Source organism: Eptesicus fuscus, chromosome 16 (genome assembly GCF_027574615.1).
Source record: "Eptesicus fuscus isolate TK198812 chromosome 16, DD_ASM_mEF_20220401, whole genome shotgun sequence".
NCBI lineage: Eukaryota > Metazoa > Chordata > Mammalia > Chiroptera > Vespertilionidae > Eptesicus > Eptesicus fuscus.
The window spans coordinates 22,083,067-22,326,859 of NC_072488.1; the positions used below are offsets into that span (position 1 = coordinate 22,083,067).

The following is a 243,793-nucleotide window of genomic DNA, read 5'->3' on the forward strand; positions in this document are numbered from 1 at the left end:
AAGGCTGGTACCGCCTTCTGTGGCCTTTGTCCTTGGAGGGAGGGTGGCGCTGCCCTCACGCCATGTTCCCATGGGAGTTGTATCCGAGGAGGCATTTCCAAGCTCTTTTTAAACTCCTCACGTGGCTTTCTTTGGTAACCAGCCCCCATTAGCAAGGACATACCTTATTCTCTCCTATTCTTCTATTCTGTGTAGAGGGAGGAACGTCGACCAGTTGTCCCACTGGGGCTGGGCCCCGATCCCCCTTCTCTGGCAGTCATGCCGGATGGAGCTTGGATCTCTCCCTCCATCCCACAGCTCACAGAGCATGAGTCCAAGGAGTTGGGACTATGGGAGAAAAGGCGCCTGTGACCCCTTGTCCCCCCCCCCCCCCCCCCCCCCGCAGTATTCTCTGGGGACAGAGAGAGGGGTCTTCCAGGCGAGCGGCAGCAGGGCCAGCATTTGTGGTAGGCGGTGTTTATGGGAACGCACAAATGTTTATGCGAGATTGCCAAGAGGTTATTTATGAGTCTCCCGGCCCTTCCCCAATAAAAGCTGTTCCCTCAATGTTCTGACAGGTCCCGCATCTGTAACTAATGTGTCACTCGCTCAGCTAATGCAGTTCCCTTGTGTTTATTTTTGCTCAAAAGCAATTTATCCAGCCGCTCTGAAAAAGACAGCCCTGTCAGGAGCCTTCTTTGGAGCCGAGTGTTTTTTTCTCCAAGGAAACTCCAAATGGCTCGCAGCACAGCGCAGGCTTCTGGCCTGTGTGCCTGACCGTGTCCGTGGGTCTGTCCTGAGTGTGAGAACCTGCAGGGTGTCTGGCGTGGGCCCTTGCTTTGTCTCTGAGTATCTGGATGTGTATCTTTGTGCCTGTTGTCTGGGACCGGGTGGGTTTGAGTGCCTCAGAATCCAGGAGTTCTGCCTGGGTGTGTTTGGGTTACTTTTTCAAAAGGTATTGGGGGTGGGGCTGGATCTAACTTTGCATTCCTTCTGGTAGAGATAAATCAAAGTTGGGAAAGTAGGCGGTTGGCAGTTAAAGGGCCTGGAGGAGGATGTTTGAGGAAGGAGGGGAGAAGGGCGAAGGTTAAAAGGGAGGATGGTTGGCTTTAGGGCAAAAGGAGCATTAGCCCTGGCGGGCTAGGACTGCGGCTATAAAACTGGACGAAGGCTGCCCACACGTCCTCCCTTCCCGCGGTTGTTAATTTCATCACTCCCACTCTGTTTTGCTTCAGAATTGGCAGTAAACCTTTGGAGTGAAAAGGATGCTCCGTGGGCTTGTTTTGGGATGCTGTAAGAAAGGAGGGAGCCAGAGAAGTTATTTCCTGCTGCACAACCAGATTTCTGGGGAAAGGAACCAAGCAGTGGGGTGGGGTGGGCGTGGGGCTGTGCCAGTGACCAGGGGTGCCAAGAGTCAGGCTCAGTGCTTGGGGTCTGCCAGAAAGAAAAAGAGGCACTAATTTGGGGAGGGGAAGGAAGGGCCTGGTGATCTCTGTGGTCCTCAATCTCATCCCATAGATGGTGCCTCTGACCCTGGCCCGTCAGTGAACCAATCCGGGCTGGGCAGGAGAGTCCAGAAGGCCCCATGCAGACCCCTCCCACTGCCGGACAAGCTCCCGTGCCGTGGCCACCTGGCATGGAGGGGATGGCTCCGATGGCAGATGTCGTTCATGTCATACCTGAAGGGCCCGGTAGTCGTAACCGCGTATCAGGACCGTGGCTCCTAAGCCACGTGTCCGAGGGACCTTGGCACTCATTAGCTAAGACAAGCTGTCGTCCCACAGCTCACAACAAACCTAGGCTGCCTCGTCCCCATTTGCAGGAAATTAAGTTAACAGCTTGAAATGGTTCCACCTTGCGTTTTCCTCCAACAACATTTCATTAAACCTTTGGTGTCTGCCGCGTGATAAGCCGGTCAATATTTGTGTAAACGTAGATAAACAGACCATGGTGCTTTGCCTGAAGGCTCGTTTTTTACGGACCTGGGCCGTTCCGGTGGTGATTTGGTTTGGCACCCCTAGTCTGGCCGTGCGGAGGGGCGTCAGGAGCATCTGTCTCCCCGGCTCACGGTTTCCCAGGCCAGGTAACATTCATGCTCACTCCTTTGTCTCCCTGTGACCTGAGTGAGTTTGACTTAGGGGCCGGCTTTTTCTTTTTGGCTGGGGTGTGTGCCTATAGGAGGAAGGCGAGGAGCCAGAAAGAAGGATGTCGATCAATTCTGTACTCTGGTTCCCAGTGAGGGGGTTCAAACTGGGCAGAGTTGGGGGTGGTGGCATTTGAAAAGCTGGGATTTGCTCTTTGGATCTAGTGTCCTGGGCGGGCAGCTTCCCTTGGCCCCCACCCTCAGAACCTCTCCCTTCCTTCTGCCTCTGCTTTCTCCCCACCCTCCCCGTCACCCTGGGATTTTAAACTTCTTGCGCTTGAATGTGTTCCTAGGCTGGTGGCCTGCCCTGTGTGGTGAGTGAGCTTCCCAGCCTGGAACTCTCTGGGGGCAGGCTCAGGTCTCCAGTGTGGGGGCCAAGCCCCAGCCATTCCTTCCCTGTCCTGTGGCACCGTGAATGGGGAACAAGGGGAGAGCTTTGGGCCTGGGGGTGGGGGCAGAAGGATAGAGGGAATGATCTGGGATTATGGACAGAGGCCTCGTTTAGAATCTAAAAAGAAAACTGCCTGCCCACCGCCCTGCCAGGTTCAACAATCAGTCACTTCCCGTCTCTAACCAGCACGGTGCCCGACGGTTAGGCTCACTCAGCCTCGACTCCCTCCATGGCCGTAGGTCGTAAGGACAAAGCTGTGTGGCCTTGAGGTTGCCGCCACACCCAAGCTCTCTTTTCTTTTTCGGGCTCTCGCCCCCCACCTTGGCTGCTGAACACGTGTCACGAAGCCACATTTCCCATTAGCACAGCTGTTCTCAGGCCCTGGAATGAGGACTCACAGACGCCACTGCCCACAGGGACTCTGGAGGTGTAACGCAAGCAGCGGGCGGCAGGGCCTCCAGGCAGGGGAGCTGTGGGCATGGTGGGGGCGATGCTAGCCCATGGAAGCAGGTCTTCTATTTTCAAATCCGGATCTCTATGTGACCTCTCCTAAGGTTATGTGTTGGCAATAAATTCCAATGTGAAACAGGGCGTGGGCCAAGCTGGCCGGGTGTGGCGGGTTTGCCCCCTGTTGTTGTGAAGTGTGGTAGGGCTTCGTTCGGGACGTTGGGAGCTGTGCACTGTGACATCCGGGCCCTCGGCCCGAACTAACTGCGGAATCTCTGTATCAGGTACGAGAGCTCCCGTCCTGTGTGGAAAGTTGAACATAGCTTCTTTCCCGAGAGATGTAGGGTTAGTCTAAATTGTCCTGAGGTAGCATAGGTTTGCTTGGTCTCCAGGGAGGCACCCGGACCCCTCTTCTGTCACTGAGTATTGTCCCCTTGAAGGTCCCTCTGAGCTTGGCCTCTGGGGACAAGGTAGTGACCACCCTGTGTCAGGACACCTTATCCGGGCAGGTGGTGGATGGAAGGTCTACAACAGCTTCTTGGTTTCTGGTTTGTGCCATAGAGGGATGTGGTGGCGCCCAGAGAGAGGGGACACTAGAGAATCATTAGGTTTGGGGGAAGATCTGGAAACCTCTGGGTTTTGCTGTTTTCCTAGGTTGGGAGGAGGGGAAGGGCAGCTTTTGGCCTGAGATGCGGACTTAGCTTCTCCCCATGTGTAGCCTCCAGGTGGAGGGGGTGTTCGGGACTCAGCCTGGCTCCCCCAAGAACAGCCTGGCAATGGACACTCACTTAGGTCCCCGGGCCACTGGGGCTTCTGGGATCACCTAGTGCCATGGAAAGAGCTTGGGTCCCTGATCTGAACTATTAGCATGGGACCTTGGGCAATGATATCACCCCCTGGGTTTCAGTCTTTCGTTTGAAGAAGAATCTGGTGAGCTGATCTCTAGCCCCCAAGCATCCTCCACGTTCTGCGACAACGACCCTGCCCTGCCGCTGGCTGCTGCCTCCTGATCGCTTGACCCGTCTCTCAGAGCAAGAACGAGACTGTTGCTCCATCCCTGCTCCTCAGTGTCCAGCAAAGCACAGGCGTGTGGTAGGTGCTTACTATGTGTTTGTGGGATGACTGATAAGACAGCTCCCTAGCAGCAGGGAGCTGGCCGCATGCGCAGAGAACGAGCAGGCAGGAGATCCCCGGGACATTTGCTGTGTCTTCATCCAGGCGCCTGGTGGCAGGTGGGACAGAGAGGACTGCAGGCTGAGGGCCACTCAGGCCCTGAGGCTGGAGCCCGTCTCCCTGCCCAGCATCTCCTACAGCCCGGCTGAGGGTGCCATTGGCTAGACAGTTGGAGTCCCATCCCCACCCTTGGCTTTGCTCTCCTGTGCCCCACATGGCTTCATGGTGACTGCCTTCCCAAGTCCTTCCCTGTCTCTGGATGTTCCAAGTTTTTAAAATGCAAACCTTCGGCGATGTCACAGGAGCCGCTGGGCTCCAGGCCAGGCTGGGCCAGGCTGACGTGTTGGAAAGTGAGACTTGGGCGAGGCCACACCGAGTTGCCAGTTCTGCTGCAGGAGGCGGGAAAGGAGCAGGCCCCAGGCCCCGATTCCCAGTTCTTGGAGGAGATGGAGGGGGAGCAGGTGGTGGTCATTTCTGAGCCACTCTGGGTGGTTTTGGGGTTTGCAGCCTCAGCCATGCCCAGACCTGGGCTCTGGGCCAGTACAGCTATGCAGGGCTCCTGGTTTATCTACGAAAAGGCTTGTGTACAAGGCAGGAGAGTCTAGGGCAGTGATGGCGAACCTCTGACACGCGTGTCAGTGCTATTTCTGATGACACGCGGCCGCTGAGGCGGCCGCATGCCGAGGATGAAACATTTATGTTACTTAAACTATAAATATCACGAAATAATGTTTTTTCCTCAAAGTGACACACTACCCGAGTTATGCTCAGTTTTTTGGCAAAGTTTGACACACCAAGCTCAAAAGGTTGCCCATCACTTGGTCTAGGGTGTGTGAGTGCTAGGCTATCTGAGAGAATCAGTTTGTAGGATGACAGAGGGATCTCAGGCAGGAGTCCTGGGGTACGTTTCCTCACCCCAGACTTGAGCACAGTGGGGGCTCCCTAGTTGCTTGCTCTCACCCCCATGGAGTGCCTGAGCCCCCCTCGGGGTGCCTCACCAGTCCCTCCTGCCCTCATCCCTGCGAGATACAGGTGTGAAGTGAGGGACCCAGCTTGACTGACTTTTCTCTCCCCATGGGTGTTGCTCCAAGAGTCACCGAGTCTTCTGGAAAGTTCCTTGGGGACGTTGGGTCTGGGGGATACTGGATGTGAAGCTGGAAAACTATCTTTGGTCTGCCACCCACTTCCGGTTTCATTCTCCTAAACACACTGTTGCTACAAAGCAATCCAGATGTGCCCAAACAGATAGTGATGTAATGAACATTCATGGAGCCACAAACCAGTTTCAGCAAGAAAGTTGCACATTTAGTGGAAGTTCCTGTGAGCACCTCCCAAATGCACCTCTCTTCCACGGCACCCCTCCCCAGCCCCAAATCTCATATTCGATGCTTTTTAATCTCACGAATTTCTTTACTACATGTGCAAGTTTTCTTGAGGTATTGACAGAGTTCTGCATGCTCTGTGTCAAGTGTTGTTCTAACATATATTCTTTGCAATTAGTGTTTTTCCTACCAGTGTGTTTATGGGATTCCAGCGTACGGGAACCTGGCTCATTGTTTTCAATGCTGCATAGACTTCCACGGCATGACTGTGCTATTTCTCCAAGGAGGGCGCCTGGCGGCCCCCCGAGGGGCGGCCGTGCTCGCTGGGGTGCTCCCTGGTGCAGAGAGCTCCAGTTCTGTGGATGCTCCCCCCCCTCCCCCTCCCCCACGCCTCCCTCTAGGGTGCCAGGGCCCTTCCCTCTCTCCCAGAACCGTTGCTTCATGGAAGAGGAATGTGAGTGGATCTCAGACAACCTTGTGTTTCCCATGAATCAACATTGAAAGTGAAAGCCCGGCACGAGGGGCTGCAACTGCAAGCAGCCGAGTGCAGACGACGGGCTGATGTGAACCTGGCCCGGATCGAGGGAGTCATGTGCTCCCCGTGGGCACGAGGCTTTGCCTGACAAGGACCTGCTGCCAAGCCCTCCTCCAGCACTAAGGGGAGACACTTTGCACAACCACAGCCCCTGGCACAGCCCCTGCCCTGGCCCTGGCTTGAGGCCCACTCTGCTCTCCGCCCTGTGACCACTCTTCCTTGGCCTAGCGGCCTCCAGGGATTTTGCCGCATGGATATAGGGCTGCTGGTGTAGCAGCTCTGGGGAAGGGGAGAGGCTCTGGGACCTGCTGGGGGCAGCCTGTCCTGAGGGGCTTACATTTTAGACCCTTGAGAAGGAGAGGGGCAGCTCTAGCTCAGATCCCAGCACTTGTCACCCACAGCACCCAGGGCACCGTTATGGCTTCCTCAGGCGTTCCTGGACCCTTCCTCCATACAAAATATTGAAAATTATATTTTATGAGTGCCTTGCTATGAAGACTGTTGTAGGCAGGAAAAGGCCCCCAAAGATGCCCATGTCTTACTCCCTGGGACCTGTGAATGTGTAACTTACATTGCGAATGTGAAGTTATGACCTGGAGAAGGGGGATTATTCTGGATTGTCCAGGTGAGCCCAATGTGATCACAAGGTCTTCATGAGTGGAACTGGGGCAGGAGACTCAGAGAAAGAGTGATCCCACGTGAGGACTCGCCCCCGTGACTGGCTTTGAGGTGAAGGAAGGAGAAGAGGAATACCGCAGCCTCTGGAGGCTGGAGGAGGCCACGGAACGGTCTGGCTAGGGCCTCCCAGAGGTTCCTGCTGACACCTTGGTTTTAGCCAAGTCAGTTGTATTTTGGACTTTAGACTGCGGACCTCCAGACCTGTAAGATGATAAGTGTGTTGTTTTAAGTCACTCTATTTGCTGTAATTTGTTACAGGAGCAACAGGAAACGAAGAGGCGAGAGCCAGCAAGCCCTCATGCTAGTCCAGACCCCAGCACTCGACCCCCACACCACCCAGAGGTCCCAGGGCCTACCCGGTTTTGCTTTTGTGGTGCTCTTCCTTCATTTAAAAAAATGTTAAGCCCAGCTGGTGTAGCTCAGTGGTTGAGCATCGGCCTATGAACCAAGAGGTCACGGCTCAATTCTCAGTCAGGGCACATGCCCGGGGTTGCGGGTTTGATCCCCAGTGTGGAGCGTGCAAGAGGCAGCCGATCAGTGATTCTCTCTCACCACGGATGTTTCTATCTCTCTGAAGTCAACAAAAATATATTTTAAAGAAATGTTAAAAATTAGGCTTTATGAATGTGCTGGTGTAAAGGTGAATGTTATCCAGGCTGAATCAGAGTCATTACCTATTCATCATTGTTATATTTGTGTGTGCTTTCTGATTTTACAAGATATGGAAATGTTTTAGGGGACTTCTAAAAGAATTCTGGGCCCTGGCCCCTGTGCCTGCTGGGCTAATAGACATCTGGCCCTGGTGGCTGCCAGGGAGCCTCCAACACCCTCTTTATGAGGACGGACTCCTCTCTCCTTGAGGACGCTTTCCCTGCTTGATTGGCGGTGAGTGGTGGGGGGCGGGGGTGGGTGGGTATGGCTTCCCTTAGCCCCAGTCTCCCCAGGCTTCTTCCGGTATCTTTGCTTGAGTGCCTCCTGAACTGGGCTTTGAGTGTTTGGGCTGCTTGCAGAGGTGAAGGGGAGCCTGAGTTGATCTGGTCTGAGTTGTCTATTGGTCAGTTGATTTGAGTTGTCCCAGCTCGAGGGGCCTTTGTTTGGTGCTGAGTGGGTGGCGGGGAGCCGTCCGCCGTGCTTCCGGATTGTTGGAGGACTGGCCTGTGCTGGGAGCCCTCCCTGTGCTTGTCCAGGGTGGAGATGTGGTGCTTCTGTGCGCAGGGCAAGGGTTGGTCCGTGTGCATTTTCAGAGCCATCGGTTTGTCCCCCATCCCAGGGAGTTTATTTTGAGGGAGGCCCTGGGTCTGTCTTGGGGAGCGGAGGGGAGGACAATTACAGCTTAGACAGCAGAAGAGAAACGGGCTTCCTCACGGTTCTGGAGGCTGCAAGTCCAAGACCGAGGCGCCAACAGAGCTGGCTTCCTCTGAGGCCTCTCTCCTTGGCTTGCAGGTGGCCGCCTCTTGCTCTGTGTCTTCCACGGTCCTTCTGTGCACGCACCCCTGGCGTCTCTGTGTATCCAAATCTCTTCCAATAAGGACACCAGTCAAACTGGATGAGGGCCTGTTGGAAGCCGCCCATTGTCCTCACTAGCAGAGAGGTGTGGACAAGGAACCCGGAAGGCTGGTCAACCTGGAAGCTCTGAAAGGTCAGAGCCAACCACCCACTGTTTAGTTGAGACAATGGTAGCTAAAGCAACATCCACCTTTTAGTTTTATGTAAATCCTTGCTGATTGGCTATTACTGGAATTGCCTGCCTAAGGGCTATGGGTGTATCCCATAGTCTTAATAAAAGGGATAGCAAGGCCAGAGCGGGCGGAATCCTTCCCTTTGAGTTGGGCTCCCGCCTGGCCCCCAGTATTTCCAAATTAATATTTTCTAGTCTCTTTCATTTGTGTGTGGCCTCCTCCAGAGCCCGAACCCTGAACCTGAACCCTGAACCATGTGGGATGTGGAGGGGGACACTCACAACTGGCAGCCCAACGTGGGACACTTGCAAGGGCCCATCCTAACAGCCTCATTTTACCTTACTCACCTCTTTACAGGCCCGGTCTCCAAATACAGCCACATTCTGAGGTGTTGGGGTTAGGGCTTCAATGTACGACCTTTGTGGGGGTGGGGGTGGGAGTGGGGCCCACAATCCAGCCCAAAGCAGGGGTGATGAGGCCACGTGCAGGACCGCCACAGGGTTGCACCACACCTGAGGGGGTGCTAGTCACATTATAGACACTTGTGATATTTGGAAATCCTTTTCATGTCTGTATAATGATTTTATTCACTCCAGAGGTGGGGAGTTTGTGCATTTCTTATGGCAGACTTCCTGCAGATCACTGTAAAGTGCTTATTATAACATTATCAGGAAAAGATAATTTCCTGACCAGTGGGAAGAAAGTATATTGAGAAAGGAGTGTCTTTTTCTGCACAGGTTTCCTATTTGTAACGGGCAGCGTGCAGGCCCCCTGACGGCCCTGGGCTCTGGGCCAGCTCGGAGGAGGCCATTGACCTCAGTTAACCATATTGACCAAGTCTGAGGAGGGTCCTGTGACTTTCATAGTTTCGTGGGCTAAGTTTAAGGAGGGAGGTCATGTGATTTCAGCAGCCTTGTAAACTGGGCTGGTCATACGACTGGCTTCTTTTGATTCTGCAGTGACCATGTTCCTTCTAACTCTGATGGGATCTATTTTCAAAACCTGCCCAGTCTATGGAGGAAATATGAGGGGCAGTCTTAAACTATCCCTCTGGACACAGTCTGGGAGCCCTGTGGCCAAAACTGGCCTGAGCACCTGCCTTCCTGCCAGCCCCTAGGCTTCTAGAACCTTCCCTGCCACACAGCTCTATCTCATTGACCATCTCTTGCCCTGTGCACAGGACCTGACATTCCCAAAATCAGGGGTGGCTAGTGCAAGGGAGGCTGGGAGAAGAGAAGACTGTCTACCTCTGGGTGGGTTGAAGTGGCAGATGAGGGTGTGCGCTTGCCAGTGTGTGCTGGCGTCGGTGCAGGTGTGTGTGTTTATGTGTGTGTTCGTAACATCTTTCAATGTTCACAGGTATACTTGTGTCTGAACCCGTGTACATCCATGCATGTTTATGTGTGGGTATGTGTTAACATGTGTGTTTGCGTCTGGGAATAGGTGCATGCTCACATAATTTTGCATGTGCATGCCTGTGTGTTGATGTCTGTACATGGGTGTTTGTACACGTGTGCATGTTTATGCCTCTGTGTTTGTGTGCATGTCCCTGTCTACATACATGTGTGCACTCCAGATATATGGCAGGATGTACTCTAGGCAAGAGGAGGCTGAGGGTGGAGTCTCAGGCCTTGTCTCAGGTTTCCAAATGGCCCCAGATGTGACCTTCGCCCTCCCCTGTGGCTCAGGAGGTCTTTGCCCCGGGAGACCCGAGAACTTTCTTTTGGAACCAAGTGGGCCTCACTGCCTGAGGAGCTCGGAAAGCTACTTCCAAAAGCAAATGGGACCATCGTCACGCTGGCGAGGCTGGAGCTGTGAACCTTGTTTAATTCTGAAGGAACGTGTGTGGGTTCCTGCCCAGCAGAGCAGGCCCCAGCCGGACGGGGAGCCGAGAGCACCCGGCAGCAGTGGTTGCCTTTGGATCAGGGAGCTTGCTGGCCAGGGACAAACCATTCCAGGGACAGACAGTCACACAAATGTGTGGGGCCAGAGTAGGCGGGGGTGGGGGGGTGGGGGGTGAGAGAGGCCCACGGTGCCTTCCTTAGAGCCTCACTGGGGTATCGCATCAGCAGCCTGGGCTTCCTCATTGGCTCTGCACTGGCTCTACTCCTGCCCCGGCCCCCACCCCCCAACACACACATACCCAGTGCAGGATGGCAGGGGCCTGGCGGAGACCGGGGCCATGACTCCACCTCGTCCCTCCCCACTGTCGCCCGGGCCTCCTTCACCCATCCTGAGCTCAGTGCTTCCTGCCATTGTGCGGTGAGGCAGAGAGAACATCCTGGAAAGCGCCCTGGCCTGAGGGGGGGCAGTTCCTTAGGAAGGTCCTGGGGTGATGGGGGCAGGAGTGCAGGCTGAGCAGACCCGGGCTTCCCTTCCGGAGCGGAAGACGGTTTCAGCCTCTGAGAGGCAGAGTCGTGCAGGGGCTTGAGTTCCTCCATCTGGGGAAGGCGGACCTCTGGCAGGCATGACCACAGGATCCCCGGGAGACCACATGTCCCTGAGGCCTGAGGGCCAGAGCCAGGCTCCTGCACTCCGGGCCCGGGCCTGCCACACGGGCCAGGCTGGGGGGCCCCTTGGCCAGGGTTCCCTGGGCTGTTGGCCTGCGCAGCCTCCGGTGCCCTCCCCGTCAGTAAAGGAGTCTGCAGAGCCAGGCACCCCGATGGCCCTGCAGGACACGGAGGTGGCACTGGCATTTGACACCAGCACTTAGCATCTCATCGGGCGCAGCCAAGCTTGCGTTTGCAGGCGGGCCTGCTGAGCAGTGCGGGGTGGAGGGGGTGCGGGAGGAAAGACGGCCGCTGCCTGCCTGCCTCCTGATTCTCTGCCTCCCTGTCCCCTTCCTCAGGCCCCCCCCCTCCACTCCCCCACCCCCTGCCTCTCCTTCCCCAGTGCGCGTGGAAGCTGGAGGTCCAGTGTGGTATCCCCTTCCCACGTCCCGCGTAGTTCAGGGTTCCGGTTCAGGGTTCAAGTTCTGGAGAAGGGCCGCACACAAATGAAAAGAGACTTGAAGAAATGTAATTTGGCGATATGGGGGGCCAGGCGGTAGTCCAACTCTAGTGGGAGAACTACCCTCTGCTCTGGCCCTGCCATCCCTTTTATTGAGGCTATGGGGAAAAACACCTTAGGCAGGAAATAACAGAAACTTACATGGGACAAACAGAGGTGGAGGCTGCTTCAGCTAACAATGTCTCAACTAAAGGGTGAGTGGTTAGAGCAATTAAGGTTGTTGACCAGCCTTCCTGGCTTCCTGTCAACATCTCTCTATTAGAGAAACGGATTGGTTTCCGGCAGTCCAGCCCCGTCTGGCCACATGACCCATATTTTTCCAGGTTCCCGCTGCTCTCTGGGCTGGTCAGGGAGCCTGAGCTCTGTTCTTTCCCGGGCGCTGCCTGGCCGGGTGCCGACTGCTCACGCCCCTGCAGAGCTCACCACCTGGCCCGTTGCAGAGGCTTCTCACGTCTCCTCAGCCTCCTTTTGAGGAGCCCCTTCCTGCTGTGATGGCCTGTCTAGAAGAGGGGTTGATGCTGTGCTGTGCTCCGGCACGTGGGAGCCGAGCAAAGGAAACATCAGTGCTATGGATCCTGTCTTTATTCCAAAATTTGATATTGAAGTCATCCATCCTGGATGTTTTGCGTTAGTTTTTATTTTTATTTTTATTTATTTATTTATTTTAATATATTTTATTGATTTTTTACAGAGAGGAAGAGAGAGGGATAGAGAGAAACATCGACGAGAGAGAAACATCGATCAGCTGCCTGCAACATCGATCAACATGCCGCAACCAATGTACATGCCCTTGACCGGAATCGAACCTGGGACCCTTCAGTCCCCAGGCCGACGCTCTATCCACTGAGCCAAACCGGTTTCAGCTAGTTTTGATTTTTAAAAATACTGCATTAAAATGCAATTTGCCCGGCCTACCGAGGGCCCTTTGAGGGCAGATGTTTTACATGTGACACCCCAGGCAGACGCAGAGAGAGGAGCCCCTGGCTGCCCTGGGGTCGGGAGTGGATGAGAACTCTCCCCCGCAGGAGGAGTTTTGGAGTCTGGTGGGTGCAGCTGGGAGGGGGCAGGGAAGGAGGGGGAGAAAGACTCGAGTTTCAGAGCTTCTGCTAATGTTTCCCCGGAGCCCAGGGGCAGGGGCTGGAGGAGGGAGCCAAGCCCGTGGCGTAGCTGAGCAGGAGAGTGAGTCTGGAAGGTGGGAAGAGAAGCAGGGAGCAGAGCAGAGGTGGAGGGAGAGAAAAGCAGTCTGTGAAACAGCGAAAAGAATTCCTTCCCGTGGAGCGGGGCTCATGGGAGAAGGGGAACTGGGAGGCTGTGACAGGGGGCAGGGGGAGAGCCACACGGGACCGGCAAGCCTCCATCGGCCTGACCGCGGTGGGGCTGTGTGAGCCATGCTTTGGTGGGAGAGTGAGGGGTTCTGGGGTTTGAGCCTGTCCACGGGGATGTGGGGCCGCTGGGAACGTGGGGCAGCGATTCGATCTGCTCGTGAACTGTTCAGCGGGAGCCCCCGCTCAGAGGCAAAGACGGTGGGGAAAGTGTAAGCCTCAGAACCTGGGCCAGATCCCCTGGCATCTCCGAGGGCAGGCACCTCCGCGTCTGCATCTGCCTCTTGGGAGCTGGAGAATCCCAGGGCCCTGGCTTGCTGCCCACTTTCTGAGAACTCCGAACCTCTTCTTCCTCATTAGCTCCTTCCCCAGGAGGACAGCAGGGTGAGCGGGGAGCCACAGGTTGCGGGGAGGGGCAGAGCGGCTGGCGGGGCCTGGACAGACAGGTGCCGCTGTGGGTCCTGCCTCCGCGGGCTCAGCTCCTGACCCTGTGGGGGCTGCGCACATAGACACTCCCAGGGCCGGGGGGAGGGGAGGAGGTTGGAGGACACCATGCCTCTGCAGTCCGCTCCCTCCTTCCTCTCTCCTTGTCTGTCTTGGAAGGGGTGGAGTCTCTCTTTGGAGGGGTCCAGGGCACAGGGAGCCACTCGGCTCCCAGCCCAGCACCCAGCGGAGCAGAGGTTGCCTGTGCGGATCCTGCAAAGGCTGGAGGCCGGGTCCCGGAGAATCCAGGGGCCTGACTCCCATCCCCTCTGGCTGGGGCCTGTGCTCACGTTCATCCAAGTCACCAACCCAGCCCTTCCACCTGAGGTCTCCACTCTCTCCCTCCATGTGGGGGCCCCTTCCTGGCTGTGCCAGAGCGGGAGGGGGGACCCCCTTCCTCCCTCCACCCTGTAGCCACCCTGCTTGTTGGGGTGCAGCCAAGGAGCTTGCCTCTCACAGGCTGCAAGTTTAGGCACATGCTCCGTCGCTGGTCCACAAACTTCCTGTCTGTTGTTGACTCTAATGTTTCCCTGGTTATAAAGCCCATTTATGCTAATTGTAGGAAACATGGAAAATTCAGAAAGCGGCGAGTAGAGGATCTAAGCGGCTTAAGCCTGGCACTGAGAGATCAACACCGCTGCCTGTTGGAGCCGCCCACAGTGTTTGAGTTCTGCCGGTTAGGGGTGCCCTTTCCTAGTAACTGCACTCTCCTGCCCCCTCTCACATTCCGTCGTCTCACAGCCTGAGAAAGGCCGTCAGCGGTCACCTCCGCACCTGTGACAGCTGTGGCACTGAAGCAGAAAGGTGACACTTGTTTACCTGTGCCCTGCATCGTCCCGGGAGCTGGCTGGGACGGCACCCCAGGCCTCCTGGGTGCGCTGTCCCACCAGCTGCTCGCACCCCTGCCCAGGACCGACGGCATGAGCTGGGGGCAGCGAGCCCTCTGCGGGAGCCCACCCCTCACTCAGCCCCCCGCCTGCACGCGGGCTTCCTTGCGGGGCTGGCTTTGAGCTGGGCCCGGTTTCCCCAGAGGAGGCTGCGCGGTGCCGGGGGGCAGAGGGAGGGCCAGGTTTCCACGGCGTGCCTCCTGGAAACCACATCAAATGGTGCAGCTAGGAATTAATAAATAAATTTGGCAGACGAGTCAGTTACCCGCCCCCCTGCGCCCCTGTCCCTGGGGGCAAACAGCGGCATGTGGTTCCCAGCCCGAGCACGCCTCCCCAGGGGCAGGCCCGGCCGAGCTGCAGCTGGCTTCTGTCAGATTAGCTGGGCGAGATGTGACAGGCCCCTGTCCTCTGGGGAAATGGCTCCCTTCCTGGGAGGTGGGGAGGACATTCCCAGGTTGCTCTGTTCCTGCTCTCTCCCTGCACCTTCTGGCTCTCTCCCCTCACGGGTGTCTGCACCGCCCCTCCCACCACGCAGTCTCCTGCTCAGCCAGCCCGCGGCCCAGCACCGCTGTCACGTGAAGTTGCCACGGCGGCTGAAGGTGCCTGTGAGATGCATTACTGGGGGTCGGGGGGGCGGGGAGCTACTTGTTAGTCTCTTCCAGACACATTAGCACTATTATGTTAAAAATCAGACGAACTACTTGTTGCCTTAGAAAACATGATTTACTCAGCATATATATATATATTTATATATAATATATTTAATTTTTTTTTTATTGTTTAAAGTATTACATATAGTAGTACATATATCTCCTTCTCCCCCCCATTGACCTTCCCCCAGCCTCCCCTACCCCCTGTCGCATGCCCTCATCCCACCCTGCCAGTGTCTGTGTCCATTGGTGTGCTTATATGCATGCATACAAGTCCTTCGGTTGATCTCTTTCCCCCACTCCCCAACATCAGCATATATTTTTTATTTTACTTTATTTATTTTTTGTTAATCCTCACCAGAGGATATGACCAGGCCTGGGGATCGAGCCTGCAACTGAGGCACATGCCCTTGACCGAAATTGAACTCGGGACCCTTCAGTGTGAGGGCCGATGTTCTATCCGCTGAGCCGAACCGGCTGGAGCATAGCAAATATCTGTAAATGCCTGCTTGGCGGCGGAGTTCAGGGAGATCCAGAGAAGAGACCTTTCACAAGAGACACACCTTTGCCCGCTAGGAGTTTGTAGTTGGGGGAAGTCAGCCGCCATGCAGACAATTAGCGTTACACATGGGGCACTCTGGGAGGAAAAGCCAAGGGCACCACCTTGCGAGCTTCCCGGGGGTTCCTGAGTGGATGGTGCTGGGCTGCATCCTGAGAGGTGAGTTGTCACAGAGGGCGGAGGGTGGAGTGCTGCTCCAGATGGAGGGAACAGCATTGCAATGTCTCAGAGACGGGAGGGCTAAGAGCTGGATCATCGTGTGGAGCGGGCAGGGGCGAGAGAAGTGGCTGGAGGGGCCGCAGAGGCTGGTCATGTGTGGCCTGGAGAGATTTCCATCTGTATTTCTGTTAGCATGGGAGGCATACGAAGTTCTTTCTTTAAGTCTTTTTATTTTGGATTCTTTTCAATCTTCTGTGTGTGGCGGGCGAATGGGTGTGTTTTTTCTGCTTAGAAACAAAATTCCACAACCCATCAGAATAAAAAGAAAAAGCAGCATCTTAGAAATAACCACAGCATCAGGGGAAAATGAGTCCACCCTTGATATTTTCTGTCACTGAATTTTCTATGGTTGCATTATGTAGACATCAAAGGTTCTCAAGTTTTAGTCTGTATGTAGACAACTCAGGAAATTTATTAAAAGTGTGGGTCTTTTGAATACACCCTGCCCTGGAGATTCTGCTTTAGTGGGGCTCTGGGGTAAATCAGCTGTGATCATGCTCTGAAAAAGGTTCCTAGAACCTATTTCTTCCTTGCAATTCAAGAAGCAGCCACCAGATGGCAGTAATGCTTTGTGATAAATCTAAGCAAAGTGTTCTAGGGACAGGCCGCTGCACAGTTCTTTATGGCAAAAATGTATAGAAAATAGATAGCGATTTTGGATAATTTCTAACAGTATTAGTCATGCGAACTAAAATGTCAGAGGTTAATTTTAAGTTCAAATGTACCTTTCAAATATTAGAGCTGGACTTGCCAATACTGAGGCCACTGGCCATATGTGGCTTTTGAGCACTCAAAATGTCCTTAGTCTGAATTGAGATGTGCTGAATAGGTAATAAACACACCGAATTTCAAAGTAAAAAAAAAAAAAGGTAAACTTTTTATTAATAATGTTTATCATGATTACATGTTGAAATGAAAATGTCCCGAGTTAAAATAAAATGTTGTTATTAAAATGAACTTTACCTATTCCTTTTCACTTTTTAAAAGTGAATAATAGACAATGGCAAACTTACATACATAGCATGCACTCTGTTTCTATTGGGCAGCACTGCATTAGAAATCACCTACATTAATTTCTTCATTTTGAAAGGGAGGGATTTGAAAAAGTCTAAAGTTTGATGGAAAGGGGCCAGACTTGGAGTGGAAAGACCTCCATTGAAGTTCCAGTCCAAACACTCTCAGCATATGCCTTTGGGCCAGTTGTGTACCTTCCCTTCGCCTCCATTTCATCATCTGTGAAGAAAAAAGGCATAATTACAGCAGCCCTGCTTACTTAAAAGAGTTACTTAAAAGATCACGTGAGATAAGGTGGCTGAAGGAGCTTGTGTAAACTCTGAAGCATCACAAAGAGGTCAAATTACTATTGTTGTGGTTACTGATAACCACTGGAACCCAGGTCACCCGGTCTCACAATTCATTAACGCCCTTGATGTGGGAAGGTCACTGAATGGGCACTTCCAGACTCTGAGGAGGTTACAGCCCAGTGAAGGAGTCACAGCGTACACGAATGAAATGTGAAATGACAATCCGTGGCTGGAATAGTGATTGAAGCAATGGAAACCTCGTCACAAGGTTAATAGTGAGAGCCACTTCTTTTTCTTTTTTAAAATATGTATTAATGGTGCTGGGACAGCAGGATTGGAAGGTTGGACTGGGGAAAGAGAGAGTATCAAAAATAAATAACATGCTGTCTCTATTTGCAAGAGGTTTTATCCCCTCGGGGGAGAGAAGCAGACACAAAAGGTATGTAAGAGTAAAGACTGAGCATGGAAGCTGGCAACCTCAGGCCTCTGAGGGGAACATGGGTGGTAGGAATGAGTGATAGGGGCTGCCATTCCCCAACCAACTCTCTCCTCCCTCTTCTTCCTTACTACACAGAATCGTGACTTTGTTGGGGATTGGCAATTGGCCCACCTAAAAAATGCTACATTTCCCGGCCTCATTTGAAGTTAGGGGTAGCTGCATAATGCAGTTCTGGATAATGAGATATGAGCAGAAGTTGGATTGGGCTTCCATGAAAGCACCTTAAAAGCCAGGGGTGAAGGGAGGGGGCATTCAGCCAGTCCTCACACAAAAAACGCTTGGCCCTCTCTCTTGCTGGGGCTGTGGGCATGATGGTGGTGGTTCCAGAAGCCATTTTGTGATCACGAGTTTAAAAGTTCACCCCCTACAACAGCAGAGGAGTAAGCTAGAACGAGCTTGGGACCTGGGCAGCATCGTGGAGAGGCGAGGCTGCCCTGAATTTCCAACCTTGGATCTTCTCATTATGTGATAAAAAACGATAGCCTGCTTGGTTTAGGCCACTGTTATTCGGGTTTCTGTTCTATGCAGCCAACCCAATTCCCGAATGACGCTGATCATATTCGTGCATATGTCAAGGTGCTTGAGTCCCATGTACCTGTGGTAGGGAGCACACTGGAAAATGTATTGGGGCCTGGGGCCAGGACACACGAGATGGGTAGGATAGGGCCACTCTTAAGCTCTATGCCAGCAGGCTGGGTGGTGGTGAAGTGTTCTCCGCCCTCCTCAGATAGTCATAGCTCCAAGATTTCCAAAGAACTAGGAAACAGGAATACCACAAGGAGCAACATTTAAGGGAAGAGGATATTTGGTGCTGACTGGTTCCAGCCCACCCTACTTCGTATCTCCTCTGCATATAGAGCTAGGTGATGTAAAAGGGAAATTCAGTGGTGAAATAGATGGAGTTTGAACCGATTTATTTTTTTAAATTGTGGTAAAAACACTCAGCATAAAAATGACCATCTTAACCATTGGAACTGCTTTCTTTTTACCATCGCCATTTCTATCATGTTTTCTTGTAGTTTCCACCTTAGAGGCTGGGCCAATCAGCCATTGTCACAGGGAAGGGGCAGGAGGGCTGTCATCATGGGGGCTCTAGGCTCACTTCTTGGACCTCCCGAAGGAGATGACAGGATGGAAATCCAGGCTTTGTGGGCAGAGAGGGGTTGTTAACAGGCCCTCCTTTAGCACATCCAGGGTCAGGTTTGGTGGGTTAGATAACCGTTTACCACTCCCTAGCGCGGGGAGTTTGGTAACAATGACGAGGGAGGGGAGGGCCGCTCCCTCCAGTCCTGGGTGAGAGGTGTGTGCTCTGATTTTCTCCACCCGGGCCCATGTGCTGGTCTGGCTGATGGGATACCGAGGGATTAGAGGAAGTCACCTGGAAGTCTGCCTCTGCACCAACCTTGGATGGCCACGTCAGAGCCCATGTGGAGGCACAGTAGGGGTAGGCAGAGCGGGCCGGGGTCACCTTCTCCAGCTGCCCTGTGGATGGGCTCTAGAAATGTCCTCATGAGCCCAAGGGAGCCTGGAAATTAGCTGAGAGTGTGACTGGGAAATTTACCAGAAGGGCTGCGGCAAGAGGGTTAGGGCGCCCTGTAGCTGAGGGTCCCAGGGCAGACCACCTGTGCTGGGCACCAGATGCGAGGCACAATGGGACCTGAGGGGACCACAGGAAGGTGAGGACTCCGCCCAAGACACAGAAAGCAGAGCAGAACTCCCTGGCCACGGACTTCAGGCAAGTGGACAAGAGACAAGTCTTTGGCGGATCTGGAGGAAGACAAGGCCCTGTGTCAGTCAGCTTTTGCTAGGTAAGGCCGCAGTAACAAAAGGCCCCCTCATCTCTACCTCTGAAAATATAGCAATCATTTCTCATTCATGTTCCGTGTTGGTCGCCGTGGTCAGCTGTGTTCTGCCCCACAGGTCTTCTCATTCTGGGACCCTGACTGAAGGCGAAGGCCAAGTGTAGGCCATGCCCTACTCAGGGCAAGGAAAACACACACACACACACACACACACACACACACACACACACAGCTGGCAGCATTGGCGCTTAACACATCTGCTCTCACATGCCACTGGCCAAGCCCAGTCACACAGTGGCCACATCCATGGAGTAGGGAAGGATACTCCTGCCACAGATGTCACTGCAAGGCACCTGCTATGAGCAGGGATGTATCACCCTCCCTCAGGACGTGGTGGTGGGGGGTGCAAATAAGAATAGAATCTACCACGGGACTGTGCTACGTCTCCTCTGACATGAGTTCATATCAGCGGTCCCCTCCCCTCCGCTCGAGTCCCAGGCATCGTGGAGCAGAGTGGTGGGAGCTGAAGCACTGAGCATTTCACCTGCAGAGGCCGAGTCCCTGCCAGGACAGGTCGGGCCACGGCTTGAGGCTCTGTCTGCGAAGCTGGACTAAATGTGGGACGAGGTGCTGGTGAAGACGGCCTCATCCAGGAGAACAGGAGAGACGTGTCTGGGTCACCTGGTGCGAGTGGCTGGCTCCTGGCTACAGCAGGGAAGGTGCGGCCCAGAGGACTGCCCTCGGCTCCCCGTCCCGGGGGTGCACACACCGACCTTCACGAGCACTCGGTGCAGGCGGTGTTTTCCCCAAGCTAATGGGGTCAGCCTGTTCTTTACCTCAAACCTGTTTTTAAAAGGACTCCCCTGGTGTGTTTTTTCCCCCCTTTCCTTAATTGCAGAATATTTTTATAACATACTTTGAACAGAATAAACAGAACCTGGCAAAACAGTTACTAAAGAGCTATAAAACCGTTTCCTCACATTTGCCCTCTTTTATTTCTTCCTCTTTCCGATGGGCTGGGCCGCGTGGGGACTGCGGCGGGTGAAGCTCAGTGAATGAGCTGGGAACTGGTGAGGGGACACCTGACAAGGTGCCGAGGAGTCCAGCCCACATCCCCTCAGGCGCATTCTTGCTCAGCCACATTTTGTTAATTTATAGGCTTCAGAGCACTGGGTTCTCGGGTCCCGGGGCTATGGGCTGATTTTACAGCAGGTGCAGGTGGCCTCTTTCCCCATCACTTCAGGCCTATCCCGTCATCCTCCCCCCACTCCCCTCTTTCAGGTGCTTGCGTTCCACCATTAGAACCCCATGCCTTTGGGCCTAGCATTGGTGTTGGGAAGGACCAGCGCCAGGGCTGCAGGAAGGTGCTGGGGACTTCGGAGAAGCAGGAGAGGTTCTTGGAGGTGGGACAGTGGGACCAAGAGGGGCTGGGAGAGTGACCCAGGTGGGAGACCAACCCTGACGACGGCTGCCTTGGGCTCTCGCTGGCCTTGGCCGTCTCCTGCCGTTGAGCAGAAAAGGGTGCAGCCAGAATGGGCGCATGGATGCGTCCGTCCGGCTTGTGTCCCTGCGTGGGTGGAGGACAGGGATGGGAGCACCTGGGGCACAAGCTGGGTCTCCTTCCTCCCACCTGGGCCCCGTGGGAGGCAGGGGTCTGAGTGGTCCCACGCGGCCCAGCCTCCACAAGGTGTCTGTTGGGGTGGGGTGGTCTGGGAGGAGGGCCCTGGTCTGAGGCCGGGGCATCTCTGTGGGGTGTGAGGGGGGCGGTGTGTGGAGAAGGAGCTCTTCCCCGTTCTCAGCCGGCCTCACGCTCAGACCCTCAGGGTGCCGAACGGAAAGGAAAGTGCCGGGGCCTGGACACCCCACTTTGGCCACCTCCGGTGTGATGGTGTGATGGTGTGATGTATCACGCGGGTTTGATCAAGGTAAGCACGGGACACTCCCTGCTGGAACGTTCCCCTGAGCCCTGGGTGGCCGACAAACTCATTTACTCTGAGGACCTATGACTAATAATGGTTGGAGGTGTCTCCTGCCTTTCTGCTCACTCCCATCACGAAGGTACTGGTCGGCCCCCTGTCGGTGGAATATGCTGGAACTGGCAAAGCTGTTTTCCATAGGGTACCTGATTGAGCCTCCCCTCCACTGAGAGAGGTAGGCAGGGAAAGGCCGAGTCCCACCACTGGCAAATACAGCAACCGAGGCCCAGAGAGATCCAGGATGTGCCCACGGCCACACAGCCCGATGGGGGCAGAGCTGGGACAGGGAGTGGATTCTTTTCGCTCTAAGCCAGGGTTTTTCCGTGATGCTGGACACACAGACGCAGCCTGAGCACAGGAGGGAGGACGAGGCAAAGCCAAGAGGCCCTGGGGGTGGTGGAGAAGGTGGGAGACTCGGAGTAACAGGACCTGCCTTAGGGGCCGAACGTCATCCCTTTCTCGTAAGTTGGTTGACACCTCAGAGCCTCAGTTTCCTCACCAGTGAAGTGGGGACAATACCCCTTTCCGCTCACTTAGCAGCGTTATTGTGAGGCTGAACACTGAGATAATGTGACTGAAGAATAGCTGCAAACTGCAAAGGCTGCCCACACACTCGATTCCAGGAAGTGAGGGCTGGACTCTCTTCCCACTATTCACACCCTTCCTTTGGGGGAGGCAGCCGGCTCCGAAATAGCCTTCACTTCTGTCCGCCCCCTTCCCCCCCCGGGGATCGGGGCCGAGTGTTTTCTTCTTGAAAAACAAAAAAATCAAAGCCGCTGCAGAAAAACCAAAAGCTCATTTCTGCTTCCCCTCGGCTGCCCTCTGCCCTCCGGGGCCAGGAGGAGAGGAGGCAGCCAGAGCCCGGGGCTCGGCTGGGGCCTTCGCGAGTCCTCACCGCCCGGCAAGAGCCACCAGGAGAGACCTGGACAGGCTCCGTCATCTGTCCAGAGGCCAAGCTGATACCGCCCTGAGGTGTGGGACCCTGGGCTTCCTTGAGAGAGGGGCAGGGAGGAGAGGGGCCCCGCTCTTTCAGGCCAGGCTGCCTGGGAGCACCAGCGAACCCCCCCCCCCCGGATTCGCCCAGAGCAATGCATCTGTCCTGTCACCCAGAAATACATATTCCTTTCCACTGACACCTTCCTGGCCATCTGCAAAGTGGAGTTCAGAGTCCCGAGAGTCTCTCTTCCCTCTAATGAGCAGCAGATGAGTTTCCAGGGCGTGTTCATCTTTGTCTAGAAAGAGACAGAGACCCGTTTCGGAGGGGAAACAAACCGCAGCACACGTGTTGTGTGGCACAGCCGGGTCTGGTCCCTGCCCCAAGGTGGTGGCTGCCCACCCACCTCCCCACGCCCGACCAGCGTCTGCCCCTGAGATGGTTAGGTGGGCCCACGGGTTCATCCGTGTCTCCTCAAACGTGTCCGAGGGCGCCTTCACTCAGAACTTGGCAACGACAGCCCAAGGGATTCACGGAGAAGCACGGAGCCCACAGCACAGACGAACCGCATGTGGTTTTAGACAGTGAGGCCCAGGCCTGCCCGCAGCCGCCGCAGACAATGGAAGGTATGTGTCTGGTGTTAATGACCCGCAGGGACGGAGGGAGGAACGCGCCAGTCCACGCTTCCAGCCCCGGTTTCTGACAGTGCCCAGGTTCTGCCCTTTCCTCCGACCTTGCCCTTGTTCCAACCATTTGCCCACGTGGTTCCAGGCCGGCGGCTCCCTTTCATCTGAGGGCTTGCGGCCCAGGAAGGCCCCGTGTCTCTCACTTCCCCAGGTTAGGGTTAGGGCACTGGGCTCAGCAGGCGTGTTTTCATCGCTCTATTTCTCTGCTGTGTGCTGGACCACACGCTCGTCTGGGGACCAGAAGCACCGTGGGCGGGGCTCTTGGCCAGGACCTTCTGCTCAAGGAGCCGGCTGTGCCAAGAGCCTTCCCTCTGCCGCCGCGGCGGTAGGTGTAGTTACATTGGCGGCCTCGGATTCTGATAGGAAAGGACAGCTTCTGAAGAGTGTATCAGAGCGTTTCCCCTCTGTTTTCTACTAAAACCATCTTCTAAACTAACTACTGCCTGTGTACCAGCAGCTCTCTGTACACACGCCCATGTGTTACTGTAAGGTTCTCACCCGCAGGCCAGGTACGCGAGGGAACTGGAGGCCATAGACATCTCTCTTAGCGTGTGTTATAGGGCTGGGCAAAGGGTTCCCAGGGAGCATCCTGTAGGCAGGGGTTTTGTGTGAGAGGCTTGGGAATTCATTAGGGCAGTGGTCGGCAAACTCATTCGTCAACAGAGCCAAATATCAACGGTACAACGATTGAAATTTCTTTTGAGAGCCAAATTTTTTAAACTTAAACTTCTTCTAACGCCACTTCTTCAACATAGACTCGCTCAGGCCGTGGTATTTTGTGGAAGAGCCACACTCAAGGGGCCAAAGAGCCGCAGTTTGCCGACCACGGCGTTAGGGGATGGAGGAGAGCAGCTGGCAAACATATCACCTGCCTGGCGCGGGCCGGGGAGAACCCAGGACTCATCCCCTTCGGTTCGTTTGATAAGTATTTACTGAGCCCTTGCTGCACCCCAGACACTCTTCTAGGCGCTGGGAATGCAACGATGAGCAGAACAGGCAGGAACCACTGCCCTCGTGGGACTGGGTTTCTGGTTGCTGTGCCTGGTGGCTCCTTTCATTGGCTGTGGGCTTCCGGTGCTGAGTCCTCACCTCAGCAAGATGGTTGGCTCTCTGGCTCAGATGGTGTCTTTTCTCCCCTAACCTCTTCTCCACACTCGGGACTTATTGTCCTGCTCTTCAGTGATCAGACCCGTGGCTCACCCCTAGCTCAGGCGGCCACCACCCCAGAGCTCCCAGGTGTATGCTGACGTCTCTCGGGGCGTCCCTCAGCCTGTATGAAGGAGAGACCTTCGGACCTGAGGTCCCTAAGCATCCCTGCCTACCCACCTCTCAGATTTCTTCTCATCGCTTTCAGGGAAAGTGACTGCACGCGGAGGAGCCAGCAACAAAGGTAAAGCCTGAGGAGCAGTCCGTGAAGGAGGAAGCGCCTGTGATTGCAAAGGGCCTGGAGCGGGCTTCTGAGACACGGCTCACATTTATTGATTTATTGTTCGTCGTGTAAGCCACTTTTTTTGTTGTTTTGTTAATCCTCACCTGAGGATATTTTTCCATTGAATTTTAGAGAGAGTGGAAGGGAGGGGGAGAGAGAGAGAGAAACATCCATGTGAGAGAGACACGTGCCCCTACCAAGGCCAGGATGGAACTTGCAACCAAGGTACATGCCCTTGACCAGAATCAAACCAGGGACCCTTCAGTTCACGGGCCGATGCTCTGTCCACTGAGCCAAACTAGCTAGGGCTAAACTATATATATAATAATAATTATTATTTTTTAATTTAAAAGTGGTTGAGCATCAATCTATGAACCAGAAGGTCACGGTTCAATGCCCGGCCAGGGCACATACCCAGATTGCAGCCTCGATCCCTGGTGTGGAGCATGCAGGAGGCAGTCGATCAATGATTCTCTCGCATCATTGATGTTTCTAGCTCTTTCTCCCACTCCCTTCTCTCTGAAATCAATAAAAACATATTTTTTTTTTAAAGAGAGAGAGAGAATGAATGGAGATAGCAAGTATAGATAACTCTTTTTCAGAAAGTTTGCTCTAAGGAAAAAATGAGAGGGAGTGGTCAAGAGTGGTTTCCCCTGCCCCCCGCCTTTTCAATTAGAACTGCTGGAGTGCATATGAAGGGTGAAGGAGTGAGGTGCAGTACTGGAATGGGGGCCGGTCCCAGGGACAGGCACCAGGGGAGCAGAAGGGATGTGAGGTGTGGAGGGGCTCAGACAGGCACCTTTTCCCTCTTACTCGGGCCTCCTTTGGGGTGCCTGCACCCACGCCCTCTCATTCCTAATTTATTTCATGGGTTACATCAGGCGTCCTCAAACTACGGCCCGCGGGCCACATGCGGGTGTTTTTGCTGTTTTGTTTTTTTACTTCAAAATAAGATATGTGCAGTGTGCATAGGAATTTGGTCATAGTTTTTTTTTAAACTATAGTCTGGCCCTCCAACGGTCTGAGGGACAGTGAACTGGCCCCCTGTTTAAAAAGTTTGAGGACCCCTGGGTTAAATGGATTTTCTGTTTCCTGAAAGGTAGACAGGAACTCGAAGGCGGGAGCTGGTGGCCAGGCCTTTGCCCTCTGGGCGAGGCATGGAGGAGCTTATGGCTGGGCAGGAGGTGGAGGTCCCGGCCTGAAATAGGTTTTCTGTGGATTTTTGCCATCAGACGATACTCCTGTCCTGATTGGCTGGTTCTGGGATGGTCACCCAGCACTGGCTCCCTGCTCCTCTGCCCATCCCTGACCCACTTCTGGGGGCAGTGTCCACTGAGAAGAAATCGGAGTCTCTCCTAGGACCCCGAGGCTCTCCCTGTGAGCAGGGGGCGGGAAGCTTGGCTTCAGGAAGGGTAGGAAACCAGCTTTTAAAAAGCACATTCCTTGGCAGGTTAAAAAACTTTTTTTTTTTTAAAGTGTAAAGACAACCTTTGCTAGGAAATGGTTGCGGTATTTTCTTTAAATGAAAAGAGACCATTGTGAGTCGAACTCTGGAAAATACGCAACATCCTGGTGCTGTTCTCCAGGGCAGTCTCAGGCCTCGCCTCCACATGGCTGCTCCCTGCACAGCTGAAGGGACGGCACCAGGAGACTGGTGCCCAGAGGGGCCATGAAAATGCGGAGCCCCTCCCCAGTTGGGGACCTCGGGCAGAAGGGGCCTCCAGTCGGGACCGGCTCCATAATTTGTGGGGCCCAGTGCCAAATGAAAACACAGGCCCCCCAGTTCAAAAACTATTAAGACTTTGCCCGGCCAGTGTGGTTCAGTGGTTGAGCGCTGACCTATGAACCCAGAGGTCATGGTTCGATTCCCGGTCAGGGCGCATGCTCGGGTTGTGGGCTCGATCCCCAGTGTGGGGCGTGCAGGAGGCAGCCGATCAACAATTCTCTCTCATCATTGGTGTTTCTATCTCTCTCTCTCCCTCTCCCTTCCGCTCTGAAATCAATAAAAAAAAAACATTTAAAAACACACACACAAAAACGATGAAGATTTTCAAGATGGTGAGAGCAGAGCATTTAACCAAGTGTGGGGGCCCGTCTGAGTGAGGGACCCTGTGTGACCACACCGGGCACAGGCCTGGCCTCCGCTTGACTCTGGCAGATCATTCTCATTCTGCAGGCCAACTGGGGTTTTGAAACTTCTCCCTTAGGTGGTACCTCCAAGGGCTGGACACGGACCCCAGATGCAGGGCCGCACTCAGGGCTTCCTTCTGGGGTCCCACCCCCGGCCCCGGCTCCCACATACCACATCTGGCAGCAATTTCCCAACCTGGCTCTTCGCTCGGGTTTCTTTCCCGTCACATTTCAGAGACCGTGCTCCTCGGTCATGAAAACATTCTGGGTTTAATCTGGGCTTGCTTGTAACCTGGGGTCTGGGTAATCAGGGAACACAGAACAGCTGCGTGCAGTGCGAGGCTCCTTGACGCTCTGTGAGCTGTTTACAAGCCTCCTTACAGGGCCTACTGTAAATAGGAAAGTACAAACACGTGCCGCCTTCGCAGCAAATTAAAACCATCCGCCGCTTTCCCTGGATCTTAACACATAGAGGTCTCTGTTTCGGCAGCATTTATTACCTTACAGACGGGCGTAGTCCTCTGCTCAGCCAGGACTCTGCATTTGTGCCCCTCCAGGGCCCGGGAGGCCCACCATGTTCCCAAGGTCAGCCTGACCTCACAAGCCCAGACCCTCTCCACACCTGCGCTGTCCAATACGGTGGCCACTGGCCACATGTGGCCTGTGAGCACTTGAACTGTGGACAGCCTGAAATGAGGTGTGTTGCTCATGTAGAGCACACGCCAGGCTTAGAACAACAACAACAACAACAACAACAAAAGAAGATAGGGTATCTCAACAGTTTTTCCATTGATTACCTGTCAAAATGATAACACAGCCATGTGGCCCATGATGACGTTTTGGCTAATGCCGGACTGCCCATACGACCGCGGTCCTGTAAGATTATAATGGAGCTGAGAAATTCCTATCACCTAGTGATGTAGTCGGGGTAGCCTTGTGACACAAAGCATGACTCACATGTTTGTGGTGATGCTGGCGAACAGTGTTTATAAAGTCTGCAGTTGTGGCGTGTCCTAGGCCTTCGCATTCTCTTGCCACTCACTCACTGACTCACCCAGAGCAACTTCCCGCCCTGCAGGCTCCGTGCATGGTAAGCGCCCTATTCCGGCGTACCATTATTTATCTTTTATACGGGATTTTTACTGCGCCTTTTTAATGTTTAGATACACAAATACTTACCATTGTGTTGCAATTGCCTACTGCAGTGGTCGGCAAACTCATTAGTCAACAGAGCGGCGAGCCACATGTGGCTCGCGAGCCGCAGTTTGCCGACCACTGGCCTGCTGTATTCCGCACAGTCACGTGCTGTACAGGCTTGTAGCCTAGGAGCCATAGGCGATCCCATCTAGCTTAGGTGTGTAGCAGGCTAGGCCATCTAGGCGTGTGTAAGTGCACTCTATGATGTTCACACAACAATGAAGTCACCCAAAGACACATTTTTCAAAATGTATCCCTGATGCAGGATTGTATTACTTACATAATGAACGAAATAAAATACATTGTGAAGTTAATTTCACATTTCTTGTCTCTTTTTTTTTAAATGTCGCTACTAGAACATTTGAAATGATCTATATGGCTTGCAATTGTGGCTTGCCTCCTGTTTCTGTTGGCCAGAGCTCCTCCAAAGGCTTTCCTTGTTGTCTTTCTGTGTCCAAGCCTCTGTGGATTTCACACACACACACACACACACACACGCACGCACGCACACGCACACCCAACGGACAGAAGGACAACCAAGAGCAGTGAGATCATGTGACTTGACCCCAAATGCCACCTTCTCCAGGATGACACTTTGGAATGTCCCAGGGCCACCTAACACAACCAGCCCAGAGGAATCTGGCCATTGGTGATCTATCCAGCACACATTACCAAACACCTACGGTCGCCAGGCAATGTAGCATAGTGATGTCAGAGTGCAGGATCCAGAGTCTGCGTGACCTGGAATCTAGGCTTGGCTTTACCACGTATGAGTGACATGCCCTTGCATGAGTGACCACTTCATGCCTTGGTTTTCCCATCTGTAAAATGGGAATTCTAACACCCAAGGAGAGGATCAGGATGGTGATATCAGCCTCCCAGGCTTGTTTCAAGGATGGATAGGATGAGGCACAGAAAGCCCCTAGCACAGAGTCATTCGCTCCACCGTGAGCCTGCTGTAGACAGCCCTGTGCCTGATCTGGGCCCTGGACTTTCACAGTGAGGAAGGAAAAGGCAGGACTGAGGGCACCAAGTAAGTGTGGGAACCATGATCCTGGGAGGCTCCAAGGCAGAGTGGAGAGACCCTGTGCCAGCTAGGACAAAATGCCAAAGGGTAGAATCCAGAAGGTGTCCAGTCAGAATGCCAACCTGGAGGGCCTGGCATAGGTGGGCTGGAGTGTGGCCAGATTGATGACGGAGAGCCACAAGATAAGTGAGAATAGACAACTCTGTCCTCAGCTGTTTGAACTCAAAGCATCCCTCCAATTGGGGCCAAATTGATGGGCAAGGCTGAGGGGGTGAGGAGACAGGACCACATTCCAAGTTCTAAATTGGTTCTAGGTAGGCAGACCTGGGGTGTGGAACCTCTTTTTTCACCTTGCAGTCTTGTGCCTAGAAGGCAACCGAATTAGGCTAATGTTTGTAAATGAAACAAATAAATTCCAAAATGTCAGTGGTTGAACACAATAAACTTTAGTTCTCACTCACAGCAGTCTAAGGTGGGTGTTCTCAGCCAGCAGGGGACCTTCCATGTGGTGACTCAGGGATCCAAGCTTCTAGTATCTTGCATCTAGTGGCACCACCCTCCCTTTTGGGCTCAGAGTTCTCTGCCTCTAGGGGGCAGACATGGAAGAGTGGGTGGAGAAGGCACAACCACCTTGGCCTGGATGTGACAGCTATTACTCTCACACATTCCAGCCGTGAGAATGTCATATAGCCCCTCCTAGATACAAGAATGACAGGGAAATGACAACTCTGCATGATGGAAGGGAGAGCTCTAGTGTCTGGTGGCCATCTCTGCCCGTTCCCACTCTGTAGGGAGAGCTGACCCAGCAATCTGGCCTCCTTTCTCCCTACCAGGCTCCCGACCCTTCCCTCAGCCACCTGCCAGTCACCGTAGCCAGGCCAGAGTCTGAGAGGGCTCCTGAAAAGGACTGGAGGGAAAAACCACGGACACTCCCCAGGGAATGACCCAGGCAGCCACACTCCACGGGCTTATACTTCAGGCAGCACAGGGTGTTTCCAAAGGCCTCCTCCTTCTCAGAGGCCCTCAAACCACACGTAGGCTCTGGCCTTTAGAGAGAGAGTTCAGTGAGCCAAGCCAGGCTTGAAGTTTGGGTCTGAGGTCATTGTCAGATGAACCAGGACCAGCAAAGGCTTTCTGGAACAGGCCCTGTCCTGGCCAAAGGCAGCTGCTGGGAGAGGTCTCAGAGGGATCTCTTGGGGTCTTCTGGTCTACTCTCCCATGGGGCCCCCATCATTGTTCTGGCGAGTCCCCACCAGTCAGGACTGGATCAAGGAGCAGAGATGTGAGTGGGATCGAGGGCAGGGCATGACTTATTACCTAACTCCAGCCTCGTACCTCCACCCAAGGCTTCTTACACACTTGCTGGTTGCTGGGGAGAGCATGACATTAGCAAGGTCAACCAGGCCTCAAGTTGTTCATGATTTTATAGACAAGATGACTAGATGTCTGTACTTCTGTTTGATGTAGAGTACGTATCAGGCCCCTCGAAGAGGGGTAAATGGTGAACGCCAGAGAGGCTCACATGAGCAAGTCAGCCCTTCCCTTTTGGGTAATCAGGGAAAGCTTCCAGGAGGCCGAGGCCTGGAGAATGAGGCTTGAAGGATGGGGAGGGAGGAAACCCTTTGCGAGTCCCAACCGTGTTCCCATGTGTGTGGTGCTTTATCGTTTCCAAAGCCGTTGGGCAGGCAAGCAGAGAGTGAGGGACATCACCTTCATTTGACAGGGGAAGGAGCAGAGGCTCAGAGAGGTCAAGCTCCTGGCCCAAGGTGGCACAGGAGTTTGTGAGTGAGAACAAAGATGTTGGCCTTCCGGCTCTGCATTCTTTGTATAAGCTCAGTAAGTATGTTTCTCCCTCAAGGCTGGTCAGGGCTAGGTCCCCAGGTGGGGCTGGGAAACTCACATCCAGGGAGCAGGTTTCTCTGGGGGCTTCTCGGGTGCTCAGCCTCCCCTACAGAACATGTGTTTCCTGTTTTCCTTCCCCCTCTGGCTTAGGGCAGAGAACAGGGTTTTCCTGAGCGGAAGAGCCTCAAAGACCTGGCTCACGACCAGCGAGTTCTGGCAAATCTGTCTGTTCATAGCTCTTATTATTCAGGATAATGAACCCCTCACCCACCCATCCAAGGATCTTGTGGCTATTATCTCCCCTCACTCTCCCCAAACTCCCTTGACCTGGAGTTTGAACCCAGAGCCCGACTCCCACCTGTGCTTCTCCGCCAAGCTCCTTGGCAAAACCTGGGGGTTTGTGCTGCCCTGGAACCTAGGAGCTAGGGCTGTGGGGGCAGGTCTCTGGGCGCCAGGGCCTGGGAAGGAAGGCCAGGGCTTTGGCCAGCCCTGCAGCCATGGGAGGTTCTGAGCCCTCACACCTCCCCCTACTGTTTCCCACTTGTCTTGGGGTGAAGGCTGGGGCCAGTGGTGACATCACCCAGATCTCCAGCCTGCATCATGTGAGGTTGGCATGATCTGAGGCTCCGTGCATAACTCTGCTCTAAACCTCAGAGTCAGCATCTTGTCCCACTGTCTGGTCCAGGGTTCTCCCCTGCTTCTTGGATGGAAGGGATGGGTGGGATGGGAGAAGAGGAAGGGCAAGAGAGCATTCCAGGTCTGCAGAGCCTTGGACCCCAGTGCTGGCCTGAGCATTGAAGGAGAAAGGCAGGATTTCATTGAAATAGAGAATAGAATGGTGGCTGCCTTTCTATTGGGAGGCAGGGGAGATGGGTGGATGGCGGTCAGAGGGTATAAACTTACAGTTATAAGAAGAATAAGGTCAGCGGGTCTAATGGACAGCCTGGTGACTATCATTAACAATATGGTTCCATATGCTTGAAGTTGCTGAGAATAGATCTTCAGCATTCTTACTACACACACAAAAGAGTTAACCATGTTAACTATGTGAGGTGATGGGTGTGCTAATTATGTTGATCTTGGTAATAATTCCACAATGCATATAGATATCAAATCACCGTGTCACATAGTTTAAATATTTACAGTTATATTTGTCAGTTATTCCCCAATAAAGTTTTAAAAAAAGAAGAAGAAGAAAGGTGACGGCCAGCACCCCCCACTCCCGTAATTCCCACCCTGTGAGTGGGGAATAGGAGGGGAGCACCTTCTCCATGTCTTCCGGTCCCACCCACCCCCACAAGGAAGGGGCCTGCCTTGCTCAGTCCCATGAGACACTGGGCCTGTGTTTGGGAATGGTTCTTAGGGGTGTGTGTGTGTGTGTGTGTGTGTGTGTGTGTGTGTTCTGTCAGGCAAGGTGTGGGGTATAAAAGGACCTTGGGGAGGGGGGACAGAGGTGTGTCTGGGTAAGTGAGTCAGTGTGGGTGCTTTGTGGGGAGCCAGGGCTTGGAGCTTGTGAGAGGTAAGATTCCACTTGGGCTCTACCTTGGCCTGCAGCCCACGGACAGGCCTGGGGCTCGGAGGGGAGACAACCGCCTCTGATGACCGGCCTTGGGGCTTTGAAGTCCTCCTTCCTCCTCCTTCCTCGTCAGAGCTCCAGGCACAAGCAGCTCCGGGTTATTAGGTGCAGGTTTATCTGGGGCTAATTTAACTTGTTAAGATAATTGTGCCAGAGGCCGCAGCCCTGGGGCCCCCGCCTCAGTAATTACCCTCCTCTGGCCTCTTTCATCTCTCAGGGCTGTGCCCCTTCCCAGAGCCTTTCTGGGTCCTTCCAAGGCCTCGGGAGGGGCCCTGGCAATGCTTTCACATGGTCTTATGTTTTTTGTAAAACTTGCAAAAGTAGCATTTCAACCGCAGTCATTAAAGGTGGCTGTTTCTTTTCACCCTGACTTCCCCTTCGTCACCTCCTCTCCCCCGCGACCCTCACCCCCAGTCAGGTGGTATTGGAATAACTGTGGGCATTTTGGGGATCCAGCTTAGGGAACTTAAGTTGGGGATGCATTTAGTCTAGGCCAGTGGTCGGCAAACTCATTAGTCAACAGAGCCAAATATCAACAGTACAACGATTGAAATTTCTTTTGAGAGCCAAATTTTTTAAACTTAAACTTCTTCTAACACCACTTCTTCAAAATAGACTCGTCCAGGCCGTGGTATTTTGTGGAAGAGCCACACTCAAGCGGCCAAAGAGCCGCATGTGGCTCGCGAGCCGCAGTTTGCCGATCATGGGTCTAGGCAAATGGGATCTATTTATGGGGGATGCGGTATACCTATATTTCATGAACGTGGCTCTGGGTTACTTCAGTATGTCCTTCCAGTTATTGGGCAGGCATGGTTTCCAGGAATCCTCCTACTACCCATGGTGTTGACTCACCTGCTGTGTGGAGGTGTGAATGTGTCCTATGGCTCTCAGGACAGGAAGTACATGGGAAGTGGTAGCAAATCAAGATTTGAAATGTACAGAGCCAGAAGCTAGTCTGTGGAAAGTTCTTCAAATCTTACTGCTCATATATGAAACTTGTTAAGGATTTACCCGCAACTGACCACAATCCTAAAAATTCACATGACAGAAGCGGAGACGCTGAAATAAACGTTTCTAAACTCTGAATAACAACGCGCCTATTTTGATCAGCTATGCTGTAGGAAAGACCATTCTATCCTCTCTGTAGGAAATGATATTATGAAATCATTGGCCTATGATGAGGAGGTCAGAGAGAACACACAGCCAGAAATCTAAAGAGTATTAGAAAGGTGTGTCGGCAAGTTAATTTATTAAAATAGTATTCTTCTGTTTTTTGTGTATTTGTCAGCTTTTAAAAATGATTGAGTTGATGTGACTTCGGCCAGGCCCTTCTCCATCTCTATGTCACGAGCCCCAGGAAGCCCCTTTGCAGACTTGTAGATGGTGTGTGTGTGTGTGTGTGTGTGTGTGTGTGTGTGTGTGTGTGTCTGTCCATGGATGTGTCCTTAGGGACCACTGATGCCACTGAGGTCAACTGGAAGGCTGCAGGGGTGGGGGTGAGGAGTGGTGGAGGTGATAGAGATGGAGGAAGGGTACTGAGAGGACCAGGAATTCTCATAAACTCTGACCCCAAACTCTGGAAACCTGGGGAACCGTGAGGCCTTGAAGAAGATGGCATCAGCCATCTGGCTGGAGTGAATGAGCCTGGACACGCCTGACTCATCACAGTGCAGGGCCGGAAAGGGCCGGGCTCACCTACAATGCTGGGTGACTCTCCACTGGGGCATCTTGGGCATCACCCTGCCCCCTCCCCCCCCGGCCCATGTGAATGTGTGTGAGTGTGTGAACGTAAGGGAAGGTGTGAGGGAGGAGGGGGGCAGGGCTCTGAGCGTCCCCCCACCCATTTGGTTCAGGGACCCCTGCTTGTGCTGGTTTTCTACATTCAGGGCCCTCCATAAAGGGTCCTGATTGGAGAAAAGATCTGGAAACCACCTACTTAAAACAAGTCATTGCAAAGCCAGTTTTTATTAGTCTCTCTGTGCATTTTTAAAGTATCACACTTCAAGTGCTTTTTAGGGGAATACTATTAGTTCATATTTTTAAAAATATAAAACCAGAGTAATTTGTCTTGAAACCACCCAGAGAGGTATATGCTACATTAAATTCTGACTGGAACAAAGGAACACTCATTTAGAAAGCTTTTTTTTTTTTTTTTGCGGGGTTTGGGCGGGTGGAGGTCTACTTCCATGATACTCAAGAGGAGACAGGAACGCTAATCAACACAGCGACGCTTCTGAAGATCCAGGTCTACTTCAGAGACACCAGAGCATCGACATGATGCGACCAGGTGTGGGAGTCTCGCCTGTACTGGGGAGAGTCGGAAGGCTTTCATCAGACAAAACCAGAAATGAGTGCTTACTATCCATCAAAGGGTCGCAGTCCCCGCTCACTTTGCCAAAAAATAAAAAATAAAAAATAAATTACAGTGTTTTCTCAAGTGTATTAAACATTTCTTCCCAAGGTGATAGTAGCAAAAGAAGATATTGGGGTTTAAAAGCTCCTTCCATGCCGCTCCCCTGGATGAGGAGAGGTGGGAAGAGCTCTTCCAGCAGTGGGGAAAATGTGAGGCCAAATGTGCTTGAAAATGACACCTTTAATTTTTTTTATTGTACTAAAAAAGATCAGGTAAAATTTATTTTTCACAGTTCATTACAATTTCTTATCTTTTGAATAATTCATATGAATATTTGAATAATAATCTATTTTAAAAATAGTCTCCTAGTGATTTGTTCTGATATGATATTAAGTTTAATGTTTATATTTCTGCAAATGAATGTCTTAAAGTTTTATTTGTTCCTTAATTTTTGAAATGAAAATAAATCCAATGTTTAGTTTCACCGATATAAAAATATATTAGTAGTTTTGAACACTTAAAATATATCTATTGCCCTAACTCCGTGGTCGGCAAACTGTGGCTCTCGAGCCACATGCGGCTCTTTGGCTCCTTGAGTGTGGCTCTTCCACAAAATACCACGGCCTGGGCGAGTCTGTTTTGAAGAAGTGGTGTTAGAAAAAGTTTAAGTTTAAGAAATTTGGCTCTCAAAAGAAATTTCAGTCGTTGTACTGTTGATATTTGGCTCTGTTGACTAATGAGTTTGCTGACCACTGCCCTAGCTGGTTTGGCTCAGTGGATAGAGTGTCGGCCTGCGGACTGAAGGGTCCTGGTTTTGATTCCAGCCAAGGGCACATGCTGGGATTGTGGGCTCGATCCCCAGTAGGGGGGCGTGCAGGAGGCGGCCGATCAATGATTCTCTCTCATCATTGATGTTTTTATCTCTCTCTCCCTCTCCCTTCCTCTCTGAAATCAATAAAAATATATTTTAAAAATGTATATATATATCTATTAACTCTGTGTTCTGGTGTTATACAGAAACTAAGGACAGTCTGAATCACAGTCTCTACTTAGGACAAAGCTACTACACAGAGAAGTTAAGAGGACTTAGCCCAAGGTCACACAGCTGTTTAACGAGCCACAGAGGATGAATGGTGTACGGATCTGGCTCTTCCTAGCTAAGTCTACAGCTATGTTCCCTCCCCACTGCCTCTGGCCCCTCTGACCAGCCCACCAGCTCAGTGTCTTCTCGTGTCTCCCTGACCACACCCCTGTCCCCACCGCTAATGCAGCCCACAAGGTTGGGTCCGACTGCTCTTAGAGATGATGAAACGTAGCACCCGATACCCACTCTCTTTGGCCCATTGGCGCCCAGAGATCCATAGGGATGCCAGGGCCCAAGAAGAGAGAAAAATGGGAGTCAAGAGCCAGTAAGTCATAGAGGCAGGGCCCACCTTCTGGGAGAAGGCCCAGTGCAGAACTGGGTGGTTTCTGCCGTCTGCCTGCACATCGTGGTGCTGTGTGTCTTGGTGTCACACACTGTTTGCTGTGTGTTGAGTCGTTGCTGTATTCTCATGATTGAATGATGCGTTACAGGGAGTGGGGGCCACCGCTCGCTGCCCGGTCCCTTGGTGGCATCGTGTGTCACATGTGTCATGTGAAGGCCTAGTTTAGAGCACTTTCCCAGAGAGACCCCAGGGTTGGTCCCGGTGACTCTATTATATCCCCTAGTTTTGCTCTGGGTCTGATTTGCTCACAAACATCTCCACCCTCCCAATTTGTAAGCAGAGGGCCCCATTCCTGGGCAGGCCCAGCTGCTGGCCTTTCTGCTAATTAATGACTACTGATTGGCCCAAGAGGCACACTCATTATGCCCTGTAGAGATCAAAGCCAGGTCCAATAATCTGCTAAACGAGATGTCAGATTAGGGCATTCTTCTGAGCTATTAGAAAGATTTTTCTCCCTGGGTAAAGGCTTGTCAGGGCATATGACCCCATCACCCATTGTGAGCCCAGCCAGAGGGCTCTGCAGCCTTGCTGCTCCTCTTACGTTGCATGTGGACATTTAATGGGTCGGCCTCACCCCAGGGGCACAGGCACGTTGGTGGGGAGCTCACAAAATGGAAAGGATCCCCCCAGGAAAGTCATGTTTGGATAGGATCACCCCTGCCTCTTAACCTTGGGCTTGTTGGGAGATTAGGGGAGACTGTAGACTCCCTGGATCCCTGTGCTTTCAGCTGTACTATGGGCATACTGCCTCAGTTTACCTCTTAGAGCTGGGGGTCAAGTTTTATGTTGCTACCACGCCCTCTTCTCAGGAACTAGCCCCAGACTAACTCTCATTTCAAACTAAGTGGACCAACCCAATTTTCTCACCCTGGAGTGGGAATGGAGTCCCAGTTTTTAGTGTTAGTGCTAATAACTATTAAGGGATATCACTGATTAAATGCAGAGTGTGTTAGGCACTGTGCTAAGTGACTAAACACTGGTTTTATTTACACTGTCTGAAAATACTGCAAGTTAGGTATTATTAGCATCCTCTAGAATACATGAGGGGAGTGAGTCTCAGTAATTTAGCCAAGTCACTCAACTTAACTTAGCAGCAGCTCCAAGGGGGTGATCCTGATTGGCTGCAGCCAGTCAGCATGCTGATTGGTTTAGAAATAGGCACATGACCTAATTTTGGCCAATGAGAAAGCACCAAGCACTAAACTTTAAGGGAGGTCCTGGGAAAGGAACTCTTTCTCCCTAAATAGTAGGGGGTGAGGATGGGAGGTCTGGAAGTGAGGAAGCCCTCTCACCAGAGAAAAATCTGGAGTGGTTGGAGGGAGGGGTTATACGAGACTTTGTGGGGCCAATGTGTTGGGTCTTTGGAACCACGGTTTGAACTGTTGGATCGAGCTAAGCTAGATGATTGAATACAGTGTCTTTATTGCTTAAACCATTTTGAATTGGGCTTCCTAGCACTTGTAAATGAAAGACTGATACATAGCCTCTGTCCCAGAGGAACAAGACCTGCCTAGTGGGTCTGGCCCCCAAAAAGCAGCCCTGGGGTGAGTCCACCTGGGAAGCCAGGAGAGTATTGAAAGCATTCATGGCAGTCCGCCACGTACTATGGTCCCCACTTGTCCTGCTGGCCCCTGTCCCAACTGCCACCTCAGCCCAGCCTGGCTATGGCCTCTGTATTGGTTAATATTAGGTCTGATTGCAAGAAACAGACACCCAAAGTGACAATAATTTAAACATGATAGAAGGCTATTTCTTTTGTACATGACATTCTGGAGAGGGGGGAGTCCCCGGCTGGTGTGACAACTTGGCTCCACCCGAGTGCTCCTGTGTACCCACCTTCCCTCTCTCTACATTGATAGATATGATATTAATGTCAGAGATTTGTCTACTTTATCAGTCTTTCCAAATAACCCAGTTTGGTTTTATTGATGCTTTCTATGCCCATTTTCAAGTTCGTTAATCTCTGTCCTCACCTTTATTATTTCTTTCCTTCTACTTTATTTGGGTTTACTTTATTGTTTCTCTCTTCCCTCATTTCTTGAACTGGATACTTAACTCTTTAAGCTGTAGCCATTACTTCTTTCCTTACATAACCCATAAATGAAAATGCAGTTTTCTCTCTAACATCCCAAGAAATTTAGAAATGCTGTTAATTATTGTTAGGCTCTAATAATTTCCATTTTAATTTTCTTTCTTAACACCTGAATTATTTAGGAATGTGTTTATAAATTCAAAAAATAATTTCTAAATGTTATTTTTGCTATCAATTTCCAATTTGTGCACAATACATGGTCAGTTGTTATAAATCTTTCAATGGAAAATATGAATTATACAATGACTGAGTGAAGGGTTGCATACTTATTCATTAGAGTAAGCTTGTTCATTTAAATCATTACTGATAATGTCTCCTTGATCTCTCAGTTATGGAGTCTTCTTCCTCTTCTCCTTCTCCTTCTCCTTCTTCGTCCTCCTCCTCCTCCTCCTCCTCCTCCTTCTTTATTGTTTAAAGTATTACATATGTCTCCTTTTTTCTCCCAATTGACCCCCCACCAATCCCACCCCTGAGACAAGCCCCCACCGCCCCCGTGTCTGTGTCCATTGGTTATGCTAATATGCATGCATGTAAGTAAGTCTTTTCCTTCTTAAAGCCTCTTGTGGTTCTCCTGTCCCCCTTGGAACGCTGCATATTTCTGTCCTGTTGCAATTCTCTTCCCTTTGCCCTGCCATTGTTAGTATGGATGTCCCTTCTCAACTATGAGATTCAGTTTTCTGGGAGGACACGGACCATGGCTTATTCATCAGAGCATCCTCTACAGGAGCGGTTTTCAACTGCTATGCTGCAGAATTTTTTAAACATGCAATACCTGGCTATTTAGTTGGGGGCACTGACCCCTTTTCCCTTAGATTGTCAAATAAAAAAGTGACAACCGCCAACACAACAATGGCCACCCAGTGTGAATGAATCAAGATTATACAGATTATATCTTTTTTTTTTAACAGATTGGCAAAAAAATGTAATATATTTTTTAGTATGCTGCAAAATTTTAGTAATGAGTTTATGTGTGCCAGGGGATGAGAAAGGTTGAAAATTGCTGCTCTACAGAATCAGGTACACAGTAGTCACTGAATTGAATTATTCGCAGTCTTAATACCTGCTTTCTAGGTCTGGCACAGGTCCAGCCTCACAGGGAGCCTTCAGCGTTCCCTGCTTCTCCCTGAGTATTTCATGCAGTGTTTTTGAGCCCCGAAGTCCGGAGACACTCACTTTGAGATACGTTAGGGCTGGGTCAAGGTTGTTTCATGTGGAAATTTTGACTAAACTCCTTTTCCTGCTGTGAAATGCAAGCTTCCTCATGAGCTGCCAACTCAGGGCTAACATCCTCGGTTGTGGGGAGGGGTCATTTGAGGTTAGGAACGATTTGGACATGGCTGGGAGGAAACTGGCTTTTGCTTAGCCAACCCTTTCTTCACGGGAGTACAAAAACATAGTGAGAAATGATGCTAGGAGGGTCATTCAAACAAGACATAAAATCACATTTGAAGTTTGCCTCTTCACATATAAACAAGTGCTTCGCAGTCCAATTCATTCTTAGCTAGGCCTTGAAGCAGTCCCCGGGGACCTCTCCTGGTCACACCTGGTTCCCATTACTGTATCTCCTTGAGAGCGGTAAAACTGCCTTTCTTCAAAAGTGGTGAAGCACGATAATTCACTCTGACCTGCCCCGAGGTTGTCCAGATCGGCTCATCTGACAGTTTCATGTGGTCACAGTTATCCACAGGCTCTCGTGAAGGCACATTCTGTCCAGACAGAAAACAAATACATGGCCTGCCAGTTTAAAATGTCAACGGGATTCAGCACATACCTCCTTGGGCAGATCCATCAGTCCTGCCCACTTGGTGGACAGTTTTGTCTCATGCACCACGCCCCGTAGGCTGACACATTCACCTTGGGTGCACATGAAGCTGCCTGCCCTTGCCTGGGTTCCTGGATGGAAGTCCCGCCTCCTCAGTCCATATAACAGGATTGGGGAGAGCTTGGAGTTGGTGGCCTTGGTGGGGAGCTTGTAGCTCTCATATAGATGAGCTGTTCTCCTCTTCCAATGGGGAGGGGCTAAGTAGCCCTTTCTCCTTCTTTCTTTTAAAAACATTTTTATTGATTTCAGAGAGGAAGGGAGCGGGAGATAGAAACATCAATGATGAGAATCATTGATTGGCTGCCTCCTACACACCCCCTACTAGGGATCGAGCCCACAACCCAGGCATGTGCCCTGACGGGGAATAGAACTGTAACCTCCTGGTTTTCACAGGTCAACGCTCAAACACTGAGCCACATCCACTGGGCGCCTTTCTCTTTCTTAAGACCAAAGGACAGGGACACCAAGAGACCCATTCTTAAAGGACCCATTATCCATGTTTCCTGGTTCAAAAATCATTTACCCGCATTTAAAACTCTTTTCAGAAAGAAAGAAGAAAATATTTTGTGGAATTGTGCCCCTGAAACCTGTATAGTTTTGTTAACCAGCGTCACCCCAAGAAATGCAACAAAAAGTAAAAAAAAAAAAAGTATATATATATATATATATATATATATTTATATATATATATATTTCAAAACTAAAAAGAAATCTTTGGGTGTGGGGTGGGAGGGGAATGATTAACCAGGAACTTGTATGCGTAACCCATGGGCATAGACAAGAGTGTGGTGAAGGCCTGGGAGGGACGGAGTGTGGTGAAGGCCTGGGAGGGACGGTATGGGGTGGAGGATATCAATGGGAAAAAAACAACAAACAAACAAAGGGGCATCTGTAATACTTTCAACAATAAAGATAAATTTTTAAAAAATCTTTTGAAGGTGCTTGCACATGCTGTTTACGTTTTCTATTTTGAATGGGAGAATGAAATTTCTGGCCTGCCCTGGGTGACCTGGGCGGGAGAGTGGAGGGTTAGAGAGGTGGCAGAGCGGCGAGGGAGCAGCATCTCTCCCACCATTTGGCGAGGCCAGCGTTCCTGAGTTTCCCGTGGGCTGAGTGACTGCCAGACAAGGCAGCTGGACTGGAGTCCCCTGCCGTCACTCCCTATTCCCTTCCCCTCCCTTCCTCCCTTCCTTCTATTTCTCCTCCACCAGCAGGCTGCCTGTGGAGTGAGAAGCACCAGCAGCAAAAGCCCCTGGAGGTGACTGCCTTTGGTCCCTGCAGGGCCATCGGAAGCTCAGACAAGTATCCCGTGGGAGAGCCAGCCTGTGTGTGCCAAACAACTAGCAGGGCAACCTGGAAAGGGCTTCCCCCTAAGTTAAAGGCGTTTGCCCTTCTCCCCCTCTCTCTCTTCTTTGGGATGAGCTGGACGTAGGAGCTGGATGAACAACAGATGGACCCAGGAGGAAGTCGGGGAAAGTGAGTGAAGGTCAGATCAGATCCCTTCTCATCTCAAGTAACCGGGGCCACAGCTCTGGTCTCTCCTGGGAAAGGGAAAAGAAGAAACAAACAAACAAGCAGAACCGAGTCTTAATGAACAGAACCAGATTGTCCTAGAGACTCCAGGGAATTGAAAAGTATGGATTCAATCAAGTAAAAGTTAAGGGAGAGCCTCTAACCAATGAGAAAAGGAATTGGTTATAGTAAAGAGGAAAAATGGAAGCAATCAAAGCATTTTTATGTTTGTTTCCTACTAAGCCAAGACTCTTCCATAAACCTCTGATACTTGTGAATTCTTTAAGGACCAGCCTGCAGTTCTATAGGTTCATAAGCCCTAGACTTAGTAAATGGAGCTCCAAAGGTGAACCCACAATGAAGAGTCAAGGACGACTTATGGCTAAGCTTTAAAGATAAACAAAGCTTCCAAAGAGAGACTTAACTGTGGGAAAGTGATTTTTTAACTCAAACAGGATTGCCATTATTCTAGAAAAAGGCTGCAGGTGGCCACGGGAGACCACATGCTGGCCAAAGTTAGAAAGGAGCAGAAACTCGGAGGAGTGGAAAGAAAACACCACACAAAGAAAAGCGAAGATGCCGCTTTGCCTCGGTCTCACTCCCATCTCTTTCCTCATCCAGCCTCACAAATGTGATGCCTACAAAGCAGTGACTCATGTGGTCCAGTCTGGTGTTGGTTCAAAAGAACAGAGTTCAGAAGCCAAACGTTATGTCATTATAACTTCAGTTCTTTCCTTGCATTTCTCAATCATGAAAGGAGATACTTCCTAGCCCACCCTCCATGCCTCTGCCAGCCTCGGCGACTCCCCAGGGCACAATTCTTCTTTCTTCTCTCCCCATAACTCCACCTCAAAGCTACCCCAGCGCTAGCCCAGTGCCTCTCTGATCTTCCGCTCCCTTTCCCCTTCCAATTCTGCTTGTCAAAGTTCCAAAGATCCACTTTGCAGGGCAGGGATGTCTTCGAGGGTGGGAAGAAGAAGCGAAGAAGTGGGCCACAGTTCCCCTAGCAGGAAAGGGGAGGGGAAAGCCGTGGGACAATCACTGTTAATGAGTTTGTCGCATTAATGAGTGCGTAGGTTCTTTGCAGCCAAATGACCCTGACAAGGACACTGTGCGACCCAGAGTGAGTTATTTAACCTCTCTGAGCTGCAGGTTCAATTCCTGCTCCACAGGGTGGCTGCGAGGGTTGAATGGATGACCTGTGAGAAACAGTGTCCCCTTGAACCCAGTGGCTAATCATCTCTCCGTGGACCCCCGGGAACATGGGAATGCAGCCACCTACAGCTCAGGAGACACAACTCAGAGCCCCAGGATGAGGGCTTCTCGCCAGCCCCTGAAGCCAGCTCCTCTGGAGCCAGATCCCTCCCCGCCCTGACTCTCTGCTCTTCCCTCAAGACCTGGCCCAGCTGTCCAAGGGGCCTCTCACACTTTCCTCAGTGCGTTGCATCTGATTTCCTGGCTAGTTTGACTTGATGCTCCGTGACTGTGCGCCCACGGTGGCCCAGGCCTTGCCCTGGGAATCGCTGGCCTTCACTTTAGAGGTTATGGATCTGGGGCTGGTTGGGAAACATTCCTTCTTGGACACCCAGGCCGAAGGGCTTCCCTGCTCAGGCCCCGATCTCTCCACTTGCCCTCCCCTCCTGCCCAAGACAGGGGTCCTGAGGCCAAGCGGTCCTCCCGCCCCTGCCACTGCCCTGGGACTGCCTGGAAGTGTGGCTTTGGGAAGCAAACGTGGAAATCTGGGGGAAGGAAGGAAGGAAGTCGGTCCTCACTGCTCCATCATGGGCTGCGATGCGAGGTCCCAGATTTGATCCGTAAAAGGTGAGCAGTGCCTGACATGTAGCAAATGCTCCACCGAAACGTGTCAATAGGTGGCTACTGATCTCCTGTGTCGGCTTGTTGGTTTATGAGAGTCAAAGGGAGAAAATACCTGCCACACTTGCTTCCCTCCTCTTGGTTCATCTTAAGGCCAACACCACCAGCACGTGTGATAAACAGTCCACGCTCAGGGCCTGCAGGTGCTGGCTCCGGGCTGTGCGGCTGTTCTGACGGGCCGGCCTCACCTTGCCACTGTGAACAACGCGGGACTAGTGTCAACAGGATGGGGAGGCCCAAGGAGTGGGGAGGGAGAAGCTGCTTAACCCACTTAGCGAATCTGCTGCTTAGAAACACAAACAAATAATGAGTGTGCTAATTGCTAATGATAACAAGGTTTGACAGTTTTCAACACTTATCAGTCACATCATTTGAATCTCCCGACAGCCTGTGAGATGAGATAAGTGTTCTTCCTGGATTTAGGGATTTATGGAGGAGGTGACTGAGAGCCAGAGAGGTTAGGGAACTTGTCCAAGTTTACACAGCTGAGCCCAGATTCAAACCCAGGGCCGAGGGTCACCATGTCCTGGGCCAGCGGCCCTTTCGCCACCTTGTTGGCTTCTTCCAGGTGGCCCTCGGCCAGCCAGAAGCTGGTGGTGGTTCAGGGTGCCACTTTGTCTTCCTGGTGGTGGAGAGATGACCGCTGTCAGCATCCACAGGAGAGAGACCCACCCCGGGTCCCAGAAGGCTCCTCATGCTGGCCCTGGACAGGCCCTTTTGGCCTGGAGATCATTCTCTTGGTGAGTTTGGGCAGGTGGGGGTGGAGTGGGGTGGGAATAGGGCAGGGCAGGAGCACCGACCTTGGAGTGGAACAGTCCTGGGGATCCAAACCCAGGCACTTATACGCCAGGACTTCAGGAGAGGGGACAGAATCATTCCACTCTCTAACATTCACTGTGACTTTCTTACACTTGCCCCCAACATGTTCTTTTATCTCTGTGGCCTCAGAGACTCCCCAGGAAGAGGCTGTGAGGGAGGCCTTATGGCTGATGACAGGTGAGAGAAATGGTCAGGGTAGTGGTGGCTGGAAAGGGCGTCACTTCGCAGCGTCTTCCTCAGCCAGAGATCCCTTGTGCACCTCTCTAGGCCTTTGCAGCTTTCTGAGTGCTTTACACACTTAACCTAGGGTAGCTGGCACCCCATCTCGCAGTTGACAAAGCTGAGGCCCAGAGGCGAGAGGACTGCTAGTGAGGCCCTGCCCCAGGCCCAGCTTGCTTAGGGCACTCTGGCACCTTGTTTTACGGTTATATAAACCCTGTGGGGTGAGTGTTATTGTACCCACTTACTGCTGAGAAGACTGAGGCTCCGAGAGGAGTCACTGGTCCATGGTCACACAGCTCCCAGCTGGTGAAACTGGGATTGATACCTAGGGAATCGATTACAAATCCTACCCTCATTCTGCCCCTCCATGAGGACAGGGCAAGGGTCCTGCTCAAGGCCAGCCTTGTGGACTCCCAGTCCAGTGCTCCTTCCTTGGCCCACATTCCTCTTGTTCTCCTCTGAGCCTTCAGAGGACACTAAGTTAGGAGCCGATGGCTGTGCTTTTGCTTCTCGGGGAGGCCTCATTTCAGTGGGTTCCCACGGGTGCTGGCTTGGCTTCTTGGAAAGAGAGGCCAGTGAGAAGTCAGAGCCCTGAGAGCCACTCCTGGGGCAGCTGAACTCTACAACCTGCACCTTGCCTCTTCCTGTTTGGAAGCACCGGGCTCAGTTTGCACAGCCCTGCTTCCCACGTCAGAGCCCTTCCACTCGCAGGTGCGGGAGGGCTAGGTGCTGTCCCATAATCTTACCGTGGCTTACACCTGGCCAGGACAGCTCCTGACCTGTCCCACCTGCCCGGGAGACCAGGTGTCCCTCTGGACCTGGGAGCCCGTTCCCCCGGGGCCCAGGTGTTGCTTCCCTTAATGGTTCTGTGGTTCAGTGCTGTTACTTCTGGGGCCTGGGAAGTGGGAGTGGATGTGGGGGGTGTGAAAGGGTTAACTTCAGTTTGGCTGTTATTCCTTTTTGGCATCTGCAAGTCAGCTTAATAGGATCTCAGCTTTCCTGTTGCCTCACCAATGAAACAGAAACCAGACCACAAGGGGGTCTGGAGATGGTTAACGGGTGATACCTCCTGGGGGGCTGCAGAGCCTTCTCGGAGATATCACTAGGAAATGACTGCTAGGAAGGCCATGCCGGGGTCCCCTGTCACCAGGGTGAGGGAAGGGCCAGGGAACTGGGGCTCCCCAGAAGGCCCGGCTCCAGGCAGAGGGGAAGGAAGGCGGGTGCAGGGTACTAGATCCACCTTCACAAACCTGGGAGTCTCGGCCCGAGTCTCGGGATACAGTGCATAGAAAAGCACCAGGCTTGGCACAGAGTATGCCTGGCTCAATGGCTTTCAGCCCTATTGAAATTTTGGTCTCTCTCTCACTCCCCCAACCCCAGGGCCTTTGCAGCTCCTTTTCTCTCTCTCTGAAGCACCCTTCCTTCTGTTCATTTCTTGGCCAGCTCCTACTTCAGAACTCAGTCTCTTCCAGGAAGCCTCTGAAATTGGGCTAGGGGCTCATAGTGTCCTGGACTGTCCCTTTTAGTCTTGTTCCTAGCGCGCGCGCGCACACACACACACACACACACACACACACGCACGCACGCACGCACGCACACACCCAGCTCCAGCCATGTGCCCTCAGGAGTTAGGGGTTGAGTGTGTGGCTCCTTCACCTTGAAGCCCTGGCAGCGGCCCAGCAGAGGGTCTACACCATTCAAAAGTTTGGGAGAAAGAGAGGAGTGGGTGGGGTGGGGGGGAAGGACAGGACACCAGCACTCTGACCTATCTAGATGCCCTTTGGGAGCCAGGAGAAAGGGGATTTAACTGATCCTGAGGTCGGGACTCTCCTGCCGGGCTAGCTTTTCTTTCCACGGTGGTTTTCATTATTTTTCATTCCCAGACTATTTTGGAAGCTGGCTGCCATGGGAACTGAGTCTTTGGAAAGCCCCGGTCTCTTTCCCCCTCCTGCCCCCACCCCCACCTTCCATCTCCATTCCCTCTTAATTGGTTTTTAGTTCCCTGGCTTTCAGGCTGGTCTGTTTATTTTGATTGCAACTCGACAGAACAAATCTTTAATGAACCAGCTTGTGGGGAGAGCCATTAGCAGCCGCCTGCCTCGAGGGAGTGGGGGAGGCGCCCAGCCAGGGCCACGGCCCCAGCCGCCCCAGGAGGAGGTGGTGGCCAGGCACCAAGAGGCGGTCGTGTTACCAGTGTCAGTCGGGGTTTAGGGCCCCGTTTTCCTTCACGTATAGTCCAGAGATGAGGAAACAGAACTTGCCCTCCCCAAGCTGCCTGCAGCCTCAGCCAGGAAGACCCCACAGCCCTTGAAACCATCCGGGGGCCTTACAGGGAGGGCTCTCTGGTCCTCCCCACGACCCTGCGTGCACTCTGCAGATGGGGAGAGGGGGCTCAGAAAGACAGAGACCCAAGTCACCTGGCCAGATCACTTTTTTCTTTGGACCCTCCCCCGCCTCCAGGTTCCCTGGAGTGTCACTCATCCTTGGGCCAAATTGGCCGCCTGTGTCCAGGCTGGGCTCTTCCGGGCCCTGGATTTCTAGAGCAAATGCCTCCTTGCTTTGCGATTTGATTTCCCCATCTTGAAAACAGCCACCTGGGCCTTAGGCCACTCACAGGGCTGCTTTGTAGATGGGAAGAGATCATGTGTGCCTGAGAGCCTGGCAAACGGAAAAGTGTTGTATAGGTGTGTGTTGCTATTATGAGTGTAGACTGCAGAACAATCCACATAGTTTCCTTGGCTGTAGCAAGCCTGGAGGGAGCCCCTAGGCCATGTGACTGGCCCCATCGTTAGGGTAACCTCAATAGATGGTTTCTCCTTTCATATCGACCCCATGCTGCCAGAGCCATTAATCTTAGAAGCAGAGAACTATGGGGTGTGAGAGTGGGAAGCTGCCTTGGAGATCAAGTTCGGTTTTCAAACTGGTATGAAGAACTCCAGGGATCTGTGACTGAGACTCTGGGGATAGAAGGGGTGGGCTCTGGTCTCCTCCCCACCTCTAACTTCAGTCTAAGGGGCTCTGCTCTTGTCTGCTCTATATCATGGGGTCATGTGGTATTTCTTTAGGAAGGAGGGCCCCCTTTCTATACTGGTCATTGTTGGCTTACCAACACACATTCAGGCAAGGTGGTGATCTCACTTTCCTTTTTGGTGATTGGTTGCACCTCTGGACAACAAGGGGTAAAAGGAAGTCTGATAGGGGCTTGTGGGAAAAGTTTCTTGTTCCTAAAAATGAAACAGAAGAAAGATGGATTCTCTTCTTTCTTGGCTGGTGGTGTGCTTGGTTGCGGTGCCTGGTTACTGTGGTTGCCATCCTGTGACCCTGAAGGAAGCCAGAATGAGGACAAAGCTAATCCACGGAGAATTGCAGAGTGCTTGGTAATACTGGTGAGCAGCTGACCATATGGTCTCTGGAGTGGTCCTGTCTTGGGACTTTATTGGATGATACATTTTCTTATTGTTTAAGCCAGTTTGAATATGCTAGTTTTGTTTTTTTATTTTTGTTGTTTGTTTCTTTGCTTGCTTTTGTTATTTATAGCTAAATGCAAACCAATTGATGTGCTTTGAAAACTGTTGACCTAGGCCAGGCCCCACATTTCAAAGATGGGGTGACTGTGGCCCAGGGAAGCAGGGAATGATTGGGTCAAGGTCATGCCCTGATTAGTGGCAGAGGTGGTCCAGAACTCTTGTCTGCTGGCCTAAGACTCTTTCCTTGGATTCACAGGTAGAGAGCTGGTATCCTGGGGTTGTCCCAGCTGGCATTGTCTCCTAGGCCCTGGAGGATCCAGGTAAGCCAGGGAGGCCGTGTAGTCTGAGAGGTTGGGACAAAGTGGGCAGCACACACTGAGAGCCTCTTAAACTGTTCTTGTGGACAGCTTCTGAAAAGCACAAAACGGATGCATCACCCATTCCTGAACCAGGTTGTGAGAACTTGGAAAGAGGAATAAACTGAGCCATTCAGTGTTGCCATGTATATCAGTTAGGATAACTACATTAGGATAAACCTTAGACAAGTAAGGGGTGATTTTTCTCGCATAATAGGGAATCTGGAGATAGGCAGTCCAGGTTGGTACAGCTGTTCAAAGGCGTCATTAAGAATCAAGACTCCTGCTCTCCTTCTGTTGTCATTTTTGACTTGTCCTCATGGTCACAAATAGCTGCACCAGTTCCAGGCATCACATCTGAATTCCAGGCTGGACGAAGAGTACAGGGGGAAAAGCTTTCACCAGCTAAGACTATGTCCTTTTATCCAGAAAACAATACCTTCCTAGAAGCCCCACTATAAAATTCATTATACATCTCATTGCCCAGAAATGGGTTACATGGACATCTTTGGCTAGACTTGGGGAAGGCAAGTATTTTTAACAGGGGATTTTGCGGCCCCAGACAAACTAGGATTTTGTTAGAAAGGAGAGGAGGAGAAATGGATAGTGGGAGGCAACGGGTGGTCTTCCACAGCAGGATTTGCAGTCTTACTCAGCAGGCAACAGAGCCAGGAATAAGGCCCAGAGGGTGTGACCCCTCTCTGAAAGCTCTGAAGCTGCTCAAGCCTCAATTTGCTGGCTTCAGGGTCTCCTCCCTCTTAATCATCTCCCCCAGAGATGCCAAAGTAATCTTCCCACAAGACCCTCACCGTCATATTACTTCCTGGCCTGAAATCTCCCTTTGCCCATAGGATGTGGACCAAATTCCTTGGCCTGGTATTTAAAGGTCCTCCGATCAGGCTACAAACCACCTCTCTGGCCCGATTCACCTCCTGTGCTCATCCTCAGCTTGGGTTCTTCCCCATTTGGGCACTGCCTCTTACCTTGTTCTCGTGGGTCTTCTCCTGTCCACCCTGCCCTATGGATTCCTACCACCTTTAGGGTCACCTCACTCCTAAAGCTGACCCAGATGCTCTGGACCTTCCCTGTGGTTCCCTTGGGCCTGGTAACATGTGCTATTCAGATCAAATATTGTTCCTATAGTAACCACCCCAGAATTTAAGGGGTGAAATGGGCCCCATGTTTATATACCCAAATCTTAACACATAAAAGATGCTCAATAAGATTCTTGCTTTTCTTCAAAACAATCCATCTTGAGCAACCTCAAGCCAGGAGCTCTGGGAGTGCCATTGGGTTCTTGATGGCTTTCAAAATACAGAGTTGGGAATATGCAACCAATGACTTAGAAAGTTGACAGCATCTGAGTTTGCTCGAACCAAAGCGGCTGCTTGATGGGCAGGGATCCACTGTGTCAGCAGCACACAGCATAGTACCTGGGCCTTGTAGGCATTAAATAAGTACTTGTTGAAAATGACATAAAGCCCTGACTGGTTTGGCTCAGTGGATAGAGCGTCGGCCTATGGACTAAAGGGTCCCGGGTTCGATTCCGGTCAAGGGCATGTACCTTGGTTGCAGGCACATCCCTGGTGGGAGGTGTGCAGGAGGCAGCTGATCGATGTTTCTCTCTCATCGATGTTTCTAACTCTCTCTCTCTCCCTTCCTCTCTGTAAAGAAAATCAATAAAATATATTAAAAAAAGAAAATGACATAAAAAGGCACTTATGAATAGCTCATAATCGGATCCAATATTCCTGATTCCTTATCCTCTTCCAGGACTCACCTTGCAGCCTGGATAAAGCTGTCTCATCTCTCAGTCCTAATGGGGGGAGTTGAGGAGCCAAATCCATCAAGCCTGTCAGCAGAAGCCACCATAGGTGTCTCTCTCCCTGCATTTGTACAGAGTCAGGGTTCCAGGGTTGGCATGACAGTGTCACTAGGAACACAAGTGCCCTCTCATGCTTCTGCTCTCCCAGCTTCTGCATTTTGAAGGGTCAGATGCCTAAGATCTAGCAACTGGAGAGGCTGCGGAGTCACACAGCTGCTGTGCTCCGCTGTAATGGAAAGCAAAGAGGTGGGAAGGAATGCTTGGAGGGTTGACAGTGTCCGAAGTGGCTATACGAATTTGTGATTCCCCCATTATATGAGTTGCACTTGCTCCATGTTCTTTCCAACACTTGGTATTATCAGTGCTTTTAATGTGAGCTACTCTGTCTGGTGGGTGTGTAGTGGTATCTCGTTATGATTGGGTTTTCACTTGTATTTCTTGCTTAACTAATGAAATTGAATATGATTATTGGTCACTCACATGGCTTTATTTTTCAACTTTGAGTGAGGAGGAAGAGAAGGGGGAAGAGGCTGTCTGAGTATGAAAGTGTGTGACTGCCGAGTGTGGGAATGTTTGAGAGGTGCATCTTTACTGCTTGAACCAAGTGGAGGGGAGTCTGGGAATGAGGACTTCCATGTTCATGGAGTCACACCGGCAGGAGAGGTGATGAGATGCTGATGCAGGGAAAGAGCTGGCTTAGGCTTGGGCATGTACTAACTGCTACATTTTGGGCAAGTGCCTCAATTTCCACCTGTGCCAAATGGAAAGAAGAATAATGCCAACTGGATAGTGTTGTTGCAAGATTTAAATGAGGTGAAATGTAGACAGTGTCTGGAGCAGAGGTACACAGAGATAAATTGTCTGCGGTGCCTGGCTTAATAAGTGACAGCCATCATCAGTCCAGAATTATTGGGGAGGGAGAACCGGAACACGTGCCCCCCCGGACTGGGTAGCAGCAGAATACCTTGTGACTTGTACAGGACTTCTTTTCTTGCTTAGAACTTTGCCTCTCATACACCTACCCTCAACTTAAGACAGCAGCCAGTCTAAGTGCCCGTGCTCTTCTGATATCCTGCCCTAAGAACTTCTGAACGCCCCCACGAAAGAGTAAAATAAAATGCACTCATTTCTCCCACCAAGATGTTATTTAAGAATTGTCAGTTTAGCGTTCTCCCTGCTGCTCTAAGTCAATAAAAGTCCGTTGTACTTCTATCACAACAGCTTTCTTTGACTGAGTGGGGGCTTTCCACAATTTAGATGTTATTCAGCTAATCTCGCCTCTGTCTGGTATTGTTTTGTCTCGAGTTTTATTTGTCTGTAAAGGGGGAAACGGTCAAAGAATTGTCAACAGATGGCCAAAAACAGTCCCAAGGACCAACAAGCCCAAGGTCTTCCTTGGCTGGTGGCCTTCAGATGAGAAACTTTATCTTGGATCATCATCTGAAAATGTTACAAGTTCTGTTCCCGCCCCCCCCCCCCCCCCCCCCCAGCCTGACTTTGTGTCTTGGACAGTTGATTTGGGAGACACAATCTCAAAAACCCCCTTTTGCTGAGGACTTGAGTTGGAGATAGCCACCCTCTGGTTGGCAGCCCAAGACAGGAGGCAGGGAAGGAGCACTTTAACCAACTGTTATCCACATGCATGGGCTCATCTCAGTCCAAGCCTACCCGTCCCCCAGGCTGGAGCCCACTCTGTAGGATGCTCACTGTAACCCATATTCTGTGCCTATTTGACAAACAGCACAATTCCACCGAGGATAGTCTGGAGTTACAGTGACCAGGTTGGGGAACTTTCAGTATGATACAAATGGCCTATCTTCATGATGTCTTACACGGGGGCTTGACAGACTTTTTTTCTGTAAAAGGCCAAGTAGTCAGTGTTTTAGGCTCTGTGTACCACATGGTCTCTGTTGCAACGCCTCAACTCTGCCGTTGGGGTGCAACAGCCTGGTAGACAGTACATAAACAAATGGGCATGACTTCCAGCAAAACCTTATTTGAAAACAAAAACCAACAACAAAAACGTCCACGAGCAAAAATTAGCCTTTGGGTTGTAGTGTACTGAATCCTGCTCTGATGCCTACCTCACCTGCCAACAACACAATCTTGGCAGCACAGTAAAGGCGGGGCGTGGATGGGAATCAAGACCTCGAGGCCCATTTGAAAACCTCCAAATGAATGTTCTACAATTATTCCCTGTGAGGGAATAGGACTATGTTCTGCTGGTTTTGTTCTTGTTTGTTGTTGGCTTATTTTGCATGTTTGTTTTGAGATTCCTTGAAGCCCTCCCTTGTGGGAGAGTATCGAAATAAGCCATTCCATTTTGTGTTTCCTACTGGGGGTGGGGAGGCGGGGGCTGGGGTCCCAATCTACTGCTCTAGTCATGAGTATCCATATTTTACTGAGAAGATCATTAAAAATGCTCTACAAGACATTGCTGCTTACTCAAAATTTCCCCTGTCCATACCATCTCCAATCTTCAGGCAAAGTAGAAAGGATGAGTGAAATTTTCACATTAAACTTAGCTCAGCTTTCAGAAACACTTGAATTTCCCTGGTCCAAAGTCCTGCCCTTGACCTTACTGACAATAAGATCAACTCCTTTGAGAGTACATTGCTGTCTCCTCATTAGTTGGTAACCAGCCTACCCAAGCACTCAGGAATATTACCTCTAATCCTAGATTCTGCCCTACCAGGAGCTGAGATAGCCAAATACTGCAAGGGATCAATACAATATGCCAGTTTTATGATTAACATCCTCCTGATGCATCCCTGCACAACCTGAACCTTGGTTTTCTGGAATAGACACCACAAAAAGGCAGCCCTTGGACCGTGATGGAAAAAGACCTTATCAATTATTGCTAACACCTTCGTACAGCAGTGAAACTCCAGGGGTTTGATTTTTGAAGCTATGCTTCCCAAATAAAGAAACACAGATCATCCCTGATGCCTGGGAGGCCATCCCAAGCAGAAACTTTCCAATGAGGACTCTTAGGAATCCTTCAGAGGCAGAAAATCTTCAGAAGGAGGCTAACCTGAGACCTTCATATTAAGCAGACGACAGCATGAAGTAGATAGTTTGTTCTTCCAAATCTTTAAGACTGTCAAGATGCCTGGAGCCAAAGGTTAATGTACGCTGCTTTGTCTAGCATTCTTCACTTATTTTTGCCTTGTTCTTACTTTGCTGTTCGGCAATAATGGTTTGCTGATAACATAGTTGCTGCTCCATCACATATGTCTTATTGAGAAAACATTCCTGGTCATTGTCATGTTGTTGTTGCTCTTCCTAAAGGAGACTTCAAGAGATTATCCAGCTCTCACACTAGGCACCTACACCCTCAGTCAGTCTATGCCCCACTATGGTACAATATTTTTTTAAATGTGGAAGTCAAGCCTTAACTTGTTAGACATGTTTAGGTATTTAAGATCTCAACATCTTCTGTGAAATACGCCTCACTGAAACATGCCTCCAGGGACTGACAAAATAAAGCTGCAGAGGCTATTCTAGGAAATTACCCAGAAAAATATTGATTCACTTTTTGTGTGCGCCATCCAAATGGTGATTTCTATAATGATGACGGTACCATTGGAAAAGGATGATAGAAATGTATTATTAACCTTGGCTGATGTCATAAGTAATCTTCCATAACTTTTAAGGTTCATCGGACAAGTATAAATTCTTTGGCCCAATTGGAAATGGACAATCAAACAGCTTTACCTTTTCTATTAGTTAGTCCGGGAGTTATCTGTACAATTGCCAATATTTTGTGTTACTTTCAGGTAAATATTACTGACCAGGTGTAACAATCTATTTTGAAACTAAAATCTATTTTGAAGGCCACCTTTCTCTCTAAGGCACACCTGAGTGGACTATGGGACATAATTTAAAAAATATTTTTATTGATTTCAGTGAGAGGAAGGGAGGGATAGAAACATCAATGCTGAGAGAGAATCATTGATCAGCTGCCTCCTAGATGCTCCCCACTGATGATCGAACCTGAAACCCAGGCATGTGCCCTGATCGGGAATTGAGCTGTGACCTCCTGGTTCATGAGTTGACGCTCAACCACCAAGTCACACCAGCTGGGCTGGGACATAATTTAAAAAAAAAACACATTTTATTGATTTTTTTACAGAGAGGAAGGGAGAGGGAGACAGAGTTAGAAACATCGATGAGCGAGAAACATCCATCAGCTGCCTCCTGCACACCCCCTACTGGGGATGTGCCCACAACCGAGGCACATGCCCTTGACCAGAATCGAACCTGGGACCATTCAGTCCGCAGGCTGACACTCTGTCCACTGAGCCAAAACCGGTTAGGGCTGGGACATAATTTTTAACCTGTGCTGGGTTCAGTAATGTGGGATCCCATCACCCTGCTTTTCGTCTTCATGTTCATAGTGGTTGCCAAGTGTAGACTCTCCGGTGTCTTGACTGTGAATGCACATTACATCACAGGATTCAACAACACATCACTTGACAAATGGAACGGAGCAGTCCAGCTCCAAATTGTTGTTTCTGAGAAGATAATGTCACCTAGACTCTCTTTGGCCAGAGAATGGCCATAAAGGGGAGGAGGGTCTGGAGGATAAGAGCCAGTACTGCTCCCCCTCCCCCCATCAATTATGTAGTTATTATCACTGAAGGTTTGTGACTTCCCTAACACTTTGTCTTCACTCATCACCTCACCTAAGTCAACCGTTGCCTTAAGAAAACAGTCAGTCGCGACATTCCACAATGGCGGCGGATTACGTGGAAGCTACACTGACCTTCTCCCCGGACAAAACTGGAATTACAACTAAAATATAGAAAAATCATCCTGAATAACCATATGAAGACTAACTGGAGAGAACCTTATAACCAAGGACGTAAAGAGGAAGTCATGTCGAGACTGAAGAGGCAAGAAAGGATTGTCCTTTGGAGCTGTCTGAAAGAACATGACCAGCAGACAACTTGATCCTGGACTTCCAATTTTCAGAAATGTGGACAATAAATTTCTGTTTTAAACAAATGAAAGAAAGAAAAAAGAAAGAAAGAAAGAAAGAAAGAAAGAAAGAAAGAAAGAAAGAAAGAAAGAAAGAAAGAAAGAAAGAGAAGAAAGAAAGAAAAGAAAAGAGAGAGAGAAAAAGGAAGAAAGAAGTTAATCAGTTCCAATACTGGTTCCACTCCTGATACTCACCTTCTTCTAGAACAGGGGTGGGGGATGTCTGGCCTGTGGGTCATAGAAGACCCTCAAAATCATTTGGTCTGGCCCTGCCAAAGCATTGGGGGTGAGTTAATTAAATGTTTGACCAAATGTAGCAGGCTAATTTTTAAGTAGATAATTTTGTATGGCCCGTGAATGATGGTATAAATATTCAAATGGCCCTTGGCAGAAAAAAGGTTCCCCACTCCTGTTTTAGAACAATATAAACTATGGCCTTCTTTCTCCTAAGGAGACATCATTTCAGATTCTCTGTGCAGAGTTCTACCCCATTGCAAAAGGTCAGTACAACTCAATTTGTTCATGGCATAATATCTTACTTTTGGGTGAAGAGGCTTTTCATGGGAGTTACACGGGACCTGTTTTAATAACTTACTCATTTTAATATCTTACCCAATATCTGGCCTAGTATCATCTGAAAAAAAATTCACATTAGGTGTTCTTTGCATAGAAACACAATTTAATATCCTTTGGAAAAGAGCTATTTGAATCCGGACAGAGACCCAACATGCATGCCTTAATGAATTAATTCACATATTTATTCAACACTCATTGGGGTACCTGCTGTTGCAGGACCCTGTGGTGGGAGACAGGAGTACAAGAGTGTGCAAAACAGATGTGGCGCTGCCACTGTGTAGCTCGCAGAGCAGTGTTTGGCTCCCCTCAGTAGTTCAGTCAGCTCTACCCCATCCATGGTCCATGGTTGTGGGGGGACCCTGAGGATTATCCAGGGCAAAATCATTTCCTTGCTATAGAGCTGCTGCAGTAAGTTTGTGTGTCCAGAATTCCCTTGATTTCACAGAACAAAAGAACTGGAAGGAACCTTGGATATAGTTATCCAACTTTTACTATGTAAATTATATTTATTATATAAATTAGTAAACTAAAGCCCAGGGATATTGAGAAACTTGTTCAGGCGGGGGGGGGGGGGTGGGAGAGAGAGGACATGAGATTGTGTGTAAAAGAGAAGCATAAAAATCATATGTTTTAAATAAAATGAGTCAGAATCAAGGTCATTAAAAATGGGCTTTCTGAGAGAACCCCAATTGGTTATGAGCTCCAAGGACTTATTTTTAAAAATAAGAGAGTACTCTGTTTAACAAAGCATCAATGTTTCCTCTGCTTTGGACCATTAGGATTTCTTTTAAAATCACATAAATTGCTCAAAACATCCACTCTTTACATAAAGCTCACATTCTCATCACTGTAATGTTATGGAAATGGCACCTTATAGTCCAAAACTGATTTCTGCGGTGGGGAGAGTAAGACCCTTTTGAGCGACCCCAGGACTCTTTCCCTAGGCCATAGGCAGCTCTGAGACCAAAGGTCACTCAGGACGGTGTCCCCTCTGTCCACCTCTTCTGTGTGGAGTTAGGCTCGGTCCTCCCAAACTTGCTGACCCCTGAGTGACCCTTCCAAATCCAGATCATCCTGTAAGAGTCAACCCACAAGCCCATCACCCGCAGCTCCATCAGCACCTGAAGTGCGCTGGGCTGGGGGAAGGGAAGCCCTTTGAGGCAGCCCCCCTCCTCGCCAGTAGAGATGGTCTCTTAGGTCTGGAGTGAGAGGTGTCCCAGGCTGGGAAGGCAGGAGGGTTTCTTTTCTTTCCCAAGTTTGAACCCAAATTTGCTTTGTTCTTTTGGGATCTATTCTGCTTTGTAGAGTGCCTCTGAAGGGCCTGCTGACAGTGACATGAGGGTAATGGAAGGGAATGGAAACATATGAGGGAGGCGAAACCCTGGAGAATCTGAGTCTGGTTCCCAGACCTGAGAGCTGACTGGAGGGGAGATCAACCGAGACGGAACTTAATCCCTGTCCTCAGAGAGACCCGCCCACTGGGCTTAGCAAAAGCCTCTGTGCTTTTTCTCTGTTCCTGGAGAATTTAGACAAAACAGCCCTGAGCCCCATGAGGCAGGGGAGCAAAAGGCCCTCCCCAAGCTGGATTAGGGCATTTATTTGTCTGATGAGTTCTGTGTCTGGAGTGACTGAGGGCACTGAGAATTGGGAGCAGGGCTGTTGGGGAGACTTCAGGATGTCTCCTGAGCCAGGAATAACTGGGGAGGTCAGCTGGTTAAATCCTGTGCTGTGTGGGGGCAAACACTGAGGAACAGAGAGGGATCGAGCCCTGCCCACGTCACACAGGACCCTTCACATTTCAGATGCAGAACTTCTGATTCCCAGTCTCATCCTCTAGCCAATTCGGGTCATTTGATTACAGTTTAGTTCAATTCAACAGATATTTCCTGAGTGTCTGCGGCCTGCGAGGCTCTGTACTAGGTTCTGGACTCAGATAAATTCCGCCTTTGCCCTCTTGGAGCGGACAGCCTGGCAGGAAAGATACTAGGTGTACCAGTTAATAATGTGGATTTTTTTCAATAGATGGAGTTACACATATGTTGATAGATATGCGATTTGATATGTATGCTATTTTGACAACAAGCTTCAAAACTTCATATGTCAAATTTTTTGAAGGTGTTAACATCATAGATATTTTTACGCTTAAAAAGGTCGAATTTCGTGCCAAAAAAAAGAGCATTTGCGGGAAGTTTTAATTCATTACTTTATTTTGAAGAAAAGTGCTGCTGAACGTTATCATATACTTCAGGAAGCTTACGGTGAACATGCTCCATAAGGGTACCGGTTAATAATGCGGTAACGGTTAAAAATGTGGATTTTGTAATCAAAGAAAACACGATAATTTCAAGAGAAACATCAAAAGTGCTTTATTCAAAGTAATGTCCATCGCTAGCTACACATTTCCCCCATCTTTCAGGTAATTTGTGGATACCGTCCCAATAGAACTTTGCTTGTTTTGAGGCAAACCATTCAGAGACCCAATTTTCCACTTCTTTGTACGTTTTGAAGTGCTGCTCAGAAAGTGTGTGTGCCGTCGATCGGAATGAATGGTAATCTGAAGGAGCAAGGTCTGGTGAATAAGGCGGGTGGGTTAATACTTACCAGGCAAGATCTTTTAATGTGTCTTTAACTGGTTTTGAAATGTGTGATGGTGCATTATCAGGAAGCAAAATAACTTTGCCGTGTCTTCTGGCCCATTCTGGTGGTTTTACGATCAAAGCGTGGTTCAAATTGATTATTTGTTGTTGGTAGGGATCAGTATTAATGGTTTCACCTGGTTTTAGAAGCTCATAATACACACACCTTCCTGATCCCACCAAACGAAGAGCATTGTCTTCTTTCCGAAGCAATTTGGCCTTGCAGTTGATGTTGATGGTTGACCTGGATCAACCCATGATTTTGTGCGTCTGGGATTCTCAAAATAAATCCACTTTTCATCGCCAGTCACAATTGGATGCAAAAAAGACTTTCTTTCGTGCCGTTAAAGCAACATTTTACTGATGACTTTTCGGTTTTCCATTTGTCTTTCATTCAGCTGATGTGGCACCCATTTTCCTTCCTTTAAAATCTTTTCCATTGCTTGTAATGTAAAATCTTTTCCATTGCTGAGCAACATTAATCTTTCTGCAAGTTGTTTTTGAGTTTGACACCCATCTTCATCCAATAATGCTTGTAATTGTTGGTCTTCAAACTTTTTCGGTTGACCTGGACGTTCTTTGTCTTTCACATCGAAATCATCACTTTTAAAGGGTTTAAACCAGCGTTCACAAGTATCTTGAGATGGAGCATGTTCACCATAAGCTTCCCGAAGTATATGATAACTTTCAGCAGCACTTCCCTTCAAAATAAAGTAATGAATTAAAACTTCCCACAAGTGTTCTTTTTTTGGCATGAAATTCGACCTTTTTAAGCGTAAAAATATCTATGATGTTAACACCATATGATGTCAGAAAATTTGACATATGAAGTTTTGAAGCTTGTCGTCAATACAACAAAATAGCATACAAATCAAATCGCATATGTATCAACATATGTGTAACTCCATCTATTGAAAAAAATCCACATTATTAACCGGTACACCTGGTATATGCTCTTGTAGGACAAGTACCGACGCGGTAGAGGGAGTTCATCAGAAAGGCGGATGCGGAGGAAACTCGTGACAAGGAGGGCGGCGTTTGAGCGGAGACTTGACGTGGGAGCAGGAGGTGGTCAGACAAAGAGGGGAAGGGCAAAAGGAGAATGTTCAGATTGCAGGAAGAGCATAAAGGATAATAACATTAGCCTCATTTACTGAACACCAACTGTGCACCAGACACGATTCTAAGTAGTTTAAGTTCTTACAGATAAACTCACTTAATTCCCATGATAAACATATGTGGTAGGTGCCACTATTATCCCCCAATTATAGAAGGGAAAGTAGGCACAGAGGGAATACGTAACTTTCCCAATTAGTAAATACAGACCTAGGCCTCCAGCTCCAGCCCCTGCTCTGAACTGCTGTGCGAGAGAGCTCCTATGTGCCAAGTGGATGGCATTGTTTGAATAAACAGAATGAGAGTTCCTCTCAGGAGTACAGGAGGGGCGACCCGTGGAAGCATAAATCAGTGCAATCTTTAGGAAAAATTATGTGGCAACATGCATGCATACTCTTTGACCCAGTATTTTCACTTCTAGAAACATAGCCAAAGGAAATAATCAGAAACGCACACAAAGGTGTACAATGGGAAATGACTAAAATGTCCTTCAATAGCAATTGGTTAAAATGACTATAGTATATTTATACAACCCAACATTATGGAGCCTTTAAAAATTAAAAATCCAGTTTGTTCCTCCTGGTTTGTATCTTAAGGAAGGATGAGAAAGGTCTGTGAAAAGAAAAGGGGGGTGAGGTCCTCTGTCGGGATAACAGAAGTTGTAGCTAGGACCCCCAGGTGGTTCTGGGGGAGGCAAGGAGGCCACGCAGAGGTGAGGCCTGCAGAGACGTGAGACCCGGGGAGGAGGTGTGGCCAGTCAGCGGCCAGCTTGGGCCCTGGCATTGGCTCCAGGCTCTGTGTTTAAAGAGCTTTTAAAGCTTATTAAAAAGGTTTCTTAGACATCAAATGGCTCTTAAAAATCAATATTTTGATGATTTAAGTGCAAGAGAATCAGAAACATATGGATCAAATTGCCCTCGAATTATACACACTTAAAAAAAAGTGTTGGTTTTTAGCAAGCCCCAAATATTTTAAAAACAGATAGAGACACTTTCCTCATATCCAGACAGAGCTCTGCTAGGTCAACTTGAAGAAGCCAAAGAGGAGGTAAATGGGAATGGGGCAGGGCTCGGGATGCAAGGGAATTCCTCTAGCTGAGCCTTCTCGTGTAGGCGGAGCTGCAGGGACAACTGCGTGTACCTGTGTGCTGCGTGTGTACCTGTGTGTTGTTGTGTGTACTTGTGTGCTGCGTGTGGACCTGTGTGCTGTGTGTGTGTACCCATTCTCCTCTGAGTCTGGCCGGACCTCCAGAGCCCGCTTCCACGGCCATCCGTGTCCCTCCGTGTTCCATATGTATTTGTGTGTCCAGTACTAGTCTCAACCTGAGGTCTGAGGGTTGGTCCCTTCCTGAGTCATCTCTCATCCCTCCTGCAGTGGATGTGCTGCTGCCCATCCCTGGAAGGTTCAAGCCAGATGGGCGCAGGTATCACCCAGCCCGGAGGTGACCAAACGTTTCTTAGCTAGGGGCTCGGTCTGCCCGTGAATCTTAAGAATGAAGTCCAGTGTGTAGGTGATAAGACCAGAGCTGCTATGGCCCGGATTTTCCTGCTATAATGTCTGGGCTCTGGGAGCAGAATGTGAAAGCCACAGATCTCATCCCAAACCCTATTTTCTTTTTTTAGACTATATTTTTATTGATTTCAGAGAGGAAGGGAGAGGGAGAGAGAGAAACATCAATGATGAGAGAGAATCACTGATTGGCTGCCTCCTGCACGCCCCACACTGGGGATTGAGACCACAACTCGGGCATATGTCTGGCCTGGGAATTGAACTGTGACCTCCTGGTTCATAGGTCGACGCTCAACCACTGAGCCATGCCGGCCAGGCCCAAATCCTTATTTTCCAGAGAAGGAAATGGAAGCCTAAGCAGGAAGACTGAAGGCAGGCAGCAGGGCCAGAGGAAATGTTCCCATACACAGCCGTTCAGCTTATTTCAATCCAAACCAATAGTCACTCCACCCACCATTTCTTCTGCCCCAGCACAAAATCCTGCGGGTGCTGGGTGATCCACAGGACCTCGGTGTGGGTCTGGTGGTGACAAAGAGGTTTTGAAGTTGACTGGCATGTGGGGCCTTCCTGTGCTCAACTCCACCTCTGGTTGGGAGTGGGAGCTCCCGCTTCTGAACTCTGTGCGGTAACCTTAAGAAGGAAACAGGCCGCACCTGGAGTCCTGGGCCGAGGACAAATGGGCTGGTTTGTCACCTTCAGGCCTTCCAGCCTCTGTGGTTTAGGCCCTTCATGGTCTCCCCGGCCCTGCTGGCCCAGGGAGTCCTGAGTGAGCTGCGTGTGGAGCCAGATGAGAGACCAGTGCCCTAGAAGGGACGGTTGTGACTAAGAAGGCCTGTAGGGGCATCCCTCGGGCACCCACCTCCCTGGCTAGACCCATGTTTGAGCCTTCCTCACTGGGTCCCCGTAACCTACATTTCTTTAGTCCCAAGGAACCTGCTGGGTCCCAGGCCTTGTGATGCCTCTGAAAGGCAAGGGGCTAGTTCTCTGTTCTGGCCCTAAGAGTGGCTTGGGGAGCACCGTCCTTTCTCCGGGGCCTCACGGACCCACTAGACATGCCGTGTGCTGTCTGCCCGCTCCACCTCTCCACCCCCACCAGCACCACCAAGGAGGCTTGTTAATTATCCCAATGATTTCCACCTCGATGGGCAGGTCTCATTGGCCAGAATCGAGGCTTGGGTCATCCCACCCCACCCCATGTACACAGAATGAGGAGGGGGAAGGGGGAAAGAATACCAGAAACAGAAATGAGGGGGGAGACGAGTGGGGGTGAGATGGGATGGGCATGCCCATCCTAGTCAGACCTTCTCTCAACTCACGCCTGACCTCCCCAGCAGACCTGTGGCTCCCAGGGTGTCTCACTCTATGTATGCTGATTCTGAGCACAAGCCACCAGTATTTGCTTGTCTTTCTGAAAAGTCTAGGTGCATTCTGAGGGCAGGCTCCACGTCTAAGAACCCAACTTAGAGTCCATCTGTCTGCGGAACAGATGAGTGAATGGCGTGTCTGAATGGAACGCGTGGGCCAGACCCCTCTCGCCCTCCCTCTGGATGAGGTCGCATTGGATACAGGCCTCTGGGATACCCTATATGGCAGGCATCTGGTCCTGCAGAAGCAACATGCAGCCCAGCTATGGAATCTGATTTTTTTTTTTTTTAAGTTTCAGCTGTTTTAATTCAGTCCGGGATGTAATGGAGAGGCTCCTAGCGTCCTGCTGACCTCTGTGTGGACCGAGTTTGATGGAGAGGAACACAAATCTGAGCGGGGGCCTGGAAGGTCACCTGGTCCCCATACCCCAGCTGTTAGCCACTCATTTCTTTATCCAGTCCACAAATACTGCATACCTACTGTGTGCTCGGCGCTATCCCAGGTGCTTGGACATACACGGTAAACAAAATAGACACAGCCCTCCCCTCCAGGAGTTGACAGTCGGGTAAGGAAGGCAGACCTCAAATGCACACAGACGGACTCAGCTCATGCCCAGAGGGAGAGGAACAGGCGCTGTGGAGCGGACGGCTGCAGACAGGTGGTCGGACAGGCCCTCTCCGAGGGTCAGGGTTTAAGCTGAGACCTCAGCTATGGGAATGAGCTAGCTACCCAGAGGGCTGAGGAGAGGAGACGCCTAGGGAGGAGGCGGCCTGTGCCATGGCTTGAACGAAGCCCCTAATGGCTCTCTCTGAGCTTCCGTTTCCTCCTGTGTGGCGGGGAGCAACATACTCCCGCTGCCTACTCACAGGGCTTTGGTGGGGGTCGCGGGAGAAGGACGTGTCCAGGCAGACTCGGAGCCATTTGATTCTGTTCCTGTGCCTTCCCGCTGTTCTCCATAGGGAGGCACGGCCATCCCCCTCCTCCTTACAAAGTAGAGCACCCTAAAATCTCCTGCAAATAAAGTAGGGATCAAGTTGAAATAATTGGTATTTCTCAGTTCCTAGACAGAAATACATCTAGGGAATGCTGTAGGTTTGTGAATCCTTACCAGGTGAAGAGTAGAATCAACAAAGAAGTGCTTCTAATTGGGGGAGGTGGAGTCCATTACCCAGGAGGGTCTGCTTCTAGCCATTGCCAGTTACCCACTTCTCAGCACGAATATTATAATCAGGAGACCAGGTTTTCATAGACGTTTTCATGAAGAAGCCAAAGAGGAGGTAAGTGGGAATGGGGCAGGGCTCAGAGTGCTGGCACCCGAGACTGAAATGGGTAGAAGACACCACCGAGGGGTAAGTGGGGAGACCAGGTCTTTCTTGGCAGTGAACTTCAAGCATCACCCCAGTGCCTGGCACAGAGCAGGAGCTGCATGCAGGTTTGCTGAGCGAATCAACAAACGTTTCCACATCCTCATCCCCAGAATGGAGGCTTCTGGGCAACGCAAGTTTTCCAAGGTCCCCATTCCTTTCCCTTTCCTCTTTCTTCCTTCCATTTTCCTTCCCACTCTCCCCACATTTTTCTTGCAGGCTGTCAGTGGCATTCCTGTTCTCACTTTCCCAGTGGACATTTGGCCGGGCCAGGGGGATCGTGTGTGCGTGGGGGTACGCGGGCTGTGAGGGGCCTGCGAGGAGACAAAGGCTCCTGAGTGAGATTCAGGGCACAGCTGAACTGCCCTGAACTTTCCTTTTTGTTTTCAAGGAAATGCATAATCCAAGAACCACCCACGGGCCCTGGCGGCCCTGCTAAGCAGGGCTGGAATGTGCTGCCTTTCCCATTAGTAATTGTTTTTTCTGGTTAGCCTGTAACCCTTCCCCCGCCACCTCCCTGCCGCGGGAGCGAGGACCTCTCCTCAGGGCATCAGCAGAGCTGGGGGGGAACAAGGCTGCCCTTTGCAAGGTTTCCCCAAACTCTGCCGCCCATCTCCCCCAGAGCATGGCCAGTGGGGCTGAGGACCTGACCTAGGCCTGCAAAGACCATCTGTCTGCACAGTGATTCCTTCCAAGTCTCCTGTCTGCCTCTGCTCTGGCAGGAGGGGCTGGGGGCTGCCAAGGACTCGAGGACCCTGGAATGCAGCCTGGTCTTGCACGGGGCCTCCCGGCCTCTGCTACAGTGTTTGTATATCCCCCTGTTGCTGTGTCCGTGATTGTGAGTGGGTGTCAGCACGAGCTGGTTGTTGAAATGTGAGTTTGTGGGGGTGGCTGTGATCTGGGACAGGGAGGGCCCACTTGTGGCCTTGGTGTGTGTGTGTGTGTGTGCGTGTGTGTGTGTGTGTGCGTGCGCTGGGGGTGGGGGTAGGGGAGAAAGAGGCTTGCTCCTAAGCTGACTCAGCACTTCTCTTTCCCACCCACCCATTCCGTGCCTGAGCCTTTGCCCAGGAAGCAACACCCTTGGCCCCCATGTTTCTACCAGTGGCTGCCCTACCCCCATCACCAAGAGCGGGGAGACGTGGCCCCTTGGACCAGATCCCAGTTAGCTCCTTGTCTTTAATCCATAGGGGTTCAGGAGGTCAGAGGTTTGTGCTGTTTCTTGACCTCCCCAGCTAGGCCCTGTGTGCTCTGGTCCTGGGGGACTAGTCTGGAGCCCTCTGGCTGCACTGCCTACGGCTGTAGCTCAAGGCCAGGCTTCTGCTCAGATGGGGGTGGCCCCTGCAGAGTAAGAAGGAGCACAGGGTGTCCCTCACTGCAACTCAATGCCACCCTCTGTCCGGATGGACCTCGGCTGCCTCACCCTCAGACAGGCCTGTCGTGCAGACTATAATTCTTAGAATGAGCACTGCCATTCTGGACAGGAGTGGGCACTAGTGGGGCTGGGCCTGCACCCCCACAAGTGGGCGCTCCGGATCTCGGGAGGCTAGGAAGTCAGGAGGTGGGAGTGTGGGGCCTGCTCCACCAGCTTGTCCCACAGCTTGTGCCTGAGCAGCTGGCGGGGAGGCAGTGCCAGGCCCGGCCCAGTGTGGCCACTGAACATTTGGTGCAAATCAAAGGCTTTTTCCAGCCAGGACAGGAGTGCTGCCGAGTGGGGTTTGGGAGCGGGCCTGGCAGGGCAAACACTGCCCTAATTGAGGCCCTTCTAGACTTTTAATTATAAGCAGTGTTTTCTCAGGCTTCCTAATTGACCATGGAGACCCACTGGTGTTATGGCCCATGCCAGGAACAAAATAAAAATGCGTTGTTCCAGCGTTTTCGGCAAGGTTTATTTCAGCCCTGTTCTGAGGGGGACCAGCTCCCACAGCGAAGGCCAGAACCCTCTCCTGAGAGGGCCTCCTGCCGACGCCGAGCGACGACAGCCACAGGTGTGAGCGCACACTCGGATGGAACATGCGAGCACACAGAAGACACCTGTAGAGAAAGGCACGTGTACGGACACACGCAGTCGCCGTCGTGGACGTGGCCGCAGATGCTGTAAACACCGGGCTGGAAACCCAGCCCAAGCACCCAGAGCGGTTTAGGAAGGAAAACATTGCTCGTGGCCCCGCCAGCTCCCACCTCCACCTCCTCCTCCGTCTGTCCCTCGGGGCCAGCAGGGCCGGGCCTGCCTCGGACCCCTCCCCCCTCACACAGCCTGTTCACAAGGCCCAGGACAGATTTCAGCCCCCGGTTGGGTGTCCCGAATGCTTGAGAAGACTTTGTCCTGCTCTTGTCCCAGGCCCCGGGGGAGTGACTGGCTGGGGAGGAAGGCCAGGCTCTTGTCTGTGGAAAAACAAGGGCCCGACCCTGGGCACCCAGCTGAATCTCTGTGGCAGCTTCCCAGAGCAGCATCTCCAGGCTTCTGGGAAGAGCCGGTCCGGGTTACAGATGCAGAATCCTGAGGTGCCTGGACCCCTGAGCACCGAGCCCCGCTTGTGCACTAGAGCCACCTAGATCCCAGGACTCCTTCAGGCAACGCAATCTGGATCCCACGGCCGGCTGGGGAGTCTGTCTTTTAGACCACTGATCGCCTTGGTACCTCGGGCATTAGAAGTGCTCAGACATGTTTGTTGATTCAGTGAATGCTTCATGCCGGTCCCTGGGGCCCCTGATAGCCCTGAAAGACAGAGCAGGTTCCCCCTCTCCACCCCCGCCCCCCCACATGGGTGATCTTGGGAGGAAGCTCAGGTGAGCCCCCCTCCCCTTCCCCTCTTTCCTGGCCCTCGTGCTCCATGCTGTGGGTCTGGACACCCAGGTAGCCTCCAGATCCTCTCCTAGTTAATGTCCAGTGACGAGCCCAGGACTGGCATCGTGTAGAAATGGGCGGGCGGGGGGAGGGCTTCCAGGGGGAAGGGAGGCCAGACCACTCTGACTGCTCTGTCATTTTGTTAAGGGTCCCCCAGGATCTGGGCAGTGCCAGAGGCCAGGAGCAGAGAGGGCCGTGCACCAGGGCCTGCCCTGCCAGGCTCGGCTTGGGTCGGCTGAGCCTCGGTGGCAGTTACGGGCCGTTGCTATCGCCCCTTATCTGGGGCTCCTGGCTCTTACACCACGTCCCCAACGGCCCTGGAGTCAGGGGCCCCTGCTGCTCGCTCCCCAAACAGACCGTTACTGGGTTTCCGTTGTTTGGGGAGGGAGTGAGGGGCTGTCTGCTTAATTAATCATCTTCAGGCCACCCTGGGAAACTCATTAAGCCACCTCTCGGGGCTGGGAGCAGGAACGCTGCTCTCAAAGCTGGGACTTTCTGGTCTGCCACATCGGGGCCCATTTTCCCTTCCACTCATGTGCCCTCGCGTGCGTGAGAGTATGTCTGTGCGCAGGCGTGTGGGAGTGGGAGAGAGAGGAGCACTCGCCAGCGTGCCCTTGTGTCCATGACTGTGTGTGTGTGTGTGTGTGTGTGTGTGTGTGTGTGTGTGTGTTGTTTCCTAGATTCTGCAAGGAACTTCCCCTGATTCTTCTTAATTACCAGCCTAGAAGAAATTCAAGATGCTTGGAGCAAAGGTCAAACTCCACCTGTTTTCCCTGCACTTCATTTTCTGGCAGTTCCCACAATAGCACAGATAAGTAAAAGATTAAGGCAATCTTTTCTAATTAAAGTAATTTAAAAACGGCGATGATTGCACCTTTCATCTGAAAGGGAAAATATTTACTCATCCAAACTGCAGGCCCTTGAACGCATTCAGGAGGTCTATTTTGACAAACAGATCCTGCTCCCCTCCCCCAGCCCATTCTTTCTGCTCCGGGACACACACACACAAAGGCTGGTTTATTTAGCAAGAGCGGGCTTGACGAGGGCACCCTGGAAGCTGGGGGAGGATGGAAGTGGGGCAGGTTTTGAGCAAATGGGCACTTTAGCCCAATCCCTGCGGGTCCTGGTGAGAGAGGGGCTGTTGGGATTTTGATTTGACCAATGGATGTTTTATTGTGGTTCCTTCCCCAAGAGCACCCCCCCCCCACCCCACCCCCCCCAGGGATCCCCTGCCTCCCTCAGACAGCTCCGCTCTGTTTAGGTCTCTTCCCTGAGAAAACTTGGAGGCTTGAATATAGCCTGTCCTTCTGCCCATCCTTTATCCAACACACGTGTTAAGTTGCTGTCTTGCACACAACTCTGTGCTCGCCATACAAGTCCTTCATCCACCCTGAAGGAGTTCTGTGGGGGCCTGTGGCCCAGCCCCTTCCCTCAAGAAATACAAAGTCTAACAAGCTTGAGCAAACTGCCCTTGGCTCACCCTGAAGAAACCACACAGGGTGCAAGCTGCCTATTTCACGTTGAGTTCCTGAGGCTTCAAGTATCATCATCCAGCTTCCTGGCTAATGTGGTTTGACTTCACAAATTACTCTCCCTATCCAGGCAGTGCTCCCCGTGGCATGTGTCTGGGGACCGAGGGGCGCGGACATTCCAGGGCCAGGGCTCTCGGGGCTAGGGTCTTTGGGGAAGTGGGAACATGAAGGGACAGAGGTGTGACTGTCCAGTCCCATGGCCTGAGGGTGACCGCCCGCCTCCCGGTCCCCACTGCCAGGAGAGAGGACATGCTTTGGGGCCGGTGCAGCTAGAGCTTGAAGCGGCCCCAACGGGATAATCCCACATACAGGCTGCTCAGAATATGGGATAAAGGGAAATCATGGAAACCAGCCCCAGGAATGTTGGAGGCCAGCTGCCCCTGAGAAGGGCCTGGCTGCCTCCGCGTGCCCAGGGCAGGCTCGGCAGTGTCTTCAGCATGACCCACAGCCCTCAGTTGTCCTCAAACAGCAAGCGTGGGCAGATCATCTCTGCAGGGAGCCTACCGTCCAGGTAGGCAGGGCAAGGAGGAGGGGTGGTGTGTGTACGTATGTGCACTTGTGTGCATGCTGTGTGTCTGGCCTGTTTGTGGATGGGCTGACTTTGTACCCCGAACAGCCTTGGTATCAGAGACTGGGGCTAGACCTACAGGGTTCCCCCTGTTCCACAAGCTCACCCAGAGCCAATCATCAGGATTCTTGACTCTGGCAAAGCCACCCCCAAACCTCCCTCTCTCCCAGCCTTGCCTCTCCAGGGACAGCTCTCACCGTGCCACTTCTCTGCCTGGTCACCGGCCACAGCTCCCACTCCTGGAAAACTGGTTTACTGGCACATCTGGAGCAATGGTGCCCCACAGCCCATCTCACATCTCAGGGGGCTGATTTGAACCTGACCCCAACTGGCCTCTTTTTGCTGGTGGGAAACACTGGGGGGGGGGGGTGGGGGACGGCTGGGGAGAGGGGCTACGAGAAGCTATGAAGGCCGTAGATGCTCTCCGAGGAGTATTGTCAACCTAAGTGTGCATATGTGCCCACCACACAAAGGTGCTGACGGCTGCAGGGACCCCAAAACCCATACCCAGAATCCAGGTTGGGAACTTTCGGTCCCACAAGCCCAACTGCCAGGGTTTGTCTCTAGGCCACCCCCATCCTGTCCCCCTTTCAACCTCATTCTAACCCCTCCCCCAGGAAGCGCCAGCCCCTCAGGCCCAGCGCCTGAGCCTGCAGGTGGCCCTCAGCAAGGCCAGCCAGCCAGGGCTCCCTCAGTGAATTGTGTTTCACCATCCTACACATTTGATGATTCAATTGCTCGGTGGAAGAAGACTGGGATCCTTGTTGCAAAAATAAATTTTCCCTCTGAACATAGCTATCTCTTGCTTTCTCTGCCTGCATTCTGGCTTTTTTTTTTGTCTTTCTTATATCCCAACAGCTTTTATCTTCTTCCTTTCCTCCCACGGAGACCCAAACAAACCTGCTGTAAACAAAGTTTCAGTCCACACTCTTAAAGAGACAGCACATGCTTGCTTATTACAGGCTGATCTCCCATTCCTGCTCACTCACTGTCTGCCAGAGACTAGTGGTGTGATGGCTGGGGGTGTTTAAAGCAGTTAAACAAAAAGTGCCCTTGAAATTGCCTCTCCTTCCCCACACCTCACGGCAAGACACAGAACAGGAGGGACCAGTTTGAGGGTTCACTATAGCAGAGGTCCCCCCGGCTGGTACTGGTGAGGTTGGACAATGAGACTATTATTTTCTTTTGTCTAGAAGATGATCTGAAAAAGGATTCTTTTCTTTTCAAGCATGATTAAAAAAAAAAAAAAAAAAGAAAAAGATTTTCATCTCAAACTCCCCTTCACCCTACCACCAGCAAGTGAACCATCTCTGAAGAGGTAATGGCAAACTGGGAAAATGTGATTGGAGGGCCAGATCGAGTGTGCACACAGCTTTCCTGGACTTTGTGACTTGGAGAGGTTCTGGTCTTCACTTGACTCGATTGTGTATTGCTGGGTTGGTGCGCTGAAGTCAGTGTGGGGTGGGGCTAAGTGTGTGTGTGTGTGTGCGCGTGTGTGTGTGTTGCCCTGGACGGGGGTCTCCATAGCCCTGGGTATGTGGACAAGTGTCTGGATGGGAAAGACTGGCCGTCACTGGAGGGCAGGGCTGTTCTCATTTCCACCCCACGGGGCCCAGCCCAGGGAGGAAGGTGTCCAGGCCAGGGACTGAGGTTCTTCATTTGTAACAGTTCCCTGAGGAGGCGGAGCTGCTGTCCCCCAGCCTGTGTCTGAGGAGCAGGCCTGAGGGAGGTGGCCCTGATCCCTTAACTCATGTAAAGGACCCCCTGTACCCTTTCCTTGGCCCCTGCTTCCAGGGCTGGCCTCCACCGGGTGCGGGCACCATCATCGAGGTACAAGTGCTGCTGGTCCTACACCAGAGACCTCTGTGGAGCAGACACAACCAACGAGGTGGCTTTTCTCCTTTAAGAGAAGACATTCCTCAGCGGGACAGTTGCCTCCCGGCTCTCTCCCACTCCACTTGGAAGCCAGGCAGAAAATATGCCTGATGGGCAGGATTATATGGGATTAGTCAGCTTTCCCAAAACAGGCCCAGAGGCTCTGGGTCCGAAATGAGTTTTGGTCTGAGACCTTCCCTGTGATTAGTGACAGCTGTGACCACGGGCCAGCCCTCCTCCTCTCCTGGCCCCGTCTCTTCCCCGAGTGCTGATAACTCAACTGTTACCTTAATCACAGGCCCAGATGTTTAGGGGAAACGTGAGCCCTGTGGTTCAGTGACCCCGGGCCCAAGGAGGAAGGAATTACTGATTGGACCAAGGATTTGGCTTGGCCAACCCCTACTTCCCCCCACCAGAGAGCAGCCCCCAGAGGCCACCCTGTGCTGGGTGGGCCCAGGGGGTGGGAGCTATTAGGTGACGGTCTGTAATCTGTCCAGCTCCTGTCTCAGGTTCCTGCCAGCCCTCTGCTCCTACTGGGCCTCTGGGCCCAGCTCCCAGGGCCCCCCTGCAGGCTGGGACAGGCTGGGCACCACGGCCCTCTTTGCCCTGGGCCTGCCCTGCCTCTCAGTCAGTTTGTGAGCCGACCGCTCCAGTTCCAGAGCTGGTGTTTCCTGGGAAAGGAGCTCCTGATGACCAATCAGCTGAGGCCACCAAACAGGAACAGTGGGACGTCCGAGGATGTCCCTGAGGACAGGTCCAGGGCTTGGCTAGAAGTCAGGAGGTGCCTCATCATTCCCTGTGTGGGCCCAGCGGCCTTATCTGCAGTTAGAAGTTCCTTGCAGATAAACCATGCACTCACAGCCTGTAACCCTATAAGCAATGCTCTCCTTGGACCTTTTTTTTCCGGGTAAAGGATAAAATTTTGTTTCGTTCCTAGAGCCAGCACGGTCCTCTTTTTAGCCCTTTAGCTCCTCAAGAAGTTTTTGGCGGATCTGACCTGGTAGCTGTCTGGGAATGAGGCGCTGCTGCCATGTGACCGCCACGGGGGGCTGCCTGGCCTTGGCTCCTCGGGGCTGCTGCATTCCAGGCCACACCCAGAATCCCGGGACCAGGACATGCTCTAGAGCACGGCAGGACCAGGGACTGAGTCAGCAGAGCCCAGAGCTCTGCTGATGCTGACCCCAGACCAGATGGGAACTGGGGTCAAGGCTGAGCCCCCAGTCCACTGGGCACCCGTGAGTGCTGGCTGGGACTTAGAAAATGTGTTTGTGCCCGTAGCACCCAGTTGGTGCTGGAAATGGAGTGGCATGTTCTGGCGTGTTCTGGCCTCCGGGCTGAGAACTGTTTATTTGAACAATTAAGAACACGACTTCAGCTGAACCACAAAATCAGACGGAAACCTTTATCTTGGGTGGCAGGCTCTTGGTTTCCTCCTCTGCCCTTGCAGGCTGGCGAGCGGGGCATGTTGGACCGGATGTTCTGGAAGTGATTCCAGTGGCTGCGGCCTCGCTCAGGAGGGACCAGCAAGCCTTCTTGGTTGACTTTCATGCTGATGATAGGGATAGAATGGGGGTGTTAGGAGGGGACCCAAGCTCATGAATCAGAGAGCCTAGGGCCTCGGGGGTCCCTTGAGGCGAGGGTGCGGCTTCTTCTGCAGTTGGCATGAGGCGCGGTATCTGCTGGACCATCTTCTGCTACATCAGAGATGACTGTCTCCAATTATCTCCTTGTCCTCCTCCAGCCAAGAAACATGTGAGCTCACATCACCCGCCCCGACTCCAGCACCCCAGGGGGACCTTGGCTCTGGCACCCCCGGCCCCCCTTTCAGTCCTCAGTCCTGGAGGTTCTTGGGGCTCTAGTACAATGAGGGGTTCATGGGTAGATAAGTCAGGTATTTGCTTATAACCCTCCTTGAAGTTTAAGCTTTCCCCAAAACAAACCCAAGCCTCCCCCAGTGGCTCTGGGAGGAGCCGGCGCACCTCGGCCACAGCAGGTCACGGTTGGCCACTGTGTTGAGACATGTGGTCTCATGACTGGATGTCTGAGGGCTCTGTGTGGAGTGGCCACCATGGCCTCCCTCCCCAGCTGCTCTCCCTCACCCACAGCCCCCACGGCAGGCCCGCCCTGCTCACAATCTTCCAGGGCCCCACCACGTGCCCACTGGGTCTCTGCAAACACTGATAGCCTTGTTTCTAGAACCTCACCTTTTTAAATCCTATATCTTACTCTGTTTGTAAGAACTCATATTTGTCCATCTCATCTCCCTAGATGCACGCTGTAAAAACTTCTTGGGGCAGGAATATCCTCTGTCAATCACAAGGCTCTCCTCCGCCCTCTGCCCCGTGATCCACCTGGGGTCTGGGTTGAGGCTAATGAGTGATTTGGGCATTCACCACCTTGGCTAATGACCCTTGTCACAGGGTGTATGTTGGGGTGAGGGGTACTGTTGGGGGGAGGCACTACAACACATCTGACCTGTCTTAATCTGCCTCAGCAGCTACCTTGGGATGCACCCCCTCCCTCCAGCCCCCCACCATGAGGACAGGGTGCAAGGGCCAAGCACTTGAGAGGCAAGAGAGTGATGTCTCCCTTTGGGAAGTACCTTCTCACACTGCCCAGTGTGGATTCCAGCAAAGGCCGTGGAGGATGGGAATCTGGATGGAAACAGTCAAATTTTCAATCTCTTTCTCCATTCTGGCTCTAATCCCAATTTTAAAAGAAGTGCAGCAGAGAAAATAAGCCTGCCTAGGGCTGAGCCAAGGGTGGGGGAAGTCGACAGTCCAGGAAGATGAAAATTAGACACCAGAACGAAGAATTCTGCATTGTTTCAAAACTGGTCAATTGCTTCCATATTCATGCAGACTGGTAAAGAGACACAGACTCGATATGGTGGGGAAATGGGATTATAATGACAGAGCTGAGAAGAAAACTGGGGAGGACCATGGGTTGCCTGTCAGCCCACTAGGCCCACAGCTCAAGGCAGTGAGAGGGCATTCCTACCCCCCTGCCCGTCCCCTTCAGGACTGCTCGCCCAGCCTATCCCTCCACCCCTGCCTGGGCAGCTCTGAGGTTCTGACCGGGAGCAGGCCCTTTCGCCTCGCTGGCCCCTCATCGTGCCCCACTTTCTGGAGACTGGGGAGCTTTTCTAAGTTGCTAGCTGAGGGCCTTGGGGAAATGAGGGAGGCCTGCCTGAGAGTGGTGGCTGCAGCTGGGAGTGGAGGACAGAGGGACAGGGAACTGAGGACTCTGGGCCTCTCTCCCTCTGAGAAGGAGACAAATGTAAGAGAGGAGGTGGCTCAGTAGTTCTTGTCATATGATTCACCCTCAGTTGACGACCTCTCCTCCCGACTCCGCCATGCTTCAGAGGAAGAGGCCTGAAGGCAGGGGCAGTGGGTCATAATCACTCCTGTTTACTGAGTGAGTGCCATGCCCCAGGCACTGGGCTTCAAGCTTCACGGTTATTTTAGTTAATCACCAAGACACCCTCCCAAGGTGGGAATTGTTCCCCTTCTGCAGAAGAGTTACAATCTCAGGCCAAGGAGCTTGCTTAAGGTCACACAGTTCTTAACTGGCAGAGCAGGGGCCTTGCTCTTCATTCCTGTTACCAACTTGGCCATGACCCTAGCAGGGAGCGGCCTGCCCCATAGAGTCCCTGTCCAGGGTGGGCTGGGACGGTAGACTGTCGCGGAGCCTTGCCTCGCTCTCTCTCAGGCCGTGTGGCTCTGAAGGTCACCCTGGCTTCCTTTAGGACACAGTGCTGCTCCCACAGAACCCAGCCCATGCGCTCATCATCTGGGCAGGCCTGACTCCTCACCAGAGGTGTGAACGTGCCTGGGTGTTGGGACCGGAAGGAGGCATTTAATGGACAAGTTGGAATACGTTTGTGAGCAGTAACTTGCCCCAGTTCCTGGGGCCATTTTCCATCATAAAACCAAACAGTTTGACTCTGCAGATCCCCAGTGCAAGAGCCACGTCCAGGCAACAAGGTTTGTGGGAGCTGGGTCTGCAATGAGCTGAACTCCCAATGGAGGCCATAAGTCCTCACCCACCTCCTGCCTCCTACCCCCACCATGCTTGGCATCGAGGGTCCTGCCTTCCTTCTGAGCCTCATCCAGTTTTCTGGGGCAAGCACTTCCCTGATCATCCTTGGGCCATTGAGCTGGCTGCTTCCTTCTCCTTGGTAGACCATAGCCTTAAAGACTTGGCTGAAATTCATTGCCCACAGCGCCTGAGGGTACATGCCACTGTCCAAATGGGAAGATGGAATCTCTGTCTTGGACCCAGTTCAGGAGTCTGACCAGCCTCTCTTGGGTATGCATAGGAGCAGGGGCAGGGGTCATGTTATACAGAATTATTGCTGGGGGTGCTATGAGAGAGGATATGAATTTAGTAGGGGTTCATGCTACAGACTGTATGTAAGTTGGTCCCCAATATCTGTTTCCCCACCTTTCTTTTTCCCCTGCAAAAAGCTTTATTGTTTCTATTTGGTCCAATGCATGGGAGAGGGCTCCAGGGTGATTAAAGGAATGGCTAATGATTTCAGGGAGAGGTTCAGGCAAAAACCAGATACCAGGGGAATGCAGAGGGACCCCCTCACAGGCCTCTGGACTCTAAAGGCTCCTAGTCGTGCTTGAGTGTGAGCCTGTTGAAGAGTTACTCGCCTAGCCCAGCCTGGGGCCCTGCAGCCTGTGGAGGTTAGTCAACTTCTTGATGAGTTTCACCTCCTCATCCTAAATGATACAAGGAAGTGGTTCTCCAGGAAGTCACATAGATGAGAGTCTGCTCAGTAGAACCCAGGGCCCTGCAGCTCCAAAAGGACCTGATTCAGGTTCCTCTCCAAGGTCATGGCGGCTTCCATGGCATCCTAAGTTTTGCCCCATTCCTCTTGAGAAGGCTTCAGCACATCCTAAGAGAGGATGCTGCCACCACGCTGGTTTTGCATTTTACACTGTTGAAGCAAGAGACAGATCCGGGACCATGGACGGCACTGTCTCCCCACCTTTCTTAGTTAAAGAACTCCCAGTGTTTGCTGTCTTGAATAAAGACTAATGTCCTTTCTCTTCTCCTCTTCCTCTTCCTTACTCTTTCCCAACCTCCCTTGCAGCTGGATGTGGTCATGTGACTAAACTCTTGCCAAGGTCTCGTTAAAGGGTAGGGAATACCCTTTTTTGCTTTTTCCTAGAAGCTGGACTCTGGAGCCAGACTTAGTTGAAATCCTGGCCTTGCCACCTAGTTATGTGAACTTGGGAAAATTACTTAATCCTTTTTTGCCATAGTTTTCTTAACAATAAAATGGGAGTAAAAGTAATATTGCTATTGTAGGGCTATTGTGAGGATACCACGAAGAGTCATTATTCCAAGAGTCATTAGAATGGTTTCTGGCACATGGTGTGTGCTCCTTAAGTATGGCTCAGGTGAAAAAGATGGTGATGATGATGAAGAAGAGGGCGTATAGGTTAGAGTTTGAGTGCCATGTTGGGTGAAGAGGTAGAGCCATATGTTTAGGGTGGCCTGGACCCTTAATGGTTGTTGAGCTAAAACCAGCCTCACGGGCCTGCCTCCTGACTTTGTTAATAGAAGAGAAAAATAAACTCCCGCCTTGGTTATGTGGGGTTTTCAGTTACTTGCAGCCTAACCTAATCCTAAATGATACAAGGCCTTGTAGATCCAGCATGCACCCCTGTCCACTGTGTCATGTTGTAGTCCCTTGAGACCATGTCTTCTTGTGCCTACTTAGGTTGTACATTCCTTCAAGACAGGGTAGCCCGGCTGGTGTGGCTCAGTGGTTGAGTGTTGACTTATGAATCAGGAGGTCACAGTTCCATTCCCAGTCAGGGCACTTGCCCAGGTTTCGGGCTCGATCCCTAGTAGGGGGTACGCAGGAGGCAACTGATCAATGATTCTCTTTCATCTAGATGTTTCTATCTCTTTCTCCCTCTCCCTTCCTCTCTGAAATCAATAAAAAATATTTTAAAAAAAGACAGAATAGCGTTCCACTTTTGCATTTCATATTTCTTTAAAAATCCTGCTCACAGTAGGGGCTCAGCAAGTAAGTATTGAATGAATGGACGAAGGATGCTAAAAATTGTTCTTCTGGTTAGGTAGACGCTATCCATATTCCGAAACATCCAAAGGATTCTTTGTGTTGGCAGGTTGCAGAAAATTGGTGATAATAATAGAACAGTGTTTATCTAGCACAATGCCTAATGCTCTAAGTACTTCAAGTGCATTATATTTAACCGTCATGACAACCCTATGAAATAAGTACTCTCATCAGCCTCTTTTTACAAATGAGGAAACTGGGCCTCAGAGAAGTGGAGGTTAAGGTCTCAGATCCAGGCAGTAGAGCCAGGACTCAAGGTCAGGCAGTCTGATTCCAGAGCCTAGGGTCTTAACAGTTTTGCTATGAAGCTTTCTCCAGGGATTTCTCCTTTGGGCCCTTGGGAAAGGAGATTAAGATCACAGAGAATCTGTTCAGGCCAGCTCTGAACACATCGCTTCAGGGACACCCTGCTTCTCTTTTCACTCTGGAGGTTTGTTTGAAGGGCTGAGCTTCAGGTAGACTGAAGGGGAAATGTCAGGGTTTTCCTGCGGTCAACGGGATGAAGATTCACGTAGGCCTTGACCCCCTGGACCAACCCAATCTCTTTCCTCAGTGCTGCCATTTTTGTGGGCATGACTAGGAGCTGATCGAACTGGCTAATCTTTGGCAAAATGGTGATAGATGCAGAGTTTGTCTTTGTTTCACTCTTTCCTGCCTGTTAAGCGTCTGATATTCTATAAGGACCTTTACTTGTTATCTTAACAAGGAAAGCTTCATTTTGAAAGATAAAAATAATGAAAAATTTAGTCCCGTCCCCCCAAATGAAAATTTTATGGTGAAAATTTTAGGCAACAAAGATTCTGGGGTTGGAGAACATCCTGCTGCCTCTCAAATCACTATTGTCGACTTCTCCTTCTTCTCCTTTCCCTTCCCCTCCTTTTCTCCCTTACTCTTTGCCTCCGCCTCTCCTCCTCTTCCTTTTGCTTTTTAAACCACTTGCATCCACCTCTCTTCTTCCCCACCCCAGACCCTGCGTGTCCTTCATGGCCCACTCTCAGTCCCCTGGCCCAGAAGCTTTCTCTGATTATTATCTCACACGCTGGCCATCCTGTCACCTGGTCATCCCTGGCTCAGGGCTCTCATGGCACTTCCAGCCTGGGCTGCTTCCTTTAGCACCTCTTCATGTACTGGGCCAATTCCCCAACTGCCTGTGTCTTTGGATTTCTTAAGGTGTTTGTTCTCAGAGGACCAAGGCCACATTGAATTGCCGGGGATGTTGCTACAGGAGTTTCTACTTTGGGAAGTCATTTTGGCCTCCACGACTTCTTAAGGCTCTTTCTGCCCTAAGATTGAAAGATTTTCCTCCTTTTTCTCTTATTTCCACTAAGGTTCCTGATTCAGTGTTGGGTAATGCAGGCGCTAAGGAAGGATTTCTTGAGCTAAGTCTTCCTCTCTTTGGAAGCAAGTATGAAGGGCCATTGAGGCAATGGTAGAAAAGCTCTCCTGTTTTTAAAGATCTCCCAACTAGGAGGCCAAGTGCTTTCAGGGTTTGGGGAGCGACACTTTTTTGAGGCCACTATGTTACCTGTTCTTGCTTGTGTTATAATGGACGCCCTGGCGCCTCCTTTGGCCTGGTTAGCATCCATGATCCTCTGGTCCAGTCTCTGGGCTGGAAACCACAGCTGGCCCTTCCTGAAATGACTCAACATCCAACTTGGACTCAGCTCCAGCTGGCTTCAGGCGGCCAGTCTCACAGGACCAGTCCAGGACCACAGCGTTCCCAGCTTTTCTCAGAAAAATCCTGCTGCCGACCAGGGACGCCATGCCAGAAAGTCTGCAAAATGCAAGCGCAAGCACTTTCAAGCTGTGGCTTCATGTCTCTTGTCCCCACGTCCTCGTTCCTCCGAACTCCATGATGCCCAGATAGGACACATATTTCTCCCTGTGACCAGGGGACTCAGGTCTATAGCCACCAGGAAACCTTTTAGGATGTGGTTGGGAGAGGGAGGTACAGCCCTTGAGTTGCAGCCTTGGAGAGCATCCTGCCCCTCTGGAGCCTGGACCCGTGGCCCCAACACGCCTGGAAAACATGGCCACTCAAGAAGCCAGTTCTAGACAAAGCAAGAGGAGGTGTTAGGACGTGGGTTTGGATTTGCACTGTGACCTGGTGTGCAAACGCCCTTTGGGATCCCAGGGGATGGCACGCATGTTCCCAGCATTCAACTCGAGACCTTCCTGTCTGCCTCTCTCCTTCCCCCAACACTCTGGTTCACAGGGTAAAATGAAGACTGAAGGCACGGGAGGAAACAGCGACCCCTTTCTGTACATTTCCTTGAGACCCCATGGACCTTGCATCTTGCCACGCCTGAGTTATTCCTTCCTGAGCACATTGAATCCACTGCCTGTCATGTCCTTGATGTCCTCACCCTGTTCACATCCTCCCCGTCCTTCAAGGTGTGGTTCAATCCTGCCTCCACCACCTCCCTTCCCTACCACAGAGTCCTCAGGGACCTCTTTTTCTCTTTTGAGCTCTTAACTCTTGGCATCTGCACCACTCTTGTGTGGCATTAATCCACATTCAACATTGTGATATTGTTTATTGTCTCATGTGGCTAGGAAGTGTTTTGCGTGTTCATTTTCCATCCACTTTCCACACACTTGAAACCAGCTCTGTCCAATAGAAATATAATGTGAGCTACATAAGGAATTTTTAATTTCCCAGTAGTCACATTAAAAAAGTACAAAGAAACAGTCAAAAGTAGTTTTAATAATATATTTTATTGAACCCAATATATCACAAATACATGAAACAAAAACATTATTAATGGGATCATTTACATTTCGGGGGGTACAAAGTCTTCAAAATCTGGTATGTATTTTACACCTACAGCACATGTCAATTTGGCTGCTAAATTTTCCTAGAAAACTCTTTATCTATATTTACATTTAATAATGACCTCTCCTTTTGCTCTATCTGCTAAATATTGGACTAGAGCCTCTTCTTGGCATTTCCAAGATGGAACCATACAAAAAAGGGATTTCTGGGAATTGTAGTTAGTTCCCTGCTTCTTTCAGAGCCACAGAGGAAACCTTGGAAAGGGGTGGTGTGATGTTGAGTTGAAAACAGATGATCAGGTGCCCATCGTTTTTTGGATGAATGCTCCTAGGAGTAAGTGGGAGGGGTTGCCATGTGGGAGGAACAATAGAAGCAGAGCTCAGGGGAGAGAAAGCAGTAAACAGAGCAGAGACCCTGATAAGCCAAGAAGAAGGGAATCTGTGGTGGTGGTAGGGGAATCAGAGAAGGAAGAAGATGGAGGGAGGAGAACAATGGGTCTCGGTGGGGCCCCTAAAGTGTTCTGGGCACTCAAATGCACCAGGGTCATCAGGTGGCCAGGCCCACACCTCAGTGACACCCACAGCAGGGGAAGGTACTCACAGTTGTCCCTCACCCTGACTCTGGGTGCTAAGATTTGCTGGGACAAGGTGGTTGCTCCCAAGGTCTCAAACTCTGTGAACTCAGAGGCCATAGGAATCCCACCTCCTCCAGGAAGGCTTCCCAGTCAACTCCCTTCAACCTGATCCCTTTATTTTGACACTTGCTCAAACATACATGGCTTGTTCACTGTTTTGCATGTGCTGTATTTCCCCACGTAGCCCTTTGGAGTCAGAGGCCAAACTTGTCTTCTAAATTCCACACAACCCTTAAAGGCGTTCCCCACATCTGGGCTGGACAGAGCTGAAGAAGGGGTCAGAAGGAAAGATCTGTAGGCATCAGCAAAGCCACTGAAGATGTTCCTGTCACCACAGGCAGAGCTCTAGAAGAAGGGGCAAAAGTCCATCTAGGGCCACTTCCCATCACACCAAAGGGCAACCAACCTGAATGAGGGACCTTGGAGGAGCAAACTTTGCTGAAGGAAATCAGAGATCAATTGGAATCAACCTTCAGATTATTGAAAAGAGTAAAACACAGTGTGTGTGTGTGTGTGTGTGTGTGTGTGGTGGTGTGGGGGGGGGGGGGGCGGTGTCCTAATTCTATGGCATTAAGGGCATTGGGCCACACCCACCAAGGCTGGTCTGAAACAGCCATGAGGCTCTGAGAGGAAAACTCAGGTAAACACAAAGTCCTCTGGGAGAGGCCTCCCACAGCATTAGAACAGCGGCCAAATAATGAGGAGACCCCCAACTGAGGACACCAGCTTCTGACTGATGGATGACTACTTACCTCTCTTTCCAGGCATTAACTCCAGAAACTGGAGGTACCTATGACCCTTCTGTTCTTTCTTAAGGACTTTAGGGCTAGGTTGAATTTATGGCCTATTGCCCATCTAGTTCAATGCCATCATCTTACAGATGAGAAAACCAACATGAATTCAGGTCAGGTTGGAGGTAGGGTCTAGTTTCCTGGCTCCTCCTCAAAGGTTATTCCTTCTTCTCCACCTTTCTCATGGTCCTTCTTACTAGTCTCACATCAAATATTCTCTCTTTTGTCCTCTATGAGGGTGAGGGTCTTTTTTGTGTGTATTTCATCTTCTGAAGAGATAGTGTTTTCCACACATTATTGATTTTAGCAGCATCAGAGCAAGCATTGAGTGCCTGTTGCGTCTGAGGATCTTATGGTTAGTCAAATTCCATCTAGTGACCCATCGGATATAAAATTAGACCCCATGGACCCGTTGTCCCATCCAAAGTCAGACGGTGTTGTTTGAAGCAATGAAATAGTGTTGATTTGACAAGGCTTGTCCCAGAAGACTGTCTTGTCTCCTCACTCCACGCCCCCAGGACTTTGTGCTTGCAATTCAAGTGTCTGGCACCAGATGGCAGTGTTGTGCTGTTATGAATTTTAGACAACTTGATATTCCGAGAAAGGTTTTAAATTTCATTCATTCCTTCATTCAGTCATTCAGAAAGTATTTGCTGAGTGCTTACAATATGCCAAGTACTTTCTAGGTACTTGGGATACAGTAGTAAACTAAACACACAAAGCTGTGCCCTCTTGTGTAGGGAGATGATGAATAAATGAGAAAAACGTTTAGTATATCAGATGATAATAGAGAAAAATAAAGCAGAGGAAGAAAAAAAGAAGGGCTTAGATGGGGGATGTTGTGAAGTTAAGGGGTAGGTCATAGATTATAAGATCATAGAAATTATACGGAGGATTTAGGCAGTGGGTGAATCATAGAAACAGAAAATGTTTGCATAGAAGAAGGCTTTAGATGGGGTTGTTATATTCAATACATGGGGATACCAAAGCTCAGAGAGAGAGACAGTGACCTGCCCAGGGTGAAACATCTGGAGGGCAGAGGCTGGCAGCCTTGAGTTCCAGTTCACCCCATCTGTCCCTGCTGTCCCCATCTCCTCCCAAATCCCACTTTGGTCCTATCAGAGACTCTCCTTCAGTTTGGCAGAGACTATGAACTCACCAAGTGCTGCTTGCTTTTCTTCTTGGGCACATTTTGCAGCCTACCGTGCAGTTACTGCATTCGGGCCAATGGATGTTGTGGGAGTGATAGACATCAATCCCAGGCATGGCCCCTAAAGATTCCCTGTATGACCTTCCATGCACTCCCTCTTTCCCCATCTGTGTGACTAGAAACACAGGACTTCAGAGTCTAGAGCAGTGATGGGCAACCTTTTGAGCTTGGTGTGTCAAACTTTGCCAAAAAACTGAGCATAACTCGGGTAGTGTGTCACTTTGAGGAAAAAACTAACTCCAGGGCTCTAGTCGCAAATGTTTCATCCTCAGGAGCAGCAAATGTTTCATCCTCGGCATGCGGCCGCGTGTCATCAGAAATGGCTACGCGTGTCAGTGCTGACACGCGTGTCATAGGTTCGCCATGACTGCCCTAGAGAATGAGAAAGTCTCTAAGAGGAGGGAGGCTTGGTCCCTGGATGCAGAGCATCCCATCACCCTGCTTTGGATTGTGATAGAGCGAGTCTGATCTGTTATGTCATTACTAGAGGCCCAGTGCATGAAAATTCATGCACTGGAGTGGGGGGGGGGGGTCCCTCAGCCTGACCTGCCCCCTTTCATAGTCCGGGAGCCCTCAGGGGCGGGAGACGACCTGGCGATCAGGGGAAGGTGACGCCCCCATCATACCTCTGCTGCTGCCACTGCTGGCAGCGCAAACCTTTGCCAGCCCTGGTTACCTGAGCCTTGGGCAGCCCTGGATGGCTGGGCAGCTGCCATCCAAGGCTTGCCTGCGCCTTGGGCCAGCCCTGGGCGAGTGGGGGGCTGAGGAGATTGGGGGACTCCAGAGGCAGGCGCACGGCTGGGCCCGGCCTTGCCACAAACTTGCTGCCCGGGTGGGGCTGAGGGGATTGGGCGCCGCCATCTTTGAAGGCGTGGGCAATCAATTAGCATATTCCCTCCTTGTTGGCTGTGGGTGCCGCCATCTTTGAGGGCAGGGCAGTCAATTAGCATATTCCCTCTTTATTAGGTAGGATGATTTGGGGGTTGTTTGTTACAGCAGCTAATCCTAATTATTACTGAACTAAACACATGTCCCACCAGCCTTAGCTCCCAGCACTATCTGTAGGGGACACCTGCTATTTCTGACTGCCTCTGCACAACCCTCTCTTTGCTTGGTCATAGCTTCTTGGTGAAGCTGTTTCTTATGGGGCCTCCCCACCACCACCCAGAGGGGGGCATGTGATCCAAGTGGCCATTCTGCGTACATAATCTTCCTGGCCAAGTGACTGGTTCAAGGGTAGATACATAATATGATGAGAGTCTTGCTTAAGGTTCAGGCTATGGATGCTGGAAAGAGAGCTTTCCTCCTCTGACATATGGAGTGATAAGGACCAAAAGAACCTGAAGTTGCTGGAGCCATTGTCCAGGGAGAAACTCCAATTCTACCACATCATTCCAATCATGCCTGCAGCCAGGCCTACCTTCTGTTTTCCTAGTTACAAGAGCCAATTGTCTGTTTAATTAAAAGAAAAATTGATCCAGTTTGGATTTCTGTCACTTAGCACAGAAAGAGTTCTGATTAATAAGTTATTATTGAACTCAGATGTATTGAGACCTACTGCTCATGTTCTGAGCCAGGGACTGGGATCAAATGGTGAGCAAATTAGTAGCCGCTAGGACCTCCTGTCCTCATACACAAATATATGTGGCAGGTGGGCTCGAGGCCAATGTCAGGTAACAGAACAATCTGTTCAGAAGTCGGGTCTCATTTTCCACTTCTCCGGTGGCCGGCTTATCAAGATGCAAAAGGAAATATGTGCCTTTTCCTTTACCCTTCTGGAAATCCAGGCTTTTGCGTTCTTGAGGTTTGAGCTTTCCTTATCACCACGAGGGAGGTAACAGTCTTTGGTCTGTGTTTCCGGCCAAATGGAGAAGTTGCCAGGCTGGAGTGGGCTGCCCTGAGATTGGAGGGCCTGGGCCCATCTGGTGGTTAAGTGGGGTTTGTGTCAGAAGGGCCAGGAATGGGGCACAGCCTTTAGCGGTTGTGGGATCTCTTGGACCGAAAAGGAGAAATGTTGATTCTGTGGGGCAAAGGGAATGGACACCCAAGATCAGTCCCCATAGAATTGCTGGAGGGGGGCAGGGGCTGCTCTGGGCCTGTGAGAACTGGACCCCAGGTGCCGAGGCTCAGGAACCTTGAGGAAGCTCCCCGGGGCAAGCCTGCCTCAGACTAGAGGGATCCCCTCTGCATAGACCATGTGGGCAGCATCAGGGACAACTGTGGGTAGATGATGAAGCATCTTCTAGCTATTTTCATGGACGGGGCAAAGTCTAGGGTCCTTCTACAACTTTATTCAGCAACTTCCTATAACTTTGACAAATGCAGGTGTTAGCTAGATGTCCTTTAACTTGGGAAACTTTAAAACATAACCTTTCTTGAATCCTAAACTTAGTGGAGTGATTAATGTCTGTATGTGTTTAATTACAAATTGTTTCAAACTATGAAGGGTAAATACGGAGCTCCATGCATCTACATAATGGGGAATCCAACCAATACCTGGCCACCTTGTCTGATCCTCAACTACTTCCTAACACATCATGTTAACTGACCACCCAAGAGCCATTCTCAACTCCCTTCTCCCTGGTCCTTTTCCAACCCCAAAGGTTGAAAAAGTGACACTTTCTCAGACTCCTTTGTGGTTTGAAATGGTCTCATATTCTGGCTGACAAGCTCCAAATGGTCATGTAACCCAGTTCTGGCCGATGAGATGTAAGAAACGTTTGCTGGGAGTAGTGTGGGTTGTGGGGGTTTTGAGGAATGGGATGGGAAAGCTTCCAAGAAAGATATTTTTCATTCCCAATCAAGCAAGAAAAGCACATGAAGAGAGCTCTTTCCAAGTCGACCATCACCCTTAAGAAGATGTGATATCTGAAGCTGTGGCAGCCACATTGCAACCATAAGGGGGGCGATAGAGAGAATGTGGACACTGACCCTGGCAAAGCCAGCGTGCTAACTGCCCACCACGAGACTTCTTAGTAAGCAACATGCCTTATGGTGTACGCCCATCTTAGTCAGGATTTCTGTTACTTGCAGAGAAACCCACAGGCTCTGTGATAGGCCCTGTGAAAATGGGTGGGCGGGCCTTGTCTTTAGTATACAGAGACCTAGAGAGGTTAGGGTCTTGCCCCACGCGTCCTGATGTGGAAGGACATGCTACCTCTGGGGGTGGCTGAGCAAAGAGTGGGCCTACCTGTGGATAAGAAGGATTGGCTGGGGCAGAAGTGGGGCATCTGGAACGCCAGGAGAGGAGTGGGGAGCCCCTGCAAGGTCCTGAGCAGGAGGGAGAGGTCGTCAGAAGAGGCCCAGGGAAGGTCTGGCGGGTGAAACAACAAAGGGCCGCCTCCTTCCAGCAGGGACTTCCTTGTGGCTGTCTCCAGAGCGCCTGCAGGAAGGAAGGAAAGGCAGTGGCTGGGATTCAATGTAGACTGAAGGGACCTAAGTTTAGATCAGACATCCAGGGAGACGCTAGGAAATCCACTCACGATTCTCTCTCTCTCTCTCTCTCTCTCTCTCTCTCTCTCTCTCTCTCTCTCTCCCCCCCCCCCCACCCCCGCAATGCTTTGCCCCACAGAGGCACATCCAGCTACAGTGTCTGCTAGTATGTGACCCCCCAGCAGTCCTTCGTGTCTGCAAGGGGTGAGAACATTCCCTTACAGGCGAGGCCACCACGGCACAAAGCCACGCAGTGGAATAAAGGCAAGAAGCCTGGTCTCATGGGCCCTGGTCTCAGCTGTCTCTGGGAGGGGGGAAAGTAGCCCAGATTTGTACCATTTGTTGGTTTCCATGGTGTAAATGCTTCCACCGTGGCTGATGTTGCCAACATTTAAACAACTTTCTTGCAAAATTGCTGACATTAACCGTCGGCTCTTGGAACCCGTAGGGGCCTGCTGGCAATGGCCCCTGCCCCTGCCCCCCATCCGCTGTCTCAGTTCAGGCCCATAGGCCCCTCCTTCCCTCTGGTGGCAGGCCTGCCTGTCCCTTTCCCGCCCTGGCCCTGGCTGTGGCGTTCCAGCTCTTGGCCTCACAACGCGATGCTGCCGTGTGTCCCTGACCTCATCTCTGGTTTGCTGTCTCTGCTTTCCCCTAATCCTGACCCCACATTCCTGCCTCTGACGCTCTTGGTAACTTGCTGGATGGCTTGTTGTGGGACCTCTTCCCTCCTTCCTCCGGCCACAGCTGCTCCTTGTCATTGCCAGGCCGCCTGATGGGCCCTCTGACTTGAGAGGGGCTGTCTAGATGGTTGCAGATAAAAAAGCCCTGGGAACTCACTCTGCATGTCTTTCATGTTCCAAATGTCACACTCTTCCCTCACAGGGCTGAGCCCTCCGAAGCCTGGATTCCTACTTGTCTTCTTAAGTGTGGCCCTCTCCCCTGCCTGCATTGGCTTCCTGCTCTCTCTCCTTCACCGAACAAAAACACATATCCCAAGTGGACCCACAGCTCCCCCAGGGTTGGACCCACAGCTTCGTCCAACCCTGCCCTTTGGATCCATCTCAAAACCCACTCCTCCCTGCCTTTATGAAGGTTTGTCGTCATTCCAAGACTTAATCTTAACCACAACTACCGAAGCTTAGGGCCCCTCCCAGACTCACCCCTGAAGTCCTACTGCACTTCCAGCTGAGCTCCCCAGCAAGCTCAAGTATTACTTCCGCCAGAACCTTCCCTGATCTCCTTCCCTCCTCCTCCAGGGCTGGCTGTCCTATCTTTCTGCATCCCTGGCAAACCTTGATTGCAACTCTCCTCCCACTGTGACATAGCCATTTACTTGCTGGTCTCTCCCTTTGGGCAATGTTTTGGGGGGAGAAGGAACCATGTCCCTCTGCCTTGGGGCCTAACACGGTGCCTGGCACGGGGTAGGTACCTATAAACAGGTTGCTTTGATGACTCTTGCAGTCATTTCTCTTGTGACCTGTCTTGTTCCTCAAGGCTCCTCCCATGAAGTGGCTTCAAGCAGGTCTTACAGCTGGGGCACAATAGATCCTCAAAGGAGGGCGAGGGGGTGCAGAATCAGGTGTTGCCTTGTGTTTCTTCCGGCACAGCCAGCTGTTGACAGGCATCTTAATAGGCAGTCAAGTGTAAGAGAAAGGTTTCTTTCATGCTCACAAAAAGTATGATTATGAAGACCCTTGGAGAGGCAGGGGGCCATGTGCTCCCTGTGGAAGCTGGTGGCAGAATAGGAGGGCCAAGAGCCGGGCAGGCCAGTTCCCAAATGGCCAGCCCTATCCTGGAGAGGCCGTCTGGAACGCTGAACCCATTCCCGAAGGTGGGACAAGCACTCTGCTCCCTGCCCTCCCCCCTCTCACCCACCGGCCTGCCTCCTGAGCAGGGAGTATGGACTCGGCTCCCAGCTGGATCTCCATGAGCAGAAATGTTCTTTTGGTTTTCCTGTTGGAACCCCACGAGCAGGAATGTTCTGGTGGTTTTCCTGTTGGAATCCTCGGGGCAGGAATGTTCTCGTGGGTTTCCTGTTGGAATTCCATGAAAAGCGCTTTCATTCTTCCAGCCTCGTGCCCCTGAAGATCCTGGGGCACGGGACCCTGGGGCAGTCCCAAGTGCAGCCCCTCCCAGGCTTTGCCCGCAGGCTCGGGGCCTCTAATTCGTGTGGACAGGTCCTGGAGAAGGCCTCTTCGGCCACATAAGGTGCTGCTGCTGAGGCTTCTGAGCTAAGGACGCTGTGGTCATCCTGTCCTGCTCCTACGAACAGCGTCCACTGGAAGGCGGCCTGCCCTGCTCTGGAGGGACAAGACAGGTTGGGGTCCTGCTGAGGTGGAGCCACACTGCCTGGGTCTGGATCCTCGCTGCTTAGCAACCAGCCGGAGAATTACTGAAACTCTGAACCTCAGTTTCCCCCGCTGGATGGTGATCAAATCTATGCCATAGGGTTGTTGTCAGGGGCAGGGGCGTAAATGAGATTACTCTCCCCATCTTCTCTCACCGAGCCCAGGCCCAGGTCACATGCCACATCCACACCGTGGCATGGTCCAGCCACCCCACGCCTTTGCTGAGCAGAACCTCTCCTTTTCCTCCACAACTCCCTGTTTCAGGGCCCCTTTCTGCTCCCAACAGCTCAGGCTTGGTGTCTAAGTCACAGGCAGGTCCTCGTGGGCCCCACCTCCTGCCCCACCCATCGGCAGCTGAGGGGCCTTCTTTAGACCATGGGTGTTTGAGGAAAGAGGCCAGAGCAGATTGTGTCCAAACTGTGTCCAGTTGGTGTATCTAACCTTACTGAGGCTCAGCTCCCGGGACTTTGGCTCCATGATTGTTCCACTGGGCCCCTGTCTGTGAGCCGCCCCATCCATCCTCCTTTCCCTCCCTCCTCTTCCTCCTTCTCTCTCTTTTTTTTTTTTTAGTATCTATTTTTATGATTGATTTTAGAGAGGAAGGGAGAGGGAGAGAGAGAGAAACATCAATAATGATGAGAGAATCGTTGATCTGCTGCCTCCTGCACGTCCTGCACTGGGGATCGAGCTCACATCCCGGGCATGTGCCCTGACCAGGAATTGAACCTTGACCTCCTGGTTCATAGGTCGACACTCAACCACTGAGCCATGCTAGCTGGGCTGCCTTCTCCTTCTTTATACTCTGCCTCCTCCTCCACCTCCTCCTCTTCTTCCTCCTCCTCTTCTTCATCCTCCTCCTCCTCCTCATTCCATCTTCCCAGCCTTCTTTGGTGTCCCAGGCACTTACTCCCTTCCTCTCCAGAACAGCCGTCTCATTCACTGTGCTGCCTGGAGGTTCTGGAAGGGCCAGCCTCTTGATTTTATCTATTTTGCATGCACACACTCACCAGGTTCTGCTGAAAGTCAGCTTTCAGTCTGCCAGCTCACACACACCCTCTTGCATTATTTCACCATCCGCGAAAGGAATGGTCAGAATGTTATCTAAATGGTTACATATGTGCCATTGTCTCACTGAATCCCCAACCTGTAAAAATTCCCATCCCATTTTCTGGATAAGGAAAATGAAACTCTGAGAGCTTGAGAGACGTTTGGTAAAGATCAAGTCAAGATTATGGCGCAGGCCCGGCCAGCATGGCTCAGTGGTTGAACATCGACTTATGAACCAGGAGGTTACAGTTTGATTCCCGGTCAGGGCACATGCCGGGTTGTGGGCTTGATCCCCAGTAGGGGGTGTGCAGTAGGCAGCCGATCAATGATTCTCTCTCATCAATGTTTCTATCTTTCTCTCCCTCTCCCTTCCTCTCTCTGAAATCAATAAAAATACATTTAAAAGAAGAAAAGATGATTACGGCTCAGGTCTCTGGACTTCCTCCCAGCAGGCCATGCAGGCAGCTCCCCTTCCTCTGCTTGCCTCCTGAGATGGGGGAGGTGTTGGCTGCCAGGATCTCTGTCTGGGAGGGAAGTGGGGCTGGACCTGCATCCCAAAATGGCAGCTGTGGAGGCAGAGCAGGGGCTGGGTCAGCCCAGGTGGATGGGATTGAGGGCTGGTGGAAAGGGATGAAGCCTGTCCCTGCCCTCCAACCTGAGCCTCCTGAGACAGAAGGGCCCAGACCCCTTACAGAGATGCTGGGCAGCTGAAGTGAATGCTGGGAGCTGTTCTTTACAAGGAACTGGCTTACCTGAGTCAGCTAGGATGATGGCCTCTCCTTTGTTTCTTGCTCACCTTGTAAAGGGTTGGGCTGGGCTAGGCCCTTAGTCCAGCCGACCAGCCTACCTGGGTGCCGTTCTGTTGCTCTGGGCTCTGGGCTTTTCAAACCGCCCCCATCAAAGGAAAGACATTCCCAGGGTGTGTGGGTTTAGGCCTTGGTGGGAGGCTGACCTGCCCTCACAGTGTGGGAGGCGAGGGAAGTGTAGCCACCAGCAGTAAGGACCTGCTACCCCCGTTCTCAGGTCCTTCGTGGTCATGGGGGACAGCACCCCGTTGCCATGGATGGGTCAGGGTGGTCCCAAGGTCCATCCAGCTTTGGGACATGTGGTTCCATTAATTACACACTATCTTCCTCCAGCCCCTTCTCACCAGACATCTCTGCCTCTGCCTCCTCCACCCCTCTGCTGTCCTTCCCAACATCCCAACCCCACCTCTCCCCGGGAATAGTAGCAACAACAGCCACCATGTATTGACCACACACCGCATATTAAAGCTGCCATTTATCTTACACACACACACACACACACACACACACACACACACACGCACGTAATCCTTGCAACACACACATGAGGAAGGTACTATTATCTCCATTTTACAGATGAGAGAACTGAGCAGTGAAGAGACCCATTCAAGGTCACCCAGCCAGGGAGTGTAAGAAATGTCAGTGTGACTCAAAGCCGGGCTCTCTAGGTGTGGGCCGAGCAGGGCATCCCAGGTGCACAGACAGGTAGGGGAAAGCAGCTTCCTGGTGGGTCGCGGGCTGGGTGACCCTCACACTCTCACCCCCACTCTGGGCCATGGGCCATGGGGCTGATGGAGAAAGGGGACGGCCTGCTGTCTGTGTCCCTCTATTCTGATCCTCGAGTGGTCACCCTTCCGTCGGTCTGTGCTGAGTTGTGGGCTGGGAGTCAATAAAGAACAACCTTCTCACTCTTCGACCTCAATGTCTTTCTGTCTCTCTGCATCTCAGTGCTTCTGTTTCTCTCATCTCTATGTCTTTGTCTCACTCGGATCTCTCTTTTCTTTCTTTCTTGGTCCCAGTAGGCAGTGGGGGAAGGCCTCTGGATCCCAGGTGGGGTCATGCACTCACAGCAAAAGCCCTTAGAAACTTAAAGCACAGAGATGGTGCTAGTATTACAGCTGGATTCTTTGAGCCCAGAGAGTCTTCCAAGCTCTGCCCCAGCCTGGTTGAGCCACCTGGCAGCCTCTTCTTAGCACTTGGACGCATCCACCGCCCAAAGCTTCCAACCCATAGATTTGGGGAGCTGGACGGTTATTAGAAAGTCATTTCTTCTGTGTGTGACCTCCACCTTTTCCGTTGGGGCACCTGAGGGCAGGGCTGTGCCTCCCTCACCAGAGGAGGCCCTTGCCCCTCGCTGAGCCTCCATCTCGCACTCCTTTGCTCCTTCCTCTTTCACCAGCTCTCCTTTGGGATCCCTGAGCCTTTAGTTTATTTCCCTGGGCCCTGGACCTGGGGACCCGTGCTTGCTGCTGACCAGCGCACAGCCGTGGGGATTGCTTTTCCAGACACCCCCAAGAGCGCATTCCTGCAGGGCAGAAGGGCACGCTGGGAAGAGGTCACCCTTGGAGAGTGCTGCTTTTTTGGCTTTTCTGAAAGTTGCGAAAATGTGGCTTTGTCTGAGCAAGTTAAAAAAAAAAAATCAATGCCACCTCCCACAAATGATACTGTTTCTCAGGCCATGGAGCCGCAGTTGGTAGACAAATAAGACATTAAAAATAGCTTTGTGTTTCCCAATCTTAGGGCCTCTGGGGGCTGCAGGGAGAGGTCTTGGCTGGGCTGGGTTTTCTGGTCCATTGTCTGCCTGCCCTGGGCTAGGGGTGGGCGTGGGGGCTGTTTGCAGGCGCAGTAATTCCTGGTCCGAGCAGGGAGGAGAGGGAGGTCTTGGCGAGGATGAGCCAGATAGCGCACACTTGAATGGACTAGCTGTTTGGTGTTTATTTTAACTTCCCCAGGCCAAGAAATAGAGCAGACTCCATTTTGAACTTCAGTTTCCATCAACTGCTTTCCCCCTCTGTTTTCTTTCTCTCTCTCTCTCTCTTTTTTTTTTTTCTTCCCAAAAGTGTGCAGGGGAGACTGAGATACAAGGTTTTATTTCCATCTGGGCTCTGGCCCAAGAGCCTCGACCAAAAAGTTACTTAAGTCATATTTCCATCATCTGCAGATGGCTGTGTATTTATTTCTCACCAAAGTAAAATCCCAAATGGACTGCAGATATTTGCACGAGTCAAAACTGCTTCCTCCTGGCAGGACTGGGATGGGGCTTTGATCCTTCTGAGAAAACAGAAATGTTGGCCCCAGCCCGGCAACAATGGAGCCTTTGGGATTTTGCAGAAGGACCCAAGACCGTGGTCCTCAGGGGCCCACGGGGGCCATGTCCCGGAGACGGGAGCTGGGACTGCGAGAGCAAAGAGGGCAGAAATCAAAGCAGGTAGGGTCACGGGGCAGGTGACTGGCCCAGAATAACCCTCTGGAGGATGGCAGCCACCATGTGAACCCTGAGCGCGACTGTGTGCAGAGGGAAAGGCAAACTGTGGAAAATTACTCGGGGAGAAACCGCGGCTCCTGGACACAGAGCCCGGCTGTGAGGCCTGTGTCATCTGGCCCCCATCTCTCTCTCTGCTCTCTCACCCTCAGGGCGCAGGGCCTGGCATGGGGAGGCAGCCCCTGGCTTGAGCACCTGGAGGTTCAGCCCTGGGTCAGGGTGGGGCAGCCTAGGTTGCCCCAAGAGAGGGCCCCTCTCTCTGCCACCAGGGGGCGCGCTCATCTCCAGGGTAGAAATCCTCTGGGTGCCCCTCTCTTCCTCCCAGCCCCCATCTCCTGCTTCCCTAGGGAGAGGGTCTGAATGAGGACAGTATCGGGGAGGGTGTGCTCTCGAAGCCGAGGGAGACACACGTAAGGGCTGAAGAAGGAACCAGAAAAACCAAGAGAATGGTAAAAGACAACACCAGAAGCTCAGGTTCTGATCTTCCCTCTCCCTTCTCCTGTTTCTCGTTTTCATTGATGCCCAGTGGGTATTTCCATCGCTCTGGCTGCTTCTTGATTTTTGTACTTTGCGACGGTGCTGATTTCTGTAAAGGGAATCCTATGTTGCCATTGTCATCCGTTATAAAACCGGGGAAGTGTCCCATGGCCATGGCGGGTGGGCCTGCAAGTCCCCATTGGGAGCTGAAGGCTTTGCAGAGAAACAGTTCACCCCTGAAGGAGGCAGAAAACTGTCAATGCTGTTGTCCCCCTTCCTGAACGTTCCCAGCTTCCTCGGGGCTGTCCTTCATGCCAAACTCTTCCATACAATTCCTCTCAGCCTGGGCCCTCCTGGCCTCACACACTGCAGGGCCTGAGCGGGACCCTGCACCCCAGGGGTCTGACTTTCTGGGTGAAGCTCCCCCCCTCCCCGGCCTGGGGAGCTGGGACTCAGCTGTCTTCCAGCTCCCTTTTCTGGCTCTCCCTGGCTCCTCTCAATCCTAGTCAGTCAGCAGGCCCATTCCCCCACCCCACACCCTCCCTCTCTCCCCCACATGTTGGCTCAACACTCTGTTTTCCTTTAAGACTTTCTTTCAACAGAGCAGAGAGCTGGCCACCGGTGTCTCTGGCCTGGCCCACCTCGAAGCCTGACCCTGACTCATGGTCCTGGGTCCCGACAGGACGTGGTTCACACCGGTTTAAAAAACTCTGGACGGCAAAGTCACAAACCATCTGCACCCTCTTCTTCCGCTCGAGACGTTATTTATGTGTGCAGCTTTGTGCTCGTTGCTAAATGCGGCCTGTGTGAAGGCTGTTAATTAACCCTTTGAGAAATGAGCTTCCCATCGGGGCCGGGACAGGAACCAGGAGCATGTTTGTAATCAGGTAGTTAAATGCCGAAGATTTATCTCGCTTCAGATTAATGAAGCCAGAGGAAGGGGTAGAGGAGATGCCCTCCAAAGTGGTTTAAATAAAGCCCGTTTTGTGCACACAGATTGTCAGAAGGGCAGGAAATTCTAAATCAACTGTGCTCCTGGGCCTCAGTGCAGAGACAGGGGTGTGTATAGGAGGGAGTGCAGGGCGGGGGTGGTGGTGGGGGGACAGGGGGGAAGCAGGCCTCCAAAGCCCGCCGGTGTGAGGTGTGGTGGCAGAGCTTGGCGATCAGGAGGCAGGGACAGGCGGCTCCCCCAGTGATGGACTGTGTGGTCACGTCACCTCTTCGGCCATCTGTAAAATGGGGCCAAGTCTTGCCCTGCCTTCCCCACAGGGCAGTGGTGAGGGAGAGTGGAGAAAAGAGTCTGAGGCACTACCCGAATATCAAAAGGGTGATCATACTGTGGGGGCGTCTTAGGAGGGTGGAGTGACAAAGTAAGAAGAGGGACTTTCATTCCCAGTAGGGCCAGGAATGAGGGTCATTCTAGGATCTCCACAGTTGGCTATCTATAATAATAAAAGCATAATATGCTAATTAGACCGGACGACCTTCTGGATGAAGCTGGGGCTGCGAGGGAAGCCCAGGTCCTGGGTGCCTGCCTGCGGACAGAGGGAAGCCGGTGCCGGCAGCTGGGGGAAGGAAGGCCTACTCTTGCACGAATTTCGTGCATCAGGCCTCTAGTTTGATTTTAGTTTCCCTGATGTTGAAAACAGTCCTTCTTCTAAAAGAAGAAGAGGACAATTTTGGGGTATCCCTCATCCTTGATTTCCCAACCCAGGACCCATCGTTTCCCACCCTTCCCAGAAGCACAGAGGGTGGTGCTGGCTGGCGGTGGGGGGCCCAGGAGGGCAGGCGTGGGGCTCAGGGACTGAGCGGGCCACCGAAGCCTGCCGATATTTATAACCTCGGCTCCTTCCATTCTGTGCCGAGGCAAGCCTAAAAAGCACCATTGAAAGCAAGGACTCAGACGCCTGCACTCGGCCAAGCTTCCTGTCAAAGCCCAACGAGCCCAGAAAACAAAAAAATGTATTCACCGCTCTGAGCCTTCCCCTCTTCCCAGGCTTATTTCATCTGAAAATATTCAGAGTTGGAGAGAGGGGAGGAAAAGGAAGCGGAGTCCGGCCCAATTGCCTTAGTGACCCCGCGTCTGCCGGGGGGTGGCATGACCTCCTGGAGCCACCGTTACCGACTTATAAGGGCGTTGTGAGGAACAGATGAGATAATGCATAAGAAGAACAACGTTAGTAGGAGAGGCACGAAAGGCTGCTCCCCCACTCGCCCACCCCCTCCCCTCTCCTCATCTCCCCCTTCCTTCTCGCCTGGGGCCTGCCTATCACCCCTCCGATGCATCCTTCATCATGTGCCCAGATCAAAGGGACCCAGTATCTTTCAGTCACTTTATGCAGACTTTCCCAAATGATAATGAACCTTAAGGTGAACAGAACCCAAACTATCTGTTTCAACCTGGCTCATAAACGAAGTAAAAGTGTGCGTGGTAAGAGCTGTCTCTGAGTTCACCGTGCTTTCTCAAGCTTCCAGGCGGTTCTGCGGCAGGTAACGTGTGAGAACCACTGTTCTAGACCAGAGGTCGGCAGTCTTTCGGACCTCACGGACCACCAGGGATCCGCGGACCACCGGCTGGCGACCGCTGCTCTAGACCAGGCACGTGCCCCCCAAGCCGAGGCGTGAGGTAGGCAGGTCTCAATAGAACGGTCTGTGCTGATGGAACTGTTCTGTATCTGTGCCGTCCAACATGACAGCCACAGGACGCGTGCTGCTATGGAGCCCTTGAAATGTCGCTAAGAGTGGCCGAGGAACTAAAATGTTAATTTCCTTTCATTGAAATGAGTTTAAATTTAAATAGCCACATGTGACTCACAGCTGCCGTACTGGAATAGGGTAGTTCTAGAACCTCCTTCAATACTTCGGTCTCTGAGGCCTACCTTCCCTACACCTTTGGCATCGGCTCCAGCCCTACATAGAGGGTAAACTGAGGCCCGAGAGAGAAAGGGTACTCTGGGATGCAGAGGGAGCTAGGGGAGACTGGAATCCACCCCCTACTCTGCCTTCTAGCCCAGGCCTTTGGCCAGCAGCCCCGTCGGACCCTGGCCTCTGGCCGAGGTGTGGGAAGTTGAATGTGATGAAACCCAAGCCCCCTTGGCTGGCGCCCAGCTGTGGTTTCACACTTGAGCTGCAGAGTTGGGCGGAGGCGGCTAGAGAGGACCGTCAGAGGATGGGAATTCGGGTGGCCGGGCCAGCAGGCCCTGGGAGCAGGAGCTGTCCCCAAGGGGGTTTCCAGGCCAAGCAGGCTTCCAGAGTCTGTTGGTTCCTCCTGGCAGCTGGCGGCTCTGTGTGACCCAGGCCCTCCTGGATGCCCCACCATGGGAAGGGACAGAGAGGGGACAATGGAGGTGATGGATGAGTATGTGTGACTATGTATAGTGAGTGTGTGGAAGAGAAGGGTGGGGGTGATGGTACTAGGTTTCCCAGGGAGGAGACCAGCCAGCTCCCTCTCCCTTCCCCACCATCACCACCGCTACATCATTTGCAAGGCTCAGTGCAAAATGAAAATGCAGGCTTCCTTGTTCAAAAATTAAGGTTTTCATGAGGGTGACACCAGATCATTAAACCAAGTGTGGGGCCCTTCTGAGCATGGGCCCGAGTGACTGCACAGGTTGCCCAATCATGAAGCTGCCACCAAAATGCCTGAGAGAGACCTGGGCAGATCTCAGAAAAACAGAGGACCCATGTTCTGGGCCAGGCTTAGGGGAAAGCTCCGTTCCCAGCCCCATGGGGACTCCTGGAGGCAGAGGACTTGAGCCTTTTGTGTATCACATCTCCCCAAGGCTTCTCCTACTCAGGCTGATGCCCTCAGGCTAGGAGGGGAGGCTTCAGAGAGACTGTCTCAGCACCTGCCCTGATTCCTGCCCCAGCCTCAAGGAGGGGACAGGGAGGCAAGAGACCGCATGAGGTCATACAAACAATCCATGTTGACTGAGTGCTTACTTCGTATCAGGGGCCTTGTAATATCTTGCCTATATTATCTCATCCGACCTCCCTAACACACCCAGAGGCAGTATTCTGGTGTGCCCCTTTTGCAGATGGGAAAGCCCAGCAGAACAGGGGCCTTCCTGAGAGAGGGAAATGTCCTATATCTTGGCCGTGTGGTTGTCATATGAATACATTTTTCAAAATTCATCCAGCTGAGCATTTAATCTGTGTATTTATTGCATGGAAGTTATCCCTCAATAAAGTTTATTTATTACAAAATATACTTTAGTCTTGCTGGAGTGGCTCAGTGGTTGAGCACTGACCCCATGAACCAGGAAGCCACGGTTCAATTCCCAGTCGGGGCACATGCCTGGGTTGCCAGCTTGAACCCCAGTAGGGGGCATGCAGGAGGCAGCCGATCGATGATTCCCTCTCATCGTTGATGTTTCTATCCTCCTCTCCCTCTCCCTTCCTCTCTCTGAAAGCAATAAAAACATATATATATTTTTTAAAGTATACTTTACAAACTGAGGAACAGAGACTGTGAGAACTTGCCCAAGTTCTGTTCCTAGTAAGTGACAGAAATAGGATTTTAATATAGGTATTCAAGAGTAGTGCCACACTGGTGCAAAGGTTGAGATCATGGGGCCGGAAAGACCAGGTTTCAGACCTGCTGACTCTTTGTTCTTGACCAAGTTATAGAGCCTCAATAAGCCTCAAGTTCTCATCTGTAAAATGGGCCTCCGTTGTGTTTAGTGCTGTGGGGGACATGGTAGCGGGGTGAAGACCCTACAATGTCCCCGGAAGCTGCACGCGGTGCTCTTGTCCTGCTGTTCATGTCCGTGGGCTGGGGACAAAGCCGAAGGGCAGTCTCTCCTGCCCAGCACCCTCCTCTCTCCTCTGCCAGCCCCCTGTGGATTTCAGCTGAGGCCCTGACCAAATCACTGGGTGCAGGGCCCAGCTGCCAGGGTGGCACCTGAAGTGTGGCTATCCCTCTGTGGAGAGAAGCTCCCAAAGGGGGAACGTGATAGAAGGTTTAGAAACACGGAGGGTGGGAGAAGGTGTCTGGAGGTCACATGCGAAGGCCCTTATCTTGGTTGGAAGAAGGAGGGAGTCGGCTGTAGACTTTGTTAGAAAAAACATCAGGTTAAGAATGTCTTAAAAAGTAAGGGTCCCCACTAGAAGACTAGAAATAGAATGTGTTACTTCCAGCCTCTGGCCTCTCTCTGTCCACATGCCCCTCCCCTCTGCTGGCTGGACTGTAATTCTTTATTTACTTGTGCCATCCTCTCCCCCACCCCCACCCCAATACACAAGGAACTTAAGTTGTGTTTATCACTTCGGTCTCCCGACCCCTGGCCAGGGCCTGACACATACTACGTGTTTAATAAATGCCGGTAATGGAGAACTGGAAACTGGGGTTAGACCCATCAGCATAAGAACTTGGGTCCAAACTCTACCACACTACTAAGGGCAAGGCCTGACCCATTGCTCAAGGAGAAAAGGACACTTTGGGTTCCAGGTCCCCACCGTCTTCCTGACATAGACCAATCCCAGTGGCCACACGGTTCTTGGTTCTAATTTTGGGGGAAATTCTGTTGTTTTTATATTCAAAGAGCCACCTTGGTCCCCAAATCCTAATAATACCTCCTCCATCAGTAGAGTACCACATTTCATGTGTTACTCATGAGAAAGCCGAGGCTCTGAGAGGTTAGGGACGCCCCCCAAAAGACAAACAGCGATGTCCTGACAGAGCTTGCCCAAGAGCTCTGGCCTCCTGGCCCCCATCCAGCTCCACAGCACACCTCATTGCCTCTGAAGCTCTCTCAGTTCCCACCCCCACCCCAGTAATGGAACCCAGCTGGGTGGGGTTGGCCACTGAGAGGCTCCAGGCTTGGCTTGGGCCAGCGGCTCATGGAAATTGGGCCATTTTCCTGGGGCGGAAATGAGAAGCAGATGTGGCTCTGGAGCTGGGGTGCAGACTCATGCCGTGTCAGGGGGCTCAGGTTACATGAAGTAACACGTGATCGTGGTTACAAAAACAGCCTGAAACCTCCAAGGCACACATTGTTGGGGGTGGGGGTGTCCAGCCCAGTTGGGGAGCCAGGCCCCACCTCCACCCTTTACCCCTCACCTCCTTGGTAGCCCCTGAGATCCTGAAAGGAGCCGGGTTAGATGGGAGGGGCTGGGGGACAACAGGTCCCTGGCTGCGATGCCTTCTGGCTCCCACTCTGTGTGTGGAGTTTAATTTCTGCTCCTCTGCTCAGAGCTGAGCCCCTGAACCAAGACCCTGTCCTTAGGAGGGTGCCCAGGAAGGGCAAGGCACCCTCTACAGAGGCCACAGCAGGCTCCACTCAGGGCTGGCTGCAGCTTGCGGCCCAGGCAGGCCCCAGACATCTTTTCCAGCCTCACACCACCCCTGAGGTCCCACCACTCTGCTTCAAGCCTTAGGACGAAGGGATTGGCTCTAGTTGCAATGCACACCTTTTCTTGGAAAGCGTCAGGTCTGATACAATATTCAGGCAGCCTCACCTGAGTGGAGATTGGTTTATCAAGTCCTTCCAAACAAACAGCTAGCAGGGCCTGGATTCAAGGAGGCAGGGCGGAGGCAGGACTCTGGAGGAAGTAAGGTCCTGGCCCAGGGGGAGCCCAGGAACAGTTTGGCAATGATAGCATTAATGTGGAGGGTTTTCTGATCTGTTTAGGCCCAAAGAGCAGGGCCTCATTCATTCATTCATTCATTCAATAAATGGTTCTTGTACACCAAGTAGCCAGGACAGTGGGCTAAGCCCTGAGGATCCAGAGGTGACTGAGCATGGATTCAGTCTCTGGGACATCACTGAGCACTGAAGGAGCTCATCAATAGCTCTGATTCATTCGTTCATTCATTCATTCATTCATTCTTGAGTATGTAGCATGTGCCAGCACTATTCTAATCTCAAAGGATCTCTCAGTGTATAAACAGATATTTTTAGAAGAGCAGCCAAACTATAAAAATAAAATAATAGGTTAAATGAGATGTTTAGAAGGTGGTAAGTTCTATGGAAAGAAAGTAAAATGGAGCCAGGGAGGGGGGTCAGGAAGTGGGGGCCAGTTGCAGTGGTCCCAGGGCGGGGAAGGCGGGCTTCTCTGAGAAGATGAGACTGGAGTGAAGACTTGCAGCTGGTGAGGGAGATGAGAATGGGTATCCGGGGACATGCAAAGGCCCAGAGGCGGGAGGGGCCTGGATTTCGAGAGCCACAAGGAGGTCAGTGTGGCTGGGGTAGAGAGGGAGAGGGAGTAGGAGTGGAGCTCCAAAGTCAAGAGGTGCCAGACCAGGAGGATCTCAGAGACCACTGTAGGGTTTTCAGTTTTATGGTACGTGAGATGGGAGGTGCTGGAGGGCTTTGAACAGAGGGACGTGTAGCGACTGGCTTTTCAGAGGACCACTCGAGCTGTTGTGTCCACTGTAGCCTGGAAGGGGGCAAGGCAAGGGCCGGGGGACCCTTCAGGAGACATCTACAACAGTCCGGGCAGGGGCGATGTGCAGCAGCAGGTGGAGGAGGGGAGCAGCGCCTGGGAGAAACCTGAATAAGATGCCATGGAAACTCGGAGAAGGGAATGATGAACTCTGACTAACAACGCTTTCCCAGGGGAGGTGACTCAAGCAGGATCTTAAAATATGAGCAGTTCAGCGGGCACTCCAGAGAGTTAGAACATTCCAACACCACGTGTGACAGGGCCGAAGTGGGAGAGAGCCAGGCTGCTTGGGGAGCAGTGAAGTAGCCGTCACCGCGGGAGCATAAGGGCCAGGAAGGGCAAGGCGGGCCCGGCTGCATCAGGAGGAGCGGCTGTCTTCCAAAGGGTGTGATCCTGAGGGCACTGGGGAGGCTGCAACGGATTTTAAACTGGGGGCTGGGGATCCTGAAGGCCCAGTTTCCATTTAAGGAAAGTCCTGTGGTCTTTCCTGTAAAAGGGGGTGGGAGGGAGGTGGGGGGAAGAGACCCAGATGGGAAGGAGACCCAGATGGGAAGGAGGACCTGACCCAGTGCAGTGGAAGAGAGAGGGGAAGGATGGGAAGGATTCAGGGAGCACAGAGAACCAATGCCTGTGGGGCTGGGAAAAGAGAAGCAGGCCGTTGGAGGCGGAGGAGGAGGCAGTTTGGACGGGTTGAACTGGAGGTGCCTGTGGGGATTCATGTAGGGAAGACCTGGGCCGCTGACGGATGGACTTAAAGGGGACTGAGCATCTCCAGACTTTTGTCTTTAGGAAGATCTGAATAGAGGTATAGCTCCCTCCTCCTTGCCTCCCTCCCAAGGTCTTTGAGAGACAGAGACAGAAAAATAATCGGAGTCCATCCAGCGTGGCTCAACAGTTGAGTGTGGACCAGGAACCAAGAGGTTGCCGGTTCGGGTTCGATTCCCGGTCGGGGCATATGCCCAGGTTGTGGGCTCGATCCCCGGTGGGGGCCTGTGCTGGAGGCAGCCTATTGATGATGTTCCTCTCTCATCCATGTTTCTATCTCTCTAACGTCCTCTCTCTCTCTCTCTCTCTCTCTCTCACACACACACACACAACAAATCAATAAAAACATATTTTAAACAAGAAAAGAAAAATAACCTGAGAGTGAAGAGGAAGGATCCAGGAGGGGATGGTCCCTGGGAGAATGTTGAGAAATCCTAGATGCATGCGTGCCCCCTGAATGGGTCCCAGCTCACCCGTAGGGCGTTTTTGGTGAGTGCCCGGCCACGCAGGGTCTCGGTACTGACCTGGACGTGGGTCTCTGCGTGCAGATGCGAGCTTCGTGCGTGTGCATGTAAAGTGATGTATCTGCTCCTCCCCATGGTTCTTATTCTCGGGCAGCCCTCCCCGGTGAAGGCACATTGCCCGTGAAGTGGAGGGCAGATTCAAAACAAGGCATCAGGTAGGGAATGAAGTGGACGAGATATAGAAAGGCTGCTGCCCCATGGTCGTGGGACCACTAGAGAACGCGAGAGGCAAAAAGGCAGCATTATCCTCCCCCCAGGGGAACCGCAGAGGTGGGTGGTGTGGGAGACCAGGGTCAGGTCTGAGGGAGAATCTCACCGCAAGGGGGTGAGTGGGGCTTGACTCTCAGATCGCAGCTGTGGGACATCTTAAAAACGCCCCCTCTCCCCCCAGCTAAGCAGCGATTCAGAATGGTGCCAATGCAATATGGTGCCGTCTAGGAGGAGATTTGAAATAACCGAGGAGGGGGGTCTGGGAAGCGGCTTCATGGAACCCTGCGTGGACCCGGTGTGGCTGAGGGCAGTCTCGGGACTTGGAAAATGGGGAAGAAGAAAGACTCCGGCCGCCCAGCACAGTGGCCACCGGAGAGGCAGCGGGGGATGGAAGATGACCCCATTCAGAAGTCTTGTTTCCTATAGCCCCAAACAGAGGCTATCCCCGAGAAAGGGATCACCCCAAATTCTCAAGCCCCTCAGTGGAGTCCGCTGTGTTGCTCCCTCCCCACAGCAGGTGGCGCCATCGTGCTGGGATTGGCGATTGAGGCGGCAGGACCGCTCCCTGGGAGGCCACCCAGTCCTGCCTCCCTCTGCCTACCTGCTCCGTTCACTCCTCCTCACCTGCGCGCCTGCCTCATTCCCAGCTCTTGCCCACATCATAAGACCCTCCTCGCTAGAAAACGGGGTTACTAAGAACATTCCTTAGTGGCAGGAGGGGCAGGGGGCAGAGTGTGTTTGAACGAATAAATGACAAAATAAATTGCAACAGCTCTCAGCTTGGTGAGAAACATTCCGCTGATGAACTTGCCTTGTTTAGTCAAGAAGGAAAAACCTGAGGAGGCCCTTGCCCCCGAACTTCTTCCTCTCCTGTCCTTGGGGTGGGCCAGCCCACTCTTGGCAAAGGGCAGTGTCAGCTGGTGCAGGTGGAGTTGGCCCAGGCCATGCACGAAGTTGGGGGTGGGCCCTGGCGGGCTGTGGGGCATGGAAGCAGGGGTGCCTGTGACAGAAGACCAAGGGGAGTCCAGGCAAACTTCCTAGGGTGGGGTCTGAGGGGCAGAAGGGCCTCGGAGGAGAAGAACAGAGGCAAGAGGTGTGTGTCCAGGACCCACAGCCTCCCCTTCACCCCACTGCCATTCCCCCCATCATGGATTCCTCAAGGATAGCTGTCCGGCCTTGAACTTGGGGCTGCCACAGGGAGGAAGGGGCCACGAGGCGGTGGGGACTGCAGTTAGGGCTGGATCAGGTAGGCAGCCATAAAGGTCAGCCAGCAATGTCCCGTCTGCTCCAAAACCCACGAACATACTGTCTGGGCTGGAAGTGGGGGAGGAGGGGAGGATGATAAAGGGTTCTCAGACATCTTGCACAGCTGGCTGGAGGGAGGTATCTGGAATTTTCTGTCTGATAAAGAAGTTGTCTCGAGTTGTTGTTCTGCAAGAGAGGAACGTCTTGCCTGATTTGTGGCTGAGGTTGGCATTGCCAATAAACCTATTACCGTTGCTCCTTGCCCGTGGTGGGGAAAGGGGGGTCATCTATGGCTCCCAACCCCCAAGGTGATCACCGGGCAGCTGAGGCGCACAAGTACAGAATGAGGTAAGAAGCACAGAGGGGCATCAGTGTAGGAGGAACCGGGGGGATGGGATCAGGGTGGTCTCCAGGAGGACTTCTTGGAGGAAGCAGGAGACTCAGGAAGGGTTTCCAAGACTGTGTAAACTGTACAAGCAAAGGTATCAAGAAGGGGCGGGAGTTTGGGGAGACGGGGAGCGATGGGGGACACTGAGGAAGGGCCTGGCACACAGAAGGCACTCAGTGGAGTTTCTAAAGAGGAAGGTGAGGATAGGTAGAGAGAAAGGAGTGGGCTGGGAGCTCTTCTCAGAGGCAGGTCACCCACCCCCCGTTAGCCCTGTGGCACGCAGCTGCAGAAGCACCCCACCTGGGGAGTCCCCCAGCCCCCTCCCTGCTTGCTCACAAATGCGAAGCAGAGGCTTGAAAACAGGCATGTGGCCAAACCCTACCCGCTGGCCTCCTCCTCCAGCTTATCTCCACCCCATTCCTTGCTGAGCCCGCAGCCACTCCCAAGCCCTGCTGGAGAGGGGGAGAAGGGGGAGTGTTTGCCACCCCGGGGTGACTGAACGGCCAGTAACACCCCCTCTCGCACCAACATGGCAGCTTAGTGAGACAGTGGGGCCTTTGTCTGGTCCGAATGCTGCTGGGAGGCCCTTCCAACCCGAGTCTTGGCCTCCCATAGCATCAGGTGGGGCTCACCTGGGCAGGGGGCAGAGAGGACCCTGGCCTTGGATGAGACTCAAGGAAGCCTGAACCCCTCCCCACTGCTCCCTGAGCCCAATGTTAGAAAGTCCCCAGCCCAGAGTGGCTGCACATTCTTTGGAGAACTCCTTCATTCTGACTCTCCAGAAAGACTGGGAGAGGCGGGAGAAACACCTCTGCCCCCAAAAGGAAGGAGATGGAGGACGGAGAGAAGACCCTGGGATGAAGGTGTGAGGTTCCCTGAGGGGGACACAGCTGAATCTTAGATTCAGGGACCTCACCCTGAGCAGCAAGTGCCCACAGACCCCCCCCTCCCAGCCAGAGAGAATGTTTGGGGGTTGATTCATTCTGGGCCAGTGGGAAGAGGGACAAAGACCCCCCCCATGGATGGCCCCATGACCTCTGGTTTCTGGCTCTGGGCGAGTCACTCAGTGCCTTTGCCTGTGCTGTTCCCATAGTCTTGAAACCTTTCCTGAAAGTGATGTGCATATCAAGAGGTGGGAGGTGAAGGAGGAAAGGAGAGAAAGAGCAAAGGAGAAAGAGAGGAAGGGGGTGGCGGGGGGAGGAGAAAGAGAGACTGCTACACTATTCATGGGAACACCAGCTCCTAGTGAGTCTTCTAAAGTATGTAAGTGATCTTGGCTGATCATCCTAAGCAGCCCTGTGAGCCAGGTGCTGTTACCACTCCCATTTGACAAACGAGAAAACAGAGGCCCAAGTCGGTCACCTGTCCAAGTCCCAGAGCTGGGAAACAGCGGAGCAGAGGCAGTCTGATTCCAGACTGACCTATGACCTTTACAACTCTCTTATCTGTTGGGGCCGGGGTGGAGGGGAGGGGTGCAGGAAGGGGAAAGGGCCCCCTCGAGACAGTGGAGAACAGAGAATAGAATAGTCCTGGTCCTGGGCCCCTGGCCTCTGGGTGCCTCTGAGGTGGAGGCAGTGGGAACCCAGCTTCTTCAGATACTGAAGCCAGGGTTCTCCCCAGGGAAGGAGACCGGGTGGGCAGGCCCTTGGGTGTTTCAGGCCTTTGCAGAGGGCGTGGGGGGTTGGAGCAAGCCTCTCAACCCCCCCTCCCCCACCCCTTCCCCTTTGGCTTCACCTGTGAGAAGTCAATATTGATGTTTTATGACTCAGGCTAAGCACACATTTTTTTTTTTCCTCCCATGGAGGGGTTATCTAGTCTGGAAGGTTAATCAGTGACCACTTGGGGGTAAGGAAGCCTCTGAGAAGAAAGCAGCTATTCAATGCAATCCCCTGCGCCCAGCCCCTCTCCTCCCCCATCTCCCCTGCCACAGGGGTGCCCTGCCAGTGGGTGGGGAGGCTTTGGGAATCTGAGGCTGCCGTCCTGGGGGTGGTGTTTGGGGGACTGTTCAGATGCATTCAGGGAGAGCAGTCTTGAAGCCGTTTGCCCTGCATGTGGTGATTTTCACCACAACGGCCGTTTCAGTCAGTTGGCAGGACAGGTGGGTCCTGCGTGGTGCCACCAGGGGCCCCGCCTGGTTAGGCATTGGGGGGAAGGAGCCAGCTCTGTCCCTGGGAAACCGTGCGCAGGGGAAATGAGACTCGTGTCACAGAACTCACCGTGATGACTCAAGACAATGTGCTAGTCCCTAGGCAGGGGCTTTGGAGCCCAACCTGTGGGCCAGCCGTGTCTCTCACCAGCCCTGTCTCTCTCCTCTCCTTCCATGGAGGGTTTTGAGGATCAAATTAGGTTTTGTACTTAGAATGGGGAGAAAATAAAGTGGCTTTAAAATTCAAATGGTTGTGGCCTCTTTCACCTTGGGGTTGACGGCCCTTTTGCTTATTGAAGCATAGTGATGGCCCTTTGGGGATTAGACAGCTCCTGTCGACCTGCAGGGGTCCGGCTGGGATGAAACAAGAGCTGAACTGGCTGCAGGATAAAGGGAGAGAAATTGTGAGGCTGTGAGGGCAGCTCATGTGAGTGTTCGAGGGGCTCAGGAATAGGTGAGAACAGAGAGATCTTGGGCGTCTGGAGACAAGGCTTGAAAAATACCACGTGGGGTGGAGTAGGGACCAACAGAAACACCAGAGAGGAGAGATCCCCTGTGGTGGGGAATGACCAACACATGTTAAAGATGTGATACGTGACCTTGACGTTGAAGTCGGTTTCCTCCCTATAATCACCCTCCATTATGCCTGAACTTGATTAAACACCTGCATGTGAGCCTTGCGTTCTTGGTGCGTTGGGAGGGAGGGAGGAGGAGGCTGGCATTCGCTTAGCAAGAGCCAGTTCTGAGAGGGGAAGGCAGCCACGGGGCTGAGGGTCATGATGGGGAGCAAAGGTACCTCAGGGAGTTGGGAGAAACAAACTGTTCGCTGCTCGCTGCTGAAAGCCCTCAGGAGTATTGGGCATGGGAGGTCATTCCACAAGGCTGGAGAACCTGAAGACATGCAGGCTAGAAACACCTGGGTTACATTTGTGCAGGTGCCTTTTAAACACAAGCCATGCTACAAATGCCCACTAGGATGGGATTGGCTATTGTCTGGGAGAATTGAGGTTGAACATGTATAGTCACCGACCCAGTGACACTTGGCTGCACCTACTGATGCTGAAGATGGTAAGACAGAACCCCTGCCCCTCAAAAAGTTCTCTCAAGTAGAAACAGGCAGTGGCAGAGGTGACTAATTACCTCCCTCCATCGCTTTCTCCCTTTCCCTCACTTTGCGATAGAACAGCCCGGAATAAAGACTGCATTTTATGGTCTCACTCACACACACACACACACACACACACACACACACACACACATATTCTAGGTGTACCGGTTAATAATGCGGATTTTTTTCAATAGGTGGAGTTACACATATGTTGATATATATGCGATTTGATATGTATGCTATTTTGTTATATTGACAACAAGCTTCAAAACTTCATATGTCAAATTTTCTGACATCATATGGTGTTAACATCATAGATATTTTTACACTTAAAAATGTCGAATTTCATGCCAAAAAAAGAGCATTTGGGGGAAGTTTTAATTCATTACTTTATTTTGAAGAAAAGTGCTGCTGAAAGTTATCATATACTTTGGGAAGCTTATGGTGAACATGCTCCATCTCAAGATACTTGTGAACGCTGGTTTAAACCCTTTAAAAGTGATGATTTCGATGTGAAAGACAAAGAATGTCCAGGTCAACCAAAAAAGTTTGAAGACCAACAATTACAAGCATTATTGGATGAAGATGCGTGTCAAACTCAAAAACAACTTGCAGAAAAATTAAACGTTGCTCAGCAAACAATTTCCGATTGTTTACAAGCAATGGGAAAGATTTTAAAGGAAGGAAAATCGGTGCCACATCAGCTGAACGAAAGACAAACGGAAAACCGAAAAGTCATCAGTAAAATGTTGCTTCAATGGCACGAAAGAAAGTCTTTTTTGCATCCAATTGTGACTGGTGATGAAAAATGGAATTATTTTGAGAATCCCAAATGCACAAAATCATGGGTTGATCCAGGTCAACCATCAACATCGACTGCAAGGCCAAATTGCTTCGGAAAGAAGACAATGCTCTGCGTTTGGTGGGATCAGGAAGGTGTGGTGTATTATGAGCCTCTAAAACCAGGTGAAACTGTTAATACTGATCCCTACTGACAACAAATAATCAATTTGAACCACTCTTTGATCGTAAAAACCGATAGAATGGGCCAGAAACACGGCAAAGTAATTTTGCTTCATGATGACACAACATCTCACACTTCAAAACCAGTTAAAGACACATTAAAAGATCTTGCCTGGGAAGTATTAACCCACCCGCTGTATTCACCAGCCTTTGCTCCTTCAGGTTAGGTTCCGATCGATGGCACATGCACTTTCTGAGCGGCACTTCAAAACGTACAAAGAAGTGGAAAATTGGGTCTCTAAATGGTCTGCCTCAAAACAAGAAAAGTTCTATTGGGACAGTATCCACAAATTACCTGAAAGATGGGGAAATGTGTAGCTAGCGATGGACATTACTTTGAATAAAGCATTTTGGATGTTTCTCTTGAAATAATCGTGTTTTCTTTGATTACAAAATCCTCATTATTAACCGGTAAATGTTCAATCCCCATTATTAACCGGTAAATGGCCAATCCGCATTACTAACCGGTTAAAAATGCAGATACCGGTTAAAAATTCGGATACTGGTTAATAATGCAGATACCAGTTAGTAATACGGATTGACCATTTACCGGTTAATAATGAGGATTTTGTAATAAAAGAAAACATGATAATTTCAAGAGAAACATCAAAAGTGCTTTATTCAAAGTAATGTCCATCGCTAGCTGCACATTTCCCCATCTTTCAGGTAATTTGTACATATCCTCCCAATAGAACTTTTCTTGTTTTGAGGCAGACCATTCAGAGACCCAATTTTCCACTTCTTCGTATGTTTTGAAGTGCTGCTCAGAAAGTGCGTGTGCCATCGATTGGAACAAGTGGTAATCTGAAGGAGCAATACAACAAAATAGCATACATATCAAATTGCATATATAACAACATATGTGTAACTCCACCTATTGAAAAAAATCTGCATTATTAACTGGTACACCTAGTATATATATAATTTTTTAAATTAATTTCAGAGAGGAAGGGAGAGGGAGAGAGACATAGAAACATCAATGATGAGAGAAAATAATTAATCGGCTGCCTCCTGCATGTACTCCACTGGGGATTGGAACTACAACCCAGGCATGTACCCTGACCAGGAATTGAACCTTGACCTCTTGGTTCATAGGTAGACACTCAACCACTGAGCTACAATGGCTGGGCTATGGCCTCCCTTTCAACTAAATATAGCCATCCGACCCAAGAGAGGTGGATAAGATGTGTTCAACTTCTAGATTGCACACTCCCTGCCTCTCCCCGTCTCTGTTCATGAGAGCTTGGGTGGGGGGAGCCATGCTGGACCATGTGGAGGGTGACACCTTCCTGGAATGATAGAATCAGAAGCCCAGAGCCCTGGTGACTTCACAGAGCAGAACCACCCTACCAGCCTGGACTCTCTCATGTGAGAAAAAGAAACTTCCATCTTCTTTAAGCTGCTGTTACGTGTGGTCTCTCAGTCACAGCTGCCAAAATCGATTCCATAATTAACTTAGAATATGGAGGTGGAGTGCTGCCATAAAAATACATATGTGGCAGTGGCTTTGCAGCCGGGTAGAGCAGACACGGATCTGCAGGCTGGGAAGCTGGTGACTCTCCTTACACTCTGGCAGACGATCTGTGATGGACATCTGGACCGAAGATCACATGTTCTCCGAGCCTATAACTCTAAGGCAGTGGTCTGCAAACTCATTAGTCAACAGAGCCAAATATCAACGGTACAACAATTGAAATTTCTTTTGAGAGCCAAATTTTTTAAACTTAAACTTCTTCTAACGCCACTTCTTCAAAATAGACTCGCCCAGGCCGTGGTATTTTGTGGAAGAGCCACACTCAAGGGGCCAAAGAGCCGTATGTGGCTCGCAAGCCGCAGTTTGCCGACCACGGCTCTAGGAGAACTTGGTACCTGGTGAGTACTGGCTGCATCTTGCTGCGTTCAGCAGGTTCCTAGAGACGTGAACCCAGGTTAGACCTAGCCCGTCTGCAAACAGAGGAAGAAGGGAATGCATTTCTGCTAAGGGGCACCCCTAGCTGCTGCCTGCAGTCTAGATTGACTGAGAGTCTGGGAATTTGGAGACTTGAAGAATTAAAAGCTAACTGCTTCTGTACCCAAATGGAAGCAGTGACCTAAATTGGCTCTGAGAAGACAGCCTGAGGAGGAGTTACGACTGTGGCCCTGAGCCTTTCTCAAGCTCCCCTAGTTCGGAATTCTCTGCCAGACAATGGGAGGCAGCCCAAGCAGCCAAGACCAGATTAAGGGTGTTCCCTTTGCACCCCAGCCCATGGTCTCTGATGGCCTGAAGATAACAGTCATTAAGCCTAGAGAGGGGTTTGGGCAGAGCACAGAAGCCAGTGAAAAATCCAGCCAGCGTTTTCAGCCTGACAAACTTCGTCAGGACAAGACCTTTGGCTGGAGTTACTGACTGGAAGCGCATAGTCTGGAAGCCCGAGAGAGGCATATTCTTCCATGCCCACTTCAGATGTGGTTGTGGAGAATAATGACCTCATCATAGCCTCCCATTGGGCAAAGCCAGGGGCCATCGAGGACAGTGGACAAGGGAGTTGGAGGATCAACTTTTACTTCTAGAAAACAGAGGGGCAAGGAGTCTTGATAACTTCTAACTGGCAAGCTTCGGCAATTGCGATGGACTGGGGCCATCTGGGCAGTTCCCGTTGTTTGATGTTCTGAATGAGAGCTGCTGTGTTTTAATTGTGGAATGTGGTCCTTAGTCCATCAATGCGTGTTGGAGGATGGCAGGCAGATGACTTGTCTTTGAGTGTGTTGGTCTCCAGGCCACAGGTGCCACATCCAGTCCTGATGGAGGTGCTGGGTGCAGGATGGCCTGGTACTTGACGTTACGGGCCTTGGAAGACCGTGCTTGTGCTTTTTGTGTGAAAAGAAGGGTGACCACAGATAGTTGGGTGGTGAAAGGGGTGGCCTGGCAGAGACTTCTCTCTTAGCCCCAGATCCATTTCCCCCTTCCCTTTCATAATACAAGACCCGGCCTTTAATGAAGTATGTGGCTGCCCAGGATAAAGCTGCATTTCCCAGTCTCTGAAGCTCTATGTGGCTACAACTAAGTTCTGGCCAATGGCATGTGACCAAAGTGATGATACAAGCTCTGGATCATATCCTAAAAAGGCAGAGACACCCTCCCCTGTCCCTTCCCCTGTCCCGGTGGCTGTTGGAGAGCCATGTTGGTCCGTGCACATGAGGGCAAAACTCTAAGGGTGATGGAGCAACAAGACAGAAGGGGGTTGGATCCCCACATCGCAGAGCTGAGCCAGCATGCCAGTGAAAGAGACATAAACTTGCTCAAACCACTGGTGTTTGGGGGTAGGGGGCGTCACTGTTTTTGTTATGGCAGCTGAGCCTCTAACCTGACCAATAAAGATGCAGCACAACAAAATATGGGCGCTAGTAGACATATCTGTAAGGCGCTATGGGAGTGCAGTGAAAAGGGTGATTAATTCTGTTTGGGGGATATCTGGGAAGACTCTCAAGACGGTGAGATTTGAAAGGTGTCTTGAAGGATGAGAGACTTTTACAGATGTACAAGTGAGGTGAAAGGGAAGGACATACTAGTACTTGATGGTCGGACAGTTGGAGGAAAGACTCAAAGTGGTGAAAACACCTGACAAATGGTTCAAGTGCCTAAAGGATGGGGTGTGGGGACAGGTGAGGTTGATGGGCCAGCGGAGAAGGACCTTGAATGTCATGCTCTGGAGTTTAGACTTTACCATTTGGAATCAGTGAGAGGTTTAACAGGGAAGCAACATAATCTAATTTGGGGTTGTTGTTTTTTAAAAAAGGTAAGTCTGGCAACAGTTTGTAAGACGGATTTGAGAAGAAGGAGCCTGGGGGCAGAGGGAAGAAACCATGTCAGTATAATGTAAGCCAATTCTGATTCTCCCACAGAAACGGTATTAGAATACAGGATTGTGTTCCTGGCCAAGAGCCTGATTTACAGATTTTTAGAGAACTGACCACAAAACCAAACTCAAGCAGTTATCATGGTTTACCCATAATCTGTACATTACGAAATTTGTAAATAGTATATGAATAATTAAATAGGGCCACACAATAACTAACCACAAAAATATGTATGTAAAATGTACAATGTCTTTAGTGTCATATTTCTGCCTTTTAAGAAATTTATTGTGTTACAAAAGTAATCTATTTTTAATAGCTTTATTGAGGTATAATTAACCTATAACAAGCGGCACATATTTAAAGTGCACAACGTGATAAGTTTTAACATATTTATACACACTTGAAACCCTCACCACAATCAAGAAAATATACATTTTCATCACCCTAAAAGTTTCCTCCTGTTTAATTCCTTCCTCCCACCCCTCCCCCATCATCCCCATCCCCTGGCAATCACCGTTCTGCTTTCCATTCCTAGAAAGTGGAATTTTCTAGAATTTTGTATAAATGAAATCATACTATATGTGCTGTTTTTAAAAAATCTGAGTTACTTCTTTCAGCATAATGTTTTTTTGAAACTCATCCATGTTGCAGCATGTATCAACAGTTAATTCTTTTTTAATGTTGAATAATATTTCTTTGTGTAGATATACCACAGCTTATCCATTCACTTGTTGATGGACATTTGCATTGTTTCCACTACTTGGCTATTACAAATAAAGCTGCTGTGTGCATTCATGAGTAAATCTCTGTGCTGACATATGCTTTCATTTCTCTGGGTAAATACTTAGGAGTGGAATGGCTGGATCACATGATAGGTGGATGTTTAACTTTATAGGAAACTGCCAAAAAGTCCTACAAAATGGTTGGTTTTGTACCATTTTACATTCTCACCAGCTATGTGTGCAAGTTCCAGTTCCTCCACATCCTTGCCCAAACTTGGTATGGCCAGTCTTTCTCATGTAAGACATTTTAATAGGCATGAGTGGTATCTCAGCACGTTCATTCATTATTTATCAGATTTATCAGGTAATTTCCTTGAGTATTCTTTACATATTCTGGATATGAGTCCTTTATTAGATATATGATTTGCAAATATCTGTGGCTCCTCTTTTCATCCTTGTAATAGTTACTAAGAGAAGAAGTTTTTAATTTTGATGAAATTCAGTTTATCGATCTGTTATTTTATGGAGCATACTTTGGTGCTATATTTAAGAAATTTTTGCCTACCCCATGGTCACAAAAGCTTTGTTCTAGATGTTTTATAGCTTTAGGTCCATAATCCATTTTGAGTTACATTTTGTATATGATGCAAAGTATAGATAAAAGTTTACTTTTTTTTAGAAACAGAGGAAGATACACACACATGGAAGAATCTACCGTGTTCATGGATTGGAAGAATTAACATCATTAAAATGTCCATACTACCAAAACCAGGAGTTCTTTATATACTCTGCCAGGTGCTGTTTTAAGTTCTTTGCAAATATTGACTAATTTAATCTTCTTAACATCTGTATGATATATACTATTGTTTTGCTTTTTTTTTTTTTTTCAGTTGAGGAAACCAAGGCACAGAAGGTTAAATAGCCCACGTTTGCTCAGCTAGAGAGTGGCCGGCCAGGATTGGCCCCAGATAGCCCATCTCCAGAGCTGCCTGTTATCTGCCTCTCTGTGTGCACGGTTTTTGTTTGTTTGTTTGTTTCTGCTGTAATCTTAACAATGGTTCACAAGGTGCACTCACATTGGAGAGGAAGCATTTGGGAGTCCTCTTTCGGGGAGATTGTCATGGGACCTTTTGAAAAGACTTTGGAGCAGTCACTGACTTGCTTTTTGATGGTCCTTTGAGAAGTATAATATGAGTATCTTCTCTTCAAGCCAAATTCTAAGGTTGGGACTCATGTCCGCAAATATGGGTGGATGGGTTGTTCCGGTTGTCACTGCCAGATGGAATGAATTTTATGGGTTGTCATGAGTAAAGCTCAATAAACAGAAATTCCTCTAAGCAGGGAATCACCAAGAGTTAGAAAGAGTCTCTCTTTCAAGCAAGAACACGGGGATCAGGGCCTATGTGGTGAGAACCCTAGACTAGGACAGCCTGAGTCCAAATACCAGGTCTGAGGGTTGCAAGCTCTATGACTTTGGACAAATTTGCTCTACCTCAGTTTTCACATAGAAACAGGGATAACAATAGCATTACCTCATCGGGTTGTTAGGAAGCTGAAATGAAACGATGCGTGTAAAGCATTTAAAACAGAGCCTATTGTACAGTAAAATGCTCAATAAATATTAGCTATTTTATGTTATTATCATTATTATTAGGCCACAGGCTGGAGCAGTCTCAGAAGATTACCGTTTGCTCACAGATCTGGTAAGGAGGGTGACTCCAAACTGCGTGGCTGCTGCTAACATGATCCCCCAATCTCACCAACTGCCCCTGGGTTCTCCTCTGAGACCTGACCCCAGGACCCAGCCCCAGTGAAGCCCTCAGCTGGAAGCCACCCGAGGACTCACAGACCGATTTAAAGTGGAAACTTTCAGCTGCAAGTGATAGAAATTCTGGCTCAAGTTGGCTTAGAAAATAAAACAGAAAGAATCCCTCTTTTATCAGGCATACGAGAATAAGGACATGTATTATCTCATGTAACAGGGAGTCCGGGAGTCGGACAGACTCTAGCCAGGTTGATCCACGGGCTCAGGGTGCTGTGAAGTTTCTTTCTATTGAATGCTCACTGTTCTGTCTGTGGTTGCATGCATTACATTAAAAAAATTTTAAATACTTTGTGATGCAGCAATTTATTTCAATTCTTGGCATTCATAATGGCCATAGCTACAAGAGATACCTTGCCAAATGATAGGCCTGCATCATACACTATGCCCATTAAGTATCGACCTTTATATTTCACTTCCACCCATCCATTGTGCCATTTAATTGAGATTTTGGCTAGTAAATTTCCACTTTTCCTGATTTCAGTCATTCTTACAAAATACTTGGAAGGTTTTGCGGTTTTGTGTTTTTAACAATCAGATCCAAAATTCTCTTAAACTCTTTATTTAAAAAACTTTCCGAGCTTATTGTTTAGACCGTGTAGAGTCTGCCATAGGCGACATGCTTACGTAGTTTTCAGTGATTAGAACACCTTGCGATGAAAATATTTCCAAATAACCATTTTCAAAGTGCTCTCTCTTCAGCATACATTTTTATTGGAAAAGCTGTTCCTCTCTCGCTTATTGTTAAAATGACCCCTACAATTTTCTAGAACCGACTATTTTTGTCTGAAATGTCCTGGGGTGTTCACTACTAGTAGCCACTTGCATCTACTAGTTTTCTTTCTATAAGAGAAAAATGCCCAAATCGTCTTTAAATTGGATTCCCAGTAGACCTGTGGGCCGAGGAAGAGTTTCCTGTTACACCCCTCTCATTTACAAACTATGAAAATATTCTTCTGTTAAGGCATCGTTTTTTATAAAACCAACCACACTGGTGACACACTGGAGCACTTAATAAGTAGTAAATGAAGCCATTTGCTGAATGTGAGCCAAAGTGGGAAGGCACTCCTCCCCCCCTGCCCCCCCCCCCCACCCGGCCCCAACATTCCACACAGAGGTGCTCACCCTCATCCCCAAGATCCCCAAGGTTCCCAAGAGTCCTACAGAGCCATCCCGGACTCTGGACTGCCTGAAACTGGGCCTGGGGAAAGGCACAGTGTCCATTCATTTATTAACTATTTGGTAAGTCCTTCTTCAGTTTCTAGATTGAAACAACAAAAAACCCGACTCAATATTTTTATGCCTCATCCAAGGGGTCATATTCCACGTTTCTCTGCAGGGAGGGAGCTTCGGGGATAAGTTGAGAGAGGCTGCCTGTGGGTTGGACTGTGAAGGCAGAAAAGCTATGCCCTTTGGAAGAGGCATAGCTTTTCCTTCTAATCAGAAAGCAAGCCAGGCTCCCAAGCTCCTGATACCATCCCCTAAAGGGGCAGGGGTCCTCTGAGCCCTGGGGGGTGAGGAGAGAACCCCAGAGGTGGGAAGGGGCCACCAAGGCAGGGGAGGGGGGGCACCCTCTCTGGCAGCCTCCGTTTATGGCCTGTGGAGGGGAGATGGAGGCTGGGATGCAGGCAGCAGCAGTGGGTGTTGGTGGGGAGCAAAACCCTAAAGTGGGGGCCTCATCTCCCGGAACCTGAAGTTCTCTGGGAGGCGGGACCTGGCAAAGGGCCTCTCCCCACTGCTCCTGGCATTACAGAGCCTCATGCTTGGAAGATCCTTTGTAAATATTTGCTGGATTTAATTGAAGGGAGTTGAAATCTCATTTCCTGATTCCAGCAAGGTTGGAAGGGCAAGCTGGGTGGGCTGAGCTCTGATTCGTGGGGGTTGGGGTGGGGGGGGGCGGGGAGATGCAAGGCCAAATTGGGCAGCTCAGCCCTTGGAGGAACATCCTGAACCTGGAAGAGCTTCAGCCATGCCTGTCCTTCCACCTGCCCCTACTTGTCTGAGGGTCTCCAACCAGATGAGGGTCTCTGATCATCCAGGATCCAGGGGAGCCGCAGGAGCGTGCAGGAACCGAGTAAAGTTGGCAGCCACACCCAGAGCCCCAGACAGTCTGTGTGCGCCTGCTCAGGGCTGGGTGTCCATTGGCTAGAGCCTTGGTCCGATCCTCCGGTACTTTTCTCCAAAGGAAGCCCAGCGCCAGCTGTGCGTTCCCTGGCCCGGTGCTTGGGGGAAGACTCCCTGTTTTGGTAAAGCAGGAGACCTAGGCACGTGTGTCCCCACGTGCTCAGCTGCATTACCGGCTCTCAGTCTCTCAATGCACACACACAGGCCCGCGTGTATGTACTTGCAGTCTCGCCCAACCAGCCCCAGGCACGCATGTGTCGCCACATGCAGACACACAGAAGCACACACACTTGCCTGTGCTGGGTCAGACCTGCTGGCATGAACACATGCATACACACTGCAAGAAATAAACAGCACCCCCAGACACACGCCAACCCTCAGGCACAGAGAGCCAGCCCACAGGTCCCACCAGGAGCGACACGAAACAGAGGAGGTCCCCAGGCTGTGAGCCTCTCCAGGGCTGGTGTCCACCACAGGCAGAGCCACATACAGCTGCTGGCATGACACAGGCTCCCATTGTGCTGCCAGGCCCCGGGTACAATGCGGGCCTATTTCCTCCCTCTCCCCACCACACTGCCTGGCAGCCTGGGGCTGGGAGCCCAGCTGCCTGTTTCAGAGGGTTAGAGAAACTGCCCTGAGGCTCTGCATAAGGAGCCCTGGGGACCCTATTCTGAGGGGGACCCCAGGGAAGTTGGGGGCTCTCTCTACTCTTAGTAGTACATTGTTTATCTGAGGTCTGTGGGGAAAGTCCTGCTCTGAGGGGTGACTGGGCCTACTGGCCTGTGAAGGCCTCCTGGGCTGGCGTTCTACCCCTGCCTGAGGCCCCTAAATGTATGGGGGGGGGGAGAGGGGGTAAATTCCTCATCAAATCAGGATGTGGCCTCTCCGTGAGTCTCAATTTTGAGAGTGTGAAGGCTGCAGCCTGCTGGCCACTTGACCCTCTCGCATACCCCATGACCAATGCCAATGCCATCACTGCACCCTCCATTTCTGATTTGACATCTTCACTGCTGTTCCTGGTATTTAACACCACCTCCTCCCACATGTGTTCACTCAGTCAGTCTCTCACGAGCGACAAGGACCCGCTCTGAGCACCAGAGTACGGGCTTGTTCACCTTTTGCTCTCTGTGACAGATTTGCACGGGTCTTGTGTTCCAGGCAAACTGATTTTTCTTCCAAATACAATGCCTCTTCCTTTCTCTGTGCTTTTTGCTCATTCCATATTAGTGGATGCAATAAATATTTATTGAGCATAAGGTTACCAGATAGAATGATGCAATATTTTCTTCATTATTAGTAGTACATTGCTTATCTGAAATAAAGGCCAACGTGCAAGGTTGGGCAGATAGAGACAAAGGAAACTCAAACTATGTCTGCAGCCTCTGCTTTCCATAAAAGGCTGAGGCAAAGGAGGACCCGTGATCACAGCATGAGTGCTCGGTACTCAGAAGGGGGAAAGGCAGGTGTCATCTTGACCTTGTGCCAGGGGTCATCTTGACCTTCTCCCTTCCCCGGCCGCAGCTGGGACCAAGGTGGTCAATAGTAGCTGGACATGAGGGAGGGGGCTGTGGCCAGGCACACCTGAGTGTACATGAGTATGTGTACATATGACTGGGTGAAGTGGCCCCATGCTTGTATGTGTGACATCTGTTATGTTGCATTGGTTTGGGAGTGCAAGACTTGGGCAGCAAAGAGTGTAACAGACGTGGGTATCTGAGTTCCATCCTGGCTCTATCACTTACTAGCTGGATCACCTCCACTTAGTTACTTACCCTCTCTGAATTTCAGTTTCCAACTTTGTAAATAGGGGGAAAAAACCACCACCTACACTTCCTTTAAAACAAACAAATCAACAAATATACGGGACTAGTGCTAATTTTTCAGGGTTGTTAGGAAGATAAATGAGATTATGTATGTAAAATACCAGGCACATAGTAGGCTCCGTTAAGGTTTATTTTTCTTCCCTTGCCAGTACCACACCTGCTGTTCACATGGCAATCACCACGTGAAACGCAGCAGCAACATTTATGTAATGTGAACCAGCCAGGTAAACTTTCTAAGGTATTCATAATTAAGAGACAGAACATAGGACTCTTTTCTATCCTAGTGAGCCTTCCTTGTAATTACAATTTTTCTTAAACTAGAAGCATCAAGACTGGCTACTCACCAATGGTTAAGGTTTAAAGAAATATGAAGAACTGGGCATAGGCGGGTATATCCATCATTACGTTTCTACTGATAATAAATGGTTGCAGAAGCTAACTGATTTTCTTATTCTGATTCAAAAGTTTCTCTGGGAACTGTTCTCGGAGCTCCCAGGGAGCAATGGGCCATCTGTAGCTCTTCTTAGGCTGTTGGCATTATTCTTCCCAAGAGGAGGACTACCTCCGTGAGTCTGTCCTACTCTTCCCAGGAAAGCCTTATTTCCTTGCATACTAAAGAAGGCTTCTGTTCTAGGCTGAATGTTTGTGTGTCTCCCCCATGCCCTCCCCTTTTCCCCAAATCACATTTTAAAACCCTAACCACCCAGTGTGGCTGTATTTAGAAATGGGGCCTTTAAGGAAGTTATTAAGGTTAAATGAGGTCATATGGGTGGGCCCTAATCCAATAGGACTGATGTCCTTATAAGAAGAGGAGGAGACAGGAGAGATTTCTCTCTCTCTCTCCACCTGCACAGAGGGAAGGCCACGTGAGGACACAGCGAGAAGACGGCTGTCTACAAGCCATGAAGAAAGCCCTCATCAGGAACTCAATGAGCCGGCACCTCGATCTTGGACTTCTAGCCTCCAGAACTGGGAGAAATAACAGTCGATTGTTTAAGCCACCCAGTCTGTGGCGTTTGTTACGGCAGCCCGAGAGGACTAATGGGCCTCCCTGTTGCTCGGTGCCTTCTCTGCCTGTGGCAGCTTTGTTTCCGACCCGCCCTGGCACATGACGAGCATGCACAGCACATGAGTTCACACCATGGTCCCTTTCTAATCGGTGGTTTCCGAGCAACCAGCCTTGCACGCAGTCCACCGCCTTTCCCTTAATGAATGCCCAGTCCTCATTGAAAAGGCCAGTCCTTTACTCGCTGCTTTGGGAGCAGGAGATTCTCCAAACTGACACATTCTGGGGACTTTTTATCCTTAAAGTGCTCTTTTCTTCCAAATCTATACTTTAAGGCATATCAAAACAACACACAGAGTTTTTAAATGGTGATCACAGCTACTGCCTTCAGATTGTTCACTCTGTGTTCTGGATGGGATGGGGGGCAGGAGAGGGGAGGAGCATGTGAATGACCCCCCTCCCACCCTTACCCCCACCACCAGCTGGATTCCTTGGGGCTGCCATTCCTTTGCTCAAGCTCCTCCTCTCCTCAGAGCTGCCTCCCCCACTCCTCACCAATTTGACCACCACCCCACTTGGGTCGATCTCGCCTTTCCCAAGTTTTACCTCCCACGTTTGGCAGTCAGGCACCTGCAGTTGAGGGTTACATCTCACTCACCTTGGTGATACTGATTTCCCAAAGACCTACTATGCGCCAATGAGCTGGGCACTGTGCTCAGTGCTTCCACGTGTTCTCTTTCCATCCTCAGTGTTAGCCCCCATGTTACGGATGAGGACACTGGGGCTCATGTGATAACATTTCTTGCTTAGAATCAGCCAGACAGAGGAGCTGGGATTCACTCTGGCCTCCCGGGAGTCATCGGCCCTGCTCCCTCAGCCCCCAGCCTTGGTGCCTTTCCTGACCGACCATCCCAGAGCCACCACCATGTGCTAGTCTCCAGGACTCTGTTCAGATACATTCCACTGGAATCACAGCCCCGAGAGCCCCAACACTTACAAGCGAAGCCTGCGTGTGGTGGGCTCTTGACTATATTGGGTGAAGAAATGAACCAGGTTTTTCTAACTAGACCTCAAGTCCTAGGAAACAGAGTGTACAAGCCCAGCTTCTGCCCCATAATAGCATGCAGTCCAGGACTGGGCACACTGGGGCCGGGGGCCGGGGGGAGAGGTATCTCCTCCCCCATCTTCTCACCCACTGCACTCTCCTGTCTGTCCTACCCTGCCTCCAGCTGTGCATTATAAAAACCCCAGCTGGATAGACTGGTGCCTTTGACCCCCACCCCAGCTGCCGGAACTGACTTTTGCCATGATCCCTAATATTCCTTTTCTTTTTTCTCTGAATCAACATTAGCTTTGCTAGCTAGCTCCCTTCCCTCCACCTGATAAGGATGGGGTAATGGCATCTGTACGAACTTGGGGTGTACTTTTCTTGCCTTGTCAGAACAGCAGCTCCTATCTGGCTGGAGATGGGCTGGGAGCCAGACCCCAACAATGGAGGCCTTGTGAGCCGGCCCTGAGGGTGTGCTGAGAGCCCGCAATTTAGCACACACACAGCCCTTCCTGGTGCCACCTTCTTATCTCCTGCCACTGAGCCCTGGCCAGTGCTGGGGCTGTAACCCAACCCCTGTAATTGCATGTCCGGATAGAGCATTCCTGGGCTTGGGCCACTGTTAAACATTGACTTTGGGTGCTGGGGGCAGTCACCACAGACTGCGGGGCTGCTGATTGGGGGAGCCTCTGACTGGGTGTTCCCCACTCTCTTCCCAGTGGTCTTGGGCTGACTGAGAAAGCCACAGCACAAAGTAGATGGTCTCAGTTTCCCACACCTCTGAGTCAGTGTGTTAGGTATGCCCCCGGCAAGTTAAAAAAAAAATGGATTCTCTTCCCACCCCCTACCCTGAGCTCACCTCCTGCTGTCCTTAGCCCCCTCTTTCTCTGGATTTCTCCATTCCTCCTATTCTGCTTACTCTCCTGATCTTCTGTGTTTCCCTACCTTCTTTCTCAGCCTTTCCTTAGGCCCAGCCTTTCCTCCCTTCTTCCTCTTTCTCCCTGGTTTTGTCCTGTGTGGGGAGCTCAGATGGAGGAGGGCTCTGCGGACTCCTCCCCACCAGGCCGCTGAGCCCTCTGGGAAATCTGAGGTGCACTGAGGAAACAGCTGGCTCCAAGGCCCTTCCCAAGGACACCATCCTGGCTTCCCCAAGCCCCCGGGCTGTGTGCTCCACATAGTGTCTGGGATGCCTTGGGATATGTAACTGGCAAGACCCCTGCCTGCCCAGAGTGTCCAGGTTAGGAGCGAACGCGAGTGCTGAACAAGCCTGCAGGTAGTGAGTGCTGTGATAAGTGACAGGTGAATTCTAGTTTGGGACTCACCCAGGGGAAACTCAGAATTGGATACTTTGCACCGAGGTCCATGTGTTCCAGGTACACCCCTTAGTCATCACTTACATGCAGTCTCATGTGTATGTTTCAAGAGAATGCCTCTGGCTGCCACGTGAAAAACAGCAGTAAGAGGGAGAGGGAACATGCTACCTCCAAGAGGGTCTGTCCCAGGAGCATACCCCAGTGACACACCTGTCTGCACATCTCTGTCTCACTGTCTGTTTCCTGAGTAACCCACCCTATGACAGCGCTTTCTTAGACTGCAGGTTGAAAGCAGCGTGTTGAAAAGAGCGAAGTAAAAACATACAAGAAGCCTGAACCCTCCAAACCACTAAACCACCATCTAAGCCCCGAACCATCAACGTGCAAGACAGAAACACAAACTTCTATTTTGTCTAAGCCGAGGTAGTTTGAGGTCTCTTTGTGACAGCAGTCTAAGCCATATTCTGATGAACATAGAATTTGACATCAAGAAGTGGAATGTTGATGTGGCAAAATTTTAAACACAAGGGATGGTGCTATTGTCAGACGGTGGGCGGATATTTTAGGTTGCAAAGAGGGTGACCTACGGTATGCAAAATATTTGGTAACGCTGTCTCCTATGATACCTTGGAATACAGCTCACATGCCTATGTGAGCCTCTAGTGCTAGAGGAGGTGGTTCGAAAAGGTGCAAATGGTGGTAGGTATAGTCTTCTTCCCACAGGTAGCAAGGTCCTGAAAGAGAAAAAACTCGGACTAGAGATAGCAGTTTGTAAGCAGAGATGAAAGCGAAGGGAGCTCGGTTAATGGAGACTCTTCCTGCCTGTGGCCAGTCATCTAAGTTCCTGAGAAAGCCAACTGCTTGTGTACCTCAAACTGAAGCAGTTATGCGAAGGGGCCCTTTCCCAATCAGCTCCAGTTAAGAATGCTTTGCAAAGACCACAATTATTGGAGAGGAAGATGAAGGAAGCAAGAGGATGGCGTAGGGCTATCGGTCATTCTGTTTGTCTAGGAGAGTGGCAGGAGGTGGGGGAGAGAAAAGATGAAGCTGGAGCTGAGGTCTTTAGAGGGTGAGGGTGCAGGCCCGGGAGGCCGGGAGATGACAGGGGCACGGAGAGAGGATGGTTTAGTGGAGCAGGAGCGTCCATGCGCAGAGGATGGGAAGAATGGGCTGGAAATGACAATGAGGAATACTAAGGACACACACTTCGCCCTTTAGTCCTGAGGTGCAGGGAATGTGAGACCAAATAGCCTCTGCTTGAGTTCCTGCTCCTCGACCGTGGCATGTCTATGGAAGAGTCACGCTCAGAGTGTCTGTCCCCCACCAGCCCCGTGTGTCCCTCAGGCTTGATGTACATCATGGGGCAGGAGCAGGGGGAGTGGCGGGGTGGGGGTGGGGTGGGTGGGGGTGGGGGTGTCAGTCAGAAAGTCAATACTCTTCCTTTGGGTCCAATGCTGGAGTCAGAGGAAATGAGTGTGGAGAATTGCCTTGCTCGGAGGTGGGGCCAGAGGCCTCCGAGGAGATCCAGGGATACAACTTAATGTCTGGTCTTTCAGTCCGTTCAGGTGGAGCCTGCAGCTCCCATGGCCCTGGGCTGGTCCGACTTGCCCCATTTGAAGTTTTCTGGCCTCTGTCTGAGGGTAGAGACACCATCTTGGCTCTTAGGGATAGTCTAAGGGCGGAGGTTTAGAGGGAAAGAGGAAAAGGTGAAGCCAGCTGCTTGGCAGCCAAGGACGGCTCTAAGAAAGGCGTGGGCTGTCCCGCCATTGTTCTCCAATACAGTCAATACAAAGGAAAGGAGGAGCCCAGCCCTGTCCCAGCCTGTGCTGCTGTGGTCCGAGGCAATGTTTCCCAACTGGGCACAACTCAGTGATCACGCTTCAGTTATGAAAGCTTGGAATGAGGGTGGAGGATCGTCAGACACAAAGTCCTTCCATTATTTTCAGTGCCTCCTCTTCTACATTGACTTCAAACCTGACCCGGCCACTGCCTCTTTCCCATCCCAGAAACCCGAGACCTACCTGGCCAGGGCTTTCTTTTCCCTCCCTCAGGACCATGGGCCTTGAGTAGGTGCCTCGGGACAGAACACTCCCAGGTGACAGGGCAAGGGGCAGTTATCAGCGGTCTCTCCTGAGACCTCAGCTCTCAGTAACTCTGCGCCCCCAGTTCCTGCCTCAAGGGGAGATGGGCTGTCTGCTGTGCTTTATATTTCTCCAGGAGATATATGCTCAGAAATAAACTCAGGAACCCCCAGATCGATGAGGGAGCCATGGCCTCCACTCTTTAGGAGCCCCCGAGCCAGCACAGAGTTTGGTCTAAGCCATGTGCAAAACACTTTGCAACATGCCCAGTGAAATGGAATGAGTATGTAGGGAGAAATGACAATAACTCTGCAGGTTAGAGAGAGCAGATATGGCCTGTGATGTTTCTTGTCACACTCTCAGCAAAGGGTGGGCTGGCCACAGGCAGGATTTTTCTGGGTTTAGTTGGAGGTATATATGGCGAGGGAATAAATTTGGTCCTGGATACAGGAGATAGTTTTCAACCCAAGAAAAGGTCCCAGGATGTATTATTTAGGATATAGACTGGGTATGTGTAACAGAGACCCAAAATAGCAGTGGCTCAAACAAGAGAGATGTTTCTTTCCTCTTGTGTAATCACTCAGGCATAAACAGTTTGGGGCCAAAATGGCATCAGGGACTCGGGCGCCTTCTAACTAACTAACTTGCTGTGGTGCCATCCCTATGATCATGTTCTCACCCATCAGATCCCAGGTGGTTCACCATGACACAGGCCTCCCGGATGCACAAAGTAGGGAAGAGAGGGTCAGGAAAGGTTGCTTCCCTCCTTGTAAGGACACCATCTCGAAGTTACACACCTTCCTTTTGCTCATATCCCATTGGTCAGAACTACTAAACACATGACTATCATTAGCTGCAAGGGAGCTTGGGAAATACAGTTTTCATTCCAGGAAGCCATGTATCCAGTAAACATTATTTTTTTCCGATTTGATAAAAGTGAAAATTATTATTCTGGGCCAACTAGCAGTTTTGCCACATGAAACCCCAAGTGCGCAGCAAGGTTTTTCTATTTTTCTGCCCTGTACCTCATTCCCCTTAGTCACACGGTTGGACAAGTGGCTCGGCCTTGGAAAATCACCATAACACATACCTCAGCCCCCTACCTGGCCACAGAGATTGGTCCAGAACTGGGCACATGATTCAAGTAGAGCCAATCAGAGTTCTTCCTCAGGATTTTTTCCTAACCAAATCTGGTGGCAGACAATGCAGTTTCTTCTCTGATCATGAAACTATGAGAATAGAACCCTGAACTAACCATGGTCATTTTCCCTGCCAGAGTGGTCAAAGAGTGCAGTAGAACGGGTGCCACCAGCCTCTGAGAGACGCAAAGAGAATAGCATCCCAGCAGGGTGAATAGGTGTCATGCCACGGCCCCCCGGAGGCCTGTTCCATCCTTGCCCTGACCAAGCCAGTCAGTCAGTCAATACTCCCTTTTTGGCAAGCTGATTCAAGTTGGGTTTTGGCTATCTGCAACCCAGACTTACACAGTAGTGAAAGTGATATTTTTTTCTCCCTGAAGGAATCAGTGGGATGGGGGTGGGGGGAGACACAGCTGAGGTTGAAAACCTGGAAGAAAAGAATGTGGGTTCCAGCCAAGCTGTATCTTTCTCCTAAACATTTGCCCTGAGGCTTCTTAAGTTCCCACACGGCATCTCAGAGTAGAGGCTTCTGGGTATCTTTGCATTTTTCCAGTCAGTCCTGTTTCGTGCAAGGCAGCCGTCCTCTTAGGCCTGCTCTAGCCAGCCCAGCTGTGAGGAGGGGGCCTGAGGATGGGCAACCCTGACAAAGGGCCCATTCTCAGCTGGTCCAGGCTGTTATCAGCCAAACCTAAACTCTGAATCACCCGCATCCGTGGGCAGCCCTGTAGGTGGGACTGCTTGATTGCCCCTGGGCCTCCCTGTGTCAGGACCTGTGAGTGGGGGCGGACTTTCAATAAAGGTTCATTGTTTTCTGTTCCTTCGTGCTATCAAGGTTCTGTCCATGGCCTTTCTGAGGCTCCCCTTCCTATTCTCTTCACGGGCCCCCTCTCCCTGGCCCCCATCCCTCTGGGCACCATCCCACCCCCACCATGCCTGATATACCAGCACAAACCCCTCAGGGGAGACGGGGTGGTGGCTGGGAAAGACAGGGCATGTGCATGAGCATACCCTCTCCAACTCAGTCAGAATGAGGATCAAACCTGAAAATGTCCTGAACTTCGGAACCAATGACTCCCCTACTTCCCTGGGGCCTCCTGGGTCCCCCACAACCTGCCACAGGCAGCAACCAAGCTGTTCCGGGCCTGTGATGTCACCTGGTGGTCAGCCTTGGAACAGTCTGGCTCCCCAACCTCTTTTCTCCTCCATCTCCTTCCATGGGTGGGGGATAGGGTTACAAATGTACCATAATCTCCCTTTGCTCTCTGTGTTTGTCCTTTGTTTTTTACCACGATCAGTTCAGATCAGCTCATTCTTCCTCAGGACACCTTTAAGACCCAAATCACACACCCTTGAGTATACTTCCTTCATCTCCTTTTTAACGACTCTACCCTAATTACCTCAGCCCCACAGTTTACTCTATCTAGCCAAACAATCCTGGCTGACTGAGTGTCGGGATGCAGCCAGGCCCACCCTGTGTCAAGAAAAAGGCAGACTGGATGTCAGAAAGATTAATTAGAATGATGGAGAACAAAGGCTTTCAGCTTCTAAAGCCCTTGAACAGCACCTCGAAGTTTCCTTCAGAACGTCCCATCCATCTCCTCATACTCCTGTTAAGAAACCTGCTTTCCCTCAAGCACCAGCTTTCAAGAGAAAATAAACAGCCTTGTCTAGATCGGCATTATTATTTTTCCATTTCTACCTACAGGCCTTGCAACAGTAGGGTTTTCTTTTTCTCCCCCCATGTAGGTGTGTGGCAGCCCAGCTTTGTGGTGGGTTAAATGGGCATTTGTGGCTCAGCCTGGAAAACTGAGCCCCATTCATAACGCCAAGTCCTCGGTGTTCTATTGGCTCATTGTCTGGAATGCCAATTCCCTTCACAGCAACAAAGTTTGAAATACAACTCATTGATAAGCTGGGACTGCCTGATTGTAGGTATTTAAGATAATGAGATACTTTCCAGGGCAAGATGGTGGCTGTTTACTGTTGTTTTAAACAGGCTAATCTATGAGAATTATCTGATTTCCCAAGAAATGGAAACCAGGAGCCTGTTAGAAGCCTGAGGCTTTCAGCATGGGTTGGGCCAGTGGGCTGAGGTTGCGGGTATGGGTTTGGAGTGAAGAACTAAATGAAACCGTGGACACAAAGACCAGGTAGAGAGGATATGAGAAGCTCTGAGCTGAGTGGAGGGGGCTGGAGAGAAGTCGTAGGGCCAAGGACTGGAGAGACAGATCCAGCTAACATGTATTAAGCACCCTGCACATGTCAGAAAGGGCCCATTGGAAACATGTGTGTACCCCAGGCTGGCTAACGATTTTATGTCCCATCAAGCTGACATTCTTTTGTTCCGTTTTAATGTAGCGGCAACTGATCTCTGCTTGGAGGACAGGGCAGTGGATGGAGAAGAGGATCCCTGTTGGCAATACTCCGTCCTCTCTGAGCTGTTCAGCTCTGACCCCAAACTTGCATCCCTGAATCAGATAAACAAAAACTCTGTAGAGACCCTGCCCCGCCCTCCTTAGTAAACAGTAAGAGACCAACTATATTATTCTAGCCTGCTCTTCTGTGGGCCCCTGCCACCCCAGTGCAAGCAGCTCATTCACGGAGAGCATCCACCTGTTCCTTCGAGGACTTCCAAACATGGTCTTCGTCATCTCCTTCCATGCCCAGTGATGTGTGAGTGCCTTGGAAAGATGGCGTCTTAGGCAGCCAGCGGCCTGGCTAGCTCACCCCTTAGACCAGCGCTGATGCTGGGCACTGAGCATGTTATCTCATGTAATCACCCTGCCCTGTGAGTCTCACGATCCCCGACCCACCTCAAGAAACTGCGACTGAGGACAGTTAGGTTCATTGCCCAAGAGGCCCATGATGTGAGTAAATACCATTTTTGAGCTGAGCTCTGAATTCAGGTATATCCATCTTATTCTAAAGCCCAGGTCTTCACTTCCTCCCCTTCTGCTGGGAGAAAAATGGAAATAAAAGCCGTAAATAAATAAATAAATAAATAAAATGTGGGGCGGGGGGGGGGGGGGAAAGAAAGAAAGAAAAGCCACTGAGAGCAGGAGGGTAAACCTATGGGATACAGTGGGGGTTTGAACAGGGAGCTACAACAAGCCGAGTCAGAGACCCAGTGGGTGGCAAGGAGGCTGGGCGCCCAGCTGCAAGATAGGCCAGGTGGGGAGGGTAGGGAGGGTGAGCCAGGTTGAGCTCCTGGAGTGAAGGATGGTGAAGAAGTCCTGTCCTGGAGGTGGGCGGGGGGGGGGTATGTGATGCAGCCAGGTTAGGACCCCTTCCTTTGCATGCAGGCACAGGAGCCATGCCTACTGCTAGGACAGTGTGGGCCTGGGGTCTGGCAAAAAGAGGGGCAGCAAAATGGGGATCTTTGCAGAGAAATCTCTCCTTCAGCCTAGGGTGGAGGCTGCAGAAAGTCATTTGGACCCAGTGGAGGCAGGATGCCTGGGAGCTGGCTCTAGCCCGTTTTGCTTTTCTCTTCATCTTCCCTCCAAATCCCCAGTTCAGCTTGCTCAGCTCCAGGGCCAAGGAGGGGCCCAGCAGCCTGTTCCGGGCCTCCCCAGCAGAGGGCTCCAGAGCAGAGCTCAGGAGGGTTGGGGTGGGGTTGGAAATCTAGGCCTCCCTCCCTGAAGGGAGGTGCAGGAAGCACTGGGCATGGGATCTGCTCCCAGGTGTCCTAGGGTCCATATGAATGGGTGGTCTTTAGTTGTGCATGGTATATCTGCATTTGTGGAGTATGGTTGTCTGCAGTGTGCATGCATGACTGCTTGTTTATGTGTTGGCTGGAGCCTGCATATGTGTTTGCCCGTTTCCTCTGTGCACATGATGGTACTGCTAGTGGACCTGTGTGTATTTGGGAACATGTGGGTACCTGGATGATTTGTGCATAGGTGTCTATACTTGGCTTGTAAGCAGAGAGGAGAAAAACAAGTGACGGGTGTGCTGTGGAATCTCAACATTTCTCAGAACAGGGTTGTGGGGCCCTGTGTTGTCCCACATCCACACACACTGACCCAGCCTGGCCGCTTCCTACCCTCACTCAACACAGCCCCTGAGTTTGTTTGTTAAAACCCCGTTTACCACAGATGTTGCTGACGTTTAGTCCCCAGGAAGCAAGGCCTTCCCGAGTTCTGTGAGTGTCTCTCACTCCTTGTTCTGATTCCCTCATTTGCAGCTTGAGAATGTTGTTCTCCTTGTTGGGAGGAGAGAGTGAAATCCCAGAGTGTGGGGGAAATTAGAGGGCTGAGGTGGAGGAACATACTAGTAGGCCCATGGCTGGTTTATCCATGAGTGAAGGAAGGCAGTGGGCATGGGGGCAAGGTCATGGCCCAGAAGTCTGGCAACATGGACAGGGTCCAGCTCCATCACCAGCTGGAGGCCTTGGTTGGTAGGAAGCAGCCCCTTCTGCCTTCCTTGCTATGGTCTGGGCTGGTGCTCAGCCAAGGTGGTCAGGGACGCCAGTCGGGAAACTCCCCTCACCCTGTGTGTGTTGAAAAGATGCTTGCAGCAGGGAATGGGGCAGAATCTGGCATCCACCACATGCTGGGAGGGTGTATTAGTTTCTTGTTGCTGCTATAACAAATCATCATATATTTATTATTTTACTTGTCTGGGCTAAAGTCAAGGCATTGGCAGGGCTGTGTTCCTTCTGGAGGCTCCAGGGCAGAATCTGTTTCCTTGCCTTTTCCAGATTCTAGAGGCCTCTGACATTCCTTGACTTGGGCCCCTGCTTCCATTTTGCTGTCATATCAACTTTTCTATTGCCTTTGACCTTCCTGGCCTCCCTCTTATTAAGACCCTTTGGATAGGGATTGACCTTGGTTCGGACTGACCCCTTGGTGCTCTGAGTCTCCCTTCCTACCCTCAGCCTGCTCCAGATTTAGCCTCTGGCCTTAGTTTCTGGCCTCATCCACACTCCCAGAATGCTCTTCATCAGCTTGATTTTTTTTCCTGTCCCAGCCCCCGCCTCCCCATCCCAGAGGCAGTCAGGCAGACCCCCCTCAGCCCTCTCCACACGTGTGAAAACCACACACATGGGCTCCCTCCAGAAAGCCCAACCACAAGACCCAAAGTCAGGGAGGGGGTCACACACGACCGTGCAGGCCAGCGCTGGGGAGTCTGGCGGGACGACTGGCCTCCCAGATGCTTGACAAGGCCAAACTCTCCAGCACAGTCAGGCCCACATCTGGAATTAAGCTGGAAATTCCAATTGCTCTCCTCTGCTAAGAAATGTGTCAAATCTTCCCAGAGATTCAGTGGAAGCAGGAAGCAATGAGGGGGTGGGGAACTTATTCTACAGGACCGGAGTGCTTTGGGGAAATCCAGATGTCACGATGTGTCCACAGTCCTCTGGCTGATGGATCCTCCGACCCGCTCAGCTCTGCACCCTGCCCCGTGAAAATTAAAGAGGACTGGAGTAGTTCATTTCTTGCTACGACCCACAAGTGCGTCCACATGTGTGCGTGTGAAACTATGACTTTTTTTTTTTATATAGGGATTGAGTTATTTTTTCCTGGAGAGAAAAATGTTGACAAGCCTTTGGAGGATTGCCTTCCCAGAAAATCCCCTGATGCATGAAGAAGGCACGCTGTTCCCATCTCTCTAACACGCACACACGTGCACACACATCTCAGAGGCCTGGGATGTCCCCAACCATGTTATCCGGGCCCTTCAGGGCCTCACTTGCATTTCTACCCTGGCCCATCCAGTTTGATGTGGATTCCATCCATCCCTGTCCTGGAGGATCAGAGAACAGGCTCAGCTACTTACTAGCTCTGTGTCTCTAGGTAAGTGTATGAGTTTCCTATTGCTGCTACAATAAATCTCCACAAAGTAAATGGCTTAAAATGGCACAAATTTATTCTCTTATAATTCTGGACCTCAGAAGTCCAAAGTCAGTCTCACTGGGCTAAACTCAAGGTGTTAGTAGGGCCCATTCTTCCTAGAGAGAATCCATTTCCTTGCCTTTTTTAGTTTCTAGTGGCCGTCTGTATTCCTTGGCTTCTGGCCCCTTCCTCCATCTTCAGAGAACATCACTCCAGTCTCTGCTTCTGTCATCACATTGCCTTCTCTGACCCTCCCGCATCCTTCTTCTAAGGGTGTTTTGTGATTAATTACATTGGGCCACCTGGCTATTCCCCATCTCAAGATCCTTGATTTAATTACACCTGTAAAGTTCCTTTTGCCATATAGGAACATTCACAGATTCTGGGGATTGCTTGAACATATCTGAGAGCTATTTATTCAGTTTTCCACAGCAAGTGTCCCTCTCTGGGCTTCACTTGTAGCTTCAGATGTTGGTCTCCAATGGCCTCTTCCAGCTCTGTCCCTAAAAATGCTGAGTCTCGGCCTTACTGAATCTCCGGTGAAATGGGCCTGGCCCCCCACCCGCTCTCTACTGATTGCTGGGTCTCTGGGGCTCATATTGTCTCCTCTCCTTTGTCAGAAGGGAGGACTTGTTTATGCTGCATGTAGCAGCAGGAGTCCAATGCTCCAATCTGGGGCCCTCACCCTCAGTCTGCACCTGAGGAGCATCTTTACCCTGAGAAGAACTCACTCCAGCTACAATTTAGTTTAGGATCTGAATTATACTTTTCTCCAAGGCAGTTCTCAACTGCCCATGTGGGGATAAGAATCTTGGGCCTTATTCAAGGATGTTGGGTAGGTATACAAGATGTATGAATGGGAGAGACAGGGATGTGGGGACTCATTTCCCGCAGTAGTCCTCATTGGCTCAACCTCTCAGAGCTCAGCTATCCCAGTCTCTGACTCACCAGGAAGAGTCAGAGAGGGACGATTCTAACCCAGCCTGGGCAGTCCCATGGAACCCAATTGGACAGGTGGGCACCCTCTGAGGCCTCCCAAGTGAAGTGCCCCTTAGAGCCAGACCTTCCTTCCCTCCTTCCTCCCTTTCTTCCTTTCCCTCCCTTTCTTCCTGTATGACCCAGTGCCTGGTCCTACGTCAGGCACAGGATACAGAGCCAGTCCCCTGGCCTGTGAGAAGCCAGTGGGGACACAGCCATGCAAATATCTTCTCCCCAGCAGTGTGCGGGTCACAGGTCCCTGGAGTTCCCCAAAGCTCTGTGGAAGCCAAATGAGGCTGCCAAAGGGGTGAGGAGGGCTTTCGAGAGCAGGTGGCACTGCATTTTACACCTAAAAATACACTGAAACCCGAAGTCTGACTTTGTATACCATGTGAGGAGAGGCAGCCATGCTTTGGCTCATGCTCTCCCCACTGCTTGATGTTTGCACTCTCCTGGATAGCTCTGACTCAGGTACCAACTCTTCCAGGAAGTCTTCTCTGAAGCCCGAGGAGGCTCAGTTTCCTCCCTGATGCTCCCAGCACCCCCACAGAGAGGCTCACCATGTCCAGATGAGGAACTGATTTTAGAGAAAGCCACTGCCTTGGAAGAACCTAGAGGGGAAGAGGGAGTATCTGGTGAGATGGGGCTGGGCTCTGCTGAAGAGCTGATTGACCCCTACAGATCGCCCCGTCCATCTCCCTCTGCACAGAAAGGGCACCGAGGCCCCTTTCACAGCTCCAGGTGGTGGTGCTGGGACCAGAGTCTCCCCTCCCGGCTTCAGCCCAGTGCCTTTTCCACGAACCATCCTGTCTTGATGGTGGCCATGTCCTGATCGCCTCTGTGTCCACAAGTGCTCCATGGCCTGATATGAGAGGAGTGAGCTCGTGGGAACTGCACCCAGCAGAGATAAGTGTACAGAAAGCACATTTTGCCCTGGCTGTGTAACTCGGTTGGTTGGGGTGTTGTCCCATGCACCAAAAGGTTGCTGGCTGGATTCCTGGTCAGTACATATGCCCAGGTTGTAGGCTCGATCCCCGATATAGGGAGTGCAGGAGGCAGCAGATCAATGTTTCCCTCTCATATCCATGTTTCTCTCTCTGTGTGTCTCTCTCTGTCTCTAAAAAAATCCATCTCTCTATCTATTTTTTTCAAGCACATTTTTTTAAATGTCACAATTTGGTCACATACTCTGGAGGTGGTGGCCTGGTTTCACATTATCCCTTCCATGGCAGAGATGTGAAGAGAAGGCTCTGGACCTGAGTTCTGGCTCTGCCCTTCCTAGCTGGACCTCTTTGAGCTCCCATTTCCTCATCAGCAAAATGTGGATAGTAATTGGACATACCTCACAGGTTTGTTTTGATGACTAAATAAGATAATGTCTGAGAAGTCTGCGATTTTCTGGCTGCGATTCACATGGCTATGCCTTTGTCAATGGTGACTCTAAGTATTATTCTCTGTCATCCGAGCCTCCACCATACCCTCTTCATGCTCTCATTCTATGGACTCAAATTTCAGCAATCAGGAAAGCAGTCTGATTAAATGGACTCACACATTCCAGCCCTAGTCCTACCAAAGAGATTCTGATTCATTAGGTCTGGGGATGGGTTCCCAAAATCATTATTTTTATTAATCTTCATTTTTAAAATAAACATCCCGAGTGATCCTGATGTTTATCCAGGTTGGGGAGCTACTGGAATAAGGGATGATGGGATTTTATTCTAATGAAGGCCAGCTCATGCCCTCAAAATGAGGGTATAGCTTAGAGGTCCCTTCCCATGGAACCACAGCAAGCAGGACCCTCCTCTCACTTCCCACGAGGAGGGTGGCATTCCCCCAGAGCAGCTCTGGAAGGGGTGGGCAGCGCCAGCTGTGTGCCCTCCTGCAGCTGTCTCCATGCCCTGGCCCAGTGGAAATCACTGTGAAATTCGTTCTCCACATCTCCCAAAGCTGGGCCAGGTGGCTACTGGCTGGAGCGGCTGATCCCATCAGATGAGAGGCTCTGGAAGCCAAGGAAATATACCCACCCGCCTCCACTCAGCACAGGGCTCCCCCAAATACTGCCGTCCTGTCTTCTCACTGGGAGACTTTCTGTACTCCATGTCAGGACGTGCCCAGCTCTTGCCTTTCTGCAGGTTCACCGTGACTGTTGGCTTTGGAAGGTGGTTGTGGCTGGATTCCACTTCAGCCCAGGGACAACCCTGAGGCCTGGGACAGAGGCAGCTGCTCTGGGAAAACGGGAGTGGAGGAGGCAAGGAGAGCTGTGGATTAGGACAAGTGTGGCCTCTGCAGATTTCACTCTTCCCTGTGAGTGACAGCGGGCGGGGGCTTTCCCGGCATCAGAGAGCTTTATTAGCTGCAGGGAGGTGCAGAAGCAGGGGTTTGGCTGAGGAACAGGGAAAGGCCCAGAATGAGAGCTCTGTCCTCCGCCAAGGACACAGGACTGTTGACGTGGGAGAGATGGGCGCAGCCTCTGGATCGAGTTAACCGTGAGGAGGAAATAGTTTTCACTGAAAAACAAAGTTGAAAAACAGTTTACTGAAGGGAAGAGAAAGAGGAAAGAGGGGAAAAAACACCTCAAACTGTCTGATCATCAAAATCACCTGGGTAGTTGGTTAAAAATACAGATTCCAAAACTCATTCCAAGTCAATAAAATATTATTCTTGACAGCTCCGGGGCCTTTTCCTTGTGGTTTAAAAAATGTCAATCCCTTGTCAATTCTATCTCAGTAAAGCTGGGGAGAAATTAAGTTACAGGTAAAAGCAGTAGAATAATTAAAATCCGTCGTCCAACAAGGCAAATTTTCAGAAGGGACTGAGTGGAAGTGGAAGTAAGGAATGTGAATTCAATTTTTACCTTTCTAAACTGGACATCAATATCTGAACTTGAAAAATTAATAATATAATTAATAAGTTTTGTGTTGCAATTAGAGCAGAAATTGCCATTGTAAATAAAATGAGAACCCGTCTTTTTTAAAATGTAGATTTTAACTCACATAGCTTGGCAGACCCCTGGGGGGGGCGGTGTCAGGGGTGAAGGGAAGCAATACCTGATGGAATCAACAACATGGATTATGTTTCTAATTTTCCAACTGGCCTGAGGGATGGGGGGAGGAAAGGGGACACACAGAATCAGGAAAATAAAATAAAATTCTAGAAGCCACTTCTCCGTAGCCAGGCTAGGTCTTCCTCTACATGAATCTGTCCCATCCCCCTTTCCTTTCTCACTCAAGTTTCCTGAGTAAATTGTCTCTCCTCACCTTTTCCATTTCCTCCACTTCTCTCTTCCATAATCAGCCCCTTGCCACCTGAATAGTGGAAAGCTGAATAATGACACCCGCCCTGCTCCCCCCGCCACACACACACACACAAGATGGGCATGTCCTGATCTTTTATAGGACTTTGCATGTGTGATTAAATTAAAAATTGTTCAATGGGAAGATTATCTTGGGTTATTCCAGTGGGGGCTAATGTAATCACAGGGGTCCTTTAAGAGGGAGGCGGCAGATTAAAGCAGAAAAGGCGATATGATGACAAAAGCAGAGTTTGGTGTGATGCTCTTTGAAGGTGGAGGAAGGGGCCACAAGCCAAGGAATACAGGCGGCCACAAGAAGCTGAAAAGGACAAGGGGATGAATTCTCCCCTGGAGCCTCCAGGAGGATCGGGCCCTGTCGACACCTTGACTTTAGCCCAGTGAGACTGATTTTGGACTTTGTTCCTCCGGCACTGTAAGAGAATAAAGTCATATTGTTTAGGGCACTCACTTTGTGGTGGTTTGTTACAGAGCAACAGGAAAGTCATATACTCCTGACCTTGGCCCTGTCCACCCCTCCTGAACCTCACCAAGGTCTCCAAGGACCAAACTCTTGCCAACTATGGGCCCTTCTCAATGCTTTTCTCTCTTGACCTCTTGACAATGTTTGATGCTCTCCTCATTGCTCATTCTTAAATCTTGTGACAGCCTACTGCCCTGGTGATCCTCCTGCCTCTCAGATCCTCCTCCTCAGCCTCCTCCCAGCATAGCCTGTGCCCCGAGGTTCTCCTCTGAACCCACTTCTGTCCTCATTCTCTTCTCTCTAGGAGTGGTCACATGCCAGTGGTAATCCCAAATCAAGGCCATGTGCTCCACACCCTAGTATCCATCTGCTGAATTGTCCACCTGCCCCCTCCTCAGCAAACCAGTATTTCCATCTGCAGTACATTTCCCTCCTTCCCTGCCTGTTGAAATTCTAAAAGCCACTTCTCCGCAGCCAGGCTAGGTCTTCCTCTACATGAATCTGTCCCATCCCCCTTTCCTTTCTCACTCAAGTTTCCTGAGTAAATTGTCTCTCCTCACCTTTTCCATTTCCTAGTTTACCTGTTCACTCCTCGAGGTCCAGCGCAAATGTCACTTCTTCCAGGAAGTCTTTCCTCTCTGTCATGCCATATGCTTGTTTTTTTAATTTTTAAAAAAATTTAATAAACTTTATTTTTAGAGCAGTTTTAGGTTCACAGCAAAATTGAGTGGAAAGTACAGTTTCTTATTTATTCTACTCAACAACTCTGTGAAATAGGATGGATTTTCTTTTTTTGTCCAGCTTTATTGAGGTATAATTGACCAATAAAAGGTGCACATATTTAAGGTGCACAACATGATGATTTGATATATGTATATATTATGAAATGATTAGCACAATCAAGCTAATTAACAAATTCTTCACATAGTTCCTTTTTTGGTGAAAAACAATTAAGATCTACTCATAGCAATTTTAAGCATGTATTATTAACTATAGTCACTGCGCTATATAGAGCTCCAGAACTCATTCAAATATGTCTGAAACTTTGTACCATTTGACTAACATTCCTCCATCCCCCCCAGCCTCTGGGAACCCCCACTCTAGGCTCTGCTTCTCTGAGTTGAATTTTTTAGATTCCACATTAAGTGACGTCATGCAATATTTGTCTTTCTATGCCTGGCTTATTTCACTTAGCAGAATGTCCTCCAGGTTCATCCGTGTTGTCACAAGTGACAGGGTTTCTTTGCCATGTACTTGTCAGCTATGCCCATCTGTGGCCCCACAGGGCTGTGAGCCCCTTAGAAGCAGAGTCCTGGTCTGGTGAACCCTGGACGCTCAGCACCCAGCACACTGCCCCTCCCACCTGGAAATTCTCCCTCCTAAGCTAAATCTTGGAAGCTCTGGTTTGTAAAATAATAACAACAATAACAATTTTTACTCTTTTTGTCCTTCGTGGATAAAGAAGTGCATGACTATTGCAGAAAAAGTTTAAAATTCAGGAAAGCAAAATCAAAATAAAAGCAAAGAAAAAACGAAGGAGTCTAAAATTATCCTTTACCTTACAACCAATCAATGTTTTGGTGTATATCCTTCTAGTTTTTAATAAATTGACATACTTTCAAAATCAGATTCTTTTACATATTTATTAGCTTTTTTTCTGTTTAATATATATAAGTTCATTTCTATGTCATTACCTGTTCTTCGACAGCATCATTTTTTAAAAGGCTGCATTGAGTTTTCTTTTCTGGCTGAGTCATAATTTATTCAACCAATCCCCTCTCGTTGGACATGTAGGTTGCTTCCAGTTTTTCAGACTTATAAATAACACGGTGAAGAACAACTCCGTAGCTAACTCTTTACACATCCTATGCGTATTGCCCTAGAAGTCTCAGAAATAAACTCCCTGAATTAAAGGATGCTAGGCTTTGTTTCAATCCCTGAGCAGGCCCCGGGGAAAGCAGGATGTTTCTGGAGGTCTTGGCGCTGAGCCCTGCACGCCAAGCTCGAGGGCCCACCCAGCCCCCAAGTTTGCGTGTTCTGCACACTCCAAACCTCTCCCCTCCCCTCCCCATCCCCAGGCTGAGGCTCACCCGGGAGAATGAATTACACCTCCCTGCCGGACATGAGGCCATTTGTCTTCTGCTCTGGAATCCTGATGAGATAAAATCTGGGCAGAGCACAGTTATTTATTTAATGTATTTCTGGGCGGGTGAGCCCTAGCCCTTGGGGATCACCTTCTCCAGATCGGGGTTAAGAGTTTACAGGGAGGAGGAGCAGGTCACAGGGTGCCGAGCAACCAGCTCCAGGTCTCACCCCAGGCAGGCCGGGGGGCGAGAGTGCCCCCACCCCCACTCAGGCCCATGCCAGTTCCATTCCCAGCCTCCCAAGTCCTACCTCCCAACCTCGGGTGCAGAAAACTGGAAGGTTCGTTCCTTCCTCATCTTACAGTTGAGGCTACAGAGAGGACCCTGCTCCTCAGAGAAGGAACTGGGTGCCAAGTGCTGTGTTCTGATCTCTCCTCCCGTGAGATAAGGAAGCTCCTGGACCCCGATTTTGGGGCTTTGGACACCTCCACAAGGCATCTCTGCTTCTGGCTCCTGGAGTCCTGCTCAGGCCTCCACAGCGAGCCCCTCTCTGGGGCTTTATCCTGGTTTAGGCTCAACCTCAACAAATGCCCCCTGAGACCTCCTCAAAGACCAGGGTTCTGAACAGCCAGGACACACCCCCTGACGCCCGTCCTGTGAGTCATGTCTTTGACTCAAGTGTGATGTTTCTCCAGAGAGTGTGAGGATGTGTCCTCCAGGCCAGGGTCCAACCCTGCTCAGGTCACCAGGGAACTGTGTACATATGCAGCCCCCAGGGCCTCTCCCCCAAGACCCAGATGCTGCAGGTCTGAGAGAGACCCAGGAACCTGTATTTTCACACAGGGCTCCTGGCTCTTCCCACGGAGCTGTGGTGCCTTCCTCCTCCTCCTCCTCCTCCTCCTCTTCTTTTCTATTCCATTTATTTAAACTAAAATCAAAAATGCAATTCACCCATTTCTCCCCACCCCCACATTTTACAACCACCAATCTGTTCTTTATATCAGAAGCTTAGATTTTTTTTTTTTTTTTTTGGATTGTCTTGTTTAGATTCCAAAGCTGGATTCCAGCTTACTCCAGAATCAGAGCAGCCTTCCTGTCCCTCATCTGTGCTGATGTGGGGGCAGGGCATCTGGCCTCTGGGTCAAACAGGCTCAAGGCTTGTGAAGTAATGAGAAACAGGCGGCCTACAAGGCTGCTTGCTCAGGTAACCTAAGTTCAGGAGTTTGGGCAGCCAAACTGGCCTCTCCTGGCAGGGGGACTTGGCCAGGGGCAACCTGAGCTGCCACACAAAGCCATCCTCACAGCCTCTCTGGCTGTGAGTCCCCGGGCCGCTGGCTGGCCCAGGATACACAGGCACACCTCTGGCCAGCCTGGCTTGCAGGAGTCTGTGGCCAGGAGAATCAAAGCGGCCGTCCTCAGCGCCGGTAGGCACTTCCTCTAGAAAGTTCTGGAAACAGCACACACAGACTGAGGAGAAAGGGCTTCTCTGGGCCAGAGGTGGGTCGGTGCAGACAGAGGCCCAGACACCACCCCTCCTGTTCGAACACTATCTACTGCCCGGGCCCCTGTCTCCTGTGTTAGCCCAGGGGACTCGGTGGGTCAAACCCCTTCAGGCTGCGCCCCTGGCCCCACACCAGAGGCGGGAAGGTAAGCCTCCTTCCTCCTCCTGTCTCCTTTCTGTCTTGGGAACCTCTAGGAACTATGGTGGATGCTAGGATGGGCAAGGACCCCACAGATACCCTGCTTGGTTCCAGCCATTCCTGATTTCTGGACTTTGGGCGACAAAGGCAATTCATGAAATGTACAATAAAACTCATTCTCTATCTCAGTTAAGGGCAACTTCATCCCTTCCGTTGCTCAGGCCAAAACTTTGGAGTCGCCCTTGAGTCTCTTCTGTTAGACCACACGTCCAATCCATCAGAGAATCCTGTCAGCTGATTCCCAGTTATTCCAGATTCCAACCACTTCCGACCACTTCTGTTCCGTCACCTCTTGCCTGGAGAATTTCAACAGCCTTCTCCCTGGTGTTCCCGCTCCGTGGAGCAGCCAGGGGCCTGCCAGCGGTGCTGATGGTGGGGGGGGGGGGGGGTGCTGGTCCAGGGTCAAGCTATGCCACTGACCCCAGAGGTCCCTCCTGTCCAGATTCGATTTCATCTTGGCTATTTTTAACAAGAAAAGCAGTTCGTTAGTCGTCTAGAAAATGATTCCTTTTATAAGCCTGCACGGGGTATCGCAAATCCCCAAATTGCTTCTTTAGAGCTCACATACTAATTTGGGGTTTATGAAATCTGTCATCCTCGGACAGGGACTCTTCTCTGACTTTTGGGACATTGAGCCGTGAGCCACAGTGAGATATTCAGCAATCTGGGGGCCCCTCTAAGATGCTGAGGCCAGGGCCCAACTGCAACACCCCGCTGGAATATGCCATGGGGCGATTCTGCAACAAATGTGATCATGCAACAGATGTACATGAATGACATGGGAAAGCTGGGTCCCAGTGCCCCCAGTGACAACTCCACCACTCTCTGTCAGCAGGAGAGGGCTCCTCCTAGGAGCTTACATCGGGACACATCTTTCTGGAGGACGTCAGGCCCAGTGCTGGGTGATTTGGGCAGAAACGGGTTTTTCCTGGGACTCTGGTGTGTGGGTGCAGTTGTGTGTGTGAGATTACACACCCTGCCCCCTCTTCCCCACAGCTCCTCCAACCTGGAGGGCACAGTAAACCAGTTCTCCCTGCTACCCCAGCCCCACCTGCATTCAAGGCCAAGGCCTCAGAGGACAGCTCTCACACAGCCCTCCCAGGCTTGCTTCGGCTTCGTCTTGGTTCCAAGCCATCGCCATTGGACCAGGCTCCCTAGCTGAGCAGCCGCACATCAGGGTTCTGAGGATCCAGGCTGTCTTTTCCAACTGAGGACGTGAGGCTCAGAAAGGAGGAGGCACCAGGTCTGTGATGCCCCGCAGGTCCATAGCAGAAGGGGCATCAGAAGCCAGATGGATTTTCAGCGCCACTCAGGCCTGCTGAGAAAGGGGTAGGGGAAGGAAGGAAGGAAGGAAGGAAGGAAGGAAGGAAGGAAGGAAGGAAGGAAGGGAGGGAGGGAGGAAGGGAGGGGGACCAGCAGCTTTTCTCACCCAGCTTAGTCCTGAGGCCTGCTTCCCCCCACGGCCTGCCAGCTGGTCCCCCTCCATCTTCATGAACCCCCAGGGCCCTCCAGAGGCTTCTCCCATCTGCAATTTTGTGTCCATCCCCCTTCCGTTCTGCCCTCTCTTGGCTGCTGCTTTTACAGGCTCCAGACAAGGGAGCAGAGGCTGGTGGGCGTGGGGCGGGGGATGGGGGGAGTACCCTCTCCTTGACAGACTGCATAAAAGGCATCCCCACCTCCCCCATTCCCATCCCCACTATCCCCAGCTCTGACTCAGCCCATAAATTACCTGGAGATGGTCGCTGACTCAGCCGGAAAGCCCAGAGTCCCCCTCCCCACCCCAAGCCTCAGCCCCACAGCTGGCTCTCATTCTGGAATACTTGGTCCCCTACCCTCAGGAAATTCCTGGAAAATATCAGGCTTCTTGGAGGGGAGATTTCCTAACCACAGCCTCAGCAGGGAAGGGAGCCACTGCAGCCTCATCCATCATCCTGCTCCTTGGCCTCCTCCCCCAGCATGAGGTGTCAGTCCCCATACAGTGACAGGCACATGGCTTGGGAGGGACCACTGGGGGGGGGGGGGGGGGGGGAGGAGAGGCCAGTGTGGGGTGGGGCCAGGAAGGTGGTGAAACTGGTAAGTGGAGAGATGGAAAGTGTGCTCCCGGCCCAGGGAACGGCCTGAGCAAAGGCAAGGAGGCAGGAAGGAGCCCTGTGTGTTTGTGGGATGGGGCGGGGAGGGAGCTGGGGAGTAACCAGGCTGAAGGGGTTGCCCAGGCAGGGGAGCAGGGGCTGATGAGGCAGGAAGTCAGGCCCAGGGCCGGGCTGTGGCATTTGCAAAGACCTGAGAGACTTTGGGGCTTGGGAGACTAGGACAGGGGTGGGGGCAGCCCAGCGATGGTGGAGGAGATGAGTCTGGAAAGACATGAATCTTGACCAGTGAGCACCAAGGAGCACTGGCCCTGCAGCATCCTGGGCCTCAAGGAACATGGCATCAGGGAGCCCCCAGTCTAAGGGAGAGACATGTCCCAGGCCCTATTCTCTCCCCTAGACCCTGGGCCCCCTTGAATCCCTTCCTTGAAAACCCCATAAGTTGGTGAAGGAAAGTCAAGAGCAGTTTGCAGGTAAAAAGTACCTCTTTTGGCCCTAGCTGGTTTGGCTCAGTGGATGGAGCGTCAGCCTGGGGACTGAAGGGTCCCGGGTTTGATTCCGGTCGGGGGCGCATGCCCGGGTTGCGGGCTCGATCCCCGGTGGAGGGCATGCGGCCGATCGATGATTCTCATCATTGATGTTTCTATCTCTCTTCCTCTCTGAAATCAATAAAAATATATTTTTAAAAAATACCTCTTTTGGGGGGGACTGCTTCCCCTCAGATAATCACAACTTTTTAAAGTACAAAAATTCCTTACCGACTTCCTCCCAGGAAGAAGGGCTGGGCAATAGCTGTAGTAACAGAGTCGCTTAGCTAACCCAAGGGGTGGGTTGGATAGGGGAGCTGCCATGAGGCCCCCAGACCTTGGGGATAGGACGCCAAGCCAGGGAGCTGGGGGTGATGGGGGGCTGTGAGTTGCTAGCATTTATTCCTCTTTCCCGGGAATAGCAGTTCTATGGCGCATGGCAGGGAGGCAGGGGTTGGTGGGGTTGGAGACAGAATAAGACAGGGACGGAGCCAGCAGGACAAATGGAAAGAGTAAGAGAGAAAGACAGGGAGAGGCAGAGTGACACAGAGAGGAAATTCCTTGAAAGCGAGGCCTGGGTCTCAGTTCCTCGGCTGCTTAACACACGAGTGTCCCCTGGGGGAGGCTGTCCTTACTCCCCGCCTGGACTGTGTGGCCCCAGCGTGCACGTCTGTCAAAGCCCTGAAACATGATAAAGGCATGCTTTTTTGTTTGTTTGATTATTGGTTTGTTTAATTTTATGGTTTATAAAAGCACTTTATTAATGGATGGGAGGGTATTTTATTTATTTAAAAATATATTTTTATTGATTTCAGAGAGGGAAGGAGAGGGAGAGAGAGATAGAAACATCCATGATGAGAGAGAATCATGATCGGCTGCCTCCTGCACTCCCCCTCCTGGGAATTGAGCCCGCAACCCGGGCATGGGCCCTGACCAGGAATCGAACCGGGACCTCCTGGTCCCTAGGTCAATGCTCAACCACTGAGCCATGCCAGCTGGGCAGTGAGAAGGTTTTTTAACTAAATAATTTTTAATTTTATTTTCAATTACAGTTGACATTTATATATTGACTTTTTTTTTTTTGTCGTGAAAACATTTTATTCTATGTACACAAATTTAAATAGGTCACCAAGGAGACCAGAAGTAATTAAAGAGGTATATTTACAGTAGCACATCACAGTGAACGGAAAACCATTCACAGATTCAACATTGACTGCTTTTGTGCTTGGTTACACACTGAAGTGAAGCATATTAACTCCATTTTGGGTGAACTGAATTTGGAACAAATAACTTCAGTGATTAGTAAATGCTGTTTCGTAGTCAGTGTCCTCGTTAAATTCTTCAGCTGCTGGCCCTGTATCCCGAGTCACTCCATTTCTTTCTGTTTGAACATCCTCATCACAACCTGTACTGTCATCTTCATTCAATTCCCTGTCAGATTCGGCGGCGGCAGCCTCTCTTACAGCTTCTTCTGGATTTTCATTAGGTGCAACAGATCCGTTGTGGTTAGGTTATATATTGACATTCTTGAGTTGCATATTGTCCCACTCCACCCCAGCCTGGACCCCAGCCTTGTCCACTGGGGCCTCGCAGCACCGAAGGGGGTGCCCTCTCCTCACTCTTGGTTCAAAGTATGCCAGAGTGAGGGGAAAACCCTGGGAAAGAAGAGAGCAGACCAACCCAGCATGGGATTTGGCCTGCGGGGAGAGAGCCCAGGGCGCTTGCCCTTCCTCCGGGCCCTGCTGCAGGGGCCTGTCCGCTTCCTGGAGCCTGAGGTGGGGCTGGGCTGGGCTGGGCTGGGCTGTTGGGCTGGCCCTCCCTGCCCCTGTGGAGGCACCACAGAGAGGGTCACCTCTGCGGGCCAGCCCTGGAGGCAGTGGGTCTGCGGCAGGGCTGGGCTCCTGAAAGGGGAGGGCATCCTGCCTCATTGTCGCTGGCCCAGCTGCATTTCCAGAAATTCTTACCGCCCCGTCAGAAGAGGAAAGGAAAACCTGGGCAGCCGCTGGGGCTGCGGGGAGGGGGTGGCCAAGGGGGAACAGGTTCCCCAGAGCTCTTGCCGGCCAGGCTTGAGCCAAAGGGTGGGCCCCAGCCTGAGGTGTCAAAAGAACTGAGCAAGTAGAACTGGGGCTCAGCATGCTCGGGCCCTGCCAGGCCATGTCGTGGCTGCAGAACAGAGTCAGGAAGAAAGGAGACCTGGAAACCGCAGGGCTTTCCACATTGAATTCTGGGGGCGGGGGAGACTAACGCTTATATTCAGTCAAGAGTAGTTATTGCCCCCCGCCCCCCATTTCAGTGTCTAGCCCTATATTAGATCCTGACAGAGAGACATAGGAAAGTGATAATAATAATAATAATAATAATAATTAATAATTATTATTATTATTATTATTATTATTTTCCAGTATAGCATTTCCCTAGTGTGCTCTCCTGCATAGCGCCAGCTACAGGCTACTCCCAAAACAGGTAGATTTGCAGAACTCAGCACAGCAGCTACCCTCTCAAAGACTCCCAGTGTGCAATGTCAATATTAGTCACAAAGAAATCTTGGAGACTGAATTCACTTTGGTTAATCCAGTATTTCTCAAACTTACTTGATCATGGAACCCCATTTTCATGGGACACCATGAGGCAGAGTTCCCAGGAACACACTTTGGGGAAAGCTGACTTCAAGGTCTTAATGGGGTTTTTTTTAACTTGCTTCCAGCCAAGGTGCCCCAGGGGGAAGGGGGAAATGAATCACTTGGACTCTGGGTCTCCTTCCCATCCCAATTCAACCAGCCAGTCCTGTATTCTGCTTGAATTGGGTTGCCAATAGCACATTTTTATTTGATGAGAGGGCTCTGTTGCTAAAACTAACCTTGAGAGACATTGCTTTATGGTTCTTTATGAGTATATGGAGGGGAAAAAAAAAGAATAGGCAGAATCGGGGGTGAGGATCTAAAAATAAAAATAGTCAGTGACATTTCAAATGCAATGGATTAAACAGAACAGGAACATAGTTTCTGAGGAAATCAGCCAAAGTGTGGATCTCACAGTGCTCTGATCAGGTATCTTTTTTTTTTTTTTTTTTCTTTTTTTTTAAATTTCTTTATTGTTAAGGTGTCACATATTTGTCCTCATCCCCCCATTCCCATCCCCCCCCGCACCCCACGCATGCCCCAATCCCCTGTTGAACTTAACCGTTGGATAGGCTTATATGCATGCATACAGGTCCTTTGGTTGAACTCTCCCCCTCCCCCCCACCCTCCCCCTACCCTCCCCTATCCTCCCTCTGAGGCCCGATAGTCCGATCGATGCCTCCTTGCTTCTGGTTCTGTTCTTGTTCCTCAGTCTATGTTGTTCATCATTTCCTCTAGATGAACGAGATCAAATGTCACTAGATATATACTAATAAGAACTGAATGTGAGACGAGCAATAATATTTATGCTGACAGGCAAATGAATCAATCTGTAGCGAGCTTCCCCCTGGACCAACAGTTCTTTTGAGACCCAATTTCGATGTCCAGTAGTTCCTTATGTGTACATGTCAGCACTGACCCCTCAGCTCTGGATGGTGGACAAATGGTGGTAATGGAGGTCCGACTCCCTCTGGTTTGGTCTCGGCCGAACCCAGGGGCACGGCGTCACCTGGACTAAGGGGCACGTGGCCTCACCCATACCCAAGGGGCGCGTGGTCTCACCCGGGCCTGGGACCCAGCCTCACCCGGATGGATCCAGGGGCGCACGGCCTCACCCGGACCCAGGATCTGGCTTCACCCGTACCCAGGGACGCTTGGCCTCTCCCAGACCCAGGGGCACGTGGCCTCACCCGGGCTTAGTTGCACAAGGCCTCACCTGGATCCAGGGACACATGGTCTCTCCCGGACCCAGGGACGCTTGGCCTCTCCCAGACCCAGGGCCACTTGGGCTCACCCGGGCCTAGGTGCACGAGGCCTCATCCGGATCCAGGGAGGCATGGTCTCACCCGGACCCAGGGACGCTTGGCCTCTCCCAGACCCAGGGCCACTTGGGCTCACCCGGGCCTAGGTGCACGAGGCCTCACCCGGATCCTGGGACACATGGTCTCACCCAGACCCAGGGATGCTTGGCCTCTCCCAGACCCAGGGCCACTTGGGCTCACCCGGGCCTAGGTGCACGAGGCCTCACCCGGATCCAGGGACACATGGTCTCACCCGGACCCAGGGACGCTTGGCCTCTCCCAGACCCAGGGCCACTTGGGCTCACCCGGGCCTAGGTGCACGAGGCCTCACCCGGATCCAGGGACACATGGTCTCACCCGGACCCAGGGACGCTTGGCCTCTCCCCGACCCAGGGCCACTTGGGCTCACCCGGGCCTAGGTGCACGAGGCCTCACCCGGATCCAGGGACACATGGTCTCACCCAGACCCAGGAACGTTTGGCCACTCCCAGACCCAGGGCCACTTGGGCTCACCCGGGCCTAGGTGCACGAGGCCTCACCCAGATCCAGGGACGCATGGTCTCACCCGGACCCAGGGACGCTTGGCCTCTCCCAGACCCAGGGCCACTTGGGCTCACCCGGGCCTAGGTGCACGAGGCCTCACCCGGATCCTGGGACACATGGTCGCACCCGGACCCAGGGATGCTTGGCCTCTCCCAGACCCAGGGCCACTTGGGCTCACCCGGGCCTAGGTGCACGAGGCCTCACCCGGATCCAGGGACACATGGTCTCACCCGGACCCAGGGACGCTTGGCCTCTCCCCGACCCAGGGCCACTTGGGCTCACCCGGGCCTAGGTGCACGAGGCCTCACCCGGATCCAGGGACACATGGTCTCACCCGGACCCAGGGATGCTTGGCCTCTCCCAGACCCAGGGCCACTTGGGCTCACCCGGGCCTAGGTGCACGAGGCCTCACCCGGATCCTGGGACACATGGTCTCACCCGGACCCAGGGATGCTTGGCCTCTCCCAGACCCAGGGCCACTTGGGCTCACCCGGGCCTAGGTGCACGAGGCCTCCCCCGGATCCAGGGACACATGGTCTCACCCGGACCCAGGGACGCTTGGCCTCTCCCCGACCCAGGGCCACTTGGGCTCACCCGGGCCTAGGTGCACGAGGCCTCACCCGGATCCTGGGACACATGGTCTCACCCGGACCCAGGGACGCTTGGCCTCTCCCAGACCCAGGGCCACTTGGGCTCACCTGGGCCTAGGTGCACGAGGCCTCATCCGGATCCAGGGACGCATGGTCTCACCCGGACCCAGGGACGCTTGGCCTCTCCCAGACCCAGGGCCACTTGGGCTCACCCGGGCCTAGGTGCACGAGGCCTCATCCGGATCCAGGGACACATGGTCTCACCCGGACCCAGGGACGCTTGACCTCTCCCAGACCCAGGGCCACTTGGGCTCACCCGGGCCTAGGTGCACAAGGCCTCACCCGGATCCAGGGACACATGGTCTCACCCGGACCCAGGGACGCTTGGCCTCTCCCAGACCCAGGGCCACTTGGGCTCACCCGGGCCTAGGTGCACGAGGCCTCATCCGGATCCAGGGACGCATGGTCTCGCCCGGACCCAGGGACGCTTGGCCTCTCCCAGACCCAGGGCCACTTGGGCTCACCCGGGCTTAGGTGCACGCGGCCTCACCCGGATCCAGGGACACATGGTCTCGCCTGGACCCAGGGGTGTGTGGGCTCTCCCAGACCCAGGGGCGCTTGGCCTCGCCCGGGCACGGGATCCAGCGTCATCTGGGTCCAGGGGCACTTGGCCTCACCCGGACCCGGAGTCCGGCCTCACCTGGACCCAGGGGCATGTGGCCTCACCTAGACCCAGGGACGTGAGGCCTCACTTATACCCAGAGGCGTGTGACCACACCCGAGCCCAGAGGCGCGCAACCCCGCCCGCACCCGGGTCTCAGCGGGGCCCCGTCTTCCCGATCCCAATTCCTGCCGGTCAATCCCCCCTCAGCAATTCCCCTGGCCATCCTTCCAGAGCTCCAGTATGGCTGCTGCAGAACTCGTCGGGCGGCGGCTCGGCGAAGCTCCGGTGCACCCGGTGCATGGCGGTGGGCCAGTCTGGCGTCGCTGCGTCGGCCCTTGGGTCTGCATCGGTGGCCGGTCGCCGAGCATGCGCACCTGGCCGTTTCCGGGGCGTTGAGATTCTTGACGGACTCAGAGGTCAGCAAGCGCGGAGTCTCCCACCCCATGTCTCATAGGGGCTCGTCTGTCCGTGCTTGGCTGCCAGTGGAGCCGTCCCCTCAGCCGGAGACCGCCGGGGGGAACTGCGCCGAGCACGTTCCAGGCCGCTGTTGTATCGCCTGAGCCATAGTTCTTTTGTGTCGCCTGAGCTGTAGTTCTTAAAGTGTGGTCTTTGGGTCACCGGCATCAGCATCATCCCACATATCCCTCTTTTATTCTAGTTGTAGAGCATCTACTCAGCCAGCCCTATGGTGGTCTTGGATGGTGTCTGCTCTGCTCTCTTGTCGTAGTCTCAAAGTTGTTGTGGTAGGCAACAATCAGGCTTCCGCCCTATGCCTCCATCTTGGTCCTCCTTTGTATAGTTAAGTCTTGATTGTTGTTGGTGTCACTGGGGGGGCTCTCTTTGTCTATAAAGGAAGAGTTGCTGTGCAGGAGACACGTTTATGGGCCGGGTCTTGGTGCAGCAAAGCTTTGGCGCTCACTGAATATTCCCGTTGAATGTGTCCCTTATGCACGTGGTTGAAATCTGGTGTCATCTCCCACAGACCACTAGATGCCCTCGTTTCTGGGTCTCCAATGGGGTGTAGATCAGCTACTGCCTTAGGCACTCAGCAAGGATTACAGCAAAAACTGTAGTTTCTTCCTCCTGTCTGAGTGGCCCTGGAGCAGTCCGACTAGAACAGCAGATCATCTGGTCCGCTGCCAGAGGGCAGGCCACCCACATGCATAAGCCGTTGCTTGGGGCGCAGGTGTGCCTGCAAGACTTGCGGGGCAGGTCTTCAAAACGTGCGGGGCGGGTCCCAGGGCGGGGCGGGTCCCAGGGCGGGGCGGGGTCTCAGGGCGCCAACAGGCCATGGTGCGGCGAGCCTCGATGGCTGTGAGTCTGGTCCTTCTGCCTTCCATGTATCTAAGTCCCCTCATTCCGCACTCCAGCGCAGCAAACACTGATTGCTGGGCGCACCTCTGCAAGAGTCCCGCCTCTCCCCGCAGGCATCTGGGTCTCCCGGGGTTCGCCAGAAGATGGGTTTCAGGGTGATGGAGAGCTAATCTCCCTTAGGTTTGGAACAAAAGCCCCTTTCCCCCGCCACCAGCCAGACCCACGCACCTCCACACCTCATCCCCTCCGATTTCGCTGGGTGCGAGGCAACAGAACAGCCTTTAACCTCCGCCGCCATCTTTTTCAAACTTCTCAATTTGTACTTCTTAATCCCTTCATTTCAGTCAACTCTACTGAAGTCTAGCGCCGCCGGGAGGTGCACGGAAAGGGCGCCCGGGCCTCCGTCCGGTGCGTGGTGCGCGCGTCCCGCGGAACCAGGCGCGCGAGGGCCGCGCGGCTGGGCGGGCGCTGGGCGGCCGCTGAGCTCCAGGCACCGCCATCGCCGTGTTCCGGACGTCGCCGCCGCGGCGTCCCCCCAATTTATACTTCTTAATCCCTTGAATTCAGTCAACTCTACTGAAGTCTAGCGCCGCCGGGAGGTGCACGGAGAGGGCGCCCGGGCCTCCGTCCGGTGCGCGGTGCGCGCGTCCCGCGGAACCAGGCGCGCGAGGGCCGCGCGGCTGGGACGGGCGCTGGGCGGGCCGCCGAGCTCCAGGCACCGCCATCGCCGTGTTCCGGACGTCGCCGCCGCGGCGTCCCCCCAATTTATACTTCTTAATCCCTTGAATTCAGTCAACTCTACTGAAGTCTAGCGCCGCCGGGAGGTGCACGGAGAGGGCGCCCGGGCCTCCGTCCGGTGTGCGGGGCGCGCGGCCCGCGGCACCAGGCGCGCGGGGGCTGCGCGGCGGGGACGGGTGCTGGGAGGCCGCCGGGCTCTGGGCGCCGCCGCTGCGGCGGCGTCCCCAGCGTCCCGGGCCGGGCAGCCTGTGGGAGCGGCGGAGTTGCGAAAGTGAGTGAGTTTCCCAGGGTTTCGCCCGGAATGGGGTTCAGTGCAATCGGAGCCGGTGCTCAGCGCACTCCGGAGCCTTTATCTCCTTCCTGCCAGTGAACTCCGGCCAGGTCATCAGCCGCCCCCTCCTCTCCGGTTCCATCCTCCCCGCAGGCGCGTGTGCTCGTGTCTCCGCCCGTTTCTCCATACCTCAGGCTTTTACGGCTCCCCGACTGTCCCCGTGGCCTTCTCCTTCCCCCCAGCTGTGGGCATTTCAGTCCACCAACTTTCCTGTGGTTCTGGACGATGTCCGTTCTGACCTCTAGTTGTATTTTTGAAATTGTTGTGCCCGGCTGCAGGTTAGGTGTTTATGCCGCCATCTTGGTTTCTCTGATCAGGTATCTTGCCATCCTTCCCCAGTATCTGGGGTTACAGGAAGGAATCCTCCCTTTTCCCCCCAGAAGCTGTCCATTTCATGGAGGAGGCAAAACTTGCTCACCGGAGAATGGTGAGTGGAAGCAGTCTAAGACCCAGTGCGGAAGCAAAGGTGTGGTGGTGAGGGCTATAGGAGGGCAGAGGAGAGGTTTAGGAGCAAGGAGAGATCTGGAATTACACCAGGATATAGCCCAGAGCCTGGCATGATTCTGCTACATGAAAACTGACATCTGTCTTCAATTCTAGAGATTTCTTAGCCATTGTGTCTCTGAATATTGCCTCTCATTCTTTCCAATCTCTCTTCCTGGAATTCTCCTTGGCACAGAAACTATTTCATTCTCGTCTCCATACCTCTCACTCTTCCCTATTCTCTACTTACTTACGTCTGTGCTGCCTTGTGGGTGAATTCTCAGATCTCCCTTTCCATCTGTTTATCCCCCCGAGTTTTAAATTTCACTGATCACTTTTTATTTTAGATTTTCTACAGTCTGGCTTTTGAAATTCAAAATCCAAAAATTCTAGCCTATTTTCTGAGGCAACAAATGCTGGAGTGGTCCAGCTTAGGCTTCCCAACTAGCCTCCTGGCCAGCTACGTCCAGCCCCTTGGCACCCCCACGTGGTCCCCTCCTGTAACCCCAGGGCCACCCACGCATTCACATCTTCTGTGTGTGCCTCCAAGCAGACTGGCTACAGGAAGTGTGTGGAGCTAAGAGTGCAAGAAAATATTGGGGGAAAAGACTAATTAATATTTTAAAAAATATCATCCCATATCCCAATAATATCATAGATACTAGTATTACCATAATTTCCATAATCATTATTATTCTACCACTTTTCCATGTCACCTTGGGACTGCCCCTCTCTCTCTCTCTCTCTCTCTCTCTCTCTCTCTCTCTCTCTCTCTCTAAACCTTGGTTTCCTCACCTGAGGCTGCAATAATCAGCTGCATTTGATTCTTTCCTCCTCAGTGCCTGAAACCTCCCCTCCCTACAATCTGAGCGCTCCTTCCCCTTTTCTTGGTCCAATGGAGGCTCTAGGCTGGCGGAGGCCTGGGCCTTGATAACAGCTGAACAATGACAGCAGAAGCCCCCGCGTGAGGGCGTGGGAACTAGCCGAGGTGATGGGGAGAGGGACCGGAAAAGAGAGGAGGAAACCCGACAGCTGGCAGGCAGACGCGTCCGCCCCCAGCCCTGCCCTGGAAGCCCTGGTTGGCGGTGGGTGGAAATCACGCTGTTTCTCTTGGATGGTCCCTCCTGGTCCACTCATTCATTCACCAGCTATTTACTGGACACCTACTAGGTAGCAGGCCCGGTGCCAGGAACAACTTTGCCCCTCGGGACTGTCCCTTCAACTCTGCAAAAACATTCCTGACCATTACCTCTGGGCTCACACCACAGTCCTGTGTAGCAGGAAGGGTTCGAATTGACAACCTTCCTTGAGAAAGCAGAGGCTGCTCAAGAAGGTGCCATGAATTCTGCAGCGCAGTCTTTGCCCCCGTCCTGCCCCCTGGCCTGGGGAATGAAACCCTCCGGACATCTTCCCTGAAGGCAGCTAGAAGAGACTGATTTGCCATATTTTGTGGCCTCCTCACTGTGTGGGGAAACAACCCTTCCTGTGAACAGTTGTACAAAAATCTCTAGGTGTCTGTCAATCTTCCCTTCCTTACAATAGACAAACTTCTTTGTACAGGGTCAGGGTGGGGGGTGGGCAGTGCCCCAAATCCATCATGGAAATTGCTCGACTGCCCAGTCAAAGACCATGGGGAACATTTTCCATCTTTGCTGAAGTAGAGAAAAGGTCTGCAAAGTCTGATGAGCAATTTTTTCTTGGACACTGCAAGTCGCGAGGCTTTTCATCAGCCTTCATGAGCCGGCAGCTGGGTTTCCAGTGGACTCCAGCCTCTTTTCTGCTTGTGTGGACCTCATGTGTAAAGCAGATCCAGGAATTCCTGACTTTTTTTTTCTTGGAAAAGCAAGCCCCTCAAAAGACTCGGGCTCTTCTTTCCCAGATGCTGATGTTACTTCACGTCACTGCCAGGCTGTACTCAAGGTCAGTGCTTCAGGGGCCAAAGATGCCACATGGTTACCCAGAATGCACACGTCACAGGTCAGGCATGCAAACACAGACACATCATACCTACCTATTTTATACTATACTAGAGGCCTGGTGCACAAAATTCGTGCATGGGGGGGGAGGGTGTCCCTCAGCCCGGCCTGCACCCCCTCCAATCTGGGACCCCTCGGGGGATGTCTGACTGCCGTTTTAGGCCTGATCCCTGTAGAATCGGGGATGTCCAACCAGCAGTCAGACATCTCTCTCACAATCGGGGACTGCTGGCCCCTAACCGCTCACCTGCCTACCAGCCTGATCACCCCCTAACCACTCCCCTGCCGGCCTGATTGATGCCTAACTGCTCCCCTGCTGGCCTGATCGCCCCCAACTGCCCTCCCCTGCTGGCCATTTGTGGTGGCCATCTTGTGATGATGTGATGGTGGCCATCTTGTGGTGGCCATCTTGTGATGATGTAAGGGCATTGCGCGAGGGCACAAGGACCACCTAGGCTTTTATTGGTATAGATACAATATGCACACTGCATGTACCCCACACACCTCTGACAGAACACATATACCTCTGTGCTCTACAGACACGCCTACTGTATACCTCTCTCTCACACACACACACACATTAAATACACACACATGTTCATGCCACATTGATATGACACAAACATGCACACGTCTTATGGATCAGCGGGCTCTACACACATATACCACATTAACACACACACCACACACAAATACAAACATATCATAAAGATACACTATCTTCTGATTACACTTCTCATGATTTTAGTTTCTATTTAAACCCAATTAAATAACTCATCAACTTCCCTTGGTCTGTTCTTTTCTTTCTTGACACTGCTTATGCATTTTCCTGTTTCAGCAAAAACAAAGCAGTAACAACAAAACCTTCCTTGCTGTCACCTGTGAATGAATGCAGCTGGGCACAGATGTCTCAGCATGCCAGAAAAACGAATGGCCCGAGAACTCAGGTTTAGGGGTGCTTACCCTCCCTTCTCTGCTTCATGAAGCAGTGGCTCTGCCTTTGTCTGTACAAGGCTTGGGGACACCTGTCTTCCCTCTAGATGCTTTGACTTGGGGGAATACACGTAAGATTTGGCACAAGTACTGGGTCTCCCTAGATGTACCGAGCCCCTATTTCCCTGGCCTCAGCCTCGCTGGGACAAGCGGGGCGTGCCTGCTCTCTCAGATACAGCAGCCCTGGCCCTCTATCCCTGGGCCTCTGGCCTTCAAGATCCAGGTGGGGAGTAAGGGGCCTTCAAGGTTCATAGACATCATCCCTGCAGTGCCCTTTCCTTCTCTCCCCTGTCTCAGACCTCCCACCCGAAGCCTTCCGGGCCCTCCGCTCCTCACCAACAAATGTTTATCCACATGCTGGCACCTACCAGCTTCTTAACTGGACACTGTAACATAGCCAGACTGTCCCCATCTGACCACCAAGCCCTTGCCACGGCAGCGCCTCTGCCAGACAACCCTTTCACCCTGGCCCGCTGCCTCCTGCCCCCGCAGCCGGCACCCTGCCTTCCCAAAGCACGCGTGTGCCTCGCTCTGCATCATGAGAACGACGTCTCTGGGCTTTTCTCACACCCTGTGACATGCTGCTTACTGTTGTCATGAGAGGGAATGCTGTCTAGGTTTTATCCCTTCAGTGCAGTGGTGTTGGGACTTCTGGTGACCACAGGAGAAGCCCCTCCCACCCCGGGAACCCCCAGACAAGTCGGGTCTGGTGTGGGAACTCCCGCTCGCCCGCACTGAGCGCTCCTTGGCTAGGCCCCAGCTCCTGGCACACTGGGAGCTGAGAACATATCTGTTGATGATGGGGCACCAAGAGATGCACAGCTGACCAAGCCCTGCCCTCCAGGGGTTCCTGGCCAATCCCACGCCTCTGGACTGGGCTCTGGGCAGGATCCAGGAGGGTCCATGGACTGGTTGCCTGGCCTCCAGGCTCTCCCTCTCAGGGCAGTCCTGTTCCCCAGGGCAACAGCTGCAGCAGGCAGCACTAATGGGGGACACTGGGCGGGGCTCCTCCTGAGCTGCCCTGTCACAGAGCCAGTTGGACACACTGTCCCCACCTGTGCTGTTGCGTCCGCCCTGGGGTGGGCACTGTGGCTGCCAGGGACATTCTTTTCCTGGGGGTGGGATACAGCTGCTGTGATGTGGGAGGGGAGGGAGGCCGAGGGAACATGAGCCTCAGCATTTGAGTCACATCACACCCAGACAGACAGATGCTCACGCAGACAGGCAGATGTGCCGTCATGGGTGCTCATCACACACTCACACAGATACCCCCGCACGATTACAAACAACACAGCCACCTCCACCAGGAGTTTGGGCCAAAACAACACTGGGAGAGGCTGAAATGGTTTCAGACAATGAAGAAAGGAAACACAGCAACCAAAGACAGAACAGGAGAAACTGTGCCTTTACCAAGGGGAAAGGGCCTCAGATCCCATGGCTCTCATCCCAGCTCAACCCCGGGCGTTTAAGGATTGTCTTTGTCGTCTCTGGACCTCAGCGCCCAAAGCCCCAAGCTCAGCCCAGTCAGCCTCACCAGCAGCCCCGGGGGGCAGGTGGTGGGAAAAACATTGGATTGCACCCAGGAGGTCTCTAGGCTCAGCAGGACCAGCTGGGTGACCTTGAACCAGCGCCTGAACTTTTCAGCTGTTTGCTCTCTGTGCAAAGTGAAGCTCCAATATCCCCTTCGCTTTGAAATTATGTAAAAGGGGGTTGGATAGGATGAGTAGAGGGGACTGTAGGGGGTGGGAGCTTAAGAAGGGGGACCCACTGGCTGTTGAGTCTGGGAATTATGTAGAACGTCAAAGACAACCCCTTGAAGACCTCCTAGAGAAAAGAGAGGACAGGTGGGATGGAGCCAGGGAGAAAGAGGCTGGGGTGCAGGGAGGGCAGTGTGGCCTCAGATAACAAGCTTGGAAGAGAGGTCAGGAGCCAGGCCTCCCTCCACGGGGCTGAGAGGCCACTTCCTGTGTCACGCCTTCCCCACCCACCCACGCAAACCCCGCCTGGGTGATTGGCCCTCATTGCTTCCAACAGGCATTCCCGTCTGGGAACCAGACTCTGAGATCTGTGACGACAATTCAGTGAGATGATATGTGGAAAGGGCTTAGGTGTGCACCTGGCGTGTAATCATCACTGTTGTCCTTACACCTAAAATTGCACGTCTCTCTTCCATTTCCAGGGACTGACTGTCCCTATCCAAGGTTGAAAATTTCCTGAGGTCAGAATGGCATCTGTTTTGTCCATTGCTCTGTTCTAAATGCCACAGTGCTGGGCACACAGTAGGTGGCAGATTGAACTTCCTGTTGGCTGCTGGCCTGGAGTTGCATTTGGCAGAGGTGTCCTGAGGGAGGCCTCCACGCTGTTGTTGGGCCTCTTTCTCTCCAAGCCCCTTCTCTGCCTGGGGTCCCCACCACCACGACCCTGCACCCTCACCTCACCACTCACCACTCCCTGTTGCACTCCCCATGGTCAAGTCAAGGATGATGGGACCACCCCAGACTCCCCTCTCCTGGACCAGTCCCCCTAGAGCCCTAAGCCCTGGTTTAGACTCCCTGTGCTTGGATTCCAGAGACCCTCCTGGTATCTCTGGCCCTATAGGAACCTCAGTCCCAATGAAATACTTGTCCTATCCCTCATGGGGATGAGGCCTGATGACTCAGGTGGACTCACTGCAGAGCGGGGACTAGTGTGGGGGCAGCCCGAGTGGCAAGGGTGGGCACCATTCACACCCCAGAGGGGAGAGATGAGCTCCGGCCCTCGGGGAGGGCCCAGTCTGTTCTGAGTGTCTACCCCGAGGGGCCCGATGCTGAGTGTGGGAAAGGCTAACATGATATCAATGATCTAGGAGCAGCTCCTGGGCTTCTATTGCTTTGTTTTCTGAGCATTTCTTCCAGCCAAGCACTGCTTCACTCCTTATTTACAAACACGATCTCTTTTCATGGCCACAGAACTCTGTGTTAGACTCTGCCTTATCACTGTTTTTTAAAAAATATATATTTTATTGATTTTTTACAGAGAGGAAGGGAGAGGGATAGAGATTTAGAAATATCGATGAGAGAGAAACATCGATCAGCTGCCTCCTGCACACCCCCTATTGGGGATGTGCTCACAACCAAGGTACATGCCCTTGACCGGAATCGAACCTGGGACCCCTCAGTCCACAGGCCGACGCTCTATCCACTGAGCCAAACCTGTCAGGGCTTATCACTGTTTTAAAGACAAACTCATCAAGGCTCAGAAAGGTTAAACCTGTGCCCTAGGCCACAGTGAGTGATGTACTTGGAACTCATCCCAGGGCCACCTAGGAGAGTCTATTCTGTGCCTCCACCCCAGCATTGCCAGTCCTACTGCTGAGGTATTGGGGTTCTTTGGCCGTTTATAAACATGTCTCCACTCATTCACTCCCTTGACTGGGCCAGCTTTCTAGCCCAGCAGTTGATGAAACTGAGACTCAGAGAGGACAGGTGATTATTTCAAGGTCACCTTTCCAGGAAGTGGCGGCATCAGGACTAGGACCCAGCCCGAGTTTAAATCACATTTGTCTTCCCTCTGCCAACTTTCTGTGTCTGTTTCCATTTATGTAATTTACAGATGTTCCTGCCTTATCATGGCCCTCTGGACACAGGATGTTTTTTGCAGCTCTTCAGAGTGTGGTAGTGAGAGCTGTAATCGACAATTGAGTTATTTCTTATCTCTATGCACTTTGTATCTTTTTCAAAGACTATTATTCCATATAACCCCACATTTTATGTTAGCTTGAAATGAGATTCACCAGATTTTCACCAAGGAAGAGTGTATGAGGGAGGCTTAAAGCCCCATAAAACTTTGCAATCTGCTTTTTACATGTATTTTGAATAATGTTCAGATTAATCAATACAGGTCTGCATTATTTTCTTTCTTTTTGGTAAATATTTAAAATTTTTTCAATATATATTAGATTCACCAAAATGCAAAGATACTAAGTTTGATTTAAAAATTGTACGTATGTATACACTTGTTTAACCATTACCCAGATCAAGGTATTGAACATTTCTTTTTATTTTTTAAATATTTTTATTTCATTTTTTAAAATATATTTTTGTTGATTTCAGAGAGGAAGGGACAAGGAAAGAGGCAGCTGTTCTGACCTCTATCGCCTTAGATTAGTTTTGCCCATTTTGGAATTTCATCTAAATAGAATCATACACTACGTACACTTTTGTGACTGGCTCCTTTCACGCCATGTAATGTTTCTTGGGGTTCATTCATGTAGCTGCATGAGTCGGTTGTTCATTCTTTTTAGTTGCTGTGTAAATTCCCATGTTATAAATATAGCCCAATTTGTTGATCCATTTGTCTGTTTAGAGATGCAGGTTAAAACCACAATGCAACACCTTTACACATTCACTAGAAAAGCCCAAATGCAACAGGCTGACAGCACGGAGTGGTGGAGAAGATGGTTGGGGAGCAAGTGGAGCTTCCATAAACGGGTGGTGGCAGTGTTTGTTGGAGCATCAACTCAAGTGGCACACACCCATGTCCTTCAACCCAGCCATTCCATCTTGGGCATGTTCCCAAGAGAAAGACCTGCTTCTGCCGGCCAAAAGACACATACCAGAATGTTCATGGCAGCTGTGTGGATGATCCCATCACTGGGTGAAGGTTACCGAATTCTCCATTGTGTGCGTGTACCTCCCATTGACTGATATCGGTTGGAAAGCAGGCTGAGACAAGTGTTCTTATACACGCGCCTTGTAGGAACTTCCTGTGGTTCCCTTAGGATCAGTTCCCAGAGGTGGATGCTGAATCAGAAGGGATACAGCATGCACATCTTTAGGGTCTGAGACCCTCATCGTTAGGCTGTCCCCAGAGGCTTGCCTTGGTTTCCCCTCCCACTGGTCACATGAGCCTGTGATTGCCATGCTCTCACAAGCGTAGAAGTCATTCCCTATTTACATTGCCCTGCCCCCTCCCTGGATCCCAGAGGGCCTGGCTTTCCTGGCTCCTGGTGGTGAAAGGAAGGAAGGTTTGGGGTAAACATGCTGGATAGCACAATGGCTTCAGTTCTCAGGGCCAGCACCCTCCTTCCGGCTGCCGAGCCTGGGCTTATCAGAGCAGCGCTGGGGCTGGTGGCCTCCCAGAGGCTGAGCACGGGAAGTGGTGGCCGCAGCACATGAGTGGCCAGCTGCTCTGGCCCAGGAGTGCCGACGTGGGCCGCCCAGCATCACACCCAGCACTTCCCCTCCGCCGCCCTTTAGCTGGGCGCTGGGTCTCTCGGAGCCTCTTCCAGATTTCCCTTCCCCAAATGCCCAGAGGGTGTCCCCGTGTCAGGCAGGCCGTGGTGTGTGCAGGGCGTGGGGGGGGGGAGGGGGGGAGCTGGAAATGACCCACGTGTCAGAGGTCTTCCCTTCTCTTTGAGACCAGGGCAGGGTCTACCTGATGTGATGTGAAGAGCCCCAAGAAGTCCCCGACGTGGACAATGGCAGTGCTTGAAACACCCCCATCGTACCCCTGCCTTTGCATCTGAGGCTGCCCCGCCGGCCCATCCACCCAGGCAGCAGCAGAGTCAGCATGAGGGAGGGAAGTTGTGGGACCCCCTCCTCCTAACAGGAAAGGGGAAGGAAGGTCACAGGAAGCCGGCTTCCCCAATTTCACAAGTCAGCTGCCAGCTGCAGTGGGCAGGCCAGCTGTTCCCTCCATTCCCCCACAGCCGAGCCCTTTCTCCACGCCCGGGGGAGACCCAGCGCGCAGTTTCTCCCAAGGTTTCCTGCCAAGGGTCTGGCTTCTGCCACCTGTGAGACAGGACTGACAATACGTGGTTCCCAGAGGCCGGGCTCAGGGAGGGGGCCTTTCTCCTCTGCCCAGCCTTGACCCCCCAGCTCAGGCCTCCAAGCTTCCCCTGTCCCTCTGTCTGCTCCGAGCTTTTGCAGCCAAGGACAGCTGGTGCCTTGACCTTGCGTCCTCACTCCACGGCCATGCTCCTAGAGCCAAGGGCCTCCGAGAGCTCGTAGGCCAGGCCTGCATCTCGGATTAGGATCCCAGAACAGAGCCTGAAACGGCGATCCCTGTGAAAAAGTAGACGGGAGCGTGCTCTCGGGAGCAAGGCAGGGAGGGAAGCAGGATGGGGCAGGAGAGAACCAAAGCAAGGACGTGGCCTCCAGCTCCTGGCTGACCCAGGGAGCACTGGAGCTGTCGCACCAGGGCTTTCACTCAGCCCGTGATGGCCTGGGTCAGGCACTGGCTGCAGGCTGGGCTGGGAGGTGGGCACCGGGGAGGGTTAATCTGCGCACGTTGGGCCAGGACAGGGAAGAGGAGCAGTGAGCCTGCAGCTGGTAAAGGGGTCTGGGTGGAGCACCCACGGCAGCCACTACACCCACGCCCTCTGGGTGGGGAGCCCCCAGGCAGCTAGCTGGGTCCCAGCCCACGGACTTGCTTCAGCCAGTTCTCCGTAGTCCCCTGTGGGAAGCGCAGGAGTCCTGTCTCCAGATGAGCACACGGGGTCCCAGGAACAGGTAATAAAAGAGCAGCAGGGGGCCAGGCCAGAGCCGAGGCCACACATCCTGACTTCTGGAACAGGGACTTCTGGCTGGGGTCACGACCTCCCCTCCCCACAGAACGTCGTACTTCTGTGGTACATGCACACGTGGGTATTTTGGGGGAGAAAACCCACGAGTGCCATGGCATCTCAAAGGCAGGGAAACGAAGCGTGATTGTTGGTCCTCACCTAGTTATTGCCACAGACACGTCACCGACCAGGTGGGCATGAAAGGGATTCCGGGCTCAACAAATACCTGGAGAATTCTGGCCCCCTCCTGGGCTGGCCTGCATGTGGGAGGAGAAGGTGCTTCCTTTCTTTCCCCCCATCCCATCTTGGGGTGGGGCTGGACCCGAATTCTAGGGCCAAACCCTCCGATCTGCCAGAAGGCCGTCACTTCCACACACTCCACCCCAAACAACACCCCCTCAGCCAGTGAACTTCAGAAAGGGCCGCTTCTTCAGGTTGGCCTGTCCGGGCTCCCCCGATGGCTGCCCCCCACCTTGGTTCTGCAGGGCCTCTCCCCACGAGGGAACAAGCCCACCACCCGCCCTGGGCCCCCGGATACTGAGGCCTGTTTCCAGGGTGAGAGAAGGAGCAGGAAAAGGCCGGGCGGGTGCTTGGGACTCTGAAATCTTGAACTAGGGCAGCAGTGGGGCAGCATCTCAATGAAGCTGCCGACAGATTCTGGGCTCCGAGCCAGCCGCACAGCAGACCTGTGAGGGGGCCGGGGCCGTGCCGGCCTGGCGGGGCGGTTGAAATCAGGGCCAGGGCACACACAGCAGCTGCCCAGCCACCGTGGCCATGGAGGTGCCCCGAAGGCTGCAGAGGCTGAGGGGCGTGAGGGTCCTGGAAGGCGGAGAGCCTGTGCAGTTGACAGCCACTGAGTCCCGCCAGGAGCTGGTGGAGGCTGGATGTGCATCTGAGGGAGCGGGTATCTTATTTCCGTTCCTCAGCAAGAGCCTGTCTGTGGGGACTGGGAGAGGGGCCAGGGGAGAAGTCCTCCATCAAGTCACTTCCTGGGACCTCAGTCCCTCCATCCTTCCTGCTCATTAGAATCACCTGGGCCTTAAAGCAATACAGCTTCTGGGCCGCCCTAGGATTCCATCACCCGGGAGGAGGGTCAAGCATCACTTACCTGTTTTTAGGCTCTGGGTATTTTACCGTCCAGCCAGCCACAGGCAAGAACTAGTGAGTTGATCATGAGCTCCAGGAGCAGCGCCTCACTCCAGAAAGGGCTCTGAGAACACTTAGGTTTGGGGCAATGCCTTCTATTCTAGCTCCTCTTGGTGACAGACACATTGGCGTCTCAGCGACCTGCCCACGCAAAACTGTCTTTGCTCTGGAAACTGGTGGTGGTGGTGGTTCTGTGTGTGTGTGTGTGTGTGTGTGTGTGTGCGTGTGTGTGCGTGTGCGCGTGTGTGCGTGTGTGTGTGCACGTGTACGTGTGCGTGGGATATTGTCTCTATTTTATAAATGGGACTCCAAGAGGTTAAGGAATTTGCCTGATGTTGTCACTGTGGTCAGCGGCAGAGAGCGGATTCAGACCCAGGGCTCCCTCCGCTTCACACATCATCCGCATTAACACTCAACACTCCCGAGCACCTCCAGAAATGGGGGTCTCCAGGACTCCTCCTGGGGGTCAGTTGGCCCAGGTGGGGCTGTGGCAGACTGCTTCACACAGCTCCCTCTCCCGGCTGGATTCTGGGGGCCAGGGCCCTCCTGCTTCCTGTCCAGCCCCTCGCAGAGCAGAGCTGGCAGAAACTGTCCTCACTGTGGGGGTGCTCGGAGCCCCCATGTGCCCAGATCCTGTCAGGCGGGTGCAGCCCCTCAATTCTCCCTGCTCTCTGTCCCCTCTGAGGGCTGGAAGGGAAGGTACAGCTTCCGAATTCTATTTCTGCACGTCAATCGCCATCACCCACCTTGCTTTCCCAACACTTAAAAGTGAGTCATTCATTCTCCCAGGCGCAGTGGTGGAATTGAAGGCACCAGGAGGCTCAGAAGGAAGTCACGGCGGTGGTGTGATCATCCGGAAGTGGGGCTGTGGGCCCAGCACACTCCCAAACCCAGGCTGTCCTCCTGACCCCCACCGAGTCCCTGCTCCCTGCTCCTCAGGCTGGGGTGGTGGTCCCCCTTTCAAAAGAATGTCTAAGAAATTCCCCTGCGCCCCAAGTCGCTGCTCCGTCAGCAGAAAAGAGCTCCTGGAGCCAGTGAAACCTGAGTCCCGGGGGGCGGCCTGGACGCAGAGCTTGTCTGAGTTCTCAGAACCTGCACGGAGACGTGTGGGAAAGTCTCCTCCAGCCGGTTCCTTTTCTCGGGCTCAATCTAGTTAAGACGAAACCTTGCCTTTCTCAGGAGTCCGCCGCATGCCATCAGGCAGTTCCTGAGAAAGGCTTGGTGAAAACTCTCGGGCTTGCCTGTGGCAAGACTCACTCATATTGTGTCCCGTTTTCTGGGGACTCTTGTTCTAGCAACAAATCAATGTCTTCCCACGAGATGTGTGGACGGTAAGCTTCTGCTCCCCAGTGAAGTTTGTGAACTGAAGACCCACCCCATCGGCACTCGCCCCCCCACAGAGGGGACTCTACATCCACCTGACAACTCTTTCCTATTCCCTGAACAGACCAGCCGAAAGGAAGTAGGACAGGCAGGCAGACTCAGAGAGGTATAGGAGGGACCCGGGGCGGGGAAGAAAGGGGAGAGGACCAGGGGGCAGGAGAGCTGGGCCGAAGATGCCACGAGAGTGAGTAAGGCACGGGCAGAGTGACAACTGATAGTCCAGAGAGGCAGGCTGGTGGCACCTGGAAAGTCTGGTTGGGGACTCAAGTGCCCAGGCAAGGATAATCTTCAATGGCAGGCTCTCCAAGGTGGGCCCCGAACCCAGAAGGGCTGGCACCCTGGGTTGGCAGAATAACTGTGCACATGCCAAGGGCTTCTCTATGTACTTCATGTTTATTAGCTTATTTAATCTTTCCATCAAGTCTGCAAGACCAACTGTCACTATCCCCATTTTACAGATGAAGTAACTGAGGCACAAAGAAAGTAGATAACTTGCCTAGAGGCATCCAACTGCTATGACGCAGAGTCAGGATTTGGACCCAGGCAGTCTAGCTCCAGAGCCTATGCAGTAAACCCCTACACCACAGCTCACACACCGGAAAGAGGATCCAGTTAGTGGGTGTGCAGGCTACCGTGGCTGCATGACCCAAAAACTCAGTGGCTTAAAACATCATCAATCATCTCATTCATGAGTTCACGAATCTGCAGTCTGGGCAGGGCATGGTGGGAAAGGTTAGGTTCTACTCTGCAAGGTAGTAGCTGGGCAGCACGTCTGAGAACCGGAGGGCGAACTGCAAGATGACTCACTCACAGGGTTCGCAAGAATTGACTATGGCTGGGAGCTCAGCCAAACTGAGCTCAGGCTTCCTCACAGCATGGCGGCTGGTTCCAGACTGAGAATCCCAAGAGACAGGAAGAGGAAGCTGACAGTTTCTGAGAGACCAGGCACGCCGTCGCTTTCGCCATACGCTCTTGGTTGAAAACATCAAATACGTCAGGTTCAAGGGGAGGGGATGCAAACCTCACCTCCAAACAGGAGTGTCAGAACTTGAGGCCCGTGTTTTAAACCTGCACATGGGGTCTCGGATCCAGAGGAAGGACTGGATCTCAGGAATGAGGGAGAGGCAGCCAACTGTTAGCTCTTGTTCAGGCCAGACCAGGGGGAGGCGAATGAACCATGCCACACCAACCAAGTAGGTCTCCAGTGAGTGCCAGGCCTTGGCCCTCGTGGACATTATCTCAACTTACCTTTGCATCGACCCTTGAACACAGGTTTCCTCACTTCTCTGTACAGATGAGCACATCTATGCAGAGCTCAGAGAGGGCGTACGTCTCATCCAAGGACACACAGCTGGGAAGTGGCAGAGCTTTTCTAATTCCAGAGATGAACCCTTAACGCCTCTCGTGGGCTGCCCCCAGAGGTCTGACCAGGGAAGCCGGGAAGAGGCAGGAGGGCGAGGAGCCACGCTATCGTTTCCCACCCACTCACCTCCTCCAGAAGCCCTCCCAGATCAGGGAAGGGCTTCAGAACACCCTGTGCCAAGGCATCCTTTCCTTCTGGCGCCTCTGCTCAGGCTGGGGCACGTACAGACCTTTCTCCTGGGCCCTGTCTCCCAGTCTGTTTTTCTCAACCCTGAGAAGTTCCCGAAATCCCCTCTCTCTACTTCCTTGAAACCTTCCCTGAGGCATTCTCCCAGTACCACTTGTGTCAGCCATACGCTCTGAATAACTACCAGCATAGGGCCTTCAATATTTCTAATACAAGTTTTATTTTGGAATGGTTTTATATGGACAGAAAAATTGTGAAGGTGGTACAGAGAGTTCCCATATTCTCCATACCCAATTTCCCCTATTCTTATCATCTTATGTTAGTCTGGTACATTTGTCACGATGAGTAAACTGATATAGAGGTACATTATTGCTGGCCTTGCGATATTATTAACATTATTATTAAAGTGCAATCTACACTTTCTTCAGATTTCCTTGTGTTTTTTGTTTTGTTTGTTGTTGTTGTTGTTCCTACTATCCCTTTTCTCTTCCAGGATATCACATTCCCTTTCGTTGTCACAGTTTCTCAGACTTTCTCTGTTTTTGACCATTTGGACAATTTTGAGGAGTACAGGCCAGGCATTTTGTAGACTATCCCTTAGTTGTCCGATGTTTTTCTCCTGGTTAGACTGGAGTTATGGGTCTGGGGGAGGAAGACCACCGAGGTAAAGTGCCGTTTTCATCACATGCCGTCAAGGGCACATGCTACCAGCATGACTCATCACCGCGATGTTGACCTTGACCACCACTATCAACTTACTCTGTTCTCCCCTCTCCCGCACTGTGGAAGGGAGTCGCGATGCACAGCCCACATTGAAGGAGTGGGGGCTAAGCTCCTCCTTGAAGGTGAAACCCACATAAATCATTTGGAACTCTGCACAGTTTTGCTTCTTCTCCCCCATTTATTTATTTTATTTCATTTCATAATTTAATTGACCAATTAATTGTTGAATCATTTATTTATGTGAGTATAGACTCATGAATATTTTATACTTTGGGTGATAATCCAACACTACTATATTTTGTTGCTCAAATAATTTCAGCTTTGGTCACCGGAGCTCTTTCCGTTGGCTCCTGTGTCCTTTTGACATACTCCCATTAATTTTTTTTAGCACTTCCTTATTTTCTGGCACTACTAGGTGCTCCAGGCTCAGCTCGTATTTTCCATGTCCCACTACTAAAACCAGCCATTTCTCCGAGAAGCCTGGCTCTTTTGGTCAGAAAATGGTGTTAGGAACTGAGATCTGGACACTAAGTGTGCTTGTTGCTACTGGTATCATTGCTTCCGGGCCCCCTCGGCTGACAGGGCAGGAAAATATGTGTGTAAACTAATCCGTGTGTCTATCGCACCAGCTAGATATATATAGACCCATAAATACTTCGGTATGTAACCATCTGTGTCTATCTTAAGGTTAACCTGAGTTTATACAAATGTTCCCGACTCTACTCCATTATCACAGGGATCATTCTAGCCTCCTCCCTTTGCTATTCTATAACCTCCCACTTGCCGCTCCCGCATTGGGAAACCTGGCTCCAGGACCCACCATCCATTCATTGTTCAGTGCCCATACACATGCAGAGTGGTTTTGAACAGTCAGCCATGGGAAACAGCTTCATCAGTGAGGGTACAGTGTCTGTGCAGTTTCATTTGCCTTTCGTCTTCTAGACTCTACTCATTTCCAAAGTTACTTAAATCAAAACCTTTCTCCCCCACCCACTTCAGTGAGGATGTTTCATACATTTGAAATACAGACAGGTTTGTCATAATCTGCGTTCCATCCTGGAACCCCCCACCCTTCTAATTTTTTTATAAAAAAATAGGCATACATTAAGTTTCACTCTGTGCTGTAAAGTTCTATGGGTTTTAACAAATTAATAGTTTCATGTATGCACCATTGAAGTATCATGCAGAACAATTTCACCCTGCTTAAAATAACACACACAAAAAAAAACACTGTGCTTCACCTATTCAACCTTTCTCACACCCTCAAGAAGGCTTCAGCGTTAAAGTATATTTACATGATTTTCAAAGTTCTCTTTCTACCCATTACCTCATTTGACCTGCAAAGCAAGCCTGTGAGCTGGGAAGAGCAGAAGAATCATCCCCACTTTATGGAGGAGGAGACTGAGGCTTAGAAGCATGAACAGGTTTGCCTTTGGCCACAGGGCCAGTGTGTGCAGACTCAGTCTAGACTGACCCTGCTGCTCTATTCCTGTGCTACTCAGGCCAGGCCAGGTTCCCAGACCCCAGAGGAGGAGGCAGGGGGCTGGGTTTCACTCAGGCAGAAGCGAAAGTGAAAACAAACTGTGGGCTGATAGTGGACACCTGAGCTCTAGTCCTGGTTTTGCCACCTGTCCATGGCTGGTCTTGACCTCGTCACTTTCCTTGGTTGGGCCTCCGAGTTTCCTCTTCTGTAAAGTGAGGGATGAGGTGAGGCGGCTCCTAAGTCACATTCAAGTCCAGCAGGCTATGTCTGACCTTGGGCACGAGGCTGGCTGCAGTTAGCAGGCAAGTTTGGGGGGTGGTCCAGGGAGATGGCTGAGAAGTAAGGCTCAAGTCAACCACAGAGAAGAAGAGCAGTGGTGGGAGCCCGGCAGGCGTGGCTCAGTGGTTGAGCATCAACCTATGAACCAGGAGGTCACAGTTCGATTCCTAATCAGGGCACATGCCCAGGTTGTGGGTTCGATCCCCAGTGAGGGGAGTGCAGGAGGCAGCCGATCAATGATTCTCTTTCATCATTGATGTTTCTATCTCTGCCTCCCTCTCGCTCTTCCTCTCTGAAATCAATACAAATATATATATAAAAAAAAAAAAGAGTAGTGGTGGGCCGAGTTGGAGTCAGAGTGGGTGAACCACTCTGCTCTACAGATGGTAAAGCTACTAAATGCTTTTGTATCCCATTCCATGGTTTACGGCAGTGTTCCTTAAACTGGGGTTCAAGACCCAATGGGACAAGACCTGATATTTTAAAAAAATTTAATGAAATAGAATAAGGTAGAATAAATCAATGTATTCAACATAATAAAGATAAGTATAAACTTTTGTTTTGATGGAGTATGTGTGTGGGAAATGGGTCAAAATGCGCAATGTATTGGCCAGAAAGCCTGGAAGTTGCTGGCTGACAGAGCACATTTTACATACTTATTTTATGCTTACGATACCCTGGGAAGAGAGATTATTATTATTATCTCTATTTTTCCAGAAGGAAACTGAGGCTCGGAGAGACCCAATGCTATACTCGAGGTCTCCTGTTAGTGCGGGGCAGGTTATGAAGAAATCTCCTGGCTCCCAGAGCCTGCTGGGGTCTCCTGCTTTTGGTCCCAGACAGAACTGTGACACTTGTCTAGCTCACGAAGTCCCCAGCAGTGCACCCCCTGGGAAGGAGGTCCAGGGTGAAAGGTGTCTGGACACCTAAACCTGGCCAGTCCCACTTCACCTTGGCAGGTGGAGGGGTTGATCGCTGTCCACCCACCGTTGTCCCAATGGAAGCCCATTCCGTGGGAGTTCAGCCAGGACCAGCCCTGCCAGGGTGGGCAATGAGGGTGGGGAAGTGAGCTGGTGGAAGAGGCTGAGAAAGGTCCCAGGGGCTTCGTCCCTCCACCCAGATGCCACACACACCACACATACCACACTTAGCAAACACACTCATGAAAGCGCGCTCTGGCTGGGACTCCAGACTCCCTCCGGGCCCCACATCCCAGCCCCGAGCAGCTGTGGGTCCTGCAGTGCGTCCTTCTGTCCCGCCTCTATTCCCCAGGTTCTCCCGTTCGCCCGAGACCACTGCGAGCTCACTGGGGGGATACTTTGCTCCTTTTCTTCTTTCTTGTCCCCCTGATCTGGACACCCACAACAACACTGTGTTGTCCTGTGATTTATGAGCTCACAAAAACTCACTAATCCCTTTCCTCAATCTCCTCGACGTAAAGAAGCCCTTGGTTTCTCTGCAGACAGGAGGGCCTTACTTCTCCCTCAGCCGCCACCACCAGGCCGTGGCCAGGACCCCTCCTGCAGGGCTGTGTGGCTTATTGGTGATCATTCATTCAAAGTTCACCATGGCCAGGAAACCCCTGACAGTGGTGAGGAAAAGGCAAGAAAAGTGAGGGACGGGCAGAATTTTCCTGCCGAACAAGACTTCCAGCCAGCCCCTTCCTGGCTCCTGGCCCTTGGTGAGGTGGGTACGTCCCCTAGGCCACAGTAGGTCTTAGTGTCTCCCAGTGACTGGGGCCCGAGGGCACAGAAGAGTCGGTAGCTGCGATGGGAACTTGTCTGCAAGCTCAGTCACCCTCCCGCAGTCACCCACTTGGCCTCACTTCAGGGCTCGCTCAAGTATCACCAACTCAGAGAGGCCGCCTCTGACCCCCTCCTCACCCAGCTCCGGACACCCCTCCCGGTTTTGCGTTTTCCCGTCGTCCTTCCTACCAGCTACCTGCTTTTCTTATTTGTTTGCCTGTAGTCTCTCCTCCTAGAACGTAGCACAGGATCCTTGTTTTGTTCCTGGCTTTCTCCCTTGTGGCCTAGGACGGTTTCTGGCATATAGAAAGCACTTTAAATATTTGTTGAATGAATGAATGAATGAATGAATGAATTTCTTGGGCCTCAAAGTGGCCAAAAGGGCCCATTCCATGGCCTGCCTGGAACTCTTGGGACATGTACTCCCAGTGAATTCTAAAGGAGCCCCCTTTGGGGCTGGTGGCTGCCCCCAAGGCTGGGACCACCTCAGAGTTTCTCCCCTTTCTGGCCGGGCCACAGTTTGCCATGAGCTGAGCACCCTGGGTCCACTCAGCCACCCTGGGTCACACTGCTGTAGGGGTCCCCCACCCCTTCTCTGGCCCAGCCCTGGACCTCTCATTAGAGAGCCCAGTGCTTCCCCTAAACCAGGCAAGAGACGTGGCTCAGGCCCAGAGTGTCTTGGTTTCCTTACACTTAGAAGGAGCCAAGACTCTGAGGTCCCCAAGGAAGGAAGGGGGAGGGATCTGGGGCACACAGGGGGGCCACAGTGAGCAGATGAGATGAACCCTGGCCATGGGCATGATAACCAGGAACGGAGAGACAGGGCAGGAAGCCTCAGAGTGGACAGGCAGAGAAGGGGCAACAGAGAGGCAGAGAGAAGACAGAGAGGAAGAGGCACGCACAGAGGAAGACAGAAAAAGAATCCGAGATAGAGACACAATCGGGAGGCAGCCTGGAGACCCACAGGCAGAGAGAGACAGAGGCCCGAGGGCGCAGAAGGCGACGCAGAAAGGGGTGGCAGCGGCCCCGCAGGGCCGCAGCGGGCGGGCGGCTGAATCACCGCTCTGTTCTTGCGCCGCACTGAGGGGCTTTCTTCGCAGGCCGTGGGAAAGCGGTGGGCGAGCAAGCCGCCCGCCCGCCGTGTGGACGGTAATTAGCCGGATTAGGGCGGGAGCTGCGGGCCAGGCGGACCAGCCCTGGAACAAAAGGCCCCTCTTTTGCCCGTGCAAACCGCAGGGTCGTGAGGTCACTGGGCAGGGTCCCCCAGGAGCTGGTGAGGGGACGTGTGTCCGGGAGAATGGAGCCTCTGTGCACCTGGCAGAGCTGACTTTGGGGTGCAGACTTGGGGGCACAGGAGGAGAGCAGGGAGGAAGAGGAGAGAGGGCGGAGGCAGACAGGGAAGGCCAGGGGCAGTGAGACACCACTGAGGGCAGAGATCCGAAGGGTCTGATTAGTGATGATAGCATTGGTGACAAGGACATGCATCAGCTCATTTAACCCTCATAGCACCTTCTGAGGTGCACCTCCTAATGCCCCGATTTTACAGGTGAGAGGCGCGTGCAGAGATTGTGACTTGCCCGAGGTCACACAATCAGAGGCGGTGCCTCACACATTTGCCGGCCCAGAGTAGGCACACAACAATTATGTGTTGAATGAATGAATAACAAATTGGCCCTGACCTCACCCCTGTGGTCACCCATGTCCTGGGAGGTTTGGGAAGTGGGGGCTCCCAGCCTGGCACAGAGGCCCACTCCCTTCAAGAAAGCTCCTCTGAGTGACCCACACAGGGATGTGTCAGCACTAATAACACCGCCCATCCTGGTCAGTACAGGGGACTCCGGCCACTAGGGTCAGGGGTTTGAGGGTTGAGGAATCTGACCATTTGGTTTTCTTTCCCACAGCCCCCGCAGAACCGTATCTCCCTCAGGGCTGCATGAAGGGCTGATGGTGACCCATGGGAGTAGGAAGAGAAGGACCTGGGACCTTCTCCTGCCACCGGGCTCTCACCAGCCGCTCCAGAAGGTCAGGGTGCTCCAATTTTAAATAAAGAGCATTCTCTGGACTGTGGGTGTCATGCCTCAGGAGCTGAATAAACAGTTCTGCTCACAGGAGATGGTCAGAGAGCACACTCTCCTGCCACAGCAGCCGGCAGGTGATGGGAATGGAAGACGTGGCCAGGTGGACCTGGTGTGAGGCATGAGGACTGGTGTGGACTGAGCTACCCAGCCAGGGCCTGATGGTGGTTTTAGAGACACCTGTCCAGAATACCTAAGGCATGGTGAATGCTTGCTTCCTGCCCTCACCTCCCATCCCATTAGAGTAGGGGTCATGCTTGGGGGGCGGGGGAGGGTTACTCAAAAGAAACCCAAGTTCTGGTGAGAAAGCCCTGTGAGGAATGTGGGAACCGTCTGGAGCTGTTACAGTCCCAGATCAAGTTTCTGAGCTCTTCGTTCCCAGCCAGGCCCAGAACATGTAAGTCACAGAGAGAGCCCCTCTCTCCGCCTCTTTCCTCACTTTGCATGTAACCAGCTTGGGTGGGTGGGTGGGGGTGGGGGGGACCTCAGGTTCTCTCTCAGGAAGCACACGGTGGCAGCTCAGTTCCTTCCACCAGTGGGAAAGGAGGAATTTCACTCCAAGGCTTACGGCTAATTACATTGACCACTTATTCAAGCCTCCATCCTGAGGAAAACCTAATTCCCACCGTTCCTCCCTCCCCCAGCTTTCCACCCCATCCCAGCTCATATTCTGGGTCACAAAGAGTATTCCCAGCCTAGAGCACTTGAGGTGGCTGACTGCAGGGTGGAGCCAAGGCAGGGTGGGGGCACAGAGAGAATCCTGCTCTATTCATCAGTGTGCTTAACATCATGATTCTGGACACGCACCATGGAAAGAGGGGTTTGTGCCTCCAAAATGCAGTCAGCAGTGGGCTCAGGACTTGACCCAGCAGCCTTTGTGTCCTCTGCTGGATGAGGGAGGACACAAGAATACACAGCCTCCTTGGCTGGATTCATAGCATCCTTCATGATAGAGACTTGGAGGAGGCAGCGGTCCATGTCCAGGGCCTTGTGAGTCCTCAGGGGACGGGCCTTGAGGCCCATGGCTACATGGGGAGAGCTTTCCTATACAGCTGGGACCTGGCCCTTTTGGATGAAGATGTGGGGAGTAGAATTCTCAAATTTGCAGCCCATCAAAGCTGAGCAGAATAGGAACTACACTGAATAATAAAATCCAAAAGGTTTGGTCATGCAGGGTGGATAGGCCACGTTTAAGAGATGAGTCTGAAGAGAGTTCAATGTCAGGTTCTGCTTATGGGGTCCAAGAAATCAACTGCCTCAGTACATGTAAAAACCTGACGGGTTTGGGGTGGTCAGCTTAGTGGCAAGCAGCTGTGTGATGAATCTGAGCAAAACAATGGTGTGATCTTCAGGGGCATTAAGGAAAGTCTTGTTTTATGGGGTTTTTTTGTTCTGTTAATTTCATTGAGGGCTTTCCTGTGGATCCATTGACAACTTGCATCAAAACCCCGTGGGGCTTGTTAAAAATTCAAATTTCTGGGCCTGCCCCAGATTGTTCAACCAGACGCCATAGGGACGGGCCCGAAATATGCATTTTCTACCACCGCCCAGGTGGTTTTTGAAACTATTTTCAGTTCTACCTCCCCCTTTAGCCCATGCTGGGCCTTCTTGCCAGGACTGCTCTTCTCTTAGCAAAGTAAGGGCACTGACTCCCTGCCCAGCAAAACTTCCCTCTACACTAGAAATTCCCCTGGTGGAACGTTGCTCCTGTGGGTTAGGACCCTGCCCCTAATGGCCTCATCAGTGGAGATTTTAAAAGACAGCTGGCTTCGAGCAAAATGGTGGTGGGGGCACCGGGTGGAGACACAGGCTGAACGTCCCAGACAAAGAACAAGGCTTAATCATACTGCCTCGGGGCCACGGTCCAGCCCAGCCTGAAGCCGTGGACAGACTAAGAAATAAACCATTTGTTCCTCGCAGGCGTGGGAAGCACTCGGGCTTTGCAGAAGCCGCCTGACCTGAGTGTAAATCCCGCTCAGGCCCTTAGCAGCTGTGTGACCCCGAATATTGACTTCAACTTCTCTGGGGCTCAGATTCCCCCTCTGAGATAATGGCACATTCCTTACCCAGCTGTTCCGAGGAGTCGATTAACAATGGGCGTTATTGTATGTACATAAAGCCCCCTGATGCTTCTGCACACAGTAGGTGCTCAATTCATTGTTTGTAGAATGCATGAATGGGTGAATAATGAATAGAGGGGTGGGTGTACGGGAGGATAGGTGGATAAGTGGATGGATGGACCGATGGATGGACCGATGGATGAACAGACAGTAGACAGATGGCCTCTGTGAATTCTTTCTTACTTACAATCAGCCTCTGCTTCTGAATTATGTATAGTTTTCCCACCCAGTGTGATTCTCTGACATCTCACAGATGTCTTGATTTGGGGTCCAAGGACCTAGGAAAAGCCCCTTTCATTTTCCCATCCCTCTTCCCCCTTGTCCCAGCCCCTCTCCAATTGCCAAGGTATGCCTGTCTGGCATTGGGTCTCAAATTCCATGCAGGGGCAAATCTCAGGGCACAACCTTCCTCAGGTTCCCCGGTGTAGGCCCGCAGCATGCTACTGAATCCAGCTCAGTTCGCCTTTCTGGCCAATCTCTGGCAACAGCCCACCTTCGGGCTGGTTGGGACTCGTCGAGGAAAATCAGCTTCATGAGGCACAATCCTGCCTTTCTGGAACTTGAACTTGAGGAGGAAAATAAGAGATAGTTAGCGGGTGGTAAGTGCTGAGTATAAGAAAGAGCTCCCAGCCAGAAGAATTAGGGAGGACTTGAGGAAAAGGGTAACATTTGGATCATAAAGGATGGATAAACTTGGATATGCAGAGTTCAGGGAAAAGCATTCTAAGAAGTGGGAACTGTCTACACAGAGGCCAGAGTGGGCAGAGTAGGGGATGGTTCTATCTCACAGGAGCATGGGTGAGAGGGAGGGGGATTAGGAGAACTGAGGCTATAAGGTTGGTTTGGAAAAGGTTGGTGCCAGTGTAATGCCAAGCTGAGGTGTATACTTGACTCCCCTCAAATGAATCGGGCAGACAGCAGCTGTGGTCTGGGTGTGGTCCCTCTCCCTCTCCCTCTCCTTCTTCCCCCAGACCCCAACCCCAGCCTCTCTCTGCACCCTGCTATGTGTTCTCCCAGCAAGCATTTGTGGGCTCTGGCCTGGGTGCCTTCAGTGATTTATGGCGGCCTGGTAGGCCACCCTTCCGGGGCCATCTACCTTTACAAAAAGGAATGAATGGAGGAAGTTCGGGCCTTGTGCAGGCTCTTAGGGGGGTGGGTGGTCTGCTGGGGGCATGTAAGGGGGAGGGGCTTCTCGGCCCCAGGCACATGCAGCTGCTTCTTTGGTGGTAGGTCACCCCCACTCCTCCCACCCCCTGCAGCCTGCAAAGGGGGGGTCTTGCCCCTGCACTTTCCCCAGCTAATCCAAGCCACACAGAGAGCAGCCAGCCCGCCAGCGGGTCTTGTTTCACTGGAATGTTGGCATCAAACTTGAGATCGGAAATGAACTCATTATCTGATTATTTTTATTTATGAACATGTAACTGCTCTGGGAGAGGTCTTTCTTGAAGAGTCTTCTCAGTGATGAGTAATTCTCTCCCCTTCATTTTCTTCCTCTCTCTCTCTCTCTCTCTCTCTCTCTCTCTCTCTCTCTCTCTCACACACACACACACACACACACACACACACACAGGCAGCCACATGTTCCAGCAGAGACATTCCTTCAGGTACCCACACAATCACATGGAGACACATGGTCTGGGTCTAAAATGCTCTTCTGAGGGCGGGGACCTTGTCTCTTTTACTCACAGCAGAATCCCTAGTGGCACATAAAAGGCAATCAGTAAATATTTGCAGAATGAATAGCTGAGTAGATGCACACACACATTACTCAGATACAAACACACACACACACACACACACACACACACACACGCACACACACACACGTATGCACCCACGCCAAGCCACTCTCCCTCCTTGGAGAACAACAAAGTCAGAGAATCCCTAATTCCATATTCTGAAATCTTCATACCATGAACCACACCTGGTATTAGTTGAGAATGCACTTTCTAGAACCTTCCACTGGAGATGTTCTCACCAGTTCCAGGAGGCCAAGGCAGCACTCCCCCTGACCTGCTAAGGCCTCACCAAATGCTCAAAGCCATCCTTGCCAATCAGCCTTGGCAACCTGAGACCTAATATGAGTCTGGCCAAGAAAGCCTGAGCTGATTGTGCAGGGAAAACTGTCTTCCAGGAATGTTCTCTGGGGGCTGCCCCCACCCACCCATGGCTGGCTCAGCAGCAGGTCCCGGCAGAGTGTCTTGGGCAATGCCAGCCCCCAGGCTCTGTCTCTCTCTCTCCGGCAATCAATACCATGACTCAGGCTGTCCAGGGCCTGTGACTGGCCCAGAGGCAGGGCTGGTGGGCAGGCAGAGGTGGAGAGGCCCAGAAAGGTGGCCTAGAGTCTGATATCAGGGGGGAGCACTTGGCAGGACCCTGCCCCTGACCCCTAACTGTCCCTAAATGACGCCCCCGTAGAGAGAGGGGAGTCTTCTATGGTCGAAAGAGCTCTGGACTAGAGTGAGGCTCACCTGAGTTGACCTCCTTGTTGGCCACATACTAACCATTTGACTTTGATCAGCTCAATTAACCCTGGTGCTTAATTTTCACCCGCATCTTGGACAATCAGATTTTTTCCTGCTTCCATGCCCTAGGTCCCACCCTCTCCTGACCTCCCTTCCAGCTCCCAAAGGAGAGCCCACATCTTTCCCTAGCATTCAAAGTGATTATTTAAAGGTGCAGAGCCCTTCAGGGTGGGTCGTCCAGTTCCTCACACCTAGCATTGTGTTAGAGCTGCCTGGCCTTCCCAAGACCTACATGCAGGAGGTAAGAGGGCGTGAGAGAGGGGGACAACTTGCTTTCCTAACATTTCTGTGTCCTAAGGCCTAGCCAGTGAGAAGAAAGGACTGTGACCTCTTAAACTCGAAGTCACCCAGCAATTCCACTTCTAATTATACACAGAGGGAAAGCAAATGTACATGCACACGAATACTTTATTCATAGTACCTCCAACTGGGACACCCCAAATACCCATCAACAGGAGAATGGGTACACCAACTGGGATGTACTCATTGTAACAGACACAGCGATAAAACACAACAAGCTTCAGCTACACACAACAGCATGGATGAATCTCGCAGGCATGACGCTGAGTAAAATAAGCCAGACGCAAAGATAACATGTGATATCATGTGTAGAAAAGGTCAAGAATGGGGGAAATGTCTCTATGGCGCAATTTACTAGAGAGGGACATGGAGACCTTCTGTGGGGCTGAAGTGTTCCATATGTTGATCTGGTGGTTTGTGGACATGTCTGGTAATCCAACCAGCTGCACCCTTAAGATCTTGTTAACTCGACTGTATGTAGGTTATACTAGGGGAGCGATTCAAGTCACAGGGGTCTAACCCATGCAGAAAGGAGGAGTTCTGAAGGGGACTCACATGTTTTCGGAGTGGAAGGCCAGGGGACAGGAAAAGAGGGAAGCCATTACACTAGTGGAAAAGAGGAGGCCCAGAGAGACTTGACAAAGAAGGGATGGCCATAAAGAAGTGGGTAGGAACCTGACCCTCTGGCTGGCCCTGCATGTGCCAGACAGGTCAGGTACCTTTCAGTGAGTCTCCTGCATAGGCTGGTGCATTGGGGTTGGGACCTACGGTGGAGGCTGATCTCAGTCCATCTGTTTTCTCCCCCTTCTCCTCCCCCCACCCCCCGCTTTTTTTTCCTGCCCATAGCTCTGGGGCAAAGAAGGGACTGAGCCCCCAAGTCTCTCTTTTAGCCCCATTTAATAGATAAACTCAATCTGCCCAAAAGTGCTTAAATAAAAGGTGGAAAGGAGCGAGCTAATTCATTCTGCCTTACTTTATCTTAAAGTCTTGAACAGAATGTCTCATAAGAAAGAGCATTCTAGAAACCTGTGTGCTGGCCCACCAACCCTCTGGGCCTCTTGATGGTGGTGTGGGCCTGTGGATGGGCAGGAATGTATGTCTAGGGGTGTGTCTGCCTCTGCATATTGTGTTTCCTTATAATGGGGTACTCTGATTTTATCTTCACACACTCCGGTCCCTCCTCATTATGCTCTCTTGCCCTGTTCAGCAGCCCCTACCCCTCCCAGACATGGGAACCTGGTCTTCCTGCCCTGACAATGGGGTCTGATTATCTTGTCATAATGATGCAGAGAGACTAAGTCTTCATCCCTCTTGGACTTTTTTTTATGGAACCCAGAGGAGGCAAAACTTAATCTCAAGGCATTGCTTTCAAGTACCATGAAACTCAAAATCTCTTCACACTATGGGCCTTAAAGGCTGATCGTAGGTAGCTGGTGGCACTTTGAGGACTTAAGAGTTGAAGGGCATGGCACACCCCTATTCCTAGAGCCCCAGCATCTGTATGAGTGACCAGGTGAGTTCAGTGAAGAGAGGCTGCCAGGCCTTGGGCAGCTCTGGACACATCTGCCTCTCTAGAATAATGGAGGTCATCAGGGGCCAATGGCCCAGGCATGGGGCTCTGTTCCCCCAGGCTTGGCCTTGTCCCCTTTCCTTCCCTGGGCAGTTCCTGCTACTGTCGGGCTGATTTCCTCACATAGCCCACAGCGATGTTCTCATCCCTCTTCCCTCCATCCCCTCCCAATGGCTGACATGTATGCACATTGACTACAGAGCCTGGCAGGCACTGGGCAAAGTGAGTCAGGTACCTACCAGGTAGGTGTTACTCGAAAGGTGAGGAAACCTCAGTTGAGCAATTGAGTGATTTCCCTGAAGTCAGGCAGCTGGTAATTGGTGGAGTCAGGATTTGAACACAGGTCACCAGACTCTAGCCTTACTAACCCCTGACTCGGAGCCCAGTCCAGCTCGTCTCTTCACGAGACACTATAGAGGGTGGTGGTCCAGGGCACAGGCCTAGAACCCAGGTTGCCTGGTTCATGTCCCAGATCCTTCTCTTTCTGGGGGCGGGGGGGATGCTGGAGCGGGTCACTTGGCCCTTCTGTAGCTCATTTCCCTCATCCCTATCATCTGAATGGGGATCAAATTGGGACCACTCAGAGCGCTTGTATCCAGCCACCTCTCTAAAGGCTGACTTTGGCTCTGGCCCCACACTCGGTCCAATCTGTCCAGGCTGAGAGCAGGTCAATGGTACAATGCAAGGCAACCATTTCTAGGGCTTGCCCCAGAGGGCTGTGAGACCCAGGACTGAGTAAGAAAACCCAGCCCTCTGATGCCGCAGGCCTCCCCAACACAATGGCCAGCACATATGAAGCCCTGTGCCAGGGATTTTGGAGCTCACTGCCCATGCTCCTCCAGCCCACTCTGAGCTCCTACCCATCACCCCAGCACTCCCCCACCCCCCAATCTGTATCTCCTGCACCCTGGAGTGTACTCTGGGTAACACTTCTTCCTGGATTTTGTTTCCCCAGCTAGGCTCTGAACACCCGAAGAGCAGGCTCTGTTTTCCCCATCCTCATCTTCCTGATGGCTCAGATACAGGCCAGTGCAGACACCAGGTCCTCAATACACACTTGAAATGGATGGAAATGGGTTGGAGCTTAGATGCTACAACTTGGAGTTGCTGGTTAAATACTGAGCCTCACTAGAGATGGGAAAAGGAACAGTCCGGGGTGGGTGGATGTGGACTTGAATGCAAATAAATGCAAATCATGATGCAATGATATGCAGATGTGCATCCAGGATTTGTGGGAAGGAGTCCAGGGCTTCAGAATCCTGGTTCGGGCGGGCTCAGAGCAGCTCCGTGTCCGTTGGAGGTGGTTTTGCCTCAGTGCCGGGAGCAGGCCCTGCAGTCCTGGTGGAAGCCATCTGGGGATCTGCTCCCACCCACCAGGGCAGCCTGGCACATGGGAAGTGCAGAAAGACAGAGACCTGCCCTGGGGAAGGGCTTCGGGTGTAGCCAGAGCTGGGAACTCCTGGGTTCTGGGGACACGTATGGGGGAGCACAGAGCGCTGGACCAGGAAGGAAAGACCACACCTGGGGTCATTTCCGAGTTTTCACACTCTATCCCAGAGCTCTGCTGTGATCACAACTGGGGAACCTCTGGCTGCCTGCCACCACCACACCCAGCCCTACGCTGTGCTGCCCACCTACCCTCAGCCCACACCCCAAGGGGTGGGCACGCCATGGTAACTGGGGCTTCCCCACACTGACGGGCACCCTATTTGACCAGGCACTGTGACTGTGACTGTCACAGTCAAGGACACTGAGTCTCAGAAAGACTGTGAGTGGCGCCAAGCTACACTGGGTCAGGGTAGACGAGATCAGTAACCAGGTCTCCAGAGTTGGGGACAGGGGTGCCATGGCAGTCTGAATGGGGAGGGTCCCACATGGCAATCCAACCCCAAAGGTTCCTCTCCTTCGGGTAAGTCATGGTGTGGAGGGAGTGAGGATAGGGCCAGAGAGGTGGTGTGACGAGAGCCAGGCTGGGCCAGCAATTGCTGAGAGCCCCAGAGCCTGGTAATCTTCAGGGGGTTTTGCAAGGCAGCCTGAAGCCGGGGTTCCCACAGCAGCAGGTGGGCATCCAGCAGGCCAGGCCAAACAGAGCTGGTACCAACTCTCAGGGGGCTGGAGGTGCCAGCTCTCAGCCACCAGCCAGCCCGCCAGCTGGGGAAGCTTAATTAGAATTCCTCAGCCCTCCAACCCATTTCCTTCCTGGTGAACAAGACAGCTAATGGCCGGGCTGGCGGCTACAGGCAGGGCTGGGGGTGGGGGTGCCCTAGCAAGCTCAGGAAACGGCCCCCAATGTGACCCTAACTTTCCCTAAGTCAGAGACCATCTGCCTATCTGTCTGTCTATCCATCTCCCCAGGGCCCAGGAAGGGGGAGACTGGTGAGTGCAGACAGACAGACACAGGCTGTGGGAAGCTTCGATGATTAATGGGTGATGAAAACCAGGCTCTGTCAGGATGAAGGTGGGAACAGAGAGAGGCACAGAGAGGCTGTCTGTTTTCGGCTTGGCTCAGCTTTGAGCCCACAGCCCGAGGGAGGAGGGTGGAGGCAGCTGAGGGCAGTGCCCAGCCCCAGCTTCAATGTCCCAGCCCGGGCAGTGGGCCCCACTCATCAATGCCCGCCTGGCACTTCCTTTAGCTTCGGCCCCAAAAGGCAGCCCTGCAAGGAGTCAGATTTGCTCCCACCCCCAAGGACCCCTCCATCCCTTCATCTTCCTCCTTGCTGTGGGGCTGACTATCCCAGGACCTGGCGCTGAAGCTCCTCTGGCCTCTCAACCCTCAAACACATGACAGCCCCAATACTCTGTCCTGCCCCCAAGCCTCCCCCATCCTGCCTGCCCTGCGCCTGGCATTCCACCATTCCGTCCCCAGGGTGAGGGTCTGCCCTCCCTCAGGGACACTGAACTGGGAGAGTCTTTCAGAGGCTCCCCAGTGTATCCACCCTGGGATCTGGCCAAGCAGGGCCGAGAGAAGGAAACAGGATACAGAGAGAGGAAGTGGCTTGTAGAAGGTGGAGCACAAAGGCAAACTTTGCTGACTGAAGACTTTTGCTGCTGACGGACCAGGCCTGCCTGTCATCAGAATAAAAATTATTTCTGCTTGTCAAAAAGATATTTCCAAGCTGGCTGTTGCATTGTGCTAAGGAAGGCCATATTTATTTCCTCTTTCTTGCCCACCAGGTACTCGTGTATTTGGGGCTCACGCATCTCAGAAACTGTCTATCTGAAGAAACTTTTATTAGAGCTTCTTAATCAATAAAACAGAAACATACCTTCCTCTTTGCCAACATTTCTGGACCCCCAGGGATACCTGGCTACGTGTCCAACAAATTACTAAGGAAGCAAGTATAAAGTTTTAAAATCCCCATCCCAGCCAGACAGAGAGTGCTTTTCATTGGGGGTGGGGAAGGGTGCAGCCAAACTTGATTGCTCCTTGCATCCCAGCTCCTGCCTCTTGCCTTGACAGAGTCCAGACTTGTCATCTGAGAAGAAGGGGGAGGACGAGGTCACTGCCCTTCTCTTGTTTCCGCCCAGAGATCTGCTCTCCTGCGGGGAATGCAGGGCTGGGGCGGCTTCCCAGCCTGCAGGCTGCAGCATGCAAGGAGCTGCTGGGGGTTCTTACAAAGGGGAGAGTAGGATGCAGCTCCCTCCCCTCCCCCTGAGTGGAAGACGAGGCACCCTAGGCCAAGGGCCAAGTGGCCCTTGGTTCATTGGTGACTGTTAAGCTGGGGCCTCGTGCAAACTGGGCCCTGCACTGACCCTGTCCCATTTGCAAAGCGGGAGTCACCACAGATCTCGGAGATGAAACGAGAAAGTGGGAGAGAAAGTGGGAGTGCATTCATTCCCTGTTACTGCGCAACAGGTTACCACACAGTGAGCAGCCTAAAACACCCGTTTTATTGTCTGACAGTTCTGTAGCCAGAAGTCCAGGTGGGTGCAGCTAGATCCTGTGCTCCAGGTCTTGTCAGGCCAAAATCAAGGGGTGAGCTAGCTGCCTGGGCTTCTCTCTGGAAGCTCTGGGAAGGAAAGTGCTCCCAAGTTCATTCTGGCGGCCGCAGAACTGTGCCCCTGCGGTTGTCGGATTGAGGTGCTGTTTCCTTGCTGGTTGTCTCGGTTCCTGGAAGCTGTTCTCTCTCGGGTCTCCTCCATCTTCAAGTCATCAAAGGTCCATGGAATCCCCCTCCCTCCCGTGCTTCAAATCGATGGTTTCCTCTCCTGCCAGGAGCCAGAGAAAACTCAGCTGCTTAAGGGCTTATGTGATCACAGGAGGCACTCCTACTAGGTAATCTCCACACCCCGCACTCCTTTTTTTTCCTGCTATGGCCACAGTCAATCTACAGCTGAAATTTTTGTTGAAGTGAATCAATATATTTGTTTACGACAATTTCAGTTCAATTTTCTGTTTCTTGAAGCCAAAGCAAATAAATTGTTCTATGTATCATATCATAAATTCCACTCCAGTTCCCCACAACAGACCTCTGAAATAACCTTGAAACAAGCCCAAGCAATATAAGTTATCAGGTCCTGAAAATCAATAGCTAGATCAACATTGACAAAAGATGGAAGCCCCTCAATAGGCAAATTTAATAGAAAAGTGGGTGGGTGCCAAATTAGAACTAGAAGGTAATCTCCCTTTTGATTAACTCAAAGTCAACTGACGCATAATCTTCATCAGGGTTTTCAATCCCTTTGCCATATGATGGGTGTCACAGCATCAGAGACTTGATGTCGTATTCAGGGATCAGGGTGGGAAAACTTGGGGGCCATCTCCAGAATCCTGCCTACTTGTCTACGTACTGGACTCGACTCTTATCATGGGGTTTCCTTCCCTCTGCCCAGGTGCTCAGAGGAATGGGTGGCAGGTGCTCAGCGGCTGCTTGGGAACCCCCAGCCCCTGGGGGTTGCCTCCTCCTCTTGGGCCAGCTTCTGGGCTTTTCAAGACCTGAGGGGGGAGTCCTGCGTCAGGACCTCTGGGACTTTGCTGCTGTCCATTACCTTCTTCCTCCCAGAGCTTCAGCCACCCAAGTCTCTGTTGGGCCCCACCCTCCCCTTCACACTCTCTCAGCACTGCACCACCCACGTGGTCCATGGTGGCCATCTACACTGGCCTGCCCTCTGCCCGCCTGAATCTGGTCTCTACTGGTCCCCACTCCCTTAATCTGCTCTCCCCCGCTTATCCCCTTCTAGGCCATATTTCCCAGGCCTTACGGGGAGATCAGGGATGGGGCCTGGGACATACCCTGTTATATTCCCAACACCTGGCCCATTGCCAGGAGCATAGCGGACACTCAGCAGACATTTGTGTGGTTTTTCTGGGTTCGAGTACCTGTGGGGTCCATTTACTAAAGTGCTTTTCTCCCTGACCCAAACCAAACATATGTCACCACCCACCCTATAGCAAGGAAAGCCCCATGTCACACTCCCTCAGCCAGAGGGCAGTGACCCAAGCAAGGAGCTGAGTGTGTGGGCCCCTCAGGATGCAGGTGTGGGGGCAGGGGGGAGAGAGAAAGACTCGGTGTTCCCTCTGGACCATGGCTGGGGAGGGCAAGAGTCACCACACACAGGCTTCCACCCCTCTCCAAGCCTGGGCCTCGGCTCAGTGATCTCTCTAGGAGTTCATTTGTGCCGGCCTTAATCTCTTTTCATTTCGTTCCTGAATTTGGGCCTGTGTTCTCCTCCCCAGTGACCCACCCACTTCCTCTTGGGAGTCCAGCCGAGGACAGTGTGGTTTGAAGAACGTTCTAATCCCAGCTCCAACTCGCTGAGAGAAAAAGATGACTAAAACCCCTGGAATGTGGAGCCTGATGCTTCCTGCAAAGCATTTTGAATGAAACACTAACCAACAGCTGCAGCGCACAGAATGGAAACTCAGGGACGTCATGGCTCCAGGTCCTCAAATAGCAGGGTTGTGAGCAGAGCAAGCTCATTATTGCAGACCAGCCCGGACGCCCTTCGTGCCCACCCCTCCCTGCTCTCCTTCCAGGAACCAGGCCTGTCCTGTCGTGCCAAGGACATCGTGCTCCTGTTGCTCCCTTATTCCAAACACCCTGCAGCCCCCAAAGCCCCATGCTCTCTGTGGAGAGTGGTCAGACCCCCTCCCCACTCAGCAGTCCCCTAAGCCTTAGGGCCTAAGGCATCTAAGACCTCACAGCCCCAACACTCTGCCCTCCGAGAAGCAGGTGAGCACATCCTGCAGCGCAGTCCCCATCCCGGAATCAGCCCCAGGCCATGTCTAGCAGTGCCAGTCAGCTCATGCAAAGTGCCAGGCAGTTCCAAGGACCTAAGCACCTGGAGTCAATGAACCTCCCCCTTAGAACACTTCCATTAAAGCAGCCCCATTCCAACAGCTCCCAATCTCTGCCTTGCAATTCCAAATTCCAGACTCTTAGGAGAAAGAATCTGATTGGCCCGGCTTGGTTCAGCTATTCCCTCCATACTCATCCGCTATGATGGGAGTGGGGAGGGGGAGAGAAGAGTCATTTAGTACAGAATGTACACCATAGATTCAACTGTTGAGCCCCTCACCCTAAGTATCATGGGGTTCTCAGAATCCAGACCCTCTAATTGTGAGCTGTGCAGCCCTCCAAGAGTTGCCTACAAAAGTTCCACACAGCCCTAGCCAGTTTTGCTCAGTGGATAGAGCACTGGCCTGCGGACTGAAGGGTCTAGGGTTTGATTCTGGTCAAGGGCATATGCCAGGATTGCGGGCTCGATCCCCAGTAGGGGGCAAGTGGGAGGCAGCCAATCAATGATTCTCTCTCATCATTGATGTTTCTATCTCTCTCTCCCTCTCCCTTTCTCTCTGAAATCAATAAAAATATTTTTTTTTAAAAAAGAAGAACTTCCATACAATTATCAAGGATTTGTCATCCCCAGGAAGGCCAATATTCCCACAAAGTCCTGAGTGGCTATCTGATCCAACCGGACAGGAAAAAGATTCCTATAACTATTCATCCATTTAGTTTCACTCTATATGCAGCAAGCAAAGACACTTTCACCAAGATCTTATTTATGAACTCTTTACCAATTGAAAGTCAAGTATTCATGTTCTCTTTTTTGGGACTTGTGTTTCTGACAGCCTGGAGCAGCCATGCAGCTCTGTAGAGATATTCAGAGGCCAACCTATGATCAGAAATTCATTTGGCCGGGCGGGCGTTACTCAGAGGTTGAGCGTCGACCTATGAACCAGGAGGTCACGGTACAATTCCCGGTCAGGGCACATGCCCAGGTTGCAGGCTTGCACCCCAGTGTGGGGCGTGCAGGAGGCAACTGATCAATGATTCTCTCTCATCATTGATATTTCTGTATCGTTCTCCCTCTCTGAAGTCAATAAAAATATTTTTTTAAAAAAGAAAGAAATGAATTCTGGTAAAAGTCACAAAGTTATTTTGCAGTGTCTTGATTGGCAAACTTTTAAAATATTTTTTAAATTATAATACATTTAAAAACAATCTAACAGAAACCCACATAGCCAGCTCCCCAGATACAACAGATGTTAACAATTTGCCATTTTGCTTCGGATTTCCTTATCTTTTTAAATGACATAAAATATTACAGCTATAGCTAAGTCCCTGTCCCATATTCCTCCCACACAGATATGAGTGCTGTCCTAAAGTTGGTAGTATCATTTCCAAGAGTGATTTGGGTTTTGACTTTTCTTTTTGTTTGGACCTCGGGTGCAGAATTGAGTCCAACATTCTCAGTGGCACATTCTCATCACTATTCATTCCACACAAAGGCCCTGTCTTGTTTTAGTTCTTTATTCCTTTGATCCTTGTTCACTGCCCCAGTCACCCCCCTCCAACCAAGAAAGAAAGGCAACCACATTAATATGGTTGACATCACGTCTTTGTATGTGTCCCTATAAAACATACATTGCCTTTCTTTGTAGATGTACATTAGTTTATGTAAATGATACTGTACTGTAGATTTTGTTGTTTCTTGCCTTCTTCAGTCAGCACTGCTTTTAAGGTCCACACATATTGTTGAGTGTACATCTAGTTGGTTATACAGCCACGTCATTTGACGTATCTCATTCTTATCCCAATCCCACAGTGAGATGGAGGAGAGAAGGGCAAACTAAGGAAATGGTTAGGAACATGCTTGTCCTTTAGACTCTATCCCAGGAAAGAGATATTCCAATGCCCCTACCCCAACCATGTATGTGTGCATGCACACGCGCACACACACTCACACACACCTTCAGCTGGGACCTTGGCAAGTGTAGGTGGGAGAAAGCAAGCGAGGCATTCTATCAAAAGAACATCTGTCCTAGAGCTCTGGTACTTTTAAATCCAAGTCCTTGCCTCCTTCATGAAGCTTGCCCTGACCAGCCCATTCTATGCAGGTCTCTCCCCTTTCTGGTGACTGTGACCCTTGTTTAATTATATCCTAATCTATTCTAGTCTTTCTGTTACTATCTCCCTAATCAGACTGAAATCCTCTCGAAGGAAAGGAAATCTCTTATCCTTTTTGTCTCTCTTGCTCAAGACCTGGCCCAGAGGAAATGAGGGCAGGGAGTGGAAAGTTGAATAGTGATTTCGCTTCATTCCGGCTCTGCTCCCTCTGTTTTATGGACAGGCCATCTTCCAACAAACACTTATGTAAAAGGTTCTAAGAAATCCAGAGAGGATGCATACACTGTTCCAGTTCTCAGGGAGGCCTGTTATAGGGAAGGAGCACTTCCAAACCTGAATTTGTAGGACAATGTGGAGAATGCAAAGCCTTGAGCATATACTTGGGTTACAGAGGAGGAAATTCCAGCTCAGTACAAAAGGAGGCCAGGGGGGCTCCCAGAGGAACCTGGGAACCTAGGCAGAACAGGTGCTCGGACAGGACAAGAGCTAAGTTTAGAATTAGGAGTACATGAGGGAATTATGCAGTGAGATTGAGAGGATGCAAGAACTACTAGGATTGTATGCATTTCAGTTATGGCTGTGTAAGAAATTGCTGTAATTTTGGCATCAAACCACTGTTTATTATGTTTGCAGATTCTTTGGGTCAGGAATCAGGGCTTAGAGATCAGGGCTTGTCTCTGCTCTGTGTTGTCTGGAACCTCAACTAGAAGCATTGAAGGCTAAACTCTGGAATCATTCGCTCACAAATCTGGTGGTTGGTGCTGGCTGTAGGCTGGGGGCCTCAGTTCCTCTCCACACAGGGCTCTCCATAGAGGCTAGTTTGGACATCTTCATAGCATGGCAGCTGGGTGAGTACCCCAAAAAAGAGAGAGCTGGGTGGAAGTTATATCCTTTATATGACTTAGCATCCAAAATCATATTTCGTTGGCAGAGCAGTCATAAGCCCCTGCCCAGATTCAATGAGAGGTAACGTAGACCTCATGTCTCAGTGATGGGATACATATTTTGGTGCAGCCATCTTGGGAGAATACAAACTTCATGGTATCCATTGATAGAGGGGAGGGACAGTAATGGATAGACAGGCACACACTACTAGTACAGCGGGGAGGAAAGCATGAGGAAGTTTCTGGAAATCTTTGCCTTTTGCCTCCTTTCTGAACTTTCTTTCCCCTCCCTTCACCTCTCCTCCCACCCAGAACCGGGATCCAATTTCCTCTTTTTTCAAAATACAACTCAAAACACATTTAATCTCTGAGGATTGCTCTGTGGAGGAAACCTGTAGAGGCAAGTTGCCTCTGAAGTTGGGAGAGAAATGTATATAATAAAATGTCCACTTGGTATAGGATATGACTTGAATCTCTGGCTGCTGGCCGCCTGGGCCCTGCCTGTGGTAGTCATCAGCTAGGGCCACATCTAGAGTTGATGTCCCTCCCTAGTCCACACACCTTGGGGGCTTTTCAGAAATAACCACGTGGAAACCTTAATTCTGAGGAGAGACTAGCCCTGTGTGACCCAGGCAGAGGTTAAGAATGCAGATTCCTAGACCCCCTACCAGACTAATGCTGTGGAATCTCCCAGTAGCTGCTGAGGATTCTGGGCTTTGCCATGGTACTTTCAGGCTCTGGAGAACTGTCGCCTAAAGTTTCAGTCGCCTAAACTTCAGAGTGGGGTGAGATGCAGTGGGATGTATGTTGTTTAGTGTATAACGTGTGACAGTCTCTGGTGCTAGGTACAGAAAAGGCACAAGGTGACACAATATGATGTTTAGGGTCACCTGACATGGGTTGTCCCAGACCCTACTCGAGTCATATAGGAATGATGCTCCTGACCTCCTATCACTCATGGCCACAGAGGCCAAGACCAAACAGATAGTCCCATAGAGAGCCCGTCCTCCCAGCCTCTGCATCTTGTGGTTTCAATGTCAAACCCGAAGAGAAGAGGCACGCACTTGCCAGATCTATGCTTGCTTCATGCTTGTAATGGTACATTGTTCAAAGCATGTCCAAGTCCTCTTGCAGCACACTTGTTGAAAATTGCTGCTATGAAGATATTTTGGAAGGGGATTAACATTTAGATGGGTAGACTGAGTAAAGTAGATTTCTTTCCATAATGTGGGTGGACCTCATCCAATCAGGTGAAGATCTGAATAGAACAAGACTGATGCTCCCCTGAGTCAGAGAGAATTCTCCTGCCTGATGGTTTTCAAGCTGGGACATCAGTTTTTCCTGCTTCAACAGCAGCCTTCCAGCCTTCAGACTCAAACTGGGACTTTGGCTTTGTAGATTCTGAACTTGCCAGCATCCATAATTACATAAACCAATTCCTTATGATAAATTTCTTTATCTATAGATATAGATATATAGATATGTCCTATCAGGTTTCTTTGGAGAACCCTGAATAATACAGATAATGGCACGAGAATGGGGTGCTGCTATAACAAATAACCCAAAACTGTGGTAGTGGTATTGGAGCTGGGTAACAGTAGAGGCTAGAAGAAGAGCTTGAGGTGAATCGTAGGAAAATTGATATTACCTTGGAGGGATTATTGGTAGACATATAAACATTAAAGGTGATTCTGATAAAACTTAAAATAAACAAGATAGCTGCAGAGAACACATATGTCATCATGACAGAATGTTGGTAGGATATTAATAACTAGAGGCCCGGTGCATGAATTTGTGCATGGGTGGGGTCTGGCGGCCTGCCCCAATGGGGGCAATTGGACAGAGCTGGCCGGAGGGGAGGTAATATGGGAGGTTGGCTAGCTGGCCCCGCCCCCTGGTCAAACTCCCAGTTGAGGGGACAATTTGCATATTAGCCTTTTATTATATAGGATATGTAGAGATGCTTGTAGTGAGAACTCAGACAGAAATGAAGAGCATGTCATTGGCAGCTAGAGAAAAGACAATCCTTGTTATCAAATAGCACCAAATTTGACTCAATTGTGTCCTAGTGTTTCTCGGAAGGTAGACCTTGTGTGTGGTGACCTTGGATATTTAGCAGAGGAGATTTCTAAGCAAAGTTTTGAAAGTGAGGCCTGGCTCCTCCTTATTGCATATGAGAAGAGAGAGAAGAGAGAAGAGAGAGAAGAGAGAGAGAGCAATTGAGAAGAATTATTAAGAGGAAAGGAACCAGAACTTGAAGATGTGGAAAATTCTCAGCCTGTCCATGTTGCAAAAAATGAGAAAATGTGTTCTGGAGAGAACAGCAGCATGGATGTGGCTGGATGATCATTCCTTAAAGAGATCACCCTCAAATTTAATCAGCCATCTCGGCTGAAGCGGGGCATAGAGACGAGATTACCCCAGCAGAAGCACTACTGGGACTAAAGGGGGTAGAGAAAATGGGATGAAGGAAGGGATCTATAGCACCAGACAATAGTGCTTCCAACATGCTTATCCTTCAGAAAACGCAAAAGTAACCTGAAGGTGATTCAGAGGTCACCCTGGGCCACCTGTATGCCACTCCCACTGCAGGCCCAGGGCACAAGGTGGTTTCCTCCTGCTTTCCACCAGGATGCCACCTCCAGGTGCCTAAGGGGCACCCAGCAGTGGTAAGAGGCCAGAGCCACTGCCTAGGGCTGTGGTGCTGATGGTGTCCCAGTGGGCAGAACATTGAGCTCAAGAAGACTAACCTGGAGCTTTAAGAGCAAGCGGGATTTGCCTTGCTACTCTTGGGCTTGCTTGGGAACTGTTACCCCTTTCTTCTTTGCAGTTTCTCCCTTTGGATGGGAATGTCTGCCCCATACTGGTTCCCACCATTGTGTTTCGGAAGCACATAACTTGGAGGGTTTCACAGGCTCACAGCTGGAGAGGAATTTTGCCCCAGGATGAACATAGCTCAAATCTCACCAATAATGAGTTAGGTGATATTTAGTGAGACTTTGGACTTAGAACTGATGCTGGAATGAGTTAAGACTTTGGGGGCTTTTGGAATGGGGCAAATGTAATTTGCATGGGAGAAGAATATGAATTTGGAGGGCTAGATGGCAGAATGTTATGAATTGAACTGTGCCACCCTCCCCCCCACCCAAAAAAAAAAGTCATATGTTGAAGCCCTGACCACTGTATTTGAAATAAGGTCTTTAAGGAGGGCATAAGGGTGGGGCCTTAATCCAATAGGACTGTGCCTTTATAGGAAGAAGAAATACCACAGATTTCTTTCTGTCCCTGTGTGCACAGAGAAGGGGCCAAGAAGGTGCTTCTGCACGCAGAGGACATAGGCTCACCAGAAACCAAGTCAGCAGCGCTTTGGTCTTGGACTTCCAGCTTCCAGAAATAAATATGAGAAAATACATTTCTGTTGTTTAAGTCACTCATTCTACGGTATTTTGGGGTGGCAGCCTGAGCTCACAATATAATTCCTCACAATTGGTGTGTGAAGAGTCACACAGGTTTGGGTCTCAATTCTAGCTTTTGCTGATTTAATCATTCAGCCAATATTGACGTTTTTCTATGTGTTAGACACTGGGTTTCAGTGGTGAGCAAAATAGTCAGAGTTCCTGTCCTCATGGAGCTTAATGTCACGTAAGGGAGATGTACCTTCATCAAATAATTACTCAAATAGACATAAAATAATAACAGAGATGAGTGCTATAGGGAATATCATCTAATCAAGGGGGATATCATCTAATCAATAATAACAGTGATGAGTGCTATAGGGGGTATCATCTAATCAAGGAGGACAGAGAAATGTTCTTGAGGAAGGGACGCAGGACCCGAGATATGAAGGGTGATTAGGAGTAAACCAGTGAAGAGGCAAAGGAAGAATGGTCCATGCAGAAGGAACAGCATGTGCAAAGGATGCTTCCATCAGGGAGGGAGCTGGTGGGCGTTCAGGGGACTGGAAGAAAGCCACCCTGACTGAAATGAAGAGAGGAGGGACAGGGGGTGGGGCTCAAGGAGAGGTGATCTCACAAGCTGGGCAGGCCATGGCAAGGCTTTGTAAGAAGAGCAGTGGGAAGCCATTGAGCTCTCCTAACCAGGGAGTTGGCATGGTTGGATTTGAGTTTCCAAAAGATGCCCATGGCTGCTGAGTGGAGGAAGAGCTGTGTGGAGACCAATGTGGAAGCTCCTGCAGGAGATCAGGAGAGACCTGCAGGGACTCAAAGCACCGTGGTGGCATCAGAGATGGAGGGAAGGGCTAGATTGGAGAGCTATTTATTAAGGTAAAACAACTGGGCTTTGGTGCTGAATTGTATGTGGAAGATGAGGGTGAAGCCCACTCAGGAGAGACATAAAGTCTCTAAGTTGAGCACCTGGGTGGGCAGTAGTGCCATTTGATAAAGGAAAGAAGAGAGGGAGGACAGGTCAGGGGCGGGGGGCAGCTACTTACTAATTGGGTGAACTTGGCAGGTACTTTTCATACATTTTTATTGATTTCAGATCAGAGAGGATGGGAGAGGGAGATATAAACATCAATGATGAGAAAGAATCATTGATCTGCTGCCTCTGCGTGCCCCACAGTGGAGATTGAGCCAGCAACCTGGGCATGTGCCCCGATCGGGAATCGAACCATGACCTCCTGGTTCATAGATTGATGCTCAACCACTGAGCCACACCAGCCAGGCATGTGGTGGGGGGCGGGGGGGAGAGGGGGGGGTGAGTATGGCCCAGCCCAGCAGGGATTGCGGGCTCCAAGCTTGGCCTAGCTGTCCAGAGTGAGTGTGGGCTCTGCATTGCTCGTTCATTGGCATGCAGATGGATCTCCTGCAGCTTCTGGGAGGCATCTTGAGCTTGGTCGTGGGGTGTCCTTTATCCACTGCCCTGTGGCCTTTGTTTAAGCTGGGCCCTTTCCTGCAACACCCCTAGCTTTCCTAGAAACTTGGGTACAACCTATGTTTACAACCCAGCAGGCTCTGGGGCCTTGAGGAGGCTTTGAGAAGCCCCAGGGTCTTAAATTCAAAACGTTGCTGCAGGCTTCCCGCTTTCTCCCGATCATGTTCTGAGAGTTATGTGTTTCCTGTGCTCTCATGCTGCAAATTAACTGCCTTTTCACTTTTCCCACAGATTTTATCTCTCATTCTTTGTGGCTGGCTATCATGGTGTAGCGTTTAAAAGTGTGTGAACTTGGGAATCAGACAGATTTGCATAGGCATCGTTGCTTCTGCTCTAACTGCGTTACATCAGCCCTCTGAGCCTCAGTTTACTCATCTGTCAAATGTATCTACCTAAGATTTTTTTGTTGGGAGGATTAACTGAGGTTGTGAAGAGGTGGGGTAGACCTGCAATAGGTGAAAGCTATTATTACCCTTAATAGTAACTCAGAGTGGGCTGGGGCTCTTAGGGCTGGCCAGGGTCCCCACCTGCTCTGGGCCCTGCTCCTATGTCGCCAGCCTCTCTGCCTAGTTCCACTTCAGGCCAGAGCACAGTGAGAAAGTCCTGCATGTTCTTGGGCCTTTGGGGAGCCTTTGAATTGCTGAATCCATGAATGATGTCTCTGCAGATGCCAGGGCCCCAGAGCCCCACACTCGCCCAGCACCAGAGTGCTGCCTGCCAGACCCTTGTCAGCGGTTACAACTTCCAACTGCCTCGCGCTGCCCAAGTTTTATCAAAAGCTCAGTTGAGAGAAATAAAGTTCATGGGGGTTATTTAAAGGCCATGCATTCCAGCCATTCTTCCAGATGAGACTTATCCCTGAACGGAGTCGGGCTCTCATGAAGCTGAGTTGTTCTTGGACCACATTGTTGAGCCACCACAAGATCCTTATTCTGTCCCTCCCTTATAATGGGACTTTATGGAAAACTAGAGGCCCAGTTCACAAAATTCGTGCATGGAAGGGGTTCCTCAGCCTGGCCTGCACCCTCTCCAATCTGGGACTCCTGTGGGATTGGGCCTAAACTGGCAGTCGGACATCCCTCTCGCAATCCGGGACAACTGGCTCCTAACCATTCACCTGCCTGCCTGCCTGATCACCCCTAACCCCTCTGCCTTCCAGCCTGATCACCTCTACCTTGCCCCCCTGCCGGCCTGATCGCCCCTAACTGCGTCTGCCTCAGCCCCCACCACCATGGCTTTGTCCAGAAGGAAGTCGAACATCTGGAAGATGGCATATTACCCTTTTATTAATATAGATGGCTGGAGGAGTCAGGCTGTAGCATTTATTGTGGGATCCTGCCGTCCCTAGTACTCTCTGCCTCACTTAGCCAGTGCACTCTATAACACATATGAGCCTACAACCTCTGTCCCCAGAGCCCAGGCTCTTGGTCCATGGACTACAGTGACATTGCTTCCTTCCATATGCCTTCACTGGAAGGCAGACAAGCTCAGGCACTGAGCCCAAAGAGGGGAGGGAGGTAGCTTGTTCAAGGTCACATAGCATTACCTGGGTCACCTTGATGTGATGCTCCAGTTCCTGGCAAAACTCTGCATCCTCAGAGATTTCTGATTATAAGCAAAGTGACCCATGAAGCTGACCCCAATTCTCATTTTGCTTAGGCTGCCAGGAAGCTCAGAGCCAAATCTGGGACTCAGCTTTAAGACTCCTAGAGGATCTCTTGACTAGAGTGAGTGGGAGAAGAATGAGGAGGACTGGAAGGGGAGGAGATGGTGGAAGGCATTTAAGCTGTGGGACATGTCCTGTCCAGGCCACTGTGGAGGTGCTGAAGGATCTGATTCATTTGAACCAGAGGGTGTGAAAAGAGAATTTTCCATGAATTTGAGAAGAGAACTGCAGCCATTGCTCAATTTGAACTTCTCCTTGTTCCCATCCCCCCAACCAGCTCTCTGGGTATTTTTGTGATGTTGTGAAACATTGAAACTTGCAGCGTCTCCTTTCTCTTCCTCTTTGCCCCCCCACCCATCTCCCCTCCCCGCCTCTTTGCCTCTCTACAGCTACTGCTTCCCTCCAACCCACTGCCTGGGTCAGAGGTGAGAGCTGGGCTGTGCACTCTGTCTGCCCACCCACCTCTGGGAGACACGGAGTCTCTCTGGCTTGAGGCCCACAGCTTCACTGCTGGAGCAGAGGAGGCCGAGGAGTTCAGACCCCGCAAGGAGAGAGTGACAATAGAGCAGCAAACATTAACTGAACACTCTACTGTGTGCCAAACGTTTAGGAACCATTCTTATCACCATCTTATTTATCGTAATGAAGCCCATGCCTCAGTACCTCATGGCACATTTTCGTCATTGTCCCAGCAAGGTCCAGCCATCTACCTGTCTAGTCCAGGGTTTCTTGGGCAGCGCTATTGACATTTTGGGCCAGATACGTCTTTGCTGTGGGGGCCTGTCCTATGCAGTGGAGGATGTTTTGCAGCATTTCTGGCTTCTGCTTATTAAATGCCAGAAAAGTACTCCTTCTTCCCCCAACCAGAAGTGGCTCCAGATGTTGCCAGATGTCCCCTGGTGGTGGCGGCTGGGAGGCACCACTGCCCCCAGATTGGGGACCACCATCCCTTTGCCCCACTTGCATCTCCCTCCCTGATAGAAACCTCCCTGACACATTAACTGGGCATTCCGTTTTTGTGTGTTCTCACAGCTCTGTCCGTCGCTTGCTCGCCTCCGTCGTTCAGTTTTCGAATGGGGTTAGCATCTTGGGATTTGCAAAGGGCAGGCCTTGTGTATTCTGATACCAGTCCCGTTAGTTTGGACTTGCGTTGTCTTCCCCTTTCTGCCATCAATGAACTCTTACCTTACAGCTGAGGACCCAGAGGCACAGAGCTTACAGAGCTGGTAAGTGGCAGGGCCAGGACCCGAGTCCAGGCTTCTGTCCCCAGAGCCCAGCTCTTGACCCCTGGGCTACAGCGGCATCCCTTCCTTCCATATGCCTTCACCACAAGGCAGACAAGCTCAGGCACTGAGCCCAGAGAGGGGAGGGAGGTGGCTTGCTCAAGGTCATACAGCGTGACCTCGATCACCTTGATGTGGTGCCAAGTGGATTTAGCCTTTACTGTGGCCTAGGAATGGCCGAGTGATTTTGCTGAAATGACTGTAGGAGACCCTGGCTTTAGTGAACAGAGGTGGTGGGGGGTCTAAGCGTGTCGTGCTGTGCTCTGCCTAGGGAAGGAGGTACAGGGCTCAGGCTCAGAATTGGCAAATGTCTGGACGTGGGCTGTCTGTCCTGGGCCTCTGTGGGCAATAACTCTCTCTGTGCTTGGGCCCTGGCGGAGAAGTGCCGCGTACCAGGCCCAGGGGATGACTGATGAACTTGGAGCTCCGGGCACCGTGCAAGGGGCTTTGTTCCCTAAACGCCATTCACATGACTGACCTCAGAGTCCTTCCCCTTTCTCTTGTCTTTTTCTCCTTCACTGCATTCACCCAGCTTCAGTTTCCCTTCTCCATTTTCCTTTTCTCAGTGCTCGCAAAGCCCGCGGAGGGCTGGGGATGCCCACAGCCTCCTTTCTCTTGTGAGGGGGCTTCCAGCTCCTGGACGCAAGTCCCAGGGCCCTCTGCTCAGAGGTGCGTGGGGAGGCTCAGGTCTGGCCGGGAGCAGGCAGGCTCCTCTCGCTGAGTTAGAGCTTCGTCTTTGGTTTCTAGAAGCCTTTCCCACGTGGTTGTAAACCCAGGCTGCTCAGTCAGAATCACCTGGGTGACCTTCCAAACAGACTGATGACCAGGCCCAGCCTGAGGTTCTGATTTTGTTGGTCTGGAGTGGGGCTTGGGATTGGCGGCTTGTAAAATCTCCCCAGGTGCTGCTGATCAGGAGTCAGGAGGGAGAGCCACTGTTTTACTCAGAGCCGCGGAGGAGACGTGGAGTGCAGTTTCGAGGACTGCGTGTGAGTCTAAACAACCCTTACCTGGCTATGTGTCCTGAGAAAGTCCATTCTCTGTCCAGCTGCTGGGCAGAAGCCCCCTAAGGAGAAATCACGAATTTATGGAATTTCGGACTTGGAAGGGACCGGAAAAATCAACCACTCCTCCCGCTGACTACACCTCTTGGGCCCCCTCTAGATTGGATTGTTGGGGAGATTGTGTCTCTGGGGGTCTCCCCACTGTTTACTGGAGGAGACTGGCCCTCTGGAGCCTGGGATGGGGAACAATGGCTAGAGCCAGAGGGTGTTGCTCTCAGCCAGACTCTGCAAGAGGGACCTCTGCAGAGCGGCTGACTTTTCGCAGCTGTTTTGCGGAGCCTGAGGACCAGAAGGGGAAGTTGGCTGCATTTAGAAAGTTGTCCACAAAGAGGAATGGCGGGATGGGGGCGAGGAGGTGGCCGGGTTGTGGAGCTGGAGGAGGAAGGTGGGCGATCTGGGAGAGATGCCAGCAGGAGCCCGAGGACAAGGGTTTGATTTGGTCCCACATGTTGTCACTTTGGAAGCTCTTGGGGTCGGGGGTGAGGGTGGGAGAAAGTGAAGGGAAGGGGAAAAGAAAAGAAAGGGAGAAGGGGGAGGAAGGATGAGTTCCCAGCCAGGGAGCCTGGCTTTTTTTTTTTTTTTTTTAATTGGGAGCATCTCCAGTCCTGTCCCAAAGGCCCAGCGAGTGGTTCTCTATAGGGACGCAGGGAGATGGTGAGAGGTGCTGAGAGAGGAGAAGCTCTGTCAAAACGTCCCAGCCCCATGGTAGGGGATGTTAAAGGAGGAAATTCCCCCTCCCTCAAAGTGGGCATAGATTTCTCAGGGCATCTTAAAATGTCCTTCTCCTAAAGCCACGAATGTATCCAACCCCTCCCTGCACAGACCTGGGGTTCAGGCCCTCTGGGAGCAGCAGGAAAAATACTCCCCAAGGCTCCTAGTCCTGGAGGTTGGAGGCCTGGGAGGGGTTTCAAGGACCTCATGGAAGATCTCCATGCCTCAGTTTCTCATTCCTGCTAGCCACTAGGAGGAGTAGTCCCACTGCTCTATAACAAGTGCCCCAACCGCAGGGGCCAGGGAAGAAAACAGGGCTGCTAATGACCATTCTGGTCACCCTCTCCCTGCCTCCATCAAGCCCACTGCTGTCCCTTGGTCTCTGGCATCTGCAGGGTGCTACCCTCTGTTGGCCCCCATGCTGAGCCTTGTCCTTATCAGTGTATGTGTCAATGGAGGGAAGGGTGGAGATGGAGGGGACCGTAACTTTGACCCAGAGCTCTCTAACAGAAGGTCCTGCCCCCACCAGAAATGCGCTGAGCTTCTTGTCACATGAGAAGAGAACTCAGAGGTGTATCATAGAACTGGCAGCCAGAGGGACCCACTTGGAGGATGGGCAGAGAGGGAAGGCCTGCACTGGAATGTCTCCATGACTGAGCATCTGAAACCTCAAAGAGCCTGCTCAGTGTGCCCTGGCAAAGAAGGCAACTCAACTCAACTCAACTCAACTGAAGATTCCCGCTCACTTATTATTCAGTGAATCTACTGAGCACCAGATGTGTCAACCACTGTGTTAAGTGCCAGAGATGTAGAAGAGAGAGAATCAGACACAGTCTCTGGTGGAGGCCCTTGATAGCTCATCGTGGGTCTGTGTCTCTATTAATCCCAGGAGAATGGCCATGGGGGAGAGTGGGAGAAGACAAGGCCCTTAACCCCGTGGTCTCTTTGGAGAGATAAGATTCACATACATGAAACACTCAGAGAACCAGGCCATGTTTACTAGTAAATAAATAGGTAAATAAACAGATGATTGACTCTGGCAACCACGCTGATCAGGTTCAGGCTGTGTATGTCTGTCAGTGTTCTGGATCTACTATTGGGCAGCCCTACTTGGAATGAGTTACTTTTTAAGCTTTGTGGAAGAATGGAAGGATCTGATTAATGGAAGGGCCCGGCTACTAACCTCGAAAATAATTATCTGTTCTGACATGAGTGTACTGGACTGGAAAATCTATATAGACTCTGCCATCTTTCTTGGTTCCTTCTTCCCACTCCCCTTCTCTTCCTCCTTCCATTTCACTCCGAGCTGGAAACCTTCCATGGCAAAGGATTGGATGCCGGATTTGGTTGAATGCCTGCTGCTTACAAAGCACAGCACTAGCTTCGATAAGATTATAGAGATAAACGACACTGGCCTTACCCTTAAGGAACTTCCAACCAACTTGGGTTCAGAAACTGCTGTAATAGAAGATAGTGAGCCCTAGCCGGCTTGGCTCAATGGCTAGAGCATCAGCCTGTGGACCACAAGGTCCTGGATTTGATTCCCGTGGAGGGCATGTACCTTGGTTTCAGGCTCTTCCCTGGCCCGAGACTCCTGCAGGAGGCAACCAATTGATGTGTTTCTCTCATATCCATGTTTCTCTCTGTCTTTCCCTCACTCTTCCACTCTCCCTAAATCATCATCATCATCATCATCATCATCATCATCAATGGAAAAATACCTTTGGGTGAGGATTAACAAAATAAATAAACAAAACTGCCTTTGATTACACTTTCTCCATTAAAAAAAAAGAAGTAGATAGTGAAAGCTGCTGTGAGTGTGCATGTGTGAAGGAGGTGACAGCAGGAGAGTTGAGTCCCATCCCTGGGTATAGGATTTGGACTATCAATGCTGTGTTGTGTGTATGTGCTTCCTACTGTTGTTGTTTTTTTTTTTAATCTCATACTTCAGAAAAATTATAAGAATATTACAAGTAATTTCTATAAGGCCTTTGCTAAGATTCAGCAGTAATTTACATTTGATGGAATCATTTGATGACAAGTTAGAGACAATTCGCTTCTTTGCCCCCAAATACCTCAGTGTCTATGTCAAGGACATGGTTCCATTTCATCCCGTTTCCTTATAGCTGAGCCTTCTTCCTCTCCTTGTTAGACAGTATAGGATCACTCGAGTTTATTTAACGGGAGACAGCTGGCCTTTTTTCCTGCGTGACACCATGCTGCTGGCCTGGCTGTTGGGGGCTGTTTAGGTCACAGGGTCCCCCTGGGGAACTGCTGGCTTCCGTGGCTGTGTCTGAGTCGGCTTGTTCCTGGACCGCTGATCTGCCTCTTTGGAGAGGCCTGGCCAAGCCTTGGCTGAACTCTCTGCTCTTTCCCTTCACTTTGTTCTTGAGTTTTCTGCACATTCTCCCACCCACAGATATGAATGGCGCATGACGCCGGCTTCCCAGTGTCCAGCATGGCCTGGTGGGAGCAGTGAGCGTGGCTGGGCACCCTCTCTGGGCCTTGGAGGCCAGCCTGGGCTTCTCTGAAAATCCAGGAGGCTTCCTTTCCCGGCTCACAGGGGAGCGAGGCTCCATGGGGCTGTCTGGCTCCGGCCGGGGCTGGGGCTGAGGGAACATTTTCCAGGGTATAGCTGAGGGACAGAATGTCTCTGCGAGATGGGCCGGGATGGGCAGGGCTCTGGAAAGGCCCTGCTTGTTCTGGGAGGTGTTCAGGATGCTGAGGTTTTGGAAATCTCTGCTGGCTGTTCCTGACTGCCCCCAGCTTGGGAGGAGGAATGAACGGACGCCTGTTTCCTTGGGTTCCGTGGCAAAGGTGAAGCCCTGTACTGCTGACCTGGGACCACGCCCTCCGCTGGGCCTGGGGAGGACACTGGCCTTGAAGGGGAGCAAAGCCTAGAGGACTGGACCCCAGACTCATGACATGTTGGCGCTCTCCCAGCACTGTGGCCCAGGCACTAACCAGGGTGGTCACTGGGTCTGCACTCCCGAGGGAGCGGGGAGGAGAAACCCCAGTGAACCCAGGAGACAGAACATGCTGGAGGCATTTAACGAGGCAGATCAATCTCCTGCAGGGAGAGGCCAGGGAGGGGAGAGCTCAGAGCAGGCCTGAGCAGTCAAGAAATGTTCAGGGAAAGAGGTGAAGACTCCCCTTTCAGCAGCCCATCCCCTTCCTCTGCTCTTGCACAACCACCAGCACACCCGGGGTCTATTCTGTCACCTGGGGCGATGGGTTTGCCTCCGTGGGCCTGTTCCCTCCTCTGTGCGAGGGAAGTGGAGCACCTGAGCCACCTCCCTGGGCGGTGCTGAGAGGTAACCCAACATGGGTGGGCTTCCGCGGTGTTTGGAGAGCTCATGGAGTACAGATGCCCTGGCCGTAGCCCAGACTTGGGGAGCCGCGTTCTCTGGGGGTGAAGCCCAGGCCTGCATAGGTATTATGCACAAGCCCCCACCAGCCAGGCGGTCCTTGGAGCAGAAGCTAGGTGGCGGTGGGGTCTTCCCACGCCAGCCCCTCACGTCACTCTAGGCTCCACGGACCCAGATTCAGGCCTTGATTCCTCGGCGCATTTTTCCTGGTGTCCGGGAGGGCCTGGTACAGGTGGGGGACACCCTGGCTTTCCGCGCCCCGAACCCGCCACTCCTGGGCGCCCCCGACCTGGGAGCAGTGCCACGGCCAGGCGGGCCTGAATGCACCCCCTGCTCCTTCCCTGAGAACCAGCCTCCGTGCCCTCCATTACCATTCCCATGGCGCTCTTCTCCAGGGCCCCATGGAAATCACGAGGCTTTCTGCGGGGCCGGGCGGCCTTCAGAAAAGACCCCGGGCCCCCTGCCCACCGGGCCGCGGGCGCGCGGAGGGAGCGCCGAGACAGAGCCGCCTCTCTCCCCGGCGGCCCTCCTTCTCCCACAGCGCGGCCGCTTCCCGGCGGCCCAGCTGGCTGCAGTTTTCAGGAATCACAATGTCCCCGGGGGGAGGAGCGGCGGGGTGAATGGGCGCCTTTGTCCGCGGCCCTGTGAGCCCCATTAATTATGCGCTGCGGAGCGCGGGAGCGGCGGCCCGGCCCCGCGGCTGAAAGGCCGGGCTGGGAGCGCGGCCGCGGGCTCCGCGCCGCCGCACAAAAGGGCCGCGAATTAGAAAACCGCCAATTACCCCGCACTTTGTATTGGCCCTTGTCTCGCTGACACTGCGGACGGCCCCTCCCTAGGCGACCGCACTTGGAGCGTTTTCAAGCCCTTTCTTGGTTACCAGGGGCGACTGGGCAGAGGGCCGGGGCTTGGGGAGAGAGGGAGGCGCCCGGTGCCGGGTGGGAGGATGTGCTGTGGGGACAAGGCGGTATTGGGGGGGGGGGGGGTGCGTGGGGACAGCCCCTGGGGGTATGGGTCTCAGTTCTAACGCGTTCGCCAAAGCCGGAGTCTGTTCTGAATGCAGACTCCCTGGCCTGGCTCCAGAAGGCTCCATGACTCAGTAGGGCTAGGGTGCCCAGGAAGTTGCATTTTAACAGGTAGTCCAGATGATTTTTTAAAAAATATATATTTTATTGATTTTTTTTACAGAGAGGAAGGGAGAGGGATAGAGAGCTAGAAACATCCATCAGCTGCCTCCTGCACGCTCCCTACTGGGGATGTGCCCGCAACCAAGGTACATGCCCTTGACCGGAATCGAACCTGGGACCCTTGAGTCCACAGGCCGACGCTCTATCCACTGAGCCAAACCAGTTAGGGCGCAGATGACTTTTTAAAAATTAAAATACAGCAGTGGAATGTACAGATCTTAAGCGTTGCAGTTCTACGTAGTTGACAAATGTATATATCTGTGTTAGCTACATTCCATCAGTGAGAACAATTCTATCACTCCAGAAAGTCCCGTGGATCTCCCCCCCCCCCCCCCGCCCTGCCTCTCCCCGCAAGGCAACCACTGTTCTGCCTTCTATTATCTATCTGGTAAGTTTAGCCTGCTTGTTTTTGGACTTCATGATCAGTGGAGTTATACAGTATATATTCTTTTGCTTCTGAATTCCCTCATTCAGCACAGTGTTTGAGATCCACCCAAGTTGTGGGGATCAGTAGTTTGTTTCTTTTTATTAAATGGTTTATCTGTTTACCTATTGGGGGACACCTGGACTATTTCCAAAATTTGGCTGTTACATATAAAGCTGCTATAATCATTTTGTACAAGTATTTTTTTTTGTGTGTGGGCATATGTTTTTATGTCTTTGGGGTAAATATCGAGGAGTGGAATTGCTGGGTCATAGGGAAGGTGTTGAGATTTAGTGGATACTGCCAAAATGTTTTCTAAAATGGGTATCGTATCCACCCTAGCTTGTTTGGCTCAGTGGATAGAGGATGGCCCTCGGTCTGAAGGGTCTCGGGTTTGATTCCGGTCAAGGACACGTACCTTGGTTGCAGGCCAGCTCCCCAGCCCTGGTCGGGGAGCATGGAGGAAGCAACCAATCAATGTGTCTCTGTGACATGGATGTTTCTCTCTCTGAATCTCCCCCTCCCTTCCACTGTCTCTAAAGAATCAATGGAAAAATATCCTCAGGTGAGGATTAACAAAAACAAATACAAGTAAAGTGGGTATCCAATTTTGCATCTCCACCAGCGAAGTATGAGAGTTCCAGTTGCTTTACATCCTTGTCAGCACTTGGTATTGTCCATCTTTTTTCATTTTAGCCATTCTAATGGGTAGGAGTAGTAGCTTACTGTAGTTTTCAGGCGAGGTGACTGTAATTGCAGAGCTCCAATGGATACACTTGGAGAACACTCCCATCTCATGCAATTCTTGCATTTACCTGCAAGACCCAGCAGGGCAAATGCCCTTCCTGAGGCCCACAGCTGGTTGGACAGAGACAGGATGAGAACACAGGACTCCTGACTACCAAACCAGTGCTCTCTCCTTAATACGATGCTGCCCCTTTCGCCTGCACTGTGTGGGCCTTTGAGTGTGTGTGTGTGTGTGTAGTGGGTTTTGCTCTGCCCAGGACCATTCAGAATGAAGTTGGAAGGACACTTCTGAAGAGTCCCTGCCTGCCCCCCAAGCAGCATTTGTGTCTCTCTGGGGTGGAGAGACTGGGCTTGGCCAGGTAGGTGTGGATACATGTGCACACAGGGACAAGGGTAGGGTGACTCTCACTCTGAGGGTATAGATCAACCCTGAGAGTCCCTTTGCGTTAGCCATCCATAGAGGACCTTAGATATTTTCTGATCAAGCACAGAGCAGGCACTGAATCCTGAAAGTGAGGGGGCAGGAGTCCCGGGGCTTCCGAAGTCCTCCTTTGCCTGTAAGCACTCTCCTAAGTGTGGTTTTTAAGACCCTCCAGAACTGACCTGATCTACCCTTGTAGCCTTGTATCTGGCTGCCTCCGTCTTGAATATTGGACTCCCCAATACCAGGTGTACCAGTTAATAATGCAGATTAAGCGTTAACCAGTTAATCATGCGGATACAGGTTAGTAATGTGGATTGACCCCTTACCGGTTAATAATGCGGATTTTGTAATCAAAGAAAACATGATCATTTCAAGAGAAACATCAAAAGTGCTTTGTTCAAAGTAATGTCCATCACTAGCTACACATTTCCCCGTTGCATTGATCTCAGCCTGGGAGCTCCTCACTCGCCTGCAGTTCCCACAAATCAAACCCACAAGGGCACAGTGAGAGGATCCAATGACCAGGTACCCATAAAAACACAGCAGCAAAAGCACGAGGAGTCAGTCACATGGACACATTCCCTTAATAAAGAGGGAGGCAGATATACCCAGAGGAAGCAGACACACAGACAAACCCTCACATGCACAGGACGGGGCAAACTTCCACTTAGCACACACCCAGCACCCCCGTCCCCACCCAGAGTTCACACCACATGCCACACTCACACCCAGACCGAGCGCAAGTCATATGCACTCCCTGAAGGCACTGAGACACAACCCATTTCAGCTGCATCCTCAGCCATCCCACATCTGGGCTGTCATCCTGAACCCCAAAGGTCCAAGGCAGTTCTGGGGCTAAAGCTTCTCCCCACTGTGCCTCCTCAAGCTGCTAAAAAACAACAACAAACCAACCACCTGAAAGTGTCCCCAAAGACCATTGCTTTTCACAGTGGGCTAAAGCAATAGGTGACCTAAAATCTGGGTTCTGGAAAGAGGTCACCCCAAAGGGAATGATGATGATAAAGCAACAACCCCAATTGCCAGCGTTTCCTGAGCACCAGCCACACCCCAGGAACTATGGTAGGTGCTTTGCATGCATTATCTCATTCCACCCTCGAAACAACTGTCCGGGAGGAACTGTTATGATGCTCCTTAACAGATGAGGAAACTGAGGTGCAGAGGAGTTAAATGAGTGTTTTGGGAGAGATTTCAGCCCCTGGCTCCAGGGCTATTTTACTCCAAAGTATACCCTTTCCACCAACGCCACTGTGGAAGACCCTCAGATGTTCCAGCTCAGTCTCCATGCAGCATGAGTACACAGATGTGCACGTGTACACACATGCACACACGTGTACACATGCATATAAGCACACACCCCACCCTGCAGAAGGAGCTGTGGGGAACATTTCCCTTGTGGAGAGCACTGAAGGGGCTCTGCCCATAGAAAGGTTTCAAGCGGGTTCTGCCTCCCTCTAATTCTCCTCAAGGACCAGTTCTCTTCCCGGACAGTCTGGCCCCTCCGAAGCAGATCTGTGAGCTGGCGGGGTGTGTGGGGGGGGGGGGGGGGGGAGGGCGCGCTCAGGGCCCTCCACTAACTAGAGACCCAAGGACCCTGCAGGTTAAGGGGGCTGATCTCCTCATGGGCCCCGCCCCGGGAATGAGAGCCAGGCCCCTCACAATCTGTAGATTTGTTGAAAGAGCCCTGCACAGAGACAGAGCGGCCTCTGCCCAGTTGCTGAGAGGCCACCGAGCCCACCCAGGGAGCACGCAGAGAAGGACCCTGCAGTGCCCTTAGAGAGGCTGTCTCAGGGCGACCAGCCTCCGGAACATTCCTAACCCCAACCAATGGGGGACACCCCTCACGGAGTCCACCTCTGCAGTGGGGCCTGGCTAACAGCTGTTCCCAGCTGGAGGCTCTTTATGTCCCCCACCCAGGCAGCCCCCAGGGGACATGAGGCAGCTTTGATGAAGCCTGTCAAAGCATTCCTGTCCCTACAGCTGTTTCCTGGGAGGGCAATTGGAGCCACGATGACCCCCACATCTGTTTAAGGGGCTGGAGGCTGGTACTCGACTCCCAGGCCCGCAGGAGGGCTCCTGCAGAGGGGGAAATGACTGTGCACATCTGGGAGGTGCAGTTTAGGACCTTTGACTGTTAGCACTGAAAGGGGCCACTCATCCCCATTTTACAGATGACTAAGCTGAGGCTAACACCCCTGCTCCCGAAGGGTTCCCCACACAGAGCCAACTTCCCCATAGACTCTCATAGAAGCGACTGGCCCCGCCTCCTCCTCCTCCTCTGGGTCATGTCAGCCTCCACGTACACAAGACACAACCAGCCCAAGGAAGAGTGTGGGGGCACAGGAGAGTGTGAAGGCCACGTGGAGGGGAAGCTGGTGTCTGCTGAGACGCCTGCTCTGTCTCCTCCTCCTTCACGAGCCGTTGCCTCCTCCCTGGCCACTGTATTAATCCCCAAACTGTAGATTTGTTACAATTAGAGTTTCTTAACCTCGACGCTATTGACATTTGGGGTTGGCTACTTCTTCATTGTGGGAGCTGTTCTGGGCGTTGTAGGATGGTTAGCAGCATCCCAGGAGGTTAGCGACTCAATGCCAGTAGCACCATCTCCCAGTTGTGACAACCAAAATAATCTCCAGCATTCCCAGATGCCCAGTGAGAACCACTGAGGTATGAAAGTGGACTTAAAGGAGCATCTATGGGTTGTCCCGTTTCTTGCCAGGGATGCACAAAAGGAGGTGACATGGGTATTCCCTCCTGAGGCTCGTTGCTTCCGTGGGGCAGATGGGATAACAAATGTACCCAGGACAAAGCAGTATGTACCAGGAGGTCCTGCAAAAGGCTGAAGCAGAGAAAAGCCACTGAGGCTGGGATGCACCGAGGAAGGCTCCCTGGAGGAGGGCACATGTGATCTGGGCCTTATATAGGCAGTCTGGGACGGATGCCGTTTGAGGAAAAAGTCTCAAGGACAGTGGAGCAGAGCCCAGGATGGGGACCTCCCAGGGAGGCCCAACAGGAGCCTTGGAGCCTAGAACAAGGAAACTGTTGGGGATGAATGGACGGGGGGTATGAGGGGATGGTGGCATCATCTGAGCTCCTGTGGGGCCAGTTAGGGGCTTGCTTCTCCCTGGGTCCCCAATCCAGAATGAGGCTAAGGAAATGCTGAAATGAGGAAGCTGCTGGTGGTGTGGGGAAAAGTCCTGACAGGCAGGAAGGCAGGCCTGGGCCTGGAGGGCTGGGAGGACCATCACCGGATGGTGAGGGTGCTGATGAGGGAGCCCAGCTTTGGGCAAGTAAGAGACCTTACTGGCCCGTCCCTCTACTTCGTAGGGTCCGCCCCCACCTAACCGTTCCTGCCACAGTCCATGTGGGATGGGGGTGGGAGGCAGCCCTAATCAAGGGGTAGCTGCTGTGCTTGGAGCCGACCACCCAGCTTCCTGTCTGGCTGCAGACCTTTTTCTCTTGAAGATTTCCGCAGAAAGGAGTGGTGACCTCCTTGGCCTAGGCCAAGTGGTAGGCAAACTCATTAGTCAACTGAGCCAAATATCAACAGTACGATTGAAATTTCTTTTGAGAGCCAAACTTTTTAAACTTAAACCTCTTCTAATGCCACTTCTTCAGAATAGACTCGCCCAGGCCGTGGTATTTTATGGAAGAGCCACACTCAAGGGGCCAAAGAGCCGCATGTGGCTCGCGAGCCGCAGTTTGCTGACCACGGGCCTAGGAAGCCCTCTTCCCAGACAAAATCCTGATGATGGCTCCCCATCCTCAATCCTGGCTTCCTGAGCCACAGGTGCAAGCCCACCCTCAGACTAGCCTCCCTGAGGTCAGGGACGACACTTTGCTATGGGTCAGCATAGAGAAATGCAAAGTGTGGGGCTGGAGCTGCCCACAGGAGGCTTCTGGGCAAACTCGCCAGCAGGGGGTGCTGTGGACTCAGGCACAGGCTGCTGGAAGGGAGGAGACTGAACTGGTCATGAGGCCTCCTTCACCTCCTGTTCCATCCCCTACCCTAGCCAGGCTTGCCTGCTTTGTACACAGCAGGGTCTGCACCTCCTCACAATTTCCCTGCTTAAATCCCTTTTTCTTCCCTCCTCTGGAAGAGAAAGAAAGAGAAGGAATTATCATGTCTGTTTTGCAGATGAGGAAACTGAGTCATATACATGGAAAAAAAGGCCAAGGGAAATCAGCAAGATAGAATGGATAGTCTTGGCTTTGAAGCTAGGTGTCCCCGGTTGACTAGCCTGCCAGTTCAGCATCTCACTCCCTGTGTGGTTGGGGGCAAACTTTGGGGTCTTGTTGAACAAGCCACTGCTTTGCGGTAAGAGAGGAGGGTGGCAGCCCACACTGCCTCGGGCTGAGAACAGTTCTGACACTGGGCATCATCGCAGCCCTGCGCGGTCAGCACTGCCTCCTGGGAGAAAGGCTGGCAAAAGGGAATGAGGCAACCTTGCCCAAGCCCTTGTCTAGGTGGAAAGAGCAGGCAGCCAGACAGGGGACCAACAGGGGGTTCTGAACAAGCGCAGAGGAGACAGCGGGGCTGTGCTGGATAGCTCTGGGGAGTGGAGCAGAGGGCTGAGGTCTCAGCGCCCTGCGTTACCTGCACTTTCTCCCAGGTCCTAGTAATGACTTCCAACAGTGGGAACGACGGGTGTCATTTGCTATCCTCTCATGGTGAGCCAGGCTCTGTGCCAAGCACTTGACTGGCTCAATTACCCATCCTGGGAAGCAGGTGACGGTATTAACCCATTTGATAGACGAGGAAAGGAAAGCTCAGAGAGATAAAGTAACTTGTCTGACGTCCCCAGCGGGAAAGGGGCAAAACTGGATACCGCCGGTGTTTACCCACCAAGCTCTTGGAGGGGTCAGGGTCCCGGTGGTAAAAGGAAGAAGGCCCTGTCTGTGGCTGGGTCGCTGCTGAGGCCATAGCTGGGGAGGCACCCTCAGGGCAGAGTGGACAGAGCAGAGCGAGGCACCTAGGAAGGAGCAACCCACATGCATATCCAGTCTGGGAGGCCTCCTGGAGGAGGAGGAGGATCCTCTCCAGGCTGACAAGGAGGGGAGGGGCATTCCAAACAGCCTAAGCAAACATCAGGAAGCTGTTCCGGCCCAGCATGCACATGGTCTGTCCGTGCCCGCAGTGCTGGGTAGGAGGCTGGAGAAGCAGGCAGGAGCCACCAGGAGCAGAGGGTGCCATCACATCAGCAGGGAGCCCCCTGGCAGCTGTGTGGAAGTCTGATTAGTTCCACAGGTCATTCTTAATTAAAGAGAGGGGGATCTAAACTATTATAGAAACTGGGGAGGGGAGGGGGTAGAAGAGATGGGGAAGAGGGGATGAAGCCTCAAGATATCAAAGTATTAGAATCTACTAGATGAGAAGGCTGATCAGATGTGGTGGACAGGAGACAGTGGTCAAGGATGACTCAGCCTCTGGCGTGGGTGATAGGGAGTCTTACCATGAACTAAGATCTCGCACCAAAGTGGAGGAAGAGGCTAGTGATGAAAGATAAGTTCAGTCTGGAATAAATGAGTTTGAGGTATATGTGGGCTATGTACATGGAGGTGAGCTTTGGGCTCAGGGTTAAAGGGAGGGAGATAAGGGCTCAAAATAGAACCAAAATCAGGCTATACTCTCTCACTGAAGAAAGCAGTCTGGGTTGACTAGAAGTTGAGCTTAGTCTGCACCCAAGGAGGGAACACCCACCTGATTAAACTAGGACATCCTGTGTTCTCAAGCTTGAAAAAGGACCCAAGGGTCTAAGCAGACCACAAGCTGAGTTCAGCAAGGTGCCCATTATTCTCCACGTGTGTCCTTCACTAGGAGCATGAATAGGAACTCATTTCAGGGCTTAAAGGGAACCTAAAGATGCAAGAGCAGATGTGGTCAACTGACATGTGTTCTTAAATCATTGAGATGTGGCCTCTTCTCTGAAACCTTCCTTGACTCCCCTTTCTCGTCTCTATAGCACCCCAGCCTCTTGGCTGGCCAGTGAACACTGTCAAGCACTTTCACACGTATCAGCTCATTGGTTCCTCAAAGGTTTTCCCCATTTGGTAGGTGGTGAAACAGAGGCCCAGCAGGACTGGGGTGTGCGGAGCTGAACCCAGCCAGGCTTGCTCCCCTAAGCCTCTCGGTGGGACCACCCCTCCTTACTTGGGGCAGCATTTGATGGTGTCCCAGGGTGCCCAGGGGGTGTGCAGAGGGGAGAGCAGAGGTCTGCTGGCTTTCTGGTGGGGGAGCCGTGCAGAAGTAGCCCTGCCCAGGTGTGCTATCTGCCCTCAGGATCTGCTTGTCAAGCTGCTGGGGAAATAGGATTGACCTCAGAGGTGGGTTTTGCTTTTTGTTTTGCTTTTTTTTTTTTTTTCTTTTTCCTTCTAAGAACAATTCATTTTGGTCAAATAACTAGAGTAAAAGTGACTGGTGTTGAGAAACCTCCCCCTTCCCCTTCTTGGGCCCCAGGCAGTGACATTTGAGAAGCTGTCCCCTGGGGCCACAGAGGATGCTGCTTGGGTAGTTCAAAGAGTTGGCTCTCCTCCCTGCCCAGCCCCACCCACTTCCCCTCACGGTCTCCCTTGAATGCCAAGCTTGGGCAGCCTCCCATCCTGGCCTGAGGTCCAGCCTCCAAGGCCTGGGCTGAACCTGTCCCTGTGGCCTCTACTCCTTTGCTGTCCATCTCAAAGGGTGGGAAGGAGGCAGAGTAGAACAGTGTGGGGCAAGGGACTGAATTCCTCCCTTCTCCACGATGTCTCTGTCACCATTCTACCGACCCATGGCATCTTCCATGTGCCACAGCACATTGAGAAGGGTGACCAGGTGAAGGGAGAAGCGAGGGAATGCTAGCCTATGAACCAGAAGGACTGGCTTGGGCTCCCAGGAGGCTGCCCCAAGAGACAGGGACAGAGGAGGGAGGTGGGGGACCTCCGAGGGAGCTTGGTCCCAGGGCTGGGTGGCCAGACCTCAGGCAGAGAGCCAGCAGGGCAGCACAGTCTGAGCCTGGGAGAGCCTGGGAACCCACAGGCCCATCACAGAGGCTGGGAGGCGGCTGGGCCTGCACGAGACAGAACTTAGGAGCAAAAGCCATCAGAGGGCTAGACTAGGGACTGCACCCCAAGGAACAGGCTGAACCCTCCACGAGGGCTCCATGTGGTCACAGTTAACAGCTCACCATCTGGTGGCTTGTCTCCACAGACGTCCCTCCAGCCAGGGGCGGCAACTGTGGTGCTGTTAGCAATCTAGTACCTGGATGCCCAGACGGTCGCGGGCGGGGAGATCACCCACATCTGAACAAGCAGAAAGGGAACAGTGTGGAGCAGCGGGGAAGGCTCTCTCAGGCCTGACTCCAGGCTGCACGTCCTGGGTGGTACACTGAGGCCCCCAGGCAGCAAAGCAAGGAACTAGGCCAAGCTCCTTGAGGCTAAAGGCCAAGTACCTGGGGGTCCCAATTTACCTGCCCTGGTAGCTTCTGGCAAGAGACCTCGGCTGCCTGCTTTCCCAGCCTGTGCCAGGCTGCAGGCAGGAGTGCCGAGAAGGAGACGGCAGAGGCGGTGCTGATGTCAACCAAGGAATTAAGTAAGCAGAGGAGCTGATAACATCGCCCAGTGAGGCTGGCTGTGGGCAAGGTGACTCATAGAAGACGAACCCCAGGATCACAGGGTGGTGGTTGTTGTGCCCAGTCTGTGGGACTGGGGAGGAGGAGGGGCTGGGACAGGTTCCTCGCAGAGAGGTCTCAGAACACAGTGTCCCCCGCCTTCAGAGCTCTCTGTGGCTCAGGAAACGGCCCTCCCTCCCAATGTTGTGATTATCTTTGTCTACAGCGTTTGATGCGTGTTTGCGGGTGTGTCAGGGTGATTTCCCCACCCGCGTCCCTCCGGGCGACCAGGTACTAGATTGCTAACAGCACCACAGTTGCTGCCCCTGGTTGGAGGGCCGTCTGTGGAGACCAGCCACCGGATGGCGGGTGGAGAGCTGTTAACCGCGACCACGTGGAGCCCCCGTGGAGGGTACAGCCTGTTCTGCTGCTGCAGGCACCTGCAGAGCTGCCTGTCCTCGGGGAGGGTACAGCCTGTCCCTGCTGCTGCAGGCACCACAGAGCTGCCTCCTCTCCCTCGCTCCCTCAGCGGCCCTGCCGAGGGGCCCCAAACCGTTGTGTACTTCCCCATCCCCCGGGGCGCCATGGGCTCTTGGCCAAACTGTACAACTGGAGGGAACACCGTTCACTTTACAGTCTGTGTGTCAGATCACATGGCTGCGCATCTGGCCCTGACCCTTCCCTATTCTAAAGCACCTCTCACTCCCCACCTCCACCTAATGTGATCTATTTAGGTTGCCCTTAGTAAGTTTATCTTCTCACCAAACTTTCCCTCATAAGCGTGTCTTCCTTTACCGACTTCATTCATTCATTCATTCATTCATTTCACACAAGTGTTATGTTTGTGCCAGGTACTATTCTAGGCAAGATAGTCCCTCCCTGAGTTCATGGAGCTCACAGGCTAGTTGGTGATACATAATCCTACCTAATAAAAGAGTAATATGCAAATTGACCATCACTCCAACACACAAGATGGCTGCCCCCATGTGGTCAAAGATGGCTGCCACAAGATGGCCAGCAGGGGAGGGCAGTTGGGAGCGACCAAGCCAGCAGGGGAGGGCAGTTGTGGGGGACCCAGGCCTGCAGGGGAGAGCAGTTGCGGGGGATCAGGCCTGCAGGGGAGGGAAGTTAGGGGTGACCAGGCCTGCAGGGGAAGGAAGTTAGGAGTGACCAGGCCTGCAGGGGAGGGCAGTTAGACATCAATCAGGCTGTCAGGGGAGTGGTTAGGGGGTGATCAGGCTGGCAGACAGAAGCAGTTAGGGGCAATCAGGCAGGCAGGCAGGTGAGCGGTTGGGAGCCAGCAGTCCTGGATTGTGAGAGAGGTCCCAAATTGGAGAGGGTGCAGGCTGGGCTGAGGGACACACCCCCATGCATGAATTTCATGCACTGGGCCTCTAGTTGATACATAAAAGTCCAATGAAGCACAAGAAAGCCAGGCCAGGAGGTGAAGGGTGATAAGGCCCTTCAGCTAGGACTGTCCAGAAAGGCTTCCCTTGGAGGTGGCCTCTGAGTAGAGAACGGGAGGCAGGAAAGAAAGGAGCCTTCCGAGCAGAGCCCTTCCTGTCAGGCGTCCAGTGCCACGAGAAAGGTCTCTGTTCCTGCCCGTTCTGCCAGGAGCCCGTGGCATGGCCTGAGGCACTCGCTTCCCAGCTCTGGGTATCCATTTCCTCCTTGACAAACGAGAGGCCTGGCCTGAGGGACTTCTTGACAGGAACCTGGTTTGGAAGGCCAGCTCCGCCAACTCTATGCTGTGTGATGTCAGACAGGTTACTTAGCCTCTCTGAGCTGGTTTCCTTATCTGTGAAATGCCTACACCTTGGGGCATTGTGAAGGATTAAATGAGCTTGTGGACATGAAACCACCAGGTATATAGTAGGTGCTTAATAGATATCTTCCAGGGCCACGCCTGGGAGAGGTAAGGAGAAGGGGATGGGGTGAAGAGCTGCTATTAACTGGTCCCCTTTCTTAAAAAGAGCCTGGAGAGAGCAATGCTGACCTGAAGACACAATATCTGTGCTGGCTGCCCAGATGTGCAGAGAATATGGGGTGGGGGAAGCCCCAGGCTGGGACCAGGCCTCTACAAATCCAGGCCTGGGAGATGGGGATTGTGCAAGAGTCATGCACTCTGCAGCTGACGTCAGCAGGTGAGGGTGCGCTGGGGACTGCCCTGTAGGCCCTTGAACTGTCACACCACTGTGGCCCAGCTTTCAACTTCCTCTGGGGCCCAAGTTGTACTCAGCTCCTCTCTTCCTTCCTCCTTCATTCAGGCCATTTGGGGTGAGTGCCGTCCACCCTCCACCTCCAGTATATGTGTTCCCTGCTCAGCTCAGAGCTCAAGACAGGGAGGTGCAAAGTACAACCCAGCCCACCCTGGTCAGCAAGGCTTCCCCGGGGCCTGTGTGAGTCTGGGTTCCTAGGCCCCACTGGGCCCGCCAGGCGGGGCTGCACACAATGGCAGTAGTAAGCCCGGACTGGCTGCTGTGGCCATGCACTCAGGGGTGCAGGACCTCACTTGAGCTGAATCCCATGATGTAGGAGGTTTGATCCCCTTCTCATTCTTGAGGAAACTGAGGCTCCAAGAAGCAGGAGCTCAGGCGGCAGGGTTGACAGACATTCCTCCTGCAGGCGATGGGCGGCCTGAGAGGAGCCTTGCAGGACGGAGGGGACCTGGAGAGGATGGAGGAAGAGGGAGGGTGCAGGTGGGTGGACCAGACCGGGGCTGGGAGGGGGGACCTGGCTGCAGAGGCCCGCAGGCTACGGTGTGAGTCCCCCCTCCTGCCACCCTCCTGCTGCATGAGAATCCCAGGGGCGGCCTGGCACTGACGCTCCGATAAGCTCCCAGGTGTCTGAAAGCAGCAGGCTCAGTCCCAGAGGCGGGAGCTGGGCGGCAAGCCCTGACAGACCCTTGCTCAGGGCTCTCCCGGCTCTGAGGCAGGAAACAATCGTGACATTTATTGACTGTTTTTTTTATTATTGAGTACGGCTACTGTTCATTGACAACCTGCCTGCACAGCAGGTGCTGCGCTAAGCACTTTGCATGTATGAACCCGTTTAATCTGCACTAGACTGGGGCACAGAAAGGTCAAGTGACTTGCCTAAGGTCATGCAGCGCCCACATTCAACCCAGGATGCCTGGTTCCAGAGGCCACACTCGCCTCCTCCTAAAAGAGGGGATTCCTGGTGCAGGGAAGGCGCCGGGCCCGGAGTTTGGGCTGGACCTGTCAGAGGCAGAGGGAGCTCCACCCTGCCAAGGGCTGAATGCCGGCCCCTCCCACGGGGATGTGGTTTTGACAGGAGAAGGCACAAGAGGGCAACGCTTCCCCCAAAGGAGGGAAACGAGGCCGGTGGCCATGCTCCGGGGTGAAGCACTGAAGGGGTAAGCTCAGGTGTGGGGAAGGAGCCCGCAGCCACTTCCTTGGCCCCTTCTCTCTGCCCGCAGCGGGGCCTGTACAGATGGGTGCACAGCTCTCCTGCCTGAGGCCTCAGAGCAGCCGGCCTGGTGCCCACCCGCCCGAGTGCACGCGCGTGTGCCTGCAGAAGGCGGAGAGAAGGGGCCTCTGCGTGTGCGCGTTTGCAGGGGACGCTGCCCCCCACCCACCGTCCTGCTGCTGTAGCCGCAGAGAACAGGATGCCCTGACTCTACGCTGCACCTTTGGGGCCTGGAAACCACAGCCACGTCAGCAGCGTGTGCACAGGGCTGGGTGGGAGGGGGCCCCGGAGGCAGGCTGTGCAGGTGTGTGCCAACATGCACATGCAGGGCCAGCATGGGGTGTGGTTCCCACCCCAGCCACCCCGAGGGGAGGAGGGCGGGGGGGGGGTAGAGGGGAGCTGGACTCCCTCCCCCAGGGCAGCGGGAACAGAGGCCAGCCCCTCTGACCACAGGCCCTGAGGTCCCACGACTGCCCCCGCGCTCGGAGAAGCAGCCATTTCGCCCTCTTTTCTCAGCAACTGGCCATACAGCAACCAAAACAAGTGCCTGCGGAGCATCCAAATGGCCCCACACAGTCCCAGGCAGTCGGGGCAGCATCCGTGCACACAGCGATCCCGGCCCTCGCGCGGCCAGTGTGCTCAGGGAGGCGACGCAGGGACGGAGTGAGTTCAGTCTGCAGTTTGTGAGTGGGCGAGGGGTGCCTCGGGAGCACAGAGCAGACAGGGCAGGGACTGAAGTCTGCTGTGGGCAAGAGTTTGTGGGGGCTGACATCCTAGGAGACAGACCCCCTATAACCCAGTCGGACCGCCACCAAAGGGTGGGGGCTAGCACAGACTGGCCGTGGAGGGTCAGGAAAGGGAAGAGGCTGACTAGACAGGGGCCTTTTAGGATGGGAGCACATCTGAATGGGGGGGTGGGGAGAGGGACACCTCTGTTCACTCACATTTGCACACACACGCACACACACACTCACACACGTCACACACATGCTCTCATAGACAGGGTTGGTTCCCTGGGCCTGAGAGCAGATAGAGATGTGTCTGCACAGCATTAGCAGATGGGAGGTGGGGGAGGGACAGAAGGAGATGGGGTGACAAATAAGGAGACCCAGAGAGAGACCCATCACAGCCACAGCCACATGCAGGCCGCACACGGGCCCCTCCCTAGACCCCACAGCCTTCCATCCCGATGAGGGACACCCCTCAGCAACCACAGGACATGGTGCATGACACAACTCAGCCTCTCCGAGGTTGGGCACACCGACCAACGCCACCCTTGTCATGACGGAACAGCACACATTGCTTCCGGAAAGTGACCTTCAGATCTCCGTGGCCTTTCGGAAACGCATATCCTCGACGGCCTGGGCAGTTTCATGAATGTTCTAGTGAACATGAAGATTTCAACCTCTTGACTTGCATGATTTTGTGGGGTTTTCTGGGTCAAGTGAATAGAAAAAGTCACCTCAGGCCACTCGTGGGAAGAGCAGGCACACATTCTACCAACACTCCCCGCCTCTGGCTTGCTGGCGGGTAAGGAAGGTCTGAAAGGAAAAAGAACTATCTGTACAGAGACAGGCAGCAAGGAACAGGGTGGGCACACATACTGGACATATCCCCTCTGCTCCTGCACACGCTCCATCATCCCATGGACTTGACTTACGAAACACAAAATCCACGTGGAGAACCAACGAGCTTTCCCGCCAAGCCCTGCTCACAGTTTAGAACCATTAGCAAACAAAGAGTTGTTGTCTTAAGCCACTGAGTTGTGTGGTGGCTTATCACACAGCAATGCTGACTGATACAATGGCTGAGACCGACCAGGCTGAGGTCTGCACCCGCTTTGATCTGCTTCTCAGGTCCACAGCCTTCGCTGGGCTTCCTTACCCATGTGTTTCCTAGTGTAACTCCTCTTCTTCTCCCTGGAGAGTTGGTGAGTTTACAGTTGAGCTGGGGGGCAAAGGTTACTTAACCACAACAAATCAAAATTATTATTAGAGCTTGGAAGAAGCCACATCTGGATTCGATGTGAGGAACAGGGGGTTGGTGGGCAGGTCAGGGCCGAGAACAGGCCCAGCCTCTGTGCGGGGTGAGGGCGGGCCCAGCGGGGTGCTTAGACATCTGTTTTCCATCCCGATTCAGTAAATAAAGCTGCTTTCCTCTGCTGACCCGACAGGAAATGAGTGTCAGAAATTCGGCTGACCAGGAGTGGACCTCTCTTCTGATAGGAGCCCTCCCGCAGGCCCGGACAAGATGCAGAGTGCAGGGCCTCCAACCGCTGCGCCCCCTCCCCTCTGAACCGGCAGAGAGAGGAATTCTTAGGGACTCCCTTGGTCAAGGAATCAGAGTTTCCTCAATGGCGGTTGTCCTGGCTGTCAGCTATTAGCATATCAAACGAGTACGTTGGGTGTTTATTCTTTTGATCCCATGGTTCATGCATCAGTTTGCAGCAGCCAGAAACAGGATTCCTGTTCCATTGGCTTAGACCCGTGGTCGGCAAACTCATTCGTCAACAGAGCCAAATAGCAACGGTACAACGATTGAAATTTCTTTTGAGAGCCAAATTTTTTAAACTTAAACTTCTTCTAACGCCACTTCTTCAAAATAGACTCGCCCAGGCCGTGGTATTTTGTGGAAGAGCCACACTCAAGGGGCCAAAGAGCCCCATGTGGCTCGCGAGCCGCAGTTTGCCGACCACGGGCCTAGACAATAAGGAAAATGTATTATCTCGCAGAACAAGCCGTCCAGAGGAAGGATCGCTGCAGCAAAGGTTAAACCTGCCACTCAACACCATCATCAAGGACCCAGGTTATGTCTTCTTTTCCTTTCCCTCGGCCCTTCTCCGCATGGCCTCGTCCTTGGCTAGCTTGCCTCACGGTCATAACACGGCCGCCGTCACCCCAGACATTACATTGTCACCCAACAATATCCATAGCAGCAAAATGAAAAACAAAACAAAACAAAAAAAAAAAACAGGAAACAACTCCTCGCGTCCCCTTTTAAGATCAAGGAAAATGTTTTACAGAACTCCCCATGAGTCTGTCCCTGACTGTTCACTGGCCAGAACTGAGCCACATCTCATGCCCGAATCTATCCCAAGCAAGGGTAATACCGCCACTGTCACTGCCACAGTATCAATGCTGAGCCCAGAAGGAGAAGGACAAACCCCTGGGTGTGAGGGGAGGGTCGCAGGAGGCAGAAAGGCCATTGGGCAGGCAGCCAACTGTGTGTGCGGCTGCGCACCGGTTTGGACCCAGCTTTTTTACAGGGAGGGGAAGGGGGGCGGGGGCTTGGTGTTTTCAAAGTGAGCCAGGACCCAGACATTACGCTGTCACACAATAATGCCCATGTTCTATTACTTGACTAAATTGCCTCACTAAGCACTTACAGGGAGTATATTTTATTTAAAGTGCTCACCGGGAGGGTATAAAAACTCAGGCATTGAGGCAGGGATGTTGGTCCCTCATCCGAGCATGTGTTTCGGTTTCTGAGCATCAATGTTGGAGTCAAACCCAGGCTTAAATCCTTGCCCTGGCCCCTTCTGCGTTTCTGATGTTGCCGAATTTATTTCATCTTTGTATCACCCTTTCTTTACACGTAAAATGAGGATAATGGGGCCCATCCCGGACTGTTGTATTAACCATACCCTACCTGGCAGATAGAAAAGGGTCAAAAAATATTTTGGGGCAGATGGAACTGTGCCACCCAGCGTGGCTGTCTTCTCCTACAAAGCTTCGCCCACCAGGTCCTTTCTTGAGCTCATCTCCCTCCTCCCATCCTCCCTCCTCAGGCTCCAGCCTCTCTCCACTCATATCCCTCCTACCCCTCACCCACAGCACTTCCTGTCTGGGCTACCCCACCTAGCTCCTAGACAGGTGTCCCATCCACATTCCAGATAAGGAAGCTAGGTTCCTCTGTGGCTGCCCACCTCACAGAATCACTGCTCACCAAGGCCCAGTGTGTGCCCTCCAGGCCGCAGCTCCTCTCCATTCCCATGACGCTGGCTTCTCTGGATTTACGTGGCAGGATTCTTGGTTGCAAGCAACAGACTCGTCGGGCTGGCTGGAGAGCCAAGCTCAGGAACCAGGGAGGACTGGACCGCAGCCAGAACCCCGGCCCAAATCACACCTCAGGGCCAGACGAGGGAGGGCAACAGTGCAACTGGCCCTGAGGCTCCTGCAAACTCTTCCTGCGGCTCCAGCAGCAATTCTGTCGGATGCATCCCGCCTCTGCTTCCTTGTGTCACCTGCTTAAGATTCAGAATTCCTGGGTGAGTGTCTGATTGACTGAACCAGATCACATGCCTGCATTGCAGCTGCAAAGGAGGCTGGGAAAGTAAGGTCTGGCTTCTAGGGTGGGAGGAGGGCTCTGCCTCCCCGTGAGACTCACAAGGTAAGAGATGCTCCAAACAGACGCTGGAGAGCTATGGAAAGGATAGAGGTGCACTCTGCTGAGGGAGAGACCATTTGCTCCTGGGAGGTAGGGCCCAGCCCCCACTCCAGCATCAGGAGCAGCTGTGCTCTCAAATGGGCTTCTTGAAAGGCTCTGCTGATCAGGCTCACCTGGACTCAGAGAACACTGGTGTTGTGGGCCCTCACCCTGGAATCCCCGCAAAAGAAGTTTAAAGACTAGCAAAGGATCTCCCACATTTCATTTTGCCAAGTAATAAAATATCAAAAACAAATAACAAATAAATCACTTTCTACACTCACCATCGTTTCATTTAAAAGGGGACGTCTTAACACCAATAAGAAGAAAAGGACAGGGAAGAGCATGATTTAGAATCAAGCACAGTCCTTAAAGCTGAATACATGTCGGATTTAAAAACCATAACTCTCCCACACTCGTATTTTTCTACTTTTGCTGGAAATTTATGAAAAGGTCATGACACAACTAACTTTGAACATGGACTGTGGACTAGATAATAGTATTGTGTCAACGCTAAGTTTCCTGATTTTGTTAACTGCAGGGGTTATGAAAGTCTTACATTGTAAGAGAATGTCCTCTTTCTTAGAAAATAACTCTGAAGCATTTGGAGGTAAAAGGGCATATGTCTGCCACTTACCCTCAAATTGTTAGGGAATTAATTGTACACACACACAAACACACACTCACTCACACATACACATAAGAGAGAGAGAGAGAGAGAGAGAGAAAGTATAAAATGACAAAATATAAACAATTGATAAATCCCAGTAAGATCTATATCAGAGTCTTTGTAGTATTTTTGTAACTTTTTAGTAAATTTGAAATTACATCAGAATTTAAAGTCACACACAAAAATTAGTAGTGAGTTAGCAGTGATTCTCAATAAGAGCTGGGTTTCAATTAGTACATTACCTACTTTGGTGTTGTTTGAATTTTCATGGAAATATGTGCTGTTTGTAGTAAGAAAGAATAAAACAAAAATATATAGAAATTAAAGAGAAAAAGAAGAGGCCATCGCTAGCTCAGTCCAGCATGTGACACTCGCTGATGTGGTCTAAGCACCCATTCTGCAGAGGCGAGAACTGAGGCCCAGGCAGGGCCGTGGCTTGCTCAGTAGCACACAGTGGATATCATCAGAGTCAGGACTCGACAAGGGCTCCTGCTCCTCGCACACGTTCCGTCCATTCCAGGATGCTGCCCCCTAATTTGAATTGGGGGCCTGAGTGCATAGAGGGCCTGGCAGAACAGGGCAGGATGTGAGGATTTGTCCTCTCGGAGAATGCCACATCCGGTCAGGATGCATTCCTTCAACCTTTATCTCCATAAGGTCCCTTCAAGCCAAAGAGAATCAACACAAATTGCTCCCTACACATTCACTTATTCCTTAGATGCAGAAACCGAGACCCAGAAACTGAGACCCAGAGAGGTTTGGGGTCTTGCCAAGATCATACTGCAAGTTCCAGACTCTGTAGTTCAGGGACAGAATAATTGGCCAGATTTGGCCAAGCCACCTCAAGGCCAAGTTAGAGAGGAACAAAGAAAGGGAGGGGCCTTAGGAATTGGAGGGAAAAGGAGGGGAAGCCTGCCATGTCCGGATTGGGAGATCCCCTTCCCTTACCACTCTCACTCTCAACGCGGCCTCAGTTCCCCTGAGCCTGAAAGAAGAAGGAACGGGGTGCACCGTGCCCCACACACTTCAGGAGGCATCCCTCACATGCAGTCTAGGAAAATGGCACCTCCTGGGTTGGGCAGTGCACAGCCTGCACAGCTGTCCATGGCAGCCCTGAGGCAGTCAGATGTTGTTGTTGTTGTTGTTGTTGGGTAGGGAAGAGGTATTTGGGGGAGGGACAGGAGTGACCAACACTGTGGCCTGGCTTAACCAGTGACTGATTCCATCCATTCAGTCAACCACTATTTATTGCCACAGATTCTGTGCCAGGCATCGTTCGTGCTAGGCGCTGGGACTTTCCAGGCTTGAAATAGATGTACCCTCTAGGGAAGGACGGGGCGTAGCGGTAGATGTGGGGAGGCAGTCCTCCTGGGACACAAACCCACAAACTTTCCCCTACTTCTCTTTCCCCTCTGCCCAGCTTTCTCCATCCTTCCGGCCCTCCTGGAGGAAGCCTCAGGATCCTCCCCCGTCCTCCTCTCCCAGGCGAATAGGCTATTGGTGGTGGGAGCCACTGGACTTCAGGCTACAGTGCAATGCCTTCCTCCGTGTGGCAGCTAGAATTCATTCATTCGTTTATTCATTCAATTATTTGTTTTACTGCTTTTATTCCACAGGCATCTGTTAAGTGATGATTTATTTTTTTTTAATTAAGCAGCCCAGCTGGTGTGGCTCAGTGGTTGAGTGTCGACCTAAGGACCAGGAGGTCACGGTTCGATTCCTGGTCAGGGCACATGCCCGGGTGGGGTTGTGGGCTCGATCCCCAGTGTGGGGTGTGCAGGAGGCAACTGATCAATGATTCTCTCTCATCATTGATGTTTTTCTCTCTCTCTTCCTCTCTGAAATCAATAAAAATACATTTTTAAAAATTAAGCATAGCAAAAGTGAAAAGTAATTCTGCCTCCATCTTCACAGTTTCTTTCTCAGAGATACCATTCTTTCCAGTTTCTAAGTCTCCTTCCCATTGTTTCTAGGCATTTTCTCGTGTGTGTCATGTCTATTGTTTTCCTTTCCCTCAAAAGGAATCATGCAGTACACATTGTTGTGTACCTTGATTTTTTTCACTTAACACAGTATCGAGGTGTTTTTCCCACATCCACACGTGTACACATTCTTCCACGGCCACATACTATCCCAATGTGGGGGGGGGTCCTCCATTTGTATGTCACTCCTCTATTGGTCGACATCTAATCTGCCTCCAGTCTTTCATGGCCATGAACATCTTTCGCCGCCCATCTTTGCGCATTTCTGGGAGTCTAGATTCCTGAAGTGTGACTGCTGGGCAAAGGGCATGTACACTTTGCATTTTGATGGATATTATCCAATAGGCCCTCAAAATACTGCACCAAATCATACCAAAGCCACTTTTTTGTCTTTGCTAATCTGAAAGATGCCGGGTTCTCTCATTTTATTTTATATTTTAAAATAAATCTTTATTGTTCAGATTATTACAGGTGTTCCTCTTTTTTTCCCCCCACTTGATTCCCCACCCCACCCCATGCCCTTATCCCCTGCCACTGTCTTCATCCATAGGTGGTTCTCTCGTTTTAATTTGCAGTCTTTATTATGAGGTATATTAGCACCTTTTTCATGTTTGCAACCTATTGTACTTCTCTCTCTTCAACAGTATGTGCTCCAAGCTATTTATTCTCCCAGTCACACAGGCAAAGTATCTCGTACCTACGAAACGTTCGAGGCTCTGCAAAAAAAAGTTTGAGACTAGGGGGAGAAAAGTATTGACTTTAAAATATTTTTAAAAGACTGGAAAATTGAAACGAAAACGATGTAATTTCATGTCAATCAAGCACAATCTTACGGCAAGTTCATTAACTGGAAAACCTGGAACTCATGAACATTACATTTGAAAGCAATTTGTTGGTTTAGATGTGCTCATTTTGAAGAATTCCCAAATATGCATGATGCTTTTAAGGAAATTAGAGTCAATTTTAAGTTAAGTGCACGAACTGTAATTGGATAATCTCACGCTCATAATGACTTGAAACCCCTCTTTAATAATTTACTCTAAAATGACAGTCAGTTTGGGATTAGAGTGTGCTTTCACGTGTCTCATGTCATTTGGGTGGGGCCTCCAAAAGTAAGCGGGAGTCCAGGGCCAATGGTGGTTTTTATTTAAAAGTCTATGAACCTCTGACCCAGGCAGACACAGTCTCTGCCCTCAGCTTCTGGTCCAAGGACAAGCTGGCCCTCTCAGCCAAAGCGGGAGACAGTGACAGGGATCGGATCCGAACCTGGGCTAGCCAAGGACCCCCAGCTCCTCTCCCAGCCCCCTGGCAGTCACAGAGAAGGAACCCTCTCATGGGTCAACCCCACTCCCAAGCTAGTGGCTCAGGGCTGGACCCTGGGGTTTTGGAAAGGACCAGCCTGGAGCTGGGGTGGGGAGTGGGAGGGCAGAGGTAGGGAGGAAAGGGGACAAATTGTCTCCAAATGACATCGTGAGGCATCAGAACAAAATGTGTTTTTCTCTTTCCTACTCATCCCTCTTTTCAAGAGAACTAGAGATCATTCCTTGAAAGAGACCATCTGGGGGTCTGAGTCACAAGTGTGAAGGTTTTAAGGCTGGGAGGTGAGCAATTCTGCACCTCCCCTCCTCCCTGTCTGCCTTCCCGCCCCATCTAAAACTGAGAGGGGAAAGGGCAGAGGGAACCTACAGGAAGCAGTATTAGGACCCTGTGTGTGGGGGGGGGCGGACATGTGTGTGTGTGTGCACTTATTGAGTGCATGTGTTCAAACAGGCAAGCATATGTGTGTGCATGTGTGTGAGTGTGTGTGCGCATGTGTGGGTGCATGCTCGCGTGAGTGTGTGTGTATGTGTGTGTGTGTGCGCGCGTGTGTGTGCATGCACGCGTATGAGTGTGTGTGTATGTGAGAGAGAGTGAGTGTGTGTGTATGTGTGAGCATGTGTGTGCGTGCATGTGCGCGTGTGAGTGTGTGTGTGCGCATGTGTGTGCGTGCATGTGTGTGTGCATGCACATGTATGAGTGTGTGTAGGTGAGAGTGTGTGTGTGTGTGCATGCGCACGTGTGAGTGTGTGCGCGCGCATGTGTGTGTGCATGCGCGCGTATGAGTGTGTGAGTGTGAGAGTGTGTGTGTGTGTGTGTGTGTGTGTGTGTGTGTGTGCGCGCGCGCCTCCTCCCCTAATACCCTCTCTACCCCGGTTGCTGGCATGGGACTTGGAGCTGGCACGGTCAGTGAGGAGCTATCTCTTAAGCCCAATGGCACAGGATGGCACAGTGTTGAATCGCACTTGTGCTCTTTCCAGCTGTGGGCAAGTGGCTGCCTCCTCGGAACAGTTTCCTCGTTTGTACAAATTGTACACAAAAACCTAGCTTGTGCGGACATTATGCGGATTAAATGGAATGAAGTCAGTGGGTGCTCAGCTCCGGGCGCGGCCTTTTTTACTCTCACCTCTTAGCTGCCCTGGAAGGAGAGCAGCTGCACGGAGGCTGCGGCAGAGCAGGAGCAAGCGTTGGCCTCGTCGAGAAGGCGTTGTCGGGAGGAAGAGGTGGTGGTAGCACAGGAAAGGCTGCAGGCCAGCCTGAGAGGGCTGTGAGCTCGCCCTGGTAAGTGCCAGTAGGGAGCCATTGAAGGTTCTGTAGCAGCGGAGGGGCTAGAGCATGGGAGGTAGCTGGGGTCCCCCGGCACATCTTCCATGCCACATGCTACTACCTGGATCTGACATGTGTCTGTCATTCCCTCCTCCTTCTGCGCACCCCTTCCTTCCACAGCCCAAGGAGGGGCTCTTGGGCCACAGCTCAGCTCCCACCAAGACCATGTCCGGGAGGCGAGTGAGCCAAGGACAACGTTCACCAAGGACTTGCCTGAGCCTGGACTTGAACCCTTACTCTGCGCCCTCCTCACGGAGGGACTTGGATCCCTCTGAGCTGCAGCTTTCTCTCTGTAACGTGGGGTAGCAGCAGTGACCCCACAGGGTTGTTGGTGGGTTTAAATGAGATCATTTATGTAAAGCACATAGCACCGTGCCTGCGTTATCGCTGAAGCTCAGTGCACATGGGTGTTAATTTCTTTAGAAAGATGACCAAGGGAGAGAGAGAGAAGATGGGAGTGACAGGACACAGAGGGAGAAAATGCGGAGGGATTAGAGGCAGGGGAGGTGACACCAAAGGCAGCCCGGCTTCTGCCCCTCTGGGCCGTCTCCCTGCAGCCAGGAAAGAAGCCCCTTGGAAGGAGGAGCTGGTGGAGGGGCCAGTCACTTGGTGAGAGAGGAGGTCATCTCTGACCCATCTCTCCTCCCATCTCCAGCCCCACCTGACCCACCTCTCAGGGTGACAGGGCTGGACATGGAGGGTGCCAGAGCTGGGCCTCCTGCAAAGGGGGGTGAGGAGGGGCATTCCCGGGAGAGAGGAGTTAGAGCTGCAGATATGGGGTCTGGGAGTCCCACGTGGATAGACCATGGGGGCCCCGGGCACAGCCCATCCTGCTTACCCAGAGGCCAGAGGCTGCTCTGTGTGAAGTGTGGGCCTGCGCAGCAGAGAGCGGGTGGCACTGGCTGAGACGGGTTCACTCCCCCGAGGCAGGCCAGCTGGGCCCTCCCCAGCGGCTGGCCACCTGAGCAGGTGTGTTGGGGGATCGGCAGGCTGTCACTTCTAAAAATAGAGGCTCCCAGCCTGGGAGTCAGCCAGGTGTGGCTGCCACGCAGCCTCCCAAACTGGCTGCAATGCACGCACATGCCAGTTCTGGGCCTGCACAGACACACGCCAACTGCCGAGCACAGACCCCAGGGGGCCCACGGACACCCACAAAGACACACACGTAAGTTTACATGCACACATCCTTGCTGAGGCTCAACCTGGTCCAGGCCCCTGATCCACATCACATCCTCGCACCACACTCACACTCCCCCTTACCAGGTACACACCGACACACACCCAGCGGCTCCTGGGTCTCCCCACGTAGAACATCAGCCTCCTGAGGGCAGCGCCCTGCTGGTTTTGTCTAGTTTGCTGTTCCTTCAGCGCCTGTAGCAGTGTCCGGCATATAACTAGTGTTCGTATTTGCTCTATAAATAAAAGCACACATACACTCCCCTCCACACTGGGGTTAAGTTCTATTAGGCCCTGGAGAGGGCAGAACCAGGAGGCCTGGCCTTCTCTGGCCTGGCCGATCCTCACACCCAGAGGCTGGGCCAGAGAGAGGCGTTGGGTGGGGGGTCCAGGGAAGCAGCAGAGCGAAGCCCCTATTTGGGAATCTCTCTTTTCTATAGGAAAACCTTCCTGGGGGAGCCACAGCACTGTGCCGGAGCTCCGAGTCGGTCAAGGGCTGGCTGGGCCATGTCCCAGGAAATCCCCTGTTTGCTCTGAGTTTTAGGCAGCCCCTCCCCACCCAGGAGCGCTGGGCACTGCTTCCGGGCCTGGGATGGGCCTCCCACAGCCTGCAGGCGGCTGCACAGAGCCAGCCTCAGAAGGCAGAGCAGAGCAGGGCAGTCTGCATCCCTTGGCGGGTGGAGAGGAGCCTTGTACAGTGAGAGACGGGAGGGCCTTCTGGGAAGAGGGCTGGCATTTGAGCATCGTTGGCACTAGGACTGGTAAGTGAGCACCAAGTCTGAGCTAGGACCTCAAGACACCCATGGGGTGAAGTGGAGGCCGACTGGGCCTGACCACCAGTAATGAGGAAGCTGTACTGTGACCCAGGGCTATGGAGGGTCAGGGCCAGGGCCAGACCTGTGATCACAGCCCAAATCACAGGACTCGAGAATGAGGTGCCGAGGGGAGCAGCCTGATGGAGGGGAGGAAGGGGGCCAGGGACAGACAGGTGGCAAATGGATGAACAAATGGACAGACTGGCAGATGGACTGAAAGGCACAGGAGGATGGATGGGCAAATAGACAGAAATGGGTGGATGGCCACTGAACAGCTCCCCCCAGTCACTCTCTGAAGCCCCACAAGCACCTGAAGACCAGCTACTCCCACCCAAGACACTTTCCCATCCCACTCCCCAGCTACTCCCCAGGCCAGGTTCCCAGGGAGGCCAACACCTGCTTGGCCTGATGCCCAGAGATGCACCTTCCATCCAGGTACAAGCCCAGATATGGAATCACCTCCAGGTGTTCTCACTTGAGCAGGTGTTCATAGGATGGGGTGGGGGTAGGGGCCATATCTATGGGCTAAGACTTCTAAAAATAGCTCTCCCAAAGTAACTGGGGAGTGCCCAAGTTATAGCAGACACACACACACACACACACACACACACACACACACACACACACCCTCCGGATATTTGAAGTCTCACCTTCGATGGCTCCTTCCAAGGAAAACCTTAGCCTGAATCACCTTCCAGATGTCACTGCTCAACCCTGTCCCCTGCCCTGAGACAGGTTCCCTCCTCCCTCCAGCCACAGTTCATGCCTTGGGGAGGCATCCCCTCCCCATATACCGTGGTCCACACTATTCCTACCGCCGGGAACCCCTTTCCCATCTCAGTCCGGGACCCCAGGTCCTGGTTCCATCATTCAAGATAGAGACCTCTGTATACCTACAGTTTAATAGTGTCACACACAGTAAGGCCTCATATGTGTTTGTTGGCTGACTTAACCAGCTGAATAGCTGGATGAAATCATTAGAAGTGTAAGTCAGCTAAAAATTGGTGCCAGATGGACCGGTGTGGACTAGCTGCTATGGGGTTCCAGCCAGAGCAGGCCTCAGCCCATGGAAGGAGGACGGTGAACTTCCACAAGCACACACTCGTCACTACAGCCGCCATGGAGTGAGTCCTGTACCCCCTCTCACCCTCAACTTCCCGTGGAAAAGACGCACAACTGACTTAGTCAGCCCAGCCCAGCCCACAGCGATGGCAAGGGAGGTCAGCAGGCCATGGAAGGAACATTCAGTCTCCTAGTCCCCTGTTCCCTCCACCCACTGACACCTGGGAAAGCCCCGGCACTTTTCTAGGGCTTTCTTCAGGGCTGGGGAGTGCCAGGGCAGGCCCTCTGCCAACTCAGGAGGTCCAGGGCCTTGGATGTGCTCACGTTGGTAGCCACGCCACACCCCATGTGGGCTCAGCATTGGCCTGGGCCTGAGTCTGGCATTGATTGATTAATTGATTGATTGATTGATTGGCATGGCATGTATTCCTTCAGGGCCAATCACACCTGTGTAGTGTCCACCCTGTGTAAGGCCCATTTCGAAGCACTTCATTTAATCCTGGCAGTGACCCTGTGAGGTCACTACTATTCTGACGCCCATTTTACAGTTGTGGAAACTGAGACATGGAGATGGATGGAGCAATTTACCTGAAGTCACAGCAGCTAGGAGTGGGCAGAGTTGGCTGGGTTCAACCCCAGGTTGTGTGCCACCAGAACCCCCATTATAAACCACTATGCTATACTATTGTCTCTCTCTCTCTCTCTCTCTCTCTCTCTATATATATATATATATATATATATATATATATATATATATTATTTTTATTGATTTTTTACAGAGAGGAAGGGAGAGGTATAGAGAGTTAGAAACATCAATGAGAGAGAGACATCGACCAGCTGCCTCCTGCACACTCCCTACTAGGGATGTGCCTGCAACCAAGGTACATGCCCTTGACCGGAATCGAACCCAGAACCCTTCAGTCCCCAGGCCGACACTCTATCCACTGAGCCAAACCAGCTAGGGCTATACTATTGTCTCTTTACACTTATATTTTTAAACAAGAAAAAGCGAGTTACTTGGTTTAAGCTGCCTTTGGCTTTAGGAGCACAGACTTGTGACATTCCAGGTCATTTCCAGCCCCATGTCTGTCTGTCTGTCTGTCTGTCCCCTTTCCTCCCTACACACACTCTTGCCTTATCCTCGTGCTGCCAGGCACATCCCTGTGACCTCCTGGTTCCTCCCTGGCCAGGCACCAGGCCTGTGGGAACACTGAGCTCTGAAATATACGCCCATCCCACCCCCCGATGCCCGTCCCTTCCCCATGCCCAGGCTCTGCCCAGGCCAGCATTCCTGGAAAGCTCAAAGGCGGCCTCTTTCAGGGGAGACTCTCCCTGGGGCTGCTATGGCTGGAAGTGGGATAAGCGAGAAGGGCCCACCCACAGTCCCACAGAGGCAGCATCTGGGGCCACAGAGCTTGACGTGGGCTGAGCCTCTTCTCTGTGACGGGGCCTTGGCAGGCGCGAGACCCGCAGAGTGCCCTCCCCATCGCAGTGTGTCCACTGGGGCTTTTTCTGGACTCTCGGGGTCCAGCACTCCCCCCACCCAGCTTTACTCAGTCCCATCCCATTACCAGAGCTTGCGTCACTGTGTGTCCTGCCCTGTGCTGGGTGCCACAGGGCTGCCCCTGCCCTGATGGCTCTCCCCGCGGGACGAGCCCTGCAGCCTTCCCGGGAGCTGCCCACCACACTGTGCGGCCAACCCCTCAAGACCTTCCGGGCCTGTGCGCAGCCCTCTGCTGACTATTCGCCTCGGGGACCTCCACCTGCTGCTGAGGGGGCCCAAGAGCATGTCCTACCTGCTGACCCCAGGCCCCAGCTCCCAACTCGGACCTGGGCACTGGCAGCAAAGCCCCAGCAACACTGCCCCCTGCCCGGGGCCAAGTGTGGGGCCTGCCTCTCAGCACACGACTAACTGGGCTCCTCCCCGGCCCAGGCACTTCCAGCCCCTCCTCCTTGCCCAGCCCCAGTCAGAGGCCAGTCAGCTCCCCCTGCCCTCGAGCCCTGGCGGGTTGGGGTAGGAAGGAAGGAGCTGTCTGGGTGCCAGGGCCTGAGGAGGCGGGGCAGGCCCTCACGGCTCACTGACCTTCAGCAGGACCTTCTGAGCATTCTTTGATCTAGAATTGCCACATACACACACACACACACACACACACACACACACACACTCCCATTCACACCCAGCCACGCTCTGACCAGCGATGAAACAGTCCAGGTGTGGGGCTGAGGCAGGCCAGGGAGGGGCCTCCTGGCCTCTCCTTAAGGAGGCCCTGGCACCTCCTGGTACTGGAGCACGAGCAGAGCCTGCCCAGTCTGGGAGAGAGGCCCCTCCTCAAAACGGGCACCAATCACCAATTCTGGCGACTTAGGATCCCTGCTCCTTGGCATATAAACCCAACTTACAATTCTCTCTCTCTCTCTCTCTCTCTCTCTCTCTCTCTCTCTCTCACACACACACACACACACACACACACACACACACACACTGTACTCACCCCTAGACTCCTCGTCATTGGCAACCCCTCAAGGTCTCCTCCCTGCCCCCACTCTAGCCTCATAGAAAATATTAAAGCCCCACAAAGCCTTGGGCCCTGACTCAACTCCTAGCAGCTGAGATCAGCCCTGGTGGCCCAGTTTGGGGGACTTTCCCAATAGGGTCTGTCCCGATTTGGCCCCACTGTCCCTTGGCTAGGCTTAGCGATTGCTGAGTGGCCCGCCGCACACCTTCCCTGCGCCTGTCCCTGTCCCTGCACCTGCCCTGCACGCACGGTGGCCCCGTACTACTTCCCAGGACCTGCAGACGGCTTAGGGTCAGAGTATTTTCTTTTCTGTCCTGTTCTTTGTTTTTTGTTGTTGTTTTGGTTTTGGTTTGGTTTGGGTTTTTTGCCCCATGTACATGCTGTTGATGGCTCAGCCCCAAATGCCCTCCCTCCTTGCCTTCCTGACCAGAAACCAGCAGTCCACAGGTCAACCCTCGAGCCCTGTACTGAGAGCTTTACGTGTCTCCATTCATTTGACCCCCACAGAAGCCTATGAACCAAGTACCATTAATTGTACCCATTGTTCAGATGAGGAAACTGAAGGCGAGAGAGGTCATGGAATGATGCATTTCTGCCCACCTTCCCGGGACTCTCCCTTCTCTTCTTCTCTGCACCCCTGCCCACTGCCCCCCACAGGAGCAACTGTCCCAACCTAGAGCCTCTGCCCCTGGCAGTGGCTTCTGCTGAGCCTGTTACTTCAGTCCCCAGGTGTTGGCGCTGGTTCTTTGCCTTCCTGAGCTCTGTGAGAGCTGGGGGGCGCGGGGCCTGGGCCTGAGTCCCTGCCCCGCCTTGCTGCCCGGCACCTAGCCTGGCAAGTTAGCAGTGCAGGTACCTCTTCGCTGCCTGGAGAAGTGGGCCACAGGGAGGATGATCAGAGCCCTCCTCCTCTCTCCCTTCCCTCCACCTTCCTCCCCTCTCCTCACCCTGGCTAGCCCTGCTCTCGCCTTTCCTACCCGTTCCCAGGAGCAGTGGGGACTTCTGCCGGCTCTCAGGTTGGCGTTGCTGCAGGAAGCGGGATCTGTGTGGGGCTGACCCCGGGAGAGGTGTGGGGCTGAACCAGCTCGAAGGCGGCCCAGCCTGGACCTGGACACCGGCCTGGGCACAGCACCCTGTCACTTCTGGGTGGCCACTTCCGTGTGCTTGTACCTTTGGAGGGGTGGAGGTGCAGAAGATGGAGGGAAATGAACCACTGAGCCAATACCACCTTTATTTAAGAGGCACTGAGTTAAAAATAGACCGAGTGCCCAAGTGCAAGCAGCAAGCACACTGACTTCTGGCTCAGACGGGGCCCTGAGAGCTGTCCACGCCCTGGGGCCCTCCGCCTGGGCTCCTGCTCCTGCAGACAGACTTGTGATTCTGTCAAGTGTCACACACACCCCAGCGTTGCTGGTGGCACCAGCAACATGTTTTGTGTGCTTCGAAGATTGCCGGGTTTTGTAGCAAAAGAGCATGAACTTTAGACCTAGCAGGACCCCAGCGGGGGGGGGGGGGGTCACTGAATCACTGCCCCATTTCCACCCCCCATTTTGCAGAGCAGAGGACTGACGTTCCCAAAGAAATGACTGGTTCAAGGTCATGCCCAGCAAGGCAAAATCAGGTCTCTTGGCACCCAACTCAGGACTCTTTCCACTGTGTTACATCATGCTAATCATGTCATATTGCACAATGTTTGGATATATTTTGTTCTTTCGTGTTCTGTTATGTAATGTCATGTAGGCAGAGGAATGGGCTGAGGGTGGAGGTGGGGAAGTCATTGGAAGGAGAAGGTGATGAAAAGGCCATAAGGCAGTGAGCCCAGACCCTCCCCCACCCAGATCAAGCCCAGCTCCCTCACCTGAGATTTCAGTTTGTCATGGGGGGTGTGGTGCGCACCCAGTACCCTAATTAGCCAGTGTTGACAGTTTCTGGTTTGTGTGTTATCACCTTGGGTCCACTTATCTTTATCAGAGCCAAAGGTTGATTGGACCACTCTAGCCTGTCTCAAAGCAACTCCACTAGGATTCCATGGAATGTTTATGACGACTGCAAGTAACAGCCCTCTTTCCTCAAGATAGCGCCTGGCTTGCCTAAGAACTGCCCCCCTGGAGTCGTGGGTTCAATCCCCACCCTGCCCACCAAGAAGAGAGTGCAGAGTTCTCCCCTCGGAAGGAAAGTGAGGCCCAGGCAAAGCAGGCCGGGCATGGATGCAGGCCCCCTGACCTCCAGCCTCAGGCACCCCACAGCCATGCCCCGGGTACCTGAACCTGCCAGAACCCCTGCCAGGGGCCTCAGCTCCTGCTCCTCCAGCTGAGCAAAGGTTCCTGGGCCTTATCCACCTAGAGTAGTGGTCGGCAAATTGCGGCTCGAGAGCCACATGGGGCTCCTTGGCATCCTTGAGTGTGGCTCTTCCGCAAAATATCTGGGCGATTGAAACTTCGTGGCCCACGTGCAGAAGTCGGTTTTCGGCTCTCAAGAGAAATTTCAATCGTTGTACTGTTGATATTTGGCTCTGTTGACTAATGAGTTTGCCGACCACTGACCTAGAGGATGGAATAATAATGTGGCCATCTATGCCTCAGCCCTGGCCCCTCTCAGCCAGCCTCCCCCTCCCCATTAGGACAGAGAGATGGGCCTGTGAGAGCACACTGCAGATGGCCTCTATGGCCCCCCGAAGTCATTCTCGGTCTGTTGGCAACATTGGCCTCACAACCAGGCCCTCGGGTCCTTCCTGATCCCCTCTGAGCCTCAGGGGAGATAGCTTCTCTGAGAAATGACTTCAACTTCCTGATCCTGACCTTCCCACCTGGACCCTGTTGATCCAATGATGTCGGAGAGGACCGGGTCCGACTCCCAGCTCCAGCCACGGTTTGCTTCCTTGGGACGCTGGGCAGTTCACTTCGCACCCAGACTTCAACTGTATCACCTGTCCGCTGGGACTCGGTGCCTGAGTCCGGGTGACTGCCACTCCCCCTCTGCATATAGACCCCCCCGGAATAGGATCCAGGCCCTGGGTGTAGCTCTTTGTGTCTCACACCTCATTGGGCTCCACTTACAGCCCCCCAAACCCCCTAAGTTCCTGGGCCAGGTCTCCAGGAAACTCCTGGGGGAGAGGGAGACTCCTGGTGAGGACGTCCTCAGAGTCCTCAAGGGCGGACAGGTTCCTGCCCAGCAGGTGTGTGTGTGTGTGTGTGTGTGTCCACCCACCCTCCCAGGGCATTGTCTGGAGGGGGCATTGTCCGGGGGCTGGGCGGTTGCCTTTATGGCCAGGCATAAAAGGTAATCATTGACCACATCAATGCCGACCTGCGCGTCAGGACCCGCCCAGGCTCGACCCTGCCAGGCCCTGGATTATTTTACAGTCACATAAAAGGAGCCTCCAGACTGGCCCCTGGGGACTTTGGCCCTCAAGGGGGGAGCAGGAGGGAGCCGTTCCCTAGAGACGGCCTTTTCTTATAGTAATATTTACTTGGCCAGCGAAGAGTCCCCGCCTTTTATCAAACACCACTGGGATTGTCTCAGCCTAGCCTGCCTAAGCCACAGAGTCCCCACCAGCCACCCGGATGAACCCAGCAGGGCCCCCTCCTCAGGATGAGACTCAGGACACATCGAGGCAATGTTCTTGCTTTCACAAGTTTCATTGCATTGAGCCGTCACTAGCCCCAGGGAGTAGGAACCAATATTATCCCCATTGATACATTGGAAAACGGGGTCTCAGAGAGGCCGAGTAACATGCCCAAGTCACACAGCCAGTAAATGGCAAACTTCAACAACTAACTTCCCATAGTCTAGATCCGTGGTCGGCAAACTGCGGCTCCCGAGCCACATGCGGCTCTTTGGCCCCTTGAGTGTGGCTCTTCCACAACATACCACGGTCTGGGCGAGTCTATTTTGAAGAAGTGGCGTTAGAAGAAGTTTAAGTTTAAAAAATTTGGCTCTCAAAAGAAATGTCAATCGTTGTACTGTTGCTATTTGGCTCTGTTGACGAATGAGTTTGCCGACCACTGGTCTAGATGGCAGCAGTTTCCAGATTTGTTTGTGAATTGCCAGCAGTCAAAACAGCTCTTAGCACACACCTTTGATCTATTTATACATATCCATAAATCATGTGCATGTATGACTGAAAACCTCTATACTGAATATTAGCAAATACCTGCACATCCTACAGTTCAAACCAGAGCAAATCAACACAACAGGCACTCCTCGAAACTGGATTCCAGCAGGGACACCTGGGGCAGAGAGAGAAAGTAGGCATGCTGAACTCTGGAGGAAAGGTGAATATATTGGGAAAGGGCATTCCAAACAAATGCTTGAGCAAAACCCAAGAGGCAGAAAATAGGAGGAAATGTTCAGGCTCAGACAAGAACCCTGGGAATGTGAATGAGCGCAGCCAGAGACAATGCTGGAAAGGTCGGGAGGGGCCCAGAGTAGCCAGCCCGACTGCCAGATCTTGTCTAGAATGCCGTGGGGAGCCGCGGCAGGTTCATGAACAGAGCTGTGTTTTGGAAGCTGCCCTCGGGCCACACTGGAAGCACAAATGCATTCTTAGACTGAGGTCCCTGGAGTCCTACGGCCCTTCCGGAGGCACGAGGCTGAAGGCCAGTTAGGAGTTGCCACACTTCTGTATCTTCACACACACTCTGCCATTTACCAGCTGCGCAGCCTTGAGGGAGTTCAGCAACCTCCCTGGCCTTGGTTTTTCTCATCTATAAAATGGGCTCACAATAGTATGCACATCATGGCTATCGTCGCTCTGACAGCAGGGAGAGTTGGCTGATGTCTGGTTCAGTGGCTGGCACAGAGCAGATGCCCTGTCAATGGCTGCTGCTCTCACTGTTAGAACACACCTTCTCTTGGCTCTGCTTGAAGAAATCAAACCAACCCCCCCAATAACCTAGTTCAGACCTCACTTTAGAGGGTCCCAATAGACGTACTTCTCGCTCCCCTGGCTGAGCTAGTTCTGGCCTCACACCAGCCTGTAGCGCTTAGCACATTGTGTGACAGTTACTGACATGCAGGTCTGTCACCCAGACCCTCTCTGTGCTCGTGTACCAGACACGTAGAGAGCCTGGTTAAATGTTTGTGAGTCGGTTCAAAGTTGCATAAAAAGTGAAATAACATGAAAAGAGGAGGGGAGAAGGAGGAAGAGGAAAAGGCATCTTCAGAGGCACTGTGTTAAGCTCTTCAATGCATTGTTTTATGAATCCTCTCATCTACCTTATAAGGTACGCGCACCACGCAGGATATGCCGTGGTGGTAACAAACATCCCAGCATGTCAGTGGTTTAAAACAATATTTACTTCTCTCTCGTGCCAAATGAGCAGTGCGGGTTCTGGACTCTGTTGTCCTCACTCGGGGACCCAGGCTGAAGGACGCTCCTATCAACATTATTGTTCACCATCACCATGGCAGCGAGAAGGGATGTGAGAGTTCACACATTAGCTCTTTTTGTTGTTGTTGTTGCTACCTGGAAGCGGCATGTGTCGGTTTTACTCAGATTACATTGGCCAAAGCAAGTCACTAGACCACATAACTTCCAGGGGGTAGTGAAGTACAATCCTGCCAGGCCTGTTCCCAACTCTGTGTCATGAAGACCACACAAGGTGGGTCAGGTCCACCTCCAGCTGTGCTGACCACTCCCCACTGGGTCACCCAAAGCCCCCTTGTGGCAAAGAGTAGACCCCTCTACCCAAAGACTACCCATCTGCCCCCTTCCCTGGAAACCATGCCTCCGTAACATCAAAACGCAAGAATCTGGGTCAGTCTTTATCTTCCAGGAAAACTGAACTCATCGAGGAATCAGCCTTGACTTTGGTTAGGCAGGAAAATCACAACCATATTTCACATCCAATGCCGAGACATTGTGGGTCTGGCAAGGAGCACGGGAGAGAGGGAAAAAGCCAGGGGCAGCTGGCTTGGGTTTGGAATGTGATTTATTACCAAATAATTACAAGCTATCTGCAGGCTGGGATCACACACTTGAGTGTGTGCCACAAGGAGAGTCTGCCCCATGCATTTCTCAGAGCCCATTGCCTGTTTTTTCCATCACCATTTGCAGCTGGGATTGTGTGGGCTCTGTAGGCAAGTCTGCTGTGTGTATGTGTATTTGTGTAAGTGTGTGAGACAGCGAGTCAGAAAGAGGAACATCCCTTGTATGCACAGTCCCTGGTGGTGCCGAGAAGAGGGAAGGACAGGTCTCTGTCTAGCTTCTCATCCCAGGTTTAAGAAAGGACTTCCACATGCAAAAGTGTGTGCTAAGCCTGGCTCCCTATGAGAATCAGAAATGTCCTCAACTCCAGGCAAATTTCACTCTGCTCCAGGGGCGAGTTAAAGGACCACACAGTCAGACAAAGGGGTGAGGGGCTTGAGAGGAGGATAGGGACAAAAATAGACAGAGTTTCGGGCAGGCAAAGCAGAGCAAACGTTCAAGGTGGGAGACCAGCAGGATCCAGAGGCTAACTGGGGACAGAGGCAGGGCTTGCTGAGGGGCAGGGGCGGGGGGGGGGGGCAGGACAGTACCAGGTGGGGAGCGCAGGCTCTGGGGCTCTGCTGCTTACCAGCTGGGTAACCTGAGCAATTCCCCAGCCTCTGGAAGCCTGAGTTTCCTCAACTGTAAACTGAGGCTGAGAGCCCCCATAACCTAGGGCTGTGGTGGGGTCAGCGAGCTCATGAGAAAAGCCAGCACAGGCCTGGCTCCAAGAAAGAGTACAGTAGACTCGGCCCTGCCCTGTTCTCTGGATGGGGGAGGGCAGGGGAAGAGAGAAATCCTCCCTGGCTGTCCCAGCCTGTGTGAGCGGCAGGATGGGGAGGGCAGGGAGAGGGGTCCGTCCCCGACATTCAAGTCCAGAGGGAAACCAGTTACTAGTGAGCAGAGACCCAAGAAGAGCTCCCTTGTTTTTGGTCCTTCTCTTCCCCTACTGCCCTTCCCTCAAGACCTTGCTAATTTCCAGGGCCCTGCTGGTGGGGGTGGGAGTGGGGCAGTTGGAGTTCTGGAGGCATAAGAAGAAATTTCAGAACCTGCCTTTTAGGAGCTCATACTCTAACTGGGAGGCTCACTACCCAGAAAATACAAGGTGTACCAGTTAAAAATGCAGATTGACCATTTACCAGTTAATAATGAGGATACCGGTTAATAATGCGGATTTTGTAATCAAAGAGTACACGATCATTTCAAGAGAAACATCAAAAGTGCTTTATTCAAAGTAATGTCCATCGCTAGCTGCACATTTCCCCATCTTTCAGGTAATTTGTGGATACCGTCCCAATAGAACTTTTCTAGTTTTGAGGCAGACCATTCAGAGACCCAATTTTCCACTTCTTCGTACGTTTTGAAGTGCTGCTCAGAAAGTGCGTGTGCCATCGATCGGAACAAGTGGGAATCTGAAGGAGCAAGGTCTGGTGAATATGGCGGATGGGTTAATACTTCCCAGGCAAGATCTTTTAATGTGTCTTTAACTGGTTTTGAAGTGTGTAATGGTGCGTCATCATGAAGCAAAATTACTTTGCCGTGTCTTCTGGCCCATTCTGGTCATTTCATGATCAAAGCGTGGTTCAAATTGATTATTTGTTGTCGGTAGTGATCAGTATTAACCGTTTCACCTCGTTTTAGAAGCTCATAATACCACACCTTCCTGATCCCACCAAATGCAAAGCATTGTCTTCTTTCCGAAGCGATTTGGCCTTGCAGTCCATGTTGATGGTTGACCTGGATCAACCCATGATTTGGTGCATTTGGGATTCTCAAAATAAATCCTCTTTTCATCGCCAGTCACAATCCGATGCAAAAAAGACTTTCTTTCCTGCCATTGAAGCAACATTTTACTGATGACTTTTCGGTTTTCCATTTGTCTTTCGTTCAGCTGATGTGACACCCATTTTCCTTCCTTTAAAATCTACCCCATTGCTTGTAAAGGATCGGAAATTGTTTGCTGGGCAATGTTTAATCTTTCTGCAAGTTGTTTTTGAGTTTGACACACATCTTCATCCAATAATGCTTGTAATTGTTGGTCTTCAAACTTTCTTGTTTGACCTAGATGTTCTTTGTCTTTCACATCAAAATCATCACTTTTAAAGCGTTTAAACCAGCGTTCACAAGTATCTTGAGATGGAGCATGTTCACCATAAGCTTCCCGAAGTACACGATAACTTTCAGCAGCACTTTTCTTCAAAGTAAAGTAATAAATTAAAACTTCCCACAAATGCTCTTTTGGCACAAAATTCGACATTTTTAAGTGTAAAAATATCTATGATGTTAACACCTTCATAAAATTTGACATATGAAGTTTTGAAGCGTGTTGTCAATACAACAAAATAGCATACATATCAAATCGCATATATATCAACATATGTGTAACTCCACCTATTGAAAAAAATCTGCTTTAGTAACCGGTACACTTAGTAAGGAATAGAAACCATGGTTTGGGGCTGGAAGAGTCCAGGGCCAGGAGATGGCATCAGGGAAGAAGCTAGAGCCTGGAGGATGGAGAAGGCAGGTATGAGGGCCCGGAGGGCACGCAGGCAGTGAGCACAGCCAGAAGAAAGGCCTGGAGGGGCTCGTGGGGAGCAGTTGGGCAGCAAATATGGGACCTAGAAACCGGAGCATAGGCCAGGCTGTGAGTCCTGGGGGCACGCCTGGCCTCAGGATTGTGGGGAGGCTCGACAGGGCTCTGGGGTTTGTTTGGTCAGGAACGGGGAATGCAGCCAGAGCACCCAGAGATAGTTCCGGGCACAGGTGTGGGGAGCGGGATGCACACAAGGGAAGGGCAACTGTCTCTGGAGGGGGTCCTCACCTCCTGGTCCGATAGGCCTGGGGACAGGACCTCACTCACCATCCCACAGTCAGGCCCCGGCTGTGTTGACAAGCGGGCCCTTCCCCCTGGCTGGGGAGCTGAGATGTGGCATTGTTACACTGGAAGTGAGTCACTGAGCTTTTCCTTCCTTCTCTTCCTCTCCACTTTGCTTGTCTGCATATTCTCATACTCTCCGCCCCGCCCCCTTACACACACACACACACACACACACACACACACACACACACACCCTTTCAAAATCCATGAATCATAAGTAAGTGGTCTAGCAGCATACACGCCTTGATCCAGCGCACTGGGAGGAGAGGGGCTTGGCTCAGGGCTCTGGGCCGAGCGTGTGTCTGTGGGCACGTGCCCACAGGTGTGGTGGCCTCTCTGACATGCAGGTGTCTTGAATCTGTGAGCTCATCAGTGTGGTTGAGGTCAGGAGGGGGTATCTGTGAGGCGAGCTGTGGCATCTACGTGTCTGTGAGGTTGTGGTTGGAGGAGTTTCCATGGGGCGGGGGGTGCTGTGCGTTCATCAGCTGTGGGGTGTCTGTACTGTCCGCCTGTGCCGCAGAGGACTGGGCGCGGGTGGGGAGAGTGTGTTTGTGCCAGAGGTGTGTCCGAATGGATATCCGCGTTGTGGAGGGGGTGGGTGCCGGGCGTGGAGGAAGTGTTTCTGTCTGTGTTTGTGCGGCGTTGGGGGTGTCTGTGCCTGGACAGCCAGCCTTGCCTCTGACTCTGCAGACGGTGAAAGGGTTTGGATTTGTGACTGAGGCCCGTGTGGTGCCTCCAGTTACATTCCCTTCAGCCTGGCCTTCAGGTGGGAGATGAACCCAAGTCAACATGGGTGGCTGTGACCCTGGCCCATGTGGCTCAGTGGTTGGAGTGTTGCCCAATGCACCGAAGGATCACAGGTTCAGTTCCCAGTCAGGGCACATACCTAGGCTATGAGTTTGATCTCCCTTCGGGGTGCATATGGGAGGCAACCAGTCGATGCTTCTCTCTCACATCAATGTTTCTCTCTCTCTCTCTCTCTTCCTTCCTCTTTCTCTCTCAAATCAATAAAAAAACATCCTCAGATGAGGATTTTAAAAAAACAAAACATTGGTAGCTGTGGTCAAGAGCAGTGTCACACTCACAGGGGTTCTCCAGCGGGTAGGGAAGCTCATCAGACTGAGCACCTGGCCTAGAAAAGGAGTGAAGTTAGGGCCTGGCTCCCTCCCTCCCTTCCTCTCTCCCACCCAACCATCCTTACCCAGTCCACCCACCACACAGAGCCTGGCAGAGAGAAGGGGCACCAGGGCACAGGGCCTGCGGGGTACCACCAGGCAGGACTCAGCTCAGTCACCCCAGAGGATGCCCCTTCACCCAGCCTGTGGGTCTGTCCCTCACTTAGGAGCCCTCCCTGCAAACCCTAGAGGCAGGGCCTCTTTCTCCCTGTGTCCCGTGTGTAAACGGCGGACAGTGACACCTACAGAAAGGGGTTACCTGCACCCATGGTGAGCCTGGAGTCACGGCCACAGGGAGGGGAGCTCGGAGTCCATTCTCCCTTCCTCCTCCCCTCTCCTCCGGGGAGAAACCATTCAGTGCGATCCTCCCCTCGAGGGAGGGGAGTAGAATGCAGGTCCTTGGGCCCTCTCTAGGGGGCGCTGACAGGCAGCCAGCATGTGCCTGCACCTGTCAACGGATTCAATGGGCAAAAGATAAGGCAGGCCTGGGGGAGAGGAAGTGGGACTTAAGGATCTGTGAGATTGGGGGACTGAAGCGCAGTGGGACCTGAACAGGAGGGTTTGTCTGAGATGTGTGACTTCTGTCACCCACCGGCCCTAGGAAGAGCACCAGGGGCCCCCTGAGAGTTCAGTCCCAGGCTCCCACGGACTGGGCCCAGGAGGGGGTGGTCAGGCTGGCCCTGGACTCTTGACGAAGGCCCCACTCCTCCTGGAATGGAGGAGGAAGGGCGATGGGGAACCTGCGTTCTCTCTCCTCTGTAGTCCTCACCAAGGCAACACTCTCCCCTTAGAGCCCTTCAAGGAGTTGAAAATCCCCGACTTCAGCCCCACGAGGTGGCAGCAGACAAGGTGAGGGGACCCTCCCCCAGACTGGGCCCTGGAGAGGTCACGTGAGGGACTCTTCCTAACCTGGCTGCCTTCTCCTGGGATGTAGCCCAAAGATTGGAGGGGGGGGGGGGGTCCTGGGAGCAAAGCCACGCCCCTCCACCCCATGTGACCAGACTCCCTGTGTGCCTACATGGCCAGGAGGGAGGAAGCTCCAGGTTCAACTCTGAATTCTGGGGGGTGGTCCCGGTCCAAGGAGGTGCTGCCTTCCTCCAGCACTGCCCATTCATAAAGGGCACTTGTGCCCAGGCAACACCGCCCACCTGGGGCTGGGGGGCGGGGGCCACGCTGAACACAGTGCCACAGTGAAAACTGGACAAACGCGCCTGTGTGCGCCCTGGCCGAGGTGCCGGAGGAAGCGCGGCCGGGGCCGCAGTGTTAATGGGCCTCCTTCCCGCCCTGCCCAGCCAGCTCCTCGGTGCTCATCCCCTCTCCCCGGTAATGCCCGCTTCCGCTCAGGTCCCAGCACACTCCCTGCATGTCCCTGGCCACAGATCTGTCCTGCTTTGACAAACATCCCTCTCAGCCTTCGGGTTTATGGCTTTTCCGTGTGCCTTTCTTCATGTGGTTGGGAACCAACACTCTGGTCCCCTAAGCAGAGGCTGGGCCTGGGGTGGAGGAGGCTGGGGCTGGGCATGGAGGCTGGGCCTGGCCAAGCAACAGGAGGGGAGAGGAGAACCAGGAGGGAAAAACTCAGGAGGGGGCGCTCAGCAGGGTGAGCTCTGTCCTGAAGGAGGTCCAGACAGCTGCTGGAGCCAGGAGGGGACAAGGAGACCATTCCCGAAGCGGGGGAGGGGGCAGGGAGGGTCACACAAGCCCACAACTCCAAGAACACAAGCAGAGTAACCTGTGGGCTTGTTTTTCTTTTCTTTTCTTTTCTTTTTTAATGGAGCATTTATTAAGCACCAACTGGGACCTGTGCTAAGTAAACCCCATGAATTCCTTATCTCATTTAATTCTCACAGAAACTCCTCATTACCATTACCATTCTCCCCCCACCCCTCCTCCCCATTTTACAGATTACAAGACTGGGGCCCAGAGAGGTGAAGTCACAGGTGCCCATGTCACAGAGCTGATTAGTGGCAGAGCAAGGATTCAAACCCAGGCCGAGTCCACGTGTTGAACAAAAGCCACTCCACTATTTGCATTCTTGTCCGTCACTGTTTAGCTTTGGCATCTGGGCCTGTGACTGCCCAGGAGAGAAGTTTCCCCCACTCCAAGCAACTGGGCCAAAGGATAGCGTGAGGCGCGAGCGCATGCGCATACACACACACACACACACACACACACACACACACACACACACACACAAATGGAAGGAAGCAAAGGAAAGACATTTCTGGAGCATTAGCTGTATGCCTGACACTGTGTTTTACAGGTTAGTATTTTCCTTTTGTTTTTAGTCTCAACAATCCTATGAAGCAGATCTGACAACTCTCATTTTTACAGATGCGCCTCAGAGAGGTTCAAAGCTATTCAAAGGCAGAGCCAGCACCTAAAATTGACTCCATACCACCGGGCCTGATCTGTGTTCTGGGGGCTCCAACCTGCTGGAGAGAAGGCTGAGGGGGAGAGGGAGGTGAGGCCCAGCCCCCACAGCCCCAGCCCCAGCCCAGCCCCAGCCCCAGCGCACATCCTCTCTGCCTGCCTTTGTTCATAAAACCGAAAAAGTGATGATGGTTTTCCTTCCTCTCTTTAAGAAAACAACAGAATCAAAACAAACAGAGAAGGGGAACTCCCCGCCTGTAGCTTTGCCAGAAATAAAAGGAAGAAATAGTTTCAGTCATGCTCTGTGCCACCCTGCTGCTTGGGACAGGGTCTGGGAGAGGGAGAGAGAGAACCCCTCGTGAAAACCCAAAGCTTCAGCACCCCCCACCTCCTGGTCCTGACCTGAGCTCGGCCTGGTGGTCCTTAGCCCATCTGTCACCTCCCCTCCCAAGATCCCAGACACTTATGCAGCTGCAAATTCCCAGAGGGCTTTAGTAAATCCTAAGGAAGGGCAAAGAGGAAATAGAAACATGCAGGTCCCAGAAATAAAAACAGCCCCAAAATGCATACCGGTCCCCCAAAAAATGTACACCATGACCGCCCATGGCCAGTTCCTACTCAGGGTTCCCAGGCCTTGTCCCACTTCTCACTCTTGAGCTACAGGCACGAAAGCCCTCAGGAAGAGCTGTGAAGGGTCCCTTCCTTCCCAAAGTAAGGCTTGTCTGTACTTAACAACCACAACAATCAAAGTCTAGGCTAGCCTTGGGCTTATGGTAATACAAAACACCCACCCAATGCTGGTCACAGCCCTCCCATTTATCACAGAGATCAGGCTTAGTTCCAGATATCTTGTGCTGATTGGTTCTTTGGGGGTGACTGGCAGCTGCAGAGATCTGCCCCCTGTGTACAGCTTGGCGGCCTTAAAGGCTCAGCAGTGTTATCCTCACTGAGCCTGCAGAAACAGGACATGACCTCACAGAACCGGCCCATCAGTCAGCTTCATTCTTTGACAAAGATTGAAAGACAAGCAGTGCCCCTCGAAAACTGCCTGGATAGATTAAGGAATTTGTGGTCTGGGTTCAAGGTCAGTCTGGAAATAGTTTTTCCCCATTGAGACTTATTAGTCTCAGCAAATACTAAATGAGTATTTAGTTATGTATTCAGAACTGTACTTGGTCCTGTGGGAAATGACAGAGAAATCTCCGAGGGACCTGGGAGAGATGGTGGCAGAGAGATGATTGCAACTAAATAATTAGAGAAGAATCTAAACTTCTCTCAGAATCGTGGGAGGTTAGAGGGAGAAAGTGCATGAGTTCTATTGCTAACTGTTTAAGAATGACTGCACAACAGGACCCTGAGCTCTGAGGACAGACTGTCTGTTTCTTGTTGTGTTCCAGGGCTGACATGTCCTGCACTTAGTAGGTATTCAGTTGGCGTCTAATAAACGGCCACTGTTTGAGTTTCCTTATCAGTAGATAGTCAGAGGTCAAGCAAAGACTAGTCTTCTGAGAATGGGGCCAGGGCTGGGCTGAGGCCGCATCTTCTACCTCTCTGAGCAATCCCTTTCCTTCAGCACCCCCAGTGCCCCACTTTATCCTCTCTCATCTGAACACTAAGGCACTCATCTTCCTTTGCTTTCTGCCCTTAATGTTACAGGCAGTTAGACACACGCAGAGCAAGAACGGTGGGCCAGGTACATACACTCACCAGGGCAGAAAGCCCCAGCTGCCTAGCAAGGGGCAAAACTGGGGAAACAAGAACCTGGTCATGTGGTTTTGGACCCCTGATCTTTCACATCGCTGCTCCTTCGGCTCAGAGCCCCTGACCTTTTCCTCCCAGAAGATAACATCTAGGCCTCTGTTGTATTGCAGCTCCAGATTCAAAAAAGCAGCAAAACCAGACAAGTGACGCCATGGCTGCCTCAGGACCAGCTGCATTGACTAATGACCCCCTGCCCTACACGGACCAGTCACGACCCTGAAAGAGCACACCTGGAAAGCTGATGAATATTCTATTAAGACCCTCTCCTGAGACCGCCGCTAAGATTTACACCTGCAAGAGAGAGATAAATACGCTCAGGATGAAGGACCCAGCGCCTGCTCTTCCCCAGGGGAGCCATTCCCTTTCCTCTTCTTTCCTCTAAGGGACCCGGGAGCAATGGGCAGCGGCAGCTTGTCCATGGCTAACCCCCTGAACCTGTCTTCAAGACCCCCTTTTCTCTGACTTCTCAGTGAGCCCAAGCAGCCCTGCCTATGCTCTCCTGTTGCTTCTTCTGTGACCTTCCTTGTTTCTCTGTCCTAAATATATTTGTGGCCCTGACCGGTTTGGCTCAGTGGATAGAGCGTCGGCCTGCGGACTCAGGGGTCCCAGGTTCGATTCCGGTCAAGGGCATGTACCTTGGTTGTGGGCACATCCCCAGTAGGGGTGTGCAGGAGGCAGCTGATTGATGTTTTTCTCTCTCATTGATGTTTCTAACTCTCTATCCCTCTCCCTTCCTCTCTGTAAAAAATCAATAAAATATATTTTTAAAAATATATATATTTGTGACGTGGCCAACAAATTCTTACTTACTTTACTACACTTTGTCTCTTGATTGAAATCTTTCCTTCAAGAAGACAAGAACTGCCAGGCCGGTGTGGCTCAGTGGTTGAGTGTCGACCCATGACCAAGAGGTCACTGGCTCGATTCCGGTCAGGACACATATCCGGGTTGCGGGCTTGATCCCCAGTATAGGGCATGCAGGAAGCAGCCAATCGATGATGTTTCCATCTTTCTATACCTCTCCCTTCCTGTCTCTAAAAATCAATAAAAACATATTAATAAAAAAAGAAAAAGACAAGAAACGAGGTCTTGTCATCTTGCTGGTAACATTCATACATCCTCCAGTGCCCTCAGGAGTTACTGAGCCAAAACGCAGGTCAGACTGTGTGCTGCCCTCCCTCAGAAGCCTTGGTTGGCTCCCTAGTGCCCACCAAATAAAATCTAGGACAGCTGCCTCCCTCCCCACAACTGAAGTAAGAACAGTGGTTGGGGGCTCAGGCTCTACAGTCAGGCCCCTGGGTTTAGTTTCTGAATCTACCCCTTACCACGTGGCGACCCAGGACAAGTTACTGATATTTTCCAAGCCTCTGTTTCCTCTCTGTAAAATAGGGGTGCTAAGAGTATTCGGTCACAGAAGTTTGGCCAGGATTAAAGGAGGTACATCCGGCATCGGGACACACAGCGGCTTTTCTCAGGGCAATCCTTTTCCTCAGGATAATAGTGTTGTCTTGCCGAAACCGGTTTGGCTCAGTGGATAGAGCGTCAGCCTGCGGACTGGAAGGTCCCGGGTTCGATTCCGGTCAAGGGCATATACCTTGGTTGCGGGCACATCTCCAGTGGGGGGTGTGCAGGAGGCAGCTGGTCGATGTTTCTCTCTCATCGACGTTTCTAGCTCTCTATCCCTCTCCCTTCCTCCCTGTAAAAATCAATAAAATATATTAAAAAAAATAGTGTTGTCTTCCCACTGGCACAGGAAGCTTCCTGAGGGCAGGCACCGTGCGAATGTTGCCCTGCTTCTCTCCCAGGTCACAGCTCACCGTGGTGCCGTGGCAGTGTTACCGGACGAAATAGGTTCTTCCACGGTGTGGCGAGCTCAATAGTGCCCGTGGACCAGAGGGTAGAGCCCAGAAAGGGGACCCGGAGCTGGTGGATTTGATTTCTCCCCAGTCCGGAAACACCCTCCCCTGCCACTCCCCAGCCCTGCACACGCCTTCTCAGACTTTAAGAGACCACTCTGTCCGCCTCCTCCAGGAAGCCTGCCCGGAGGCTCAGGTTGGATCAGGCCCCTTGGTGTCCCCACTGCACTCATGGCAGATGAGTCTTGAATAATGCACTATTATAGAGTAGTTCTCCGTTTAGGCAACTGACTTTGAGGAGCCTGTGCCCCCCTCCCCTTCTCATTCCTCTGTGCGGTCTGGCTCAGCAGCAGCCCAATGAGGCTCTGAGGAATGAATACATGAACTTGCTCTGTGACCTTGAGCAAATTCCCTCTGTCTGGTTCTAACTAGGGGGAAAGCACTATATTTCTCAGATAAAGCAAGGAAGGGTCCTGAAGGTGGAGCGGGGAGAGAGACAGGAAAGGACTGGAATGGTTCGTGATACCCACTCTTGGCCAGATAGGATCCAGGGCCGCCACCGTGGCTCATCCAGGGAGCGGCAGGGTAGAGAATTGCT

At 52.0% G+C, this 243,793-nt stretch overlaps 3 long non-coding RNA genes across 5 annotated transcripts; 2 read left to right on the top strand and 1 right to left on the bottom strand.

Moving 5' to 3' along the window:
• Positions 1 to 43,406: 43,406 nt before the first annotated feature.
• LOC114230276 (uncharacterized) lies at positions 43,407 to 241,983 on the top strand. Of its 3 annotated transcripts, none has more exons than XR_008558559.1 (3): positions 43,407 to 43,759; positions 47,784 to 47,847; positions 241,450 to 241,983. It is a non-coding gene; the product is annotated as an uncharacterized LOC114230276 (long non-coding RNA). The 3 variants fall into 3 exon arrangements; XR_008558560.1 differs by lacking the exon at positions 241,450 to 241,983 and adding an exon at positions 118,161 to 118,216; XR_008558558.1 differs by lacking the exon at positions 241,450 to 241,983 and adding an exon at positions 52,404 to 52,886.
• Positions 108,377 to 113,648, top strand: LOC114230229 (uncharacterized). The gene is made up of 4 exons (XR_008558556.1): positions 108,377 to 108,850; positions 112,217 to 112,332; positions 112,428 to 112,543; positions 113,192 to 113,648. It is a non-coding gene; the product is annotated as an uncharacterized LOC114230229 (long non-coding RNA).
• Positions 179,752 to 198,609, bottom strand: LOC114230277 (uncharacterized). Its single transcript, XR_008558557.1, has 3 exons — positions 198,458 to 198,609; positions 193,954 to 194,009; positions 179,752 to 180,078 (listed from the first exon to the last, which is right to left on the bottom strand). It is a non-coding gene; the product is annotated as an uncharacterized LOC114230277 (long non-coding RNA).
• Positions 241,984 to 243,793: the final 1,810 nt, after the last annotated feature.